At 43.1% G+C, this 288,358-nt stretch overlaps 3 protein-coding genes across 5 annotated transcripts; 1 reads left to right on the plus strand and 2 right to left on the minus strand.

The window, feature by feature from the left end:
* The first annotated feature begins 22,363 nt into the window (after positions 1–22,363).
* Positions 22,364–128,394, plus strand: CFAP36 (cilia and flagella associated protein 36). Its single transcript, XM_077812019.1, has 10 exons — positions 22,364–22,648; positions 43,234–43,298; positions 47,373–47,474; positions 51,271–51,385; positions 54,805–54,892; positions 84,050–84,101; positions 97,581–97,713; positions 122,381–122,553; positions 123,033–123,185; positions 128,283–128,394. The coding sequence occupies exons 1-10, from the start codon at positions 22,534–22,536 to the stop codon at positions 128,370–128,372; spliced, it is 1,086 nt and encodes a 361-aa protein (XP_077668145.1). The 5' UTR covers positions 22,364–22,533; the 3' UTR covers positions 128,373–128,394.
* A 2,106-nt stretch (positions 128,395–130,500) lies between these two features.
* Positions 130,501–198,877, minus strand: PPP4R3B (protein phosphatase 4 regulatory subunit 3B). Of its 2 annotated transcripts, none has more exons than XM_077813955.1 (16): positions 198,509–198,877; positions 197,143–197,198; positions 188,439–188,537; positions 181,035–181,658; positions 171,134–171,211; positions 170,095–170,211; positions 168,747–168,863; positions 167,856–167,987; positions 166,563–166,665; positions 160,876–160,917; positions 158,315–158,473; positions 157,120–157,289; positions 153,755–153,894; positions 152,620–152,804; positions 134,035–134,237; positions 130,501–132,228 (listed from the first exon to the last, which is right to left on the minus strand). In XM_077813955.1, exons 1-16 carry the CDS (start codon positions 198,648–198,650, stop codon positions 132,133–132,135), a joined length of 2,463 nt encoding a protein of 820 aa, XP_077670081.1. In that variant the 5' UTR covers positions 198,651–198,877; the 3' UTR covers positions 130,501–132,132. The 2 variants fall into 2 exon arrangements, with proteins under 2 accessions (XP_077670081.1, XP_077670080.1); XM_077813954.1 differs by having other exon boundaries at positions 130,501–132,231; positions 198,509–198,876.
* A 23,262-nt stretch (positions 198,878–222,139) lies between these two features.
* On the minus strand, positions 222,140–265,390 carry PNPT1 (polyribonucleotide nucleotidyltransferase 1). 2 transcript variants are annotated; one of them, XM_077813957.1, is made up of 29 exons: positions 265,179–265,315; positions 262,890–262,950; positions 262,535–262,605; positions 262,180–262,285; positions 259,423–259,472; positions 256,591–256,654; positions 256,456–256,503; positions 253,956–254,069; positions 252,433–252,619; positions 249,759–249,810; positions 249,150–249,207; positions 247,312–247,408; positions 247,113–247,215; positions 244,620–244,690; positions 242,287–242,323; positions 239,787–239,853; positions 239,603–239,692; positions 239,076–239,129; positions 238,860–238,969; positions 237,850–237,921; positions 237,682–237,745; positions 229,757–229,840; positions 229,128–229,211; positions 228,883–228,927; positions 226,067–226,173; positions 225,931–225,986; positions 224,775–224,853; positions 223,455–223,502; positions 222,140–223,025 (listed from the first exon to the last, which is right to left on the minus strand). In XM_077813957.1, the coding sequence occupies exons 2-29, from the start codon at positions 262,903–262,905 to the stop codon at positions 222,870–222,872; spliced, it is 2,190 nt and encodes a 729-aa protein (XP_077670083.1). In that variant the 5' UTR covers positions 262,906–262,950; positions 265,179–265,315; the 3' UTR covers positions 222,140–222,869. The 2 variants fall into 2 exon arrangements, with proteins under 2 accessions (XP_077670083.1, XP_077670082.1); XM_077813956.1 differs by lacking the exon at positions 228,883–228,927 and having other exon boundaries at positions 262,535–262,609; positions 265,179–265,390.
* Positions 265,391–288,358: the final 22,968 nt, after the last annotated feature.

Genomic DNA, 288,358 nt, shown 5'->3' on the forward strand with positions numbered 1-288,358 from the left:
TCCCAGTCTCTCAAATGAATTGCAATATAGGAGATGTTGTGGTTCTTTAAAGACATTTCTGTGCATTCTGCTTGTGACTAACTGAGTCATGATTTTTTATTTTTATTCTCATTTTCAGTGCATCAGACTCTAATTTTTGGTCCTATGTTTCATTTTGTCCTCATGTTATAAAAAATAAGACAGTTACCTTTGCCATAACTGGTGTTCTTTGAGATGTGTTGCTCGTATCCATTCCATATTCGGTGTGTGTGCTCGCCAGGTGCTGGAAGTTTTTCCCTCAGTAGTATCTGTAGGGGACCGGCTCTGGTGTCCTCTGGAGTGGTGCCTACATGGCGTGGTATAAGGGCACCGCCACCTCCCCCCACCTTCAGTTCCTTCTTCCCGGAAAACTCCGACAGTGGGGAAAGAGGGCGGGTCATGGAATGGACATGAACAACACATCTTGAAGAATACCAGTTACTGAAAAGGTAACTGTCTTTTCTTCTTCGAGTGCTTGCTCATGTCCATTCCATATTAGGTGACTCTCTGGAGGTGGGTAGGATTTCACGGATGCATAGATTGCAGCACAGCTCTGCCAAACCCAGCATTGTCCCTGGCCTGCTGAGTGATGGCATAATGAGCAGTAAACATGTGAACAGAGGACCACGTTGCGGCTCTACAGATGTCCTGGATAGGAATGTGCACCAGGAAGGCTGCCAAAGATGCCTGCGCTCCCATCGAGTGGGTTCTGACAATTGGTGGCAGTGGAACCCCCGCTAGGTCGTAACAGGTCCTTATGCACGAGGTAATCCAATTGGAAATTCTCTGCCAGGACAGTGGGTGACCCTTCATCCAATCTGCTGTAGCGGTGAAGAGTTGAGTCTATTTACGGAAAGACTTGGTACACTCTAAGTAGAAAGCCAAGGCCCTCCGGACATCCAGGGCATGAACATGCCTCTCTTCACTGGTCTTGTGTAGTTTGGGACAGAACACCGTGAGGAAGATGTCCTGGTTCATATGGAAGATGGAGACCACCTTTGGCAGGAAGGCCAGGTGGGACTGCAACTGAATCTTATCTTTGTAGAAGACGGTGTACAGAGGTTCTGAGGTCAAGGCTTTAATTTCAGAAACCCATCTCGCCGACGTCACCACCACCAGGAACACGACCTTCCATGACAGGTGGGGAAAGGAGCAGGAACCCAGTGGCTCAAAGGGCAGGCTGGTGAGCCTAGAAAGGACCAAGTTAAGATCCCACTACAGGACAGGAGCCCGTACCCACGCGAAGAGTCTCTCGAGCACCCTCAGAAATCTGACCTTCATGTCATGGGAAAACACTGTCTGTCCTTGGATCAGTTGGTGAAAAGCAGAGATGGCCACGAGATGCACTCTAATGGAAGAGCGTGCCAGACCCTGGTTCCTCAAATGGAGCAGGCAGCCCAGGACAGCCTGTATGGAGGAATGCGAGGGAGAGATGCCCTGTTCGGACACCCAGCAAGAAAACCTCATCCACTTGAACAGGTAACTCAGTCTAGTTGAGGGCTTGCTTCTTTACAGGAGGACCTGTTGGACTCCTTCCGAACAGGTCCACTCCTCCAGTTTCAGCCACGTGGCATCCTTACTGAGAGGTGGAGGGACCTGAGGTTGGGGTGTAGGAGTTGACTGTGGTTCTGTGACAGCAGGTCCAGTCAGTTGGACATGGCCAGGGTGGCCGCTGACAGGCTTATGAGAGTGCTGAACCAGTGCTGGCAAGGCCACGTCAGGGTGATCATGATGGCCTGCTCCTTGTCTCTCTTGATCTTTGCCAGGGCCCTGCTGATGAGCGGAATCAGAGGGAACGTGTACATCAGGCTCCCTGACCATGACAGGAGGAAGGCATTGAAGAGGGAGCTCTTGCTCACACCTCACTGAGAACAAAATTGGTGGCACTTCCTGTTCTGTCCGGAAGTGAACAGGTCCACTTGGGGAGTTCTCCACCTTTGGAAAATCATGCAGGCTACCTCTGGATGGAGCAACCACTCGTGGTGAGAGGAGAAGTCCCTGCTGAGCTCGTCCGCCAGTATATTCCTGATGCCGGGAAGGTGACAAGCTTCCAGGTGGATCTCGTGGCTGATGCAGAAGTCGCATAGCCGACAAGCGTGCTCCCCCTTGCCTGTTGATGTAGAACATCGAGGCTGTATTGCCGGTCAGGACTCATACCACCTTGCCTGACAGGTGGGGCACGAAGACTCCACACACCAGCCAGACTGCTCAGGGCTCTTTGACGTTTATGTGCAATCGCACTGAACCGCACTTAGTTCGGGGACCACATCCCCTGAGTCTGGAGGATGCCAATATGCACCCCCCAGCCGAAGTCCGAGGCGTCTGACACCAAGTTGATGGAATGGGGAGGGCTGTTGAACAGAACCCCTTCCAGGACTGTTCTGCAGTCGGTACACCACCGCAGCAAGGTAAGTATCACCTGGGGAATGGTAATGATCTTTTCCAGGGGGTCTCGGGACTGGGAATAGACAGTCGCCAGCCATTGTTGCAGGAGCCGCATCCAAAGCCGAGCATGGCGGACCACGTAAGTGCATGCTGCCATGTGGCTCACCAGGTGTTGACAGACCCTGGCTGTAGTCATAGAATCATAGAATATCAGGGTTGGAAGGGACCTCAGGAGGTCATCTAGTCCAACCCCCTGCTCAAAGCAGGACCAATCCCCAACTAAATCATCCCAGACAGGGCTTTGTCAAGCCTGACCTTAAAAACTTCTAAGGAAGGCGATTCCACCACCTCCCTAGATAACACATTCCAATGTTTCACCACCCTCCTAGTGAAAAAGTTTTTTCTAATATCCACCCTAAACCTCCCCCACTGCAACTTGAGACCATTACTCCTTGTTCTGTCATCTGCTACCACTGAGAACAGTCTAGATCCATCCTCTTTGGAACCCCTTTCAGGTAGTTGAAAGCAGCTATCAAATCCCCCCTCATTCTTCTCTTCTCAGACTAAACAATCCCAGTTCCCTCAACCTCACCTCATAAGTCATGTGTTCCAGACCCCTAATCATTTTTGTTGCCCTTCGCTGGACTCTCTCCAATTTCTCCACATCCTTCTTGTAGTGTGGGGCCCAAAACTGGACACAGTACTCCAGATGAGGCCTCACCAGTGTCGAATAGAGGGGAACGATCACGTCCCTCGATCTGCTGGCAATGCCCCTACTTATACATCCCAAAATGCCATTGGCCTTCTTGGCAACAACGGCACACTGTTGACTCATACCCAGCTTCTCGTCCACTGTAACCCCTAGGTCCTTTTCTGCAGAACTGCTGCCTAGCTATTCGGTCCCTAGTCTGTAGCGGTGCATGGGATTCTTCCATCCTAAGTGCAGGACTCTGCACTTGTCCTTGTTGAACCTCATCAGATTTCTTTTGGCCCAATACTTCTAATTTGTCTAGGTCCCTCTGTATCCTATCCCTAACCTCCAGCGTATCTACCTCTCCTCCCAGTTTAGTGTCATCTGCAAACTTGCTGAGGATGCAATCCACACCATCCTCCAGATCATTTATGAAGATATTGAACAAAACCGGCCCGAGGACCAACCCTTGGGGCACTCCACTTGATACCAGCTGCCAACTAGACATGGAGACATTGATCACTACCCGTTGAGCCCAACAATCTAGCCAACTTTCTATCCACCTTATATTCCATTCATCCAGCCCATACTTCTTTAACTTGCTGGCAAGAATACTGTGGGAGACCGTGTCAAAAGCTTTGCTAAAGTCAAGGAACAACACGTCCACTGCTTTCCCCTCATCCACAGAGCCAGTTATCTCGTCATAGAAGGCAATTAGATTAGTCAGGCATGACTTGCCCTTGGTGAATCCATGCTGACTGTTCCTGATCACTTTCCTCTCCTCTAAGTGCTTCAGAATTGATTCCTTGAGGACCTGCTCCATGACTTTTCCAGGGACTGATGTGAGTCTGACTGACCTGTAGTTCCCAGGATCTTTCTTCTTCCATTTTTTAAAGATGGGCACTACATTAGCCTTTTTCCAGTCGTCCAGGACTTCCCCCGATCGCCAGGAGTTTTCAAAGATAATGGCCAATGGCTCTGCAATCACATCCGCCAACTCCTTTAGCAATCTCGGATGCAACGCATCCGGCCCCATGGGCGTCCAGCTTTTCTAAATAGTCCCGAACCACTTCTTTCTCCACAGAGGGCTGGTCACCTCCTCCCCATGCTGTGCTGCCCAGTGCAGTAGTCTGGGAGCTGACCTTGTTCGTGAAGACAGAGGCAAAAAAAGCATTGAGTACATTAGCTTTTTCCACATCCTCTGTCACTAGGTTGTCTCCCTCATTCAGTAAGGGGCCCACACTTTCCTTTACTTTCTTCTTGTTGCTAAAATACCTGAAGAAACCGTTCTTGTTACTCTTAACATCTCTTGCTAGCTGCAACTCCAAGTGTGATTTGGCCTTCCTGATTTTACTCCTGCATACCCGAGCAATATTTTTATACTCTTCCCTGGTCATTTGTCCAATCTTCCACTTCTTGTGAGCTTCTTTTTTGTGTTTAAGATCAGCAAGGATTTCACTGTTAAGCCAAGCTGGTCGCCTGCCATATTTACTATTCTTTCTGCACATCGGGATGGTTTGTCCCTGTAACCTCAATAAGGATTCTTTAAAATACAGCCAGCTCTCCTGGACTCCTTTCCCCTTCATGTTATTCTCCCAGGGGATCCTGCCCATCAGTTCCCTGAGGGAGTCAAAGTCTGCTTTTCTGAAGCCCAGGGTCCGCATTCTGCTCTCTCCTTTCTTCCCTGTGTCAGGATCCTGAACTCGACCATCTCATGGTCACTGCCTCGCAGGTTCCCATCCACTTTTGCTTCCCCTACTAATTCTTCTCTGTTTGTGAGCAGCAGGTCAGGAAGAGCTCTGCCCCTAGCTGGTTCCTCCAGCACTTGCACCAGAAAATTGTCCCCTACACTTTCCAAAAACTTCCTGGATTTTCTGTGCACCACTGTATTGCTCTCCCAACAGACATCAGGGTGATTGAAGTCTACCATGAGAACCAGGGCCTGCGATCTAGTAACTTCCGTGAGTTGCCAGAAGAAAGCCTCGTCCAGCTCATCCCCATGGTCCGGTGGTCTACAGCAGACTCCCACCACGACATCACCCTTGTTGCTCTCACTTCTAAACTTAATCCAGAGACTCTCAGGTTTTTCTGCAGTTTCATACCGGAGCTCTGAGCAGTCATACTGCTCCCTTACATACAATGCAACTCCCACACCTTTTCTGCCCTGCCTGTCCTTCCTGAACAGTTTATATCCATCCATGACAGTACTCCAGTCATGTGAGTTATCCCACCAAATCTCTGTTATTCCAATAACATCATAATTCCTTGACTGTGCCAGGACTTCCAGTTCTCCCTGCTTGTTTCCCAGGCTTCTTGCATTTGTGTATAGGCACTTGAGATAACTCGCTGATCATCCCTCTTTCTCAGTATTAGGCAGGAGCCCTGCCCTCTTGCACACTCCTGCTCATGCTTCCTCCCGGTATCCCACTTCCTCACTTACCTCAGGGCTTTGGTCTTCTTCCCCCGGTGAACCTAGTTTAAAGCCCTCCTCACTAGGTTAGCCAGCCTGCTTTCGAAGATGCTCTTCCCTCTTCGTTAGGTGGAGCCCGTCTCTGCCTAGCACTCCTCCTCCTTGGAACACCATCCCATGGTCAAAGAATCCAAAGCCTTCTCTCCGACACCACCTGCGTAGCCATTCGTTGACTTCCACGATTCGACAGTCTCTACCCAGGCCTTTTCCTTCCATGGGGAGGATGGACGAGAAGACCACTAATAAGAAAGAAAGACATCAAAGAAGAACTACTTACCTCCAAGACACAGGTTAAGATCAGAGCTGCTAAGAATCCTCTGCACAACTGTGACGTGCAGCAAGCAGAATCCAGACAACACTGACCTTGCCTGGCCAACAGGGAAAGTTCGCCTGCCTGATCAGGATTGGTGAGCATAGCATTGTATGCTTAGCATGTGTATTCTGCTTGGTAATTGTCAATAAACAGAGGATAAGGATATTGCTGTGTAAGGCTCTTTCACTGGTAAAATGTCCTGCAAACCCACTGAAAATTACACCCTGAGCCCTCGGAATTGGGTAAGGGTACTTAAATTGACAGGGTTATGCCTGAGTCCTAGGAACAGAGTAAGGGTGGGTGCCCTAGAGTGTAAGGTTGCGCCTGAGCCCACAGAAGGGTAAAAGTGGGTGTGTAAATTAAGAGGGTTACACCTTGAGCCCTAGGAACTGGGTAAGGGTGGGGGCTCCTAGAGTGTGTGATTACAGATAATTTTGTGCAGGTAACACTGATTTTAACCTGGTCATCAATATCATTGTGAAACGAATATACAGATGTTGTGTAAGGACCTGTGTATATACACGATATGTTAGTAAGGTCTGTGTCTAGGTCTAGGGACTGATCACCAGCAAAGGTGAAAAACAGGTTTTCTGTCACACAAGAAATATTTATCTAGCTGACTGTTTACATGTAAATTAAATATTGTATAGTTCACAGTGGGCATCCTCTCCAGTCTGAACTGAATGCTAATAAAGGATTGTGAAAACTTTTAAGAGAGAAAAGTAACAGGAAAAGTAAGCAGTGGGGTGGGAGACCCTGTCTTTAGGTACACATCAAAGGCTTGCACAAGTATCTTTGGGGGCAAAGAAGACGCCCTGTCATCCTTCACTTACGATGTAAATGGACTGCGGGTTTTACTTCATGAAAGAGGGGTTTCAACCAGGCTTGGTTGAAAATGGTGGAAAGAACTTAGTGTGAGATAAGCTTCTTTAGACAAGAGGAAAATTTGTTAGTTAAGTTTTTTGTCTCTAGAAAGCATGTTATGATTTTGTTTTGTATGTAATCATTTGTTTCTGATATTCTTACTGTCACTTAAATCTCTGTTCTTTGATAATAAATGTATTTTTGTTTTCACTATAAATGTCTAAGTGCTGAGGTGTTAAGCAAAGTGATGGTCCTGAGTTGAATCTTACAAGTTGGTGTGCACTGTTCCTTTGGGAACAGCAGGCCAGGCAATTCTGTGAGTGTTCAGTGGATAGGAGGCTGGACACTGCAGGGAATGCTCTGAGGACTCGGGGGTTATCATGAGCCTGTTGCTACCTGTATGGAGAGACTGAGGCCTGGAAAACAGTGCTTGAGTTGCCAGAGGCTGATGGATTCAGGGAGCTGTTCCACAGCAGGGACAGATAAGACTTCCTCATGCTAAGCACAGGTGATGGTGAAGTGCCTCACAACCCTGGGTACCCAGGGGAAGCGTCACAACCTCTCTAGCACATCTTTGTCTGTTACCCGCTCACATAAATGGGACCATGCAACCCATCTTCCCTATGTCCCCAGGACCAGTGCTAACCACTCAGACTTTTCAGTAGCTTAAGCACACCTTCTAAATAAGGCAACGTTTTTGTCACGGATATTTTTAGTAAAAGTCATAGACAAAAATTCACGTAAGCCTGTGACCTGTCCCTGACTTTTACTAAAAGTATCTGTGATAAAAATGTATCCTTATTTAGAAGGTGTGCTTAAGCTACAGAAAAGTCCAAAAATATCCATGACAAAATGGGGAGGCAGTTTCAGCACCCACGGCTGCTGGGGGACCCAGGTCCCCCCACTGCTGCAAGGAGTGGGAACTCCGGGGTCCCCCTGTCCCTGGGGACTTGGCTGCTGTGGGGTCCCCTCACCCCCCGCAAGGCAGCTGGATACTCAGGGGGGTCCACTCCCACCCACTGCGCCTGGGCAGCTGCAGGGTCCTCCCACCAGGGCGGGGGCTGGGAACTGCAGGGAGGCGGGCTGGGAGCTCCAGCCCAGTGGCAGAAAATGTCACGGAGGTCAATGGATGTCATGGATTCCGTGACTTCTGTGACATAATCATAGCTTTATTTCTAAAACAACTCCAACCATATGGGAACTCTGGGTTTACAGTTTAGCTATTCAGAGACACGTGATAGTGGAAAGCGAGCAGTCATATAGGCTTTTTAATAAATAATTTTTCTTAAATATTTCTTCTTTTCTTAAATAGTTTCTTAAATAATTACTCTTAAATAGCATGAGAGCTAGACAAAATGACACCTGCACATATTTCTCTGCTTCAGTTTCTCACCACTCTGGAGGTAGTTTGGGTTTATGGCAGAGTCCTCTGAGGAGTCCAGGAGTCTCCTCTACTGCACATGGCTTCTGTTCCTAATCATGAAGTCTCTTTCCTTCCTCTAGGTCAGCTAGCTTTTGCCTTCCTTGGCTGGTCCCTCAGTTAACAGCCCCCGCTCCCCGCTGAACTCCACCCACAGCTAACTCTCTTCCTCTCTCCTGCCCCAAGCTTCTTTTGTACTCTGTGAATTAATCAAGTTTATGTGTCCCACAACCAACAACAGATTCCTTTGTTCTGCATTCCCCAAAGCTCAACTCTTGCAGAGAAGTTGGAACAAACTGGCTTCTTCCAGCCTTCTGCCATCCTATTATTCTGTCTGGAACAGATTTCTTAATAGCTTAATAGCCCCCAATGACAGTCTCATTCAAAGATAGACTTGTAGGCTCCATTTCCTCCTTTTCTCCATCCCTTGGAGAAAGCTACATTATATTTTGTGAACATTATGTGTAAGAATCAGGATGTGAAAAATCTTGTTGCCTAGAAGCCCAGGACAAGTTGGAGTACAATCTGGACAAGTAAAAGTATCATGATTTCTGTCTGCCAGACAAAAACAAGAGAGACTTGCAGTGGGTTGCATGAGATCAGATACAGCTATACTGAGTTGCCAGTCATGGGGAAGGATGTCTGGAGGGGATGAATGTAATGAAGTGGGAATTTTTCATAAAGTTTTTATGAATCCTGTGTGTGCTTCATTTTTCCCCTATATGTTGCTTTGCTGCCATGTGGGGGAAAGAGGATTAAGTCTGCTTTCAGGGCAGACCAAAAAAACATAGGTATGTGAGTGCTGCCTACCTGTCTGAGTGGACTGAATGGGGCATTAAAAGGACTAGCCAACGCAGCTAGCAATCAACATCCCAGAGAAAGGAGCTTTTTCCCACCTCTCAGAAGGGGTTTGTGAATTCAGCATGGCCCTGCCTGGAGAACAAAGGACTAGGAAGTGACCAACAGGGAGAAAATAACTGGTTTTGGAGGGCTTGTCTACACTGGCAAGTTTTGTCGATGAAACTAATGTCGACACGAAAAAATAGACAAAATCAAAGTCACCGAGTCTACATTTTCTCCCTCTGTCGACAGATCATGTCTACATTCGGGGCACCATTGTCCACATTGTGAGCAATGCACTGTGGGTATATTTGGGCATAAGCTTTCGTGGGTAAAAAACCCCACTTCTTCAGATGCATGGAGTGAAAATTACAGATGTAGGCATTATATACTGACACATGAAGAGAAGGGAGTTACCTTACAAGTGGAGAACCAGTGTTGACAGGGCCAATTCAATTAGGGTGGATGTAGTCCACTCCCAATAATTGATGAGGAGGTGTCAATATCAGGAGAGGGAAAGTTGCTTTTGTAGTGAGCCAGCCACTCCCAGTCCCTATTCAAGCCCAAATTAATGGTGTTAAATTTGCAAATAAATTTTAGTTCTGCAGTTTCTCTTTGAAGTCTGTTTTTGAAGTTTTTTTGTGGAAGGATAGCTACTTTTAAATCTGTTATTGAATGTCCAGGGAGATTGAAGTGTTCTCTTACAGGCTTTTGTATGTTACCATTCCTGATGTCTGATTTGTGTCCATTTATTCTGTTACATAGAGACTGTCTGGTTTGGCCAATGTACATGGCAGAGGGGCACTGCTGGCACATGATGGCATATTTCACATTAGTATATGTGCAGGTGAATGAGTCCCTGATGGTGTGGCTGATGTGTTTGGGTCCTCTGATGGTGTCGCTAGAGTAGATATGGGGACAGAGTAGGCAACGAGGTTGGTTACAGGGATTGGTTCCTGGGATAGTGTTTCTGTGGTGTGGTGTGTAGTTGCTGGTGAGTATTTGATTCAGGTTGGGGGGCTGTCTGTAAGCAAGGACTGGCCTGCCTTCCAAGGTCTGTGAGAGTGAGGGATCGTTTTCTAGGATAGGTTGTAGATCGTTTATGATTGCTGGAGAGGTTTTAGCTGGGGGCTGTATGTGATGGCCAGCGGTGTTCTTTTATTTTCCTTGTTGGACCTGTCCTGTAGTAGGTGACTTCTGGGTACCTGTCTCACTCTGTCAATCTGTTTCCTCACTTTCCCAGGTGGGTATTGTAGTTTTAAGAATGCTTGAGAAAGATCTGGTAGGTGTTTGTCTCTGTCTGAGGGATTGGAGCAAATTTGGTTGTATCTTAGGGCCTGGCTGTAGACAATGGATCGTGTGATGTGTCCTGGATGGAAGCTGGAGGCATGTAAGTAAGTATAGCGGTCAGTAGGTTTCCAGTATAGGGTGGTGGTTATGTGACCATCACTTATTTGCATTGCAGTGTCCAAGAAGTGGATCTCTTGTGTGGACTGATCCAGGCTGAGGTTGATGGTGGGGTGGAAATTGTTGAAATCCAGGTGGAATTCTTCAAGGGCCTCCTTCCCATGGGTCCATATGATGAAGATGTCATCAGTGTAACACAACTAGAGGAGGGGTACTAGGGGACAAGAGCTGAGGAAGCATTGTTCTAAGTCAGCCATAAAAATGTTGGCATACTGTGCGGCCATGCGGGTACCCATAGCAGTGCCGCTGACTTGAAGGTATAAGTTGTCCCCAAATCTAAAATGATTGTGGGTGAGGACAAAGTCACAAAGCTCAGCCACCAGGTGTGCCGTGGCCTCATCAGGGATACTGTTCTTGACAGCTTGTAGTGAGGATGGACTCCAACTTCCACCCAGCCATTGCAACATGCTTCTCTACTAAAAGGGCAGCTCTCATTCTGCTGTCCTTGTGCCGCAGGTCTGGGTACCAGTTCAGCAGATAGCTCCAGGAAGGTTGCTTTACGCATCCTAAAGTTCTGTATCCCACACCTGCATGACAATGCAATGCCACCAATCAGTGCTTGTTTCCCTGGCCCAAAAGCGACGATCTGCTGTATGCAGCTGCTCTGTGAATGCCAAAAGCACTGATAAGTTGCTGCTGTCCATATCACACTCAGTTGTGTGTGATTCATTCTCTGTCAGTAACTTTGCGAGTAACTCTGCTGCCATGCACGATGTCCTCGCGGCAGTTAACAGCGCATAGGAGAGAAGTGCGGGATCCATCCTCTCTCACTTGGCTTTACAGTTTGAATAGCTAGATGCTAGGGTTGTCCAAGGAGCCCAGAGGGCTGCTATTAACATCAGAGAGGCTTTGAGGAACCACTTTGACAATGAGGGGAACTAACACATGTCTGCTTTGGAGTTGCTTCCCTGGTGCATCCATGAACAATTTCGGGGCCTGAGATCCATGCAACAAAATGCTTTAGAAGCCTTTTCCCGAGAGTGAATTGATTGCTATATGCTTTTGTAGAACACAGAATAAAAACGCTGTACCATTAAATACCTTAGCCTTTATTTATTGTTAAAAAGGGTAAAACCGCACAATGGTGTGTAGCTCCAGCTATCATTGTCCAAGCTGTGAGAGGGGGTGGAGCGATGGGGAAACTCAGGAGTGCTGTGAAGTGAAAAGGAAAGTCTGGGCATAGAGGGGGTGGGGTTGGCAAAGAATTGTGCATGTGCTGCAGTGGAGGTTGATCACGGATCTGCTCAGTCTGCAGCTGTATCAAAGACTTGAGCAGCTCTGTCTGATCCTCCCTCACTTCTATCAGCCGCTCTGTCGCTTGCCTAGCAAATGCTGCATTCTCCTTTCTGTCCTGACATTCAGCTTCCCAGCACTCTTTCCGTTCCCTGGTCTGTCTCTCATCACTCTGCAGCACCTCCCTGAACATGTCTTCTTTACTGCAGCTTGGCTTCTTCCTTGTCTGCCGAAGCCGCGCGGCAGGGGTGCGTGGTGTGTTCCTCAAGGTCTTCACTGCTGTGGACAATGCACGGAAGAGGGATTGTTATATTCCAGCAAATGGTTGAAACATTTCCATAACAAGGGCCTTTTGCAACTAGTAGCAATCACTTTCTCGGTGACTTTAGGCAGGCACACAGCTCCGCGAGAACCCCAATCATGGTGAGTGACGGAAGTGGGGGGAAGGTGGTTGTGCTTTCGGACAAAACGGTCACGGCTTGCAGGGCAGATTTGCAGGGAACTCATTCTAAAATTATCACACACTTTTTCACAGGCTGCCAACCTGCTGGCTGACATCTCGCTGCTGCGGGTAAGCAGGGAAACAAGGGCACAACTACTGCATGCTTGCAGCTTTCACCCCAGTCTATATGCAGCTCAGCTATGTGCCACTTTGGTCCCAGCTTCAGTGGTTGCTAAATGGCATGGTACAGTTTTCTACAATGGGGGAAATAAGGCTGCAGTCCCTTGGAATCTGCGGCAGAGAATTAATCTTGGAAACCTTGGAAACTTTTCCAGAGCCTCTCTCAGGAGGATTCCCTGCAGGTCTTGATGTCCATCAACACCCTGGTTGGCCATGCAGATTAGCTACGCAGGGCAATGTCCAGCTCACATAAAACACTACCTGCCTCCCACTTTTTGATTCCCTACACAAGCCACAGCAACTTATCTGGCATCTCATCTGCTTTCTGCTCCCTGTAGAGCACTTCTGGAGTGGAGAAACGTTCCTGGCTGCATGCCACACCAGGCGACCCTGCTGGGAGCTCCACATCCTCTTCTAGCTCCACTTCTTCATCCAGAATTTTAGCCTTTGGGTTACCCCCTTTTTCTGCTGCCTCCAAAGTATCCACGGTGCTAACGGCGATGGAGGTGGGGTCACCACCGAGGATAGCATTCAGCTTCTTATAGAAGCGCCAGGTCTTAAGTGTACCATCAGAGCGATGGTTTGCCTCCCACACTTTATGGTACACCTGCTTCAGCTCCTTTGTCTTCACTCTGCACTGCTGTGTGTCCCGATCATAGCGCTTTTCACACAAGCCTCGAGAAATTTGCCCATATTTGTCCCGATTCCTACGGGTCAGTCGCAGCTGTGACTGAACAGACTCCTCTCCCCATAAACTAATCAGATCCAACAGCTCAGCAGTGATCCAAGTGGGAGCACGTTTGGTGCAATAGCCAGTCATGCTCACCTGGGAAGCCAGCAAGCAGGAAACGAGATTTAAAATTCCTGGGGCTTGCAAGGGAGAGGTGCGGGTTCAAAACGCTGACCAGAGAGGCAGCATGGGAATTGTGGGACACTTTCTGGAGGCGAATAAAACTGGGGGGACAAAAGGTGTGGTGTCTACACTGGCTGTTTGTTGACAATAAAGGGAGGGGAAAAGACAAAAGTCTCTCGCAGGGGTGGAAGTTTTTTGTCACCAAAACTGGGCGTTTTTTTCGACAAAAGTCCCATTGCCAGTGTAGACAAGCCCTGAAAGAGGTTGGCTGCTCTCTATTGGCACTGACTGAGGAGTCAGAGAGAGACAGAACCTGAAATGTAATGCACTACAGCTTCACCAGTGAATTGTTCTGGCTTGACCAGAATTGACTGTGCTTTAACATTTATGTCTTTATGCTAACCTAAGGACTTCCTGTGATTTGTTCCAGTTGACTAATAAATCCTACTGTTTTGAAAACTGCTTGGGTGACCCTGCAAATACTTGCTGAGGTGCGATAGACCCTGAAGAGTGTACAAGATTCTACCAGGAGTCTATTTCAATTGAACTCACTGGACAGAACTCATAGTGTGAAACAGGAGTGCTGGAGTCCAGAGGTTTGAGCTAAGGGTATGTCTACACTACAGAATTAGGTGGATTTTATACAAGTCAATCTTTAGTAAGCGATTTTATACAGTCGATCGCACACGTCCCATTAGGTCGGCGGAGTGCGTCCTCAATACCGTGGCGAGCATCAACTCACAGAGTGGTGCATTGTGGGTAGCTATCCCACAGTCCCCGCTGCCCATTGGAATTCTGGGTTAAGCTCCCAATGCCTGATGGGGCAAAAACATTGTCACGGGTGATTTTGGGTATAGAATCATAGAATCATAGAATATCAGGGTTGGAAGGGACCCCTGAAGGTCATCTAGTCCAACCCCCTGCTCGAAGCAGGACCAATTCCCAGTTAAATCATCCCAGCCAGGGCTTTGTCAAGCCTGACCTTAAATACATGTTGTCAGTCTCCCCTCCCTCCCTCCTTGAAAGCAATGGCAATCATTTTGTGCCTTTTTTCCTGGGTTATCCATACAGATGTCATAGCACGGCAAGCATGGAGCCTGCTCAGCTGCACACTGCTTTTGTGAGCATTGTAAACACCTCGCGCATTATCCTGCAGTATGTTAAGAGTCTAGCTAGGAGCCACCAGCACGAGGAAGATTGTGAGGAGGACATGGACACAGATGTTCCTGAAAGCACGGGATGTGGTAGTTGGGATATCATGGCAGCATTGGGGCATGTTGATACAGTGGCACACTGATTCTGAGCCTGGCAAACAAGCACAGACTGGTGGGAATGCATAGTGTTGCAGGTATGGGATGATTCCCAGTGGCTGCAAAACTTTCGCATGCATAAGGCCACTTTCATGAAACTGTGTGAGTTGCTTTCCCCCGCCCTGAAGTGCAGGAATACCAAGATGAAACCTGCCCTGACAGTTGAGTAGCGAGTGGCGATAGCCCTGTGGAAGCTTGCAACGCTTGACTGCTACCTGTCAGCTGGGAATCAATTTGGAGTGGGCAAATCTACCATGGAGGCTGCTGTGATCCAAATAGCCAGGGCAATCAATACCCTTCTGCTAAGACGAGTAGTGCCTCTGGGAAATGTGCAGGTCATAGTGGATGGCTTTACTGCAATGGGGTTCCCTAACTGTGGTGGGGCAATAGACGGAACGCATATCCCTATCTTGGCACCTGACCACCTTGCCAAAGAGGACATAAACTGCAAGGGGTACTTCTCAATGGTGCTGCTGCTCAATGGTAGATCACAAGGGCCGTTTCACTGACATCAATGTGGGATGTCCAGGAAAGGTGCATGACACTCGCATCTTTCGGAACTCCAGGCTGTTCGGAAAGCTGCAAGAAGGGACTTTCTTCCTAGACCAGAAAATTACCATTGAGGATGTTGAAATGCCCGTAGTTATCCTTGGGGACCCAGCCTACTCCTTGCTTCCATGGTTCATGAAGCCGTACACAGGCAGCCTGGACAGCAGTAAGGAGCAGTTCAACTATAGGCTGAGCAAGTGCAGAATGGTGGTAGAATGTGCCTTTGGACATTTAAAAGGGCGCTGGCACTGTTTGCTGAGTAGGTTAGACCTCAGCAAAAGCAATATTCCCATTCTTGTTGCTGCTTGCTGTGTGCTCCGTAATATCTATGAGAGTAAGGGGGAGATGTTTATGGCAGAGTGGGAGGTTGAGGCAAATCACCTGGTGGCCAATTTTGAACAGCCAGACACCAGGGCAATTAGAAGTGCACACTGAGGCGTGCTGCACATTAGAGAATCTTTGAAAAACAGTTTCATGACTGACCAGGCTACGGTGTGACAGTTGTGTGTGTTTTCTCCGCAAATAGGGGCCGGCCATCAAAGGGCAGGTCCTGCATAGACTGCTGGGCCTCAGTGGACAACCCAGAGACAAGCAGCCAAGAGGCTTGCCACATGAAGAAAGAATCATCAAATCATAGAATATTAGGGTTGAAGAGATAGCGGAAGCCATTGTGCGGGCAGCAGCAGCAGTGTCTGATGCCACCTGGAGGGCTGCCCTGGCCACCGTTATGTCCTCATCGAGGATCGCTCAGAACTCCTTCTTGGAATCCTTGGGGAGCGACCCTTTGAACTTGGCCATGGCTTGCCACATATTGAAGTCTCAGAGGGTAGAAAGGAGTCGGACCGCTGCTCCGGTGCCAGAGTGAGTGCCAACTCCATTAGGAGCACTCTTAGATGGATATTGTGCTCCTTTTTCATCCTAGGTTTGAAGGACTTGCAGATATGGTACTCATCATTTATGTGCCCTTCGCCTAAGCACCTTAGGCAGCTGGTATGTGGATTGCTGATGGGCATAGGCCGTTTGCAGCGATCACAAGGCTTAAAGCCTTGAGACCAGGGCATGCCCCAACCCCCTGCTGGGTCCCGTCCCAGACTAACGAAGAGTTCGAGAACAACTACTAAGGGTAACTAAGAAACTACTTTCAGAGTAACAGCCATGTTAGTCTATATTCGCAAAAAGAAAAGGAGTACTTGTGGCACCTTAGAGACTAACCAATTTATTTGAGCATAAGCTTTCATGAGCTACAGCTCACTATCCAATGAAGTGAGCTGTAGCTCACGAAAGCTTATGCTCAAATAAATTGGTTAGTCTCTAAGGTGCCACAAGTACTCCTTTTCTTTTTAAGAAACTACTAACTATATATAACAATTTTACAGGATTTCAAAGTTTGCAAGAACAGGGAACAAAACAATGCTAGTCGAAGAAGCAGACATTCCAGCACCGTCACTGGCGGCAAGAAGGAACTGAGGGTGGGGGGAGCTGAGAGTGCCCCTTATACCGCGCCATGCGGGCACCACTCCAGAGAGTGCCAGAGCCGGTCCCCTATGGATACTGCTGAGGGAAAAACTTCTGGCACCGGTGCATGTGGCAAACACACACACCTAATATGGAATGGACATGAGCAAGCACTTGAAGAAGAATCTATTGCTTCCCAACTGAGACTTTGAGCTAAATTACTATATATTGTCAGTGCTATTTTAAAGTAAAACTTCTAATGTCTAAATAATATTGTGGACGACTTGCATCTTTCTTGAAACCTAGATGCGATCATACAGAATACAACTAATCTGGCAGCTGTTGAATATTCATTGTCAGTGTGTTTGACAATATGTTTTGTTCCTGATTTCCCCTTCAAGCTGGTAGAGAATATTGCAATTGCTATACTGGATCAGACCAGTGGTCCATCTAGTACAATATCCTGTCTGACAGTGGCTAGAATCAAATGCTTCAGAGATTGGCAGAGACAACTATTCTGTGCTGATGTGGGGGGGAGACACAATTTAAAGATTCACCTCCCCGAACAACTTGAGTCATGCCTCCCTAGGTACACCCCCCCCTTACCCTCAGCAGCTCCTCCCTGAAGCTCCCAACTGTTTGCTGCACCTCTCCCTGCAGCCACAGCTTGCCAGCTCCAGGAGCTGCCACACAGGGAGTGATGCATGGGGGGGGCATATGGAGTTAAATGCCCCCCCCACCAGATTCCTGCTTGCCTTGCTGGGGAAGGGGGAGAGATGGGCTCTGTCCCGTTCCTGCTGCACCTCTTCCCAGCATGTTCAGCCCCATCCCTGGCAGCTGGGCCTGGGCAGGGAGTGGAGGGGACGGGCTGCTGCTGCCTCCCCAGCTGGGCTTTCTCTCAGGCCCGCGGCTGTGCTGCACAGAGGCAGTGACCTGGAGTGGCCATTTTCAGCCGGCGTGAGAAGTGACTTCATCTTGCCCCCTCCACTCCATTTCCTTCCCAGGTCCGGCTGCCGGGGAGAGCGGCTGAGCGAGCTGGAAATGTGCCAGAGAGGGAGGCACAGCGGGAGAAAGAGAGATACCACCCCTCTGCACGTAACTCTAGTGGGGCAAGGAGAGCGCAGTGGCCCTAGGTTGGGCACATAGCAGGGGGTTCCTGGAAAAAGAGCTGGGAGCAGGTTCCCTAGCCTCTGCTCAGCCAGAGGTAGGGGTATTGCCCGCGTCTCCTCTGCTGAGGTGTCCACGAGGGTGTGGAGCCACTGTGGTGCTGGGAGTGTTCCCCACTCCTGTGGTCCCAGCCCCCCTGGAGCCAGCAGGATTGGCTGCCCCGCCCCGCCCCATGGAGATTGGGCTGGAAGTTCCTCCCAGAGGCAACATGTGGGGTGGTTACATGTCCCCCCTTTACCTTGTGCCCACCCAGTATTAGCAGGCATGACTCACCTCTTGGGGCATATGACATCCCCCTCCACCCCCCAATGTCTACCATTGGCCATTATCTTTGAAAACTCCTGGCGATCGGGGAAGGTCCCGGTTGACTGGAAAAAGGCTAATGTAGTGCCCATCTTTAAAAAAGAGAAGAAGGAGGATCAGGGGAACTATAGGCCAGTCAGCCTCACCTCGGTCCCTGGAAAAATCATGGAGCAGGTCCTCAAGGAATCCATTTTGAAGCACTTAGAGGAGAGGAAAGTGATCAGGAACAGTCAGCATGGATTCACCAAGGGCAAGTCATGCCTGACTAACCTAATTGCCTTCTATGATAAGATAACTGGCTCTGTGGATGAGGGGAAAGCAGTGGACATTTTATTCCTTGACTTTAGCAAAGCTTTTGATATGATCCCCCACAGTATTCTTGCCAACAAGTTAAAGAAGTATGAGCTGGATGAATGGACTATAAGGTGGATAGAAAGTTGGCTAGATTGTTGGGCTCAACGGGTAGTGATCAATGTCTCCATGTCTAGTTGGCAGCTGGCATCAAGTGGAGTGCCCCAAGGGTTGGTCCTCGGGCCGGTTTTGTTCAATATCTTCATAAATGATCTGGAGGATGGTGTGGATTGCATCCTCAGCAAGTTTGCAGATGACACTAAACTGGGAGGAGAGGTAGATACGCTGGAGGTTAGGGATAGGATACAGAGGGACCTAGACAAATTAGAAGTATTGGGCCAAAAGAAATCTGATGAGGTTCAACAAGGACAAGTGCAGAGTCCTGCACTTAGGATGGAAGAATCCCATGCACCGCTACAGACTAGGGACCGAATAGCTAGGCAGCAGTTCTGCAGAAAAGGACCTAGGGGTTACAGTGGACGAGAAGCTGGGTATGAGTCAACAGTGTGCCGTTGTTGCCAAGAAGGCCAATGGCATTTTGGGATGTATAAGTAGGGGCATTGCCAGCAGATCGAGGGACGTGATCGTTCCCCTCTATTCGACACTGGTGAGGCCTCATCTGGAGTACTGTGTCCAGTTTTGGGCCCCACACTACAAGAAGGATGTGGAGAAATTGGAGAGAGTCCAGCGAAGGGCAACAAAAATGATTAGGGGTCTGGAACACATGACTTATGAGGTGAGGTTGAGGGAACTGGGATTGTTTAGTCTGAGAAGAGAAGAATGAGGGGGGATTTGATAGCTGCTTTCAACTACCTGAAAGGGGTTCCAAAGAGGATGGATCTAGACTGTTCTCAGTGGTAGCAGATGACAGAACAAGGAGTAATGGTCTCAAGTTGCAGTGGGGGAGGTTTAGGGTGGATATTAGAAAAAACTTTTTCACTAGGAGGGTGGTGAAACACTGGAATGTGTTATCTAGGGAGGTGGTGGAATCGCCTTCCTTAGAAGTTTTTAAGGTCAGGCTTGACAAAGCTCTGTCTGGGATGATTTAGTTGGGGATTGGTCCTGCTTTGAGCAGGGGGTTGGACTAGATGACCTCCTGAGGTCCCTTCCAACCCTGATATTCTATGATTCTATGAATATGGCTACAGACAAAGGCCCTATCCTTACACAGGCTTTGATAAGAGACCTCACATGGCATTCTTTGGGGAGCTCAAATGTACATATCAGACTCCGGAGATCCCTGCCCCTATGCACCCACTCTTTGCCTCTTGCCAGTTGGCACTAAGAGGTTTCTGGGTCACAAAGGCTAAATGAAAAAACAGTGCTGCAGCGTACTCAGACCTAGAGTGGGACACAAACAACAGACTGGTGAGAGTCCAACAATAGAAGATTTACCAAGAACTGTGTGTAAACACATAGTAAAGTTAAAATAATAAAGAAAAAGGTTGATGCAAGAGTGAAGGAGAAGAAAAGATACAAAAAGATGGCAGAAACAAAAGGTATCACACAGTAAGGAGAATTTCTTACCTGGATGCGGGTTCCCTCTCATGCACAGTCCTCTGCCCATCTCATCAGAAGGCCTTTGTGAAATCCAGGATCATTTCTATTGTGATGCTGCAAATGGACAACCAGAGTGCAATACCTAACCCTGAGGCCGACTGCAAAGGATCTGCAGGACATTCAAGGCTTGTTGATGTTGTATGGGTTCTAAGGGGTTTGCCTATCTACAGACATGGAATGACTGCTTCTATTGAGAGGACAGTAGATCACAGTGACAAATATATCTGAAGTGGGGCATTAGTTGGGTTGCAGGTGGATGTGGTTCGAGAGAGGCTGGTGGGACTAGACTGAAACAAAATGTCTTTCAATGGGTGTTGCTGACTGTTGCCAGCTCTAAGTACTACTATGTGTTAGTCCTCTGGCTGCATTAAGAGTTTTGATTTGTAGATAGTGTGGGTTTGGCTCACTCTTTTGGATACCCCTGATGTTACAATAGAATACCCATAATATTATACCTTTATCCAGTGTTGGCCACTGTCTGCCATATTGATGTAGAAAATGTGAAAAGGATATATATAATATATATAAAGTAAAGATGACTACAAACTGTAACAAAAATATCTTATTCAGTAGGGCCTAACTCTTGCTTTCATTTAAGACAATAAGACTCCCACTAACTAATGTGAGCAATATTTAACCCATAAGCATGTACAGACTCCACTGTGCAAATTTAAATAATATAAACATATTTAGTATACTTCAGCCAGGACACAAAAAGCACACAATGTGAGTGCTCCTCCTTTGATCATTTGGCTGGATAGTTTAGCTAGATGTTAAACTAAGGGCAGGTGTACGCTTAAAATGCTCCATTGGCACAACTACACTGATAAAGTACTTAAGTGAAGACAATCCTATGTCGATGGGAAAGCTTTCCTGTCTGTGTAGTTAATTTACCTTCCCAAGAGATGGTGGCTTTGTCGGCGGGAGAAGCTCTCCCGTTGACATAGCACTGTTTACACAGGGGTTAAGTTCAGTATAACTATATCGCTCAGAGGTATGGACTTTTCACACCCCATAGCAACATAGCTATACTGCTATATGTCTGTAGCATAGACCTGGCCTAATTTAGTTTTCTCAGCAGAGTCTTCCATTCCTGAAATGGTCTCTTCTGGGACCAGTTATTTAGCATGCAACATCTGACAGCATAACAGTTACGAGCCTTACAAAATTCTACTTTTTCTCACTTGCCTATTAGTTTTTTCATCATTTGAAATGTGGGCAGATAGATTTGTCTCTGATTATTTTGCCAGGTTTAGTTATGTTAATCTCTGTGTAATATCAACATAATAGGGTTGGATGGAACTTTGTTTCCAGTTTTAAAGGAATTCAGCTTTTCAATCTGTTACTTATTTGAGGGTTTTGATTAATGTCCCCTACATAATGGCTACTTATCAACACTGTAGTCATTGTTGGGTAGCTTGCATCAAGGTTGTCAATTCTGACCTTTCACAATGTGCTGTGGTAAAAAAAGCCATTTATAATTAAAATTCATTAGACGGATTTTAGGCAACACGGTAGAGACAGAACATATCTCCCTATAGTTACTTGATGTCCTCCTGTGTATGCCTACTTGCACACAGCCATTCTCATGAAAATTCTGGAACAGCATGGGAAAGTAGCACAGTGCTGGGGTCAGAGGTCAATTCATTTATATGAACCAGATTTTCCAGATGATCTCCATCTCCGCTTTTGTAATTTCTCCCAAAAGCATAAAAATGGGTATTCTAAAGTCCAAGAAGTTATATTGGTTAAACTAATATGCAATATAAGAAAACTCTCTTTAAAAAAATCATCTCATGGGTAACCTGGGGACAGCTGATTGCTGCTACTCTGCCACAGCATTTGTGAAATCAGGATGCAAACAGGTCTCAGAGCTCTGGGAAGAGGTAAACAGGACATCAGAGTATTTGGGGCCCAGGCCTGTCTCTATAATTCTGGGAATGTTTGCACTAGCCTCTAGCTACCACACAGAGACACCTCTCCCCACAGTAATGACCTGCTGCGGCTCACCTCTTCACTGGGTACAGTGCACTGGTCCATTGCATGCCGTACTATACCAACATGCTGGGGGTTGCCTGGTGTAATTACCCTGCTGCAGCTCCCTCCGCCAGGTGCTCAGGGATTGTCCAAGCCAGCCGCAGAAGAGCCTGTGAGGACAGGGGGAAACCCCTGGCCCGGGAAGCGAGGGCCGCTGCGGAGCTCCAGGGGCAGAACTTTAGGAGAAAGCAGGGCGGCCCACCCTCGCATGGCTGTTCTTACAGTCCAGGAGCAGGACCAGAACGGCCCACAGGGTCAACTCTCCTCCGCTCCCGCGCGCCCCCAGCGCCAGCGCGTGGCCTCGCAGCCAGAGACCGCCCTGGCTGCTTCCAGTGCGCTCCCGGTCCTGAGGCGCGGCCCCGCCCAACGTTCTGTCCGCCGGCGCCTGTGTCTCACCTGGACCGTGCCACAGTGACGCTGCTGTCGCGCGCTTTACACCTGCTTAACACTAGGAAGAAAGCGCGCCACGGGATGGAACGCTCAGCGGAGCGCGCGCTCCCTGTGTGACGACCGCTGCGACAGTGACCTAACGAAGCCCCAACCGCCGCCGTAACTCTACCCGGGCCTTCCTGTGTTCCCCCGGAGCTTGTGCGAGGGCAGTCGGCGGCGGCCCAGACTCGCCCCGATGGCGGCGGAGGGCGAGGCGGACGTGGAGTGGGTGGTTGACAGCATCGCCGGCTTCCTGCGCGGGCCTGCCTGGTCCATCCCCATCCTGGAGTTCATGGAGCAGAAGTGCGCGGGTGAGAGGCAGGGGGCGGGGACCCTCCCGGGGCTGGAGCGGCGGAGCCTCCCTCCTTCCCCTCAAAAAGCGCTGTGGCAGGGGCTCACTGGGGAGAAGGGCGTTGCTAGGCCCGTTGAGAGACATTCGGGCCCCGGCTCATCGTGCGCGCCCCTTTCTGTTTATTGAGAAGCTAAAGCGGTCTCGGGGACCCTGAGCTGAGGGTACCGTTGTGCCCCTCCCCTAGCTCCTTCTCGTCGGCGCCGGCTTGCACCCTAGAAAGCGAGGGCAGGTGCATCTACCGCCCCCTGTTCCAGGCCTAGATTCCCTTTCTGGATTTAGCATGGAGAAGCTGGACTTTACAACCCATTACCTCTGCTGGAGCAGGGCTGGGGATGCTGCTTCCAAGCCTCTGTGAAGACATTGCCCTGTAAATAAAGCTTTTATAACTTCTCTGGAGCGCGGGACCTCTCGGCCCGCAGTAGCAGCGCCAGCTCCCCCAAGCGCAGTCACCACGGCTACTCGGGGCGTGGCCTCTCTGCAGAGGCTGGTTACAAGGCCGCCGGTTAGTGCCCTGGGATCTGGCCTGCAAATGTGCCGGACTCGTTCCGTGGGCGCGAGACCTGCCTGCGTGTCAGCACCATCCTTCTCCCAAGGGCTTCTCAGAAAGCATTAAGCTGGTCCTTAGATCTGTGCTCTGCTAGTCTTACTTTCTAAAAAGAAAAGGAGTACTTGTGGCACCTTAGAGACTAACCAATTTATTTGAGCATGAGCTTTCGTGAGCTACAGCTCACTTCATCAGATGCATACCGTGGAAACTGCAGCAGACTTTATATATACACAGAGAATATGAAACAATACCTCCTCCCACCCCACTGTCCTGCTGGTAATAGCTTATCTAAAGTAATCATCAGGTTAGGCCAGTTCCAGCACAAATCCAGGTTTTCTCACCCTCCACCCCCCCCCACAAATTCACTCTCCTGCTGGTGATAGCCCATCCAAAGTGACAACTCTTTACACAATGTGCATGATAATCAAGTTAGGCCATTTCCTGCACAAATCCAGGTTCTCTCACTCCCTCACCCCCCTCCAAAAACCCACCCCCATACACACACAAACTCACTCTCCTGCTGGTAATAGCTCATCCAAACTGACCACTCTCCAAGTTTAAATCCAAGTTAAACCAGAACATCTGGGGGGGGGGGGTAGGAAAAAACAAGAGGAAATAGGCTACCTTGCATAATGACTTAGCCACTCCCAGTCTCTATTTAAGCCTAAATTAATAGTATCCAATTTGCAAATGAATTCCAATTCAGCAGTTTTTCGCTGGAGTCTGGATTTGAAGTTTTTTTGTTTTAAGATAGCGACCTTCATGTCTGTGATTGCGTGACCAGAGAGATTGAAGTGTTCTCCGACTGGTTTATGAATGTTATAATTCTTGACATCTGATTTGTGTCCATTTATTCTTTTACGTAGAGACTGTCCAGTTTGACCAATGTACATGGCAGAGGGGCATTGCTGGCACATGATGGCATAAATCACATTGGTGGATGTGCAGGTGAACGAGCCTCTGATAGTGTGGCTGATGTTATTAGGCCCTGTGATGGTGTCCCCTGAATAGATATGTGGGCACAGTTGGCAACGGGCTTTGTTGCAAGGATAAGTTCCTGGGTTAGTGGTTCTGTTGTGTGGTATGTGGTTGTTGGTGAGTATTTGCTTCAGGTTGTGGGGCTGTCTGTAGGCAAGGACTGGCCTGTCTCCCAAGATTTGTGAGAGTGTTGGGTCATCCTTTAGGATAGGTTGTAGATCCTTAATAATGCGTTGGAGGGGTTTTAGTTGGGGGCTGAAGGTGACGGCTAGTGGCGTTCTGTTATTTTCTTTGTTAGGCCTGTCCTGTAGTAGGTAACTTCTGGGAACTCTTCTGGCTCTATCAATCTGTTTCTTTACTTCCGCAGGTGGGTATTGTAGTTGTAAGAAAGCTTGACAGAGATCTTGTAGGTGTTTGTCTCTGTCTGAGGGGTTGGAGCAAATGCGGTTGTATCGCAGAGCTTGGCTGTAGACGATGGATCGTGTGGTGTGGTCAGGGTGAAAGCTGGAGGCATGCAGGTAGGAATAGCGGTCAGTAGGTTTCCGGTATAGGGTGGTGTTTATGTGACCATTGTTTATTAGCACTGTAGTGTCCAGGAAGTGGATCTCTTGTGTGGACTGGACGAGGCTGAGATTGGTGGTGGGATGGAAATTGTTGAAATCATGGTGGAATTCCTCAAGGGCTTCTTTTCCATGGGTCCAGATGATGAAGATGTCATCAATATAGCGCAAGTAGAGTAGGGGCTTTAGGGGACGAGAGCTGAGGAAGCGTTGTTCTAAATCAGCCATAAAAATGTTGGCATACTGTGGGGCCATGCGGGTACCCATAGCAGTGCCGCTGATCTGAAGGTATACATTGTCCCCAAATGTGAAATAGTTATGGGTAAGGACAAAGTCACAAAGTTCAGCCACCAGGTTAGCCGTGACATTATCGGGGATAGTGTTCCTGACGGCTTGTAGTCCATCTTTGTATGGAATGTTGGTGTAGAGGGCTTCTACATCCATAGTGGCCAGGATGGTGTTATCAGGAAGATCACCGATGGACTGAAGTTTCCTCAGGAAGTCAGTGGTGTCTCGAAGGTAGCTGGGAGTGCTGGTAGCGTAGGGCCTGAGGAGGGAGTCTACATAGCCAGACAATCCTGCTGTCAGGGTGCCAATGCCTGAAATGATGGGGCGCCCAGGATTTCCAGGTTTATGGATCTTGGGTAGTAGATAGAATATCCCAGGTCGCGGTTCCAGGGGTGTGTCTGTGCGGATTTGATCTTGTGCTTTTTCAGGAAGTTTCTTGAGCAAATGCTGTAGTTGCTTTTGGTAACTCTCAGTGGGATCATAGGGTAATGGCTTGTAGAAACTCGTGTTGGAGAGCTGCCGAGCAGCCTCTTGTTCATATTCCAACCTATTCATGATGACAACAGCACCTCCTTTGTCAGCTTTTTTGATTATGATGTCAGAGTTGTTTCTGAGGCTGTGGATGGCATTGCGTTTCGCATGGCTGAGGTTATGGGGCAAGTGATGCTGCTTTTCCACAATTTCAGCCCGTGCACGTCGGCGGAAGCACTCTATGTAGAAGTCCAGTCTGCTGTTTAGACCTTCAGGAGGAGTCCACCTAGAATCCTTCTTTCTGTAGTGTTGGTAGGGAGACCTCTGTGGATTAGTATGTTGTTCAGAGGTAAGTTGGAAATATTCCTTGAGTCGGAGACGTCGAAAATAGGATTCTAGGTCACCACAGAACTGTATCATGTTCGTGGGGGTGGAGGGGCAGAAGGAGAGGCCCCGAGATAGAACAGCTGCTTCTGCTGGGCTGAGAGTATAGTTGGATAGGTTAACAATATTGCTAGGTGTGTTGAGGGAACCATTGCTGTGGCCCCTTGTAGCATGTAGTAGTTTAGAAAGTTTAGTGTCCTTTTTCTTTTGTAGAGAAGCAAAGTGTGTGTTGTAAATGGCTTGTCTAGTTTTAGTAAAATCCAGCCACGAGGAAGTTTGTGTGGAAGGTTGGTTTTTTATGAGAGTATCCATTTTTGAGAGCTCATTCTTAATCTTTCCCTGTTTGCTGTAGAGGATGTTGATCAGGTGATTCCGCAGTTTCTTTGAGAGCGTGTGGCACAAGCTGTCAGCATAGTCTGTGTGGTATGTAGATTGTAATGGATTTTTTACCTTCAGTCCTTTTGGTACGATGTCCATCTGTTTGCATTTGGAAAGGAAGATGATGTCTGTCTGTATCTGTGCAAGTTTTTTCATGCAGTTGATAGATTTCCACTCCATACGGCTAAATGCAGTGCCTTGCATAATGACAGGTTTCAGAGTAACAGCTGTGTTAGTCTGTATTCGCAAAAAGAAAAGGAGTACTTGTGGCACCTTAAAGACTAACCAATTTATTTGAGCATGAGCTTTCGTGAGCTACAGCTCACTTCATCAGATGCATACCGTGGAAACTGCAGCAGACTTTATATATACACAGAGAATATGAAACAATACCTCCTCCCACCCCACTGTCCTGCTGGTAATAGCTTATCTAAAGTAATCATCAGGTTAGGCCAGTTCCAGCACAAATCCAGGTTTTCTCACCCTCCACCCCCCCCCACAAATTCACTCTCCTGCTGGTGATAGCCCATCCAAAGTGACAACTCTTTACACAATGTGCATGATAATCAAGTTAGGCCATTTCCTGCACAAATCCAGGTTCTCTCACTCCCTCACCCCCCTCCAAAAATGGCCTAACTTGATTATCATGCACATTGTGTAAAGAGTTGTCACTTTGGATGGGCTATCACCAGCAGGAGAGTGAATTTGTGGGGGGGGGTGGAGGGTGAGAAAACCTGGATTTGTGCTGGAAATGGCCTAACCTGATGATTACTTTAGATAAGCTATTACCAGCAGGACAGTGGGGTGGGAGGAGGTATTGTTTCATATTCTCTGTGTATATATAAAGTCTGCTGCAGTTTCCACGGTATGCATCTGATGAAGTGAGCTGTAGCTCACGAAAGCTCATGCTCAAATAAATTGGTTAGTCTCTAAGGTGCCACAAGTACTCCTTTTCTTTTTGCGAATACAGACTAACACGGCTGTTACTCTGAAATCTTACTTTCTAGTGACTCAGTGCTGTGCCTCCAACAGGGGATAGATTTCAGAGTAGCAGCTGTGTTAGTCTGTATTCACAAAAAGAAAAGGAGTACTTGTTGCACCCTAGAGACTAACAAATTTATTTGAGGATCCGATGAAGTGAGCTGTAGCTCATGAAAGCTTATGCTCAACACGGGATAGTATCAAATAAAGATGGAAATTTTAAGTGTCCCATGGAGACATACTTAGCGAAGTTCTTCATTGTAAAGCTTAGAACGGCCTTGACATTTATGAAAGGTCAATGGAGTTGCTTTAATAATTGATAATTAGCAGGACTTTTAATTGTGCATGTTAGAGTCAGGAGTTCATGAAAGTAGTTTGGCAGGAGTTAAGATTTTTGGGACTGTTACAGACACTAAAGAAAGGTTTTATTACTCTTTGCAGGTTTTACATTATTAACAAATGCATTAAAGCATTTTATATCTATTGTTTTGCTCTTGGAAAATGTAATTTCCAGTAATTGACAGATAATTTACTGATTCAGTACAAGGAATGAACAGGTCATTTACTGTCTAGTAAATGACTTCTAGAAATGCTAATTATTATTATTCAAAATTTTCTTTAATCTAAAGTTTATATAAATAAGTGATTGTGTGGTATAAAGATTTTAGTGGTATGGTATTGCTTTGAGGGTGAACACTTCTCACAAAGCAATCACTTTTCTGACCTGTCAGTCCTCATCCTTAAAGAAAATCTGCATAACAGTTTCAGAAGGTGAGCCTGGAAGCTTAAATTCATTCCTCTGCTAGACACTAAGGCTATGTCTACACTAGAGACCTTACAGCGGCACAGATGTACCGATGCAGCTGCACCGATATAAGATCTCTCTTGCAGCCGCTCTGTGCCAATGGGAGAGAGCTGTCCCATCAACATAATTAAACCACCCCCAATGAGAGGCAGTAGCTATGCATACTACTACTTATGCCAGCAAAACTTACATTGCTTGTGGTGTGTTTTTTTTTCACACCACCTAGCGATATAAGTTTTGCCGACATAAGTGGTAGTGTAGACATGGCTTAAAAATCAAGGACTTTGAACAGAGATACTGGATTTGTGGTTTATTACAACAGTCTGTAACCTGCTAACCCCCTCTTTTTGTCCTATGACTTCAGAGGTGTTAATGGGCCACTCTGCCTTGAATGTATGTGCTAACTACATATGCTGAACAATCTGTTCCACCTTGCATGTTGCTGTGACAGAGGGAGTACCTTTCCCATACCTGAAGAAGAGCTCTGTGTGGTTTGAAAGCTTGTACCTCCGCCCTGAATTTCTCCATCAGTCCCCCAGTGGTCAACTAGTTACATGAAGTGTTGCCAATTTAGTATTTGGTTGGAAATTTGAATTGAAATTGAAACATTAATACACACTTTAAAAGCACATACAGTATATGATAAAATACTTGTACCTGAAAAAGCATAATAGGTTTGAAAATATGAACAAAGATTAGCTTCCTCACACAGCTGTTGTTTTTTATGACAATGGCAGTGTATTCTTTTTGGCAATGTTGGCTAACCTAATAATTTCAAATTTGTGATTTGTAAGCAAATTGTGAGCTCTCCCCTGATAGCTAGTGATGAGCCAAGGGGTGGAGAGGGAAGGCTTCAGGACCAGACTGAACATAAGAACGGCCATACTGGTATGACAGGTTCGGTAACAGAGACCTCCTTGGGATGGTCACCTGACGTGCTGAGATTACCCCTGAGCCCATTTTCCCTGCCAGTTTGGGACTCCAGAACCCTGCTTTGTTGAGTCAGACATGCTAGCCTGCTGCAACACAGATCCAGTTCTGGTCCATGCCCCCAAAGCTGCAGACTTTGACTAAAGACTGTTCAGCAGGTCACCTATCTCCAGCACCCAGACACCCAGTTTCCAATGGGATCTAAACCCCAAATAAATCCGTTTTACTCTGTCTAAAGCTTATACAGGGTGAACTCATAAATTGTCCACCCTGTATAACACTGATAGAGAGAGATGCACAGGTGTTTGCTCCCCCAGGTATTAATCACTTACTCAGGGTTTACTAATAAACAAAAGTGATTTTATTAAATATAAAAAGTAGGATTTAAGTGGTTTCAAGTAATAACAGACAGAACAAAGTCAGTTACCAAGCAAAATAAAGCAAAAACATGCAAGTCTAAGCCTAATGCATTAAGAAACTGATTACAGGTAAAATCTTACCGTCAGAGATGTTCCAATAAGTTTCTTTCACAGACTAGACGCCTTCCTGGTCAGGGCCCAATCTTTTCCCCAGTACAGTCCTTGTTAGTTCCAGCAGACATCTTATGTGGAAAACAGGTGTGTTCTCATGACTGGCAGCCTCTTTGTTCTGTTCCACCCCCTTTTATAGCTTTGGCACAAGGCGGGAATCTTTTGTCTCTCTGGGTCCTCCTTCTAAATGGAAAAGTACCAGATTTAAGATGGATTCCAGTATCAGGTGACATGGTCCCATGTCACTGTAACACCTCATTTTTCATTTCCCACGGGCTGGCCTGCCCGCACCCAGGAAGGTTTGCAGTAAATAGACCATTTACAACCAATTGTCCTAGTCAATGGGAGCCATCAAGCTTCTAAACCACACTTTGGCCCACACTTTGCATAATTACAATAGGACCTCAGAGTTATACTTCATATTTCCGCTTTCAGATACAAGAATGATACATGCATACAAATAGGAGGAATATATTCAGTAGATTATAAGCTTTGTAATGATACCTTACAAGAGACCTTTTGCATAAGCATATTCCAGTTACATTATATTCACACTCATAAGCATATTTCCGTAAAACATTATGGAGTGCAGCGTCACAACTGGGTCAGACCAAAGGTCCATCTAGCCCAGTATCCTGTCTTCCGACAGTGGCCAATGCCAGGTGCCCCAGAGGGAATGAACAGAACAGGCAGTCATCAAGTGATCCATCCCCTGTCTCCCATTCCCAGCTTTTGGTAAACAGAGGCTAGGGACACCATCCCTGCCCATCCTGGCTAATAGCCATGGATGGACCTAACCTCCATGAATTTATCTAGGTCGTTTTTGAACCCTGTTATAATCTTGGCCTTCACAATATCCTCTTTAAGGAGTTCCACAGGTTGACTGTGCACTGTGTGAAGTAATATTTCCTTTTGTTTGTTTTAAACCTGCTGCCTATTCATTTCATTTGGTGACCCCTAGTTCTTATGTTATGAGAAGGGGTAAATACCACTTCCTTGTTTACTTTGTCCACACCACTCATGATGCTATAGACCTCTATCATATCCTCCCTTAGTTGTCTCTTGTCCAAGCTAAAAAGTCCCAGTCTTATTAATCTCTCCTCATACAGAAGACATTCCATACCCCTAGTCATTTTTGTTGCCCTTTTCTGTACCATTTCCAGTTCCAATATATCATTTTTGAGATGGGGTGACCAAATCTGCATGCAGTATTCAAGATGTGGGCATACCATGGATTGATATAGAGGTGGTATGATATTTTCTGTCTTATTATCTATCCCTTTGTTAATGATTCCCAACATTCTGTTTGCTTTTTTGACTGCCGCTGCACATTGAGTGCATGTTTTCAGAGAACTATCCTCAATGATGCCAAGGTTTCTTTGTAGAGTGGTAACAGCTAATTTAGACCACATCATTTTATACATATAGTTGGGATTATGTTTTCCAGTGTGCATTTGTGTATTTACATACAAACACCTACTGTGCCTAGATATCTATCAGACAGAGCTGTGTTGCTCAAGTGATCAATTTTGGCTGATGTTGAGTTACAAATCACTTTAGTATTGATTGCAGTAGTAATGAAATGTTGTTATCCTTATTGTATGAGTAAAGGGCAGCAGAACTGTCCTGAGCCTATCTTGATTGAGGGGGTCACCCTCAGTGCTTAATTTGTGCCAGGTCTTGCCAGGGCTGAGCCCTGACACATCTAGGCTTGGCACTTGATAGCCCTGGGACCTCTGGACTTGCCCCATCAGTTATGAAAGTAAAAAAATTGCTTGAACCCCGGTAACTAATTGCTTGAGCCCCGGCATCTCTTTCATTACAAATTAAGCATGGGGTCAACCTCAACTGAACTGCAGTTGCTATGGAGTGGGTTTGGATGTTAGATCCCAGTAGAGAGAAAGATGGAGCATGGGGGATGTGCTTTGCTTGGTGGTGTGGGCTCTGCCTAAGAGTCACAGGCATTATTTCTTTTGCCCCCTCCCCAATTGAAAGATAGAGCTGATTAGGCTCCATAGTCTTTTGTTTTTTTAAGTGTTCAGTAGAGCTGAAATCACTGATGATCAGGTCTAAGTGCTTAGACCTGCTGCAGGACAGTGTTTCTGTGGAAGAGGCTGCCCAGCCTGCACTAGCAGTGAGGTTCTCTCACTGAGAGCTGAAATCACTGAGAGCTGGGTTCAACCTCAAGAGACCAACTCACAAAAGTCACAGTGGCAGGTGGCAGCAGAAGATGATGGCTCAGAGCCATCAATGATGGAGTGGTGGCACGACAAACAGTGGTGGCCAGAGCAAGTGGCTGGTGTGAGTGGCGAGCAGCTGGAGGAATTGGCAAGGTGCCTCTCCCTCGTATCCCCCAGCGTGGGAGATGAATTCATATGAAAGCACCTCTGAACTTAGGGTCTCCACTGAGCAAGGACAAGAGCTATGAGTGGCGTGTGTTGGAGGGAAAAGGGAGGGGCACGTGAAAGGGATATTTGTTTGTTGGACTATGTGTTAGTGACTTTGCTCCAGAGTGCTAGATTTGTGACTGGGAAAGGTATATAAATATACATTTCCTAGTAGGCCAAGATTTTTAAAATGCATTATTTTCCGAGGTCATTATCTCACATCATCGCTATCTTAAGAAGTTGTTATCTTGGAGAGTTTCTGTACTAAACATTTTTATTATTATATTCTAATACATTTTTTCATAAGAACTGCCATATTGGGTCAGACCAATGGTCCACCTAGCCCGGTATCCTGTCTTCCGACAGTTGCCAATGCCAGGTGCTTCAAAGGGAATGAACTGAACTGGCAATCATTGAGTGATCCATCCCCTATTGTCCACTCCTACCTCCTGGTGAACAGAGGCTAGGACTCTCAGAGCATGATGTTGCATCCCTGCCCATCCTGGCTAATAGCCATTGATGGACTTATCCTCCATGAACTTATCTAGTTCTTTTTTGAACCCTGCTATAGTTCTGGCCTTCACAACATCCCCTAGCAAAAAGTTCCATAGGTTGACTGTGCGTTGTGTGAAGAATTACTTCCTTTTGTTTGTTTTAAAGTTGCTGCCTATTAATTTTATTGGGTGACTCCTAGTTCTTGTGTTAAGTGAAGGGGTAAGTGACATTTCCTTATACACTTTCTCCATATCAGTCGAGACTTTATAGTCTGCTGTTGTATCCCCTCTTAGTCGTTTCTTTTCCAAGCTGAAAATCCCAGTCTTTTTAATCTCTCCTCATATGGAATCTGTTCCATACCCCTAATCATTTTAGTTGCCCTTCTTTGTATCTTTTTGAATTCCAATATATCTTTTTTGTGATGGGGTGGCCAGAACTGCATACAGTATTCAAGATGTGGGAGTATGATGGATTTATGTAGTAAAAGTGGAGGAGTTTGGTTTGCCAAACCAATCAGCAAAGCCAATACTGACAACCTACATGGAAAGGGTGCAAAACATCACGCCTCTGGATTGAATGGCCAGGCAGAAAACCTTATGAACCAGTCAATTTAAGCAAGAGATACCACACTGTACAAACTGGAGGCCAATGTTAAGTGCATTGTCACTTGTTAATCCTTAAATTGAACACTGATTCTGAATAAGACTAGCAAATGGTCACTATCTTTCTGCAAGAAACTTAACTGATTGGTTAGAAGCATGTGGTGCAACAGTGAAAGACTCAGCAGTTGAAAAATTGAAGAACTCTTTCACCACATCCAAAATATGTGAGTACATGGCTGATGAATGCACCAGTGCAAATGGGCATCAAGTATTATAACACACACAGTGATTTCTTGATGTCAGTGCTAGGCCAATAGATGCACTTCTAGATGTTCAGGTTCCAGGAGACACACTGGCTGCATCTGGGACAACCCACCTCTTAGAAGAGTTAAATGCTTGTAAATTGAACCCCAAACAGATGGCTGCTTTTGTATTTGATGGAGCTGCAAACTTCTCTGGAGGACACAGTGGAGTGCAAATTTGCTTATAGAAAAGCGTAACCTTAATCTCTCCTATACACATTGCAGAGGCCATCTACTCCAACTAGCAGTGGTCCGAGTTGCAGAATCTTCAAAAGACATTAAAAAGGCCATATATTTACTTTGTTATACTCTTTTTTTCAGCAAGAGTCCAAAAGGAGTAACATCTTGGAAAAAATAGCAGATATACTGGGACTGAAGTTGAAATTAGTTCCAACCTGGAAAAATCCACTGGCTTTCTCTTGAACGACCCTTGGCTGTTGTCTTAAAATTACTGCAACTGTTATTATTGGCTTTGGAAAGTATCTACTGAGATGGGACCGATCTAAGTAGTGAGACTGGTGGACTATTTTGCTACTAAGTTCAGAGAAAACTATAGCCATTCTCTCTCTTGTAAGTCTACTTGGGTCATTAAACAATGTCATCTGCTACAATACTAGAAGATCTTTGTCCAGTAATAGATGCTACACTTGGGTCAATCAGAGAGCTATCCATTGAAAACGTACTAGAAGAAGCAAAGACTTCAGTCCTGAAGTTGACTAATGAAGACACTTATATTGAATCCTTAACTGAAGAGGACAAGAAGTGTTTGTTAAGCCAGCTGAAAAAGTAAACAGACTAGATTCTTAAAAATCTACAACAGCGACTTCTGGATTCTACTCAACCTCTACATAGTTTTACAGATGCCTGTCTTATAAAATATCGACAGTTGAGTGGAGTGAGGCACTACAGCAGTGGGGCTGCTATGTGATCAGGACAGAATAGAGAATTTGAACACAGAGTGAAATATCATACGATGAATGTTTGAAGATTTAACATCAACCTTTTATCAACACTAGCGGTTTGACTCAATATTTATGCTATGTTTCCCTCCTGGAATGAAAGAATTAGGAATTAATCTCTTGCTACTCCCAGTCACAATAGCTGAAGCTGAGCGTTCTTTTTCCTCATTGAATGTAATTTTGAGTTCTGAAAGAAGTTGCCTTCTGCCTGATCATGAGTATATCATGAAGGACTGGAAGTACCGGACGCACAAGAAGCCACCAAAGATTAATGCACTGCATTTGAGAAGTTCATTAACAGCATTGTGCGAAATTACAAGAAACCAACAAGAATGTAGATGATGTGCTTCATAGTAGGCTTGAGTAGCCAGCTTTAATTTCTGTGATGATTTTAAAACATGAGTTAAATTTAATAAAATGGTTGTGAAACATTTTTCAGTTTTTACTATGGTGCCGTACAGCCCACATTCACCCTCATGGTCTCACCCCTCATTGGCCCTCATCCTCCTGTATATTCGAAAAAAACCCCACAACCTCCCAGCCCCCATTTCAGTTCCTAGGGAAACCACTGCTTGTCTCTCTCACGAACAGAAGTTCCAATAAAAGATCTTTTCTCACCCACCTTGCATTTCAACTTAGTGCCCAGCATTGGATACCTAAATCCATGTTTAGGCACATATATAAAAGTCATTAGATTTTTCAGATGTGCTCAAACCCCTGGGGGAAAAAGAGCACTTTTATTTGTGAGGAAATATAGATTTGGTGCCTAATTTAAGATACCTAAATTTGAAAATTTTAGTCAATGTCCAACTATACAAGGGTTCAAGGGAGGGAAATTTATCATTGCTAACAAACTGACTTGAGATAACACTTCTATATTTAAGCATCATGGATGAGGTCTGATGATCTGGTTCTGTCAATAAGGCACAGAAATCCATGAAACTTTTCAGTAACAGACCTTCATGTCATATGTCTGAGACATTACAAACAGGGCTGAAGCACTGACTGCTTCTGTATCTTTTGTCACTGTGACCTGCACTCTGACCTAGTGCTGACTATTCTACATCTTGTTATACAAGATGTTGCACAGCTCCGGTCCTTGGAGGTTCTAGCTGCAGCTCCCTCTTGTCTCTCATAACGTCTGATATATTAGCATCTGACAGCGATGTGCACTCATTTTTAATTCTGTGTGGTAGACAAAGACTTTAAGCCATTCACTTGTCCAAAGAGGCTATGGTTTGCCTTGGGACACAGGCCAGTATAAATTGGGAAGAGAGGGTGGGAGGAGATAACATTTTTCTAGCTGTTTGGAAAGTTGATTGTAATTACAGCAGAGGTTAATTAGTGGACAGAGTGATGGTGGGGTAGTCACAGAACCATTAGAAGTATAATTTGTCACTTATGTATAGCTCTGTGTTGTGTGCATCGATATGTATTACAGGCTTGTCTGAGATTTCTAAAGCTTTCAGAAGTACTTCTAGGCAACTCTCCTTTATTTATAGCTGTACAATACTAATGAAATGTCAGGTTCATCTGACTTTTTAATTCTGTAATTTAGTGAAGCAACCATAGTCTTGATGAAATCTGCCTTTTAACTCCAGGATTTTTCTGAACAGATCTTAGCTTGTCAGAAGTATGATAGACTCCAGAGGGGTGGAGGGGGGAGTATTGTAAGAAGTCTTAGTATTAGTTTAATTATTAACAGCTCTTAGTAGTTTCTATAACTTCACAATTCAGTATTTAAATCTTACATTGTTGTTTAGCAGCCTTTCTTCCCTTCTAAGAACAGGAGCAGGGAGCAACTCTTTCATTAACTCTTGAGGGATTTACTGGCTTCAAGTACAAGCAAGGAATGTCCCAAGGCTATATCCCTAAGCCCCATTACCCAGTGTTGCTGAATAATATAGATCCTGTTTTATTTCAGAAAGTCTGTGTGAACTATTGTAAACCTGCAACTATTATAAATAAGTGTAAGACTCATTATGGTAGTCCCTCTGTTGCTGGGCATATATTTCCATCTTATTGTCCAGGGTGCAACAGAGTAATGTCACCTTGACTGAGGTTGTAGTTCCCAAGAGGTACTTTCTTCTGGGGTTCTGTTCAGTTTTCTTGAAATGCTTGCTTACTTCTATGATTTTATTCTGAATTATCAAAATAAAAGGAAAATAATCCATCTGATCTGAGAGTCCCTAGTGAAGAGTTCCATCTTCTAGCAGGGATAAAGCAATTTGTCTCCCAGGTTCTCCAGGTCCTCAAGCTCATCTTTGTCTGGGAAGTCTCCTGGCTCTGTTTCTTCCTGGTATTGGGAGGAGCACAAACAGCTATCTGCACCAGAAAATATGGCAAGACACCATCTCTGGCATGAATAAAGTAGTCCTCATTTCAGGATCTTCAGGCCATCTATTCAGAGAAAAGCCTGAGAGCTGCCTGGCTCTGGTAAGTTTCCCCAGAAACAGAATACTTCCCTCTGAGAAGCTAAGACCCTGCCCACCCCACACAGTTATTCCCTTTCCTGGTTAAATACCTGCCCTCATGAGCCAAGATGGGAACCTTCTTTCTGCAATTGGTAGGCTACATAAGTTCTCTAGGGTGGGACAAGCCCTCTTCCTGGCTCCCTTTGCAGGTAGTTATCACCTTCCCAACTTGGTCTAGTGTGGAATATGTACATCCCATCACAGGGTTGTTGACCTTATTTCCGTTGAGTGTTGATATTCCTTCACTGTTCAGTGCATCGATAGCCTTTAAGGGACATTTGACGATATTGATTTCTAGCTTCAGCTCCTTCTCTTGGCTCCTGGAGACAGTTCATATTTATTTTTGTCTCTTGCTTTCTCTTTTAGATTAAATTTGAAATGATATTTGAAGGTGAAGAGTGCTTTAGAGTTGCATTGGGGCATCTCTTGTCCTGAAGGCATTTCCCCAAGCTGGAGTCTGGAGAGAGTGGAGTGCTTCACATCTTCTGAGGCCTCAAAATGAGACTCTTTTAAGTACAAACTGTTTTTAGCCTTGATTGCTTGAAAGGCAACTTCCCTGAAGTGGAATGCCTGATCCAACATCTGAAGTGCAGTCTTGTATCTCTAACTGGTAGGGAGACTTTGATGCAGGGAAGCACTGAGGTTCAACTTTTCTGTGTAGAACAGTCCTCTAAATCTGAAGTATTCTTGTGAACATAGAGTAGCCTTTTCACACAGGACACGTTGAAACCATGGAAGTTAAGGTGAGTGGTGTCTCCTGAAAACTCCAAATGAGACTGTTGTAAATCCAAACTGTATGTCAGCCTGGATTGCTTCAGAGACCTTGAAGTGGATTTCTGATCTAACATGTAAAGCATGCTTTTACATCTTTGCCTGTTAAATGAGGATTTTACTCAGGAAGTCATTGAAATTTAAGGAGTACTTGTGGCACCTTAGAGACTAACCAATTTATTTGAGCATAAGCTTTCGTGAGCCATAGCTCACTTCATCGGATGCATACTCTGGAAAGTGTAGAAGATATTTTATACACACAAAGCATGAAAAAATACTTCCCCCTCCCCACTCACCTGCCGGGACACCATCACAGGGCCTAATAACATCAGCCACGCTATCAGAGGTTCATTCACCTGCACATCCACCAATGTGATATATGCCATCATGTGCCAGCAATGCCCCTCTGCCATGTACATTGGTCAAACTGGACAGTCGCTACGTAAAAGAATAAATGGACACAAATCAGATGTCAAGAATTATTCATAAACCAGTCAGAGAACACTTCAATCTCTCTGGTCACGCGATTACAGACATGGAAGTTGCAATTCTTCAACAAAAAAACTTCAAATCCAGACTCCAGCGAGAAACTGTTGAATTGGAATTCATTTGCAAATTGGATACAATTAACTTAGGCTTGAATGGAGACTGGGAGTGGCTAAGTCATTATGCAAGGTAACCTATTTCCCCTTGTTTTTTCCTAACTCCCCCCTCCTCCCCCCAGACGTTCTTGTTAAACCCTGGATTTGTGCTGGAAATGGCCCACCTTGATTATCATACACATTGTAAGGAGAGTGATCACTTTAGATAAGCTATTGCCAGCAGGAGAATGGGGTGGCGGGAGGTATTTTTTCATTCTTTGTGTGTATAAACGATCTTCTACACTTTCCTCAGTATGCATCCGATGAAGTGAGCTGTGGCTCACAAAAGCTTATGCTCAAATAAATTGGTTAGTCTCTAAGGTGCCACAAGTACTCCTTTTCTTTTTGCGAATACAGACTAACATGGCTGTTACTCTGAAAATTGAAATTTAAGACATTGGCACAATACTGTCTTCAAATCTGAAATCTACATGTTGACATAGAACCATCTTTGAAGTGTAGGAAACATTGTGATCATAGAGTTTAAGGTAAGAGGTACTGATACAAAACTGCATCATCAGTCTGAAGCACCAATGAGCTCCAGTCTCCTTGTTAAAGCATCAATACACTTCATCACCTTGGCGCAAGTAGCTTTAATTCTTCGGGGCTTGAGACTGGTGAACTGCACCCCAAAATGGAAGCTCTGTGTTTGGGACACTGTTCAACCAGGCCTCTGCTCAGTCAAAGCTGATATTGTTGAGTATACTAGAATCATAGAAGATTAGGGTTGGCAGAGACCTCAGGAGGCCATCTAGTCCAACCCCCTGCTCAAAGCAGGACCAACCTCAACTTAATCATCCCAGCCAGGGCTTTGTCAACCCAGGCCTTAAAAACCTCTAAGGATGGAGATTCCACCACCTCCTTAGGTAACCCATTGCAGTGCTTCACCATCCTCCTGGTGAAATAGTGTTTCCTAATATCCAATCTAGACCTCCCACACTGAAACTTGAGACCATTGCTCCTTGTTCTGTCATCTGCCACCACTGAGAACAGTCGAGCTCCATCCTCTTTGGAACCCCACTTCAGGTAGTTGAAGTCTGTTATCAAATGCCCCCTTACTCTTCTCTTCTGCAGACTAAACAATCCCAGTTCCCTCAGCCTCTCTTCATAAGTCATGTGCCCCAGCTCCCTGAACGTTTTTGTTGCCTTCCACTGGACTCTCTCCAGTTTGTCCACATCCTTTCTGTAGTGGGGGGCCCAAAACTGGATGCAGTACTCCAGATGTGGCCTCACTAGTGCCGAATAGAGAGGAATAATTACTTCCCTCGATTTGATGCCAATGCTCCTACTAATACAGCCCAATATGCCGTTAGCCTTCTTGGTAACAAGGACACACTGCTGACTCATATCCAGCTTCTCACCCACTGTCCTTTTCTGCAGAACTGCCGCTTAGCCAGTCGGTCCCCAGCCTGTAGTGGTGCATGGGCTTCTTCCGTCCTAAGTGCAGGACTTTGCACTTGTCCTTGTTGAACCTCATCAGGTTTCTTTTGGCCCAATCCTCCAATGTACTGACCCATTATCTTTGATACCTAATCACTGATGATATTAACACTGGCTGCTTGAAGTTTGATGGTTAGGCATTGAATTGTTACTCTGTTTCTTCAGTGCGGAGCAAATTTGCAGAGCAGCCCCCTTGGTGCATAGAATCTTTGAAGTAAGGTAGTGACTCGTGTCATGTTTTTTCCAGTGTAGATACAGAGTTATCTCATGGAGCTAAGCCATAAACACTTTACAGCTCAAAGTAAGTCACTTTGATGCATGGCTGCTTCAAGTAGCAAGTAGTAGTTGAGGCAGTGTATTATTCACATGTGGGTTGATAAGTTGTACTGTGCAAACGAGGACTATTTCTGTATCGAAGAATTTGAACCTAATAGTTTCACCCTTCTGTTATCTTTCACATTCCTCAAGGTACAATCTGGATTTTTGAACAACTGTGTCCCTTTACTACTCTAGCCTGGGATGCCTTTTACGCTGCTTTGCTGTTAGAACATCCACTCATGGCCTGTTCACACAGCCTTCAACATTTAAAATCACTCCCAGCTATGTTATGTGAATGCTTTGGCCAGCCACTCATGAATTACATACAGGGTGACGCCTGCAAATTCCTAATCCCAGCCTTGTCCCTTAGAAATGTATGTCTTGTATTGCTCAGTATCAGTGTTCCCTCTATTTTTTTTCATCCGTGTGTGGAATGAATTTTGTTATGTGCACCATCAGTAGAAACCGAAAACCTAGATGCAATATACCTAGATGCAATATGCAGTTAGGACAGGTTAGACATTTTAGAACTCACTTCTCAAAGAATTAAATTTAAGCGTAAGAGAGAAATAAAAATTATGAAATGCATAGACCAGGCAAAAGCTAAAATAACACTCTTTCAGAGAAGTATCAAGAAGTAACAACAACAACAATAATACAACAAAAATAATACAAGTATGTGTTGGGAGGTGAGTGTGAAAGACGAGTGTGTGTGTGTGTGTGTGAGACAGAGACGCGCGTTGCCCCTTTAAGTATGCTGACCTCACTTTAAATATGCTGCCCTTTTAAGTAGATCAGCGCATTCAGACACAGCAGCAGCTGCCAGCAAGCTCCCTCCATCCTAGGCCCTGTCGTGTCCCCTCCCCCTGCTCTGTATAGGGGCAGGGGGAGGAGGATACCCTGACATCAGTGCCCCCTCGCTCCCTGCTCTGTGCTGCAAGCAGGAGGCTTCCGGGAGCAGCTCCAAGGCAGAGGGCAGGAGCAGCATGGCAGTGTGGGGGGGACACCTGAACTGCTGTGCCTGAAGTGTGCGGCATTTGATAGCATGCTGGGCAGCCACCCAGGTGCGCAGCTTAGGGGGAACTTAGCTCAGTACCCTTTTGAACAGAACAGGTTCATAGAAAGTGCATCATTTCATCAAAGGAAAATGATAATGCACCAGCCTTGTTATCCCAAGTGGAGTTTCACACACACTTTACTCCAAACACAAGGGTTAAGATAAAACAATAAAATAAGTTTATTAACTACATAAGATAATTTTTAAGTGATTACAAGATGATGCATAAATCAGGATTGGGTACAAAAGATTAAAACGCAATCTAGTGGCTAACTTAACAAACTGACAGAATTCAAAGCGAAGGTTTTCCTCATCATATGCTGCAGTAAATTTTACAGGCTGGGTCTCCTTTCAGCCTAGGACCCACCCCCTTAGTTCACTGTCCTTCAGGTATTCATTGATGTCATGAGCAGACGGATGGGAGGAGGAATGAAGTCCCCTCTTTATAATTCAATTTATTGTGCTAGAAACATCCTTGCTGAGTCATGGACACACAGTCTGTTGTGGACATGAGATTTGAACTGCCCTGTGATGAAATGTAAATTTCTTGTTTACACTGTCTTGTTGCTGGAGAATGGCTGCTTAAGCAGGTGATAGCCCTTTAACACCTAGCTGAGGTTTCTGCCTGTCTTTGTCTCTGAAAAACTGGTTTGGGCCTACTTTTCTCTACTTTGGGCATGTTATAACAATGTTATACAGTAGAATCTTGTAACTTTACATACAGTATTGCCACACATATTTTACCTGGACATTATTTAACAGATTGACTTTTCTAATGAAATCTCGTACAGTATACTTTGTACAAAATTTGTCAGAGTCTTGGAAAAGTGGTGAACATAATAGTATAGACCGTCACATTGTTCCGTAGTGTTTCATATTCAGGTTAATGCTCCATTAGGTAGGGGATGTCATTTTGTCAGATAAGATCCAGAGCCCTTCAGACAAGGTTCAAAAGCATTGGTGCGAATGTGTGATGACAACACAGATATATAGCTTCATGGTGCAAGAGCAGTGAATCATTGTTAAGTTTGATAAAAAGGATACCTCATTCAGTGTTATCAATGCAGAGTCTTCAAAATAAATTTTCATCTTAGATTTGGAGGTATTGATGGATGAAATTTCAAAACATGCATTATGTGAGAAGGGTTTTTCTACAACGCAACTTGTTAAATTCAAGACTGGCTCAAACTGGGCTTCATCAAAACACATCTACACCTATTCTCAAACATGACATTCATGTAAAGCCTCTCCTGGTTACCACAAATCCAAGGCACTAGGTTTCTATCAGTCCCTGGAAAAATCATGGAGCAGGTCCAGAATGGGTCCACACTACAAGATGGATTTGGAAAAATTGGAAAGCATCCAGCAGAGGGCAACAAAAATGATTAGGGGGCTGGAGCACATGACTTCTGAGGAGAGGCTGAGGGAACTGGGATTATTTAGTCTGCAGAAGAGAAGAATGAGGGGGGATTTGATAGCTGCTTTCAACTACCTGAAAGGGGGTTCCAAAGAGGATGGATCTAGACTGTTCTCAGTGGTAGCAGATGATAGAATAAGGAGTAATGGTCTCAAGTTGCAGTGGGGGAGGTTTAGGTTGGCTATTAGGAAAAACTTTTTCACTAGGAGGGTGGTGAAGCACTGGAATGGGTTACCTAGGGAGGCGGTGGAATCTCCTTCCATAGAGGTTTTTAAGGTTAGACTTGACAAAGCCCTGTCTGGGATGATTTAGATGGTGATTGGTCCTGCTTTGAGCAGGGGCTTGGACTAGATGGCCTCCAGAGGTCCCTTTCAACCCTGATATTCTATCATTCTATGATTGTATAAAGTCTTAGAGCAAACCGTATGTGAGTTGTATTGCAAATCATGCCATATGTTTTCTTGAAAATTGGAAATTGGGCATATTGAACTCACTCTTCCCAACTGTTATGTATCTGAATACAATAAATATTTATAATTTGTCGGTTTTTCTGCAGTTTACCACTGTCATAACATATTTTTCTAGCAATTGGAAAACTATGATATTCCTGTATATCATTCTATCCCTGGATGGCTTGGGGCCATGGCTGCGTATGTGACTTGAGGTTAAATATATATTACCTTTTGTAATAGGTAGATCTTACTTTTAAATTAGGGCTTCATTTAATTGAAAGTCACTAACTTTAATATTTCAATATTTGAAATACTCTTTGTACTATTGACATATACATTTTTAAGAAAAGTCAAGTTTGTTTGTTTTTTAATTTCAGTTTTTGATGATGAAGAAGAAAGCAAGTTGTCCTATACAGAGATTCATCAGGAGTACAAAGCTCTGGTGAGTATTATTCACCAATTGCACTTAATCTTATAAGAAATTTGTACTGTAATTTAAAAATAAATATTTTAGGTGAAGTATTCCAAATCCAACCGAATATTCCGCACCATGCTGCCAAAACTTCCAAGCCCCAGGGAGGAGTCTGTTCCCCTTCTAGCAACCAACCATACACTTGTAATTTTTACAAAAACTGGAAGTAACCATTTACAAAATCTAATGATTGCACATTCAAAAAACCACAGTGGCAGATTAAAGGGGAGAGAGGGCTGGCTAGGGTGTAGGAATCTGGAGCATAGGTATGGGCATATTGGATCAGCAGCAGTTCATTTAGTCCAGTCTCTTGTCTCTGACAGCGGCCAGTACCAGATGTGTCAGGGGAATATGTGAGAACCTCATGGTTATTCCATTTTTGTCCACTAACTCATAGGTGAAATTTCTTCCTAAACCTAAGCCTTAGTAGTTGACTTATACCCTGAAGTGTGAAGGTTCATATACTGTCTAAAAACAGTTTTATTCTACTTAATGTAATTGTGTATGTCTTCACTATTTCTGTAAATAAAGAATTCTTTTCTGAATCCTACCAAATTTTTGGCCTTAGTGATATCTTGTGACAGTGAGTTCTACAAGTTAATTATGCATTATGAAGTATGTATTTTCTTTATCAATTTTAAATTTGTTGCCTTTCAACTTAATTGAATATTTCCTTGTTCTTGTATTATGAGAGGAGAAGTAGGAAGAGCTGATTTACCCTTTTAAAACTTTATTATTTTGTTTACCTCTCATGAATCATCTTATTTGTGTAAACTAAAAAATACCAGACTTTTCAATCTTTTTGGTTTTGGAAGTTTTTGCATAACTCATTATTTTCAGAGCCTGTCTCTGACTTCCTTATTTTTTGAGCTAGGGTGACTAGAACTGAACACAGCATTTCAGGTGAGGGTGAGTTATATAATTTCCAACCATCTTGTTTCACTTTGGTTATGGTAGAGTCCATCTCATCCATATAGGCTCTCTCCAGAAAAGTTTCTCAGTGCCTAATAGATGTAATACTCTACTCTGTACACCATGCATTGGGATTCTGAAATTCCTCCTGTTTAGCTGGACATAAGCCATTTTCGTAATAATCTAAATTGACTTTGCAGGATCTATTTGTGACATCTACTTTTATCAATGGCATAAAAGGTAACATAACCAGAGGTTCCTTCCCCGCATGCTCTAGAAATGTATCTAGATATTTAAAGAGATCTAGCACTTTCAGTCATAGTAAGAAAGACACACAATGCCTCTCCCAAACATCACATATAGCTATTGAGGTTGTGATTGCATGTAAGGAATTGGACATTTAAATAATTAAGAAAACAGTGTTTTCCTTACTCAGTTGTGCACTTGCAAGACTGTTACTCCTGGCAGTTACAGTGGTGCAGAAGTCTATTCATTAGACAAAGGAAATTTACATCAGAATGTGTGCAAGTTTCAGTTGTTTGTAGTTTTGTTTTACTGGCTCTCTTTTCTCCAATCTTAGTAAAGTGATGATTCTTCCCTGATAACTAACCACATGCAAAATTTGAATTTTAAAATTTATTTTTATTTTTGAATATTTGAAAAATATTCAAACAATTTCTTAAAGCAGAGAACAAGTATCTCTCCAAAATACTCATCTCTGCATATTCCCATATTGCCCATACCCTGGCACACAGGCACGGCATAAACTTGTCATACTTTATGGCCTGGGAGTGTATTCCATTCTTCCCACCTCAGCAGAAATTCCATGCTCAAAGCCCATTCTTTCAGTCTTGAAATAGGGACCAGGATTTGGCAGTGTATTAGAAGTTGGCCTATATTTTACTGCCTTCTTGAACCCTGTTCAGGTTATTCTTCTTCAACTACACAGTGTGGTAGTGTCATGTTGATGTCCATTTTTAAGGTCCATTTAATTTTATCCAAGATCTTTTTCTTGAATTTAGCCATTGTGGGGCATGCCCCAAACACACATACATAGAAATCATGATGTAACTGTGTATTCAAATGGTATCAATTCAGATTGTATTCCTTAAGTCCCAGACTTTGAAGTTTCTCCAGAATCCAAACAAAGCATAATGAATAAACATAAAATATATTAGTTTTAGGCATACATTTAAATTATTGTCTTGTAATTTGTTTGGACATTTATATATTTATTTTTTCTTCCAATTTAGAATAAATAAAAATTGTCCATACACAGACCCTGAATGTCCTGTCAGTTGTTTAAAATTAGAAAACCCTAATGCAATACAGTCAGTCCTCCCCTTTTACCAATCAACAACACAATCAAATACTAACATGCCCATGCACTGGTCTGTACCTTAATCCCTCTATGTCTCTTCAGAGGTGAGCTAAAACAAATGGGCCCTACAACATGCCTTGAAAGTTCTTTAGCCTGTACTATTTTGGACAAGGGGTAGGGGGCTTTCTCGAGTCATGAGCCCTTATGCAGAACACTAAGCTAAATCCTCGTCTTATTATATGCGGGTGAAAGGCTAGCATCAGTGCTTCCACTAATTGCAAATGAGGCAGTGTCAAAAGTAAGTTGATCCCAGGCCACTTAGGTCTTTATATGTAAGTACAAACCTTAAAAACTAATCTATTTATGAGCAGGGGGTTGGACTAGATGACCTCCTGAGGTCCCTTCCAACCCTGATATTCTATGATTCTGTGATTCTATTTCATTTATACTTCTCCATATCCTTGTTCTGTATCACATTTTAGATTCAAATATTGTTCTTATCAAGAAACTTTGATACAAAACTGTATCTTTTTTAATGTGTTACCACATTTTCTTCAATTACACTGACTTAGTCTCCAGCTAAAATACTCCTTGCATTCATCGACTTGAGAGTTTGGTATCCACTATTTAGTCAAGATAACAATCAGAATCATGGCTGGAATCTGTGATGTATGCCTTCTATTTTGTTCAACAGCTCTGGTAAAGTCTTCTAATTAACTCACTAATATGAGCATTGAAAACTACTGTGGATTTCTGGAGGGTACTACATACCAGCACGTTTCTGAGATTTTCACTATAACTAATTTTCTTAATAATATTGCAATGACTTTCAAATGAATCAAGATACTGTAAAAAAATAAAAATCACAACAGTAAAATAACGTAATGACAATTAGAATCATAGAATCTCAGGGTTGGAAGAGACCTCAGGAGGTCATCTAGTCCAACCCCCTGCTCAAAGCAGGACGAATCCCCAACTAAATCATCCCAGCCAGGGCTTTGTCAAGCCTGACCTTAAAAACTTCTAAGGAAGGAGATTCCACCACCTCCCTAGGTAACCCATTCCAGTGTTTCACCACCCTCCCAGTGAAAAAGTTTTTTCTAATATCCAACCTAAACCTCCCCCACTGCAACTTGAGACCATTACTCCTTGTTCTGTCATCTGCTACCACTGAGAACGGGCTAGATCCATCCTCTTTGGAACCCCCTTTCAGGTAGTTGAAAGCAGCTATCAAATCCCCCCTCATTCTTCTCTTCCGCAGACTAAACAATCCCAGTTCCTTCAGCCTCTCCTCATAAGTCATGTGCTCCAGCCCCCTAATAATTTTTGTTGCCCTCTGCTGGACGTTTTTCAGTTTTTCCACATCCTTCTTGTAGTGTGGGGCCCAAAACTGGACACAGTACTCCAGATGAGGCCTCACCAATGTCCAATAGAGGGGAACGATCACGTCCCTCCATCTGCTGGCAACGCCCCTACTTACACATCCCAAAATGCCATTGGCCTTCTTGGGAACAAGGGCACACTGTTGACTCATATCCAGCTTCTCGTCCACTGTAACCCCTAGGTCTTTTCTGCAGAACTGCTGCCTAGCCATTCGGTCCCTAGTCTGTAGCAGTGCATGGGATTCTTCCGTCCTAAGTGCAGGACTCTGCACTTGTCCTTCTTGAACCTCATTAGATTTCTTTTGGCCCAGTTCTCTAGTTTGTCTAGTATTAGTATGGTTTGACAGGTGAGTTTAAAAGTTTGGTGACTTATATATCTGTGTGTTGGTGTAAAAATTAGTAGAAGGTAAGACTCATAATTTTTTGTAGGTTGAAAAACTGCTAGAAGGTTATCTTAAGGAAGTTGGAATTAATGAAGAGAACTTTAAAGAAGCGTGTTCATCTCCTCTTGCAAAGTCACATACGTCACAGGTATATTTTCCTTTGTTATGCTGTTATAGTCCACAGTAATGGCTGTATTTTAATAGATAATCTGTAAATTTTCTATTTCTAGTAATATAGCATTACAGGTATGAAATTTTGAAGTCCTTTTTTGCACAAAATTTTTTAATTTTCTAAAATTGGATAATAAATTTACCTATCTGCATTTCAGGTATGAATTGTGGCTAGCAAACTACTTCTACAGTTTTTATTTAGATCAGTGGTGTCACTTGAAGGTCATATATTTGTATGTGGCATGAAAAACTTTTTATCAAAATTTGTTTCCTGTGTTTTTGTATTTTTTTTAATTAAATTTTAAGTTGTATTAACTACACAATACAAGTGAATTAAAGTTAACTATGAAAGGAGTCCAGGAAAGCTGGCTGTATTTTAAAGAAGCCTTATTGAAGGTGCAGGAACAAACCATCCCAATGTGCAGAAAGAATAGCAAATATGGCAGGTGACCAGCTTGGCTTAACAGAGAAATCTTCGTTGAGTTTAAACACAAAAAGGAAGCTTACAAGAAGTGGAAACTTGGACAGATGACCAAGGAGGAGTATAAAGATATTGCTCAAGCATGCAGGGGTGTAATCAGGAAGACCAAAACACAACTGGAGTTGCAGCTACAAAGAGATGTGAAGGGTAACAAGAAGGGTTTCTACAGGTATGTTAGCAACAAGAAAAAGGTCAGGGAAAGTGTGGGACCCTTTCTGAATGGGGGAGGCCACCTAGTGACAGATGATGTGGAAAAAGCTGAAGTACTTTTCAGTACTTCGGATTGGTCCTGCTTTGAGCAGGGGTTTGGACTAGGTGACCTCTTGAGGTCTCTTCCAACCCTAATATTCTATGATTCTATGAAAGGGAAACGAACAAGGACAGTGTGATCCTAATCAATCAGTTTTCTTAAATTTGTTTACAAAATAAGCTACAAAGGAAGATTGACGTGAGCCACAATTCTTGTAATCACTGAAGCTTCAATATAAATATAAAAACATCCAGGTTTTAGAAAAGTTTTGGAATGGATAGCTGGCCAGTTTCTGCCCACAGGATTTTTCATTTGGAGAAAGATTAGCAATCACTCTTGTTGGTTGCTAATTATCTTGGACACAGCGTAGTCCTTCAGGGTTATTTTACGGAGCTGCAAAATCAGATTCTGTGAAAGCTCACCAAATTGTAGCACTTAAGTTAAACTGTAGTGTGGAGGAGCAAATGTTAGACATCTTATTCCTTTTAGCAATCATACCATGATGTGTTGGCTGTCGTTAGAAAGAGGGGGCAGGGGATATATTCCAGGTATTTTCCTTTTTTATAAAAAAAAAAAAGAAAAAAAGGAAGAAGAAGAAAGCTAGTGATTATTTATGGCCTTTCCAGAATCTAGAGTCTAGTCTACATTAGAGAAATTTAAGTGTTAGTTCTTTTGCAAGCACCTTCAGTGCTTGCAATATACCTTTTAACCACACACAAAAGTTGCTACAGAGTAAGTCACACCGCCACTGCATCATGCATCACGTGCTTCTCCACCATTACAGTCATGGCATGGCACTCAGCCAAGTGTAATCTGTGTTTCCGATGTAATTCATAGAATCATAGAATATCAGGGTTGGAAGGGACCTCAGGAGGTCATCTAGTCCAACCCCCAGCTCAAAGCAGGACCAATCCCCAATTAAATCATCCCAGCCAGGGCTTTGTCAAGCCTGACCTTAAAAACTTCTAAGGAAGGAGATTCTACAATCCTCCTACCTACCTTTCAGTAGCAGCGCTAATGACTCAAAGCTCTGTCACCAGCCAAGAAGGAATGGGCATATGGGCTCCGTGTGTTGCCTTCATACCACTCTCCTGTGAGCTTGGGGGAAAAAAAATACTGAAGATAAAATCTTGGTCCCACTAAAGTCACAGGGAGTTTTGTAGTTGACTTCAGTGTGGCCAGGATTTCACCATGAGAATGGAATCCAATTCCCATAAAATGCAGAGCACTATCATAGGCCACTAGACCAACCAGCTTTTAATTTTTATTATTCCTTTTGTCATCCTTAAATATTTTTGTCATGTCTAGAAGAGTTGGATATAACTATTTAAAATATTGATACGTTTGACAGAATTACAGTCTCATTAGGTTCACAATACATATAATAATGTTCAATTAAAAATAATTAAATATATTAGGCTCTGATATTGCAATGAACTATAGATGGGTTACCTTGACATTCATACAGAGTCCCATTGTCTACACTGGGATTCTGTGCTGGTGTAGAGGTCCACCTGCAATGGAATTCATTGAAGTACTGGGGCCTCAATGTTGAATTAAGTCATTTAATATATATTTTATACTTCTGGGGGAATTCTGCACTTCTGCACATGCACATAATTAATGAGCGCCACAGATTTCTAATTTTCTGCACAAAAAAAGTTTCTGCCAAAATGTTGCTGCAGTTCTGCCTTTTGCCCACCAGAGGGCATTGTGGCAAGAGAACAAAGCTGTCAGCTCACAGCCAACTGAGGAAGAGAAAGCCTGCCGCCTTCACAGCGTCTGTCGGGCCAGGTCAGGAGACAGGGGTCATGGGGAGACAGACAGCGTGGGGTGCTGGGTGGGGGGTCAGACAGGGGCTCGTAAGGGCTAGTGGGGGAGGACAGACCGGGGCAGGGGCTGAATGGAAGTGGAGGCATAGGGCCACCGGGGGAGAGAGGTGCGGAGACACATGGCGGGAGTGGTTGCAGAGCTACACAGGGACAGGGGTTGGCTGGTTGAGGGCATAGAGACACATGGGGATGGGGGAAAGGAGACAGGGAGACATAGGGACAGGGATCGGCTGGGTGAGGGCACAGAGACATATGGTGATGGGGGAGAGGGTGCAGAGCTACATAGGGACAGGGGAGTGGCTGGGTGAGGGCACAGACACACATGGGGACGGGGCAGATGTGCCTGATTGAATTGGAGAGGCTAGGAGTCAGCCAGGGTCTGCATGGGGGAAGCTCCCTAACAATCCCTCCCCGCTCCCCAAAAAAACCTGTTTCATACTTTTCCCACCCATGCCTAACAACCCTCCAAGTTCACACCCAGGCTCCTTCCCAGCAATTTACTTCCCTCTCCCTCAGCTCCTCTGTTACCCCTGACTCTCCCAAGCCTTTGCACTACTTCTGAGGGGTGCGGGAAATACGGTTCTGTATTGTAGTTTAAATGAATTATTACTCAGAGTTCTGTATTAATAAGCCTAATAAGAAATCTATTTGTCAAAAAACATTTCCTGAATCTTTTTTTTTGTTGTCTGTATTGTTACAAACATTCTTGCTGACAGGTGTTTTGGAATAAATGACCAAAAATAATTGAAACTGGTGTGATTATATTATGTTATTCTAAAAAATAAAATATGCAGAATTTTGCAAAATTTTAAAATATTGTGCATAGAATTTTTAATTTTTTGCTGCAGAATTTTTAATTTTTTGCTGCAGAATTCCACCAACAGTAATTTTACTATATCGTAGTTTATAAACTGCATTTAAAAAACAGAAAATCAGATATGGCAGTGATGGATTTTAAAAAGAATAAGCTCTTTGTTTTCCATGCTTATGAATCCTTGGATAGTTGCCTGTTGTTTCCAGCGTTCTTGGCATTGTGTCAGCAATAGCTGTTTATTTCAGGGCATAAAAAAAAATTCTAAGTAGACACAACATATAAATGTTGTCTTGCTGTGATAATACAGAGCTTTTCATGTTTGAGCTATTCTGAAATTATCAGTTTTTGATTTCTATAAGATTTTTAATTAATTTACAGATTTTTCCCCCCCCAAAGGCCATTTTGCAACCAGTGTTGGCAGCAGAAGATTTTAGATTATTTAAAGAAATGATGGTACAGAAAAACATTGAAATGCAGTTGCAAGCCATTAGAATCATTCAAGAAAGAAATGGTAAGAAATAATAAATGAGAAATTTCAGTTTTCAGTGCATCTTTTCAGCTGTTTTGTGGATAACTCTATGGTCTACCCATCCATAAACACTTAAGGTCACATCCTGGCCCAAGTGAATTCAATGGCAAAACTTCCATTGATTTCAGCGGGGCCAGGATTTCACCCTGAGTCTACAACTGGTTCTGTCAGCCACAACTAATTGTATTCCTTTTAAAATGTATCTAAAACTTTATCTGAAAGCCTATTAGATTATTTCCATGAAACTTGGATTCAAATTTCAGTTTAAGGATTGTATGATTTAAATGGTGGTATTACAAAAATAACTATAGTTCGGCACTATGTAGTTGTGATCCAAAGTGCAGCAGCTCTCAAGTTGCTGGCTTCTCAGCTCAGTGGAGGACAAGGACTGATGGATGTTCATAGCAACTGATCCGTTTGACACCTAACCTTACCATTGCCCCAAACCTCTACGTATAGCTAGACAAGGAGCTGTATTCTACACTGCGTAGGGTGTGCACACTCAAATCTTCTCACCAGCCCCACTCTCTACCCAGAGGAACCATACCAATTTATTGGTGTCCTAGGCCCTCAGTATGGGGGAATATTTACCTCATTCTGTATAGCAGTTTTGAATATAATGGCTGTACAGTAAGTTTGATGTGTACTTCCATTACTACTCTCTCATTTTCAGGTGCTGCATCTCAAACTGTAGGAGTTAAATATGAGAGTTATTACTTAGTCACTCTATTCATATCTATGACTTGTAATGACTGCATACATATATATGTGCAGTAATTTCAGCATGCTATTGTCTGGAGATTTCGACTCTTGTATTTCATACAGTAAGCTTGAAACTTGCTAAATCTAGAGGTTTTGCAATTTTCCTCTTCCTTTTTGGTCTGTACAACAAAAGTGTGTGTGTGTGTAAATAAAATATATAGTTGTTACAAGTAATAATCTAATGGACATGACTGGGATGTGGGCTCCGACCATTAGACCCAATTGCCAAGGGGGTAGCCAAGCCTGGAGGTTAGAGTGGAGTCAAGGATGAGGACCACGGGACACCCAGGGGTGTAGTCAAGAGCAGAGCTAAGGGTCAGAGCCAGGGACTAGAAGCTGAGTGCCCAAGCCAATGGGTAGGCTGGACACATGCTCAGTTTGGACACATTGTTTCTGTAAGCTGTTTCCTTTTAAAAACCAGCATAAAGGGGCCATGGTGAAACCCAGAATTGGGGCCACAAAGAAGGAAAAAAACCTACAATTTTCTTTTTGAATAATAACAGACTCAAACACATATATAATATACAAGAACATGCACATATATAAAATATACAAGAAATTCCATTAAAACAACATTAAGGTTGCAAAGTCAAGCGCTTAAAAGCTAGGAAATGCCAGAATTAAGGTCTGCGCAACCTTAATTTGGCCCCCTTCTGGGTATGCATTATGATAGTCTTTATATGATCACAAACTGTTTTTTCCACTGGACCCTTTCCTCACTCAGTGCACAGGGTGGAAGGAGCTCACTGAATAGGTAGCTATTAAATATTTATTTTTATCATTATTCATTGTGTGGCCCCATGCCATATTTACTGCACATCATTCAAACTATGTACTGAATACAGAGTTACTAATTTCCTCATGGGCTGTTTTATTCCCCTCATCAACATAATATCTGAGTACCTTTTAGATGAGGGAAAATTACTTACAGTAACTCCTCACTTAATGTCGTCCCGGTTAACGTTGTTTTGTTGTTATGTTGCTGATCAATTAGAGAACATGATCGTTTAATGCTCCCTGATAATGTTGTTTGGCAGCCACCTACTTTGTCCACTGCTTGCAGAAAGAGCCATCATCTCCCCTAAGTTCCCTGTGCGGCAGCCACCCAGCAGGCTATCAATTGCTGGGCAGTTCAGCTGTCCCTCCCCCAACTGCCATGTGCTGCTTCTGCCCTCTGCCTGGGAGCTGCTCCTGGGAGCCTCCTGCTTGCTGTGCGGGGAGGTGGAGGGAAAGATGGGTGCTAATGTCAGGTTATCCCCCTCCCCCCCCCGCCCTCCGCTCCTGTACCTCATCTCCACAGAGCAGGGGGGGACACAACAGGGCTCAGGAAGGAGGGAGCTTGCTGGCAGCAGCTGCTGTCTCAACTTGCTGATCTACTTAAAAAGTCAATGTACTTAAAGGGGCAATGCGTGTCTGTCTCTCTCACTCACACACAAGTCTGGTCTACACTGTGGGGGAGATCTATCTAAATTATGCAACTTCAGCTACGTGAATAACTTAGATCTATTCCCCCCCCAGTGAATAATGTAGCTGAAGTCGACATACTTAGATCTACTTGCCACAGTGTCTTCACTGTGGTAAGTCGACTGCTGACGTTCCCCTGTCAACTCCGCGTGTGCCTCGCGCTCTGGTGGAGTACTGGAGTTGATGGGAGAGGGCTTGGCAACTGATTTATCTCGTCTTCACTTCTCTGTCTCTCTCTCACACACACACCATGTGTGTCTGTCTCTCTCTGCCATGCTGTGTCTCCTCCCTCCATTCATGCTGCCTTGTAGAGTGTGAGGCTACATTAACAACAATATGTTAACCCATGAGGGCTCAGCCGTGTGCTAGTTCATCATTTAGCAGCAAGGTATTCCCTGGGAAATATCCCACCCTCTTTCACCCTGACTCCACCACCTCAACCAAGCTTCACAATCATCATTGCTGTGTACAGTATTAAATTGTTTGTTTAAAACTTATACTGTGTGTGTGTGTAGTCTTTTGTGTGGTGAAAAAAAATTCCCTGGAACCTACCCTCCTCCCCCTATTTACATTAATTCTTATGGGGAAATTGGATTCGCTTAACATTGTTTCGCTTAAAGTAGCATTTTTCAGGAACATAACTACAACGTTAAGCAAGGAGTTACTGTACCTGTAATTGTGCTTCTCTCAAGATCTTTCTGATATGATTCCCATTCATCCACCAATCTTCTTCCTTCAGAGTTTGGGGTTTGGTCTTTTTGTGCTGGTTTTTTTTTCTACTGTAATAGTTCTTAGTCTATGAGAAAATTTTTCACTTGGATAGGCTTGTCACTTGGGAGCTTCGGAACTGGTTGGAATGGTTGTTGAGGCAGCAGTATTTATAGCCTGTGGGAAATGGCACAGAATAATGGAGAGCCTGGCTCATCCTCTACCAGCTACATCTGTCCTTGGGGACCAGTCCTTTAGAGCTTTGAGAGTTCTGCCAATCTCATACTGGGAAGTTAATACCCAAAAGTTTAGAATCTTTTTGGAAACATATCTTCTGAGATGCAGAATTACAGTTAAGTGATATCCCCCTACTGTTCTCTCTCTGGTTGAAGAATGCATGCAAAGTGGAGTAAGAATCCATTTTATTTAGAGCAATACATGCATTTTTGCTGTGTTTTTTTTTATAGGTGTGCTACCTGACTGTTTGACAGATGGTTCTGATGTGTTCACTGAAATTGAACAACAAGAAATGAAAATACTCAGAGAGGTTCTTAGGTAACAAGAAGTGGTCTCCTACTTAATATTGATGGAAGTAGATATACATGGATATTCTGCTGCATTTTACTTGGGTGTTTCCTTCATTTTCTAGGTGGCATAAATATTCTTCTTCAACATGTGTCAGTGTGGATCCTACTATAAGTGTACATGTGTGCAAGCTTGGAATCTTTTGTACAACCATGTCCAGCATGCCTCCTTGTGCTCCCATAAATAGGCATACAGGGTAAAGTGTCCCCAATCCTCCCTTATTTCCTGTTTACCACCTCTGGCAGTGAGAGACAACCTGGACTGTATCTGACCTGCTTCTGAATTTCAGAACTCTTCTCCAGTGAAGAAACTCTTCTTCCCTTTGTTTTATTAATTTCTTCATTTGATTTTTTGTTGTGTGTTTCCATTCCAAAAAAGAAAGAAGAAAGCAGTTAGGCAAGACAGAAGAGAGATTTCCCCCTCCATACAGCTGGGTGAGATGCTTCGCGCCCGCCACTGGCTAAGGTGGAATCAAAGTCCACTGAATTTAAGCCTTGTTCTTCCTGCTATTAGGTTATACCCATCATCAACGAACACAGCAGATGTCTGTTCTGTCTTGGGGAAGCACACATCCCCAACAAGTGTGACTGCTGCTCCTTTTCATCCTATACCCTGAAATCTTGAGATGTGAATTTCAAACTGTACCTCTTGGAGCAATTCATGAAGGTAGCTTTAGATCCAGGAGTGGAGACATCCTTCATACAGGAACTGAGGAGATTGTCTTTGGTGAGTACCCTGGCTACTGGGCACCTGTCATAAGTATAAAGGGAAGGGTAAACACCTTTAAATCCCTCCTGGCCAGAGGAAAACCTCTTTCACCTGTAAAGGGTTAAGAAACTAAGACAATCTCGCTGGCACCTGACCGAAATGACCAATGAGGAGACAAGATATTTTCAAAGCTCGGGGGGGTGGGGGGGGGAACACTGTCTGTGTTGCTTTTGCCGGGACCAGAGCAGGAATGCAGGTCAGAACTCCTGTAAAAAGTCAGTAAGCAATCTAGTTAGATATACATTAGATTCTGTTTAGTTTAAATGGCTGATAAAATAAGTTATGCTGAATGGAATGTATATTCCTGTTTTTGTGTCTTTTTGTAACTTAAGGTTTTGCCTAGAGGGATTCTCTATGTTTTGAATCTGATTACCCTGTAAGGTATTTACCATCCTGATTTTACAGAGGTGATGCTTTTACTTTTTCTTTAATTAAAATTCTTCTTTTAAGAACCTGATTGTTTTTTTTCATTGTTCTTAAGATCCAAGGGTTTGGGTCTGTGTTCACCTATGCAAATTATTGACGATTTTTATCAAGCCTTCCCAAGGAAAGGGGATGTAGGGCTTGGGGGGATTTTAGGGGGAAAGAAGTTTTCAGGTGGGCTCTTTCCCTGTTATATTTGTTAGACGCTTGGTGGTGGCAGCAATAAAGTCCAGGGACAAAAGGTAAAATAGTTTGTACGTTGGGGAAGTTTTAACCTAAGCTGGTAAAAATAAGCTTAGGGGGTCTTTCATGCAGATCCCCACATCTGTACCCTAGAGTTCAGAGTGGGGAAGGAACCTTGACAGCACCACATCCATGGTTCTAGCAAGGAAGGGAAAATAAAAAGGTGCCCAAACCATCAGCATTGGCACTCCCCAAACTGACCACATCTAGCTTGGCACCAAAGGCCTTGGTGTGGACTGTGTCAGCTTGGACTGTTTCAGCACCAACTCCAAGATAAAGAAACCCAGCTTCACCCTCTGCAGTGAAAAGGTTCCCCCCTGTCAAATTCAAATGCAGCTCTGAGCAGATAACATATCTGTCCCTCAGAGAGGACTCTAGACCAGGAAAGAAGCCCTCAAAATAATAAGCATCAATGAAATACAGTGCCAGGAGATTGGCAGTGACTAAGCACATGGGTGGTAGGCCCACTGGTATCGACTTCCACATTGAGCCCCAGAGCCAGAACCATTCCTGGTCCCAAGATATGTCTTTGACCAGCCCCCCTTGCAGCTCCTCTCACTAGTGAACACAACACACACATCAGCCCTGGAACCGCTACCATCAGAGCTGGAACCACATGCATTGGCAGTACCATCCCTAGATAGTTACCTCTCCTCCCCATGAAGGGGCCATTCCTTCTTCCCTTACTTGAGTAGGGTACCAGTGCCTGAAAGACAAGATTGAAAATACCAGCAAAGGTACCCTGAAGGTATGTAGTACCGAGTTTCAGTACAGAACCGGCAACCAATGGGCCCTCCTTGGTCAGGCCAGTACCAATATAACCCACCACCAAAGTTGTGCTGGCTGTACTGGGGTCTGTCCTCTCAGATTTTGGAATGGGATCTCTTCTAATGTCTTGGCAAAGAGGAGATTTTCGCCACCATTGGCATCTCTGGCAAGAGTACCCTCACTAGAACTGGAGGGATATCCAAGGGTGGAAGAACTAGCAAGAGACACACTCCAACTGTCCTCCCCACTGAAGAGATCTGATCTGATGAAGCAGTCACTGTGGCCCCAACACCGACCATCAGTGACTTCAGGGCATTTCAGAAGGTATCATCGAGGATAGTGGATACAAGGGACTTTGAAACAAAGGTGATTCAAGTTGTTTGACATCCTTAGTGCCTTCAAGAATTGCTCTCCTGATCAATGAGAGAACCCAAAATACAGCAAAGTGTGGGTGGCACACCCTGGCCTTGCTTCCCTTGACTTCAGAGCAGGTGAAAAAACAGTAACAGGGTCCACCCAAAGGCTTTGAGTGATTCTACACACATTCAACACCAGGTTTGCTCATTGTCTCCATCATTCAGGAGAAAAGCAGATCAAACAAAGAAACTCCCAAAGACAAGGACCCCAAGAAGCTGGACATTTTCAGCCTAAAGGCCTACTGCTCAGCACATCCCACCAGTTTCACATCATGATCTATCATGTACTGTTCACGAAATACAGCTTCCTGATGTGGGAGAGGGTGATCCCCTTCCTGTCTTGACTCCCACAAGATGGCAGGGAGAACCTGAACAACATAATCAAAGAGAACCAAATGGTAGCTAGAACTGCGCTACCAGGGGCAGTACTTGAATCTGATACAGTCATTCACTTGATGGCCACGGCACTCACCATGCGCTGTGTCTTCTGGCTTTAGGTGTCCGGGATACCAAGAGAAGTCCAAGCCATAACTGGGGACTTACCCATTGAAGGTATGGATCTATTTAGTACAAGAACAGATGAAGTGTGGCATTCCCTCAGAGATTCCAAGGCAGCTCTCAGACCCCTGGGCATTTACACTCTGGGACCGTATCATGAACCTTTCTACCCCCGAGGCAGAGAATGCTATTGTTCTGTCACAGTCGCCAGCCCAAGTATTCACCTAGAAAGCAACACTGATACTTGTGGAATTGCCTGTTGTTTTCCTCCTCCATCTTGCACCAGCCTCCCTTCCAGGGACAGCAGGTTTGATTAAATGGTCAAGAGCCATACCAAGACCACTCCACAGCTTATACTTGAAAATTACTCACCGCTGCACCATTCAGTTGACTTCCTCACTCCCTACTTGCCTCTCTTCCCTATCCCTTTTCAGGAGCCCTTCTCATGAAAGCCTTTTACAAACAGAAGGGGCTTTGTTGCTAGAGCTGGTTGAAATTCAGAATTTCTGCTTTACAGGAAATTTTGACATTTTGAAATTTGATTTCAGTCTAAATAGGACTAAAACCAAATTTTGTAAAAATTTCTCATGAACCAGGGGTTTTGACATTTTTCATTTTGGAAACACAGCAAGATAGTGTTTGCAACAGGAAATTTGCTCTCTGATCCACAGCAGCTACTCAGTGAAATTGACACTCATGCTGAATTGTCATTCATTCATGACCCTGTCACCATTGAGAACATTTGTCACAGATGCATCTGATACAGGGTAGCCCACTTGAACCACCTGCAAATTCAAGGGACCTTCACTTGAAAGATAGGAAACTATATATAAACATCTTAGAGTTCATCAAACTGGCATGCATGGTATTAATCCTGGTCCTGCAAACCTTTGTGCAGATACTGACAGACAATATGTCCACTATCCACCAAATAAACAAGCAAAGAGGAGCATGCTCTTCTGCCCTGTGCAAAGAAGCGATCATTTTAGGGGGCAGCGTAACTCCAGTGGCCCTGCACATTCCAGGAAACAGCAATGGCCTGGCTGGCTTCCTAAACAGACAGTCCATCACCAGTCACAGGTGGTCACTACTGAAATCCATCGTTGACTTAGTATTTTGCTAATGGGGCAATCTGCTGATTGTCCTGTTCACTACCTAGTACAATTCCAAGTGACTGAACTTCTGTTCCAGAGGAAGCATGACCCTTGGATCTTCACCAGACCTCTGACTTCTACAGTGGAACCAAATTCTCCTTCACGCTTTCCCACTGTTCCCTAGGATGATTGCCAAAGCAAGATGAGACGAGGTGAAACTCATTTTCATAGCCCCCTACTGGTTAAGGCAATTCTGACTGACCACCTATGGATGTCTGTATGACCAGAACACCTGATCTACTGTCTCAGGATTAGGGCCAACTATTTCTCCCAGCCTCTAAAATGTTGCAACTGACATCCTGAATGTTGGCTGACTGAGTGCCATGGAAAAGGACTGCTCTTCACTTGTTTGGGAGATCCTGGCTCAGGAGCAGGAAATTGTCTACAAGGAACATCCTCTTCTAAGTGGACTAGATTCTTTATGTGGGTGGCCCAATTTGGCCTGGAGTCTGGACCACTTGCTTCAGTTAAAGCATTCTGGATTTTCTTTCAGTTTGATCAGGTCCATCTGGTGGCAGTATTAGCATATCCACTAATACAGTTGCTGTCAATCTCATCTGATGGTATCCAAGGTCTTTTAAGGACTTCATGCATATTTACTAACGGATCAAGGACCCTGCTCCAGCATGGGATCTCAGTGCTATTCTTCTTTGGTTTATGGAGCCTGCCTTTGAGCCCATCTCAGAGTGCTTCATCCACCATCTTATCTTCAGAATGGTATTCCTGGTCACCATCAGTGCAACAAGAAGGGTCAGCAACCTCCAAGTGCTCATGGTAGAACCCCCATGTACTTTGTTTCACAGAGAGAAAGTGGTTTTGAGATTTCATACAAAACTCCTCCACAAGATGGTTTTGGAATTCCATTTGTATCAACTTGTGTGTACTTTTTTTTCCCCAAAAGCACATTCTGTGTAATGGGAGAAGAAGCTCCGCACCTTGGACAATTCCAGGGCTCTTTGATACTATACTGATAGGACGAAATCTTCAGAATGCCACCATGTCTATTTGTGGTTATAACTGGCCAGTCCAGAAGTCAAGACATTTCTTCTCAAGTACTTTCAAAGTGGATAATGCATTATATCTCAGTGTGCTACCAGCTGACTGATAGAACCATAGAACCACAAAGGTAGAAGGGACCGCAAGGGTCATCTGATTTAACCCCCTGCAAAGATGTAGGATTTGTTGTGTCTAAACCATCTGAGACAGATGGCTATCCAGCCTCCTTTTGAAAACCTCCAGTGAAGAAGCTTCCACAACCTCCCGAGGCAGTTTGTTCCATTGCCCAGTTAAGAAGTTTTACCTGAGATTTAATTTAAATCTGCTATATTTTCTCTGTCTTTTTATGGCAGTGTTTCAAGTATTTGAAGACTGCTATCATGTCGTCCCTTAATTTCCTCTTACCCAAACTAAACATACCCAGTTCCTTCAGCCTTTGCTCACAAGACTTGCATTCTATTCTTCTGATCAGCTTTGTCGCTTGCCTTTGGATCCTTTCCAGTTTCTCTACATCCTTTCTATACAGCGGTGACCAAAATTGGACACAATACTCCAGCTGAGACCTAACGAGTGCTGAGTAGAGCGGTACTGTCACCTACAGAATCATAGAACCCGACGATTAGAAGATGCATCTTTCCTACTGTCAGGGTTCCTTCCCCACTCTGAACTTTAGAGTACAGATGTGGGGACCTGCATGAAAGACCCCCTAAGCTTATTCTTACCAGCTTAGGTTAAAAACTTCCCCAAGGTACAAACTTTGCCTTGTCCTTGAACCGTATGCTGCCACCACCAAGCGTTTCAAACAAAGAACAGGGAAAGAGACCACTTGGAGACGTCTTCCCCCAAAATATCCCCCCAAGCCCTACACCCCCTTTCCTGGGGAAGGCTTGATAAGAATCCTCACCAATTGGTACAGGTGAACAGAGACCCAAACCCTTGAATCTTAAGAACAATGAAAAGTCAATCAGGTTCTTAAAAGAAGAATTTTAATTAAAGAAAAGGTAAAAGAATCACCTCTGTAAAATCAGGATGGTAAATACCTTACAGGGTAATCAGATTCAAAACATAGAGAATCCCTCTAGGCAAAACCTTAAGTTACAAAAAGACACAAAAACAGGAATATACATTCCATCCAGCACAGCTTATTTTACCAGCCATTAAACAAAAGGAAATCTAACACATGTTCTAGCTACATTACTTACTAACTTAACAGGAGTTGTAAGGCCGCATTCCTGATCTGTTCCTGGCAAAAGCATCACACAGACAGATCCTTTGTTCCTCCCCCTCCAGCTTTGAAAGTATCTTGTCCCCTCATTGGTCATTTTGGGTCAGTTGCCAGCGAGGGTACCTTAGCTTCTTAACCCTTTACAGGTGAAAGGGTTTTGCCTCTGGCCAGGAGGGATTTTATAGCACTGTATACAGAAAGGTGGTTACCCTTCCCTTTATATTTGACACCTGCCAACTATTAAAGCTCTTTCCACCAGAGATCAAGTGGCATCCACAGGCTTCCATAACATAAGAATATCCAAAATCTTTATAGCTGCTTGTGACAGGGTATACAGGCCCTACCCTGGAGATGAAGGGGTTAAGGCAGCACTCTTGGCAGTGGAAGCCACACCCCCTCACCCCTGCTGGGCATGCTCCAACTGCTGCTGCAGTATAAAAGGGAGCAACCCAGCTCAGTCAGGGCTGACAGCTGAGGAGGAAGGATGCATCTCATCAGCTCCAGCTAAGGAGCAGCAGGAATCCTGGACCACAGGAGCCAGAGGTGCCGAGCCTCAGACTGACACCCAAGCATTGGTGGATGCCCCAGGGAAGTTGCTGTTGCTGGGAGCAGTGCACCCTGTGGAGACCAGAGACACTGACACTCAGACCATGGATGAGAGGAATCATGATAGCAAGTAGCCGGGGGTGGGGAGACTAGCCATTGTCTCCACAGGAGTCAGTGTGTTTCGGTCACACCCTGCCACTGACTCAGTGGTGAACCCACTCACCACGATCAGGGCCGTGGGCTTGGATGTGGTGAAGTCAGATGGGCCCGCATCCCCCTGCCTTGGGTGGCAGTTCCCCCATCTGAGGCCAAGATGCCTGCATTTGTCGGCTGTCCACTAGAGCTGGGACAATAGACAGTTTGCCATCTACCCTGCCAGAGAGCTGATCTTCCTAGACTGATTATTGCTCTGTCCAGACTGCAGGCCAGGGCCCCCTCCCCATCCAAGCCATATTGACTGGGCACTAGGTTACACAGCCCTGTGGCAAAGGGCAGCCACGTTGACTCCGGTCTTTGGGCCGCGCAGCTCTGAGGTTAAGGGCAGCCATATTAACTCTGGCCTCTAGGCCACGCAGCTGAGAGGCTAAAGGCAGTCATAGTGAAATGATGGGGCATGAGTGCCCATTTCCCTACCCCAAAACATGACGCACTGGGCTTGGCTGCTAGATCAGATGCAAAGTTCAGGAGAGCTGAACTTCCATCTCTATTCGACTGATGTTGCTGACACTTCTGCCCACCTCCTGAGGAGGATACTGCTTGTTGGTCGCCTACAGTGGAATCCACACTGACACGTACTCAATGAAAGAACAGTTATTTACGTACAATAATTATGGTTCTTCAAAATGTTTTACTCAGTATGGATCCGACTACCTGCCCTCCTTTCTCCTGTTTTTGAAGTCCTCCCCTATGATGGGCTTTGAGTTGCAAGGGAACTGAGGCGAGGCTGGGACCATGCTGCCCTTTATGCATTCATCTATGAGCATGAGGAGGCACAGGACACACGAGCGGCCCCACTAGACACTACTGTGCAAAAGATTTCAAGTTCAGGTGCATGTGCACCTACAGCAGGATCCACACTCACTGCATCTCGAAAAATCACAGTTATTGCAGAATAAGTAACTGTTCTTCCTTGTTAAAGGCCTAATCATGAGAGGATGTAAATACTAGTTGCTAGTGGGGAAAAAAACCCATAGATGTGTCTAGAGGCTAAGGGTTGAATCCTTAGCTCTGGCTAATCTACTTTAACGGTACCAAATGGTATGCCACTTGAATATTCCTCCCTGTTCCCATCCCATCCCAGCCTCCTGAGCCAGGTGTCAGGGATGTTTTAACTTGCACTACCTAGTAATGGCATCTTCCAACGTCAAGGGATTGCCAGAATATAGGAGCACTCTTGTTATGCCCTCTTCTTCTGGGCACTCCCTTAACAGTAGCCCAATGATTAGGACAATTCTCAGCTGCCTTGTTAGAGCGGGGTTATGGCTCCTTTGCATCGACAGAATATTGTGCTCCTCTGTGTCCATGTTTGGATGGGCTACTGCTCCCTTAGATGGGGTGGGTTCTGTTTTTGCACCATGCTTTCCTCTTTCCCACAACTTCTTATTGTAGCTCCTGTGCAGGGGCTCTTGCAGAGCTCCAGCTCAGTTGAGTTGGTATGGGAGAGCAGGTATGGCTCCTCTAGATCACACCCTGTCAAGGTTCCTCCCCCACTCTGAACTCTAGGGTACAGATGTGGGGACCTGCATGAAAAACCTCCTAAGCTTATCTTTACCAGCTTAGGTCAAAAACTTCCCCAAGGTACAAAATATTCCCCCCCGTTGTCCTTGGACTGGCCGCTACCACCACCAAACTAATACTGGTTACTGGGGAAGAGCTGTTTGGACGCGTCCTTCCCCCCAAAATACTTCCCAAAACCTTGCACCCCACTTCCTGGACAAGGTTTGGTAAAAAGCCTCACCAATTTGCCTAGGTGACTACAGACCCAGACCCTTGGATCTTAAGAACAATGAACAATCCTCCCAACACTTGCACCCCCCCTTTCCTGGGAAATGTTGGATAAAAAGCCTCACCAATTTGCATAGGTGACCACAGACCCAAACCCTTGGATCTGAGAACAATGAAAAAGCATTCAGTTTTCTTACAAGAAGACTTTTAATAAAAATAGAAGTAAATAGAAATAAAGAAATCCCCCCTGTAAAATCAGGATGGTAGATATCTTACAGGGTAATTAGATTCAAAAACATAGAGAACCCCTCTAGGCAAAACCTTAAGTTACAAAAAAGATACACAGACAGAAATAGTTATTCTATTCAGCACAATTCTTTTCTCAGCCATTTAAAGAAATCATAATCTAACACATACCTAGCTAGATTACTTACTAAAAGTTCTAAGACTCCATTCCTGGTCTATCCCTGGCAAAGACCAGCATACAGACAGACACAGACCCTTTGTTTCTCTCCCTCCTCCCAGCTTTTGAAAGTATCTTGTCTCCTCATTGGTCATTTTGGTCAGGTGCCAGCGAGGTTACCTTTAGCTTCTTAACCCTTTACAGGTGAGAGGAGCTTTCCCCTGGCCAGGAGGGATTTCAAAGGGGTTTACCCTTCCCTTTATATTTATGACACACCCCCTCAAAAAAAAAAAAAGTGGCAAGCAACTGGATCAAAAAAACCCAGCACAACTAGTCTGAGGCAGTATTAGTATAGGATGTTTCCCCTCTGTGCTGTGGAAACTCCCTACCTTCTGCCCTTCAGAGAGTGGTAAAGGGCATCCATGATCATAAAAGAGAGCAGATAGTGCCCGAAAGCAGATGGAGGCAAAAGGCAATGTATATTTTTTGAGAGGCCCCTTGTCTTTTGTGTGGATCTCTGGTTATCTGTGACTAAAAGGAGTGGAACCCCCATCTTCTTGTATGGGTAATATGTTGGGGGAATCTACCACCCAAAGGAGGAATTCCCAGGAAACTCTCTTATGCATATTAGTCCTGCACAGAGGATAATGGGGCCTATACTTTCTCAGGATGTCTGTCTGTCTGTCATAGTTCTATATTTCTATTGAGAGTACCCTTTTAATCAGTGGTTGGCAACCTTCGGCACGTGGCTCATCAGGGTAATCTGCTGGCGGGCCACGAGACTTTTTGTTTACATTGACCGTCCGCAGGCACGGCCCCCCGCAACTCCCAATGGCCGCGGTTTGCCGTTCCCAGGCAGTGGGAGCTGTGGGGGGGCCGCGCCTGCGGACGGTCAACGTAAACAAAATATCTCACGGCCTGCCAACAGATTACCCTGATGGGCTGCATGCTGAAGGTTGCCGACCCCTGCTTTTAATTGAAGTCATCAAAGATTTTGGAGGCTTTGGAGGCTTATCACTGTTATCCGGAGATTGTCCCTTGTGTGTTTAAGCAGTGCTAAATCAATATGAACCACTTTAATATGCAGGACAGCTGCACCGTCAATCAAACCCTAGCCCTGCCCTTGACCCCTTAAACCCTGCCCACCTGTCACCGGAAGTCCCGCCCCATGGGGGTATTACTTCCGGGGTCAAGGCGGGCACATGACCGGAAGCAAGGTGTGTCGTGTGACCCCTTTGACAACTTCTCCCTCTACCAATCAGGAGGGGTTTTGTCCCGACAGGACTGCCCCGAGTGGAGATTTGACCAATTGGGGGAGTTCTGGGGCAGGGTGACCTGTCCCGAAATGATTCATGTGACCCCTCTAAGAACTCCTCCCACATCCCTCTACCAATCAAGAGGCGTTTCGGCCGCATAGGACTGCCCCGAGAGCAGATTTGACGAAAATAGGGCAGGTTCTGGGATGGGGTGAACCACCCAGAAGAGGGTCGTGTGACCCCTCTGCCATTCAGAGCGCAGTACCATCACCCCATAAGTCCCAGTGCCGGGCATAAGAGGCTATCTTTTACCAAGAACGCATGTTTTAGAAATCATGGAAACATGGACTCCTTCACCGCCCCCGTGAGAACTTCGGACTTTGTTTTAGCCCCGAGCACCTTTGGACTTCTGTGGAGAAAGTGCTACATCAGCGAGAGTTCTGAGGAGGACCTTTGACTCAAACGTTGATGGATACGGCAGGAACCGACCACGAAACCCAAACCCTCGTGAGGCACCCTGATGAGCGTAATGGCCTCTTGTTGTCCACCCCCCTAGAGGTGGAAGGTGATCATGGCTTGGGGGAGTTACCAGTGGACAAGGTGAACAGAAAAGATGTGGCTCAGGTAAATAAATGTTTAAGAAGTGATGGTCCGGTATGGGGGGCGTGTAATGGGGTGAGGAACTGACCCGGGATTGTGTAAATCAAAAAACAAGCAGTGGGGTGCTTACACTGTTTCTTTTCTAAAAATCTCTCAACAGCTCGACGATGCCGTTCCAGAGGCCTTTGAGAACTTACACATCGGTAGCCCTGTGGGAGTAAATGTATAGTGCATCAGCTGTTTTTCATCATGTCTGAGACACAGCTCTCAAGAGGAAAAGGACAAAATGGAAGAATGAACCAGCAGACTCCTTCATGTTAGGAGTCATGGGGTCCATTTTTACAGGCGGCTGTAAAAGGTTGTGTTAAACCAGGAGATTAATAAAACTTATTTAATGTGTTAATATGAATGTGTCCCTCTCCATACTTGTGTTAGTAAAGGACAGTACCAATAACAGTCATGTCTCCACAGACGGCTCTGTTAAAGAAAATATATTACACCCCCGGGGAAGTGGGGAGCTTCGGTGGGGTGAACCCTCTTTTTCAAGTGGCCAAAAAGCATAGTAAAACTTTAAATAGAAGACAGGTAACAGCTTGGCTTTCAGAACAGGATGCTTACACTTTACACAAACTGGCTCGAATATGTTTTAAAAGAAACAAGACCATTGTTTCTGATGTGGATGTACAATGGCAGGCAGATTTGGTGGATATGCACCAGTTCTCCAAACACAACAGCTGTTTTAAGTACATGTTAACCGTGATAGACATTCTATCCAAATATGCCTGGGCCTTAGGCCTAAGAGACAAGACGAGTGGTGAGGTATCCAAGGCCTTTAAAGCTATTTTTAGCAAAGGGCGCGTGCCCCAAAAATTACAAACCGATTCGGGGAAAAGAATTTTTAAACAAACCTTTAAGCAGATAGTTAAAGCGGCTTGGCGTTCACCATTTTGTTACTAATAATGAAGTCAAAGCAGGAGTTGTGGAGAGATTTAACAGAACTTTAAAAACTATGATGTGGAGATATTTTACAGCCCATAACACCTATCGCTACATTGATGTGTTACCTGACTATAAAGAGTTACAACCAGAGCTTTCACAGAACTATGCATACCAGACTCGCTGATGTTAACCTTTCAGAGTCTCTGAAGGTATGGAAAATGATTTATGGAGATGGTTTTAAAATAAAACCGGTTGTTGCCCCTTTTAGAAAAGGCGACCACATGAGACTATCTAAAACCAAAGGACTTTTGAAAAAGGTTATGAACAGATGTTTACGATGAGGTATTCATAGTGGATGAAGCCTTAACCAGGGCCAGAGACCTGTATACCGATTAAAAGATTATGAGGGTGAGACAGTTACTGGATCTTTTTACTCTAAAGAATTACAAAAAGTAAACTCCAAACGAGACAGGATTGAAAAAGTTCTAGCGGAGAAAGGAAAAGGGAGAAAAAAAAAAACCTACTGGTGAAATGTTTGGGGTGGCCTGATAAGTTTAACAGCTGGGTGGAAGCTTCTCAACTCTGTGATATTTAGACACGAACAACAACAAAAAAAAAACAACTAAAAAAACCCCAAAACAAACAAAAAAAAGTTATTCCTCCTGCAAAGTCAGAGTGAGCGAGAGAGAGAAAAAATGAGCGATGACGGGTTTTACATTACTTTGCCCAGCAACGCCAGCTCTGCCATTTTTTCCCAAAACACCAGTTCGAACTTTCCAATACGGCTAATTAAGCCCTTGGATCTCCCGGGTGCCTGGGAGGTGGGGTTAGTGGAAATACAATACCCGCACAGCTGGAACACTATCAACGAAGACACCCCTTTTGAAATCACCTTTGGAGATATGGCGTGGAGTTTCATTCTACGACAAGGTTATTACTCATCCATACCCAAACTACTGGATCATCCCGGACTGCCTGAGATGGTCATGAACTATGACCCTGTGGGTAGAAAAATTAGATTTAAATCCACCGATTTTACTTATATGTTTTCTACCAGCAGGGAGCTAGCTAACATTCTGGGCTTGGGTCCCAAACGCAGCATCCAAAAATTCCCCTTCTTGGCAGACATTACAGGGGCTTTTAATTCATTGTATCCGTACACGGATATCGTAGAACATCAGTTTGTGGGGGACTTCTCTGTTCCCCCGTTACTCTGTCCCTGTCTGAGGAAGAAACAATGAGTTTGTCACCATTACCTACGATAAACCTCATTACGTCCCTATTAGTAAACACCACATCGACACCGTTACCATTGAAATAAAGACAGATCAGAACAGAAGCGTCTCATTTCGCTTTGGCAAGGTGATCATCAAGCTACACCTGCGTCCTCGGAGACAGTGAGGTTTCTAAAAAGCAAAACATTATTATGGCGATCCTAAAAAATTATGGCGACCCCACCATCTACAGGAACTATTACAAAGCCCAGGGAGATATGCCCTTCTTTGATATCATGGGGCCCCCATGATGGACGGGGTGGGCGTGGGTGGAATATTCCATAGCTTCTTTTGAAAAGCCATACCACTTTTGAGGAGGGGGATAGAGATTATTAAACCCCATGTAAAAACTGCCACTCAAAACATAGCTAAAGACATGGTAGGCCATGTCTCCTGCGCTGTTCTGGAGAAGGTGGGGAATACAGCTTCACAGGAAGGATCGGGGCTGATGTACGTTAAAAGGAGGAAGAGAAAGAGAAATGTGTCATACCCGCAATGCACTGGTCCCCCGAAGCCCTTTAAAAGAAGGGCTTTGACGCGCAGGGCCGGCCATAAGCGAAAGTCCAAGAGGAAGCCTGGACGAAAGAGGAGACGCTCTCCACCTGGTAAAAGAGATATATTTTAATCAACGTGGCTTTCGTTCACTGCAGGCCTGAAGAGTGCATCAAATCCGAACTAGACTTGTTCCAAATAGCCCCTGTGCAGACCAGCATTGAGAAAAGCATCTACATCGAGGTGCCACCTCTATCGGCCGTTACGGAGTCTGCCCCCATTGACTTTTTTATTGCAGGGAACGGCATAGATTATATGGATTTAAACAACACGCTGTTGTACCTGTGTTGCAAGATTGTAAAAGGAGACGGAACTGAACTCGCCGCGGATGCCGAGGTGGGCCTGGTGAATTACCCCGTGGCCTCTATTTTTAGTCAGCTGGATGTCACGCTGGGAGACCGCCTTGTAAGCCAAAGCAACAACTGTTACTTTTACAGGGCCTTTATAGAATCGGTGCTCAATTACAGCGACGACACCCTCGCCACACAATTTTCTGCCGGCCTCTTTTACAAAGACACTGCTGGAAAACAGGAAGAAATGGAGTTGGATGGCGGGAATCTAGGGTTTGTGAGGTGTGCAAGGCTGACGAGTCATCTACACAGCGACCTGTTTTTTCAAGAAAAACTATTGTTGAACGGAGTGGATGTGAAAATTAAACTGATGCGCAGTAAAGATGTTTTCTGTTTAATGTGCAGTGCAGCTGAAGGCTTTAAACTGCGCATTCTATCAGCATCCCTTTTTGTGAAGAAAGTACGGGTGGCCCCGAGCGTTCATCTGGGGCACGCTGAGGCCCTGCTTACCACTAATGCTAAATACCCCGTGGACTGTGTGGGAATGAAAGTGTTTAGCATCCCTGCGGGCAGCGGGGTCAGTAACCAGGAGAACCTGTTTTTGGGACAGTTACCCAAAATGCTTGTCCTAGGGTTTGTGGATAATGATGCCTTTAGCAGAAGTTACACTAAAAATCCCGTTCATTTTAAGCATTACGATATTAATTTTGTGGCCTTGTATGTGGATGGTTACCAGATACCAACCAAGCCTCTGCAACCAGACTTCGAGGCAGGACGCTGTGTGAGAGAATACATGAATCTGGTACAGACAGCTGGTAAACACATGAAAGATTGTTCTCTGTTAATCGACGGTGAGGAGTTTGCACAGGGTTACGCCTTGTTTGCTTTGACCTGTCTCCCCACCAGGAATGTGCCGATCACTATTCCCTGATTAAAACTGGGAACCTAAGAGCAGAAATACGTTTTGGGAAGGCTTTAACCGTTACCATCAATATGATCGTGTATGGGGTTTTTGACAACATCATAGAGATAAATCAGAGGAGAAACGTTCTGTTTGACTACATGTGAACATGGACACCATGCAGCTCTCACGTGTCTTATCAATAGACCCTTACATGAAAAAGAATTTTTTAGATGTGTTTCCTTGCGATTGGCTTCCTGGTGGCAAGCTGTCTCAGAGACCCCTAGGTTTGGTGGTCAACACGCATCCACACAAGGTGAACACTGGCTCACCTTGTATCTGGTGGAGCGTAACCATGGAGAGTTTTTTGACTCATATGGGCACCCCCCCAAACAGTGTGTTGTTTCCTAAAAGCATTATGAAATTTTAAAACAAAAATGCCACAGACATTGTGTTTCACAACAGACAATTACAAGACCCCTGCTCTGTCACCTGCGGCTATCACTGCTTGTTTTTCTTACATAGAATCATAGAATATCAGAGTTGGAAGGGACATCTAGTCCAACCCCCTGCCCAGAGCAGGACCAATCCCCAACTAAATCATCCCAGACAGGGCTTTGTCAAGCCTGACCTTAAAAATTTCTAAGGAAGGGGATTCCACCACCTCCCTAGGTAACGCATTCCAGTGTTTCACCACCCTCCTAGTGAAAAAGTTTTTCCTAATAGCCAACCTAAATCTCCCCCACTGCAACTTGAGACCATTACTCCTTGTCCTGTCATCTGCTATCACTGAGAATAGTCTAGATCCATCCTCTTTGGATCCACCTTTCAGGTAGTTGAAAGCAGCTATCAAATCCCCCCTCATTCTTCCCTTCCGCAGACTAAACAATCCCAGTTCCCTCAGCCTCTCCTCGTAAGTCATGTGTTCCAGACCTAATCATTTTTGTTGCCCTTTGCTGGACTCTCTCCAATTTTTCCACATCCTTCTTGAAGTGTGGGGCCCCAAACTTGACACAGTACTCCAGATGAGGCCTCACCAATGTTGAATAGAGGGAAACAGTCACGTCCCTCGATCTGCTGGCAATGGCCCTACGTATACATCCCAAAATGCCATTGGTCTTCTTGGCAACAAGGGCACACTGTTGACTCATATCCAGCTTCTAATCCACTGTAACCCCTAGGTCCTTCTCTGCAGAACTGCTGCCTAGCCATTCGGTCCCTAGTCTGTAGCTGTGCATTGGATTCTTCTGTCCTAAATGCAGGACTCTGCTCTTCTCCTCATCAGATTTCTTTTCGCCCAATCCTCCAATTTGTCTAGGTCCCTCTGTATCCTATCCCTACCCTCCAGCGTATCTACCACTCCTCCCAGTTTAGTGTCATCCGCAAACTTGCTGAGGGTGCAATCCACACCATCCTCCAGATCATTTATGAAGATATTGAACAAAACCGGCCCCAGGACCGACCCTTGGTGCACTCCGCTAGATATCGGCTGCCAACTAGACATGGAGCCATTGATCACTACCCGTTGAGCCCGATAATCTAGCCAACTTTCTACCCACCTTGTAGTGCATCCATCCAGCCCATACTTCTTTAACTTGCTGACAAGAATACTGTGGGAGACTGTGTCAAAGCTTTGCTGAAGTCAAGGAATAACATGTCCACTGCTTTCCCTTCATCCATAGAACCAGTTATCTCATCACAGAAGGCAATTAGATTAGTCAGGCATGACTTGCCCTTGGTGAATCCATGCTGACTGTTCCTGATCACTTTCCTCTTGTCTAAGTGCTTCAGAATTGATTCATTGAGGACCTGCTCCATGATTTTTCCAGGGACTGAGGTGAGGCTGACTGGCCTGTAGTTCCCAGGATCCTCCTTCTTCCCTTTTTTAAAGATTAGCACTACATTAGCCTTTTTCCAGTCTTCTGGGACTTTCCCTGATCACCGTGAGTTTTCAAAGATAATGGCCAATGGCTCCGCAATCACATCCGCCAACTCCTTTAGCACTCTCAGATGCAACGCATCCGGCCCCATGGACTTGTGCATGGCCAGCTTTTCTAAATAGTCCCGAACTACTACTTTCTTCACAGAGGGCTGGTCACCTCCTTCCCATGCTGTGCTGCCCAGTGCAGTAGTCTGGGAGCTGACCTTGTTCGTGAGGAGCTGACCTTGTTCATCATCGTAGCAAGGGTTTATCTTTTGACTGGATTTTAAAAGTGTATTCTAATGACTTAGTGCAAAACGACCGGATGGTGATGAATTTTGTAAAAAATAAATTTAAATTCTTGGGCATGCCTAGCCTTGCTCAAAACATGTTTCAACAAGCCCAGACATGTGTATCTTGCAACGATTTTCATAGTCATGTTACCCAATAAAGCACCCCAGGTGAGGGGTTTAAAGACAATTGATGTTTGGCGGGTTTTGAAAAACAAACAAAACACAATGACCAATTCAGAAAAAAATATAGAAATGTTTTATTTAAAGCAAAACATTACTAGTTTAAAAAAAAATTTAGAACGTGAAAAGGATCACACACTGAGCCATTCAGCTCTTTTAGCCAATTTTCTTTTTTTAGATGGCAAAAAAGGGGTCACGGTTTCTTGAGCCACCCCGGGTCGGCAGTTGAGGCCTTGAGGCATTCCAAAAAATCTCTGTTGGCCATGTTGCCCATGACGGAAGATGGTATGTTCAGTTTCGCCATGGCATTCATAAACACATCCCATCCTTTAGGCACACGTCTGCTAAGAACAGAGCGTGTCTGGGTGATGGCCCTGACTAAGTCGAGTATGTTAGAACCATTAACCAAAGAGCCTTTGTACACAAAAGACCCTTTATCGTTCCATGAAGAGAGATTTTTATCCTGGCCCAGCTTATTTAGCAATACTAATGCATTTTTCTTAAAATGCTTATTCACGTTATCCAACACCTCCTGAGCAACAGAGTCTGAGGTCTTTGGTGTTTCTGAGGGTTTGGCAGTCTCTCTCTCTTCCTGTTCCGGTAGAAACAGACCTATTTTTTCCTTTATCCACATCGCTGTGCTTCACGTACGTTAGCTACCTTTGAGGCACGGTGCTGTAAAGTTTTGCCTTTTCGTATTCGGCTAAGTCAGTTCTTTGAAGAACAGACTTCATTTCAGCATCCAGTAAGTGAGTTGTGGTCATTCTGATATTTTCCTCTGCCGGAGGGGGAGCCCTTAATTGCTCCTACTGGCGGCTGGGCACCAGGTACATTTTTTCTGCATACTCCATTATCGATTAGTTAAAAGCTCCGTTATCAGAGGAATAGCAAAACTTAACAGAGGTCCGATAAACCCCCCAAACTGTTTCACCAGATGCTTCTTTCTTTTAAGTGAAACCCTTTTATTACACAAAGTTTTTATAAGCGTGCGTTTCTTTTTCAGCAGACGCACTTGATTCTGTGTTAAAGGTACATTTCCTTTTAAGGTATTGAGTGCTATTTCTGAGGTGGCCGCGACTAGATCGTCAGAGGCCGAGCACAGTATAGCCCTCCTTTGTTGCGGGGACGATTTGCTAAGTAATTTTAAAAGGACCAGGTTTCTCTTCACGCAGCTATACATGTTTTCAGTCAGCAGCCCCGGCTGTTAAAAAGGGGCCTGCCAATAATTCATCTCTTTTTATACCTGGCTGTTGTTCTTTTTAAAGTATAAACCGCCGGCCAGTCTGGAGGGAAAAGACCAGTTCTTAGTCTATAAGCTTCTGGTGTGGAAGCATTTAAATCCACCACCAGGTAGCCATAAGGCCTTTTGGTAGCATCCTCAAAAGCTTCTAGAAAGAACTGAGCTTTCCTGGGGTACATTTGCTGAGTGAGTGTAGCAATTTGTAATTTATCCCTGGGGTTTTTGAACAGAACCATGTACTTTGTGTTTAGGTAAATCGTGCGACTCTTTTTACCCCTGACAAAATATGTTCTGAACTATATACATAATGCTCAGGTTCCTGTGATGCACATACTTGGTAAAGGCTTTCTCAATTTCATCGCTTTCACAAGCAGAGTTCATCAGATCATCTATGATAATCATTTATTTTATTGGTAGGAAACAAACTGTCATCATCCAAAGCATCAAGCAGCCCCTCCACAAAATTGATAAAGGGATATTTACAGAGCAGTTCTTTATTCAGAAGTTGCCAACAACTGTAACACCACACAATATTCTCAGGCATAACAGACAATGTTTGTTTGGCATTATCCAATACATTTTTTATAAAGTAACTTTTCCCGCAGTTGCTAGGCCCCGCGAGAATTTCAGAAAAGGGATGTTTCCACTTCGTATCCATTTTTCAAAAGCCGTAGGGCAGGGTTTTAAACCCTTCTCCTAGGACCCTCTTGTTGTAAACAACTTTCTGTGTTTTTTTAAGGGGATTTGTCTCTATTTGCCACTGATTTTTGTTTCTTACGATAGAGGGCTGCTGCACCTCTATCTTTTTTGAGGGGTTTTCTCGCAGGCCCGTGCAATAGTCCAGGACTAGATCTTTCAAACTGTCAAAGTTGATCTTTTCACAGTTTGCTACGTTCAGGGTAATACCTTTGACTTTCATACAGGCCTTTCCTCCCGACAGCTTATACCCGTATGTTTTTGGGCCTGCCGACACAAACTCGGTGATGTGTTGATCTGGCGGGATCTTGCTCATGCAGTCCCCTAAATAATCCCCCAGAGGGGGATTCCAGTCACCCTCCCTTTTCACAATTATCACAGAGTCAGTGTCGTGGTACAGGCACCACTCTTACAACCTGTATAGGAGGCTGTATAGTTCTAAGCGGTGTGATGGGGCAAGGCCAGATGACTATAGAAAAGTAGTGGGAGATAAATATATTAGCTCCAGGCTAAACAAATCCCTGGTACCAGGTTAAGTGAAATGGAAGCTGCTCCAGGTCAATTAAGACACCTGGGGCCAATTAAGAACTTTCCAGAAGGCAGAGAGAATGCTAGGTTGATTGGGACCCCTGAAGTCAATCAGGGGCTGGCTGAAACTAGTTAAAAGCCTCCCAGTCAGTCAGGTGGGTGGGCAGGTCAGGAGCTGTGGAAGGAAGTTGCACTATTGGAGAGGCTGAGTAGTACACACTATATCAGGCACAAGGAAGGAGGCCCTGAGGTAAGGGTGAAGTGGAGCTTGAGGAAGTGAGGGCTGCTGTGGGGGAAGTAGCCCAGGGAATTGTACATGTCATGTTTCTAAAAGGTCAGCTACCATAGCTGATACTATTAGGGTCCCTGGGCTGTTGAGCCTGGAGTAGAGGGTGGGCCTGGGCTCCCCCCGCACCTTTGCCCCCTGATTAATCACTGAGATGGGGAGACAATAGAGACTGTTCAAGGAAGGATAACTTCTCCTCACCTCCCTTGCTGGCTTATGATGAAAATGGCTCAGTAGACAGTGACCCTTGTCTCTAGAGAAAGAAGGGTTACATGGAGGGTCACAGTGAGCCTCTGAGGCTAGCGAAATCTGCCAGGAAATGCGGGACCCATGGAGGCAAGGACAGAGCTTTGTCACAACTGGTGTCAGGAATGGGACTTCGTTCACAGCATGGCGGAAGAAAGAGGTTTAAAAAAAAAAGTGCACTGGGGTTTTGGATTTTTTTTTTTTTGGTTTTTGTTTGTTTGCTTTGTACCACAGTGGAGGAGGTGGTAAGAGCTCTGGTACAAGCCATGGCAGCCCAGCAGGAGGCCACCTGGGTTCAGGCAATGGCACAACAGGAGTCTATGCGGCTACAGCAGGAAACCAATCAATTATTGATGAGCCAGGCGACCCAAGATCGTGCCCTCTTGAGAGAGGTGGTGGACCAGCTGAAGATCCTCACCACCCAGGTCTGGGGGTCCGACAGGACGCGAACCCTGAGGGCCACTGGTTGTCTGCCAAAGATGACGTCAGGAGATGATGTAGAGGCATATCTCCTCTCATTCAAAAGGACTGCTCAGCGTGAGGCGTGGCCCCAGGAGCAGTGGGCCAGCATTCTCGCCCCTTTTTTATGTGGAGAGGCCCAGGTGGCCTACTTTGACTTGCCTGCCACGGATGCCACTGACTATACTCATCTGAAGGCAGAGATCCTAGCACGATCAGGGGTAACGGCAGCGGAAAGGGCCCAGAGGTTCCATGAGTGGAAATACCAGGAGGACAAACCCCCGAGGTCCCAGCTATTTGACCTCATACACCTCGCACGGAAGTGGTTACAGCCTGAGGTGTGCAGGCCAGAGGAGATTTTGGAGACCCTGGTCATCAATCATTACATGTGGGGACTGCCGCCGGATCTCCACAAATGGGTAGGCCAGAACAATCTGTCCACGTACGACGAGATGATCACACTGGTAGAAAGATGGATGACAGCCAGGGAACTGACCCGACTACCCAAGGAAGGCCCCTTTCGAAGCAAGCACCCGACCCCGACCCTGGAAGGTTGGGCAGCCAAACCCCTGGGGAGTCCTAGATGGAAGAAGGGGGGGCCGAAAACCAGCGGGAACCCCAGAAGGAAGGGATTGGCCTGATGGCGGGGTGGGGGGGGAACCCTGAGACTAAACCCCCTAACCCCCCGGGTTAGGGGAGTGATTAAAAGGAGTTATAGATGTTATGCATGTGGGGAGTGGGGACACATAGCAGCACAGTGTCCCAGCACCAAGGAGCCTATCCAGTATAACTTGGGGGATTGGGAGGACCCATGCTCCCTTATCCACCTCGTGGGGGTCGCATTAGCCCCACATAATTACACCAGGCCAATGAGGATAAATGGAGCAGAGACTACAGCGCTTGTGGACTCTGGGAGTGCTATCACCCTCATATCGGGTAAGCTGGTAAAAAGTAGTCAGCTGCTACAAGCCAAACGCGTAGCAGTGACGTGTGTGCATGGGGCTGCGAGCCATTACCCCACTATCCCAGTGGAGATAGAGGTTCAGGGAAACCCCATTGAGGTGACCGTGGGCGTAGTTCCTAAACTTCCATATCCTGTAGTCATTGGGAGGAACTATCCAGGGTTTGATAATTTACTGCCCCTGGAGAGGCTGGAGGGAGGTGGGGACCTTGAGGACAGCGACTCGTCACCGGGGGAATGTCAACCCCCGATGTTCGCTGAGATTTCTCAGGATCTGTTCTCAGCCCCCCGAAAGACCCAGAAGACAAATAAAGAGAGGAAGGCCGTGAAGGCCTTGGGAACCCGGGTCCTGACCCAGGGCCAGAAGACCTCCCTAGTAGGCAGATGGACGCGAGCAGCCAACAGAGAAACTTCCACCACAGAAGGTGAGCCAGAAGCTGCCCCCAGCCCTGATGGCAGCGAGCCGCTGGAAGAAGCAGAAGCTGGCCCCTGGGAGCTTGGGCAGGTTAGTCCTGGGAGAGAGACTTTTGGACGGGACCAGGTGGAGGACCCCAGATATGATAATGCCAAGAAAGAGGTGGCCGAGATCGATGGGATACCATGGATGGGAAGGTCCAGGGTCCCGGACCTTACTTTATAGCGAAGAAAGATCTCCTGTACCGCGTGGTGCAAATGCAGGAGCAAGAGATACAACAACTTCTGGTGCCATGAAAACATCAAAAAGCCATATTGAGTCTCACCCACAGTCACCTGTTTGGAGGACACCTAGGGGTAGAGAAAACCCAGGCACAGATCCTGCGGAGGTTCTTCTGGCCAGGAGTACATGAAGATGTCCGGCGATACTGCACCTCTTGTCCGGAGTGTCAGTTACATAGCCCTCCCCCGCACTTGTGGGCTCCTTTGATAGCTCTTCCAATAATAGAGGTTCCTTTCGAACGGATAGCCGTGGATCTGGTAGGGCCCCTAGAGAAGACAGCTCGGGGCCACCAACATGTGCTTGTTGTACTGGACTATGCAACCCGGTACCCGGAAGCTGTTCCCCTACGCAACACAGCTTCCAAGACAATAGCTAAGGAGCTAGTACAGATCTTTGCCCAGGTTGGGCTACCCAAGGAGATATTGACTGATCAAGGGACACCTTTCATGTCCAAGTTGATGAAAGATCTCTGTTCATTGCTCCATGTACAAGCCCTACGGACCTCTGTATACCACACGCAAACAGATGACCTTGTGGAAAGGTTCAATAGGACCCTCAAGGCCATGATCAGGAAAGTGGCAAGCCGGGATGGGAAAGATTGGGATACCCTATTGCCTTACCTCATGTTCGCCATCTGGGAGGTTCCACAAGCTTCCATGGGTTTCTCTGCATTCGAACTACTATATGGGTGCCACCCTCAGGGCATATTGGATATAGCCAGAGAAGCCTGGGAAGAGGAGCCAAATCCCGGAAGGAACATAGTTGAACATGTACTGCAGATGAGAAATCGGATAGCCCGAGTTACGCCCATTGTACGGGAGCACTTGGAGAGAGCACAGGAGACCCAACAAACCCATTATAACCACCAAGCGAAGCTTTGACGGTTCCAACCAGGGGATCGGGTGATGGTACTGGTGCCCACAGCAGAAAGTAAACTGTTGGCCCAGTGGCAGGGACCCTATGAAATAATCAAAGCTGTGGGAGAGGTGAACTATAAGGTGCGGCAGCCAGGCCGCCTGAAATCGGAGCAAATTTACCACATCAATCTTCTAAAACCTTGGCACGATCGAGAGGCATGCTTAGTTATGCAGGGGGCCCTTCCCCAGGAGAATAACTTACATGAGCAAGTGAGGATATCGTCCGACTTGACATCGATCCAAAAGATCGAGGCAGCCGACATGATTAATCGCAACAGAGATGTGTTCTCTACAAAACCAGGGCGGACGACTGAGACCTATCACCATATCCGCACGATCCCTGGAGCCAAGGTAACATTGAGACCCTACCGAATCCCAGCAGCCAAAAGAGAAGAAATAAAGGCCGAAGCAAAGAAAATGTTAGAATTAGGGGTTATTGAAGAATCTTACAGTCAGTGGTCCAGTGCAATTGTTCTAGTGCCTAAACCTGACGGTACCATGAGATTCTGTAATGACTTTCACCGACTGCATGAAATATCCCAGTTTGATGCATACCCCATACCACGCATCGACGAACTGGTTGACCGACTGGGTAGTACCCGATTCTTGACTACACTGGATCTGACAAAAGGGTACTGGCAGATTCCTCTGACCAAAGAAGCTAAAGAAAAGACAGCATTCTCCACCCCGGATGGGCTATTCCAGTTCTGCATATGGCACAGGGCTGGATGCCACCATGGCAATGCTGATGGTCTGTCACGAGCATACTGCCTGGCGTCCCAAGTTGCCCAACTCTATGGTGTTGAGCGGGAGGGTGGGGGATATGTAATGGGGCAAGGCCAGATGGCTATAGAAAAGTAGTGGGAGATAGATATATTAGCTCTAGGCTAAACAAATCCCTGGTACCAGGTTAAGTGAAATGGAAGCTGCTCCAGGTCAATTAAGACACCTGGGGCCAATTAAGAACTTTCCAGAAGGCAGAGAGAATGCTAGGTTGATTGGGACACCTGGGGCTGGCTGAAACTAGTTAAAAGCCTCCTAGTCAGTCAGGTGGGTGGGCAGGTCAGGAACTGTGGAAGGAAGTTGCGCTATTGGAGAGGCTGAGTAGTACACACCATATCAGGCACAAGGAAGGAGGCCCTGAGGTAAGGGTGAAGTGGAGCTTGAGGAAGTGAGGGCTGCTGTGGGGGAAGTAGCCCAGGGAATTGTACATGTCATGTTTCTAAAAGGTCAGCTACCATAGCTGATACTATTAGGGTCCCTGGGCTGGAGCCTGGAGTAGAGGGTGGGCCTGGGCTCCTCCCCCTATCTTTGCCCCCTGATTAATCACTGAGACGGGGAGACAACAGAGACTGTTCAAGGAAGGATAACTTCTTCTCACCTCCCTTGCTGGCTTATGATGAAAATGGCTCAGTAGACAGTGACCCTTGTCTCTAGAGAAAGAAGGGTTACATGGAGGGTCACAGTGAGCCTCTGAGGCTAGCGAAATCTGCCAGGAAACGCGGGACCCACGGAGGCAAGGACAGAGCTTTGTCACAGCGGGCGTAAGCGGTGGTAAAACAGGCTATGAAATCATTGGTGTTGCCAGAGACAGAGTACTGGTCTTCTGTGTGCTTCCAAGACACGCACACTGTTTCATCGTCGATAAACTCGCAGGATGAAACCTCATAGTTGGGGGAAAACAGGTACTGAAAGAGTTCGTCAGGGTCTCTCATGATTCTGGTATTGGGTAGGTGGTTCTTTGGCCGAATTTACCCCACAGAGAATTTAAAAACAGTTTAGCAATTTGGCGTTTAGCGGGGTTTAACCTGATCTTGTGTTGGCATAAACGCACGCCTTCTTTCTGGTAGAAATCGTTAACATACTTATTTTGTTTTTCTTCATCTGTGCACCAGCTGGGATACCCTGAAGCCTCTTGTTTCTGGCGGAGGTGTAATTTTATGTACTCTGAAAAGAGTTCATCAGATTTTTCATTAAAATGACAGATTTTATAGATTTTAGCCACTGCGTACCCCTTCGCTATGGCCGCGTTCAATTCCACCATGCACCAAGTCCCCAGGATAGCCCTCTTCTCATCAGTCGAATATCTCTTTTTCTGCCTGTGATGGTTGTCTGGAGGGAGAAGAGCTACTGTGTTAGGCTCCAAAAACATAAATGTGTGCAGTCGTGCATGTCTCCCAGTGCGCACAGGTTCGGCATAGCGGGAACATAAGCTTGTCACCCACTTGACAGGTAACAATGGGAAAAAGAGGCCTAGCGGGGGGTACACTTTAACTTTTGCAATTCCAAAATAATTTGCAAGGGGTCCAAATTTGTCTCAGACTACATCGGGGTGTCCGATAGGGTATTCTTTGGTTTTGTTTACGAAAGGGTACAGGCTGGTAAAATCATAATAGTGGATTTCTTCTCCAGGGTTAGGTTTGTAATACAGGCAGATAGCATTTGTCCTTCCCCACAAAAAGAGCATCCCTAGGCATGAGAGGCTGGGGCAACTGGGCTCAGTTTAAAAAATCTGCAATCTCCCTGTCTGTTTCTTTTATCACCTCCCACTTGTGCTCCCAGAGAGTCCTCACTACGAAACCAAGTCTTTTCAGATAGTTGGTCTTGCGCTGCGTCTTGTAATAAAGAAACCCAAGAGTTGTCCCAGTCATAGGATTTTGTGCTTTTTCACAATAGCAGGTGACACAGCCCCAGAAAAAACACCCGCTAAACTCAAAGGCCGTGCGTACCCCGTCAACATTGGCATAGCCATCTAAAAAGTAGGGGCCTACCTGTAGTTCCCCACCCTGTAAAGCATGCTGTATTTGTATATTTTCTTTGTGAGAGGTATACAAGAGCCACTGAATAGATGGGGTTGAATATCTCTTTTTCTGCCTGTGATGGTTGTCTGGAGGGAGAAGAGCTACCGTGTTAGGCTCCAAAAACATAAACCTGTACATAGCCATGCAGACAGATGCCAGCATAATGTACCGGAATGGATCTATACACAGTTTTATCTTGGTGAATTTACCAGGTTGTCTCTCTACTATATCTCCCTTCTCCATCAGTTTCATAATCTCTTTTCTGTATAGGATACAAGCCTGTCTCAAAATTTTGACAGCCTGCTGATAGTAATACGCAAGATCTTTCTGCAAGTCAAATGTCTCAGGGCTGTGGTCTTGATACCAATCAAGAAACTCTGCGTTTTCCCTGGGCATCATGCTTTCTACACCATAGTGCTCCACACCGGGCATAGGCCCCACATAATTTTGATTTTCTAAAGTGTTAAAAAAATGTGGAAAATACCCTTTGCACCCTTCAAACTCCATCGCCTGCGGGAGCTTGCTAAGCTTCATGGGCAAGAAGTTTAAAGAGTCTATAAAACGAATGCCCAGGGCCTTAACTTCCACACACATTAGTTTACTACCCTGAGTGATCAGTTCTATGCACATCTTTTCCTTCAGTAACTGTCTAACGATGAAGTACGTATCATAACCTTTGGAATTGTGTACTATGAATGTGTAGTCCCTGAAGTCTTTGCCAATAAAGGTCTTAACAAACATAGAAATACACTCATCGCCCTTAAATTCCCAGGATTTTTCTGGCTTTAGGGACAAAGCAAAAATGTAATTGGGAGTGTGCAACCCAATCTCCTGCATGCATTTGAAATCATAAAAAATATACTTTTCTGAGGATTTGGGCTTTCTAAGGCTGTCCATACAACAGAAGTGATTGTCTACATCTCCAAAGATCAAACCCTGACACTGCTTACACCGCCTCTCTTTATCCTTGTGCCGCTTGTCCACGTAAGACTGACACTTATCAGGCAAAGTTTTAGACAGGCATTCAAATTGGTTTTTTGATGCACAGTCGATATGTCTGTCTAAACACTCTTTGGACCGACAATACAGTCTACAGCTAGGACACCTCAGCTGTCCACGCTGTCTGAGCATGTTACGCTCAAGCAGAGGCAGCAACAATACCTGCAAGAGTGGTTGTGACTGTACACCGTGTGGCAAAACTCACAATAATTTTTTGCTCCGAACAACTTTTTCACACCCAGAATCCCATAATAATGCTCATCATGCAACAGGATAAAATAAGTCTTAGGGTACACTGGGCCCCCCATTTTAAAAAAGCCCCAGCTGCCTTTCACCGCATACAGCACCACCTGTATGTTGACTCCTAAATGCTGTTCAAACCTTGCTATGTCACTGAGCATAACCTTTTTTTGATCTGACCACTGCAGTTTCTCATGCAACTTTCTCACCTCCACTAACAATACCACGTCCGTAGGTTTACGGTCGGACATGATGACCAAGAGCACACCCGCTAAACACAGATTGGTACTGGTGTAAGTCAGGTCTACTAAACATTGTCTCTTTTTATGAATAATTTGACTACTAAGGATAGAATTTAAAACTCTACGAGTGCCCCCACCCCTGTTTTTTACAACTGTCACAACGAGGTGCAATGTCCCATCGACATGCAACTCTCTGTTGCTCTGTAGCAGCTTTGAGGTCTGGTTTAAGAAATCCTCAGCAGACAGCTCATCTCTAGTTCTGACCGAAAACAAAGGGTTAGTTAAATTACAGCTCTCTAAATGTAACTGAACATAATCATCAGGGCCTACCCTACCATTAATGTCATCAAGAACTAACTATAGCCCTCTGTGTATGGCTTCAACAACCTGTTGAACTGGATTTATTTGCTCAAAATTGACAAAACGAAATTCCTCACAATAAACCGACCTCCCAAATCTAGGTAATTCACATTGCCAACTTCTCACTCTCTCTGCATTTTCAGGGTTACTTGTGATTTCCATCAGTGGCATCTCCTCACGTGTTCTTGGTGAAAGATGGCCTCTTATGCCCGGCGCTGGGATTTATGGGGTGATAGTGCTGTTCTCTGATTGGCAGAAGGGTCATGCGACCCTCTTCTGGGCAGTTCACCCCGTTGGAGAACCTGCCCTATTTTGGTCAAATCTGCTCTCGGGGCAGTCCTATGCGGCCGAAACCCCTTCTGATTGGTAGAGGGATGTGGGAGGAGTTCTTAGAGGGTTCACATGAATCACTTCGGGACACCCTGCCCCGGAACTCCCTCCAATTGGTCAAATCTCCTCTCGGGGCGGTCCTACAGGGGTGAAACTCCTCCTGATTGGTAGAGGGCAGTGGGAGGAGTTGTTAGAGGGGTCACATGACCCACCTTGATTCCGGTCATGTGGCCGCCTTGCCCCCGGAAGTAATACCCCCATGGGGCGGGACTTCCGGTGACAGGTGGGCAGGGTTTAAGGGGTCAAGAGGTGGAGTTTAAGGTGTCAAGGGGCAGGGTGAGGGTGGTCATGTGGCCGCCTTGACCCCGGAAGTAATACCCCCATGGAGCGGGACTTCCGGTGACAAGTGGGCAGGGTGTATGGGGTCAAGGAGCTTGGTTTAACGGGTCAAGGGGTGGGGTTAGGGTTTGATTGATGGTAGGGCCCTTAAACTGCTCAGGACTTTTGCATATTTACTCAATTTTTTGTTTTATAGGAAGTCTAAGGAAGAGTATGAAATGGAGCAAGAAAGGAAAGGGTCTAAAGAGGTGAGTGCATTTTTATATATATAATCAGTTGTGGTGATGATGAAGTAATAAAGTCCTCAATATTTTCTTTGATATTTTTGTCCTTGATAACAACTTTCAGTCCATGGCAAAGTCTCCTTGTTGCCATTATAAATTAAACTGTCTTTCCTTTTGAAGTTTCTATTTCTCTCACTTTTATTTGAGTGCATTCTCATGACATTATTAACATCAGTGATGTGCATGATGGTCTTAACGTCATGGGGGAAGCAGACCATTGACATCTCCCTTCAGTGTTAAAGAGGAAGTGCAAATGAAGCATGCGTTTCTATCAAATAGCCAACTGAGAGATGTGGTGTTTGGAGAAAGCGAACAAATAGCTCCATCCTGTTTGCTCACCACAGGAAGAGAAGAGGGGGACAGATGATGCCATTTTTTGTTCTCAGTTGCAGTTATCCAGTTTGAAAAATGGTTTTGATGTCTGTTATGTAATATTTATGTTGTAATAGTGCCCAGAGATTCTAATCAGAATCAAGGCTCCATTGCGCAAGATGCTGTACAAACACAGACAAAAACATGGTCACTGTTCTGAAGTGTTTACAATCTAACTGTGTGGCAAAATGTTTATATCTATGGTTCTTTGACACTTTATTTCAGTACAGGTAAGCATTAGCAGTTGTATTGTACTCATCTTACTATGTAGTAGGTGTGTGCATGACAGAGTTGCTGTACCTTGTTTGGCAGAAAAAACAGTTACCTACCTTTCGTGACTGTTGTTCTTCAAGGTATGTTACTCATGTCCATTCCTTTCTAGGTGTGTGTGCGCCCATGTGCACAATTGTCGGAATTTTTTTTCCTTAGCGGTATCCATAGAACCGGCTGTGGGGTCCTCTGGAGTGCCACACTCATGCACTGGTATATGAGGTGCCTCTGGCCCTATGCCCTCTCAGTTCCTACTTGCTGGCAACTCCGACAGAGGGGTAGGAGGGTTGGTAATGGAATGGACATGAGCAACACATTTCAAAGAACAACAGTTACGAAAGGTAGCTTTGAGTCTTCTTTGAGTGCTTGCTCATGTTGATTCCATTCTGGGTGACTCACAAGCAGTATCCCTGAAGGTGGGCTCGGAGTTTATGATCATGCGGTTTGCAACACTGCTCTATTGAAGTTAGCATCATCCCAGACTTGCTGCGTGATCGCATAATGGGACATGTATGTATGGATAGATGACCAGGTAGTGGCCCCGCAAGTGTCCAGAATCAGGACCTGGGCCAGGAAGGCTGCCGACGAGCTTGTGCGCTGGTTAAATGGGCTGCTGCAGTTGTCGGCAGTGGCACTTTCGCCTGTTCATAGCAAAAATGGTTGCAGGCGGTGATCCATGATGAAATTCTCTGGACAATTCTATTGTCTGCCGCCATGACGGACAGCTGTGTCGACTTACGGAATGGCTTAGTCCCTTTGAGGTAAAAGGCTAGCGCTCTTCTGATGCCCAGAGAGTGTACTCCCCACTCCTCATGTGACTTATGAGGTTTTGGAAAGAAAACCAGTAAGTATATATCCTGGTTGTTATGAAACTGTGAAACTACATTGGGCAGGAAAGCTGGGTGTGGACGCAGCTGAACGTTGTCCTTGTAGAACACCATGTAGGGCAGCTCTGAGGTAAGTGCTCTAGTCTCAGAGACTCTATGGGCTGATGTTATTGCCACCAGGAATGAGATCTTCCAAGAGAGCAGAAGAAGGGACCAAGCAGCTCAAAGTGGGGCTCTGTGAGCCTTGACAGCATGAGGTTCAGGTCCCAACGAGGGATGGAGTCATGGACCTGCTGGAAAAGCGGCTTCAGACCTTCTAGAAACCAGACTGTCATGTCGTGAGCAAAGACTGCCCTGTCATGAAATGGAGGGTGGAAGGCTGAAATGGCTGCCAACTGGACCTTGATCGACGAAAGAGACAGGTCCTGGAGCTTGAGATGCAGAAGGTAATCTAGGATCAACTGCAGCGAAGACCGTGGTTCAAAGCCCAACACGTAAACTGTTTCCATTTGGCCAGGTAGGTTGCCCTGGTGGAGGGCTTCCTGCTGCCCAACAGGACCAGTTGGACATGGCCTGAGCACTTCTGTTCCTCTGCATTCAGCCATGCAGCAACCAAGCCATCAGGTGCAGCACGGCTAGATTCAGGTGCAGAAGCCTGCTGTGGTTCTGGGATAGCAGGTCCAGTCATAGTGGCAGGTGCCAAAAAGGTCTAGTCTCTTGGCATCCTTATTCTTAGGCGTGGCGCTTGCCTGACTCAGCCTGTCCCTTTCATTGGCTGCAGATACAACGAGCGACCCAGGGGGCGGGTGGGCATACAGGTACTGAAACCCCGTCGCAGGGACATAATACTTCTTTTCCACCAGTTTGGAAGGGGGTGGAATGGATGAGGGGGTTTGTCGTAGTGCTTTAGCAATCTTGAGAACCCCTTGATGGATCCACTCGGGGGGAGCAGCCAATAGCATATCAAAGAGAGCGTCCAACTGTTCTGCCAGCTCCTCAGCTTCCAGGTTTAGGATGGAAGCCACCTTTTTGAGGAGAGCCTGGTGCTCCTTGAAGTCATTGGGAGGGCTGGCATGGGAAGGGCTCACCACCACCTCGTCCGGTGATGAAGACAATGAAGGCATTGCGGGGGGGAGGAGCGATCTAGGCATTCACACTTAGGTATTCACACTTGCTCTCTTAACCCTGTGTTGGAGTCTGCACTGTGCTCCGAGCCTGGCGCTGGCATGAGGTGGCTTATCCGCAGCAGCCAGGGAGGAGTGGTGAGAGTATGGCACTGGTATCATTGGTATGCCCCAAGTGTTCCATTGGGCTGACACTGTCTTGTTGAATCCACGGTGAAGGGCTGAACTCTGGTTTCTGACTCAGATCAGTCATTTTCCTGGGACCAGGGTGGGGCCATGGAAGCTTACTTTTCGGTGTGGGAGACCGGTGCCTGGTAGGCGGGGGCCAACGCCTTTTCAAGGAGCAGTACCAGGATGACAGAGACTGGTGCCATGGTGGTGAGCGGTCCTGCACCGGTGGAGACTGACATGTTGAGGATCGTCTGGGTGATAGGGACCTGCACCGGGGCATTTGCTGGCGAGAGGCTGGCCAGTACCGGGAATACAGAGATCGGTGCCTTGACTCGGGCAATCCATGCCTCATTGAAGGATATCACAAACGTGGTGCTGGAGACCTGGGCCGTCTGGCCGGTCACCGGGGTTGTGGAGCTGGGGTCCTAGGTTGCGGAGACAGGGAACTATGCCTCTGCTCTGGGGACTGGTGGCGCTCCACCACTCTTTGGGGTGGCCCCATGGCTGGTTTGCCCTTGGGTTGCAGGACCTTAGCCACATCTAAGGCCGAGCGTGGTGTTGGCGGCACCAGCAAGCCCATCAGGTCTCTAGCTGCCTGTAAGACCCTGGGTGTCGAAGGTGCTAGTAGGTGCTGGGGTCTGCTACCGCTCCCAGGAGTCGGAGGCAGATCTCTGGGCTAACTTGTAGCTCTGGGGCGGGTGCATGGCCTGAACTGGGTCCTTTGCCCAGAGCTTCTTTCCCCTCTGTGGTCCATGCCGGGGAGCCGCATTGTTTCTTTTGCCGCTTCTTGGGCACTGGCGAGAGGGAAGGGTGCTGGGAGAAACCCACTGGTGGGGCGCTCCGCACCAACGCCAAAGTGCTGGGCGCAGAGTCAGATTGTAGGGCTCCAATGCTGGGCGAAGTGCAACCTCCATGAGGAGGGCCTTTAGGCGGATATCCCATTCTTTCTGAGTCCTGGGATTAAAGTTTTTACAAATTCTGCACTTCTCGTTTATGTGTGACTCTCCCAAACACTTCAAGCGGCTGCTGTGGAGGTCACTAACAGGCAATAGGCCTGTTGCATGATGAACACAGTTTGAAGTCTGGGGAACGGGGTATGCCCTGCCCCAGGGCAAAGTCCCTGCCAGGACTCTAACTAAACAAACACGTAACACTTAATGACTAACTATCTGACAACTATATGTAACAAAGAAGACTGTCAACAGTCTGTAAGAAGTGGTATCGCACTTGCAAAGCAAGATGAAGGCGGTAAGAAAGAACTGAGAGGGCGTGGGACCAGTGGTACCTCATATACCAGCACATGAGTGCAGCACTCCAGAGGGCGCCACAGATACCGCTAAAGGCAAAAAATTCCAACAACTCTGCCCATGGGCACGCACACACCCAGAATGGAATCGACATGAACAAGCACTTGAACTAGCAGTTTGTGCGCAGGAGGGTCCCCAGAATAACATTGATCTGATTAGGGAGAGTGCATACATCTTTGCAGGACAGAAACTTTGTCCCCATGACCTGAAAATTTGGTAAAGTTTCCCTGCGTTTGCAAGCACAGTGTTTGTGTTGACATCGTTAATCTTTTAATAGCTTTTATGAAAACTTATTTTAAACCTGGCTTGTACAGGAAAACACCAGCTTTGGGTAGGAGAATTTCAGATATCATAGTACTCCAAGCAAGATTCATGTAGTTGTGCTTCATTTTATGCTAGTTAAATGCTCTTACTCTAGCTATGAGAAGATGAAATATCAGATGACTTTTTTAGTTTTTGCTAAATTACATCTCAGTGGTTTACCACTTTAATCTAATCATTCCCATAGCAAACATTGTTGAATTCAACAATGGCCTGACCACTGAGGGAAGCTATCTAAAGAAAAAAACTAGGAGAGGTACCACTAGAAAAATAAAACTAAAAATAGTATATATAATATTTCAGGAATATTTAATCACAGAACACCAATTGAAACTCAAAATGAATGTTGGAAAGCTGGTACTAACTGGTAACTGCTGGAAGGTTTTTATAAGATTAAATAGAATGGCGGCAACAATTCTATAGAAGGACACAGGAGAGTGGATAAATAACACAAAGTGTTTTGATCTTATTCCTTTTTTGGGGGGGTGAGGGAGAGGAATCTTTCCTACCCAGAGAATGGTTTAGTTACCTCTGATGAAGTGAGTTAAATGATTTGATAATACTCCTAAATATTATGTATTTGTCCTTTTAATTAAAATCAATTACAGTAGAACCTCAGAGTTATGAACACCTGAGTTACGAACTGACTGGTCAATCACACACGTCATTTGGAACAGGATGTACACAATCAGGCAGCAGCAGAGACCCAATAAATAAATAAATAAATAAAAAAGCAAATACAGTACAGTATTGTGTTAACTGTAAACTACTAAAAAAATAAAGGGAAAGTTTAAAAAAGAGATTTGACAAGGTAAGGAAACTATTTCTGTGCTTGTTTCTTTTAAATTAAGATGGTTAAAAGCAGTATTTTTCTTCTGCATATTAAAGTTCAAAGCTATATTAAGTCAATGTTCAGTTGTAAGCTTGTGAAAGAACAACCACAACATTTTGTTCAGAGTTACAAAATTTTTAAAAATATAATTAGGAAGGCCAAAAAAGAATTTGAAGAACAGTTATCCAAAGACTCAAAAAGTAATAGCAAAAAAATGTTCAAGTACATCAGAAGCAGGAAGCCTGCTAAACGACCAGTGGGGCCACTGGATGATTGAGATGCTAAAGGAGCACTCAAGGACGATAAGGCCATTGCGGAGAAGCTAAATGACTTCTTTGCTTTGGTTTTCACGGCTGAGGATGTGAGGGAGATTCCCAAACCTGAACCATTCTTTTTAGATGACAAATCTGAGGAACTGTCCCAGATTAAGGTGTCAATAGAGTAGGTTTTGGAATAAATTGATAAACTAAACAGTAATATGTCAGCCGGAGCAGATGGTATTCACTCAAGAGTTCTAAAGGAACTCAAACGTGAAATTGCAGAACCACTGACTCTAGTCTGTAAACTATCATTTAAATCAGCTTTTGTACCAGATGACTGGAGGATAGCTAATGTGATGCCAATTTTTAAAAAGGGTTCCAGAGGTGATCCTGGCAATTACAGGACAGTAAGCCTGACTTCAGTACCAGGCAAACTGGTTGAAACTATAGTAAAGAACAAAATTGTCAGACACATAGATGACCATAATTTGTTGGGGAAGAGTCAACATGGTTTTAGTAAAGGGAAATCATGCCTCACCAATCTACTAAAATTCTTTGAGGGAGTCAACAAGCATGTGGACAAGGGAGATCCACTGGATATACTGTACAGAGATTTTCAGAAAGGGGTCCCTCACCAAAGGCTCTTAAGCAAAGTAAGCTGTCATGAGATAAGAGGGAAGGTCCTGTCATGGATCAGTAGCTGGTTAAAAGATAGGAAACTAAGGTTAGGAATAAATTATCAGTTTTCAGAATGGAGAGAGGTAAATAGTGGTGTCACCCAGGGTTTGTACTGTGCCCAGTCCAATAACATATTCCTAAATGATCTGGAAAAAGGGGTAAACAGTGAGGTGGCAAAATTTGTGGATGATACAAAACTACTTAAGATAGTTAAATCCCAGACAGATTGCGAAGAGCTACAAAAGAATCTCTCAAAACTGGGTGACTGGGCAAGAAAATGGCAGATGAAATTCAGTGTTGATAAATGCATTGGAAAACATAATACCAACTATACATATTAAATTATGTGGTCTAAATTTACTCAAGAAAGACATCTTGGAGTCATTGTGGATAGTTCTCTGTAAACATCCATTCAATGTGCAGCTGCAGTCAAAAAAGCGAACAGAATGTTGGCAATCGTTAAGAAAGGGATAGCTAATAAGACAGAAAATATCATATTGCTTCCATATAAATCCATGGTACGCCCAAATCTTGAATACTGCGTGCAGATGTTGTTGCCCCATCTCAAAAAAGATATATTGGAATTGGAAAAGGTTCAGAAAAGGGCAACAAAAATGATTAGGGATATGGAACGGCTGCTATATGAGGAGAGATTAATAAGACGGAGATTTTTCATCTTGGAAAAGAGATGACTAAGGGGGGATATGATAGAGATCTATAAAATCATGACTGGTGTGGAGAAAGTAAACAAGGAAGTGGTATTTACTCCTCATAACACAAGAACTAGGGGTCACAAAATGAAATTAATAGGCAGCAGTTTTAAAACAAACAAAAGGAAATATTTCTTCACACAATGCACAGTCAACCTGTGGAACTCCCTGCCAGAGAATGTGAAGGCCAAGACTATAACAGGGTTCAAAAAATAACTAGATAAGTTCATGGAGGATAGGTCCATCCATGGCTATTAGCCAGGATGGATAGGGATGGTGTCCCTACCCTCTGTTTACCAGATGCTGAGAATGGGCGACAGGGGATGGATCACTTGATGATTACCTGTTCTGTTCCTTCCCTCTGGGGCACCTGGCATTGGCCACTGTCAGAAGACAGGATACTGGGCTAGATGGACCTTTGGTGTGACCCAGTATGGACTTTCTTATGTTATGTTCTTACAAACATTGCAGAGATACGAAGAACCTACATTCCCACCATGTTTGTAACTGAGGTTCTACTGTAAAATAAAGTTGTAAAGTAGAATTTAAATTGTATAAATTCATTCTGAAAGTGTTTCATGTCCGTTAAAGATCTTATTTTTTAATATTTAAATTTTCAATGTCAAAAGTGCAATAAGTACACTTCAGGCTGGATGCCTCTTGTTACATATTAGCACACTTTTGGTGCTGGAGGCACTGAAATTTTATCCTCATTACTCATTTTACACCAAAGTTTTTCCTACCTCCATAAATAGTGTCGTTGAAATCAATGGGACTATTATATTAGGAGTAAGATACTACTCAGTGTGAGCAAAGGTGGCAGATTTTGGTCTATCTATCGTGCGTGTTGCTATCTCACAACAAGTAGAAGGACTTAATCTGAAACCCTTACTCTCAGACAAAGTGCCACTGACATCATGGACAATATTGGGTTTTTATTCATTACTGTATTCTTCATTCTTAACAGGTTATCCCCTGTTGCACAAAGTCTTTTTTATGGAAGTCTTAAAAATCTGGTGCTCTGACTTGATTCTTCACTGTGTGGAATTTTTTCTGGATACTGCCTCATAAATTGGAGGAAGTTAACAATTAATTTTTAAGCAGATAGTCATATGTGGTGGGATTTTCAAAAGGTACTTGGTGACTTAGGAGGACATGTCCTATTGCTTTCAATTGGGCATGTGCTTCTAAATCCCTGTGGTGCTTTTGAAAATCTTAACCCTTGTGTCTTATTACTGTGTGTTTTTTGATTTCCCTTGTTTTTATACTTTTAACTTTTTGAGGGTGCCGGTCTTTTTAATTCTAAGGCTGAGTAACTCCTGAATCAGCTCATGAATACTGTGACTACACAAATAAGTTTCCCACCTGTCAAACTTTTCACATATTTTCAAATATTACAAAAGACACACTCTCCTTCAAATGAGAACTTTCCTTGGAAACATAAGGCTATCTTTTATCCTGAAGGAACTGTCTGGCTTTTCCTAAGCTTTCAGACACTTTGCTGACTTTTATATTTACTTTCCTAGGTCAGTGGGTCCTTGTTTTTCAAAGTTACATGCCTTTGAAATTAGAGCGGAGGGGTGAGATTCTGTGCTGCCCCTTTAAGCTGCTAAACTCTAAATTGCCTAATGGCTGCAGTGCTACTCAGCTTCACCACTGTACTGTGCTCCAACCACATTCTGACATGCATTTCCGGCCTCCAGTCTTGTCTCCAGCATGTCCCCTATGACTTAGTTTGTAGGGGTCCTTGGAAAGCTGTCTTACAGCTGTCTTCTGCTATACTTGTGCCAGGGAATTTTTTCCTGGATAGATCCCCAGGGTATTTATAGCCCCTTTATAGTGCTTTACCCCTTTTCCCAGTGTAAAGGGACCAGAGTGAGACTCTCACCCCATATGTCTGACTCTTTTCAGAATGGTATATGTTGTACATAATGAACATCATAGGCATTGTAGCCTATAGGTCATTCTGGGAGGCTACAAAACAGCCAACTCAGTAGCAGTGATTTATGTTGATTAAATGAAAGAGAGGCTTTCCATTGCAGAGATTTTATAGGCTAACATTTTTCTGGGGAAAGGACTCTCAAGCTCAGTTTTCTCTGCATGTGGTAGAGGCAGTGAGGAGACGGTGTCAAATTTAGAAAAGCACATAAGTCCCATTTTCAAATGTAACTTAGTGGTTTAAGTTTCATTAAAAGTCAATGACACTTAGGTCACTTTTGAAAATGGGACTTTGGCTCCTAAGTCACATAGGTGCTTTTGAAAATGTTACCCAAAATATTTATTGGGTCATAGAATAGAGTGATTCAGTCTGTCACTTGGTGGAAATTGAAAGCCCATATGGTGGCTGAATCCTCTCTTTGCTCTCTGGGCTGCAAAATCTTGGCAAAGGATGCCAGCCTCTCATTATGGGGAGCACATCTAAGGCAAAACAATACCTAAGTATTTGGTCATACTCAAACAGGCTTCAGAGCACAAGCTTCCTAGAAATTAGAGCAGTCACATCCGGCCCCATGGACTTGTGCTCATCCAGCATTTCTAAATAGTCCTGAACCACTTCTTTCTCCACAGAGGGCTGGTCACCTCCTCCCCATGCTGTGCTGCCCAGTGCAGTAGTCTGGGAGCTGACCTTGTTCGTGAAGACAGAGGCAAAAAAAGCATTGAGTACATTAGCTTTTTCCACATCCTCTGTCACTAGGTTGCCTCCCTCATTCAGTAAGGGGCTCACACTTTCCTTGACTTTCTTCTTGTTGCTAACATACCTGAAGAAACCCTTCTTGTTACTCTTAACATCTCTTGCTAGCTGCAACTCCAGGTGTGATTTGGCCTTCCTGATTTCAGTCCTGTATGCCCGAGCAATATTTTTATACTCTTCCCTGGTCATTTGTCCAATCTTCCACTTCTTGTGAGCTTCTTTTTTGTGTTTAAGATCAGCAAGGATTTCACTGTTAAGCCAAGCTGGTCGCCTGCCATATTTACTATTCTTTCTACACATCGGGATGGTTTGTCCCTGTAACCTCAATAAGGATTCTTTAAAATACATACCAAGTGGAAGTGTCATAGAAGTCCCCAATCTATCTGTTCAGCAGAGAGGATCTTCTATTCCAGGGCTTGCTCCTGCATTCCAACCCAGAGTAACTGAATGTGACAGTTGGATGTTGAATGGCAAGTCCTGAACAAGATCCCTCCAAAGTATGAGACTTTCCCAGTCTCCTGCAAGCCTTTTACTGTTTTGGCTTCCACAAAAGGGGGACAAAATTCTGTTCCTATTGTCAGTATTAGTAAGATCAACCCTCGGAAACCAGTCTTCCAGATTCTGCTGGATTTCTTACAAGGCGGCCTTGACTTTGACATAAGACCTCACACACTATTGCAATTCACATCTCAGTTCTAAGAACAATCTCAAATGCAGGCTCATTCAAGTCTCTGGTAGATCATTCAATGATGTCAGGGTTCCAGTACATCTGTCTAAACCAAGTCATCATCATCATTTGTATAACAATAGTTCCTAGAGGCCCTGCAGAGATCGAGGATCCATTGTGCTAGGTACTGTACAAACAGTTGAGCCTCCAAATGACTTAAAATCTAACTATACAAGACAGACAACATACAAACAAATCTTGGAAAGTATACAACTTGTTTGTTTTGTTTACTATTTTCCCCAAACTATTTCCCAACTCCTGCCCCATACAGGTGCCCCAACCATTCTGTTTCCCATTGGTGACCCACAGTGCTCTACTCTCCAGCTGCACACCCCACAAAAAGTCCCTTTCCCTAGTTAAAATGAGCAAGAACATGCTGCCATCACAATGTATTTTCCACCTCCTCAACCTGGAACCTGCTCGCTGTGCTTGGACATTCCATCCATTCAGACTTATGGCATCTAATTTCCTTTATTGCCTCTTCATAAAGATGTGCTTTCTGTTCACAGTCACATTGGTGACTAAAGTTACAAATCCTCTGTTGTTAGAAGACACATACCATACTGCGTGTTTCATAAAGGTGTATTCTTTGTACTCCAGAGTAATTTGTTACAAAATAATCTCTCTCTTTCCTATATCACAGGAGAGCATTTTCCTAGAGTCCAAAAGAAAAAGCGTGACACATGCTAGATGTGAAAAGAGCAGTTTAGATTTACTTCAGTGCAACTGATCATTTCAAGAAATCATCCATATTTGTTTTTGAAACCTAAATGTGTGGTCTAAAAGCATCTAAATCCTTCATATTTTGGTGGATTAAGTGCTACATCATAAACCAATATGCAGCTGCAGATAAACTGGACCCAGGAGGAATATGAATCCACTCAATACATTCCTTTGCTGCTGCCTGGACAGAAAGGACAACAGCTATGTCTGAGTAAATCTGAAATTGGACACCTGGTTGTCCATCAATATCTTTATAAAACATTACAGGATTGGCCTTCCATTCCTAGTAGCAGTAGCATTTGTCAGGAAAGTGTTCCACCCAGTGGTCCCAAAAGATTGAAACTGGTAATTTTAGGAAAGGAAGAACCTTCTTTCTTATCTCTTCATTCCAACTCTCTTTCCTTATAGCTAGCTACATACCAGATATCTGAGACTGGGGTTGAGGTCAGGATCCAGAATAGAAAATTTGTTACCTGAAGATTTTTCTTTTTGAGCTCCATTTCTACCATCCGATGAAGTGAGCTGTAGCTCACGAAAGCTTATGCTCAAATAAATTTATTAGTCTCTAAGGTGCCACAAGTACTCCTTTTCTTTTTGCAAATACAGACTAACACGGCTGCTACTCTGAAACATTTCTACCTCAGTCTGCCCCACTTGAGATATGTTCTTCAGGTATCTGTACAGCAGTCTCTTTCCAGCTCCATATATATACAGTATGATTTCAGTTATTTGAACCTACCTTTTTTCAAAAATCTAGTTACAGAAGCCCATGTAGCTTTATGTTTATCACCTGCCAGTCACTTCTCAATTAGCTAATCAACAACTTCGTATTTTTATTGTGGTTCTGAATGATTACTTGCAGTTACTGTGACCTAATCCTATTTCAGCAGCAGCAGCTTGGCAGGACAATTTTGAAAAGAAAAAGTGCTCAAAATAGCTTTTCTATTTAACTGAACACTGGTTACCCGAAAGTTTCGGATACCCACTAGGCCATTGGGATAAATGGGATAGTACTGTATATAGTTTCATAGTTGAAGAAAGCATTTCTGTTTAGAGTTATCTACTAAAAAAAATGTAGTGTTTGTGTACAGCTTTTCTGGCATGACGGTGGTACAGATGGGGTAAGTCTTGCCATTCTGTGGACAAATCTGAACTGTCTCTAGCAGATATGATGTGTAGGGGGGACATGTGAGGTGAAATGTGTCCCAAGATTGGCCTGCCGGGGGAGGGGTGGAGGGAGAGGGGCCCTGTCCTTCTCCTTCTGTGCCTGCCTCGTCTGTGTACCTGGCACCTGGACTCGGGCAGGGAGCAGAGGGGGTCGGACCAGCTGCTTCTCATGTCAGCCACTGTGGGTCGCTGCTCTGTGCAGCGCAGCTGCTGCCTGAGAAAGAGTCTGGCAGTGGTAGGCCATGTGCCCCGCCTTCCGCCCACACCCCCAGGCCCGGCTGCTGGGGACAGGGGCTGAGCGAGCCGGAGTCCCCTCTTCTCCCCAGCGTGTTTCCAGTTCACTTGGCCCATCTCCAGCATCTGGCCCAGGTTGTAGAGTGGCCTGCTGCCACCGCCAGGCTCTTTTTCAGGCAGCTGCTGTGCTGCACAGATCAGTGACATGGAGCAGTTACCTTAAGCCATGTGAGAAGCTTACTCAGCTTCCAGGGACAGCAGTTGAATGAGCTGGGGAGGGGGGTGGTGCAGCAGGAGCAGGACAGAACTTCCCTCCCCACGCAGATAACTGGTGGGGAAGAGAGTGAGCGGTGGCCCTAGCCTGGGTGCAGGGCAGGGGAGGGGTCGCTGGGCACAGGAGACATCGGTTGGTCACATGCCCCTTTAGATTGTGCCCTCCAGGATGGAGAATTTGCAACGAGGGAGAGCTGAGAGGCAAGCCCAAATGTCTCAGAATGGAGGAGACATTATTCCCAAAAAGGAGATCATTGGGTAACAGATTTTCCATTCCATTAACTAAAATTCTGCTATTGTGGTATCTTTTCTACAGATTCACACACATGCCCCTATCTCCTGATTCAGGTTCATATTTCTCTGATATACTGATGGTAGAACAGCAGAAATCTGCCCACATAGTCACACATGAAGTATGGCATCAAATCTCTTTTTTATGGCGTGGAGGCAAACACCAACCTACCTGAAATTCTAAATTTCAGTGGTTCTGGATTAGGAGGCACGTCTTGAACTAAATTCAAGTCTTAATTTATGGCGGTGAGTCAGTAGGAGACTTCCTGTTAGTAGTGAGTAAAGCGTTTTCTCTTTTTTACCTCCATAGTACAGCAGATGGGCGTGGCAGCATTAATAACTCATCAAAAAGTTAATAACCATCTCTGACAATCCAACAGTTCATATTTTATTCTGGTTTGATATTTGTAATTCCTAAGGTACATTATTAGAAAATGTAACAAACTCTTTTTTTTAATTCTAAGACACATGATAAATTGAAGTCATCAGATGTTACATACAGCTGTCCCGGATATTCAAGAGAAGCAAAAGTTAAGGAATCCACTGAAGATATTGAGAGAGTTGATGATTTTGAAGAAATTGCAAAATTATCATTAGGTAATGTTACTTGAAAGTATTGTATGTATTGCATTATAATTGGCCTGCTCATCTCTACTCATTATAGAGAAATAGGAGTCTTAATTTTTCTGCAAATAAGTTTGCCTTTCACATACCTGGAAAAAAAAGAAATAAAATGAAAAAGAGAGGTTATAAAACATATTTATAATTTTTTATAATTAATATAATAATTTAATTAACCAGTTACCTCTGTTAGGTTTCTTACTGTTCTTTGGATCTGTACTCCTTGGCTAATGAACAGACTAAAGAATTATTATAATTTTATGAGTTGTCTTAGCCAAAATAGCTTTTAAAGTAAATAAGAAATTGCAGAAAGCAAAAGATGATTAGATGTTCACAATGTCAAAAATTGACCGCAACACGGAATGTTACAATTTTGAAGAAATAATAAATCAGTTGAGTTAATTCAAAGTCATATCACAATCTTGTTACAAAGGGAAACTTTTAACCTAGTTCTGTGCTAGTCTTGGTGGGTGACTTTGCTATCAACATGGGACTATGGATCCTTAAACATAGATTCTTATTTTCAGTCAAGTTTATGTGCCAATGGAATTATGGAACTGCTCATGTCTGTTCATCCAAACAATTGTGCAGTAGAATTTAGAAATTTAGATAAGTTACATAATTGTCAAAGAATGTTAATTCAGTTCAAAATTACCTTCCCCAGGTAATATTCATACCCAAGCTTTGCCACTTACACCGCACAAAACTATCACATTAAATCCAAAACATAATATGCAGATTCTAATTTCACTGGAATTTTACCAGTGATGGTGGGCTCTTATACCACTTTAACCAAAGGTTCAAATAGTGGTAAAATCTCTAGTTTACAAGCCAATTCAAAGCTGCTGCTGCTTTTTGTCTAAGAAGTTGTCAGTTGTCTTGACCACAAATGTGTGACTTCTAGGCTGAACACTAGGGGTTTCTCACAGTAACTTTTGCTATAGGGAAGCAAAGTTACCTATTACAAAGAGCAGTATGCTTAGTTGGGCAAGAACCCCTACAACATGTTGAGTTACCATCCAATAACCTTGCTGTCAGTGTGTTTCAAGGGGTTTGAGCATTTGATCCTCCAACGAATCACTCCAGATTTGGACGATGTCTTGCAAATTGTGCAAGCAGGGGTTAGAAAAGGTCGCAACACCCGTGATCAAATCCACCACCACCTTTATTGAAAATGGTTGTCAACAAAATCTAAAGACGGAAGCAATCTTCTTGGATTTGACTGCCGCCTATGATACAATTTGGTACAGAGGCCGTTTGTTTAAACTCTCTCAAGTTGCCCCACATTGGGTGGTTGAAGTAGTAGAGCTCTTTCTCCAAACAGGCAGTTTAGAGTACACATGGGCAACTGCTGTAGCTTCTGGAAGTGTCAGATCAGCAGCCTTCCTCCAGGCTTAGTTCTTTCACTCATACTGTTCAATGTGTACTTCAACAACCTGCCAGCTACAGTCTCACACAAGTTTATCCAAATCCATTTCACCTCGGTGTGACATTGGATAGGTCATTAACACACTGCAACCACTTGAGGAAGACAGCAGCAAAAGTCAGCAGTCGGAACAACCTGCTCAGAAAATTGGCCAGTTCAACCTAGAGTGCGAGTGCCCAGATGCTTAGATCATCAGCCCTTGCCCTGTGCTATTCGACAGCAGAGTATTGAACTCCTGTCTGGTGTTGCTCTTCTCACATGAGGCTGGTTGATGTAGAGCTTAACAAAGCTATTCATATTGTTACTGGGACTTTATGGGGAACTTCCTTGCCATGGCTACTGATACTTAGCAAAATAGCACTGCCCCATATTCACCATGAAAATGCCTCTGTCATGTTGCTGGCTAAGATCTGTGAGAATAGCAACATGCCATTGTACATAGACCTCTTCGATCACCCACCAGCTCACCTGTCTTCTAGATGTCCTTTATGGTCATTTATGCCACCAAAGGACATGATGGTGGAATCTGTTTGTCACAACGAGTGGTCAACGATGACAGTCATTAATCACTCTCTCATCACTGACCCAACCAGCTGTCCACCAGGTTTTGATCTGCCAAGGCACCTGTGGTCATCTCTGAACTGGTTTCGAACAGGACAGGGCAACTGTGTGGTCAGTCTCTTTAAATGGGGTTTTTCTAATGCCCTGCAATGCAGCTGTGGTCAACTTCAGACTGTCACATATCATTGTTGAGTGCCCGGTATTTATTTCAGTGGTGGGCTGCTGGCTCTTCACTTGTGTGATGATGACACCATTAAATGGCTAGGCACATTGCACATACATCAATGATGAGTAGGCTTAGTTAGTGTAATTAGTTTCTCCCACCTCAGTGTTCTTAATTACTTATTGATTTAACATCCCTTCTAGATAACTAAGACTAAACTTGTTAGTGAAACACAAATATGCATCATACATTTTAGTCATTCAGAGGATTTTAACTTAGGTTTGTTCTTTCTGAGAAGCATTTAGCTAAACATAACCAAGTCACCACTTGGGAAAACAATACATGTATAAAAGTTATTTTTCTACTTATCAGTTGGTCTGGCATGAAGGTGGGTTCTCCAGCTCAGCATCACAGTTGCAGTGACTGGTTTCTCAAGATAGATGGAGTGCATTCAGGTGATTCACTCAAGTTATGTCAACAGTATTCTTATTCTCTTTCCAGACTTCTCAGCCGTCTTCTTAGACAGGACTCTCAAAGACAGAATTAATAAGGTGCTTGTTAGCGAAAGACTTTAGTTGTTACCATGGTGGGGGTGCTTTTGCTCATCAGTCCAGCTCCGTGTCTTTCATCCAAGTGTTTCTGCTTCCTGAAGCAATGTGTTGAACAACTCAGGACATTTTATACATTTTTCTGCTGGATGGCATGACCTTGTTCCTCTTCTTGAAGTAGCTGATGTGAGCCAACGAGAAAGTGATCTTCATAAATGATCTGGAGGATGGTGTGGATTGCACTCTCAGCAAATTTGCGGACGATACTAAACTGGGAGGAGTGGTAGATACGCTGGAGGGGAGGGATAGGATACAGAAGGACCTAGACAAATTGGAGGATTGGGCCAAAAGAAATCTGATGAGGTTCAATAAGGATAAGTGCAGGGTCCTGCACTTAGGACGGAAGAATCCAATGCACCGCTACAGACTAGGGACCGAATGGCTAGGCAGCAGTTCTGCAGAAAAGGACCTAGGGGTGACAGTGGACGAGAAGCTGGATATGAGTCAGCAGTGTGCCCTTGTTGCCAAGAAGGCCAATGGCATTTTGGGCTGTATAAGTAGGGGCATAGCGAGCAGATCGAGGGACGTGATCGTCCCCCTCTATTCGACATTGGTGAGGCCTCATCTGGAGTACTGTGTCCAGTTTTGGGCCCCACGCTACAAGAAGGATGTGGATAAATTGGAGAGAGTCCAGCGAAGGGCAACAAAAATGATTAGGGGTCTGGAACACATGACTTATGAGGAGAGGCTGAGGGAGCTGGGATTGTTTAGCCTGCAGAAGAGAAGAATGAGGGGGGATTTGATAGCTGCTTTCAACTACCTGAAAGGGGGTTCCAAAGAGGATGGCTCTAGACTGTTCTCAATGGTAGCAGATGACAGAACGAGGAGTAATGGTCTCAAGTTGCAGTGGGGGAGGTTTAGATTGGATATTAGGAAAAACTTTTTCACTAAGAGGGTGGTGAAACACTGGAATGCGTTGCCTAGGGAGGTGGTGGAATCTCCTTCCTTGGAAGTTTTTAAGGTCAGGCTTGACAAAGCCCTGGCTGGGATGATTTAACTGGGAATTGGTCCTGCTTCGAGCAGGGGGTTGGACTAGATGACCTTCAGGGGTCCCTTCCAACCCTGATATTCTATGATTCTATGATTCTATGATCCAAGCTTCTGGTGAAGATTTGAAATGTCCAACCAGGATACAAGTTCTGTCTCTAACCATCATCCATTGTGAAAACAAGGCATCTCCTTTATGACTACTTGCAATTTTATCTGGGAAATTCCAGTATCTTTATACAAAACATCTTCGGCTCTACCAGTTTGTGAGATACACATCGGACCATATGTTGAACATCTGCTCTCTTAGCATCAGTCATCGATCTACTTCCACAGGTTACTTTTCTTGGCCCTTTGTGGTGGTGTCCTTTGGCCAACTTTGCACAACTCCATGCTCTTTCATCAGCATTTTTAGCTGTCTGCAGAAATGTCCATTTTGACCTGAGAACAGAGGCTTTATGTAAAGTCTCTTCACACTGTTCGATGTTTCTGTCTTGTTTAGTAGTTAATCATGCAGCAGTGTAAAGTTATTTGACTCAGTCAGTCACCAATTAGAGACAACATTTAATGAAATAGTACAAACCAACTGTACACACCTCTGTTCCAGTACTTGATTATCCCCTACACTTCAGTTATGAGGTTAATATGATTGCTTCATGTACAAAACTCTCTTCATGAAACTGCCAAACATACATTTGACCATACCTCATAATCGTATGCACTTCAGTTGATTCACGCTAAAGATTTATACTTCATATTGGCTTTTCAAGATGTCATTTAAATGTATCAGCTTTTTAAATTCAAAACAAACACCTGGCAATTATACCTTGTTAAAGATTAGTTATATTATTGCTCACATATCTATTTAAAATAGGCAGCATGGTCTGAACTATTTTTCAGTATTTTCTGGTCAAGTTTCCTAGGCATTGAAAATTCCTTCAAATGAAAGGTTCTGTTATAGAATGCCTTTAGAGCTCTTAAATTATCAGTGTAGTTTCTTAAATCTTAATTAACACCTTTTCAGATTTATTTTATCTAATAATAAAATTTTACCTTGTGATACAATATCAGATAGTATAGCTTGATCTACTAGATTTCTATAATGTATAGGGATAAAGCATGTAAAATGGAAGAAAAAATTACTTTATAATTGAACAAAAGTTTTTAGTTACTTAACCTACAGCTCCTATAAGTGAAACACAAACAGCAGCTTCTATTTAACATGTTTTAAAGGCTTAAGCCTAAATTATGCCAAGATTCTGGCCTCTGTGTGTGTATTTATATAACATGATTGTTATTAATAAGCTCCATATTTTCTGTATTGTCACTACAGAATCAGTTTTTATAAAACTGCATTGATTCTGTCTCCCTGGTGTGTGTCTGCATTGCACCTTTCATTGCTAATTATACAGCATTTCTATATAGTAGGAAAATATCCCTTTTAAAGAACCAGGCATAAATGTTGATGACTTGTTCAGAGTACACTTAGGCATAGCTGTGTTTTCTCCAAAGAGAATCATTCTGCATTTGGTTCAAGATCAGTTGGTTTGCTATCTCTTTCTTTATCTCTTAATTTCACTTTTTGAGCAGAATTATGATTTTTGGCAGCATAATATATTTACTTCCTTGAGTGCGCCTCTAGGTAGACTTGCAGTGTGCACAAGTTACACAGTGAAAAATGGCTGGATCATTTGAAAAAAAGGACTGTGTTTATTAAAGGTCATGATGTATGGGTTGTCTGATCAAGCCAGTGCTATTTGCTATTGCATGTTAACAATTGTGATGTGAATCTTTGATGGGGTGTTTGTATCGCAGCCGCAGCAAGAGGATGAAGAAACTGGTGACCTTTCACATAGGGGAAGAAAATTACCTGCCATACCCTAAAAAGAGTTTCAGCTGTCAATATTGGAGGAAGGATCTGAGATCTGGGTCTCAGGAAGCTGGTATTTGGGTTTTGGAACGGGCTTTTGGTTCTAGTGTGGAACATATTCTGTCTACACCCTGGGCTGAGAAGGTGTAGAGCTGAACAGCAGGGATATGATTGAGAAACACATTTGTATACTTTGAACTCTGGGATTGTTGTAGCATTCCCTAGAGAACAAGCACATTTGTTGTGAATTAACCCCTCAAGGAGTCTGAGATATACTTGCTTAGTCCCTGCAATTCTGCTGTCTTGTAGTATTGATCCTGAAATTGGATGAACATTGGTGACCCTGCTAGGGCTGCTGCAGGCTCTTTGCTAATAGTGATTGGGGTGGACCAAAATACTAATTTCTTTTAACCAGTACTGTTTTGATAGCTGGAGGTGTATACATAATATGTATTTTGTAAAGAGAGATTTTGTAAGAAATCCTTACTGTTGGGATCCATACTCTTGTATAAGATCTGGTAGGAAATTCTACTAGCTTAAAGTTTCAAGGCCATTTACTCCAAAGACAGTTCCAACAGGGAACAACCTCACTGCCTTCAACTATCTGTTTCTTTTTCTTAATCATAATGTTGCCTGCAGAGGAATTCCTTGGCTTTTATTGTGCGTCTCTCATCTGTTGCTAGGATACCTTTATCTATTCAGCAATTTTTCCTTGAGCTAATAATCCTGTCCTAACACAATGCCTATTTAGTACGTCTCTACTCCACTTAAAAAAATCTACTTATGTGATTATATGTACATTGAGGCTTGATTCTTACAGAGCTTTAGTTCAGTGAAGTGAACTGTTCTTGAAATCAGGGTGGATAAAAATCTATTATAAAATAAAAAATTGGATTTTTTTTACTTCAATTGGACTTTTAAAATACATGTTTATTTTTTAAAAAAAACATATTTAAAATTAAATTTGAAATTGACAATCTATGTTAAGGCCAAAAATTATTATAATCTATTAAAAATCATTTAAATACAAAAAATAACATTAAACAGTACATGTTTGTTGCCAACTTTTAAAGAAAGTCAGACTACTGAAGTGGTGGAAATCTCTGGGTAAGCATCTGGAACCAGAGTTTGGGGAAGTGCTGACCTAGCTTTGAACACCAGTAGCCTCTTCTGTAGGTGCATAAAAAATGTCTTTTTCATTTCAGTTTATTCAACTAGATCAGTTCAATTACTGTTTCATTAAAAGTTAAGAAACTAGCTGAAAAAGCAGGAAATCTTGTTTTCCTTTTCCAAACTATGAATAAAAAGTAGGTGGGAAAGGGATGAGATCTGCTGGAGCTAAAGTCTTGAAGGACATGGTGCCAGAAACAAATGAGTTCAGTTCACTAACCACAGATAATACTGCCTTTGTATGAAAAATAATCATTAAAAATGCAAAACATGTTTTGATAAACTTTCTGATTAATTTTTTTCCTTAGGTATCCAGCACTTTTAAGGTAGCTTAATCTCATTAAAAAATTAAAATGCTATATTTCTATCCAAGTACAGCTTGACACAAATAGCAAATAAAATTGCTTATCTAATAAATAAGAAATGCATCATTCTTCTTCGAGTGATTGCTCATATCGATTCCAATTAGGTGTGTGTGTGCAGTCGTTGGAAAGTTTTTCTCCTAGCAGCATCTGTTGGGTTGGCTGTGGAGCCCCCTGGAGTGGTGCCTTCATAGCGCTCAATATATGACCCTGCCGACCTGGCGCCTCCTCAGTTTCTTCTTACCGCCAGTGACGGTCGTTGGAACTTGCGTCTTGCTTCACAAGCTCTCCACGTTTCCTGAGCATTGATTGTTTGTTTGTTTTTGTACTTCTTAGTTAGTTCTTAGTTGTTATAGTTAGTAGTTAGTTAGTTAGCTGTTGGGCTGGGGGGTTTACCCAGCACCCCGACTGCGTTTCCTTGTGGGGGCTTACATGCCCAAGTCCTAGGGGTTCAAGCCCTGCAAATCCTGCAACAAAGCCATGCCAAAGGGCGACCTCCACAATGCTTGTTTCAAGTGTCTGGGGGAGGCTCCCCAAGCAGACAAGTGCAGGATTTGTAAAGGGTTTCACCCCAGAACAAAAAAGGAGCGAGACTTCTGCCTCAAGCAGCTTCTTGTGGAAGCGGCACTCAGATCACAACCTCCAGCAGCACTGCAAGACCCGGTACCGAGTTCATTGGTGCGCAGCGCCCCGGTGACAGTGGTGGAAGGGGCACCGTGGAAGGACTCTGGCAGAGACCGCGGCACCCCTGCTCCCTGGTGCCGAAACCAGCAAGATTGACCTAGCACCGCTCCACTCCCTGGCACAGAAGCAGCACTGGAAGCAAAGGAGGAGCGGATCTCCGTCCCAGAGACCCACCCCTCTGGAGCTGGCCAATGGGGCGCATCCCAGAGAGGAGCGTCCAGTGCCAAAGTCTGTGGAGATGGCACCCTCGACTTTGGCCCCACAAGTTGGACTCCCCAGCCCAGGTCATTGAGGAGGTGGAATTGCCATGCACCCTGGATGCCTTTAAGGCCGCGAGAGACCTCATTGCTATGACAGTGCCGAGGATGCCCATCGTTCCACCAAGCCTCTGGTACCGCATCGTGTGGCACCGTCTCGAGGCAAACCGGTGATGCTCCGTCCCTTGGCACTGCTGATGGAATCACGGCGCCACTCACAGACCCGGCGCCAGTCGTACTCGTGGTGCCAGTCAGATTCACAGCATCTCTCCAGGTCACAGTGGTACTCTCGCTTGCGACACTGATCCTTGCGTCGATCCTGGTTGCGTAGCAGGTCCCGCTCCCGACACCAGTCCAGGCACCGATCAACTACTGCCCGCAGCTCCAGATGCGGCACCACTCTCCAGTCTTGCAGCATTGCGACTCCGTTCTCCAGTGCAGTGCAGTTCACTGGACCAGCTCCATCATGGTCCCAGTCCCCGTCTTCGAGATGGGGTCTAGATACTTGGAGTGGGGCCAGCACCGGTCGGGTCGTGGAAGACCTGAGGTGCGGGCAGGGCCATGGCCTGTGCAGTGACAGGGACTAGCGCAGTGGCCATTTGGGACTCCATGGGTGTACCACCAGGCACAGGGTACCCAATCTGAAGGATCCTGGTCTGCCACCTTTGAACCATGGGTGCCGGAGACTTCCACCAGTTGCCCCACCCCCTCGGGGTGCTGAGGAGGTACCGTTTCCTTGCCCCCCTGGAACCAACCCCAGTTCAGCAAGACAGGACAGGAGGTTCCCGGAGAGCAAGAGGGAGGAGGACCCCGTTCCTCCATTAGCCTTCTCGTCCTGGTCTGTGGACCACCCCCCCATAGACAGCCATGCCCACCAGGACCTCCTTTTCAGGGTGGCCCAAAACATGGGTTTGCAGGCCAAGGAGGTGGTGGAATCAGAGGACCTGATGGTCAACATCCTGGCCCCGTAAAGTCCATCTAGGATGGCTTTGCCCCTCATCAAGACCATACAGGCCAATGCTAAGACCATTTGACAGACCCTGGCCTCCATCCCTCCCACCGCGAAGGGCATGGAGAGGAAGTACTTTGTCCCATCTAAGGGGTACGAATACCTCTTTACACACCTGCAGCCTTGCTCGTTGGTGATGGCTGCGGTGAACGAGCAGGAAAGGCAGGGGTAACAAGCCCCAGTGCCTAAGTCCAAGGACGCCAAGCACCTGGACTTATTTGGGTGCAAAGTGTACTCTACGGGGCGGGGGAGGGGGGGTTGCAACTCAGGATTGCCAATCAGCAGGCAATTCTGAGTAGGTACAGCTTCAACTCTTGGAACTCGATGCTCAGGTTTAAGGAGCTGGTGCCAGCTGAGTCCAAGGAGGAGTTTGGAGCTATAGTGGAGGAGGGCAAGGCAGTGGCACGGACCTCTTTACAGGCCTCACTGGATGCTGCGGACTCGGTGACGCACACCTTGTCCTCCGGTATTGCCATGGGGCATAGCTAATGCCTGCAGGCCTCAGAACTTCCACCCAAGGTTCAGCAGACCATGCAGGACCTGCCTGTGACGTTATTGACATGAACTGTGACCGTAGAGATCATTGTTGCAACCAGGGTCCTATGGTTGCACAAGTTCTTGTACAGAGGAAGTCAAGTGGGGTGTCTATGGAAAGGTTGTAGTTTGTTGGTTATGATTATGCTGTCTGTAAATGTGTATCATTTTTGTATTTGAAATTATGAATATTAGCTATGTACTTGTATCGCAATGTGTTTGATTCTAAGTAGTGAAGCATTTGATCAGCTTCCTGAGAAAGGGCTATTCTCAGTAAGTGCCCAATCAAAAAACATTTAGCTGACAATGGACTTTGGGAGACGCCAATCCACATCTGAGCTTTCCTGGGAACTTTCAAACTTACATGTAAACAATGGCCTTGGCCTCCAAAAGCTAAATCATTCATGGACATGTGACTTGCCCAGGTGGCTACAAACTCCATCTTGTTGCTATGACTTTGCACAGAAGAACAAAGGGGTTTCCACCCACAAGAGAGAGAATATAAAAGGCCCTGCAACCTCTCCATTTTGTCTTCAGCTGGCTCAAGAGATGGCCTCTCCACCCCAAAGAGATGCCTGAAAGAAACTGGAACAAAGGACAGTAACTACAGGGGTGTGGGTGATTTCTGGACCCAGACTAGAAAGGAGTCCAGTCTGTGAAAGAAGCTAATTGGAACATCTCTGGGGGTGAGATTTCATCTGTAATCAGTTTCTTAATGTATTAGGCTTAGACTTACGTGTTTTATTTTGCTTGGTAACTTACTTTGTTCTGTCTGTTATTAGTTGGAACCACTTAAATCCTACTTTTTGTACTTAATAAAATCACTTTTTGCTTATTAATTAACCCAGAGTAAGTAATTGATACATGGGGGAGCAAACAGCTCTGCATCTCTCTCTATCAGTGTTATAGAGGGTGAACAATTTATGAGTTTACCCTGTATAAGCCTTATACAGAGTAAAAAGGATTTATTTGGGGTTTGGATCCCATTGGGAGCTGGGTGTCTGGGTGCTAGAGACAGGAACACTTGCTAAGCCATTTTCAGTTAAGTCTGCAGCTTTGGGGTGGTTCAGACCCTGGGTCTGTGTTGCAGCAGATTAGTGTATCTGGCTCAACAAGACAGGATTCTGAAGTCCCAAGCTGGCAGGGAAAACAGGCTCAGAGGTAGTCTCAGCACATCAGGTGACAGTCCCAAGGCGGTCTCTGTGACCGAATCCATCACACTGCCTTTTGATGGGGCGGGTCTGTTCGTGGAGCAGACTGACTCTAGGCTGTATCGCCTAAAAGACTCAAGGGCTACTATGAAATCTTTGGGTATGCACACTCTGGCAATCCAACGGAAACATTTCAAGCCTCAGCAGCAGCAGCAGCTCCTATCCAGGAGGTGGAGGCGCTCCTTGCCATGGAAGCGGTGGAGGAGGTTCCTCAGGACTTAAGGGGCAAGGGATTCTACTCCCGATACTTTCTAGTCCCCAAGGCAAACGGGGTCCTCAGACCCATTCTAGATCTGTGCAGACTCAACAATTCATAGTAAAGTTGAAGTTCCGCATGGTCTCCGTGGGCACCATTATTCCCTCCCTGGATCCGGGAGACTGGTACGCTGCCCTCGACATGAAAGACGCATACTTCCATATAGTGATTCGACCCACATACCGGCACTTCCTATGCTTCATGGTCAACCACAAGCATTATCAATTCACGTTCCTACCGTTTGGCCTCTCAACAGCCCCCCCGAGTGTTCACCAAGTGCATGTCGGTCATGGCTGCTTTCTTCCATCGGCGGCAGGTGCAAGTCTACTCCTACCTCAACGACTGGCTGTGCAGGAGCTGCACCACGGGGCAGGTGGGGTCTGAAATCTGATTAGTCAGATCTACATTTGAGTGACGGGGTCTCCTCCTCAACTTGGGGAAGTCCACCGTGGAACTGACCCAAAGATTAGAATTAATTAGGGTGGTGGTAGACTCGGTTCAGGCATGAGCACTTCTGCCAGAGGCCTGATTCTAAGCCATCACAGACATCATTCAAGGCTTCCGGCAATTCCCAACCACTACAGAAAGGGGGTGCCTGATTCTCCTTGGCCACATGGCTGCCTGCACTTATGTGACCCGGCACACCAGACTGAGGCTCAGGCCTCTACAGACATGGCTCGCTTTGGCCTACTGCCTGGGACGCAATAGCTTGAATTCAGTGGTCACGGTGCCAAGGCAGGTCCTGGAGTCCCTTCAGTGGTGGCTCAACTCTCAAACAGTATGTGAAGGAGTCCCCTTCAACAGCTCTCAGCCTTCCTTGTCCCTGGTAACGGACGCGTTGGCTTTGGGATGGGATATGCATTTGGGAGACCTCCAAACACAGGGCCTTTGGTCGCAGGACGAGCTCTCCATCCATATCAACATCAAGAAGCTGAGGGCAGTGCGACTAGCATGTGAGGCCTGTTCTAACAGACAACACTACTGCCATGTTTTACATCAACAAGCAGAGTGTACCCCATTCCTCTCCCCTACGTCAGTAAGTCCTCCGGCTGTGGGAGTTCTGCATAGCCTGCTCCATTCATCTGGAAGCATCCTTTCTACCAGGCATTCAGAACACACTGGCGGATCACCTCAGCAGGGCCTTCCACATGCACGAGTGGTCCATCCGGGTGTCATACACCTCATTTTCCGAAAGTGGAGATTTCTCCAGGTCAACCTGTTTGCCACCCACTGCAACAGGAAGTGCCCAGTGTTCTGCTCCTACCAGGGACACAGCCCAGGCTCATTCACGAACGCATTCCTGCTACCCTGGGGAGCTCGCTTGCTCTGCGCTTTTCCCCCATTCCTTCTTGTGCACAGGGTTGTTCTCAAGGTCCACAGGGATAGGGCAGTGATAATTCTGGTGGCTCCAGCAGACAACATTGGTACACCACTCTCTTGGAACTGTTGGTGATGCCCCGGTCACGTTGCCTCTCCTCCCCAACTTAATCACTCAGGACCACAGTCACTTTCATCACCCCAACCTGCGGTCCCTCCACCTCATGGCTTGGAAGCTTCATGGCTGAACCCCATGGAACTTCTGTGCTCAGAACAAGTAAGGAGGCAGGAAGCCCTCCACTAGAGCCACATATCTGGAGAAGTGGAAGAGATTTTCTTGTTGGTTTGAATGTCGTACCCCCCCTCTCGAAGTACCTATACCTCTGATATTGAAGTACCTCCTGCACCTGAAACAGGAAGGCCTGGCAGCGTCTTCCATAAGGGTACACCTCGCTGCTATCTCGGCCTTCTACCTGGGAGCATCTGGTCAATCTGTCTTCGCCAACCCTATGTTTGGTCTTTTCCTCAATGGTCTGGACTGCCTACATCCCCAGATCAGGCAGCCTGTCCCCATGTGGGATTTTACACTGGAGAGGACCAGGTTAATTGGGCCCCCATTCGAACTGCTGGCGACTTGTTCCCTTCTATATCTGTCAAGTAAGGTAGCCTTTCTGGTCGCCATTACATCTGCAAGGAGGGTGTCCGAGCTAAAGGCCCTTACCTCAGACCCGCCTTACATGATTTTCCACAGGGATAAGGTGCAACTCAGGCCTCATCCAGCCTTTCTTCCCAAGGTGGTTTCAAACTTCCACACCAGTCAGGACATTTTCCTGCCAGTCTTTTACCCTAAGCCTCATGACAGTAGCCCGGAGCAGAGGCTGCACTCCCTCGATGTTTGGCGAGCACGAGCTTTCCACATCGAGCGCACTAAGCCATTCTAGAAGTAGAACCAGCTGTTCATCTCGGTGGCAGACTGGATAAAAGGACTCCCGGTCTCATCTCGAAGAATATCCTCCTGGATCACGTCATGCATCCGCACATGCTATGAGCTGGCCAAAATATCAGCACCAGCTCTTACAGCGCACTCCATGAGGGTCCAGGCCTCATCAGCAGCGTTCCTGGCCCGGGTCCCGATACAAGAAATCTGCAGGCAGCAACTCAGTCCTCGGTACATACGTTCACCTCTCACTATGCCATCATAGAATCATAGAATATCAGGGTTGGAAGGGACCTCAGGAGGTCATCTAGTCCAACCCCCTGCTCAAAGCAGGACCACCATGCCAGAGATAATGCAGCTTTCAGCAGAGTGGTGCTCCAATCAGCGTTTCCATAACTCCGACCCCGCCGCCTAGGTAAGGCTTGGAAGTCACCTAATTGGAATTGATATGAGCAATCACTCGAAGAAGAAAAAACAGTTACTCACCTTCTCGTAACTGTTGTTCTTTGAGATGTGTTGCTCATATCCATTCCAAACCCTCCCGCCTTCCACTCTTTCAGAGTAACGGCAAGAAGGAACTGAGGAGGTGCAGGGTCATATATTGAGTGCCATGAATGCACCACTCCAGGGGGCTCCACAGCCAACCCGACATGTGCTGCTAGGAGAAAAACTTTCTGACAACTGTGCATGCGGCGCGTGCACACCTAATTGGAATGGATATGAGCAACACATCTTGAAGAACAACAGTTACGAGAAGGTGAGTAAACGTTTTTTCACCATTTTATTACATTTATTCAGATTCTTAGTTATTATAATTAAGATCTAAAAGTGCTTAAATAAATGTGTTTACATATAGTTTAAGAACATAAGAACTGCCATACTGGGTCAGACAAAATGTCCATCTAGCCTAGTATCCTATCTTCTGACAGTAGCCATTGCTAGGTGCTTCAGAGGAACAGAACAGGTAATCATCAAGTGTCGCCCATTCCCAGATTCTGACAGAGGCTAGGGACACCGACCCTGCCCATCCTGGCTAATAGCCATTGATGGACCTATCCTCCATTAATTTATCTAGGTCTTTTTTGAACCCTGTTATAGTCTTGGCCTTCACAACATCCTCTGGCAAAGAGTTTCACAGGTTGACTGTACACTGTATAAAGAAATAATTCCTTTTATTTGTTTTAAACCTGCTGACCGTTAATTTCATTTGGTGATCCCTAGTTCTTGTGTTATCAGAAGGAGTAAATACCACTTACTTGTTTACTTTCTCCACACCAGTCATGATGTTATAAAGCTCTATCATATTCCCCATTAGTTGTCTCTCTTTTCCAAGCTGAAAAGTCCCAGTCTTATTAATCTCTCCTTATATGGAAGCTGTTCCATACCCCTGATCCTTTTTGTTAGCCTTTTCTGTACCTTTTCAAATTCCAATATATATTTTTTTGAGATCGGGTGACCATATCTGCATGCATTATTCAAGGTGTGGGCGTACCATGGATTTATATAGAGGCAATATGATATTTTCTCTTTCCTAATGATTCCCAACATTCTGTTAGCTTTTTTAACTGCTGCTGCACATCGAGTGGATGTTTTCGGAGAACTATCCACAATGACTCAAAGATCTCTTTCTTGAGTGGTAACAGCTAATTTAGACCTCATCATTTTATATGTATAGTTGGGATTATGCTTTCCAATGTGCATTACTTTGCATTTATCAACATTAAATTTCATCTGCCATTTTGTTGCCCAGTCACGCAGTTTTGAGAGATTCTTTTGTAGCTCGTCACAATCTGTCTGGGATTTAACTATTTTAAGTAGTTTTGTATCATCCACAGATTTTGCCACCTCACTGTTTACCCCCTTTTCCAGATCATTTAGGAATATGTTGAATAGGACCGGTCCCAGAACAGGCCCATGGGTGATACCACTATTTACCTCTCTCCATTCTGAAAACTGTTCATTTATTCCTAACCTTAGTTTCCTATCTTTTAACCAGTTACCGATCCATAAGTGGACCTTCCCTTTTATCCCATGACAGATTGCTTTGCTTCAGAGCCTTCGGTGAGGGACCGTGTCAAAGGCTTTCTGAAAATCTCTGTACAATAGATCCACTGGATCCCCCTTGTCCACATGCTTGTTGACCCCCCTCAAAGAATTCTAGTAGATTGATGAGGCATGATTTCCCTTTACAAAAACCATGTTGACTCTTCCCCAACAAATCATGTTCATCTATGAGTTTGAAAATTCTGTTCTTTACTACAGTTGCAACCCGTTTGCCTGGTACTGAAGTTACTTGCCTGTAATTGCTGGGATCGCCTCTGGGGCCTTTTTAAAAAATTGGCATCACATTAGCCATCCTCCAGTCATCTGGTACAGAAACTGATTTAAATGATAGATTACATACCACAGTTAGTAGTTATGCAATTTCACATTTGAGTTCCTTCAGAACTATTGGGTGAATACCATGTGGTCCTGGTGATTTATTACTGGTTTATCAGTTTGTTCCAAAAACCTCCTCTAATGACACCTCAATCTGGGACAAGTTCCTCAGATTTGTCATCTAAAAAGAATGGCTCAGGTTTGGGAATCTCCGTCACATCCTCAGCCATGAAGACAGATGCAAAGAATTCATGTAGTTTCTCTGAAGTGGCCTTGTCTTCCTTGAGTGTTCCTTTAGCATCTCAATTGTCCAGTGATCCCACTGGTTGTATAGCAGGCTTCCTGCTTCGGATGTACTTAAACATTTTTTTGCTATTACTTTTTTAGTCTTTGGCTAGCTGTTCTTCAAATTCTTTTTTGGCCTCCTAATTGTATTTTTACACTTCACTTGCCAGAGTTTATGCTCCTTTCTATTTTCCTCACTAGGATTTAACTTCCACTTTTTAAAGGATGCCTTTTTGCTTGTCACTGCTTCTTTTACTTTGTAGGTTAGTCATGGTGGCACTTTTTTGGTCTTCTTACTATGTTTTTTAGTTTAGGGTATAAATTTAAGCTGAGCCTCAATTATGGTTGACTGCTACGCTGGGCATCACAAAATGGGGAAGAGATGGCCAGCCCTCTGTGGAGATAGAGGTGGTTAGGGACTATTTAGAAAAGCTGGACGTGCACAAGTCCATGGGGCCGGACGAGTTGCATCCGAGAGTGCTGAAGGAATTGGCGGCTGTGATTGCAGAGCCATTGGCCATTATCTTTGAAAACTCGTGGCGAACCGGGGAAGTCCCGGATGACTGGAAAAAGGCTAATGTAGTGCCAATCTTTAAAAAAGGGAAGAAGGAGGATCCTGGGAACTACAGGCCAGTCAGCCTCACCTCAGTCCCTGGAAAAATCATGGAGCAGGTCCTCAAAGAATCAATCTTGAAGTACTTGCATGAAAGGAAAGTGATCAGGAACAGCCAGCATGGATTCACCAAGGGAAGGTCATGCCTGACTAATCTAATCGCCTTTTATCATGAGATTACTGGTTCTGTGGATGAAGGGAAAGCAGTGGATGTATTGTTTCTTGACTTTAGCAAAGCTTTTGACACGGTCTCCCACAGTATTCTTGTCAGCAAGTTAAGGAAGTATGGGCTGGATGAATGCACTATAGGGTGGGTAGAAAGCTGGCTAGATTGTCGGGCTCAACGGGTAGTGATCAATGGCTCCATGTCTAGTTGGCAGCCGGTGTCAAGTGGAGTGCCCCAGGGGTCGGTCCTGGGGCCGGTTTTGTTCAATATCTTCATAAATGATCTGGAGGATGGTGTGGATTGCACTCTCAGCAAATTTGCGGACGATACTAAACTGGGAGGAGTGGTAGATACGCTGGAGGGGAGGGATAGGATACAGAAGGACCTAGACAAATTGGAGGATTGGGCCAAAAGAAATCTGATGAGGTTCAATAAGGATAAGTGCAGGGTCCTGCACTTAGGACGGAAGAATCCAATGCACCGCTACAGACTAGGGACCGAATGGCTAGGCAGCAGTTCTGCGGAAAAGGACCTAGGGGTGACAGTGGACGAGAAGCTGGATATGAGTCAGCAGTGTGCCCTTGTTGCCAAGAAGGCCAATGGCATTTTGGGATGTATACGTAGGGGCATAGCGAGCAGATCGAGGGACGTGATCGTCCCCCTCTATTCGACATTGGTGAGGCCTCATCTGGAGTACTGTGTCCAGTTTTGGGCCCCACACTACAAGAAGGATGTGGATAAATTGGAGAGAGTCCAGCGAAGGGCAACAAAAATGATTAGGGGTCTAGAACACATGACTTATGAGGAGAGGCTGAGGGAGCTGGGATTGTTTAGCCTGCAGAAGAGAAGAATGAGGGGGGATTTGATAGCTGCTTTCAACTACCTGAAAGGGGGTTCCAAAGAGGATGGCTCTAGACTGTTCTCAATGGTAGCAGATGACAGAACGAGGAGTAATGGCTTCAAGTTGCAGTGGGGGAGGTTTAGATTGGATATTAGGAAAAACTTTTTCACTAAGAGGGTGGTGAAACACTGGAATGCGTTGCCTAGGGAGGTGGTGGAATCTCCTTCCTTGGAAGTTTTTAAGGTCAGGCTTGACAAAGCCCTGGCTGGGATGATTTAACTGGGAATTGGTCCTGCTTCGAGCAGGGGGTTGGACTAGATGACCTTCAGGGGTCCCTTCCAACCCTGATATTCTATGATTCTATGATTCTATGGTGTCTTTAAAGTTTTCATACAGCTTGCAGGGATTTCACTTTTGGCACTGTACCTTTTAATTTCTGTTTAACTAACTTCCTCATTTTTGTATAGTTCCCCTTTCAGAAATTAAATGCTACTGTAGTAGTGTTCCCCCACCCCACCCCACCCCAGGGATATTAAATTTAATTTTATTATGATCACTATTACCAAGCGGTTCAGCTATATTCACCTCTTGGACCAGATCTTGTGCTCCACTTAGGACTAAATCAGGAATTGCCTTCTCCTCTTGTGGGTTCCAGGACTAGCTGCTGCAAAAAGCAGTCATTTAAGGTTAAAAAACTTTATCTCTGTATCCCGTCTTGAATAGAGAATCTTGATTAATAAATTTTCCCCTAGGGGATGTCTCTGTCCAAACCACATGCTCTTCCGCACTTATCAGCTTTCCCCCAACCCTTAGTTTAAAAACTACTCTACAACCTTCTTAATTTTAAGTGCCAGCAATCTGATTCCATTTTGGTTTAGGTGGAGCCCATCCTTCCTGTATAGGCTCCCCCCTTTCCCAAAGGTTCCACCTCTACCACCTCAAGACGGGATACAGAGATAAAGTTTTTTAACCTTAAATGACTGCTTTTTGCAGCAGCTAGTCCTGGAACCCACAAGAGGAGAGGCAATTCCTGATTTAGTCCTAAGTGGAGCACAAGATCTGGTCCAAGAGGTGAATATAGCTGAACCGCTTGGTAATAGTGATCATAATAAAATTAAATTTAATATCCCTGGGGTGGGGTGGGGGAACACTACTACAGTAGCATTTAATTTCTGAAAGGGGAACTATACAAAAATTATTGATTTTTTTTATCTTTATAGCCTAGCATTTCACAGTCACTTTTACCATCTTGGTCAGCAGTATATTCCTACTGCTATATTGTTATTATTCAAGCATGGAATTACTATCCATACAAATTGTATGGCACAGTTTGGTTCATTTAGGATTTTTACTTCATTTGACTCTACACTTTCTTTCACAGATGGTGCCATCTCCCCCACCCCCCCACATGACCTGTTCTGTCCTTCCGATACGTTTTGTACTCTTGTATTATTGTGTCCCATTCATTATCCTCATTCCACCAAGTTTCTGTGACGCCTATTATATGAATATCCTCATTTAATATGAGGCACTCAAGTTCACCCATCTTATTATTTAGATTTCTAGCATTTGTATATAAGCACTTAAAAAAATTGTCACTTTTTAGCTGTCTGCCATTATGTGATATAAATGAATGGGAATCTTTTTCATTTGACTGTTTCAAATCAGATCCTACTCGTATTTTATCATCTTCCATCCTCTCCTCCTTACTAGGACATAGAGAATCTTGATTAATAAATTTTCCCCTAGGGGATGTCTCTGTCCAAACCACATGCTCTTCCGCACTTATCAGCTTTCCCCCAACCCTTAGTTTAAAAACTACTCTACAACCTTCTTAATTTTAAGTGCCAGCAATCTGATTCCATTTTGGTTTAGGTGGAGCCCATCCTTCCTGTATAGGCTCCCCCTTTCCCAAAGGTTTCCCCAGTTCCTAATAAATCTAAACCGCTCCTTCCTACACCATCGTCTCATCCGCACACTGAGGCCCTGCAGTTCTGCCTGTCTAATTGGTCCTGGGCGTGGAACTGGAAGCATTTCAAATAATGCTACTATGGAGGTCCTGGACTTCTACCTCTTACCTAGCAGCCTAAATATGGCCTCCAGGAAATCTTTCCTATACTTCCCTATGTCATTGGTACCTACATGTGCCACGACCACCAGCTCTTCCCCAGCACTACATAAGTCTGTCTAGATGTCTTGAGAGATCTGCAATCTTAGCACCTGCCAGGCAAGTCACCATGCGGTTCTCCCAGTCATCACAAACCCAGCTGTTTCTAATGATCTAATCGCCCATTACTATTACCTGTCTCTTCCTAATAATGGGAGTTCCCTTCCGTGGAGAGGTATCCTCAGTGCGAGAGGATATCATAGCATCATCTGAAAGGAGGGTCCCAACTATGGGATTGTTTCCCTCTGCTCCAGTTTGATGTTCTCCTTCCCTGAGACTTTCATCTGCCTCAACAGCACAGAAGCTGTTGTATCCTCCAAGTTAGCAAAAAGAACCACCAAATTTAGCATAAAGGCTATATTTAGTTGCAAATCACCAAGTTTCAATGGGCATCAGCTAAAGGGAATCAACCTTTCCTTAGAAAAATAATAAAAAGTACAACTGGAAAACATTTTAAAATTAATTGTTTAAATCAAGGTTTCCAGGTAATTTAAATCATAATTAAGATCAGTTATTTAAGTTGCTTTGATTTAAATCAGTCCACCAAGCTCGAAATTGACATACATTACATATTTCTTGTGCATTTTCTTTACTTTTCAGGCTGCTCCCCCTTTACTTTTTTAGATATCTATACTATAGAAGCAGCAAAGCAACTTCAAAAAGTGTTCTAAATGATTTAACTGTTGATACAACTGATTGGTGTCTGGTCTGAATTAGATTGGTGCCACATATTACTGTGGACCAATGGGTTCCAGGATGAGCACCTGAAGGCACTCCTGCCATAATCCTTGTAAATCTATCCTGAAATCAACATAGCATAAAGGCTACAAAAGGCAAAAGCCTTAAACAAGCAAGAGGCTGGCATTACAGCTGAGGGTTTTGATTATGTTGGCACTACTTGTCTCAACATAGATCTTATGTGGTTAGTGTAGAAACTGTGACTGAACACCTTGAAACTTCAGTTACATTTGATGCTCTCATGTTGACAGACTGCTTCAAAACATCAGTTTCTTTGTGGCCTCAGTACACCACCCTATTCATGTTTGACACCAGCTCAGGAGACAGGGACTCATCTCTCCCTAAACACAGGTTTACCTCATGAGGAGCGTATTTAACTCTGAAGACATTCCACTCTGTTCTCAGAAGCTGGAAAACCTATGGAGACTCCAGTCACAGTAGCATTCATACTGCCTCAGTCACCTTGAGTCCTCTAGAAGATAGAGTATACTCTATAGATTCTTATTTTCTTTCCACCACGTTATGTTGGCTTATCAGATACATGCACCTAGTATCAAACTAGCTGAAGTTCAGTTGATGCCAGACTTTGTAGGAGCTCTTGGCATTATGAGTGTACAAAGTGTATTGGAATTGAGAGTTGTGACTTGATCAATCCATGACACACTTGGCTCTGGTGCCTACACAGACATATGCCACCAGTGCAACTGGAATCAATTCCTGCTCCAGTGGCACTATTCTCTTTTCAGCATGGGCAGCTGTACAACATTCTGCATCTCCTGTCCAAGAAGAAAGAAACAGGTGAACATGCAAGACTGTTATCTTGACACAGATACCAAATATCTATCAGTTGGCCAAAGGAGGAAAAAAAACAAATTTTCAGCTTTTTCAGCATATGAAGAATTTTTTTGCCAAACTTTTCATTGCCTTTCCTAAAAAACCCAGAGTCTCAAAATTAGTGCACAAGTGTAATGTAGTAGAAGAAATATTTGGACTTAGTAAAGCATTTGACACTGTTTTACATATGTCACTTGAAAATTACACAGGCTTTGTGTGGAACACTGTCTTGTGTAATGAAAACAAGCTGAAGGCCCATAAACAAAGGCTAATGATAACAATGTATCAAGTAGCAAAAAGTGAGGTAAGATGGTACACTACTAGGATGAATGAGATGAAATTGAAAAGGAGAAGAATGAGGCTGAATATCAGAAAAATCTAAATGACAACAAAATAGCCCTGAAATGGTAGAAACTCTCTCACTTGGAATATTTAGAACTATAGAAAATACTAGAAAATATTCTGTAAAAGAGCATCCTGCATTTGTGAAGAGATGGACTGTATGATCTAGTAAGTCTTTAATCAGTTCCTACTACGATTGTATGAAAATGGCTAGGATTATTCCACTTTCTTTGGAAACTGTCCATGACGCTGGCATATCTAAAGTAAGTGGACACTGTTCTTCCTCTAGAAAGGTTAACAGTGCCTGTTTTGATGGATCCTTATCAAGTAGGTGAGAGGGACATCTGGCAATATGAAAATACCATCCAAGCAATCTGCAAAAAGGCAGAAGTAATTGGAGCACAGGGACACTGATGACCTTCTGCCACACTCACCATGAAAACCTGGTAGCAGCTACAATGGCCAGAGAAGAGTGATAGGACACGTGTTTTGGCACCCCTTCTCTTTGATTGTAACATTAAAATGACTGTTTACCAGTCTTCAAAGCTTACACTGTGCATTGGGGACTACTAATCATTATTACCAAGTATTAGTTGATACACAAAACGATTTGTGAGGTGGAAGAAGGCTCCCTTCCAAAAAAAATATATATATATTTTTTAAATCAGTCCATCAGTGAGCTAGTTAGTATGGTCTTTAATGTCCATGTTGCAACAATCAGAGCAACAGTCACTGGGATAGAAGTCTGCTGCCAATATAGTTCAATGGGAACTATAACAGAAACACAAGGGCCTGCTGCATGATGGCAAAGTTAAGAAAACTAAAGCCACTCTTTTTCCCTAGCATGTGTCATGGGAGGAGGTCCAGTGAGGAAAAATAGCGGTCTAGATTAAGATTGGGTGAGCAACCTTAATTCTGGCATTTCCAAACATTTGAGTGCTTGACTTTGCACTTTTACCATGTAACTATTGTAATTTGTGTGTGTAATGTTTTACTTAGGTGGTGATAAAGGAAACGGAGAAACAAATACCGGAAGAAAATTATGCTCTTACATGGGAAATACCACTATTAATTCAAAATGCTTCCTTTTTGGGCCAGTGTAGGCTTAGTGTGTATCTACAAAATTCTTGATGGTTGTAGTAGCTGTTTATATATGATGGGATTGCATGTTTTCCCTCCGATGGAGGATTAGCTGATCATGGACATAATTTTAGAAGGGATTCAGTGGAGACACAAGTGGAACCTTGAGGTTCTGAAGTCAACAGAATTCATGAGAAAAACTACCTGGAGTCCCATGTTGTTCCTTATTACAATTGGAGTATGTAATAGTCTCTTCTAGACACAGCTCATTTTAAAGTCTTCGTGTCCCAGACCAAGGTCCGGAACACTGGATGTATCAGAGAGAATTTGTCAGGTGGCTACTGTCAACAAGCTGAGAACACTGAGCCTGATGTCTTTAGCTTTGTTCATTATTCATGGCACACCTTTTTATGATGCAGCCTCAATGGATGCCCAAAAATCTCAACTGATATGATTTAAAGACAATGGTGATGCTATGGCTTTAGTAGCTGTGTATTCCAAAATGGACTAAACAAGTAATTATGGAAATCACTGCAAATGCCCCTGCTGACTTATCCAGAGTTCTGGAGCATTCCTTCCTGCTATGTAGGAGGATCTATGGGGTTTAACAGGGGAGACTTTGTGAGGAGGATTGTAAATGTGACTCAGTTCACAATTTAGAATATTTTGGCTCTCTCCGTAGGTTCTACTGTGGAAGGTTGGCTGTTTAGAAAAAACAAAACAAAACAGACAGGTCTGGTCAGGACCATAAGACCTTTTGGCTGCAGTATACCTATCTGCCTCCATCTGTCCAATACTGAAGTAATTATTGGGACTTAGGGGTGGACAAGTCCTGTGAGGCAGGCTGGGTCTCCAATGGTTTTCTTCTGGTCTGAAGCTTCCTCTGAATCCTCCTTGAAAGCCCACCTCTATAAAATAAATAAAAAAAGGAGGCAAAAGACAGTGAAGACTGCAGCCATATCATTTCTATGTGTTTTGTTCAGTATGGCCACTAATTGAGGATTGAAGGAGCTGATCAGTAGACTGGGGGGAATCAGAAAGCTGACAATCTTATCTTGTTTGAAATATGCTACCCACACTTCCCATATCACTCATCAAGCCCACTCTGTGACTGGGAGGTTTGGGTGCTACCTAAGTCAGAAGTCTGGCAGACCTGCTTTCTGTTCTAATGCATGGGCAAGATTAGACCTGAAGAGCCCTCTTTGGTCAGATTTTTCACAATGAGTGATCAAACTCCACACTGAACAAGTTGATCTCCCAGTGTTTAGGGTCAGCCTGTGCATATGAAACATTTTTTCTCCTTTCAAGAACCTTTTTCTCTCCTATCAAAACACTGATTTAAAAAGAGCATACTGTTGTTGCCAGGCTCTTTGAAGCAGGGAGAAACTGAACAGTACAAGTGCTGGCCAGAAAGTGCCCTATCTCTTAGCAGTGATTGGATCTACTGACTGTAATGCTAATAACTGAAAGGAGAGCCCAGATGTCATGAACTGGTCTTTTGGAAGTGAAGAATTTGAAATTGTATTCCTTATACAGTAATCGTTAGTCATTTATAGAATAGCATACAAGCCAATGATGTTGCTCCCCATCCTTGTTTCCTGTTCTTGTGTGTAACAGAAATATAGTGTTTAGCTGATGTTAGTGTGAAAAGAATGTTTCATCAAAATACATTTTTGAAGGAAGCTGTTTCTTAATTAAGCCGTAAAGAGGAAATCTAATTTCAAAAAAGTTGTTTTAACTTACAATGTTTTTATGCATTGGTGCAGTATGGTTTTTTTATCTTACATTTCTGTTAGTTTGTATATATAATGTTTCTAATTTGTTTCTGTGCAAAATTGTTGTCTAGAAGAAACAAACAAATCTACTAAGGAAGATTTAAGGCCCGTGCATCCTATACTAAGAGTGATAGAATCTCCTCTACAGCCTTCTGAACCTACCAAGGTGAAAGAAAAAATTAAGAAAAAGGCAACTGGAAATTGTTCAGAGAATGCAACAAGAGAAGCTGGGCTTGAGGGATTTGTAAGTAACAGGTTTATTCCACTTTATTTGAATAAGATATCATACAGCTAAGATATTTGAATATTATGCAACCAATACATATTTTCATGTTGTTACAACATTTTACTGGTTAGAATTCTCTTATGTTAAGTATTAGCATGCAAGTAATTTTTCAGTGTATCCAATGATCTAATTTGCAGAAAGCTACAATTCAGTATAAACTGGACCTTGAGATCCCAACCTTGGAACAGAATTCATTTTCCAGGAGTTTATTGCCATTCTTCTGACAATTTCTTAGTAGCATCTGTGTGTATGATGTAATATGGACAACTGAGTTAGGCACCTTAACTCAAATTCATTAGTTTTGTTAGATCAGTAATTCTAGAGCCAAATATCTAGGTATGTATTAGGTGAACTCCATGTCCCTTCATTTATAAATACATAACTGGTACACTCTGAAATGAGTTTTTCTAGTAAATTTGCCTTTTAAATAATTCCAGAATTTATCAGAGCTTGAACCGCACTGCCTCAGACAACGAGAAGACTATTTAAAACAGAAGCGAGATACGCTGATGGCTATAAAGAAGGAGTCAAGAAATAATCTACCAACACCAAATATAGATCAGAAAGAAGAGGAATTATCTTCTAAAGAGGTGAAGGATGACCACTTTAATCAGCATGACTAATCTTGTTTAGAAAAATCGCAGACCACTTCAATGAAGATATGGATATAGCAGCTGAATATTGAAACAGAACAAAAGAACAAGGAAAAAGTGGTAGAATTCAATGGCAGAACACACACAGTTGCAAGTTATTCATTGTGCAGAAATTAGTTCTCCAATCTAAAACCATTATAGATAAGAAGCAGAAAGCTTAGTGATCTAGTGAGCATTAAATGCTTTTTCTACAATGGTAAATCTTCATAATAAACCCATGCTCTATGCTCTTGCGCATATTGTTAAACTGATTCATTGCATGACAGTTTGCTCCTACCTGCTAGTGAGATGTGATTTTGCATACTGGTTCCCTGAAACGTTAGTTCCTTTTTTGCTAACACACGCAAAAAAACAACGTTCATGGTCAACACCACTAGCTTGAATTTTCTGAGAAGTGTTATTTTACAGAAGGCTTAAGTGTGATTACTTCCTTTCTTTTGAGACTTTGTAAAGGGTTTTAATTGTATTTCAAGTGAGTCCTATAGCTTCAGCTACTGGTGGAGGAGGCAGCAGTATTAAGGCAAGGAGGCCTGAAGTTTGGGTGCTAGTACCATCTTTTTACCTTGCACAAAAATCTAGGCTTTTGTGCTGAAAGCAATCTTCCTGTGATAGAGTTAGGACCATGGAAAAGCAAAATGATTTCTTCATAACTGGCATATTCTTGATGGCTCTAATCTCTCCTGTCATTAGACAGTTGTAGTGGTGACTTGGAACATTCAGTACTGTAGCCTATCATTCTCTTGAAGAGGCAGGAATAGGTGTGCATTGCCCATTTGGCACAATACAAAGAAGATCAAACTGCCTATGAATAGCAACATCACCATTCAAGAGAATGAACATTTCCTTTGTGAATTTTTTAAAATTTAAAATACAGACAAGACCAGTTGGTCCCTTATGAAGGGGGAATGAGTACTGTGAGTTTGTAGGGGAACTGAAGAGATGAAGATGCCAGAACACTTGTATTTGCTGTTTGCTGCTGTGTCCAAGCAGAGAAGGATTGAAACCTTCATTTCTGGATTAGGGATTTTAAATTTACATAAATTAAACCTCAGGCTTTCTTCCTAGGGCATCTTCTCCTTAAGAATTAAGCAATGAGTTCCATGAGATTTTTAAAAATTACTTAGTTCTTAAGTAAGAACAGCATCAGATGTACACTACCTCTGATAAAATAAATTATCAGTTATTGTTAGCTGGGGTCAGTCCCTGCTGTGTGGTAAAAGCAGCACGTTTAACGTATGTCTACACTGCAGTTAGACACCCATGGCTGACCAGTGCCAGCTGACTCTTGCTCAAGAGGTTTGGGTTAAGGGGTTGTTTAACTGGCATGTAGATATTTGGGCTCAGATTGCAGCCCAAGTTCTGGGACCCTCCCACCTCACAGGGGCCTAGAGCCCCAGCTCCAGGCTGAACCTGAACATCTACACCAGGGATTGGCAACCTGTGGCACGTGTGCCAAAGGCAGCAGGTGAGTGGATTTTTAGTGGCACTCTGCTGTCAGCCGGGGTCCTGGCCCCGCTCAGCCCGCTGCCGGCCTAGATGGACAGAACCCTGAGCGGGGCTGGTTGCCGCGACTCCAGCTGGCAGGGGCCAGCGGCCGGGACCCCAGACTGGCAGAGCGGGCAGCAGATGAAACCCCAGACTGGCAGTGAGCTGAGCGGCTCAGCCCGTTGCCTGTCTGGGGTTCCATCTGCCGCCCACACTGCCAGTCTGGGGTTCTGTCCGCCAGTCCCTGCCAGCTGGGATCCCGGCCACCGGCCCTGCTCAGCCTGCTGCTGGCCCGGGGTTCCATACATCCAAGCTGGCAGCGGGATGAACGGGTTTCCGGCCCCCAGCACCACTCAGCCCGCTGCCAGTCTTGGGTTCCGTCATGGGGCCCCTGTAAATGTAAAATTTATTACTGGCACGCCACCTCTCAAAGGTTGCTGACCCCTGATCTACACAGCAGTTGGCTCGCAGGGCTTGGGCTAAGGGGCTGTTTGAGTCAGGTGGCATGGGCCATCCACAGCTTTTTAATTGCAGTGTGGACATATCCCTAGGTGCTGATATATTTCATTAGCTTTTGTCTTCTGTAGCAACTGTTAATGACCATTTTCAGACAGGAAGCTGGCCTAAAAGGACCACGTCTGTTCTGGTACAGCAATTCCTGTATTTCTAATTCATTTACTTCATCCTGTCATAATCAGACACTAGATGTTGCCTTGCAAAAAGAGATGTGTCCTGCTTGAATGCACACAACCTGAGTTATTTAGTGGTGCAAGGATGGTTGAAAGAAGGAAATCACTGCAGTGTGATCAGCAGACTGAAGGATAAAGTTTAGAAAACTCCTAAAAGTAGGACAGAAAAGTTAATCTGATGAGACCAATTATGCCTGACATCAAAACAGCATGCCTCCCTTACATGTAAGCATTGATGCTGGCCCTGATATATAAGGGAACGCTCACAGTTCAATAAACAAGATGGAATTCAGTACTCTGTACAGCTGCTTGATTGGTGGGAGTTAAAGAATTCATAACCATGTTTGTTCCTAAGCTAGGACCATGGTATTGGTCAGTGTGCACTGTATTTCTAAGTCTGTTGATAGAAGATCATTTGAAAGCAATCTGCCCCATTTGTTTCCCTAACTTTCTGGAAATACTTCCATGTTAAACTCGATAGGAAATTTTTCTAAAAAAGGCAAGTACTATAAACACCACCTCTAATTGTAAACTCAGGACATGTTTTGCTGATAGTCTCTTGTATCACACCAGTAATATAGACTCTGCAATGAGAATTTTGATGACAATTGCACTGATTTCTGATAGTACAATTCACCTAACACTTCTGTAGCAGTATTGGCTCTGTGGTGCTAAGCACAGAGATAACTTGTGTTATAAAGTAAGCAGACATGGTAAGATACCCTTACTACACAATGACTTGTCAGGATTAAAAGCTGATTTAACTGATAGTAAAGAAAGTTATAATAAACAACTTGCTGCAGATCAAAGTAAATAGGGGGAAATAAGTCAACTTTCTTATAAAGACCTTTCTAAATTTTTAATTTTAAAAAAATTGAGTTTTATTATACTTAGAACATTGGATTGCCTTGTCTCTCAGATCTGCCCCTCTAAACAGTTAAGGAGCAGCACTGACTGACTTCAAAGGAAATCTAGGCCTCCTCCAGGAGGATTATTATTTTACAGTAGGGGGAGGGCAGAGGCAGACTTGCTCAGGGAAACAGAATGCTTCTCCCCAAACAGTTGAAAGACCTTTATATTTCTGATAGAGAATAATGGGTTTGAGAGATCAGGTACTGTAGCATGGCAAGGTCAGAATCACTGATATTCAGGGTCTAGCTAGTCTGATGCTAAGCCTCCAACAGTGATCAACACCAAATACTTACTTCAACTCGACACCAAAGGAAAATAGTACTCTGAATGTTCACACTATTAATGATTATTGTGCTTTATGGAGAAGGGGGAGTTACTTTCTTCAGCGCTTAAGATGAATTGTTATCAATATCACTGTCTTAAAAGAGGAAATATTGAGTTAAGCACACAGCTGTGTGTCCAGGAAGCCCCACTAACTAACTGCTTGAGCTACTACAAATCTTTGTTAGCCTTCAATCCCCACCCCCAACCCCCAAGGTCCTCCTGTTTGAAGATATCACACAATGCATAATGTTGACATCACCACTGGTTACAGTGAGTTAGCATTTAATGCTGTACAATGGGATATCTCCAGCAAAGCTGGATTTACCAAGTTGACTTGAGGGTGGTGCAAAATAGCTTATAAATTATTTCAGTACCATAAGATCCCATATTCTGGTACTGTAAGAAGATATCTGCAGATGTGTACTAAAGACAATTTTTATTATTGCTTTGTAATTCACCTTTACATACCACTCTGCTACACAAATTATGTTGATCACAAAACTAACGTGTTAGGGTTTGGCTGAGGAACATGGGGTGCATCATGCTCTCCTTTCTGCTCAGAGAGTGTGTTGTCCCCAGGTGTAAATTACAGCAAGTATCATAGAAGATTAGAGTTGGAAAAGACCTCAGGAGCTCATCTAGTCTAACCCCCTGCTCAAAGCAGGGCCAACACCAACTAAATCGTCCCAGCCAGGGCTTTGTCAACCCAGGCCTTAAAAACCTCTAAGGATGGAGATTCCACCACCTCCCTAGGTAACCCATTGCAGTGCTTCACCATCCTTCTAGTGAAATAGTGTTTCCTAATATCCAACCTAGACCTCCCCCACTGCAACTTGAGACCATTGCTCCTTGTTCTGTCATCTGCCACCACTGAGAACAGCCTAGCTCCATCCTCTTTAATATCCCTCTTCAGGTAGTTGAAGGCTGCTATCAAATCCCCCCTCTCCTCTGTTCTGCAGACTAAATAAGCCCAGTTCCCTCAACCTCTCCGCATAAGTCATGTGCCTCAGCCCCCTAATCATTTTCATTGCCTTCTGCTAGACTCTATCCAATTTGTCCACATCCTTTCTGTAGCAGGTGCCCCAAAACTAGACACAATACTCGAGATGTGGCCTCATCAGTGCCGAATAGAGGGGAATAATCACTTCCACTGATCTGCTGGCAATGCTCCTACTAATACAGCCCAATATGTCGTTGGCCTTCTTGGCAACAAGGGCACACTGTTGCCTCATATCCAGCTTCTCATCCACTATAATCCCCATGTCCTTTCTGCAGAACTGCTGCTTAGCCAGTCAGTCCCCAGCCTGTAGCAGTGCAGGACTCTGCACTTGTCCTTGCTGAACCTCATCAGATTTCTTTTGGCCCAATCCTTCAGTTTGTCTAGGTCTACAGAACCTGTGCCGTTATCAGCCATCCTGAGCTTTGGGAAGCTGCCAAGATTGCAATTTTTGCAAGTAATTTCCATTTCAGTATTTAATTCTGAGCTCTTGAGAAAAATCTCCATTCATTGTTTATGGTCTGAATTGACTTATAAAGTTCCAGTAGACTTTTATTATTGGAAGTCAATTTTCCATGCAGCCAGAGAGGTTATATTGTAATGTAATAGTTTTAATTTTGTTTTTAGGAAATGTCAGAAGAGGAGAAGCAAAGACTACTACTGAAGAGGAGAATGCTTGCAGCAAAACTTAAAGAAGAAGTTATTAACAAGCACTAAGTTTTAAGAATCTCATTGTAAGAATACTTGTGGACAAGAATTGAATTTCTTTTAGAATAAATTATTTAACCATAAACTGCTTGCTTTTAAACACAATATACTGTTGATTTTCTACAAAACATGAGCAACTCATTTATTCATATACATATTTAAAATTAAATTGCATCCATAGTAGTAAAAACTCTATTTCACACACTAACCCAGTGGGCCAAGATTTTTTAAAGTGCTGACTTCTCTGGGGTCTGCTAGGTGCTTAGCACTTTAGAAAATCAGGCTACCTATTTAGGCAGCACCTCAATAATTATGAGGTATTTTATTACCATAACACCTAGAAACCCTACGCATGGACCACATTGCCCTTGTGCAGTAAGGACTCAGGATCCTACCTTTAGACACCCATCTTTGAAAAGCTTTGCCATAGCCACTTATTTAAATTTACACCTTTGTTCTATTTAATATATAAAAAATTCAAACACCTCTACATGGTTTTTTCCCCTTTTTTCAAAACACATACTAGAAATGTTCATAACATGGAAAACATCATCTAAAGAATTCTTACATCGGTTCTCTAACAGAGAGGTAAAAATACAAAACTTGCTTCTTTTCCTTTTATTAGTCTGTCAGTGAAATATTACCCTTTTCAAGTGTCAAATATGATAAAGTCTAATTAAACAGGGAAGCACTCAAGTTTTGTTTGAGAGAGAGGAAATGCAGATGAAGCTTGTGAAGTCATGAGACAAATTTCATAGTAACTGTAGATTCCATTGTTTTTATAAACTTTTTGGGCCAATTTAACAGTAACTAAGAAACAGTAACTGTGTTTTGTGGCAAAGTACAACTTTTAAAACTAAACATTTGTTGTCTCAGTTAAGTAAAATGTGAAAGCACTTATAATGAGCTAGTCCCATAATTCAAAATTTTGAAAACAATTTTTGCCATTTGGTTCACTACAATTCACTGCTGTCTGGTCATAAATCCTGCTTAGAACATTTCTCAGCAAAGAGGCTGTAATCTGCAAGGTTTCATCACTAACAATGCTTGATTGGCGCAGTAACTGAGTAAAAAAACACCCAACCAATTAAAATTTCATGTAACTTTTTATTAAAATAGTATTTATAACTGATACATGTTGGCAGATGTAATATTTTTTCTAAAAAAAAAAAAAAAAAAAAAAATCTGTAGTGGAGGGGCCCCAGGCATTAGAATGTGTCTGTCCCTAGCAGAATGCAGACAGCATATAATAAATCATAGATAAAAGAATCTTTGCCTGAGGCAGGTGACCCTGGATGTTAGCCAGTTTGAGTGGGAGCTCCATATGTCACCCTCCCAAAGGGGTTTAAAAAGTTTAATAAAAATGTTCAAACCTTAAGATGACATCAAATGTCTCTTCATATAGTTTTATTCTTCTAGAGTAACTATAAAAATTCACAACATTCACATATTTGCTATAGAATAAAGGCTCATGAGCTGGTCTGAATGAATTCTTAAAGCTCTTGGCAGTTCTTCGGAAGGGAAAGGTTACAGGGGAAAAAATGAGAAACCAACACTTTTGAATCAAAGAACTTTGTTTAAGGTAATTTTTATTAGAAAAAAAAATTGGGTTGAGGTCAGGTGATGGTTCCAGCCTCTGAAGGGGAAAGGCAGACACTGCATCACTTTGGAGCCTTCTTAGTGGTAACTATAACTTTGTAGGAAATTGTCATCTTTAAGCATGGAGAGACACGACTTGTCAAGAAAATATAAAACGGAGATCTGGTGAGCAAGCATATGGTGACGATATTCCAATCACATTTGAACGAGCTTCCCTAGTCACTGCCTTTGAGTTGGAGGCTAGCTTACCAAATGGGTAAGAGGAGAGGCCACATTCTTGATTGCCTGGAGCCTACAAGGGGCAACAATAAGTCCCCCAGATCCACCCGCATTAACTGTCATCAATCAGAATGCTTTGTGTCTAGCTTACTGGTTGGTAAGAACTCCTGCATTCTGGTTGGTATTTGATCTAGTGGTATATAATAATTGTTTAAAAACTGCATGAATAGTTTGTCTTATTAAAGAATACTTTAAAATGGCCACATTCCAAAATTATGAGTTAACTTACCATGTACAACAAACCAAACAAAAGCAATAATTATGGAATTACAGGGTCACATTTTAATTCCTGAATGTTACAGTTCAGCATTAATATCACCACATGTATACAAATGGTGTAAAACAAGTACAGTGGTATTTTAATACAAAATAAACTTCTGTTTTATGGAAAAAAACTATACTTCATATCTACACAGACAGTCCATATTTTCCAAACAATAGCTAAAATTAAAATTAACTACAAAATCTCCAAAACAGGTAAACCTGTTTCAGTTTAAACTATTCCAGGAGAAATGGACCCATAACACATATTACAAGAGTGATCTATGTGGTGGTTTGCAGCTGGTTTCATAGTTTAACATCTCTGACACATTAATTGTAGTTTGGTGGGGGGGAGGGGGGGTTTCCTCACTTCAGCATGATCTCAGATCATATAGGGGCAACTAACATTAAAATATTTACAGTTCACTTGCTGCTCTTTGAAAATAAAACCTCTTAAATTGTTTACCTCCATCAATTTACCTGTTGGGGTTTTTTTTTTGTTGCAATTAGTTTACGTACATGGAATGTGCTTTTACTCTTTAAAAAGCAGCTTTCATATTACACCCAGGTTCAGATGCTGCATGTTGATCCTGCCTCAAACACAGACTGGTATATTGTTAGCAATAATTCCTTCTTGGTCCAAAATGGCTTCTGGGTGTTAAATGCCACTTTTCAAAACCTTTATTAGTGTTTCTTATAACCACCTCAAATTACACAATTTAAACCTATAAATGCAAAAATGCACCTGCTGCTCAAAGAAGAGAGCTTTGCCAATAAAACAGAAAGTGACTCAATTCACTATCTTCTATCACCTGAAAAACTGCTAGCTGTACTTAGTGTGTAGTTTAAAGTACTAGTTTATTGATCCTAGCAGTTTCTGGAGATCTTTTTGGAAGCTACCGATCCTTGCCATAGATATTGCTGGATATCCAGTTTAAAAAACAATCAAATTAACTGAACTGTCCATTATCCAGCTTGCTTTTTCTCTCCTCTTCAAAATGTGAGTTGAAAGTTCACATTTTTTACAACTCAACATGCACTGTTATTCCGGATGCTCCCCACTCCATCTGTCAGACATTTTATTAAATTTGCAACTAATGGTCCCAAAATCTGAATTTATTTATTTTTTTATGGAAATAGAATTATTTTCCCTTCATTTTCTTTAAAAAAAGAGGCAATTGCTAAAAGAACAAAATGGACAGCACCATTACAAAATTAAGATTACTGGGTTTGCAACTGAAGCTTTACATTTTTTTCTAGGTCTGTTACACACTGGAGAAACCCTGCAATATTAAAAATTGTTAACCACACCTTTCTCCCTCCCCCTACCCTCCCAAAACCTGAGACTTTCCTTGCTGAGAAGCTGTCATCCAGGTTCTGATTACTAACCCTCCCTCCTCCCCTCCCGACTGAATGGCAGACTCCTTATTTTACTAGAAAGAGATTAAGTTCCTTGGAAGCCTGATGTTTGCAGAACTAAACCTTTCTCACTGATATACTGAGTTTCTTTTGCTACTCCTTGTATTATCTTATATATTCAAGGGAGAAAGCTTTCTGATTCAGACTCTTTTTAGCTCTTTGAACAGTTGCAGCATTTAAGACCTCACAATATAAATTTATTTCAATGTTCTTATGAACCAAGACGAGGTCTTTTCCTTGGGGATGTCTCCTCTTCTTCCTCTTCCTCTTCATCATCTGGATAATCCACTAGGCCAACTAGACTTCCCTGCTGATTTTAAAGAAAGAAAACCTCACATTTGAAAAAATTCATCTCCCAGAAATGCACAGTTGTAATGAAAATACCAGATCCCCCTTGATCAGCTGTCTAGGACATAGCTTCAGAAGATTAGTGTATTAGGATGGCATGCAGTAGGTTTATAGATTTCCAACTACAATAAAAAAAAAGCATACAGAGTGTTTGGGCCTATGAAACAGAAAATGGTAAGAGGAAAGTTGTCACCAATGAAGTACTTGGACCCAGGCTGACCTATAATGTAAATCTTCCAACACATCAAGGTAAGATGTTTTCTGTATAAAATCAAGGAAAATACCAGTATTGAAAACTGGCTTTCCACTGTGAATTTGACCCAAAGACACTTTAAATGGTCTCACACTATTTTAAAGGCTTTAATCCTATTATCTTTTATGAGTGTCCATTATTTCCTTCTTAGAGTCCTGAGGATCCCCACCTTACTCCTCAATTCAATTTATACTTTTCCCTTTTTAAAAGCCATATAAGCACAGTGATCTATCCTCTAGGCCAGGGGTGGGCAAACTTTTTGGCTCAAGGGCCACATCTGGGTGGGGAAACTGCACGCAGGGCCGGGGCAGAGGGTTGGGGTGCAGAAGGGAGTGCAGTGTGCAGGAAGGGACTCAGGGCAAGGGGTTGGGGCAGAGGAGGGGTGCAGGGTGTATGAGGGGGCTCAGGGCAGGGGGTTGGGGTGCAGGAGGGGGCTCAGGGCAGGGGGTTGGGGTGCAGGAGGAGTTTGGGCTCCGGCCCAGCGCTGCTTACCTGGAGCGGCTGGCACCACTTCCCTGTGGCCCCTGGGAGAGCGGGGGGCAGAAAGCTCCATATGCTGCCCTTGCCGCGCCTCCAGGTACCTCCCCCGAACCTCTCATTGTCCGTGGTTCCCTGTCCCTGGCCAATGGGAGCTGCGGGGGGCAGTGTCTCTGCCCCACCCCAGGGGCCGCAAGAACATGGTGCCAGCTGCTTTCTGGAGCAGTGCAGGACCCGCAGCGCCACAGGGGTGGCAATCCTGTGGGTCGGATCCAAAGCCCCGAGGGGCTGGATCCGGCCCATAGTTTGCCCACCCCTGCTCTAGACTGAGGGTCTGAGGAGTTTCCATTTTAAAAACACTCCTCTTCCTCCTAAGGTGAATAAGTGGAACTGGTGAAAATGACGCTACTATTTGCAGCAAGAGCTTGGGGATAAGGGAGTGACTTGACTAGAAATTAACCACTGGTCTCTCACTGTAATAGGAGTCTTCAACTAAGTACCAACCAAGTCCTGTGTGTGTCTGCTTAAAGGCATTAGCATGAATTCCATAACTCTGGTTCCACTGATATAGACAGTTCAGAGGAAACAATCAGAGTGAGTGTCTTGTTAATGCCACATCACAGAAAACAGTAAGAAAAACGTTTCCGTTGAAACAGAGGAAATCTGGTTATCTCAATAACTTAAGACTCGTGCCATGACTAACAGCTTGTTTAATACTTGGGAATTTGAGTCCCTCATGTCAGCTGGAAATGCAAGATTGGTGACTCTAGTTGGTAAAATCTACAAGAGCTTGGAAGTGCTAAAATAAAGTGTTTTTACGCTCCCCCAAAATTAGTAAAATGTGACTGGACTTGAAATATTTTATTCTTAACGACAGACTGCCCTCAGCCTTCTTTCTAGTGTCACACAATATAGGACTTAACACAGTACAAATCAATATGGTTTCATTCAACATATGTTCGAAAGATGAAAACTCATACTCTTATTCTTTCTGGAGTAGGGAATGCCTGCTTTTACACATGCAAGTTCTCTCACCTTAGCGGCTGTTACCGCTGTAGTCAAGTTTGTATTCTTTGAAGAGGAACCATTAGAACTTGCTGGTGATGTCTGAGCTGCTACAGATTTATTGTTTGTACTGTTTGCTCCATTAGCTGCACTGGCAGAGTGGGAAAAAGTGAATTTGAATCCACCAGCTGAAGTCCTTTTTGGAAGATTCTCTTTGTCTTCACTCTCTTTAGCTGAAGGACAAACATTTTAATATACATCAATTGTACAGGTTTTTCACAAATCTACACCCGCTTTGAGCAAAAGTCACCTTACAATATGTTGCACACCCACACTGCAACCCAGAGAATAGAGGAATTTAAACTGAACAGCTGCTGAAAGGCATCTTCCAAAGAAGGGGGAATGGAATCAATCAGTGTCCTAAATATAGGACCAGACTAAGTAGGTCAAGCAAAGGTAAATCTGGCCAATCAGGAGTGTTTGGTAAGAATACAGAAATGAGTCTAATTCACCCTGCAAACATGAAACTTCAAATCAACATTAGCTTTTGGAGAAAATTAACCAAACTGGCAATTGAAGTTTCTAGTTCTAATCTTGTTCTCAAAAGCATATTCACATTTTATTTAAATTCTAGCAAAAATATTTTTTTATTCTAAGTCAGTAGAGTGCAAAATGGTTGTCATAAGTATTAACACGAAAACACTCCACATAGGAGAGGTTACTTACTTGTACAGTAACCAGAGTTCTTAAAGGTATTTTGTCCCTAGGAGTGCTCCACTTTAGGTACATACACACCTGTGCACTTTCAATTGGAGATTTTTGGTTCATGGGTTCTGCACCAGTGCCCTATATAGCCTTGTGCTCTGATCTGAGGGCATATAGGGGAGGGTGGACCTTCTCTTCCTTCTCCATCATGAAATCTGGCCAGAGGCAAGCACTCCAAAGTAGAGGGAATGGAAGACAGGTAGTGGAACACCCACAGGAACAAAACATCTTGAAGAACTCCAGTTACTGTACAAGTAAGAAACCACTCCTCCTTCAAGTTGCTGTCCCTATCAGTGCTCCACTTTAAGGGACTTCTGAAGAATGCCCAAACTAGATCTAGTACTGATTCAAGAACAGATCCATCAAAGGCTGCATCTGCCCTGGAAGCATACCCAATAGCATAGTGCTGAGAAAAAGTATGCAAGCACAACCAGGTGGCAGCTTTACAAATGTCTGCAGCAATGGGTATGTTTTTAGGCAGAGTGACAGAAGTTTCCTGGGCAGTCAATCTAATTGGGTGTGTGTGTGTGCACTCAAAATGCTTCATGAACATGCCAAAATTCACCCTGAGACCCATTTTGATCGTCTTTGGGTAGAAACGGGGGCTCCCATCGTCCTATACGTGAAAAGACAAAAAGACTAGGAGAGGCTCTGAAGGGCCTAGATCTTTTGAGGTAGAATGTGAGGGTTCTTCTTAAGCCTATAGTGTGAAGACTAGGTCTTCCTTTGAAACGTGAGGTCTGGAGTGGAAGATTTGCAACTGAACATCCTGGTTGATGTGGAAGTCCGACGACACCTTGGACAGGAAGCAGGAATGGGCATGTAGAGTCACCATGTCCCAGTAAAAATACTGGGCAGGCTGGATCTTGCACAGGGCTCACAACTCCCCTTACCTTTCTGATCAAAATGATGACTGACAAAGGAGGTTTTGAAGGACAAATGGAGGAGAGATCAGTTCGGTATGGGCTGGAAAGGTATTTTCTCCAGTTGAGAACTAAGCTTAAGGTCCCAATACGGAGCAGGATCTCTGGTATGGAGAAAAAGTTTGGTTAAACCCTTAATAGACCTTGAAGCAGCAGGGCGTGAGAATACTGAAAACCCCTCAACCAGTAAGTGAAAAGATAAAATACCAGCCAGGTGGACTTTGATGGAGCTCAGTGACAAACCCAAGGTTTTTAAACTCAGCAGGTACTCTAATATAAGAGTGAAATGTGATTCAGAGGGAGATAATGCTTGCTGCAGGACTAAAATTGTGTCCACTTTTGCAGGTAAGCCTTTCTTGCAGAGGGTTTCCTACTATTCAACAGCACATTCTGTATTTAAAAAGAACAATCCATTTCTACACCTGAGAACCATCGAGGACCCAGGGCTTGAGATGTAGCATGGAGAGATTGGGATGAGTTATTGTCCCTGATTCTTTGGACAGTAGGTCTGCTGTCAGAGGCAAGTGAAGAGAGGGACTCAGGAAAGTTCAGGAGCCCTATTCCTAGAGAAATTCTCCAGCCTTCATTTTGTCTGCTTGATCTATATTCCGAGCTACTCCACTCTAAAATGAAAACTGCAGATTTTGAGCAGGCGCAGTGCTAACACAGGATGAAAAGTTCAGTTAATTGGCAAAATGTTCAGGAGAGCGAGGATGGCATTCCAGCTAAAGGCCCACGAAGTGAGTGAGTCGGCAGAATCATAACTGTGAAGTAAACAGCTACAGTGAGCATGTGCAGAACAAAAGGGTGACAGAAAGGTCAAGCTGCCTCAGCCTGAACTGACTTTGGTCAGTTTGGGGCTGCCTCTTCTGATAGAGGAAGATGAGGTAATGCGTATTAGAACAGTATAAAAAGACTGTGCTGGCAATCAGTCAATCAGAAGTCGGCAAGGAAAGCAGTCAGGGGAAGACGTATGAAGAAATTGGAAGCCAGCAACGAGAGCTGCTAAAGGAGGATAAGAAACCATGGGTTTGTCTACCCTTACTGGGGGATCAACATGCGGCAATTGATGCATCAACGGTTGATTTAGTCGCTCCAGTGAACACCCGCTAAATCGACCGCAGATCACTCTCCCGTCGACTCCTATACTCCACCGGATTGATTTGAATGCTCTAATTTGCAATTAGGGATTTGTATCTGATTTCTATTTTTAGATTATATTGCAGTAGGATTAGTTACTTTAATAAAAACACTTTGTTTTGGAAAAAATACTTCCTATGTTAATCACCTTATTCGGAAGGTTATATCTGTGTCCTTGGTGTTTTCTTAACAACCCCAGGAACTCATACTTTGAGAAGAACAGACTAACAGGGTATTAAGGGAGGTTAGGTATAAGGGAGGTATTACAGGGGTGTCCCAAAATCCATTTTTGGGGTAACAGCCCCAAAGAATGGAAGAGGACTAGGTTCTTGTTGGTTGCTGATTGTACCTCAAGGAATGACCCTTAAGAAGCCATTCATCCAGACGAGAAGATGACTATTCCCTTTTTCTTCAGATGGGTTGAAATGACCGAGAGGACCTTTCTAAAAAGATTCCTGGCACAGCTGAAAGGCCAAAAGTAAGCACTCAATACTGATAGTGGTCGCTGCCAATGACAAACTGAAGTACACATCTATGAGCTGGATGCATTGCTATACGAAAATACACATCCTGAATGTCAAGGGCCACAAACCAGTCCCCTGATATAACATAGTATTATTGTTGCTAGGGTTACCATTCTGAACCTCTGTGATAGAATGAATGCGTTCAGAGTCCTGAGGTCCAGGATTGGTCTCCATCCTCCTTTCCTCTTGGGTACCAAGAAGTACCTGGAGTAGAACCCTTTCCTGATGAAAGATGGGAAATGGATCTGAAGAGAATGGTGTAGCCTGATGTAATGTAATGTAATGACTTCCAGCATCTGTCTAATGTGATGTGCTCCCAGGAAAGTCTTTCCCTTTTCAAGCTATCGCTGGGGGATGTGCAGGGAAGAGTGGAGCAGGAAGGTGGTGCAACATATGACCCAGATGAAGGGAGAACTCATGACATTAAAATGAACAGTCAAAACAGGCAGTCAGAAGTTGCCGATTGAAAGATGACAGTAGATGATGGGCCCTTCTTGTGGAATTCAGGCCTCCTCTTGGACGGTTGTATGATTCTTTGGAAGGTTTCCTTTTCGACCGGGTGAGACGGTTCGGCTGTGACCTGATTAATTTTCTCTTAGTTGCACGGGCACAGATGTCCAGGGTTCAGACTGTTACTCTAGAGTCCTTCGATTAGTGAAGGGAATCATCAATGGCATTGCTGAAGAGCTTGGGGCCTTCAAATGGAAGATCCCAGGAAAGTCCAGAATACAATGGAGTGAATCCAGAGAACCACAGCTATGAAGAGTGGCACATAACTATGGGAGTTGCCACAGAATGAGAGCCTACGTCGGCTGCAACCAGCGAGGCTTGCAAAGAGGCTTTGGCAATTCTCTAACCTTCAGCAATTAGTGCCTGGAACTATCTTTCTGGTCTTCTGGAAAATGAATAAAATGACATAACTTGTACTTTGTCTGATCATACTTGCCATGAGGACATGGTAGTTAGCTACTGTGAACTGTAAATCAGCTAAAGAATAGCTTGTACAACTGAGAAGGTCCAGGTGCTTGAGCTCCTTGTTGTGAGTAGTTGATCTGGAGCAATGTCGTCTGCCTCCTTCATTTATAGCGCTGACCACCATGAAATGTGGGGTGGCATGGGAGAAGAGGTATTCCGAGCTGTTGGAGGGTACACAGTATTTAATCATAAAATTGTAGGACTGGAAAGACCTTGAGAAGTCTTCTAAGTCCAGTCTACTGCACTCCTGGCAAGACTAAGTATTATCTAGACCATCCCTGACACGTGTTTATCTAACCTGCGCTTAAAAACCACCAAGGACAGAATCCACAACCGCCCTAAGCAATTTATTCCAGTGCTTAACTACCCTGACAGGAATTTTCTCCTAACATCCAATTTAAACCCTACTTGCTGCAATTTAATCCCCTTACTTCTTGTCCTATCCTCAGAGGTTAATGCGAACAATTTTTCACTGTCCTTCTTGTAACAACCTTTTACATATTTGAAAATTGTTATGTCCCCCCCTCAGTCTTCTCATCTCCAGACTAAAACATTTTTTTCAACCTTTCCTCATAGGTCATGTTTCCTAGACCTTTAAGCTGGACCTTCTCCAATCTGTTCACATCCTTCCTGAAATGTGGGGCCCAGAACTGGACACAATACTCCAGTTGAGGCCTTCTCAGCGCAGAGTAGAACCAAAAGAATTACTTCTTGTGTCTTGCTTACAATACTCCTGCTAATACATCCCTGAATGTTTCCTTTTTTTGCAACAGTGCTACACTGTTGACTCATTTAGTTTGTGATCCATTATAACCCCTAGATCCCTTTCTGGAGTATTCCTTCCTAGGCAGTCATTTTCCATTTTGTATGCGTGCAACTAATTGTTCCTTCCTAAGTGGAGTATCATAGAAGATTAAGGTTGGAAGAGACCTCAGGAGGTCACCCAGTCCAACCCTCTGCTCAAAGCAAGACCAACACCAACTAAATCATCCCAGCCAGGGCTTTGTCAACCCAGGCCTTAAAAACCTCTAAGGATGGAGATTCCAACACCTCCCTAGGTAACCCATTCCAGTGCTTCACCACCCTCCTAGTGAAATAGTGTTTCCTAATATCCAACCTAGACCTCCCGCACTGCAACTTGAGACCATTGCTTCTTGTTCTGCCATCTGCCACCACTGAGAATAGCCTAGCTCCATCCTCTTTAGAATCCCCCTTCAGGTAGTTGAAGGCTGCTATCAAATCCCCCCTCACTCTTCTCTTCTGCAGATTAAACAAGCCCAGTTCTCTCAGCCTCTCCTCATAAGTCGTCATGTGCCCCAGCCCCCTGTCATTTTCGTTGCCCTCCACTGGACTCTCTCCAATTTGTCCACATCCTTTCTGTAGTGGGGGCACAAAACTGGACGCAATACTCCAGCAGTGCCGAACAGATGGGAATCACTTCCCCCAACCTGCTGGCAATGCTCCTATTAATGCAGCGCAAAATGCCGTTAGCCTTCTTGGCAACAAGGGCACACTGCTGACTCATATCCAGTGAAATCCTTGCTGATCTTAAACACAAAAAAAAAAGCTCACAAGAAGTGGAAGATTGGACAAATGACCAGGGAAGAGTATAAAAATATTGCTCGGGCATGCAGGAGTGAAATCAGGAAGGCCAAATCACACCTGGAGTTGCAGCTAGCAAGAGATGTTAAGAGTAACAAAAAGGGTTTCTTCAGATATGTTAGCAACAAGAAGAAAGTCAAGGAAAGTGTAGGCCCCTTACTGAATGAGGGAGGCAACCTAGTGACAGAGGATGTGGAAAAAGCTAATGTACTCAATCCTTTTTTTTGCCTCTGTCTTCAGGAACAAGGTCAGCTCCCAGACTACTGCACTGGGCAGCACAGCATGAGGAGGAGGTGACCAGCCCTCTGTGGAGAAAGAAGTGGTTCAGGACTATTTAGAAAAGCTGGACGAGCACAAGTCCACGGGGCCGGATGCGCTGCATCCGAGAGTGCTAAAGGAGTTGACGGATGTGATTGCAGAGCCACTGGCCATTATCTTTGAAAACTCCTGGCGATGGGGGAAGTCCCGGATGATTGGAAAAAGGCTGATGTAGTGCCCATCTTTAAAAAAGGGAAGGAGGAGGATCCGGGGAACTACAGGCCAATCAGCCTCACCTCAGTCCCTGGAAAAAATTATGGAGCAGGTCCTCAAGGAATCAATTCTGAAGCACTTAGAAGAGAGGAAAGTGATCAGGAACAGTCAGCATGGATTTATCAAGGGCAAGTCATGCCTGACTAATCTAATTGCCTTCTATGACGAGATAACTGGCTCTGTGGATGAGGAAAAAGCAGTGGGCGTGTTATTCCTTGACTTTAGCAAAGCTTTTGATATAGTCTCCCACAGTATTCTTGCCAGCAAGTTAAAGAAGTATGGGGTGGATGAATGGACTATAAGGTGGATGGAAAGCTGGCTAGATCGTCGGGCTCAACGGGTAGTGATCAATGGCTCCATGTCTAGTTGGCAGCCGGTGTCAAGTGGAGTGCCCCGGGGTCGGTCCTGGGGCCGGTTTTGTTCAATATCTTCATAAATGATCTGGAGGATGGTGTGGATTGCACTCTCAGCAAATTTGCGGATGATACTAAACTGGGAGGAGTGGTAGATACGCTGGAGGGCAGGGATAGGATACAGAGGGACCTAGACAAATTGGAGGATTGGGCCAAAAGAAATCTGATGAGGTTCAATAAGGATAAGTGCAGGGTCCTGCACTTATAACGGAAGAACCCAATGCACAGCTACAGACTAGGGACCGAATGGCTAGGCAGCAGTTCTACGGAAAAAGACCTAAGGGTGACAGTGGACGAGAAGCTGGATATGAGTCAGCAGTGTGCCCTTGTTGCCAACAAGGCCAATGGCATTTTGGGATGTATAAGTAGGGGCATAGCGAGCAGATCGAGGGACGTGATCGTCCCCCTCTATTCGACATTGGTGAGGCCTCATCTGGAGTACTGTGTCCAGTTTTGGGTCCCACACTACAAGAAGGATGTGGATAAATTGGAGAGAATCCAGCGAAGGGCAACAAAAATGATTACGGGTCTGGAACACATGACTTATGAGGAGAGGCTGAGGGAACTGGGATTGTTTAGTCTGCAGAAGACAAGAATGAGGGGGGATTTGATAGCTGCTTTCAACTACCTGAGAGGTGGTTCCAGAGAGGATGGTTCTAGACTATTCTCAGGGGTAGAAGAGGACAGGATAAGGAGTAATGGTCTCAAGTTGCAGTGGGGGATTTTCAGGATGGATATTAGGAAAAACTTTTTCACTAGGAGGGTGGTGAAGCACTGGAACACATTACCTAGGGAGGTGGTGGAATCTCCTTCCTTTGAGGTTTTTAAGGTCAGGTTTGACAAAGCCCTGGCTGGGATGATTTAGTTGGGGATTAGTCCTGCTTTGAGCCGGGGGTTGGTCTAGATTATCTCCTGAGGTCCCTTCCAACCCTGATATTCTACGATTCCTGTAAGCTTCCTTTTTGTGTTTAAGCTCAGCGAAGATTTCACTGTTAAGCCAAACTGGTCACCTGCCATATTTGCTACTTTACATTTGTTCTTACTGAATTTCATCCTATTTATTTCAGACCAGTTCTCCAATCTGTCCAGATCATTTTGAATTTTAATCCTATCCTCCAAAGCACTTGCAACCCTTCCAGGTATTGTCCACAAACTTTATAAGTGTACTTTCGATGCCATTATCAAAGTCACTGATGAAGAAGATATTGAATAGAATCGGAACCAATACAGCTTGAATGTAAACCACTCTTTGGGAACTGTTTTCCAACCAGTTATGCCCCTAACCTCCTAGTAGTTCCATCGGGGTTGCATTTCCCTAGTTTGTTTATGAGAAGGTCATGCGAGACAGAATCAAAAGCCTTACTAAAGTCAAAATATACAACATCTACTGCTTCACCCTATGTACAAGGATTTTTGCCCTGTCAAAGAAAACTATTAGGTTGGTTTAACATAATTTGATCTTGACAAATCGATGCTGTTACTTATCACCTTATCTTCTGGGTGTTTGCAAATTGATTGATCAATTATCTTTTCTGGCACTGAAGTTAAGATGACTGGTTTGTAATTTCCCAGACTGTCCTTATTCCTCTTTTTATAGATTGGCACTATATTTGCCCTCTTCAGTGCTCTGGAATATCTCCCATCTTCCACAGCATTTCAAAAATAATCACCAATGGCTCAGATATCTCCTCAATCAGCTCCTTGTGTATTCTAGGATGTATTTCATCAAGCCCTGGTGACTTGATGGAATCTAAGTTACTTTTAAATTGTTCTTTCCATATTTTCGCCTCAGATCCTAACTAAGCTGGTGACAGCAGGGCATCATTTATAGGTAAGGCTATCCTGCTTTGAGGAGAGCTGTGTAGGGGATCTACCAGGCCATGCTTGGTTCCTGCACCAAGCATGTAAAATTGTAAAATTGGCTCTATTAAAGCATCAAGTATGTATATTACTGGTCAGGACTTTATTCTGCTTGCACTTTATAAACGTGATCAAGTCATGATAAGAAGTTATTCACATTGTGCAGTAATGATGGTTCTTCGAGATGTGTGCCCCTGTGGGTGTTCCACTGTAGGTGTGTCTGAATCTCTGCACTGCTGATTGGAGAACTTCGGTAGCAGTGTTCATTGGGCCCATGCCTGGGCTGTCTCTCCTCATGCTGCACCATGAGGCTAGCCAGCGCTAGCAAGCTAACTGTCCTCAGTTCCTTCTCTATTGCAGTCATAAAAGGAGAACTCCAAAGTACAGGGGAGGAGGGTGGATTGTGGAACATTCATAGGGACACATCTCAAAGAACGCAAAAAGAAAAGGAGTACTTGTGGCACCTTAGAGACTAACCAATTTATTTGAGCATGAGCTTTCGTGAGCTACAGCTCACTTCATCGGATGCATACCGTGGAAACTGCAGCAGACTTTATATACACACAGAGATCATGAAACAATACCTCCTCCCACCCCACTGTCCTGCTGGTAATAGCTTATCTAAAGTGATCATCAAGTTGGGCCATTTACAGCACAAATCCAGGTTTTCTCACCCTCCACCCCCCCACACACAAACTCACTCTCCTGCTGGTAATAGCCCATCCAAAGTGACAACTCTCTACACAATGTGTATGATAATCAAGGTGGGCCATTTCCTGCACAAATCCAGGTTCTCTCACCCCCTCACCCCCCTCCAAAAAACACACACACAAACTCACTATCCTGCTGGTAATAGCTCATCCAAAGTGACCACTCTCCCTACAATGTGCATGATAATCAAGGTGGGCCATTTCCAGCACAAATCCAGGTTTTCTCTGCAGTCTGCTGCAGTTTCCACGGTATGCATCCGATGAAGTGAGCTGTAGCTCACGAAAGCTCATGCTCAAATAAATTGGTTAGTCTCGAAGGTGCCACAAGTACTCCTTTTCTTTTTGCGAATACAGACTAACACGGCTGTTACTCTGAAACATCTCAAAGAACCATTGTTACTGCACAAGGTAACTTCGAGTAGTGTCCCTACAGGTGCTCCACTGTAGGGGACTCCTGAGCAGTACTCCTTTTGAAGAAACTTTGGAGTTGGGTCAGGTACTGTAGAGCCAAAGATGGCATCGGACGCAGAGAGCCCAGCAATCACATAACATTCTGCAAAAGTATGGACTGACGCCCTGTCACCGCTCTGCAGATCTCTGAGATAGGAACATCCTTAAAAAAAAGCGATGGCTGAGGAGACTGAGCTTGTGGAATGTGTACAGATTGAGTATGGGGTGGGGTGGGAGGTGTCACATTATGAATTATATAGTTGATATTGCTGAGCCCTTGGATCGTTCCACCACAGAAAGGAAAAGTCTCAGAAACGTCCTGAAGACTTCTATCTATCCAGGTAGAAGGCCAAGGCTCTCCTAATATCTAGGATATGTAGTATAGCCTCCTTGATGTCTTGGTGAGGCTTGGGAGTAGAAGATTGGAAGGGGAGTCGACTGATTCATGTGAAACAGGGAGGTTACCTTAGGGATGAATTTTGGATGCAGTCTGAACGTAACCTTGTCTACAAAGAATACCCAGGGGAGGCGGCGGCGGGTGGGCAGTGCCATCAGAGCTGCTCTCTCTCTCTCCTATCTTCTGGCTAACGTAATAGTTATCAAGAATGCCATTTTCATTTAGAAGTACGTTAGTGAACAGGTGGCCATCGGTTCAAAGAGGGGTCTGGTCAGTCCTTTCAGTATCAGGTTTAAGTCCCACATGGGGTACAGTGTCAAGGTTGAGGGAAGAGGTTTATTATACCCTTAAGGAACCTTTTAGTGGTTGGGTGCGACAGCATCGAATATCCCAGCTGTAATAGCTACTAGACAGACCCTAAGAGATTTTAGGGATAATCCTGATTTTAAGGGTCAGAGCATATTCTAGATTATGTGAAAGAGTTGCTGATATTGGAGAGATTTGTTGGGACGTGCATCAAATCTGAGACCTGGACCATTTCTGCAGGTAAGTATGTAGTGTGGAGGACTTTCTACTGTGTAATATAACCTCTTGTATTTCCCTTTGAGCGTGAACTTTCTAGATGCTGGAACTAAGCAGGAGCCATGCTGTTAGGTGGAGAATCCCCAAGTTGGGATGTAGGGTACACCCTCAGGCCTGTGAGAGGAAGTGCAGAAAGTTGGGGAGAGAGATTGTTGGCACATTGCGAACTGTGTCAGGTAAGGATACCAGGTCTGTCTCAGCCAAGTAGGAGCAATCAGGATGACAGGAGCTCTGTCCCTTTCTATTTTTAACAGAACCCTCAGCAGAAGAGGAAAACAGAAAAAAAGGCATAAAGGTCCCTGCCCCAAGCAAGAAGAGGAGCATTGTCCAGAGAGTGCTGTCCCATCCCCACCCTGGAGCAGTAGCGTGAACACTTCTTGTTCTGGTAAGTGGACTAGGTTCCCCATCGTGTGAACAAGTTGTGGAATACTGGTGGGTGCATCTCCCACTCATGATTGTGCAGGAATCTGTGACTGAGATTGTCTGCTATAAAGTTTTGCATATCCGAAAGGTTAGTTGCAGACAAAGCGACCTGAGAAATGCATCTGTTCCATAGTCTCATTGCCTCCGCATATACAGAGGGTGACATGCTTCCCCTTGCTGATGGCTGATGTAGTACATGCAGGATATGTTTCTGTTAGGATCTTTGTATTTGATCCTGAAATTAGCAGGAGGAAATGGGCACAGGCATTTGTGACCAATCTCAGTTAGAGATTGATGTGTAGAGACATCTCCATAGGTGACCATTTGCCTTGAGTCGTGAAGCAATTTAAATAACCCTATGAGTTATGTGTTGGTGGTAAGGAGCAACAATAGTGACGTGTGAAAAGGAGAATCCCTTTGCACACATTGATCAGGTCCTTCCAACAGTTTAAGGAGTTTTTAATTCTGGTGGGTAGTGACAGAGGTTTGTCCAGCCTGTCCCTGTTTGGTCTGTAAACTGAACTAAACCATAGTTGGAGGCATCACATATGTAGTCTGGCATGTGGTAACTCTCCCATGCCTGCTGCTGTATGTCTTAGGAGTTAGAGGCAGAGTCTGGCTGGTATCCATGGACTGTACTAAATGGTGCCTATGAGTGAAACCACGGATAGGAACTTGAGGTAGGAGGGCTTTGGCCTGTAGGGTGTCTAAGTTAGCCCCTATGGATTCTAGGCATTGCGCTGGAGTGAGGGATGGCTTCTGGATGTTGATCTGTAAACTCAGTTCTGTGAACAAGCGTATCATAGTGTCGATGGCTTTGCGGGCCTCCTGAAAATACCAGGCTCCGAGGACACAGTCGTCCAGGTATGGGCAAATCATTATCACTTGCAAGTGGTAATTTGAGTGGCTACCACTGAGAGAACTTTGGAAAAAGTTCTCAGGGCTGATGACAGACTGAAGAGGAAGACTCTGTACTGATAATGGCCATGTTCAAGAGTGAACCTGAGAAATCGTCTGTGAACCAGTAGGATGAAGATGTGAAAATAGGCATCCTGGAGGATAAGGGCCAAAAACCAGTCTCCCTGTTCCAATGTTGGAATGATCGTTGATAAGGTGACCCTCTTGAACTTCTGAGCCTTAACCAACTTGTTGACAGCTCTGAGGTCCAGTAAGGGTCTCCAACCTCCCTTTCTTTTGGATATTATGAAGTAACAAGAGTAGAATCCCTTGCCTCGCAGATACTGAGGTACTGATTCTATGGCTCCTAACTGGAGGAGGCGATCCCCCTGTTGTAGTAAATTCTCGTGAACAGCATTCCTGAAGAGGGATGGGGAAGGAAGATGAAATGGATGGAGTAACCGGACTGGACGATCTGTAAAAGCCATTGATCTGATGTTATGTGTTTCCAGGAACTGTGGAACACTGTCAATCGGTGGCCAAATAGGTATACAACCAGGGTCGGTTGCATCAGTTGTGGTGTGGTTTCACGGTGCCGCAACCTCCCCGTCAAAAGTGATGTTTAGATGCAGGGGGTTGGGACAAGTTTTGTGGACCAGACTGTTTGCGCTTTGTGAATTTCCCTTTTTGTCTCTGTGGTTCGTAATGGTGCTGAGGTTGATATTGAGCCACATATGCTCTGGGTTGAGACTGTGAACTAAAACACCTCTTTTGCCCCGGAGTATAGATTCCCAGTGACCTTAGGGTAGTCCTGGAATCCTTCAGGGTATGAAGGGAAGCGTTCATCTTTTCACCTATGATTTTTGTGCCCTAAGGAAGAACTTCCACTGTGGACTGTACCTCTTTCATGAATCCAGACAAACAGAGCCATGATGTCAGTCGCATCACCACCGCTGTGGAGGTGCTGCTGTATTAGCGGTGTTGAGGGACAAGTGTAACAAAGTTTTTGATACTAACTGTCCCTCTTTAAAGAGCTCCCAATGCAGCTGTGGCAGTTTTTCAATAAACAGTCATTAAGTTTGTTGTAATTTGTATTGTGATATTTGGCTGTGAGCACCTGGCAGTTGACAATACAGAACTACAAGGGGGCCGGGGAATATGTCCTCCTGCCAAAGAGATCCAGCTATTTCCAGTCTCTGTCATATGATGTAGCCCTACACTAGTGTTGCCAGCCACAGAAACTGACAGCGTCCACCATGATGGAATCCGGTGGTGAGTCAGACAAAAGGAACTTATTATGTTCCTTTGCTGGGACATAATATTTGTTATCTGCACGCTGGAAAGCTGGAGCCACCGAAGCCAGGGTTTGCCGAACTGTTTTGGCCAGGTCTAAAATGGCCTCATGAATTGGAAGGGCAACCTTTGATAAAGAGGAAGAGTGGAAGATATTGAGGAGTTGACGCTGGGTGTCTCTAACGTCTTCCAACTGTTTCTGAAGGGTGTCCACCACCCTCCTTGCCAGCTCCTGGAAAAGACGGAAGTCATCTGCCAGAAATGGTGGAGGCGGCACAACAACTTGGTGGAGGAGACACAAAGCCCTGGCTGGGATGATTTAGTTGGGGATTGGTCCTGCTTTGAGCAGGGAGTTGGACTAGAGGATCTCCTGAGGTCCATTCCAACCCTGAGATTCTATGATTCTATGACTTTGGGGAGGAGGAGGATTTGGCCTTAGGTCCTCCTCCACTCTGGCTTCCTCCATCTCCTGAGGTGGTTCAGAGGTCTGGATGCTGTAACTGACTGTTACCGTACTCAGTTCCCAACAGTCCGATGTTACATATGATCATGTTGGGCTGAAGGGCGACAGACATTCCAAAAACAAAAAGGGGAGATAGATCCGGAGTTGAGACTGATATATCACCTTGGGCATATCTTCAAAAGGCCTGCCTAGCTCCACTGCAATATCTAAGAGTCTGACTGGGAGGCTGAGGTGGGCAGGAGGGGTTGGAATCACTTATAGCCCTTCCCTTTTCTTTCGTAGGGCTCTTGCCTGGGAGGCACCGCAAACTTGGGAGGCTGCTGGGGCCCAAACTGCTTCCTGGAAGCTGGAGGCCTGTAAAAGGCTTAAGGAGCAAAGGGTGGCCAACAAGTCCTTGAAGCTTCGAGTCTGTCTGTTTTGAGAACAGGGAGGTGGCCTGAAAGAGGAGGTCCTGGATGGACTGCTGCACTTCGTAAGGGAGGCCAGATGACTGGAGCCATGAACAGCGCCTCATGGTAACTGCTGACACCACAGTCTTGGTTGCTGAGTCGGCTGCATCCAGAGCCGCCTGGAGGGAGGTCCTGGCCACAGTCTTGCCCTCCTCTAGGATGGCCATGGACTCCTGCACTGACTCCTGTGGCAGGCAGTCCTTAAATTTGGACAATGATTCCCACAGATTAAAATCTTACATCCTGAGCAGGGCCTGCTAGTTGGAGATACATAACTGGAGACTGTTCGTATAATAAAGCTTACATCCAAACAGGTCCAGTCTCTTGGGCTCCTTATTTATGAGGGTAGCAACTTCCCAGTCTGTCCCGCTCATTCGCCGCCAACACCACCAGGGACCCCAGTGGGGTGGGGGCTGCAAGTAAAGGTATTCAAAACCACCGGCTAGGACACAATATTTCTTTTCTGCCCTTTTTGAGGTAGGGGACAGAGAGGAAGCAGTCTGCCACAGTGATGTGAAGGGGCCCATCAACGCTTTGTTAACAGACAAGACCACTCTGGAAGGAGTAGCTGCAGCCAGGATGTCTATTAGGCTGTGTGCTGACTCCTTAAGCTACTCAACTTCCGGGCCCAAGTTAACAGCTACCCTTTTCAGGAGCTCCTGGTGGGCCCTGAAGTCATCCTCTGGGAGAGGGTTACTAGGGCCTGTGACAGCCCTCCCCTCCACCATATCCACTGGGGCCATTTCTTGGATATGGGCACCAGGGTCAGTACTGGAGTCTTGGTCCAGAGCCGGGCGGGAAGAGAGAGTAGTTTGCCTTTCTGACACCACAAAGTATGAGAGTACCGGGAGAAACTGCTAAGGATTTCAGTACTGGCCAGGCACTGGCAGAAGGGCTAGTACCAAAGTCTGGTTTTTAGACTCAGTAACCGCTTGCTCCTCCAGGCAGCACTGGGAAACTGGGGACCGGCAGCGGGCTGGTGATCACTGCATTGGGACCAGGAGGGCTTGTCCCAGGATGGTGCTGTGGTGGAGCTTCCTGCATCCTGCCCCTTCCTGTCCCCAGTCATCTTGGCTTACAAGAGGCCTTGAGGGGTTGGTGGTATTGGGAGGTACAGCAGGTCCTTTGCCACCTGGAAAACCTCTGGATGGAAAGGGGCCAGCAGATGCCTGACCCCATGGTTGCTCCTAGGAGTCGGTGGTGGATCCCATACTGAACTCAGCTCCCTATGCAGAGTTATTGGCACATCAGAAGCTCTGGGGAGGGCAAGTGGCCCGACATGGGTCTCACTATACCAATCATACCCTGCTTGTCTCTTCTCTGCATTGGAGAATGCCATCTCTCAGTGCATTGTTTCTTCTGCCTCTTCCTCTGCACCAGGGATGGAGAGTGGTGCTGGGAAGAGCCCCATGCTAGGGAGCACTCCGCATGGATGTCAGGGTACTTGGCGCTGATTCAGAACGGCTTGGCTCTGAGGCCGGTCCGAGGGTCACCTCCACAAGAATGGCCTTCAGTCAAATGTATCTATCCTGTCTCGTGCACGGTTTGAAGTCTCTGCAGAGCTGGCATTTTAACATGAGACTCCACTAGGCATTTTAGACAGCTAGTGTGAGTCACTAACTTGCATCGGTTTGCTGCACAAGGCACACAGCTTGAAGCCTGGGGACTGGGGCATGCCCAGCCCCTGGGACGAAAAGTCCCTTGAGAAGAGGGACAGCTATATATATACTAACACTACTATATATACTAATTATAACTAAGAACTATATACATGGACTACAATAACTATACAAATATGAACAGAGCAAGTCCAAACCACTGGGAAAGGAGCCTTGTTTAGTAAGATGGGTCATTCCAGCAACAATCATGAGCAGTAAGAAGAAACACAGGATGTGGGGCCTGCAGCACCATTTATACCAGTGCAGACGTGCACAACTCCAGAAGGCAATAGAACCAGCCCAACGGATACCACAGAGGGAAAAATCTCCGGCAACTGCACGTGGTGCGTGCACACATCCACCCAGCATGGAATGGACAAGAGCAAGCACTGGAAGAATAACTTCAAATTGCAAACAGAAAAACAACAGCCTTAACTGACTGCTAATGGCTTCATCTCTAGCCAGGGGCAGTTGAGAAGGAACTGAGGACAGTTAGCTCATGCATGCGGGCTAGCCTCGTGGCGCAGCACGAAGAGACACAGCCCAGGCACGCGCCCAACGGACACTGCTACTAAAGTTCTCCCATCAGCAGCACAGTGGAGCACCCATTGCAACATCACTCGAAGAAGAACTTCTACCTAAGCTCTCATTAATTTTTAGTTCTGTGACCAGTATTTATCTATCTGGTAGGACAAGACCTAGAAGAATTCCTCCGTGTTGGCTGCAAAAACTTTTGAGTTAGGAATTTTTCATGCATTTTAGAAATTCCAAGAATGTTTTAGTACTGACAGCATGAGACTCCCAGCTTGTGTCACTAAAACTGAAGTTTCACATGATCATGCAGCTTCTCTCCCTCCGCAAGACATAATAGATAGATGTGTAATGAGGTGGTCATTCTGTTCCCTAGTGTGATTTGGAGGTCTATAGCAGTCTCCAACTAATCTTGTGCTTTAAAGACATTGATCTGTAAGCATTCAAGATCATTTTCTTCCAAGTTATTAGTGACTCAAACAGGTAATGCCATTTTTGACTTAAAAGTACCACTCCCCTTCCCTTTTATGCACTTAAGCCTTCCAAATTAGCATCTAACCATTGATTCTAACATTCCAATAGTGCAAATCATCACACCAGGTTTCAGTAATACCAACTAGATTGAATTTATGCTCATAACTTAGCAATTCCCATTACTCTTGTTTGTTAAAGAGGCTCATAGCACTAGCCTATAGGCAATTCAATAATTTCTTCTCTTCATGTTTTTGGTTCCTTGATTAATTTTGTTCCAAACAGCTCTACTGTGTACTAAGTACTCACATCTTCCCCCTTTTTACCATCCCCCTTTTAGTGTTAGTTTAACCCCTCCTGACTACTCTAGTTAGTCTATTCCCTGGGGAAATAGTTTACTGAGGTGGAGACCATCCAAACTATATAGCCCCCTCCTCCCACAGAAAGTGGACTTATTTTCCACAAAATCAACAACTTGCACCTTACACCACTCACCTAGCCAGCAGTTCACTTTGAGCACCCTGAAGTCATCTACCATCCGCAAGACATCAAATGACACAGGATGGGGGAGGAGGCATAATTGCTCATCTGATGAGGATGACAACTTGTTCAATGGCACTGCCTCTTCTTCAGCTCTCCCTCTAGAAGGTCCTGGGGTACTAGTGGTTGCCCTTCTTGGAAGGTGCTCTTGAGTAAGGGTAACCTCTACAGAACTGGTCTCCCTATGGGACCCCAGGATTCTAGAAAGTCCATTCTTATGGGACATAAGGGAAGGGGGAGGGACCCCAAGAGTGTTCCTGCCAGAGAAGGTGTCGGATCAGTCATTGGTTCCTGGAGTCTCTTCCTAGGAATACATCTCAGAGGAGGGATGTTCAAATGGAAAGGTAGTGGAATCTTGGGCAGTGATCTCAAGCGTCTGAGGAGGTGGTATCCCCAGTTTTAAGTAGGGGTGGGGGGTTAATGGCGTCTGTACTGGTGTTTCATTGGGACTAGCAGTCATGCCTGCACGTGTGGGTTTGGCAGCAGAAGGGTGCATGTCAGTACTGGCAGGAGATCCCCCTTGGTACCTCTCAGTAGAGGGGATTCAGGTTCTTCAAACATTTGGAAGTCCTCTTGCAACAAAAACCTAGTTAGTACTGGGGAAGCAGGGCACTCAGTGGCTGGTTGCAAAACACAAAAACAGGGCGAGCCGCGCAAAAGCATATGTGGAAAATTAATAAAACAAGATCAAAGAGGTAAGAATAAAACAAGTAAACTGGCTAAAACTTTGAGGCTAATGTACACAGAAATGCTCAGTCTCTAACCACAGGTGGTTGAGAAGGAACTGGAGTTGCGTATGCCAACCCCCATATGCCCTTGGATTGGACCATGAAGACATAAACAGGGTGCAGGCCCGGTTACCAAAAATCTCTGAACAAAATTGCACTGGAGCGTGCACACCTAAAGTGGAGCACCCATAGGGACACCTACTCGAAGAATCAAGATGTTTATCTCAAGTCACACAATGTAGGATATAAAATAGTTTTGTACTGCAGAAGAGAAATGATAAATAAATTACCTTTTTTAGTTTCCATAAACTTTTCATAACTATCTGGAAAGTCATCCTCTTGTTTTGATTTCTCTATGGGAGGTACAACAGCTTCACCTTCTTCCTCTTCATCTTCATTGAACCACATTTCTTCATCCTCCTCTAAGGCTCTTGCATCTCGGCGAAATCTGTTGCTACGCAATATGGATGGGACGCTGTAAAGAACGACCACAAATGATTCAAGCCTTGTCGCTGGTTTACAAACAATCAAACAAGGAACCATGAATGGTTGATACAGTGTGGCGAAATATCAGCACAGAAGCAACCTGAAAAAGTATAACCCACTATGAAGTACAATAATCAAAGACTGTACAAGCTCATCCTGGAAATAATTTCTTGATGCCTTGAAATGAATTTAGTGGGTTGATGAAGGGAGTCTAGATCAGGCTAGTTATTTAGATTGTACATTCTATCTGGACACTTATAAAGAATCAAAGTGCCTAAAAAGCAAACTGCATGACCATGTCAGTAGTAAAGATTTCATAGAGGATTCTGCTCTTGACTCTACCCAAGTTCTAGTAACCCCCTCCCCAAATTAGAGTTTACGTTTAACGTCAAATAGGTCAGGAGGGTTTTAGAGCACACAGCAAGATGCATCTGTGTCTTATGAACTATTCAACAGAGGCTTAGGCTGTACCGATTCAGCTGCACCACTGTAAGACCTCTCATGTAGCTGCTCTACGCTATCAGGAGAGAGCTCTGTCATCAACATGGCGCTGTGCACACTACCACTTATGCCGGCGAAATTTATGTCACTCAGGGGTGTTTTCTCCACACCCCCAAGTGACGCAAGTTTTGCAAACATAAGTGGTAGTGTAGACATGGCCTTAATCGAATTTCTCTGATAGAAAATTTATTAAAATGAGCTAACAGAAAACATTCCTTCCACCCTCAGCCACCAATTTACTATTCAAGTTGGTCAGATCCACAAGTCAGATTACTATGTAAATTTAACGTGGAAACAAGAGAACATGAAAAATAAAGTAACTGCACACACAACTAACTACTCTGGGGAATCCTCTAGAAAGACTATCCAGAGATGCTATTAGAATATTTTGTTTTATTACAAAAGTTTGAGTTTCAAGATGTGCGAATAATACAGTACCTGTTCAATTTCTGATTTTGTCTGTCTTTTTCTTGTTCGTATTTAGTCTTCAGCCCCTTGAATGTCTGAACATATTCAATAGATTCAAGTGCCTTATAAAAGTTTTCAACTATATGTGCAGTAAGTGACTTGATATCTTCCTGCATAAGCACAAAACAATATTTAAATCTCAAATATAATAGTAAGATACAGAAGATCAGAGGTTTTCAGTAAAGGCTATTAGCTTTAAAAGTTACTCGACTCGTTTTTCCTAAATTAAAAAAAATATTGCAAATGACAGATGAGACAGTTACTTCGTTTTTCTTCCTGGAAAAGTTTAAATAAATAAATCTGAGATCAGCAGAATTGCTTCTAATGTAAATGGATGCTTGAATTTATCTGCTCCTTTTTCTCACTTGCTGTCCCTTTTATCTGTGATATCAACATGAGTTGCTGTGGAGATGAATATAGTGTTTTATACACAGGATTACGCCTTCATGTGAAAAAATATGAGGCAAGAGCAAACAAACATAGAACATTCATATAAGGATCAGAGTTTTACCATCCACTTTATATGTTATGTAGTTAATGTGGAACAGCTACCTCTCAGTCAGTCTCTAATGAATCGCCCTTTATGGGCCTGATCATTTCTTTCTGTACTAAAATGGGCTAAGGGGGAAGAGTCAAAAAATGCCCACGCTTGAATGAACTGAAAACCCAATGCATTTTTTCTTCTTGTGGTAAAGGTAACAGCTACAGGTAGAAGACACTTTTCTCCTCACGCAGAACCCAAAGATTCACCTGACCTCAATGCTATAGATCTCAGGGCACCCACACCAAACAAATGTCATCCCAGGTATTCCTGCCAGTCCCCTTCTTCCGCCCCAAGCTACCCAAATGGCTTGGTGGTCATGATGCCATTGGTGCCATTTTCCCATACCTTTCCCTACAAGGGCAGTGAGTAGTATCAGGCCTAAAATTAACATTGCTCAAAGCAACACACATACCTGTACGTTTTTACAGCTATTACATCAGGGGTGGGCAAACTTTTTGGCCTGAGGGCCACATCTGAGTGGAGAAATTGCATGCAGGGCCATAAATGTAGGGCTGGGGCACAGGGCTGGGGTGCAGGAGGGAGTGCAGGGTGTGGGAGGGGGTGCAGTGTGCTGGATGGGCCTCAGGGCAATGGGTTGGGGTGCAGGAGGGGTCTCAGGACAGGGGGTTGAAGTGCAGGAGGGGTTTGGGGTGGGGGCTCCAGGCCGGTGCCGCTTACCTGGAGCGGCTCGGGGCAGGGGGAGGGGCGCGCAGAGGCACGCAGAAGGGCTAAGGCAGGCTCCCTGCCTGCCCTGGCTCCACACCGCTCCTGGAAGTGGTTGGCACCACGTCCCTGCAGCCCCGGGGGAGGGGGACACAGAAGGCTCCGCATGCTGCCCTCGCCTGCGGGTACCTCCCCCGAAGCTCCCATTGGCTGCGGTTCCCTCTTCCAAAACAATGGGAGCAAGGGGGGTGGGGCGGGGAGGTGCCTGCAGGCGAGGGCAGCGCGCGGAGCCCTCTACCACCCCCATCCTCCCCGCAGGAGCTGCGGTGCCGGCTGCTTCCGGGAGTGGTGCAGGGCTGGCAATCCTGTGGCCTGGATCCAAAGCCCTATCGGGCTGGATCTGGCCTGCGGGCCATAGTTTGCCCACCCCTGTATTACATGCTGATTTCAAGAGGAGAATGTTAACCAATTCCTACCCCCCAACTTCTTGGCCAGACATGCTCCCTAAAGTCCTGCAGAACCCTAAACATGCCCATTTTCTGGATAGGGACTGCCAGCAACTCAAGGTGTTAAAGCATGCTATATTTACTGTCCTCTTTCTCTCTGCAAACATGAAAGTGGGTCTCTGTGAACACCCTCTTGGTCTGAAATAACTTGACTTAGTTGAGCTTTGGGGCACACTGCAAGGACCTTCTCTTTACCCAGGCTTTGGGAGCAAGCTGAAGTAGGCTGTGTCTACTTTGTTTTTCAGCATGCAATTTATGCTCATTTAGACTCCTTTAGACTTATATTCACACCCACTTGCTGACACGCAATTTATGCTACATAACTCCTCTGAATTTCACCCATTAACTATGCAGTCGATTAGTCAGAAGGATGTCTTTCTAAAAGACACAGGTTTACATCCTTTGCAACTGGTCTATTTTGGCCTCAGTCAGGAAGTACAATTTACATGTAGGTAAGGAATAGGGATTAGAGGGGAGTAAAATGGTAGTCAGAATAAAGAAGTGGTTTCCTCTTTCCCTGTTACACAACAGGTAACAAGTAACTAACTGCCCATGGGTAAGTGGAAGGCCTTTCATTTATGACTTCTCTGGTCAGAGAGCTCCCATATTAGATATCTAAAATGTCCATTTAATGAAAAAAAAGGAAGTTAAACTCAAAAAGTCCCCATGCATGCTGGTAACAGCTGACGTTTACTCAACAAAAGCTGTTGTGATAGCAACTCTTACACCAGACAGCTGACTGATGAAAGCACTGCTACTTGTGCTATTTTTATTTCATGACAATAGCAGGATCACCATCACTACATGTATTCAAAGTTGTTCAACCACATGGTTGGTTTAGGAAAAATAAAACCAAACCTCCTGAGTTGCAAAGACACTAGAACTCCCTTTTCATTACAACACTGATTTAGAACAAAAGCACTTTTTCCAGTTTAGATGAAGAAGAAATTATAGTTTTAGCCTTATAAGACATTATTTTACTGATTTAGATACCATCTTAAATCCAAAGTAATATGCAAAACCTACAAATATAGGATAGTCTTGTGGGAAAGATTAACAGCTACAGGTAGAAGACAGTCGTCTTCTCCTCATGCAGAACCCAAAGATTCACTTGACCCCAACCCTATGGATCTCAAGGCACCCTCACCAAACAAATGTCATCCCAGGTATTCCTGCCAGTCCCCTCTTTCCGCCCGAAGCAGCTCAAATGGCTTGGTGGTCCTGATGCCATTGGTGCCGTTTTCCCATACCTTTCCCCTATAAAGGCAGTGAGTAGAAGTAGCAGGCCTAAAATTAACACTGCTCTAAGCAACACACACCCCTGTACGTTTTTACAGCTATTACATGCTGGTTTCAAGAGGAGAGTGTTAACCAGTTCCCACCCCACAACTTCTTGGCCAGACATGCTCCCTAAAGTTATAGGAAAAGGACAGTCAAGCAAGATACAAACACAAGACTAAACAAAGGACTTTTATACTTTAGTATTATAATAGCTAAACTTTTGTTATTGGTACTATCCTATTTAGTGTGAAATTTTCTAGACTCTGCATTTTGTGTTCAATGCATAAGATGTTACATGCCTAAAACTTAGTGTTTTAAACAAAACTGGCTTAAAAACTTACCACTCTGATGAATTCAAACAGTTCAATTACAGCTGAGTTCAGCAGATTGTACCTAGTTCCATTATCCAAAAGAGCATTTATAACTGGCTCAAACAGGTTCCCTTTGGTGATATAACGGTTATAAAATTCATCCTTCAGGCCAATTATCCTCCTCATAAAGCGAAGAGCACCTGCAGTTTAAAGAAAATTTAGAAATCTTTGATAATCATTGTACAATCCCCATTCTGCTGTGATTGAAGTCAACAGAAAACCTAAGATTGACTTCAGTGGGAGTGAGATCTGCAACATCTGTTAAAAGGGCTGCAAAAGTTCTTTTCAATACTTTTTTGCTTGCTTTTTAAAAACACTTAACTAAAGGTTCAAAATAAGTATCTATTGGTTTTGTCTTTTTCCTATCAGGCAAACTTTTCTTTCTTTCACATTTCTTGTTGCGCACAAACCAACACAACTTTGGTTCCATTATTTTCTTGTTTATATGAAGCAGCAGTAAGTGTTAGCCCATCAGATATATAGATTTTATTGGTTCATTTGTGTGCTCTTTCTGCTGTCTAGCTCTGAGAGGCGAGCACAAAACATGTTAGGTCATTCCTTATGTACCATGGTGCACAAAATAGTGATTTCATTAATTTCCTACCAAAAATAGTGGATTTTATAGTTTTATAATGATCTCAGTTTAGGTGAGACTAGACACCTAATCATATTTTATGCTTACTACCCAATTCCAAAATGATCCATTCCACAGGGTGGAGGGGGAAGAGAATTACCAACCTCTCCTTCCACAGCACAGTACTTGGGAATATTGGCAGGGAATATCGGCAGGGAATATCAGGTGTTTTCACCTTCCTTTGGAGCACTAAGCAGTATCAGGTGGGCTTATACTATACAACTGATTTTCTGCTTTTGCTAGTGGACTAGAAGACAATGGTCCTTTAAGCCTTCTACCTATGTGTTTCTCTTAATTTGAAAGTTGTGTCACATTTTGGACCTAAATTACATGAAAAGGTAACTTCAATAAAGAATAGCAGCTTTGGTGGCTCACTGGATTAAAAAAAAATTAGGATATTACACATTTACAAATTAAGCCAAGGCACTGCATGTAAATTCAACAGATTCTGAACATGAAGAAGTATTTCAGTGCTAAATGTATACCACAATATTTAAAACAAAGTAAATTACAATTCAATTTACTACTTACACAAGGCCAAAAATGTGTGTTTTGAATTCATCAAGACCAATACTCTCCTTAGCAAATCTTTGTTCATAATATAATTCTTGATGTGATATGTGTGGTGTTCCACACAAAAGGTGAGCAGCTCCAAAATTAAGGCAAGCAGCTGTGCCGTTTGATAATTATCTACAAGAAAAATAAAACTAACTAAAATCAGGCATATAAAAAACAAACCAAACTTTTCTACGCATCCACAGCTTATGACAAAGTAGTTTTAGCCTATTAACAGTTAAAAGTGAATAGAGATTTATCAGCTTGTTAATTTGACTTCTTAAGAGCTTCCTATACCAGCCTACACACCTAGGTTATGCTTCTTCTCTGTCAATAGGTGAAGACTGAAAACCTACTTAATATCTTTGGCTAAGGAGAACAGACACCATGAATAGATATTGGAGGTCTATGTCAATAGGAAATATAAAAACAAAATTATAAACAGCCTAAACCCAAAATGGAGCCTTTATTGGAGGGGGTGGGGAGGGGGTGTGTGTGTGGGGCGGGGGTGGAGGGGACACAGGATACTAGGCTAGATGGACCACTGGCCTGACTCAGTATGACCATTCTTATGTTCTAGATGCACTTCTTGTAGCAGTAATGTTTTCCTAAAGGTCAATCCAATTAAAAAAATCCAACTCAAGAAAGAATCCAATTAATAAATCTCAGACAAGTGTCTTCCTTGATACAAATTTCACCCATCAATCATCTGAGCTTCAGCAGCACTTTTTCCTTGATAGAAAAGAATTCTCTATTCAATACAGTAACTCCTCAATTAACCTCGTCCTGGTTAACATTGTTTTGTTGCTGATCTATTAGAGAACATGCTCATTTAAAGTTGTGGAATGCTCCCTTATAACGTCGTTTGGCAACCGCCTGCTTTGTCCACTGCTTGCAAGAAGAGCAGCCCCTTGGAGCTAGCAGGTGGGGGGTTTGAACCAGGATGGGCCTTAGCCCCGCTAAGTTCCCTGTGCAACAGCCACCCAGCAGGCTATCAATTGCCGGGCAGTTTAGGTGTCCCTCCCCTCCCACTGCCATGTGCTGCTCCTGCCCTCTGCCTTAGAGCTGCTCCAGGGAGCCTCCTGCTTGCTGTGCTGAGGGGGGGTGGGGAGAGAAGAGGGGTGCTGAGATCATGGTGTCCCCCTCCCCTCGCTCCTGTACCCCATCTCCACAGAGCGGGGGAGGGACACGACAGGGCTCAGGATGGAGGGAGCCTGCTGGCAGCAGCTGCTGTCTCAACTTGCTGATCAACTTAAAAAGGCAGTGTACTTAGAGGGGGGTCAGTGTACTGAAAGGGGCAATGTGTGTTTGTGTCTCTGTCTCTCTCAGACAAACACACATGCACAGTGTGCGTCTCTGTCACACACATACATGCACCCCACAGCACTTTGGAAAGTGGAGGAATGGTGTGCTCCAGTGGGATAGCATGGGTTCATCATCACGTTCCATTTCCGCAGGGAATGTTTGCAGCCGCTGCCATGTGTCTATTTCTGTCTCCTCCCTCCATTCGTGCTGCCTTGTAGAGCGTGAGGCCACATTAACAACGTGTTAACCCTTGAGGGCTCAGCCAAGTGCTAGTTCATCATTTAGCACCAAGGCATTCCCTGGGAAATATCCCACCCTCTTACCCCACTACCTCAACAAAGCTTCTCAATCATCATTGCTGTGTACAGTATTAAATTGTTTGTTTAAAACTGAGAGAGAGAGTGTGAGTATGTATATATAATTTTCATTCCCCCTCCCCTTACCCCCCCCCCAGAACCGAACCGAACCTAACACTATATCTATCTATCTCACAGTTGCCAACCTTCACATGGTAATTAAGCACCCCGACTTTCACAATAAGCCCAAAATCAAGCTAATCTCATTTCAAAACAAGGCCAAAACAAGCTAATCCCTAGAGAACCCCAACACTCTATGTGACTAGATACCCCGGTGTGCAGTCTGGGACTGTGGTGGGCCTGCTGTGCACCCTGACTCTCTCCCCCGCTTGCTCCTGCTTGCCTCCATTTGCTCATTTGCCGAGAGCCGATCCAAAAACAACAAAAAGTAGTAACAAGCTACAAGCCAAAAACTAGCCAACAAGCAACTCATAAGCCAAAAAAACCAAAACCAAGCCCAATTTCTGTGTTTTTTCCACGGGTTTGGCATGTCTGATGTATATATTTATTTAATTTCCCTGGAACCTAACCCCCCCCCCCCCACCCCACATTTACATTAAATTTTGTGGGGAAATTGGATTCGCTTAACATTGTTTTGTGTAAAGTAGCATTTTTCAGGAACACAATGACAACGTTAAGCAAAGAGTTACTGTACAATTCTGTAAGACAGCCTGAAGCAAAGTCAAATGAAAACGAAGGTTTTATGTGTCTGTTGGCTGGGAGAAAGTAGAACCTGTAATCTAAACTAATAAAGGAGATTTAAAAAAAACAGATTTAAGTTAGGAAAAGGCTGTAAAATAAAATATTTCCAAATATATACTGAACAAATCCATGCTGACAAAATAAATTTCAAAATATAAAAAGACTACCACTTACCAGGACAAATAGTGTTACTCTTGTTGGACCCAACTACTGCATCTGATATACAAATAAGTGTCAATACAGATTTTCAAAACACTGTAAAGTGCCTATTTAATAACAGATAAATAATCAATTCCATTACTAGCTTCAATCAGCTGATGGCACAATTTCATGTGTTAATAAGTTATACAAAAGTACTATAACAATAAGCTTATATGCCAGGAAAGATTTCTATGTTATGTTTTCTAGTTACAAAACCTTAAAAAGACCCAAAAAACCCACACTTCACTAAGTGCTTGTTATACTTAATTGAACATTTAAGAGTAGTGTTAATCTTTAGTCAAAACACTTACCTAAATTAATATTTCTACAATAAAAAAACCTTATAATTTAGATATTTCATACACGAATATTTATAAAATACACAGAAATAGATAAAGAATTCCCTTTTTAATATTTGCCAACTATCCAGCTAACACATTCCTCATTAGATAGACCATAGTCATTTTAAGTGAGATAATGGACAGTCTCAAAACATATTTGAAAAGTAACTCTTATTCAGTTTCACCATCTTTTAAAATGGGGATCGTAAGAATTACGTACCTCACAGAGGTATTATGAGGATACATTTCTCTTTGTGAAGTACTTCAGAGACAAAAAGTGCTGAGTATTATTATTTCAGCAACATTTTATGTGGCCTGGAGAATTCAAATACTTTTTTTCTTTAAACCAGGGGTCTCAAACTCAAATAACCACGAGGGCCAGATGAGGACTAGTACACTGGCCTGAGGGCCACATCACTGACACCCCCACCACCGCTACCCCTGGCCCCACTCCACCCCTTCCATAAGGCCCCACCCCTGCCCCATCTCTTCCCTGCCCCCACTCTAACCCCTTCCCCGAAATCCCCACCTGAACTCTGCCCCCTCCCTGCCCCAGGGGGTGCAGGAAGGGTGTAGGGTTGTGGCAGGGGTTCAGGGCAGGGAGTTGAGGTGCAGGAGGTGTGCAGGGTGCAGCAAGGGACTCAGGGCAGGGAGTTGGGGTGTGGGGTGCAGGAGGGGTGAGGGGTGCAGCGGGGGGCTCAGGGCAGGGGGTTGGGGTGCAGGAGGGGCGCAGGGTGCAGCAGGGGGCGCAGGGCAGGGGGTTCAGGGCAGGGGGTTCAGAACATGAAAAAATGGGGGTTGCCGTACTAACTCTAACAAGACTAATCAATTAAGCTGGGCTATTATTAGCAGGAGAAAAAAAACCTTTTGTAGTGATAATCAGGATGGCTCATTTCAAAACAGTTGACAAGAACGTGTAACAGTAGGGGAAAAATTAGCATGGGGGAGGTGGGACAGAGGGCTCTGTGTGATACCCTGGCCGCTCCTCCAGGTACCTCCCCTGAAGCTCCCATTGGCCACGGTTCCCCATTCCTGGCCAATGGGAGCTGCGGGGGATGGTGGCTGGAACCAAGGGCAACACACAGACCCCTGTACTTCCTGTCCCCCAAGTTCCCGCCGCTTCCCAGAGTGGCGTGGGGGCAAGGCAGGCAGGGAGCCAGCCCTGCCCCCGGTGCACGCCAGGCCAGAGCTGCTCTAGGTAAGCACTGGGGGTGGGGGCATGCGCACAGGGAGCTGACGGGCAGCAGAAAATGCACGTGGGCTGCATGTTTGAGACCCCTGCGTTAAACCAACAGAAAAAGGAGAAAAAAAGGTGTGAGTAACAGTAGGGGAAAAATTAGCATGTGGAAATAGTTTTTAATTTGTGTAATGACCCATCCACTCCCAGTCTTTATTCAGGCCTAATCTGATGGTGTCCAGTTTGCAAATTAATTCCAGTTCTGCAGTTTCTCGTTGGAGTCTGTTTTTGAAGTTTTTTTGTTGAAGAATTGCAGCTTTTAGGTCTGTAATTGAGTGTCCAGGGAAGTTAAAGTGTTCTCTGACTGGTTTGGAATGTTATAATTCTTGATGTCTGATTTGTGCCCATTTATTCTTTTGCGTAAAAACTGTCCAGGTTGGCCAATGTACATGGCAGAGGGCCATTGCTAGCACACGATGGCATATATCACATTGGTAGATGTGCAGATGAACGAGCCCCTGATGGTGTGGCTGATGTGATTAGGTCCTATGATGGTGTCCACTGAACAGATACGTGGACAGAGTTGGCAATGGTCTTTGTTGCAAGGATAGGTTCCTGGGTTAGTGTTTTTGTTGTGTGGTTGCTGCTGAGTATTTGCTTCAGGTTGGGGGGCTGTCTGTAAGTGAGGACTGGCCTGTCTCCCAAGATCTGTGAGAGTGAGGGATCGTCCTTCAGGATAAGTTGTAGATCCTTGATGATGTGCTGGAGAGGTTTTTGATTGATTAGTCTCGTTAAGAGTTGGTACAGCAACCCACATTGTTTTGTGTTCTCTGTGTGTATCTCTCTCTCTTCCTACTGTATTTTCCACTGCATGCATCTGATGAAGTGGTGTTTAGCCCACGAAAGTTTATGCCCAAATAAATTTGTTAGTCTCTAAGGTGCCACAAGTATTCCTTGTTCTTTTTGCTGATACAGACTAACACAACTACCACTCTGAAACCGGTCACCTTGTGCAGTAACTGAGGTTCTTCAAGATGGTTGTCCCTGTGGGTGCTCCACTTTAGGTGTCTTGGCTCCTCGTGCTTCTAGTCGGAAACTTGTGGTAGCAGTGCCCCAGTTGGCTGCTCTGAGTAGCTACCCCCGAGCGCAGCCAACCGTTACCCAGTTCCTTCTCTATCTGAGCTGAAACTCTGAAGCGGAGGGGGGCGGGCGTTGTGGAGCACCCACAGGGACAACCATCTTGAAGAAACTCAGTTACTGCACAAGGTGAATAACCTTCTCTTCTTCTTCAAGGAGTGTCCCTGTGGGTGTTCCACTTTAGATGACTGAAGAGCAGTGCCCCTCGGTGGAGAGGAGTGGCTTCGGAATTGATGTATGTATGATGGAAAGCACCGATAAGACTGAAGTGAGCGTCTGCAGTTGCCTGCTGTTCCAGAGCATAATGTTTGGTGAAAGTATGGGGCGATGCCCAGGTAGCTGCTTTAGAAATATCTGTGATGGGTACATGTTTGAGAAAGGCTATGGATGTGGACGCAGCTTTAGTGGAATGTGTGCAAAGTCCAGAAGGAGCTTGCAAATTGTAATTTTGGTAACATAGTTTGATACAATTAGAGATCAGTTTAGAAAGTCTCTGTTTGGAAATGGTTAGGCCTTTTGATCGTTCTGTTGTGGATACAAATAGCACTGACGATTTTCTGAATGTTTTTGTTCTCTCTCTATAGAGCGCCAGCACGCTGCGGACATCTAGTGTATGAAAGGACGCCTCCCCGTTGTTGGCATGTGGCTTGGGAAAGAATACAGGTAAGTGAATGGGTTCATTGAGATGAAAGAGGGAGGCAACTTTGGGTATGGGTGTAGGATTACTTTGTCCTTGAGGAATGTGGTATAAGGTACAACTCTCCCATCCTTCCTACTGATGTGGGGGGAGGTGGCATTATTGATTCATCTGGAGATGAAGTCGGAATGTGGGTAGGTGGGAGGGTGTCACCCTCTGGCCTGTCTGCAGATTCTTCAGCTTCCTCCTCCAGTTCTGGGGAAGCTGGCTCAGATGTTGGAGGCGACAGCTGTGTCCTGGACCTAGATGGATTGGATGGCTGGATGTTTTAGGCTCTGTATAATGCCCAGGGGTCCCACTATGCTCACTGAGGTAAGAAGGCCATTGGGGGTGGGGGGGAGACAAGTGAGTCCAGGTTTAGGAGAGGGGTGCCCACTCCTGTCTCCACTTCATCCTCTTCATCACTGGAGAGAGAAGGGGTCGAGCCAGCGGGTGTAGTGATAAAGCTTGGCCATGACCTGGCTCGGGTGCCAATGGTGCCAAAGAGCGATGTTCCCAGGGTGGAAGCAATGAGTAGGTTCGCATGGCTGACAAACTGATGCGGTACCAGGAGACTCAGTGCAGGCAAGCTCAGGCTGGGAACCAGAGGGAGCGCTGTCAGTGCCACAGACTTGTCATATTGTATTGGTGCAGCAGGTGGTGCCATAATGCTGCTCTGTGCCTGAGGTTTCTGTTCCCTAGGTTCTAAGCTATGAGGCTTAGTTTTGCTGCTACGAGAGTGAGACCACATAGGGTCTTTTGCTCCTTGGGGCGTCTCGGTACTGGACAGTCCCAGTGCCTCGTGGTTCGGCGCTCTGGGTGCCATTGGTACCGGGGCAGTTTTTGCAGTCAGGGATTGCTTTTTTGGAGGCGAATACCGATGTGGTGAGGAATGAGACCACTTTTTTGTGACTTTGGTAGGACCAGGGTCCTTAACAGCCATTTTTGAGGAGGCAGCTGTAGGTTAGGACTGGAGAGGTGATGTCCTGCACTCAGGGTTGGAGGCAGGTCAGAGGGATCTCTCCATCATTAAAAGTTTTAATTGGAGGTCCCTGGCCTTTCTTGTCCACGCTGTGAGTTTCTTGCGGTGGGGACACTTCTGCCTGGGGAAAACACAAATTACCCAACGGGTTCATTGCGAGTGACTGTCTGTCACCGGTATTGAGAGTCCGCAGGTCAGACAGCGCTTGAAACCTGGAAAGCCAGGCATGTCTGAGAGGAGCTGAATGAAGAATGGAAATAGTCCTGGTCTAATGCCTCTTCAGCGGCTGCCCGCCTGAGGCAGGGAGAAAAAACGTGAAAGTGTGGTTTTTTTTAAATGTGAAAATGAAAGAAAAATGAACAGAGATAAACAATGAGGAAAACTAACTGAAAAAAGGGCAGAGATTAAAGGAATATGAGAGTAGATAAGGGCACCGCTGTCATTCTGACTGAAACCAAGGGCAGTAGAGAAGGAACTAGGTGGCGGTTGGCTGCACTCGTGGGGGAGCGGCACAAGACAGCTGCCACGCGTGCGTGGCCAACCGGGGCACTGCTATCACAAGTCTCCGACTAGAAGCACAGGGCGCCAAGACACCTAAAGTGGAGCACCCACAGGGACACTCCTTGAAGAAGGACTATGACTTTCAGCATTTCTGTGTCACTGGAAATTTCAAAGTAACACTAATCTCTGGAGTTAATACCCTGCAGATAGCCAAATCCTGGGATCGTGTTTTCTTTGGTAAGTTACAAAGCAATTTGTAAAGGCTCTGAAACACTTGTGAAGTTGAACACATTTCCTGCTGCACATCAACAATTCTAAAAGTTACCAAGAAAAACTGTCTGCTGCTACCAACAGAAGTTATGATTGCAGTTTTGCATCAGTAGCCAACAAATGTACCAAATACTGAAAGTTTTAGAAGTGTGTGTATTGGGAGTTACCATGGACATGCAGTTTGAGCAGGAATTATATAGCAATACTTTAGCTTTTATTAAAGGTTGACAAGAATAAAGTTAATAAATTATTAATATTTCAGACTTGGCATGTACTACATTTCCATGGTTCTGCTTATTTTTCTATGACCTAGTAAGCACAGTCCAGGTTCCCAAGGCTGCAGAGCACAAAAGGCATATTACTACAATTCACATCAGTAACTCAAACACTTTCTGAGGAATCCATGGACTAGTAATATTTTTGTATATCAAGTTATGCTTATTCTTATCTGAGAGGCAACAATAGCCTCCAACAAGCACATTCTGCTCTCACACTACAAATCAGTGACATCATTTGTCTAGATGATCAGTTGGTAAGCATGGCAAGATAAAAAGTCAATCCAACATTTAATCCTACCTTTTCCACATTTGTCTTCTGAAGTATTAGCCAAGAGTGGTGCGGTGAGAACATGCATACAATGGTTGTAGAAGAAATTGAGAAATTCACTTTTCTCTGTTTTCTGAAACAAACATTTATTTATTGAACATTGGTGTGAATTTAGTGCCCTTGCTAGTGAGGACTAATAGCACTTAAGTAAAATACAGCACAGGCAAGACATAAGCTACCTCACATAGCCCTGATAGTATCTTTTGATACAGGTTTGCAACACACCAGGTGTTCTCTAGAGTAGAATGAACCCATCACACCCAACGGTGTAGAGCAGAGTGGGAGGGACTAGGATGAGATCAACCTTACATAACTTGTGATTAAAGCAAAAGCATGAACTCAAATCAAAAAGGAAAAGAAGCGACCAGTAATTTTGCATATATTGCCTGAAGCTTCCGTATATTGGGAAGAAAACAAACGAAAAGAAACGAAACGAAACAAAACGGAGGGACCACTATCCTCATCTGTTCTCTACAATGCATAAAACATTTAAGGATTGTTGTATGTACATAAGGTTACTAGATTTTACTTTAAATACTTCTTTTGGTGACTATAATTCCAAACCAACACAGGCACATTGTACTTTATATACACTTAGAGAAAAAGAATTTAAACTAACAGCTACTCACCATAACAAAGCAAACCCTGGAGACCTAAACTTTATAGAACATTTTAATCCAAAGGTAATGTTTAGATTCGATGTAATGCTGGTTAAATGGAATTATCAGAACTCTGGGCAAAGTTTTAAACAAATTTCAAGGAGTCCTGGATTTTTGTTCATTTCTGACAATATAAACAGAATCATACTTATGAACAAGTATTCTATCAGGATAAAGTACATTCTGTAGTACGGGAATGGCTCTATCAAGGTGGATTTGCATTATGCTGTAGGAATTAAACATTGTCTTAGCTTCATGCAGACACATTGGACTCTTTTTTCCATATTTTGACGTGGCCCACACAGCCAATAGGAATCTAATACCCATGCGTCTGGGGAGAAGATTGCCAATTTTAAGAACTTCTTAGACAATGCCATGTTTCTTAGCATTAATTAGATACAGTAATTACAAATCAGTGCCTTTCACTATCAATAATTTTATGGAAATTTTCCAGTTGACAAAAATCATCAGGCAAAACAGGACAATGCCAAAATGCTTTTCGTTCCTACTATCCTCCAACCAAAGAAGACAGTTAGAAAGAGTAAGACGACTTTTTAAATGTGCATAGACAGTAAAGTTTCATTACCCCTTTGCATTTTCTTACATTAGCTGTGGCCAACATATTCTCTGGATCAATCAGAGTACGTAAGAGTCCCATTAATTGAACAGCCCCACCAAGTTCAGGGTCAGTATCGCAGATCATTTGCTCAATAACTACATTGATGAGGAGGATATCCTGCAACAAAGCAAATCAATTACATATAAGTTTTCAGCAATACAAATACTACTAGACTGATTTTTATTCGGTCTCTAGGTGCTGCCATTGAAAGCTCACACGTGAGAAAATAACTGAAAGCGAATGCAAAACCTGAGTTTCAAATATTAAAACAGTACAGTAGAATGGAAAAAATAAAGATAACCTGAAAATGAGCCTAGATGCAAAAAATCAAATGTCTTTAAAAATCAGGTGCACTTTTCTCCCTCAAAGTGTCACTCCAAGGCAGTGCCTTAACCATGCATTTCCATACTTGAACCTGTTTGCACTTCTTTTACATTTAATGTTAAGTCTGAACCCTCCTGAGTTTGTAATGCTTGTTTTTGGGAGAATAACAACAACATCCCTCTAACGTTTCATATTCTATGTAACTATATGTACTCTCAACCTTAACTCCATCTTAATGTTGTTTTTGTCTAGTAATATACCACCTAGTACCCTGGATTTCACCTGGCAATTGATGGGAACCCATTCTATAATGAGCAAAATACAGGTTTTGTGTGCTCATATCTCCCTCCCACCACAATCAGAATGCTGTTCCCTGTCTTCTTCCTACATTTTCTATACTCTTATTAAAAAAAAGGCTGTAACACATTTAAGAAAATTTATATTTAGACTGAAAAGATCTCAATTCTGCAAAAAAGGCAAAGAGTACTGTCTTAACAAGTATAATCAGCATATACACAAATTATTAGACAGTCCTGTAATATTCTTACTTACATCATCACTCTGTTGGGCTTCTTGCATTACAAATTCTCGGACCATGGATGGACTAAATTCTACTAGATAAGAAAATATATCTGTAGCAGCTGATCTAACTTGCAAGTCATCCATACCCTAATAAAAAAGTAAAGTCAGTTTATTACAGATGAACCATTTGAAGTACAGTAGCATAGGACTATGATAAAACTAACATTTGATTGCAAGGTCATACTGTACATTAAGCAAGTCCAATAGTCCCACTATAAATATGAAGAAAACTTTCCACACTACCCAGAAAGAGCGTAAAGATTTGTGTGAATTTGATGGCCACAATTTTGGCAGCTAGCAGTTAAAGTCCACATAGCACTACTTAATATCTAGATGCAAATATTCTCTATTTATTACCACAGCTGAGTTAATTTAGTACAAAAGGGCCAGTATAAAGGTTTACAAACTTATCCCAATCACATACAACTATTTACACTTACTGTTTACTCATCTAGAGCATGAATACGTTTCTTCAGGGAATGTCTTTTTTCCTTCTTGATAACTAACTGGTCCTGGACCAGAGCCAAAAAAATTCAGTGGCTCTAGAAATATTTGTACTGATCTACAAAGGCACATTACAGCCTTGAAAGATCATGAGATTTTAGGACTTCAATATTGTGTTAGTCTGATGTTCTTGTTCCACTTAATTTGTGATGTGTTTAGCAGATCAGTAGACATGAGCTGCTATAAAGTGAGAGACTAAACACTCTAGAGCATTTGAAAGTTGGGATTCAGAATTTTTAGGTGGTACAAAGCATTTTTTTTTAGGTAGAGTGGTAACTGCTAAATCACTTCAGAATTGAAATGAAGGAAAACAAATTGGAAAACAATATTTATGTTCTAACGTCTCAATCTGTCATGATTAAAAATGCTTCATACCAGTAGAAAGACGGAATTCCCAGCTTTCCAAAGGCATATAAATCCTTTGTTTCTAGTCACAAAACTGTCACTGATAGCTTATGTATAGTTGCACTGGTTCAGGACTGTGCATACCAGAGTTGAGTCAAGAGATCAAGAACTAAATGTAATTTTTAATTCTGCACTCATATTATCAAAACCAGAGACATTCACCACATTCACTTACCTCTCCACCACACAAGTTTAAATATATTTTTCTAAATTATAACCAAAATTTTCCAAATTAGTCATTGATTTTGGGTGCTCCACTTGAGACACCTTGATTTTCAGAAGTGCTCCAACTGAAGTCAAAGGGGCTGCAAGCCCTCAATATGTCTGAAAAATTCAGCCCAGAGTGTCAAAGTGACACCAGAATTCAGTATCCTTTTAAAAAGAATTTGTCTGCAAGAGATTCACTTACCATTACAATTTCAAGAGCAGGAAGAATTCCCAACTTTGCCAAAGTTTTGAAAAATGCATCTCTGTTCTGAGGTTGTAATGTCTGAGAAAATGCGCAGAACTCCTTGAAAAAGTTAACCTATAACATTTGAAAGATATATTAACAAATAAAACATTTGTGTAATTAAATTCCTAGTACATCAAAGAAAAATAGTGAACTATATTGGATAAAAACACTTGAGAAACCCGTTATACTTCTTAGGTAATAATGGTAAAAGGCAGCTAAGAAAAAATCTGACTTGTCCAACTTGAATCTCAAATTGTGTTATTCGACAAAGATAGAAGAAAAACCCTCCTGAAAGAATGAAAGTGAGCACCTAGTTATCTTACTGAACTGAGTATATGAAGGATTTAAATTGTTGTCTGGCATATCTGTTGTTTAAATACAACAATAACTATTTCTTTTTCTCCACTATGTTCTTTTCTCCAATACCGCAGTTCATTCTAGTGAGAGGTAAACAGGTTCAGGGAGAAATGCTGGCTATGCAACATGGTGTAGAGAATCAGGGTGGCAGCTATAAATACAAAAATAAGGGACTCCAGAGGTCATCCTTCTTTCAGTTACAAATAAGTCCAAGATTTTTAAGTACAGATCAGCAGGCAGTCCCAGTGGCCTGTAAATCATTAAAGTTAAATTTGTTCACAGTGACTTTTCAACAATCTCAGGACCTCTGACAATAGGCCTTTGGTGAAGGACACATTGATACAGCCAGAATTGTGGAACTCAGCAGTACTGTGTAGGATAAACAATATTACAACTACGTAATGGCGAAGAAAATTTTCAGGTGTCTACATTCTAATGTCCTAGCTGATATTGTCAATAGTAAAATAAAAAAAACCACAATTTACTCTTTACTAGAGTTTGAGAACTCAGTCAAGAATTTGTTACTTCATTTTAGGAATATGGCTTAATGACTGCAAAAAGGTAACTGAAGGGAAGGTTTGCAGTACAAGTTTAATACTTAAGCCTCTGAAGTTTCACATGCAAAGAAAGGACTCACCAGTTCACGTCTTTTGTCATCATCTGTAGCTTCATCTGTTAATTGTGCAAAAACTTCAGACAGAAACTTCTCGTCTTCCTGCATAACACATTATATAACAATTACTATTACATCATAATAGTCAAAACTAAAAAGGCGTTGTACTATACTATACTCAAGCCAATTTTTATATATAGTCATAAAATAAAATTTTCTACTTAGCTATGTGCTTGTGCTTTAGAATCTAGCATATTAGCTTTGGTGGTCTTGCTAGCTAAGTTACAGGTCATGTACTTTGACATTTTCATCATGAATAAGGAAATCCAAGCCTGCAGATCTGAAGTGTGTGTTCTAATGGATTTTACTGTATTAAGCATTATTTGATGTGAAATGCCTTATATTAAACTTATAGTATTTCACAGAAACTAAACTCTATCAGAACTAATGGGTCAAATTTCGCCCTCAGATAAATACACTTGTAAAACTCCTACTGATTTAAGTGAGAACAAAATTTAGATTTAAGGTTTTAGCCTAGTAACAGCATACCTTTATTCATGACAGTAAAAACCTCTCAAGTTCAAATGCTAAGCTTTTTTAATCCTGTTGTTTTACAGAACAAGAGATTGGCATGGAAAATCAATACCATCTCTCAACATGTTACCGCAGAAAACAGAGGTTACCAAGCTTGCTTCCTGAAGTATCAAACTTAACATAAATACCATCTCCCTTACTCCACACTCTATCCCTCACTTCTCTTTCTAATGCTCTTTCCATGGCTCATGACTCCCAACCCATCCCCATATACTCAATTATACTGGTATAACCATGTTCACACAAAGAGTTTTGCCAGTTTAGCTATACCAGCAAAACCTTCCTAGTGTAGACAAGTCCTGGGTCAGAAGTCCTGTGCCTTCTATCGGCTTGCCCACAACTGTTTGACTTCCAGTGAGCTAAACCCATGAAATTGGAAATATAGATTTCCTTCTGGGTTAAGTTCAGTCACCTCAACCCCCATGGAAGCTCTGGATCTAAGTAACCTTCCCTGATTTTCATTTACTTCTCCCATTTGGTCTGCTTTTTCTCCTTTTATATTGAAGAGGGTTTTTTTTAAAAGCATATAACTAACTAGAAAAACACTTTACGATTATGCTAAAGAGTAGACAACAGGAGTGTGAACAGTACCATCCCTCAGCTGTTCGGCCATTCCCCACTCTCCCTCTACACACTGTTCTCTGTATTTTTTGGTATGGGAAACAAGTCCTGAGGAATCATGATACCACTGTGTCACTTTGGTGCCTTTGGTTTAAAAGTACTAACCAAGTTTTTAAAAATACAGGGACAACATTAGAGCATTTACAAAAGTTGTAAACCAGTACACCGATTTAAATATGCAAAAGCACTTTACTATGTACCAACCTGTAAAAAGCAGCATCATACCAAGAAACATCTACCCAATATAAAATAATCACTTGTACATAACTGTGCTATTAATTTTATAACTTGCCTTATGTACTGATCTGAAAGTTAACCTACTGGTGGTAATTACCCACTTAAGATAGAGATTATTAAAAAAGAACAACATTTTCTAATGATAATAATTAAATATTCTAACCATAGTCTTAAGAAATTTAATTTAAAAATTATTACATTATAAAAACATTACAAAAAGTCTTTGAAATTCCATACAGCACAAGGGCACTCTGCCTAAGGTCATCTCTACACTACAGATGATATAGCAGCATAGCTACAATGCCACAGCTATGCTATCATAACCCCATTGAGTGAATACAGACTACAGCGATGATACGGGTTTTTCCATTATTGTAGGAATGCTAGGTTGTCAGAGGCACTATACTCTTAATAATGGCACTTAACATTAAAAAGGTTAAAGAACAGTTTTTAAACTAAGAGATGGGGGAAAGCAGAGGAGCACGTGGATCAGACAGACTTCTCTTAGAGGAGAGTCTATTGAGAGAGAGTCTCTAAGTTTTAGTCAGGAGGAGAGGATGGAAGAGGATAAAGTGTCGGCCAGATCAGATGAGAAACTTTCACATAAAAAAGAATCTGACACATCAGAAAAGGGCAGACAAATAAACAGTGACAAGTTTTTAAAGTGCTTGTACACAAATGCTAGAAGTCTAAATGATAAGATGGGTGAACTAGAGTGCCTCGTGTTAAAGGAGAATATTGATATCATAGGCATCACAGAAACCTGGTGGAGTGAGGACAATCAATGGGCACAATCATTCCGGGGTACAAACTATATCGGAAGGACAGAAAAGGCCGTGCCGGGGGGTGGAACTATATGAGAAAGAAAATGTAGAATCAAATGTAGGAAAAATCTTAAATGAATCCACATGTTCCACAGAATCTCTATGGATAGTAATTCAATGCTCTAATAAGAATATAAACAGTAGGGATCTATTATCGACCACAGTGATAGTGACGATGAAATGCTAAGGAAGATTAGAGAGGTTATCAAAATAAAAAACTCAATAATAATAATAATGGGGGATTATCCCCATATTGACTGGGTAGATATCACCTCAGGACGAAATGCAGACAAAATTTTTCAATACTTAAAATGACTGCTTCTTGGAGCACTGGTACAGGAACCCACAAAGGGAGAGGCAATTCTTGATTTAGTCCTGAGTGGAGCACAGGATCTGGTTCAAGAGGTAACTATAACAGGACTGCTTGGAAATAGTGACCATAATATAATAACATTTAACATTCCTGTAGTGAGAAGAACACCTCAGCAGCCCAACGCTGTGGCATTTAATTTCAGAAAGGGGAACTATGCAAAAATGAGGAGGTTAGTTAAACAGAAATTAAAAGGTACAGTGACTAGAGTGAAATCCCTGCAAGCTGCATGGACACTTTTCAAAGACACCATAATAGAGGCCCAACTTAAATGTATACCCCAAATTAAAAAACACAGTAAAAGAACTAGAGAAGAGACAATGTGGCTTAACAACCATGTAAAAGAAGCAGGGAGAGATAAAAAGGCATCTTTTGAAAAGTGGAAGTCAAATACTAGTGAGGCAAATAGAAAGGAGCATAAACATTGCCAAATAAAACGTAAAAATGTAATACGAAAAGCCAAAAAGGAGTTTGAAGAACAGCTAGCCAAAAACTCAAAAAGTAACAACAAAATGTTTAAGTACATCAGAAGCAGGAAGCCTGCTAAACAACCAGTGGGGTCCCTGGACGATCAAGATAAAAAAGGAGCACTTAAAGACGATAAAGTCATCACGGAGAAACTAAATGAATTCTTTGCTTCAGTCTTCACGGCTGAGGATGTTAGGGAGATTCCCAAAACTAAGCCATCCTTTGTAGGTGACAAATCTGAGGAATTGTCACAGATTGAAGTGTCATAAGAGGTGGTTTTGGAATTAATTGAGAAACTTAACAGTAACAAGTCACCGGGACCAGATGGCATTCACCCAAGAGTTCTGAAATAACTCAAATGTGAAATTGCGGAACTATTAACTATGGTTTGTAACCTGTCCTTTAAATCAGCTTCTGTATCCAATGACTGGAAGACAGCTAACATAATGCCAATATTTAAAAAGGGCTCTAGAGGTGATCCTGGCAATTACAGACAGGTAAGTCCAACGTCAGTACTGGGCAAATTAGTTGAAACAATAGCAAAGAATAAAATTGTCAGACACATAAAAGAACAAATTGTTGGGCAAAAGTCAACATGGTTTCTGTAAAGGGAAACCATGTCTTACTAATCTATCAGAGTTCTTTGAAGGGGTCAACAAACACGTGGACAAGGGGGAATCCAGTGGACATAGTGTATTTAGATTTCCAAAAAGCCTTTGACAAGATCCCTCACCAAAGGCTCTTATGTAAATTAAGTTGTCATGGGATAAGAGAGAAGATCCTTTCATGGATTTTACTGGTTAAAAGACAGGGAACAAATGGTAGGAATCAATGGTAAATGTTCAGAATGGAGAGGGGTAACTAGTGGTGTTCCCCAAGGATCAGTCCTAGGACCAATCCTATTGAACTTATTCATAAATGATCTGGAGAAAGGGGTAAACAGTGAGGTGGCAAAGTTTGCAGACGATACTAAACTGCTCAAGATAGTTAAGACCAAAGCAGACTCTGAAGAACTTCAAAAAGATCTCACAAAACTAAGTGATTGGGCAACAAAATGGCAAATGAAGTGAGCTGTAGCTCACGAAAGCTCATGCTCAAATAAACTGGTTAGTCTCTAAGGTGCCACAAGTACTCCTTTTCTTTTTGCGAATACAGACTAACACGGCTGTTACTCTGAAAAATGGCAAATGAAATTTAATGTGGATAAATGAAAAGTAATGCACATTGGAAAAAATAACCACAACTATACATAATATATGATGGGGGCTCATTTAACTACAACTAATCAGGAAAGAGATCTTGGAGTCATCATGTCTAGTTCTCTGAAGATGTCCACGCAGTGTGCAGCGGCAGTCAAAAAAGCAAACAGGATGTTAGGAATCATTAAAAAAAGAGATAGAGAATAAAACAGAGAATATCATATTGCCCTTATATAAATCCATGGTACGCCCACATCTTGAATACTGCGTAAAGATGAGGTCTCCTCATCTCAAAAAAGATATGCTGGTATTAGAAAAGGTTCAGAGAAGGGCAACTAAAATGATTAGGGGTTTGGAACGGGTCCCATACGAAGACAGATTAAAGAGGCTACGCCTGTTCAGCTTGGAAAAGAGGAGACTAAAGGGGGATATGACAGAGGTATATAAAATCATGAGTGGTGTGGAGAAAGTGAATAAGGAAAAGTTATGTACTTGTTCCCATAATATAAGAACTAGGGGCCATCAAATGAAATTAATGGGCAGCAGGTTTAAAACAAATAAAAGGAAGTTCTTCTTCACACAGCGTGCAGTGAACGTGTGGAACTCCTTGCCTGAGGAGGTTGTGAAGGCTAGGACTATAACAGGGTTTAAAAGAGAACTAGATAAATTCATGGAGGTTAAGTCCATTAATGGCTATTAGCCAGGATGGGTAAGGAATGGTGTACCTAGCCTCTGTTTGTCAGAGGGTGGAGATGGATGGCAGGAGAGAGATTACTTATGTTCGTATGTACTCCAGGGGTTAGGCTGGCATCGCTACAGTGCTATTTTTTCACATCTCTGAAAGCCATAGCTATGTCATCCTAAATTTTAAGTGTAGACTGGCCTCATGTCAGTCTGCTTTTTGGAAACCTATAAAGGCACCTGAAAAAAAGTTTAAGTGTCTTCCAAATGTAACAGGCACTAAGGGTGAAATACAGAGGCGAAGCGTACCTTAGGCCTTTTCAAAATTAGAAAGGGTTTGCTAGTATAGCTTTTCTGGCAAACCTCCTCCTACTGGAGACACAGCTTATAGCCACAGGCAGAAGAGATTTTTATTGGCATAGCTTATATCAGTTCCCCAAATGAAATAAGTTATACCAGCAAAAGGACTTTTTTGATGGTCTGACAGCCTCTACAGTAGGGCACAGTACAGCTATATCAGTTAGGGGTGTAATTTTTTTCTTCATACTTCTAACCAAGGCTTTGCCGGCATAGCTGTTTAAGTATAAACCAGGCCTTAGAGCCCCTTAAAGTTATGCAACATTAGAGTGGTTGTGTAAGTCATCATCTCTGATGTAACTCATTAAGGAGTCACTTACACTTTCTAACACCTTTCTCCAGCTCCTCTGCATGCAAGTTGTATAACTCTTCCGAGTCTGACCCAGTGAGCCTAAGGGAGACTTACAGTCTGAACAGGTGAACATTGAGAAAACTAATAATGTAAGTTTAAACAAAACAAACCTGTACTGTTACACTTGACTGACTCACTTCTGAATTTGGCCTGCTATATTATGACCCCTTTTACTAAGGAGTATATTAGATCCAAATCATGCTGCAAGATCACTGACTTACACAGTACTAATTACCCACCAAGGTTTACAAAATCATTTGATAACCTTCCTGAATTAATTCTGAAGACCCACCACAAAAATGAATACATGTAACTAGTGCATGTTATTTGCACTATAACTGAGCAATACCTAGTATCTACATTTAGCAAAGTTCTGTCCAAAGTGAATAAATAATTCAAAGGCAACTTCAATGAACACCCTTTGCAATTGTTAATATAAATTTACTAGGTTAACTAGAAGTTTCAGGAAGGCAGTTGGTGCCACTTCTATGATTAGCTTTAGAAATTAACTCCTGAATTTGAAATCTTATTCACTTTAATGAAATTCACACTTCAATCAAGTGAATGAGGCTGTCAGAAACTCACAACTTACAAAGAAAAAAGTGTTCTCCAGAGCAGTCACAGTAAAAGAAGAAATCATTTATTAGTCTTCCCCACTCTTGGGAAAGACCACTCTGGTCTCTTAAAAAGAAAGGAGTCCAACCCCCTGCTCAAAGCAGGAACAACCCCAACTAAACCATCCCACACAGGGCTTTGTCAACCCAGGCCTTAAAAACCTCTAAGGATGGAGGTTCCAACACCTCCCTAGGTAACCCATTGCAGTGCTTCACCATCCTTCTAGTGAAATAGTGTTTCCTAATATCCAACCTAGACCTCCCCCACTGCAACTTGAGACCATTGCTCCTTGTTCTGTCATCTGCCACCACTGAGAACAGCCTAGCTCCATCCTCTTTAATATCCCTCTTCAGGTAGTTGAAGGCTGCTATCAAATCCCCCCTCTCCTCTGTTCTGCAGACTAAATAAGCCCAGTTCCCTCAACCTCTCCGCATAAGTCATGTGCCTCAGCCCCCTAATCATTTTCATTGCCTTCTGCTAGACTCTCTCCAATTTGTCCACATCCTTTCTGTAGTGGGGGGCCCAAAACTGGACACAATACTCCAGATGTGGCCTCACCAGTGCCGAATAGAGGGAAGTAATCACGCAATGCTCCTACTAATGGAGCCCAATATGCTGTTAGCCTTCTTGGCAACAAGGGCACACTGTTGACTCATATCCAGCTTCGTGTCCACTGTAATCCCCAGGTCCTTTTCTGCAGAATTGCCGCTTAGCCAGTCAGTCCCCAGCCTGTAGCAGTGCATGGGATTCTTCTGTCCTAAGTGCAGGGCTCTGCACTTGTCCTTGTTGAACCTCATCAGATTTCTTTTTGGTGTAATACTCCAATTTGTCTAGGACACCCTGGACCCTATCCCTACCCTCCAGCATATCTACCCTCCAGCATATCTACGCCGAAGCTTAGTGTCATCCGCAAACTTGCTGAGGGTGCAATCCATCCCATCATCCAGATCATTAATAAAGATAATGAACAAAACCAGCCCCAGGACCGACCCCTGGGGCACTCCGCTGCCAACTAGAAATTGAGCTGTTGATCACTACCCATTGAGCCTGACAATCTAGCGAGCTTTCTATCCACCTTATAGTCCATTCATCCAACCCATACTTCAACTTGCTTGCAAGAATTCTGTGCGAGACTGTATCAAAAGCTTTGCTAAAATCAAGGAATATCATGTCCACCGCTTTCCCCAGATCCGCAGAGCCAGTTATCTCTCACAGAAGGCTTGGTCAAGGATAACTTGCCCTTGGTGAATCCAGGTTGACTGTTCCTGATCACCTTCTTCTCCTCCAAGTGCTTCAAAATGGATTCCTTGAGGACCTGCTCCATGATTTTTCCAGGGACTGAGACAAGCATGTCTTTACTACTGGGGGTAATACAACAATTTAGATTTTCCCTCCCATGTGAAGGGACTGTTTTCATTCACATACACCTTTAGCAGCAGCAGCTCCCACTGCTGCCATCCTGATGTGGAATAGGTGGCCTACGGAAAGTAGTTTTTAAAAGATGAACATGTCAGTATGCCCCACTCGCACAAGTAGCCAGGTTTTGAAATGTGTGCAACTACAGCTACCATCTAATTTTACTTAAAGAAAAAAAAATCAAGTAAACTCAAGACTGCAAAATTTTCATTACTATAGCTGAGAGTAATGGAGAAGTGACAGAACACATCAAGGCCTCAAGCACTCCTCAGGGGCCAGTAAAGAAAGGAGTTAATCAGCACAGGGATCAGAGTTTTCTGTTAAGACACAATCAGACTTTCACAAATAAGTTGATGAAACCTAAATTGGAAAAACAGCACCCTGAAACAGAGTTTGGAGGTGGGAAGAAGAGAAATAAAACAAAACCAAAAAACAAACCAAAAACCCAATGACCACAACGTCCTGAGATGGTGTCTCAGAAAATCAAGAGCTTTCATTTTTATCTGTAGCAAGATCCCATATACACAAAAATAAATGAGGGAGAAACCTGTATCTTTAAGAGAAACCTGTATCAAACCCAAGTTCTTCTATTAATGTTGTTAGTCGACGGTTTTATTTTTGAGTTTCTTTAGGCTACCAAATCAGTTAACTAAATGTCAAACTTAACTAAGTATGAGAAATTCATACAATCCACAACCTAAAAGCAAGCAATTCACTTTATATATATTCTTGTGTCTCAGTGTTCTGGTGCACCTTCTGGGAATTTCACTCCTCACCCCATCCCTTATGCTTTCCTCTTCTCTGCTCTCTTTCTGGGATTTTTATTGATCCCTCACTTTCATTAGTATATCTTCTGATTCCCTTCACCTTTCCTGGAGGCTAACCATGCCCATAGATTAACCAGTTTCACCCTTTGAGAAAACCCTCTCTGCACAACGGCCTAGAGCAGGAGCAGAATAAAACCAATTAGGTATCTGTCAGTTTTACTCTGGTGCTAGCATAATACAGCAACAGAACTTGGGTTGGAAAATAGAGACTACCCACAATTTTATGTGAAGCATAAATGGCCTTTCACCAAAGCACTGCCTCTGGTACCTCCTGGTGATGCTCCAAGCTATTCTTCTAGTACTTCTGGCTAGTGTCTGATAAATGTTTTTAAGCCCTTTACCCAACGACAGTTTTGCTTTTATTATTAAATACCACCATGGGGCATTGATGTCAAGAAGCACTAATCAAATTAAGTTGGTTGTTGTAAAACAGTGGTTCTCAACCAAGGTATGCACAGGTCTTCCACGGGGTACATCAACGCAACTAGATATTTGCCTAGTTTTACAAAAAAGCATAAAAAGCACTAAAGTCAGTGCAAACTAAAATTTCATACAGACAATGACTTGTTTATACTTTCTACATACTATACACTGAAATGTAAGTACAATATTTATATTTCAGTCAATTTCTTTTATAATTATATGGTAAAAATGAGAATGCAAGCAATTTTTCAGAATAGTATGCTGTGACATTTTTGTATTTTCATGTCTGATTTTGTAAGCAAGTAGTTTTTAAATGAGGTGTAACTTAGGGGTATGCAAGACAGATCAGACTCCTGAAAAAGGTACAGTAGTTTGGAAAAATTGAGAGCAACTATTTTAGAGCACTTACTTGGTGCCACAAATGAATAGCACTAATGTAGATAACATGCTCAGAAACATTCCTGCTATACTTATTACAAATGGGGGATTAATGATCTGCTGTGAAAATACTTTGTCACACTGAAGTGTTGCTATCCATTAATATAAGAGAAATAAAACTGCATGCTGTCTGATGAAAACAGTTTAAAATGCGTTGTAATTCACTCACAGATTGAGGATCACACTATAGATGTGTGAAAGTTATTATGGTACTTCTAGTCTATTCACCATTTTCCACTGCATCATTTTGCTATTTATAATCAGTTTTTGAAGTATATGATACATTTCAGATGGTTGTAATGTACTTTAAACTCAATTTATATTACAAAAAACATAAAATTAACATCTGTTTGAAGTGTGGGGAAGCACCAAGGATACTGTGCAAACAGAATGAAAGATATACATGATTACACAACACTGAATTAAAGATGTACAATTAACCTCAAAATCATAATTGGAAGTCTCAATTTACAATCCCGCCCCACCTCCTTCGATTCACTTACCTGCAACATACTGACAATCTCAACTTTGTTGAAGAAAATAAAGGAAGTGAGGGTAGAAAGAAAATTCTCTTCAAAAACTGACGGTGTTGGCAAGATGATGTCCTGAATGTATTGTACCCTGTAAGTCTGATGAATCTTTTGCCTAAGTTCAGAGTCTGTTATAGGTATAACCTCTTTAAATTTTGCTGTTTTGGTCAAGAACTCCCTGTGCCTTTTCGGCTGAGCCAAAGCAGGGTCATACTCGAGGCATCCCACAACATCCATAATACACTCATCAGAAAACATTACCTCAAACAGAGTTGCTTTATTGAGGAACAAAATTCCTCTAATAATTTCATACAAATGATGTAAACCTTCAGTGTTCTCTAGATTTTCGCAAACCTGGAAAAGCTGCAATAGTTTCTTAATGTAGCCTTCATTTTCCAAGGCAAGCGCTAACTTTTCTCTACGGATGGGTGAGGAGAGAACAGAAGTAACTAGGTCAGCAATCTCTTCAAGTTTGTTGAGTTCACAGGTAGGAAGATCAATCAAATGACTAGTTTCAGGCATTTCTTCAAAGCGTTCTTCTTCTGATTCATCAATAAGGTCCTGTGTGACTTCCACTGATGGATCTTTACCTTGAACCTAAAAATGGAGTGTAAACAATTACTGTCTTATCCCAAAATATTCACAGATTTACAGAAAACATTCAAGTTGGTAATTTAAATAACTCATGTATAATTATATACAGTAGAACCTCAGGAGTGACAACTTGGGAATGGATGTAACTCCAAAAAAAATGCTATGGCTGTTTTTTCAAAAGTTTATAACTGAACATTGACTTAACACAGCTTTGAAACTTCACTGTGCAGAAGAAAAATGCTGCTGCCCCACCCTCCCTTTTTTTTAGGTAGTTTAACAAAGTATGGGCTACATTTGCTTTTTAAAAATTAAAAATATATATATATATATATGTATTTATTGGTATGTCTGCTGCTCCCTGATTGCCTACTTCTGGTTCCAAATGAGGTGTGTCATTGACTGGTCAGTTCGTAACTTTGCAGTTTCTACTGTAATGCCAACAGCTTGCTAGGCACTTCACAACCATGTATGAAAATAAAGTCACTAGCCTTAAATAATGATCATTTAAAAATTCTACACTTATTTCAAAACAAAGTAACTTTTTAAATCTTAAAGCTCTTTGCTTCTTCGTAATTCCACTGAAGTCATATTATAGAAGTAATTAAAATGTCCAAGTACATAGAGATAGTGAAGTTTATACAGTAGGCATATAATGAATACCATAAAAAGAACAATCCTTTTTGTAAGCTGGGCTAGCAGAAGCACTAGGGAAACCCAATTATTAAAAAACAACTGTTTCCTTTCCTATTTTGGACATTGGTCTGAAAGTGACTTGCAAAATAAACACAAATAAAGTCTTAAAAATACAAGTGCAAGCTCAGACAGCATTTGGATTACATAACTAGGAATACACTTGGCGCAGAAATTCCGGGGGGTGGCAGGGGGGGAGGGGAGGGGAGGAGGAGGAAGAAGAGAAGGGAGCTGCAGGATTCCCAGCAGCTGCAGTACTAACCATGCCCTGAAGGAAGGAGGTGGAGTGCAGGAAACTGCATTTTAGCCCAGGACCCAGAATCAGGCTGTTTCTCCTTCTGGATCCTGGGCTCTGGTGGGCAGGGGGTGAGAGTGTCTGGGCTGCGGAGGGGCCTGCGGCTCGGCTCCGGGGAGGGGTTGTGTGTCGGGGGTGTGGGAATCTGGGCTGAGGGGCAGGCTGCAGCTGGGTCTGGGGGAGGTCTGCAAGTGTCTGGGCTGGGGAGGGAGGGAGCAGGGCTCACGGGGATAGGGGATGTGTGCAAGTGTCTGGGCGGGGGGGGGGGGGGTCCCTGCAGCTGGGCTTTGGGGGATAGAGGTGTGGGTGTCTGCCCCTCCTGCTGGGCTCTGTAGCGGAGGAAGCAAAGAAGCAGGAACTAGGTTGTCATAGGGGTTTCCTTAACTCTCTACTTCTTGAGGGAAATTGTGTGTCGATTGTTAGAGACATAGCTGCTGATAGGTGTTTTGAAATAAATTACAAAGTAATTGAAATTGGCATGATTATAGAGTGTTATTTTGACAAAATATGAAGAATATGCAAAGTCTTACATGTTCTCCTACATTTCCTGTTCTCCCCATACACAAAGAGTCTGTTCTGCAGTAGGCCTTCCCCTGCCTAGTAGAGTTCTAGGGGTAGAGAGGCAGCTACAGAGACTAGACCCACCCAGCTACTTATCCCATTAGTTTAAATAACTAACTAAATAAATAATTAAAAAGAGCCTCAGCAGGGGCTGAGCTGAAAAATACTTAGCTAAACAAACTCAGGGTATCCAAGATATACAAATTAAAGTTTTATGGAAGAGCTGTATATCCTAAAAACTCAGTGTTTAAAATGGAAATATGGAAGGTCAACCACAGCAGCACTATGAGATGCTGTGAAGGAAAACTTAATTTGTTCATTCTCCACATAAAAACTTCCATGGGACTGTTTTATACAAAACCTAAATATAATACACCTAAATAACATAGCACAATTCTTCCTGCATTGTTTTACAAACTGTTTTGAAACATGTGTAAAGCAACTAGTAAAGAGACCAACACATTCAGTTGTTGAGAGGAAGTCTTCTAATAAAGGTGGAGCAGAACTGCTCTCAACAAATGTGTCTAAGGATTCTCTGAGGTGGTCTTTGGTAAGGGGCAATCTAAAAGCAATCATTGTACTGGTTTTACTTGATATCAGCATGACAGCCATCCCTATTTCTAGGCAGGCTACACAATATGAGGGGAAAGGAAGGAAGGAAGACCAGGGAAAGCTACTTTTTAAAAAGTGCCACAGAATGCTTAATATTGAGAACGGATAGGAGTTCTGTTTTCAATGGTCTCATTCAAAAGGTCAAAGACTGATATTAAATCAGTGGGTCCAGATTTATTTCCAGTGGAAGGTCACAGTGATTCCAACTTGACTTTTTCTGCCTACGATCCTGGAAACCCAGATGAGCGAATGTTGACCATTCCTCAACTTTTGACAAATCATCCAGTAAGGTATTAGTCAAAAGTCTGACCCTACTTGCCACCAGGGGTCACGCTGCATAGAATGTTTGGGATGGGCAGGAATAGTCACACAGCAATTTTATTTGACTGGTATTTTGAAATAAATTACTAAAGTAATTGAAACTGGAGTGATTATATTGTGTAATTTTGACAATATGCAGAATTTTGTAGAATTTTAAAATATGCACAGAATTTTTAGGTGCAGGATTCTCATTTCATACCACTAAACATTTATGAGAGTACTTTGTAGTCACTACTAATCTGATCCCACTCATGTAACTAATTTCCTTTGCAACAAAAGCCAAGAATGGTACTCTACTATTTTTGACAGTGCGAAGTCAGTAGTGCACTAACCCTTGTCCTTTCCATGAACAAAGAAAAACCCAAAGCACTACCTAGTCAATGAATTGCGATATTAATTTCTGCCCATGTACTTATAGTAATATTTGAGAACCATAATTATACTGAGGATAAGTCTTAAAACACCAAAGAAAATGAGCTCAGAAAACTAAACCCAACCCCATTAAACACAATTTTGCCCAAGCAATGCATCACTGTGGTCAGATTGCAGGGGGAGGAAGAGTTCCCTTTCACTCCATATATGTAGTCAATAGCAGGCACAGAGTAAGCCTTAAGCCTACACAAGCAAAAAACCTTGATGAGCATTATTCTAAATGAGTGTATTAACTTTACATCATTTTATTTCACTTCTACATTGTAATAGGATTTCTATAGATTTTCACTGTAATCTGACTTTGTAGCAAAACACAAGTTACAAAGCCAGAAAGGGCTATTGTGATCATCTCCGGTATGACTTCTCGGGTAACACAGACCATAAGCCCTCCCTAAATTAGTTAACATTTGAACTAGAGCATATTTTGTGGAAAAATATCCCATCTTGATTTAAAACATGCATCTAGGAAGTTGCACATTTTATTGTTTCTGTAGGCTGAGCTAACTGCATAACCTGGCACTCCTAGTTTCCTTCCATTCTCCCTGACAAGATCCAATCACGGATCATAACATGGTCTCTTATTAACTTTATCAAATTAATGCAATTGAAAAGGCCAATGTAAATGTCAATCTCAAAACAGGTTTCTGATCTAAAGTTTGCTTCTCTTCTTGTATTAGTTTTACAGTGGTGCAATTCTGTTATCTTGTTATTACAGTTATAAGCCAGGAAGTGACCAGAATAAGTCCTACAAAATCTAAATGATCTATGTATGCTAAAAACCCACTATCAAGGATGATGAGTAAAATACCAAGAAGTGTTTAAATCAAATTTTCAAAAGTAACTTCTGCAATTAGGAGTCTAAGTCTCATTGAAAAAAAATGAGTCTTAGGCTAAGTGTCAATGTCATTTTTGAAAATGCAACTTAGGCCCCTTAGAAGTTTTACTCTATATTTACATTTGAATAACGCTGTAATAGGGTCAGCCACCTTCCCTATGCCCCCTCATGGCCAGAGGTGGCTCTGCACTGCCCAGACTCAAGTTTCCCCCTTGCTTCCTTGATAACTCAAAAAGAGGCTTCCACAAGCCCAACAACAGCCCTTACTGGGGTCTGGTTTTATTAACAAAGTTCCAAAATGAACACAAACAGGCCTTAGCCTGGACACAGCCCTTTCTCCATGATATACTATCTCTTCCTCTCTTTTCTAAACCTCTGGAGAAGACAGGTCCTGGCCTGTCTTCTCCAGCTTTCTCCCCAGAAGAAAGAACCAGCTGGAACTTCTATTTCTCTCCCAAGCCCCTTCAGGGGGACGCTTTCTCTCTCTGCAGCTTCACTCACTCTATAGTTCCCCCTTGGTTGTCCGAAAGGATGTTATGCTACCACCTCAGAGGCCTGGTTTAGTGACATGACTTGATCCACCTGGAGAGGCAAATCAGCTGTGTCACGGGTAGACAGAGACCCATCTCCCTTTAGCAACATTCACCATTACATTTAGTTTACAAAACTATGGACTTCCATCATGAAAAATAGACACTTTGCTCAAAATAGTAACAAAGACCTAATAAATTTAGTTTGTTACACACTTTTGAGTTAAGTTACAATGGCATAAATAACTTCTGTTAGTATAGCATTTAAAAATCTGAAAGCTTAGCTGTCTTTTTATATCTAAAGAGCACATACAGAAATGTTTTTAAAAAATAAATTTCATAATTAAGGATTATTATAATATGAGGCTATCCCCCTATAAGCCTGATCCTGAGACAGAAGTTAGACACATGGAATGTAAGTTAATGGGGTAATACACAGAACACACCTCTGGATGAAGATCAGTGGCTAGGTCCTCTGATCTTTGTTATAGAGAACAGTTAAACAAAAGCCAATGAGTATACTGAACTGATCAAAAAATTAACACGGTTGGCTCATTATTTGTTATTGTTTCACTTACTCCAAGAAGAGAACTGAAAAGCAATCTGAAAGTGGACTGAAAGGTTGCTAATTCTTGAAAAGATTACATTACCAAAATATTCTCTTCTTCAGTAATATTTAGGGCCTAATGCAGCAATGTGTTGGACTCCCTCAACCCACAGTCAACAGTCACTACAAGAATTATTTTCTCTTCTTTTTCCAGAAGTGGTAAACAGCATTGTCAAAATGCTGCATTTCCTACATTGATATTAATGTATTCCTGGGGGAATTCTGGACCACTGTGTAAGTGCAGATTTCATGTCCCCCACAGAATAATAGATTCTGCTGGGAAGGTGCTGCAATTACACCTTTCACCCACCAGGGGCTGCTGTGGTGCCAGAAGAGAAGGAGCCGGAGCAGCCAGCTGCGGAGAAGGAAGGGACAGAGGCTGCCTCCCTCATAGCACCCTGCCTGTGGGCCCAGATGAGGCAGCAAGGGACATAGGTGTGCGGGGGGAGGAGGAGAAAGCAGGAGGAAGAGGACAGAGGAGGCTGCTGGGGGGGGGCAACAAAGACTGGGATTCAGAAGGGTTAGTGGGGGGACAGACTGGGGTGGGGCCACAGGAGCTAGTGGGGTGACAGCATTGAGCCAGAGGCTGAGTGGGGTGCAGGGTTACATGGGGGAGGAAGAAGGGGGTGCAGGGACACAGGGGGATGGGAGAAGACATGCCTGACTGAATGGGAGAGGCTAGGGGTCAGGCAGGGTCTGCACTGGGGAGGCACTACAACAATCCCTCCATTCTTCCCCCCGCCTCCCAAAAAATCACCCGTTCCATTCTTCTCCCATCCATACCCAATAATAACCCTCCAGGTTCACTCCCAGGCTCTTTTCCAGCAATTATTTCCCTCTCATTTAACTCCTCCATTACGCCTGACTCCCCCAAGCCTTTGCACTGCTTCTGAGGGGTGCGAGATACACATTTCTGTATTTTAGTTTGAATTATTATTCAGAGTTCTGTATTAATATGCCTACTAAGTAATCTACTTCTCAAAAAACATTCCCTGAATCATTTTTGTTGTCTGTATTGTTACAGACATATTTGCTGACACACATTTTGAAATAAATTACCAAAATAACTGAAACTGGTGTGATTATAGGGTGTTTTGACAAAAAATATGCAGAATTTTAAAATATTGTGCACAGACTTTTTGGATGCAGAATTCCCCCAGGAGTAATTAATGGTTACTAAATTTAAGGAAAACTCCAGGTTAAACAAACAACAATTTGGTATATAAAAGATATTTTAAACCATACATAATCACAAGGAGAGTAAACCACTGAAGACCAGAGTTAAATGCCAAATATAATAATGGATAATTAAACAAAGATTCAGGCTTGACAATCTGATATGCAAACTAGGACTGTAAGAGTTAGCTTTCCACATTAGAAAGTACCGGAAATCAGAGTTTCAATGCTAGAAGGTAAGTTCTATAGTTTTTGCCCATTTATTTTGTTGAACTTTGAAACAGATTTAAAATGTTTCTTATGGGAAAGTTGATTATTTCAGTCTTAATCTCAAACTTCACCTCTTCTAGGAAGTATAATTAAAATGGCAGCTGAAAAGAGACAACAGCCCCAATCGCTGAAGAGACATACTGAAAAATACAGAATTTATATTTTATTTAATATGTGCTGTCTTTAGAAAAAAAAAAAAATCTATACTTTCTGTCAAACTGAAGCTGCCTTCTGGGAATTAGTAGGAATTGACAATATGGCTCTAATGGGCCTCTAAGCAACTACAGGCATCAGTGTGAACAGCAAAGAATCAGAATTACTGTAACAGGCAGCTGAATCCTAAAAATATAAACATGATTTTACTTTATACTTTGTTTTAAAAATTATGGCACACAAAACAAGCAGACAGGACACATCAAAATTTGAAAATTAGAATTTTAAAAATTAACTGTACCTGGCAGATTTTTTCCCAAATTTCATCACAGCCAGCTTTTTCTTGAAAACTCAGCGCTAAATCATAATTCTCTGCTTCTGACCAAACAATCAAGGTGTCCTATTTAAAAATAAATATTTGTGATTTTCAAAAAAAAAATTCAGGTGCAATACAAAATAGACTGAATGCCATACAATAAGTAATATATCCAAGGACGCAATTACTACTTGAACTGGTGTTAAAATTGTCAAGACAGAATGACATATCACATCAAGGAGGATGAAATGACCAGTTCTGCTATGAGTATAAGACTCTTTACAGTATCTCTGATAAATGAAAGGGGTGGTGGGGGAGGGAGGGCAGGGGCACCCAGCCAGCCAGTTAGCTACAAAATCCCTGTTAGTAGCTATTCTTTACTTGCTTTACCTGTAAAGGGTTAAAAAAGCCCATAAGTAAAAGGAGGGGAGGGGCACCTGACCAAAAGAGCCAATGTGAGGGCTAGAATTATTTAAAATTGGGAAAAAACTTTCCCTTTGTCTGTCTGTGGTTGTTCTCTGGAGAGAGGAGAGACAGAGCAGCAATGCTGTAAGAAGCTTTAAACCAGGTATGAAAAATCATACCTAGAACCTACTTACCTGAAACCCCAGATATGTAAGTAGATCAGGGAATGTCTAGGTAGACACGATTGGATTTCTCTCTTTTATTTCTTTATGGCTTGTGGACTCCTCTGTGCTAACCCCCAAATGCTTTTGTTTTGCTTGTAACCATTAAGCTGGACCTCAAGAAAACCATTCTTGATGCTTAATTATATTTGCTCTTTTAAATCCAGCAATACCCTAAGTTCCAGATGTATTTTCTTTCCTTTTGTTTTTAATAAAATTTACCTTTTTTAAGAACAGGATTGGGTTTTTTTGTGTCCTAAGAGGTTTGTGCATATGTTGTTTAATTAGCTGGTGGCAACAACTGACTTCCTTTGTGTTCTTTCTCAGCTCTTCTCCAGGGGTAGTGGGGGGGAGGCGGGGGGCGTGAAAGGGCTTGAGGGTACCCCACAGGGAGGAATTCCCAAGTGTGCCTTCCTGGGTCAAAAGGGGAGAGGTTTTTTTTGCACTTGGGTGGTGGCGGCAGCATCTACCCATCCAAGATCAGAGAAAAGCTGTAACTTTGGGAGTTTAATATCAAACTGGAGTGGGCAGTATTAATTTTTAGAATCCTTGCAGGCCCCCACCTTCTGCACTCAACATGCTAGAGTGGGGAATCAGCCTTGACAGTCTCTTTCATGTCCTACCACCCAAAACATAATTTGATCAAATCTTATTAAACATTCAGAATAAATTTACATGAAAAAAGACTTAACATTCTTCCTCTCAACAGAAATACCCTGGAATTTAAGGTAGTCGTAAAGATGAATGCACACATTAGAGTAAACAACTTATTTACAATATGGAAATGAAAAAAAACTTTTCCATATTTATAAAAATACACAAATATGAGATTAAATGTTCTCTGAAATGAAAATATGAATGTAACACAATTTGGGAAATAATTCCACACATGTTCCAAATGTATAACTTTAAACACAGATCAACTTTAACTCAAAGAAACAAGGTGGATAAAAATGATTTTTTTTAAAAAGAGGATTTTAATGTTATTAAAATTTTTAAAAATAAACCTATTTAAAATTAAAATTGCAATTATAGCAACCTTTGTTATGGTTTAAACTCACTCTTTAATTTTAATTAATTTAATTTTAATTAAAAATAAAAGCAGTATATATTTACTACTAAAGTTTTAAAGACAATTAAATCACTGAACTAGCAGAAGCCCTCTCTAAGCTCCTGTAACCAGAGTCTACCAAAGTGCTAAACCAGCTTTCGACAACAACAGCCCTTCTTCTGCAGGTTCAAAGAGAATATTTTCTTCATTTCAGTTTATTTAATTAGTTCAGTTCAATTAGTTCATTCAAAAGTTGAAGACTAATAAGTTGAGAAACCTGGAAAGCTGGTTTTCCTTTCTGAATAAAAAACTAGGTGAGAGAATGAGACCTACTAGTTCTAAAATCTCAAAGCACATGGTGGCAAGAAACAATCAGTTCAATTCATTAACTGCATATAAGACGTATCGTGCTAAAACATGTTTTTCATTTAAAAATTAATAATCATCTTTTTTTAAACGTATCCAGCACATTTAAGGTATTTTCATTTAGCTAATTTTAAATAACTTTAACATCCCCCTTTTTTGCATTTTAATTTCATTAAAATTCCCATTCAAATGGTGCTTGACACAAAGCACAAGTAAAAAAATTAATCTAGTAAATTAGAAATGCATTATTCACCGTTTTCTAACAAATGTATTAAGAATCTGAATCCATGACATGAATGGTGTAACGACTTAAATAAATGTGTACAAATATAGTGTTTCTTCCTGGTTTGCAGAAAACCAACCTTTCTTTAGGAAAATAACTACAAAGTACAAATGCAAAATACAATTAAAATAAATTATTTAAATGATTAAAATTGCTTTGATTTAAATCATTCCACCTGTGAAGAGGCAAATCTTTTAGAACTACAAGTTTATATACTGTACAATATATTTTTTAACAAGTTATTCATTAAGTTACTCTACGATGATACTGGAGTTATGTATTTTTAGTCAGGACTTGTCTATACAAACACAAGTTCATGGCAGTCTGCGGTGTAAATCTACCTCACACTACCCAGCTGTGCCACGCCCTAAGTGCCCATGTGGACGCTGCTACTGTACTCTACAAGTTCCCTAGTTGATTTTTTTCCTCTGTAATAACTCATCCTGCCCACTCGTGTTAGCAAACAGTGAACCCAAAGGAGTAGAGGGATCCTTTTAATTTACTGGACAGATTCAAGGAAAAATAATCCTTGCAAAAGTTTCTTGTTACGATGAAGACAAACCTTTGCAGAGGGCTAAGTCCAGCCATAGCTAGGATCAAGCTCAGCTCCACTGACATCCATTTACAAAAATGCTAGCTACTTTATAAGGAGGCGATACCTAGTTTTTCTTGGTTTTGGGGGGATGCTGTGGTGATAATATATATTTAATGATGTGGAGATATATATTAAGAAATTGCAACTTTGAAGACCGTGAAAAAGAAACAGGCCTTCTAACGGTAGACAAACAGAGAAACTTATGCAAAGAAGTTAAGTAGTTTTGCAGTAGAACTACATACTAAAATTTAGGGAACTGAATAGATCAGGAGTTGGTAATACCACCTAAAGTCTCATCTCTGAATTAATAGTGACCAAAACTCAACATGGGGAAAATCCATACCAGGAACAGGAAACTGAGGCATCTTATAGCATTTCTCCCTAATAATTACTTGGGCCAAACCAACATAATGTCTCTTGCAGTAAAACAGGTTGATTGTTTGGCCCACAAATAGATGTCCCAGCAGAGGCGGAGTACCAGCCACAGGTCATAGACCAAACCAGCCCAGCCCTGGCCTCCATCAGAGGGCAGCACGGAACCCTGTGAAGCCATGGCAGCTCCCCCTCCTCTGGCCATCAAGCACTTTCCGAAACCCTATTTGTGAGGTGTTCCAGTATAAAGTGGAGCCATCACAAGACACTGCTGAGTGGGTCAACATTATCTTTGGTACACCACTCTCACTGGGCTGAAGCAGATGTCTGCCTACAGTGTGTTTGACTTCACTAGACTTTATTGCCTTGAATTAGGGCTTCTCTTTTTGGGAAAGTTTACCAGTTAATTCAGACCAATACAGTTAAACCAATATAGTTATAGTGGTATAACTCACTGTATGGACACTCTTATTCTGAAAGCTTTTTCCTGTTTGGTTTAAACCACTTCCAAAGTAACGTTAGCTAAACCCAAAAAGCCACTATTGCTCCAGAAAATCCACACACGGAATCATACTAGTATAACTATGTAAGGGCTTGTCTACATTGGCAAGTCTCTGCACGTAAAGCAGCTTTTTGTGCTCAAACTAAAGACGTGTACACGCTGCCAAGCCACTTTGCGTGCAGAAACTCCTCAGTTGCAGTGCTGAGGAAAAAAACCAAACCAAAACATAAAAACCACCTCAACGAGAGTTGTAAGGCTATTAGCGCAGAGGCTCCAGCGCTCTATTGCCAGTGTAGACACTTGATTGCTTTCTGTGCTGTAATTGGCCTCCTGAGCTGTCCCACAATGCCTCAAGTAACCGCTCTGCTCATTGTTATGAACTTGGCTGCCCTGGAGACATGCTCCCCTCCCCTTTCAAAGCACTGTTTCTGACAGCCCTTGTCTGCTGATCTGCTCTGGGACACAAAGCACACCATTACTGTGGAATGCTCGTGCTGTTGAACACAGAGGAGCATCGTGCGTGTACGTACGCCTGCCCCGTCCCAGAACCGGTTGCTTCCTTCTGCTGTCTGAACTTACAAGACAGCATACTGACAAACACTCTGTCCCTCTCCCTGTTCATTCATTCATAGACACACACACTCTTCCCCCTCCCACACTTCAGTTGAAAAGCAGCTGGCAATGTAGTAGGATGCCCATGGAACAATAGGATTGGGAAACCTGCATCATGTGACACTGTGCCCGCCCCATGAGGTATTGCAAACCCTTCCCAAAGCACCCTGCGGCCAGTTGCACAGTGGAATAGCTACCACAATGCACTGTTTTCTTTGCCGTTTCAAGAGCTGCTAATGTGGATGCGCTCCAGCGTCACAAGGAGCGCAGTGTGGACACACAACAGCAGTTTAGTTCCAGCATTTTAATAAAAGTGTATAACTTGTGGTGCAGAAACTTGCCAGTGCAGACATACCCTAAGTTTAAATTTATACCTTTCCTTAGCTTATACCAGTATAATTTTACTGTGTAGACAAGACAGACATTGCCAGTTAACTTGAGGTACTTCAAACATTTGTAAAGGCTAGGCTGGACACCCCAAACACATTTGAGTGAGGCGCTAAGTGTTTTTTCTTCTTCCTATGGATCACTGAATTGTCCGGGGAGTTTACAAAAATAACTTAGCAATTAACCCATGGTTTAAAAAAACAGGTGGGGGGCTACCTAGTTTTGACATTCTCCAGAGATGCACTGGGTGTCTTCCATGGGAATGAAAAAGGAGAAAAGGAAAGAATGCCATAGAGCTGTCACTGCTCCTCCCTGCCTTCTTATCTCAGAAGCACCTGATCTAGCTCTCTTCTGTGCATAGAATAGAAAAATGATCAAGCCCATCACCATTTAACAGGTGTTCATTATGTTGAAGGCCACCTATTTAGTCCCTGACAGACAGATTCCTCATAACATAAAGAGAGCACACAACTACCATACTTAGGCCATGTTTACACAGTGACTGCTACAGTGGCATAGCTGTGGTGCTGGTCCTATGTAGAATGTTTTTTTCTGTTGCTGTACATAATCCACCTCCCTGAGAGGAAGTCACTAGGTTCACAGAAGAATTCTTCCTATCTGTGTCTATACCAGAGGTTAGGTCAGCATGGCTATGGTTTTCAAGGGTATGAATTTTTCTCACCCCTGAGAGCCAGCTATGTCAACCTAACTTTTAATTAAGGCCTTAGCATCATTGCCAAAGACTGAAGAGGCACAGAAACTTAATTACTTTCTCATTTTAAGATAGGGCTTCTCTTCAATGCAAAGTTAATTCCTGCTGAAGCTTGAATGTTGCCCCTAATTTGACGCTGATCCACACACAAAAAATCCTTCACTCAAGTACAGTGCTGCTTGAGTTGGCGGGCACAACAGGGAGTGTAGGCTAAAACCCAAATGAACACAAATCGTCAGTTGCTAACATGACCACTTCGAAGTGTGGATACAGGCTAGCGCGACTCAAACGCAGCTAGTCTTCCAATACTTTCCACAATCCCCCAGCTATCTCCCCTCCACCTCTGTGCACTCCTCTTAGGGGGAAAAAAAACAAACAAAAAAAAACCACACTGCTGCTTTCTCATGGGAACAAGTCAGTACAAAAATGTCCACCACTGCATCTCATACCCTACATCAGCCTCCTTCTTCCAAAAGGAGAGTCCCATGCCCAATCTCTGGCATAAACTAATTTTAATGTAGTGTTGCCAGACTAACACCACTTCTGCGCACATGCCCAGAAAGAACAGACAAGTTCTTCTACAATACACTGAAAAAGAATTTATAGAGTGACTCAGCATACTGAAGCACTAAGAACCATAGGATGTGCCCCCAGAAGCCTAAGTGCCATACACGAATACTGTGCCACTACAAACACGACAACTCAAGTGTTATTTCACAATGTGGTCGCTCTCACTAGAGCTAACTTGAGAGGAGTAACTTGAGTGAAGATTAATCAACTTAACTCTATATGGAAGACATACCCCAAATCATGGTTAAACACACTCCTGCAGCAGTGTGGAGTACTCTACATTGCTGATGCCTATGCTGTTTCAGATTCTGTAGTCAATCTGCACTTTTCACATGACAAATTTTTTTTCATAAAGAGAAAATATCCCTAAATATATTAAATGCAATAGTTCCTCTAAAAATTAACCTGGAAGCATTTTTTAAATTTTATTTTAAAAATCAAGTTTACATGTGTTTTTTCAGCAAAATGAGCATTGGGCCTTTTCAACTCAAGTCTACAATTTGTTTTTGCCTACTGTAATTTGAAGATAATTTTTTCTGCAGCATGTGTCAATACAAACTTAGGTACATCCACACCACAAATGCAGGTGTAACTACAGTGTGGGTAGAGATATCACTGCTAAGTTGAATCTAGCTAGTTCAGGTAATAATTACAATGAAGACATGGACCCTGGCATGGGGTTGCAACTTGAGTACTTACTCAGGGTCCATGTCAGGCTTGTGCTAGAGTGGCTAGCTGCACTGAAGCTCATGCTGCCACACATTCGCTACTATTGTTACCCAAGCTAGCATAGATATGCCTACCCGTGCTACAGTTATACCTTAATCTGCAGTACATACATACATACCCTTAGAAGAAGAGACAGAAGGTTAAATATTTTATTTGTGTATTTAACAGATTAAGAGTTTGCAAATATTTTCACTGTACAAGAAGTAAACAATTGCGCATCAGCATATGCCAGCAGTTCTCAAACTGTGGGTTGGGACCCCAAAGCGGGCTGGTGTGTAGACTTGCCCAAGCCCTGCCGCCTGAAGTCCCCAGGGCTGAAGTCCTATTGATTTTATATGGAAGGTTCTCAGACGCCAGAATCATAGGTGACAATATGAAATCTTAAAGAGAGAATTCAGAACAAACCAACACACCTGTTCAGCAATACAATCTGCATTCGGTATTGCATTCAGTATTAATTCTCTGTGCACTATCTCTACTGAACACAGAGTCCACTCCAAGGCTATCTTGATTTTCAAAACGCAGCATAAAAATGGACTCAACTATCATAGAATCATAGAATATCAGGATTTGAAGGGACCTCAGGAGGTCATCTAGTCCAACCCCCTGCTCAAAGCAGGACCAATCCCCAATTTTTGCCCCAAATCCCTAAATGGCCCCCTCAAGGATTTGGTTTAGCAGGCCAATGCTCAAACCACTGAGCTATCCCTCCCCCCATCTTAGAAACCATCCCTCTTCTCTGCAATCATGACCTCCCCACAACAGCTATACTCCACTGAAGCAATTAAACCACCATTCAGTAAGTAGAAACTTGTGACCATGGGAGATGAAGAACCTTCATGGGAACTTGAGCCAAGACTATGGAGCTCACTGCCAGATCAAATAATGTTGATCAATAATCTTGCTACATTCAGAACTAATGCAAACCTGTTTATTCAAGTTCTCTTGCAACAGTACCCGACAGTCTGATATTTTGGATTAATTAGAAAACCTCAGCTTGCCTCTTTGTGGCAAGGGTCAAAAAGTATTACTGTTTTTTACTGGTGGGAAGTGCTCAGAAACTATGGTAATGGATACTAATATGAGAACCTGGATAAAAGAGGTAGAGAATCTACTGTGGAGAAAAAGGGGGCGGATGGAAAAAGAAAAGCAGCAAAAAACCAATGAGGACAACATTTTCTATAACAGATAGGAAAAGACAAACGAAAAAAGGGAAGTAATAGAAGGGGAAAGAACAGGTAATAAAGGCAAGAGAAACATAGTACATGACTTTTTTAATGGATCACTAGAAGGTTGACAATATGTTAAATTCAGCGCCAAACTGTTTTATTCTTTTGATTTACAGAAGGCATGCCTTCAAAAGATGGTGGTGTGCAAGTGTATTTAACCCTGGCTAGTCAGCTTAGTTTGGTCAGGCTAGCAGGTGGGCCTGAACAATAATAAAAAAAGCCACATTGTAGAGGCAGATTCCTTGATGTCATTTTCAGAAAAAGAACTAAAGAAATAACCCGTATGTTGAAATGCTGCTGGTGGCGGCTTTATTTTCCTGTTTGAAATAATCACTTAATTCAATATTGGGTTAATAGCAAAAATAAAAAAGGAATCAATTATATGTATACTCCATATTTAAGTATCCTTCCTTTCATGAGTTCAAGATATTCCCCAAAATGCCTATCAACCAACAGCCCCTTTCACCAAACACCTTGAATTATAGCATTAATAGAAGTACAATTTTTCAAAGTTTGCAAACAATTTTTCAACCTACACAGAAAACAAACATCAGCAAATCTATACAGTGAACCTTTTGCCCTTTTCTGTAAATCAGCATTCATTTTTGTGCCAAATTCAGTGCAAAATGATAGGACAAAGGAAGCTGGTACTTGCCTGCTGTTTTTGATATGCAGTGTTTGGATTTATCTTTGATTCCAACAATAGAGAACCTGAAAAGGTAATAAGGAATTATATTTAGGAAGTTTAATAAAACAAACATCTCCATGGCCCTCACAACTGGCCATGTGCCAATAAATATATTATTTTCTAATTAATCCAAATCTTCTAGCCAGTCCAAGAGAATATTTTGCATTTTAATGGAAATCTCTACACCTTCTGAATAAGCCAGGTAACAGGCAAAGCCAAAATAAAATATTTGGATTTAAATTTAAAACACAATTTCATTTACTTTAGACTCCATGTTCTGTGTATTGCTATTTTTCTGCTATCCTGTATAGTAATCTGACAATTGTGAAGAACGTTTTATAAATCAATGCTAACTACTACTAAACAACAAGCAATTTATAATAAAAATTTACTTGCCCACACACGAATGTGCATTTTTTTGCTCATATCTCCTTGAGGTGCCCTTCAGAAATGAAAAATCTAGACTCTATAAACCCAAAGACTTTATTTTGTGTAAGTAACATATGTATCCTGGCAACAAGTCCAGAGTAATCTATACCAGACCTCAGAAGGTTTATTTAGCACATTAGCACCTGTCAGCTGACAAAGCTGACACTATGATTTTTTTCTTCTTAAAAGATATTTTTCTAGGTGAACTGAAATACACAAGTGAAAAAAACAAAAAGCAAGTAAACAAAAAAAACCCACACCAGCAGGAGTTTCACCTTTCCAAAACAGAGAATTTATTTACAAAAAGATATTCCCTGCATGGACCAGAAAAAAGGAAAACCACTGGGGAGATGGGGAACCCCCCACAGAATATTGATTAATCTGGGAATGTTAAAAAAAAAAAAAAAGAAAATTGAACAAGGGGTGTCACTTAAATAGACTTCTTCGTCACTCACTGCTAGGTTAGGGCTGGCAGACTCAGTCACTGGTGGTAACGTTAAGGAAGCGTTTGGAGTCACTTCAGTGTAGACCACTCTCGGCCTCACTGGAGAAGGAAAGTTTGGAGGCAGGAGGAAGAAGCCATAGAGACGCTGCCTCTCAGGGAACGGGGGAGACTCCCTCTCATAAGCCCGACCCATGGAGGAATGGAGTGTCAATCCCTGGGGCTTTGTCAGACTAGGAGGCTGTGGCGGGGTCAGTGTTTGCGGGTCGCTGGACGGGGGAGTTGTCACATTTTCTCCCCTTCCCCAGACCCGTTGTCCCAGCAGCCAGGCCCAACCCTGTGAATGTGTAAGCCGGGTAACGACCGGACAGGGTGGGAAGGGCACCACGGGGGCCAAGCCGCAGGCCCCCTTCCCGGCAGGCAGGGCCTAGGCCTCCCCGCAGCTCCTGGCTCCGCTCTCACCGTCCGACTCGGCCCGCACCAGCAGCGACATCCCCTTGAGCCGCTCCACGTAGGTGGAGGAGACGTGCCCGGTACCCCTGTCGTCCCATTGCCGGTCCTCATTGAGGGTATAGACCTTCACCCGCCGCCGGGTGTCCGACATGGTGGAGCCCGACCAGGGTCTCCACGCCGGCTCGCCGCCTCCGCGGGGTCGGGGAGTCGCTCACGGGCAGAGCGGGGTCTTTAACACTCCACTTTTCATGGCTCCCTGAAGAGGGGAAAGTTGAGCCCCCAGCCCGGCCCCCTCACTCCTCGCCGCAGCCTCAGCAGCTACCACAGCGCGGCCGCCATCTTGTAACCCGACTCTCCTGTCTTTCTCTTCCTTTCAGTAGCGCGTGCCACGGGCTCCACTCGCAGGGGCTACGGTGGCCGAGAGCTCACGCGCTGCTTCTGAGAGGACGGAGGGGGCGGGCTATAATAGCCGCCCTTGAGTCCGCCTTCCCCTCTCCAACACACTATAGCAACCTCCCACCACTGACCTCAGCCCCTTCCCCCCTTTCTGAGTCCAGGGACAGAATCGACCCCTGTCCCCCATTCAGAGGTGCTGGAACTAAGCATGCAGTAGCACCCCTGTCTTGAAGTAGGTTTCAAAGTAGCAGCTGTGTTAGTCTGTATTCGCAAAAAGAAAAGGAGGACTTATGGCACTTTAGAGACTAACAAATTTATTTGAGCATAAGCTTTCGTGAGCTACAGCTCACTTCATCGGATGCATGTAGTAGAAAATACAGTGGGGAGATTTGTATACACAGAGAACATGAAACAATAGGTGTTACCATACACACTGCAATGAGAGTGATCAGTAAAGTGAGCTATTACCAGCAGGAGAGGAAAAAAAAAAAACCTTTTGTAGTGATAATCAAGGTGGGCCATTTCCAGCAGTTGTTTCCATCACATAGGGTTCACAATTTGGTTCAATGGCTCCTAGGGCCCTGAGCACACTGTCATAGAATCATAGAATATCAGGGTTGGAAAGGACCTCAGGAGGTCATCTAGTCCAACAACTTGCTCAATGCAGGACCAAGCCCCAATTTTTGCCCCAGATCCCTAAATGGCCCCCTCAAGGATTGAACTCACAACCCTGGATTTAGCAGGGCAATGCTCAAACCACTGAGCTATCCCTCCCCCATAAGCTATCCCTGTTCCCATGAACTAAGTCCCCCAATGACACCCCCCCCCCTCAGCTTGGACCCTAATGGAATCTAACACCAGCCCCCGAGACACTTGCTGACCCACCTCTCTCCACTTCATGGGGGGTGGGGGGAGCGGGAGAGCAGAGCTCTGATGGACCGTAACCTTGTCATGGTGGAGAGGGTTATATGGGCTAAAGACCCTCAGGGCTATCATACTCCTGGTAGAGTCCCGCTTGGTGAGCAAGTCTGAGGCGAAGCTCCTGCCTAACACCTGTCCAAACTTAACAAGATCCCAAGGGTGGATCAGGTGCATATAGAGAACCTTTTAGTACTCTGCAGCTGTGAAGGTGAGTGAGGGCTGCAGCAGGAGGGAGGCCCCTGGTTGTCTTGGATCTCCTTGTCCCTGGGTCAGGGTTTTCCTCCTGCCAAGTCTCATGTGGTCACCACCTGCACACCGGTTTCCCCACATTAAAAGATTTCACACGCAGGCCTCTGCCAAAGGGCTCATACCCACACAATCTCTGTGGCGACGGACAAGTGTCGGTGAAGACAAGAGCAGTAATCTCTGGGAGTCTTTAGTCATAAATCTGCACATAGGTGACAGCCATGTGACAATAGTCTTGCGCTTGGATGAGACAGAAGTGCATTTCGGCAGCAGAGGCTGTGACTGAACAGGCCTTTTTCGGATCCCCTCTGCACACCCAAACATAGGCTGTCTCATACTCTTCTGACTGGATCAACGCATCCCGTGGGATCACTCAACTCTGCAGCCGAAACAAAGATATAAGACAATGAATTTCGCCACCTGGAATGTCCACACTCTTATGGACTCTCACCACAGTGAATACCCAGAAAGAAGAACTGCCATAATTGCCAGAGAACTGGCAAGACTCAACATTGACATTGCAGCTCTTAGTGAGACCCACCGGGCTGATAAGCACCAATTAAAAGAGGACAGAGGTGGCTACACCTTCTTTTGGAAAGGAAAGCCACCTGAAGAGAGACGCATTCACAGGATTGGCTTTGCCACCAAAAATAACATAGCCAGTCTGCTTTTGGAGCTTCCCGGGCGGGGATCAGCGAGCGTCTCATGACTGTTCAGCTCAAGCTCAGCAACAGCCAATATGCTAGTCATCAGTGCATACGCCCCAACACCTGATGATGAGGAAGACAACAAGGAACAGTTTTATAGTGCTCTTGATGCAGTCCTCACAGCCACACCTAAGGCAGACAAACTCAATCTCGGGAGATTTCAATGCCAGAGTCAGATGGGACTCCCAACTCTGGAACAGCACAATAGGCAAAGAAGGGGTGAGAAATGTAAACCCCAATAGTATTCTCCTCCTCAGAAAATGTGTGACGCGTGACCTGCTCATCACAAATTCCGTCTTTAGGCAGAGTAACAAATTTAAGACCACCTGGAAACATCCTCAGTCCAAACACTGGCACCTCCTTGACTATGTTATAGTCAGAGCTTGAGATTACGCCGTCTGTATAACACGAGCCATGAGAGGTAGAGATCACTGTTGGACAGACCATTGATTAGTAAGATCAATAATGTACCTGCAGCTTGCTCGACCACACCGCAAACACCCAAAGACTAAGCGAAAGCGGTGCAATGTCAAAGCACTTCAGGACCAAGCCACCTGTGAGATGCAACGGCTCAGAGACCAAACCATTCATCATTCACACTGGTGTCAAGCAGGGCTGTGTCATTGCTCCAACACTCTTCTCCATTTACCTTGCTATGGTCCTGATTCTCATCCATGATCTCCTTCCCAATGGAATATGGATGGCAAACTCCTCAATCTCTGACATCTCTAAACAAAATCTAAGATCACAAGTATTGGCATCATTGACCATCAATATGCAGATGACTACGTCATTCTCAGAAACACAGAGGCTGACCTGCAAAGTACCCTAAATCTTTTTGCAGATGCCTATCACAGCCTGGGTGTCTGTCTCAACATCGGGAAAACCAAGGTACTCTACTAGTCCTCGCCTGCACAAACTATTCTTCGTACTCCACAAATCACCATCAGTGGAGAACCCTGGAAAACATGGACCATTTTCCATACCTTGGCAGCCACCTCTCCCAAACAGCCAGCATTGACACAGAAATTGAATACAGGATCTGTGGTGCCAGCACATCCTTTGGAAGACTACTCAAATGAGTCTTCAGTGATAGGGATCTGCAAACAGGCACCAAGATCTTGGTTTAGAAGCCAGTTGTCATCTCCACCCTTCTCTATGGGTGAGAGAGACTTGGGTAACCTACAGACAACATGTTAAGCAGCTGGAGTGGTTCCAACAGCGCTGCCTCAGGTGGATTCTCAGGATCAGCTGGGAAGACTGATGCACTAACATCAGTGTTCTCTCTGCAGCCAACATCAGCAGTATAGAAGTCCAGGTCATGCAGCTCTGCTGCGTTGGCCACTGTGTATGTATGCCTGACACTCGCCTCTCGAAACAAGTACTCTTCTTTCAGTTAAGTCAGGGAAGAAGGGCTCGTGGAGGGCAGCGGAAGCACTTCAAAAACATATTGAAAGTACACCTTAAAAAGGAAGGCATCAACCCAACAAACTGGGAGGACTCGGTGCGGAACAGAACACAGTGGTGCCACACCATACATCAAAAAGCCACAGCTCACTTTGAGAACAGATATGCTCATAAGACAGAGAAGCGACAGAGGAGGAAAGAAAGGGCACACAGTCCAGCCAACAACTATGTCTCCTCCAAGATTACACCCGTCAAAGCTGGGGGAAAATTTGTAGGGCACAAATTGGGCTCTTCGGCCACTTAAAAACCCACCAATGAACCCCCTTGGTAGGCAGACATCCTTGCATCGAGGGATAGCTGAAGAAGCGTAAGACCCAAACTCTAGTGCTTTTGCTCACTATTTAAAAGGTCACCCACAACAAGGAACCATTTTAAGATTGTAAAGAACCTCAGTAGATACCCAGACTTTGGTACTGCTACTAATTAACATAAATATTCCTTGTAATACAATAAAAGGACTGTTCATTCCACCTTGAAACATATATAAGATGCCTACCAGCAAATCAAATAGAAATAAACCCCAAATCCCATCAATCCTCAGCCCACCTCTTCTGTAACAGCCTAAGCCAGTCTATACACAAACTTCAACAAAAATGACTAAATTGGTTTAAATTAATACTTTTTGTTATTTCAGGGTGTCTGTTTGTGGACAGTAGGCCATGTCTAATCTACGGCTACAGCACTGCTGCTGTATAGCCACAGTGTAGACATTTCCTGCATTAATGGATGGGGTTTTTCCATTGATGTAGTTAATCCACCACTCCAAGAGGAGGCAGCTTAGCCATGTGTAGATAAAGGGTTAGATCTACCTAACTACTGAGCTCAGGGTGCAAATTTTTTCAGAACCCTGAGTGACATAGCTAGGTCAATCTAATTATTAAGTGTAAACCAGGCCTTACTCTGAAATAAACACACAAACAAAATCAAAATAGGATATTATTCCAAAATAGAAATCTGCACCTTTTGTTATTTTGGGGCAAGTGTGTGCACAAATCAAAACCAGTTACAAATTTGTCCCAAAATAATGTATGCAGATCAGCCCACAGCTTGACCAGGAAGTAAACAAATCCAGATTCTTGCTGACCCAAGGGAGGAATGGATTGCAAAGTCACGACCTCCATGGAGAACATGCTGCTGGCAGCTCCCTCGAAAAGGCTCTAGCTTGAGCCTCTCCACTGATCTCATCTACAGTAGCATGCTTCTGTCTGCATGCCAATCTGTTCGTTAACTAAGACCTGGTCTATACTACAAAGTTAGGTTGACATAAGTCACCCTGCATCAACCTATTTGTGCATGTCCAGACTCAAATTTGTCTCTAACCAATGCCCTGCTAGTGACTTAGTAAAACCACCTCCTCAAATGGTAGAGCCACAGTCAACATACTGAGGTTGATGCAGTGCAAATGTAGAGACACTGCAATCCTTTGTCAACCCTAGCAATCCTCCAGCAGTTGTCCCACAATGCCCCATTCCCTGCCACAGTGACCAATCTGGTCATAATTTTAAACTCCACTGCTCAAGGGTCACAGAGACAAGAAGCCACTCTTTCAATCCCCTAGAATGTTTTTGAAATACTTTTTCCTGATTGGCAATTTGGTAAGTACACCTAGCAGCTCACCTTTGTTGTGTGCAAATACCCAACCGACCACGCTGGCTCCATGCAAACAGAATAGTGATATTACATGGACTCCTGCCTGGAGTAGACAGGAAGTATTGGATCTTCTGGGCCTACGGGGAGAAGAGACTGTGCAAGCACAGCTATGGGCCAGCCATAGAACTGTGGACATCTACAAGAAGAGTGCATGAAGAATGCAGGCAAAAGGGCATGAAAGGGATCAGCAGCAGTGCTGCGTTAAAGCAAAAGAACTTGACCATGGATACCATAAGGAAAGGGAGCACAACAGACTTGGTGCTGTACCACAGACCTGCCACTTATACGACGAACTACATGCCATAGTTGGTGGAGACTCCACCAGCACCCAGCAGACCACTGTGGATACCTCAGAAGACCCTGAGATAAAGATCCCTGCCATGAACAGTGAGAAGAAAGGTGGAGGGGAGACACGGTGGGGGACTCCAGCCATGCTGTGAGTGGAGACTTGTTTGAGACTCCGCCACAATCTAACCAGTCCCACCCAGGTAAGACAGGATGAGCCTGATGAAGGCAAAAGGAATGCATGACAGTGCTTTCATGCACTTTCCTTACAATGTTTACATTTAAAGATGGCGCCTGGCCGATTGCCAAGGTAACAAGAGAAAAGGTATCAACTTTTCATTGCTTTACTTATACGAGGAGGAGAAGGTAGAGAAACAAGAAACAGAGGTAGAGTTGGCATCTGCTTTTCATTCCCCCATTATGTTAGGCGGGGTGGCCATACAGAGCACTTTGTTTATGTGCATAGGGATGTCCCTTTTATCCACCTGAGAGATCTTGATAATCCTCTCCTGAAGCTTTCTAGGGATGGCTGCTTTTCTTTCTCTGTGGTAGGACACTTTGCTATGCCACTTTGACGAGTTTGGCTAGCACCATTGCAGTAAACAGGCTAGTAGCATACAGGCCTGGGCGGCTTTGGAATGCCAGTAGCAGCTAGGTTTTCTGTGACTTTGGGTACCTCAGGAGTAAGATATCAGCTAAAACCACCACCACCTGTGGAAAATAGTGCCAATATTCAGTGCTCTATACTTCTATCTATGGAATAGATATCTGAATTTTATTAGCGTCACACAACAAAATCCTCCCCTACCCCTCATCCCTGCCAGGCTGTACTCACCATGGCTGGGGCTTGACAGCAATGTTCTGCTGAGGCGCTCCAAAGCTGAAGAGTCAATAAGCATTTCTTATTAAAAGCATTTATGGGAATAAGGGAAGGGAATTTTAAAACTTATCTTTCCCTTATGATGTAAATCCAGTGGCACACCTGTTTTTAATCAACACCTTCTGGCACAGTGGCCTTGAGGGGGATGCCCTTCGTGGCTGCAGGATGCCTGACCATGATGAGGAAGAGAAAGGAGAGGACTAGGGAGGACATATTCTGTGAGATTCTGCAAGGCAGTGCTACATCATACTGTGAACAAAAGGCTTGGAGGGCCAATATTACCAACAGTATTGAGAAAAAGAGGACAGGAAAAAAGACAGAAGTCCCAGGAGGACAAGGAGCAGGAAATTTGGGGTATTCTCAGGCCTCAAACCAAAATGCTGCAGACCGTCGTTGGCCTACAGGTCCAAAAATCCCAGACTCCCCAATCATTTGCACTCCTTGGATAACTCCATGGTTGCTGCTCTCTATACCCCACAAAATACCACATGGCATCATGGGGCGCATCATTACCTCTACAACTCCACACCTGGGGACAGCAAGGAAAACCACAGCTTCACACACACACACTGACCTGCAAGAGCCATGACTGGTGTATGTGAAGCCACACGGGACTACGTTTGTTTGCTGAGGGACAAATGTTGACTTCCTTTATAATTTTAAATGTTCATGCCATTAAGCTATGTTAGAAGTTTGTATAACATTGCCTATGGGGGTTTTTCCATGTTAATTTTCTGCACTCTCTTCTTCCACCAAAACTTCTATTTTTGGAGAATCAAATAATCTTTATTAGTTCATAACAAATATTACAGAATGCATAGCAGTAGTCAAAGCAAACAATACTTGTCAATGCACACCAAGCACCACAGAATTCATAGCTTCAGGGAAACACTCAGTCATTTATAAAGGTACAGCAAGCACTACACAGTTCTTAGCAGCACCCAAAACTCCAGGCCCAGAAAATACTCCAGGAAAGAACACTACTGTGGCTGACTGTGAAAGTGCTCTTTTCAAAGCCTCCTTCAACTGCATAATCTATGTTGGGCTCTTGTAATAACCCTGGTGTCTGGCTATTCAAACTCAGACCTCCACTCCATCGCCAACCTCAACCCTGATGGCAGCTTTCCTCCCCTTGCCTCACAGATATTATGCAGGACAATAGGCAGCCTGGGATATTTTCTCACTGAGTTCAAACTAATGAGCATGCGCGGCAAGTGACTCCTGCATTTGGGGAAGCTAGGCATGAGCGCTGGAAGCTCCCGAAAAGGGGGTGGGCACCAGGACCTGAATCGTGGCCCCGCCACTCTGCTCCATCCTGAGGCCCACCCCTGCTTGGCCTCCTCCCCCTAAGACCCCGCCTACAATCCACCCCTGCTCCACCCCAGGCCCCGCTTGTGTTTGTCCCCCCGGCCTGTTCCTCCCCACACCCTCCACCCAAGGGGAGATGGGAAGAGGCGGAGCAGGGGTGGGAAAAGGAGTAGTGTAGGTGGGGCCACAGGGGAAGAGGACGAGAGGAAGTAGGGCCTCGGGATGGCAGCGCTCCAAAGACAGTGGGCCAGTGCACCTCCAAAGAGAGGTGCACCACATCCTGTTTGGGGAGGCTTAGCCTCCCCTGGCCTTTTATACCCACCGCCCATGCTAATGTCCCTTCAATCTACGACAAGCACATGCAACAGTCATTCTGCACCTGCTGAGCCAGTAGCTGAATCTTTCTTTGGTGCTGTTGAGGTGGCCAGAGTACAGCTTCAAAAGCCAGGGGAGCAAGGGGTAAACTCGGTCCACCAGAATCACTATTAGCATTTCCACATCACCAATGGTAATCCACCGGTTGGGAAAGAATGCTCCTCCTTGTATGTTTCTGAACAATCTAGTGTTCTTAAAGATGAGCGCATCATACACATTCTCTGACCAGCCACACTGATATCAATGAAGTGTCTTGAGTGATCTACCAGTGCTTGCATAACCATAGAAAACTAGACTTTTCCTGTTGATGTATTCTATACCATAGGGGGCAGGTGCCAAATAGAGTTAAGTAGGGGCATCTATTTCCCCATCACACTTCAGGAGCCCCATTATGGTAAACACATCCACTATTTCTTGTACACTGCAGAGAGTCACAGTTCTGCATAGCAGGAGACAATTAATGGCCCTACACACTTGCATGACAATGGCCCTCCTCTGTGGATTTTTCAACTCCAAAATGATCTCTCACTGACTGGTAGCAATCTGGTGTTGCAAACTTCCAGAACATAATTGCAACTTGCTTCTCTTCTGTCAGTGCAGCTCACATTCTGCTGTCTGTGCATTAGAGGGTTGGGGCGAGCTTACCACACAGATTTCGGAGCGTGGCCTTTTGCATCCAGAAGTTCCGCAGCCTAGCGCTCATCATCCCAAACCTGCGCTACCATGCAATCCCACCAGTCAGTGCTTGTTTATCAAGCTCAGAAGTGGTTCTCCACTTTCTGCAGTTACTCCGTGAATGCCAAAAACCTTGAATTGTTTTTTGCTATGTCCCTCAGCAAACTGTCCTTGAATAAATCCTTATGTCCTCCATTGTTGAGGTACTTCCTGAGGGTCTGCAAATACAAGAAAATGTCTTTTTTTTCTGTTTGTACAACACCTAGCACAATGGGGGTCTGGTCCACAACTGGGGCTCCTAGGTGCTACTATAGGATAAATAAATAATACATAATGATAAAACACCTTTATACTGATATAACTGCATTCGCACTAGGTGAACTATACCACTAACTTTACTGGTATAGTTAAAGTTGTACAACTTTCTAGTATAGACAAGTTCTAAAGTAACAAAAATAATTGTTTTGAAATGAATGTTCAGACCTTCTTTATATATCATATAGCAGCAAAACAGGGCACTACTTTTTCTTATGCATGTCATTCCTCTAACATCTCCTTTTGCTCATTTAGTGTTATTGTACATGACAGCACAATTAAATTGTACAACAGCTTCCTTTATTAAAACAAGTTTAAAATACAACTTTTTAGTTACATTTTCCTTACTGTGAGAATAGCCTCTGGATTTTTTTTAAATAGATATATTACTTAAATACAATGTTGTTCTCTTAAGTAGTGACAGGTCTATTCAGTCTATATAAAAATTGTTTTCATCATTGAAAAGTTTCAAATTGCCTGAAACATTCTGAAGTTACCAGAAATTAGAGTTAATTTTAAAAACGGTTCTATTTCACAATGTTTCCTCCCTGTAATACCTTCCCAAAAAAACTGACCAACATAGCTATGGCTATATAAGTTTTAAATGTAGACCAAACCTAAAAAAAAGCCACTCTATAAAGTGTCTACGTGGCATAAGTATATTGGCTTTAATTCACACCTTAGTTTATAAAAAAAATCCATGTAGACAACACCTTAGTAGCAGCTCTGTAGTAAATATCTACACATCTTAACTAGATGTTCAGGTAATATTATCCTTTCTGCTCTGACATACCTTCTTTATGTGTAGAGCAACTATATTTTAGCTTCCCATATTTTAACCCCCATGCTCTAAATACTCTCAGGCTATGTCTACACTATGGACCTTACAGCGGCACAGCTGTACCGCTGCAGCTGTGCCACTGTAAGGTCTCCTGTATAGCTGCTGCATGCCAGCGGGAGAGAGCTCTCCCACTGGCATAATTAAACCACTCCCAACGAGCGGCGGTAGCCATGTCAGCAGGAAACGCTCTCCCACCAACATATTGCTGTCAACACCCACACATTTGTTGGTGAAACTTTTGTCAGTCAGGGGTGTGTTTTTCTCACCCCCCTGACAGACAAAATTTTTACCAACAAAAGTGCCAGTGTAGACATAGCCTAAAATGCTGTAACTAATCGTTGAGATGGTGGTTTCTGTCTAGCCCCTGGCAATTTCTTGATGGGCAAAAAATGTGTGGTTTTCAATCATGTTAACTCAATGAAGTTAGTTTAAACACAATTTAAATGCCATTTTTGTGCCCGTTAAGATGAAGGCAAACACGTGTGAAGACACAAGATGGCCAGTTACCACTTCTTCCAATGTGTTTGCCTTCATCTTAACAGGCACAAAAAGAGCATTTAAATTGTGTTTAAACTAACTTCATTGAGTTAACATGAATCAAAACCACACTTTTGCCTTTCAAAACAGGACGTCTGCAAAGCCTTATTGTATTTTCAAAGGAAGGGCCATGATGCAGCAGTCATTAAGTTTTTTAATTTATTCTGTCTTTTCCTGCAAAAGAGTACAAATGTAATGCTCAATTTTGAAGAATATGTTTGATGATGAAGAATTCAGCATGTGTACCAAAACATATAGGGGCATAAAAGTGGCAGCCTGAATAGCTGAGGTGGGCAATGGCGAGATTCTCAGGGACAAAGAAGGTGGAAATGGAAAGAGGAATTATGCCCCCTCACCTTAGATTGTGGAGAGAATCTAGGGCTGACACAGCAAACCTGAGGCTGTGCTAGGCCCTATGGCCCCAAAACAACCCCCTCCAAGGGGAAATTCCACACTAGTGGCTGGTGTAGGTGTTCTCACTATATGCTCCCTAAAATTTTACTCCTCTTTGCACAGCAGAACTGCACTAGTTCCAAATAGTTCTTCAAAGGAGGGGCCAGAATTTGTCCCCAATTTATTAAAACAGTGAGGCCTTTTCCTGAAGTCCTTATTCTGGCAAAACTCTTATTGTATGGAATAAAAATTTAGCCACAGTAAGTCTGCAAGATTTGCCCCAAAGATTTATAAAAATCTATCATTGTAATAGGAATGGGTTGCAGAGGATGGAGAAGGTGCCTAACTGTAAAATGCTGCACACAAAGTGAGGTTCACTGAAGCAAGAGAACATGGTTTAAAAACAAATCTATTTCCCTTGATGTAACTAACCCACTTCTCTGGCTGCCACTGTGCTGTAGCTATCACATGGAGTACTTACTGCCAATCACCAAGAGGAAGAACTCTGGTTTTGTGAACTCAAAAGCAGCAGGACAGGGTGTCAACTGTCAAGCAATTAAGCAGTAGGGGGCTCTAACTTCTAAAATATTTCTAAAAAATAGCAATTAACTCTTATTGCTGAACGCAGCTGAAATTTCTTGGGGTGAAGTAATTTTGGTCCATATCAATCCCCGGCATGTATATAAATCCACAAGAGCACTATTGCCAGCTCTCACAAATTAATCAAGAGCCTCATGATATTTGGTATCTTTTTTTAAAGCCCCAATTCATGGAGTACTATGTCTACATAAGAATCTTTGATTACATGGTGGAGAAATGTTTGAAAGTGTTAACCCTGGAGTCTCAAAAGCCATAAGGCTTTATAAAATAAGCATTAACATTTTGAAATCTACACTGAAATTTCTTAACATTTGAAGGAATAAAATTGCTTACTCCAATATAACCCTGTGAAATGTGTGAATTTCTATGTTACCGGTGCTGAAATAAAGATTTCACAAAAATTACAAGTTATAGTACTCATTTTAATGTTAATGAAACAGTAAGAAACTAATTCTCATTTTATGCAAACAAAGACTACCCTGGGTAGATGGCCAGGAGGGATTTCTGATATTTATCTTATTTGTCCTATGTAAGACATGTTATTGCTGTTATCCATGTTAATCCTCCTCTGTTCCTTTTTATTGTTAGTTACACCCATATGGTGCACCTTGTATTAGGTTGCAAGCTCTTCAGGGCAAGGGACATCTTAGATACTGTAGAAACACAGAATAAAAGAACAGCTATACTGGGTCACATCTAGCCCAGTATCCTGTCTTCCAACAGTGGCCAATGCCAGGTGCCCCAGAGGCAATGAATAGAACAGGTAATCATCAAGTGATCCATGCCCTGTCACCCATTCCCAGTTTCTGGCAAACAGAGGCTAGGGACACTATTCCTGCCCATCCTGGCTAATAGCCATTGATGGACTTATTGTCCATGAATTTATCTAGTTCTTTTTTGAACCCTGTTATAGTCTTGGCCTTCACAACATCCTCTGGCAAAGAGTTCCACAGGTTGACTATGCATTGTGTGAAGAAATATTTCCTTTTGCTTGCTTTAAACCTGCTGCCTATTAATTTCATTGTGTGGCCCCTAGTTCTTGTGTTATGAGAAGGAGTAAACAACACTTCATTATTTACTTTCTCCACGCCAGTCATGATGTGATAGACCTCTATCATATCCCCCCTTAGTCGTCTCTTTTCCAAGCTGAAAAGTCCCAGTCTTATTCATCTCTCCTCATACGGAAGACATTCCATTGTTGTTGCCCTCTTCTGTAGTTTCCAATGCCAATATATCATTTTTGAGATGGGACAACCAAATCTGCATGCAGTATGCAAGATGTGGGCATACCATGGATTTATTGGAGCACCTAGCACAATGGTGCTCCAATAAGGAGGTACCATAACATGAATACTAAACACAAAATACTAAGATACCATGGTGACTGCATACATTTTCTGAACAGAATTAAGGTTAAATTATTTCATTAGATCCACGGTGTAGATCTCACATAAGCAGCTTACCTTAATTATCTTGACTGCAAAATGTAAAAAGTAATTGTCAGACTCCTATCGACTGGAATATTTTTCAATGGCTCTATCTGTACTAAAGCAGACCAAACGAATTTCTAAAAGGCAGCAGGGTTTGATCAAAAAAGCAAAAATTTTATATCAGTACACCTATACCACTAATTTGGATTCAAATAGCCAAAGACTAGTTTATAAAATAAGCTAGATAAGGTGAAATTATCCCTACCTTCAGATGGAATAATAGATGTGCAACCACCTTTTCAAAAAGGGTGCCACTAGGGAGCTGGACAGATCCTGTACATGTATCCAAAATCATCTGCTAAATGTCAAGATTCTACTGCAAATATTAATTTTCAAGAATAAGATATAAATCTGGGATACTGAAGAATTTAAGTTACATATAAATACTGGCAGCTTCAAACAGATATACAACTTCTCTCTTATTATACATGTTTCATGGACTTTTAAAGTCACCATTTTCCTCAAACCAGCCTGTTGAAATGAATTAACACAGAAATTTCACATTATATATCTGAAAATTTAATCTAGGCTCATGTTTGGAAATTTGAGGATTCTGAAATGAGCAAAATGGACCTTTTTTCTTCAAACTATTTTTGAATCTAATTATGTACAGAGAAGTTATGTATTTACCATAACTATGGTTGAAGGTCAATTTCTATTATAATTCTTTTTTACAGTTGTTCATAACTTTGGTCAACAAATGCTTTGGGGGCTAAAATTTTTCAAGATTGGTTTTAATTCAGAGGTAATTTTCCATGTGTGTGTAAAATGTGAACAAAATTTGTGTAGCAATTTAAGATGTGTAAATTCTGCTCCCTGACCCACACTTTCCCTATATATTTCAGCCAGAAATTTTGCATACACAACCCTTTTCAGTGATGCCCTTTCCTAGTCGCCCACCTTGGGAAGCACACCTAGCAGCTTACCTTTGTTTGTGTCCAACCGACCAGGGCCGTCCTTAGGCATATGCAGCATGTGCGGCTGCATACGGCACCTGAAAATTTGGGGGCACCCCTGGGTCTCAGTGTCCACCCTCCCACCTCTTCCTATCCCTGTTCTGACCCATCCTGCAGGCTCCCACAGCTAACTGCTGCAGCCTGGTGAGTCTTCCTTCAGAGGGTATCTAGTAACTTAAAAGTGAAAAAGCTTTCCAGGTTGCCAGACCTATTAGCACATTGAAAATATTAAAGAGCCATTCAAATGGTAATGAAGCCATTTAACAGGCATTTGCCAACCCCCCGGGTATATACTGTCAGTTTCTGAATTTACTGACAAAAACAGTTGTGCATTACTGTAATATTTACTCAAAACATGTTAGTCTACAGGACCTTAGTTTAAAATTTGCTTCAAAAATATTTCATTAGTATGTTGGTGAAGATGATAAAATCACACCTCTAAAAAAATCCTTGCATAGATTTTTAGATGCACAATCTGAGTATTCATCTTTAGCCTTAAATGCTTGGATCTTCAGACATATAATTTTTTAAATAAATCCTTCAAAGGATCACCATTATCTAAAATACACATTTTAATTTTAATTACTATAGTACAAAAAACTTGCTTCCAAAGTCTTCCTGTCCATCCCCTTCTACCTTCATCCGGCTGTTGAAGAGAACCCTTAAAGGGGCAACACCCCTTCCCTGCCAGACAGCTGGACAAACAAGTTCCCCTTTCTTTACTTCTGATAAACTAGTTCTAAGAGAAGCCTCTAGCAAAATCAGTACCTTAGTAAGATATAAAATCCTTTGTTATGCCTAAAATCTTTGGAAACATATTTTTTAAAGTTGGTGAAATTTCATAAACATGTCTGTTGTTATGGAGATCACGCAAAGTAAATTAGTGTTCCCTTTTTCTAAAAGCAATGAATGTTGTTACGAACACACTAAACCTCTGTGACTGATTGATTTAAAATAATGTATTTGTTTCAGTGAATTAAATATGTAGTAATCTGGAATGATTACTTTCTGAAGGTTTCAGAGTACATTTAAAATATAAAATCAGCTTAGAAATACAGATTAAGAAAATGTGAAACAGAGAAGAGCTGCCTCATGTATTCCATAATGTTTAATGTTGTATTCAGCAAGACAGCTGATTTGCCCATACTACAAAGTTTCTGCAAATAAATCTCTGACAAACTTCAGGGTATATCAAAAAACCTGTGACTGACATTTTTTATTCCCAAGTTTAGTGCTTTTAATTAGGTACCTTCTGCATGTCCAGTTTTCACCATCTGGCATGCAGTGGAAAACATGTTCCATTTGCAGAAATTACAGAAGAGTGTTTTTTTCAAATGTCATTTGCTTCATTTGGGTTCAGGGATTTGGCTGGAAGGAGGTGAGCACAGAGGGGGAGGGAACAGAGGAGGGAGACAGTGGGGAGAGGGCAGGGCCTAGGTGGAGTATGGGCAGGGCCACAGGCAGAAGAGGTGGGCTAGGGAGCTAGCCTCCTGAAGCAGCAGCTTCACCCACTGCCCATGACAGCAGGTAAAAGCGGGTTGCTCCCGCACACCCAGATTGCGCTGCAGTCTCCTTAGGCAGGGGCCGTATTCACAGAGCCAAATGCACCAGCACCTCACATTCTGCATGAGGGAGAGAGTACGGGGGTCTCTACAAGGAATTGTGATTCTCCGACACGGTGAGGTGGGCCGGGCAACTTGGTATCCTTTGCTGCCTCATCCCTCCTCCCCACCCCGGGGCTGCCATCAGGCATAGGGGCACCAGTTTAATAATACTGCGTAGGGTCCCATAAATCCTAAGGACAGCCTGCAACCAACCATGGCTTTATGCACACAGAGGTACTAGACACCTGCCTGGAGCAGGCAAGACTTATTAGCTCTCTTGGGTCTGTGGGGACAAGAGGCTGTGCAAGAAAGAACAGCTATGGAACTACCGTAGAAAGATGGATATCTATAAGCAAATTGCACATGGATGCAGGATATATGACAGGGAACAGCAACAGCGAAAACAAAGGATTTTCACCAGGGATACCAAAAGGCGAGGGAAAGCAACAAGAAATCTGGTGTGCCCTCAGACCTGCCGCTTTTACAATGAACTGCATGACATCCTTGGCATTGACCTCACCAGCACCCCACTGACTACTGTGGACACCTTAGAGGAGCCTGAGAAGGAGAACCCTGCTGTGAACAACACGGAACAAGAGGGAGAGGTGGCAGGGGACTCCAACCATGACACAAGCTAGGGCCTGTTTGAAACTCTGCAGGAGTGTAGCCAGTCTCCCCAGGCAAGCACAGATTAGATTGCTGATGAAAGGGAAGAAGCTTAGATGAGTGTATACGAATTTGTGCTTACAATATTTTATTTGCTTTTCTCTCCTGCCCTGGCCATTTAAAAACAGTACCCGGACCATCCTCAAAGAGTTCCAGACAGAGTATTGACTTTTCATTGTTTTACTGGTACATTGAGAGAATATAAAAAGTTAGGAAATATATTAAAAACAATTCCTGTACTTAGGCAGAAGTAGAACAAACAAAAGTAGAGTTGCTATCTGCTTTCAATTCCCTTGTTGGGCCAGACAGAGGGAGAACTGTGGAGCACCTTATTTGGGTGAGTAGGGATTTCCCTTTCATCCTCCTGAAAAATCTCAAACTTCTCTGGAAATACTCTGCAATCCTCTTCTGAAGATTTCTAGGGATGGCGACCTTATTTCTTCCTCCACATTACAATACTTTCCCAAACTCTGCAAACAGCTTGGCTGGCACCATCATAGCAAACAAGCCAGCAGCACATGAGCACGGGTGGCTTTGGGATGCTACTGGGAGCTGGGTTTTGTGCCCCTCAGAAGTGAAAAATCAGCCAAAATCACCACTGTCTATGAAAAATAATACCAATATATATTGCCTTGTGATGGGGGTGTCCCCACAGGACTGAAAGGGGTTAAGGCGGCCAGGTAGACCTATTAACTCCATAAGCTGCATCTTGAGGAAGAGCCGGGGAGCAGGAATTTGATGGCAAGCACATTCTGATGGGCAGGAAGACGTGTGGCCTATAATGCTAGGAAGCTGGCAACAGACAGGGGCAGCAGTCACTTCCTAGGAAGAGGGTTTGGACCTAGTACATCAAGACAAAGGAGGGAACCAGAAGAATAGGAAGCAGTCCAGGGGAGGAGCAGTGAGTAAAGCCCAGAACTGCTAGGTTGAAGATCCCTGGACTAGAATCCGGGGTAGAGGGCAGGCCCGGGTTCCTTTATCTGCCACTGGGGAAGTGGCACTGGTGGGGCAATAAACTGGAAGACTACCTGGGTTACTGTGGGAGTGTCAGAGAATGTGAAGGACTGTATCCCTGAAGGGGGGCACACAGAGTGATCTGGTCAGAGGGCCAAGTCACGAAGAGGACACTGCAGTTCTTAGAGTGAGAATGGGGCTGAAGACCAGAGAGAGAGATGGAGTGATGGCATAAAACAGCAGGAAGGGGTGTTGACCTTGCAGATCTAATCCCCATAATGCCCAGGAGGCGGCATCATACATGCAGTGATTGGAGCACCCTGTCACATGCCACTGCCCCATATCATGGAACCAGGGCTGGAATTCTATAGCTTCATGCAACAGAAACCCTCACTCCCATCTTCCAGACCATGCTGCAATCACCATGGTTGGAGCTGTAGAGTGGTGCTATACCCCAGTGCTACAAAGCTGAAATGTCAATAAGCATTTCTTATTAAAAAGTATTTTTGGGAATAAGGGAAGGATGTTTTGAAACTTACCTCTCCATGTCTGTTGTGACTATAAATCTAATGGCTTATCTGTCTGTTTTTATCAACAGCTTCTGGACTGGTGGGGCCTTAGGTGCCCCCTCCGGGTCACAGAACACCTAATCATGAGGAAAAGGAAGACATGGTTGGTGAGATCTTACAAGCGAGTGCTGCACTGGACCAGGAACAGACTGTTTGGAAGGCCAATATAACCAAGAGCATGGAGAATAATAGAGGGACCAGCAAAAGGCCCAGGGGTTCCAGCAGGACAAGGAGTGTGAAATGCACCAGAACCTAACTGGTCTTCTCAGGCAGCAAACCTAAATGATGCAGATCCTGGTTAACCTACAGGTCAAAAAAATCCTGGAATCAGCCTTTGCAGTCCGTGGAGAATTCCACAGTTGCAGCTCCCTACACTGTTCCATCCAGCATACTATGTAGCATCACAGACCACATCCTTACCCCTACCACCACTCTACTTCTCATCAAACAAAGCCACACCTGCATATACACTGACCTGGGAAAAAAAATCACAGATTGGCATCTGTAGCCACAATGGAGTACACTGAACTACCTTTTTGTTTACACAAATAGACATTAATGTTTACTTCCTTTTCAATAGGAATTTTAAAAGTTTCATCCTATTATGTTAAGTTGGTATAATATTGTATGTATGTGTTTATTTGCATTTTGATTTTGTGTACTAATTTTTGGATAATCAAAGTACCTTTATTAGTTCACAACAAATATTACAGAACACAATGTGGCAGCAAAGAAATCAAACAGAATTTATAAATGCAGGTGAAGCACCACAGAATTCAGATCATGAAAAACCCAGCCATATTTATAAATGTGCAGCAAGAACCATAGAATTCATAAGAACATAAGACTGGCCATACTGGCTCAGACCAAAGGTCGATCAAGCACAGTATCCAGTCCTCTGACAGTGGCCAATGGCAGGTGCCCCAAAGGGAATGAACAGACAGGTTATCATCAAGTGATCCACACCCTGCCTCCCAATCCCAGCTTCTGGCAAACAGAGGCTAGGGACACCATTCCTACCCATCCTGGCTAATAGCCATTGATGGACCTATCTTCCATGAATCTATCTAGCTCCCTTTTGAACCCCGTTATAGTATTGGCCTTCACAACACCCTCTGGCAAGGAATTCCAGAGGTTGACAGTGCATTGTGTGAAAAAATACTACTTTCTTGTGTTTTATACCTGCTACCTACTAATTTCATTTGGTGGCCCCTTTTTCTTGTATTATGAGAAGGAGTAAATAACACTTCCTTATTTACTTTCTCTATACCACTCATGATTTTATAGACCTCTATTATATCCCCCCTTATTCGCCTCTTTTCCAAGCTGAAAAGTCCCAGTCTTATTAATCTCTTCTCATACAGAGCCGTTCTATACCCCTAACAATTTTTGTTGCCTTTTCTGAACCTTTTCCAATTCCAATATATCTTTTTTGAGATGGGGTGACCACATCCGCACGCAGTATTCAAGGTACTATGGATTTATATAGAGGCAATATGATATTTTCTGTCTTATTATCTATCCCTTTCTTGATGATTCCCAACAGTCTGTTCGCTTTTTTGACTGCTGCTGCACACTGAGTGCACATAGTGGCAGGCAAAGCTACAGGCCCAGCAGTATTTATAATTTGCAGATGGCACAAAAGGATAGCAGAAGGCAAAAACCAAAATATACATGACTTAAGTTACACAAGACATATACTATCTCAAGCCTTTAAGAGAGAACACTACTGTGGATGACTTTGAAAAACAACACTTGAACACATAGCCCGTATTGGGCTCTTTTAAATCAGGCTATTCAAACTCAGACAGCCGGCTCCACCTCCACCCTGATGGCAGCTTTCCCCCCCTTTTCCTCACAGAAATTATGCAGGACACAAAAGACAGCTATAATCACTGGGATATTTTTCTCACGGAGATTCAATCTAGTGAGTAAACCCTGACAGCGTCCCTTCAACCTACCAAAAGCACATTCAGCTGTCATTCTGCATTCAGGATCAGAACAGGCACTTCCAAATTGCCAATGATAAGCTGCTGGTCAGGAAATAATGTCTCTGCTTGCAGCTTCTTGAACAGTCCTGCGTTCTTAAAGAAGAGAGCATCACACACCTTCTCTGACCAGTCACACTGATATCAGTGAAGTATCCACCGGGATCCACCACTGGTTGCAGAACCATAGAAAAGTAGCCCTTTCTGTTGATGTACTCTGTGGCAAGGTGGGCTGGTGCCATCTATTGCTTACAGCACTTTGGGAACTACACTGCTATAAATCTATCCACTATTTCCTGCACCTTGCTCAAAGTCTCAGTTCTGAGTAGCAGGAGACAATTAATGGCCCTACACAATTGCATGACAAGGTCCCCCACTGTAGATTGTCCAACTGCAAAATAATTTCCCATTGACCGGTAGCAATCTTGCATTACAAGCTTCCAGAGTGCAATTAACATTCGCTTCTCCACTGTCAATGTAGCTCTCATTCTGGTGCTCATGTGCTGGAGGGCTGGGGTGAGCCTGACACACAGATTCAGGAAAGTGGCCTTTTAACATCCAAAAGTTCTAAAGCCACTGCTCATTGTCCCAACCCCACACTGTAAGGCGAGCCAACAAGTCAGTGCTTGTTTCTCAGCCCCAGAAACATTCCACCTGCAACTGCTCCGTGAACACTACAAGCAATCTGGAATTTTTTTCCCGTTATGTACCCAAGCAAACTGTCCTCAAAGATATCACAATGAGATGTCTTTCTCATTGTGATCCTGCATATTGCAGTACTTCTTGAAAGTCTGCATATTCAGGAGAATCATGTGTCTTGTATTTGAAATGTTAATGAGAACAGTACTGAGCTCTATGGGCTCCATGCTTCTGTCAGATGGCAAAGAACAAAAAGTGTCAGAAGGGACTGTGTGATTTTTAAATAGCAATGCAAAAGTTACGAGATGTGGACGGTATCATGAGTTGGAGAAAACTGCATGCTGGTAACTTGGCCGCCAGCTCCCAGCAATCCCTGGGCAAATCGTTACTATCTCATAAAACATGTCCCAAAATGGATTGCAGCGGATGGTCCACCCATGGGCCACCACACTTTATATTGACACAAGCACTCCTGATGAGCAGACGCATTTTCTAGTGCAAGCAGAAGTATTCACCTGTCCCAGCAATATATAACCTTCAGTGGCTGAACACCAATGTAACTTGAGTTAACTAAAGTTTATAGTGTAGACATGGCTGCAGACTCTATCGACCAGGTTTTGTTTGTCAAAAAGTAGTTTATTTTTCCCCTAGAGTTAAAGTAGCCTTGTCATCTGTGCTGCACGTAGCACAATGGGTTTATTGTGTATGACTATTAGTAGGGTTCTAAGTGCTACAATAATACAAATAAATAATAAAAAGTTAGAGTTTTCAGACATACAGGATCAGATGCCTAAAATGTTAGGCACTTTTTGTATCTATATTCTTTATTTGAAGTAGAGTTATGGTCATAAAAGAGACTACGTAAAAAAAAAAAAACCTCACCAGATCCATACTCAAAAGATCTGGTCCATGTTGATATTTAGTTTTATACCTGCTTACGTTAACATAAATATGTTTTTTCTCTTATTAACCCAGAAAAGCCAATCCAGCTATAGAAGGAGTTGGGTTCTTTTTGGCTCATGGATCATCAATTGTTAACTGTGCTCCAAATGAAAATTCTTTATTGGTGGTTGTGTTCAAGCCAGAAAGAACTTAAAATTGACCCCACACATTGAGTTTGCAGGGCTAGCAATTACAAAAATAAGAAGTGAGCAAATTTGGAATGCTACAATGCCATTTTTGCAGTGTCATTTTTCAGAATATAACCACACTTTGAGGAGTTAAATGATCTACAATAGACTAACATTTCATATTAAATAAAAGCACATCAGTCCTAGCCATTCAAATGATCTAATTATTAACCTTCACAGCTGGGTGAAAAATTGGATTCAGGTCAGATTGCAAACCATCAGCTTCACTGGACACCTAGTGGAGTGCTGATTAAACCTCTGATGTTGAGACACAATTCAGTGCCTCAAACAAAATCAATATATTCACATTAGTAATCAGACTACTTCCTTGGCCAACTGTTAAAAGAAAAATGTAAAACGGAACTTCAGTGTCCATCAAACATAGACTGTACTAGAAACTGTGGGCACATTTAGACTGAGGTTATATTTCCTAAAGGAAGTAAATGAAAAGCTAAAACATTTCTCTGCTCAGATTCTGTTTAGGGTTGATGTGAGATCATTAGCATATGTTACTCCAATAATATTACCCATTGAGTGTGAGCTCACTGGTTACCTGTGCTGGTAATTCGTAGTGACAAAACCAGTGACGTGAAAGGGTATCTCACTGGAAATACTAGAATAGTGAGACAAGTGGACAAACAAAAGATTGGTAGGGAAAAAACTATATTTCAAGCTTATACTGTGAGGAACAAAAAACTACAAATATAACTGGATCAACGTTCTTTTAATATTTACTAAGAATAAAAAATAGCAAAATAATTGTGGCTGTACATTCACACTCAGATGTTCACATTTCTCCTCCCCAAATACAAGTGTTTATTTTGTACTAAGAGAAATATTTCCCTGTATGTTACGCCACACTTTTTTTTTTTTTAAATTCCGGGAGCTTCCGAGCCTACTTGCCACTAACGGAAGGCTTGGTTTTCTACTGTTAGACAAAGTTTCAGACCAGCATGGGAATGGGTGTCTTCTTAACTGATTTTGGAAGCCTCCACACATGGTGTTGGTTAATTCTTATAACCTTTTAAAAATGTCCCTTTGAGTTTAAGAGAATCTGATGAAATCATCTTGATTGAACATTAAGAATATTAAAATTCCTCCACCGAATTAATACAAGATTTTTGAAAAGTGTACCAGACACAATGGTTTAACTCAGAGCTGGAAAACAAATGTATTACAATCTCAATACTCCTATTCTTATATTTGTTTATTTTGGGAGGGTTCATCAGCATTTAATTCTAAATTATCAGGTCTTAGATTCTCTTTGTGTTTTCCCACTCCTTTCCACTATCCATTTTAGTATTATAAAATTTCTAGTGTTCTATACAAATGTGGTGCTCTCACTTCAAATTATTGTGAATTACAATACTTGTAACTGAAATGATGAACCATGAAACTGAGGTTAAATGTTACCCATGCTAACGTAGTGAATTCTACATATCTTGCAGATTGCTGAAATTTTTTTCCTTATATCCTTCATTATAGGTTGTGTCCTGCAGTTGGGCTTTGACTAACAGAGGTACATTGTGCTAATTTAAGTGCTAAACTAAAAGTGGAACATCCCAAAAATCAGAAGTTGTGGAATTAGTTTTGCCTTATGTAAAGGACTATCAGTGAAAGAGAGCTTCTCACCTTTTACCATTTACGTTGGAATGCTATCAGATATTCCTGAAACATTAACTCTGAAAATGTCTGTTTTAAGGAGCTACAGAGGTCTGCTCTCCAACCTATGCAACTGGAGGGTTTTAGATTCTCTCTATGCTTACTCTGAATAGTAGCATAAGATACTGATGGAATTTTAGCCAAATTTTCTAACAGCATCTTAAAATTATGAGACTTTACATCACCTCTTAGCTTTGATAGTTTGTTTCTCTACATATTTATTTGATTCACTGTCAGTCTATAGGTTCTAGCACAGTATGCTTTTATTAAAGTTGGATTATTTGGTTACCATGTTATCTTCCAAAGAAAATGCAAGATACCATTCTTTTCCAGGGACCAACTGACAAAATAGGAGTTAAATCAAAAAGGTTGCACATTCACAAATGTTTGTTAAAAATGCACTAAATTAAGTTTATTTTTGCATTCCTCTAAATCAGCACATAGCTCCACCAATCTAGAGAATAAGATTGTTCTAAACCAGTGACAATATCTTAAGTGATTACTACTAAAACAATTGATTTGCCAATGACATGGCATGCTTTTGCCTCCATTTTATAAACAGTCAGGTTTGTCTACTGTCCCATTGGCTTCTGTAGAAAAAACGCACATAATATTCTTTGAAAAATCTTAAATTAAGACTACAGTCAAATGCACGTTAGGGAGACACTATGAAAACATTTTTGTGTAAGGGTGACAACTTCAGGCATTCCACTGTGTGGGTCAGAACTTCCAAGAGAGCAGCAAACTTTACATTTCTTTGAACAGGGTTTGTATCTGCTCTTTGGCATTATGAGTAAGACTTCTCAAAAATAAACATAGTTCTTTTCTGATAGCTTATATACGGTAGCCAACCCGAAATCCAGAATTGTCAGTTTTTCCTTGGCAATTTTATATAATTTGTAACAATACTACAATGAAACTAAGCTTTTTGTGACACAGAATGAAATAGCCAAGGAGATAGGGATGAAAATTTCAATAGTAACCAGCATCAAACAGTATTTATACACAATTAAAATGTTATCTGTACAATATACAAACTTGTCATTCACAATATGTTTTCAATCGTTAAAAAGTTCAGAACTAATATGTCCATAACAGTTCTTATGATCTTACTAGTCAACAGGATGAGCTAGATGACTCCGGAATTGCAGCTCCCATTACAATACTGTTTTTATCACTTAGAGTTTTAACCACAGTTGTGGCTGGTGACTGAAGTACTTTACGTGAAAGCCTCATTCGGCCATCAGTTGGATCACGACCGAAGTATTTCACCTAAGAAGAAATGAGATTGCTTTCAGACTGTGACAAGGTTACATTAAGTTTCAGTGTAAGAATTAACCATATCAAACTGAAGAAACAAAATTTAAGGTGAATGCTAGAACATAAGTCTTCATAGTTTAATAAAGTTGGGCATCACTAAATCTATTTTGCACAATCAATTCCTTCTCCTACTGAAGTCAATAGCTAAAACCCCATTTACTCCAAGGGAGCAGGATCAGGCTTTTAACCAGGGCACAAAGTTATCAAGTATAATGGACTGAAGTTTTTTTTTTTTTTTTTTTTTTTTTTTTTTAGCAGATGTAGCCGTATTCCTCCTATGCAAACACAAAACAAGGACGATATGCAAACTATTATACCTTCAGATAATGAACCAAAATCTACAACGATTTTTTTCAACACTTTCAAGGTTTAAATAAATACCTGAATTTCTTGGCCAACATCTAATCCCAGGGCACTAGGATGTTTAATCTAGAACACAATATTTACATAATTAAACAAAATGTTCTTAAATTCAGAAAGTTATAGAAAGAGTTAGTTAGCTTTACTAAGAGTAATGGGTACATAAAAGCTTTTTGTAAAGGCTTCTATTTTACTTAGAATATAGCATTGCGACTTAACAGGAATTAAATGGGGTCAAGTTTTCCAACTACAATGGAGAATTTAAAAGGTTCAGGATACCCTGGCAGAATCACGTTTGTTTTACACTATGCTATGGTGAAAAGCAAAAGTTAAATGCCAAACATTCAGGATCTCCAAGGGCAATACACTTCTCTCAGTAACAGCTGATCTCAACAGAGCTGTACTTCAGTATACAGGGTAAAAACTTGGTCCTAAATACTGAACTACCCAGTCTAAGAGAGGTATTCAGCACATACATAAAACTGGACACCATTAAATTAGGCTTGAATAAAGACTGGGAGTGGATGTGTCATTACACAAAGTAAAACTACTTCCATGCAGTCAGTTCATAGAAGGTTCAGAAAATAAGGAAACAGTTTTTCATGGTAGCCAATGCAAGAGACAAGATTTTCAGCAGTATATCACGCATAGGACCTGGGACTGATCGTTATCTGCCAGCTTCTAAACTGAGGTACCCAAGATTTATTAGTTAGGAAGAGAATAACTTTGCTGCTATGCCCCAATGTAAACCACATGCAATTAAATGAAATAAAATCAGAATGTACAGTTTATCAAACTATACTGATTTTTAATATTGTTAATTTTATATTATATAATCCTTTAAAATTTTACTTACTACGTCTGTTTTTGTTAAACCCGCTTTTCCCTCATACACAAAACCTACAGGTCGAGACCAGCATGAAGGACAAGGAAGGAGATTTACTATCCAGGGGCAATGCCAGCCTCCCCCACCCACACATACCCATTCATAGGTAAAAGTCAGATTGCTGGGATTCTTACTCAGGTGATGTCCCTGGACCTTGGCTGTGCCTCTGTCTTTCTGATGAGCTTCCAGCTAGTAAAAGTCTGAAATTTGAAGCCCTTACCCTCTTCCTCTCCACATACATTTCCTTACATCTGATTGCTGTTAGGAAAGGCAATATAATCTCCCTTTAACCCTACAGACCGGCGCTGCAACGAGGATAGATTGCTACACTACCCCCTCTCCCAGCTTATTTGAACAACGTAATTAAAAAAAAAAAAAAAATAGGAGGAAATCTTGATTGGAAACCCAGAACTTTGCCTCACTGTTTTCCTATTAACTTGAACAACTTTTATTACCTTTCTTTGATCAAGTTGTGAATTATGAAGTAGCACTGGAGACATATTCGGATACAGTTTTACCATCACTCCAATATCTCTGCATCATAAAAGATTTTGGTTATTTCAAAATAATTTGTCTAGACAGCTGTACATTTATTCTGGCTCATGGTTCCAATGGAAACATAAATTGAATTTCCTGAGTAAGATTTTATTGGTCCTTTTATTTTGTTGTTTACCTACCAGAACAGAGGAGGTGCACACATTTATTTGAACTGTCTGTCCTGAAATGCAAGCTTCATTTTCAATAACAAATGACTAGTACATATTTTTCTAGGTTTATCAATATATACCATTGTAGTAAAGGAAAGGCAAACTACCACTCCATCTGAGTGCCAAGTGTTAGAGGCCTTAAAAATACGTAAGACAGATACAGCAAAGTGTACAGAAAAGCTCTGATGAGAAAAGGAGAAGAGGATAATTTTTTCAATAGAAAAATTCTAGGAGAGGAGCTGACAGCAATGTCACCAGCAGCACAATGATTTTCTACGTAAGTCTTGGAGGGTAATACATCTGTCCTGCAGTGCTTTTACAACTTACTTAAAAAAAAAAAAAATAAATAAAAAACTTTGTCAGAAAAGAAATATATATTATCAAACAGTATCTAGTTTTATAAGGGTTCCCACTTATAAAAGGGTCTGCTCCTCTGCATTCTTAATACTGCCTAACAATCTTCTGCAATGGGTCTACATAGATGAACCGGCACTAAGTTACTCTACATTCAGGTCTGCCCGGCTTGCCTGCTCCTTGGGAAGAGAATCCCCTTCTGGTGGTATCACAAGATGATGTATGCAAGGTAGGACTTCAAATTTCCTTCCCTAAAGAATTAGTAGACAGCTCAAACTCTTCCCAAACAATAATCCTTCCATGACCCCTGAGTTCTCAAGGCCAATGCCTCACTGAACCTTCCAGTTTCATATAGCTGTAAGACAACCCCAGAATCTGGATTTCTGGGGTCTAAAGGGATAGAAATATGTAATGAGTTAAATTAAGTCTCTCTAATTATATTGTAAGTGACCACTTAAAAAAAAATCCTTGGTATTAATTAGACTTCCTGAAATAGTGAAATGTATATACATATGTATGAGTTCATCTCAACTTTAGAAGTATATCTTACCTAATTTCAGTTATTGTGGCTGTATAAACAGCTCCAAATTCCAAATGATGCTCCTGCTGCAGGAAAAAAAAAAGGTGTAAGACAAAGGTTCATAAAATAAAGAAATAAAAAGCAAATAATGAAAGTCTGTCCTTACATCATCTTTGCAGATTTCGTTAATAAACTCTCGTGCTTCATGCATAGCATTAGGCGTTGGGGCAAACACAGAAAACATCTCTTCATCCAACTGACTCACTGTTACCCCTTAAAAATAAAAATGCACATGGAATTAAACACTGATGACAAACATGAAATTAGAATTTCCGCTACAGCTAACCCAATAAGGAGCAAATTCATATCACTGCAGACCCATATTAAGACTTATGTGGAGCATGTGATCTTGTGTGGGCCTGGTGTTTTATAGTGAATTTTACCTAAAAGCTTCATTTACACCAAAACTGTAAATCATGTCAATGTACCGTCAACAGAATATTAACACCCTAATAATAGAATCATAGAATATCAGGGTTGGAAGGGACCTCAGGAGGTCATCTAGTCCAACCCCCTGCTCAAAGCAGGGCCAATCCCCAATTAAATCGTCCCAGCCAGGGCTTTGTCAAGCCTGACCTTAAAAACTTCTAAGGAAGGAGATTCCACCACCTCCCTAGGTAACGCATTCCAGTGTTTCACCACCCTCCTAGTGAAAAAGTTTTTCCTAATATCCAACCTAAACCTTCCCCACTGCAACTTGAGACCATTACTCCTTGTCCTGTCCTCTTCTACCACTGAGAATAGTCTAGAACCTTCCTCTCTGGAACCACCTCTCAGGTAGTTGAAAGCAGCTACCAAATCCCCTCTCATTCTTCTCTTCTGCAGACTAAACAATCCCAGTTCCCTCAGCCTCTCCTCATAAGTCATGTGTTCCAGACCCGTAATCATTTTTGTTGCCCTTCGCTGGACTCTCTCCAATTTATCCACATCCTTCTTGTAGTGTGGGGCCCAAAACTGGACACAGTACTCCAGATGAGGCCTCACCAATGTCAAATAGAGGGGGACGATCACGTCCCTCGATCTGCTCGCTATGCCCCTACTTATACATCCCAAAATGCCATTGGCCTTCTTGGCAACAAGGACACACTGCTGACTCATATCCAGCTTCTCGTCCACTGTCACCCCTAGGTCCTTTTCCGCAGAACTGCTGCCTAGCCATTCGGTCCCTAGTCTGTAGCTGTGCATTGGGTTCTTCCGTCCTAAGTGCAGGACCCTGCACTTATCCTTATTGAACCTCATCAGATTTCTTTTGGCCCAATCCTCCAATTTGTCTAGGTCCCTCTGTATCCTATCCCTGCCCTCCAGTGTATCAACCACTCCTCCCAGTTTAGTATCATCCGCAGATTTGCTGAGAGTGCAATCCACACCATCCTCCAGATCATTTATGAAGATATTGAACAAAACCGGCCCCAGGACCGACCCCAGGGGCATTCCACTTGACACCGGCTGCCAACTAGACATGGAGCCATTGATCACTACCCGCTGAGCCCGACAATCTAGCCAACTTTCTACCCACCTTACAGTGCATTCATCCAGCCCGTACTTCTTTAACTTGCTGACAAGAAAACTGTGGGAGACCGTGTCAAAAGCTTACAAAAGCTGAGTGTAATCAGGGCTTACATTCATTTGTTTATATTTTGGATTAGACAACATTGTGTAGAACTGCTCTGTTGAAGCAACAGATTTCCAGGAAGGCTGTAGTCACAGTAACTGGATGGCTCAAAGTGTTATGCTGTGGTCATAGAATCCAAGCTGTATCCAGGCACTGTGAGTCTGAGCCCAAGATACATGCTATCCTGCAACACAATCTAAATTCTGTCCTGTTTCAGCAACACCCAGTATGCCAACACCATACATAGTACCACTGCCCTTACAGATGTTACAGAACATTTTAGGAACAGAGCATGTGACCACTGAAGGACATAGTAACAAATTCTCTTTGCTACAGCAAAATTTGGGCTTAGGTCAGGTGTAGCAAACAGGAGCTGCTTACACATAAAACACTGAGGCCTGGTCTACACTAGAGTTAGGTAGATATAAGGAAGCTTATGTTGACCTAACTGTGCCAGTGTCTACCTGACAGCCTTGCTCCAGGTGATGTTAGAGCCCTACTACACTGACATAAGTCCACCTCCACAAGAAGCGTAGAGCTTATGTCAGTGTAGGAAGTGGAGCTGAGAGCCCAGGCAGCAACCAGTCTCCCTGCACTTAGCTCTGCGCAGAGTTGGGAGCCTGGACTCTCAGCCCCCCACACTGCCTCCATTTAAGTTGGTGAAAACACTCCTGGCAAGCACACCACTGATATAAGGAGGGTAGTGTGGACATGAAAAACCGCAATTACTGCAGCGGCTGTAAAGTTGAACTGAATACAGGTTGACTTAATTTTGTAGTCAACACATGCCCTGAGCCTACTAAACACACCCCAACCTGCTAAATTTTATCTTCCCTTCAACTTTGCCCCAAAGATTTCTTCTGTGACACTACCTTCAATTATCCCCCAGTGAGCCCGGGAGTCCATTGGCATGAATGCTGCTGGACTGCTGACAATCGCCATAGCAAAATGACACCCTCCTGCACCTCTGTAGCACAACATACAAATCTCAGAACTGAAATAAGGCACACTTCATCCTTCAAAGTACACATGCACCTCTCTTCTCACAGTCAGAGTTCTGCCACGTTGCTCCAACTCATCCCTCCACCATTCAATTCAGTTATACAACAGTGAAGGCAGTTGGAATGTGCACAAATGCTGAAATTCAAATCTTGGAAGCATAACACTATAGAACATTCTCTTAGAACTTCATCATGTGTACTTATTATGACAAAACAATCCACATCCCACTCCACTTACTGAACCATTCTCAGAGACTATTGCCAACTCCAGGGGCACAGTTAAGGTTGCCTTGTGGGGGAGAAGCGTACCTTCATTAAATTTCCTGGTTTTCTGAGGTCTACCTTTAGCCACTCCTAGATATCACAAGGGCACAAGACATCACTGGGCAATATTAACTTTGCATTAACAAAGTCTTTAGGCATTTAATAATCTAGTGTACTACTACTGTCAATAAAATGAAATCCCATGGAGTAAGGGTTTCCCATAAACTGAAGACAGCCAATATCACATCTATATAATTTCAATTAAAAAAAAAAAAATCACATTCTCTTACCAGTTTCAGCTTGAAGTTTTTTTAAGTTATAGCCACCTGGGCCAACAAACCTCACTCTTTTTGATAGGGGTACCTGAACAGTTTCTGAAAGATAGCATGTAATTCACAGTCTGAAATGCAGAGTTTATAAATTCTTGTGGTATTTCTAAAATCAAGTGATATTTTAATTTTAGTCGCCTGCTTTGTAAATATTTGCTAAATATGCTAATGAAATATGTTTCTCTCTCAATGACTGAATGAAGTTTAATTACAAAGAATATCAGAACCTGTATCAGTATAAGTTTTTGATCAGGAATTCTAGCAGATATAAAAACACACAAAAGGTTAAAGCCAGCACTCAAACATGTGCATAACTTACAGATTTAATGAGAGTGGAACAAACAGATAGAACTGGAAGTTTAAAGTTAGAATGATGTAATATTTTCCCACCCTTAAAACATTTGAAATCCTTAAATTTAACCAAGTTTCACAAATCTTGGTGGGAGAGAGGGAAACATTGAGCCAACAAAAACAGAACCACCTACACTCATAACTGAAGACCATTATAACAAAATATTTTAAACAGAAGCTTATTTCAAATATCTCATCTTACAAGTTAGCAATACATAATTATGTACATGAAATATTACCTACAACTGGTCCATTTTCTTTTCTGTTTGGTCTGGGTTTCGCAATTGTTTTGTTCATAATTTGCAAGATTTCTCTCTTTGCAACTGTGGAATAAAAAGACAGTACTATGTTTAAAGTGAAAATAAACTTACATTATGTTTGCTTTTAAATTTGAGAGGTAGATACAAGAAGGCTGTCTAACCTAACGTGAGCATCTAGTATGACAAATATAGTATTTGCCACTGATGTGACATAAATTATAGAGATAGTATAGGCTCCATAATGACCTCTTATTCTAGACAGATTTTTCTGTAGTCTCTCTTCTTTATAAGAGCCCTGCACCTTCAGCACAATTTATTGGTACACTCAGCCTCAAATCTGAAGTGTCCAAAATAGCACAGTGTGCTAAAAATTATATAAAGATCCTCAGGTCAAAGGAACTAGAGACCTTCAAAAGATTATAGAAGCTCTAGTGTACCCCAAAAATAATGTTCTTGTTTGATTCTCTTCATGTTGTTTGTGTAACACTTCCCCCGCCATTTTTTCTTTGTATTATCTGTTAATAAAATGTTTCGATGACATTTTTAAAATGTACTTTTTTGTTTAATTCAAGCTACTAGTCAGGAAGGATAAGATACTCTATTTGGGAGAGGCAGTACCATGCTTTTAACCTTTCATGAGCTACATAAAGATGCTCTAAAAAATTCTTTTCACAGAAAGCAATTGAGTTTAATAAAGATGTTCTCTCAGCATTTGTCACACCTTTAGGCCAAAGCAAACATTTCTGTTTTGACAATATACTTTCCAAAAAACTATTCATCCAAAGTGGAGTAGTGAAGGTTTCCACAAGGAGGTTGGGAGAGTCCTGGCTACATGCTTTAGGAAGAAGGAAGGCTGGGTGGCACAGTTCATAGGCCATGTGTAACAGTTAACATGATTTAGTCACTTCCCGCAAAGTGTTTGGTTAAGCTTTAAAAGCAGATTCTCAAAACCTTGAGTTAGCAGTTTCAGTTAGTATCCTTGTAAAGGGGCATGTCTTCTGATGCCCAGAAGCCTCTCAGGCTCTCCACTGAATGGATCTCTGTGTTATTTATATTTCCAGTGCCAACAGTCTTGTGCAGCCGAGTATTTAGAGTGATTCTTTGCCCTCTCTCATACGACCAGAGAAGTCCAAACACACGTGATGGCCCCTAGGATCAGGGCAGTGTGGCCTAACCCTGTCTGGGCTAGTGCGGGGTTCCCAGGTCTCTGCTCCCCGTGGGTTTCCCTTACCTGGCCTGTCCCTTCTGCTCAGGTTTCCAGACCCCCAGGGTGGTGCCTTGGTCCCCTCGGCTGCCAGACAGTCCTCCATCAGGCTCACAGCCGAGGACAAGGTTGACGGTCGGTGATGTTGCACCCATTCTCTCCCTCCTGCCGGGAGGATCTGGGTGAACTGCTCCAGCGCCACCATCTCCGCCACCTGGGGCCTGGTCAAGCCTTCTGGGTCCAACCACCTACAACAGTGGTCCCGTACCCATTGGGCCAAGGCCCATGGTCGAGCCCCGGGGGCGTACTGTCCTTTGCGGAGGCGCTGGTGGTAAGTCTCTGGGCTAATGCCGGTATGGTCTAATATAGCCGCTTTCACTCGGGGATACTCCAGGGCCTCCCGGGAGTTGAAGTTACGTCTGTGCCTGTCCAGCCAAATACGGAGCTAGCAAGGTGGCCCAGTGATCCGGGGGCCACTGGGCGGCAGTAGTGACCCGCTCAAAAGTGACCAGGAACTACTTGGGGTTGTCCCCTGGCCCCATCTTAGTGAGGCATATCGGCAGTTCCACCAGCCTCTCCGGATCCTGCCCCTGTGGGTGCAGAGCCTAGGGCTCCCGGCGGGCGTTATAGAGTTGCCACCTGCTGGACCAGGAGTTCTTGTTGTACTTGTTGTTGGGCAGCCAACTCACGAAGGAGTTGCTACTATTGTTCCTGATGCTGGGTCATCTGCAGCTGCTGCTGGCTGGGCATCTGCTGCATCTGAGCCTGTTGCTGCCGCTGTTGGGCCGCCTGCTCTTGCTGACTCTCCGGCATCCACTTTAGAAGCTTCTTGGTATCCATTTTGGGCGGCGGTGGGCCACTCGTCGCCTAAATTCCTTCCCCTGGACCTTTCAGCAGATCCTGGTCGCTACCCACATTCTCCACCACGTGTGGTGGTCTATGCCCCACCCTCGTCACACAAACAGGGGGTAGGCAGTGGAAGCGCACTGCCTACGAGTCCTCTCCGAGGCTTTCTAGATGACAGGGTCAGGATCTAAAGTCCGAACCACAGGTGACGGCCCCTAGGATTGGGGCAGTGCGGCCTTGCGGCCGGAGTCCAATAAAGCCAGCTGTGGGATGCAGGACAGCATGGTCTAGAGGCCGGAGTCCAATAGAGCCACCCTTGGGATGCAGGGTAGCGTGGCATAGTGCCGTAGTTCAATGGGGGTGGGGGGCACCCACCAAGGGGTGTGGCGGCCCCGGTAGGCCCACCCATCTCCACCCGGCCTCGACCCAGGGCTCTAACAGTGGCAGAGCAATTTGCCACTGACTCAGCAAGGGGGTCCTACCAAAACATGCTGTGGTTTCCTGGGAGGGATGTACCACTGTGTCACCGTCCCTGAGTCACTTCCTACCAGTATCTGCGTTGAGGTCTCCCATGAGGCTTCGGCTTCTCCGTGGTCTGTTGTGCCGGTCACCTCCTGCGGCTCCTCCAGTTGCAGGGGTTCAAGCGGGCCCGGGGAAGCTCTGGTTCCCTGTGCAGACAGGGGCTGTGGCTGTTCCTCCATAGGAGCTTCCCAAACAGGTCCTTCCCCTGCAGCCTCCAGCCCAGAATGAGCTGGGTTTCCCCCTTTTATACTGCTACAGCATTTGGAGCATGCCCAGTCCTTCCTGGGAGGCGGGACTTCCTCTGTCAATAATATGGGCTTAACCCTGTCCGGGCTAATGCGGGGTAAGCAGACCCCGTCACACTGTACATAAGTGATGTGTCCCACCGGATTATAGAAAGGCAACCCCTAGGGATCGGAACCTGGTATGTTTGCAGTTCTGGGACGTGACAAATAAGTTGATGGAAGGGAACCTCCTATGTCTGAATATTCTGTGGAGGGCTGTGAGGTTCATTTCCCATTCGTGTTCCCATGAGAAGTTTCTACTAAGGGTGTCTGCGGTGGTATTTTGGCATCCAGGAAGGTAAGAGGCTAAGATGTCTATATTGTAACAGATGCACCAGTTCCACTGCATCATGGCTTCAGTGCAGAGAGAGTGGGATCGCGCCCCCACAGTCTGTTGATGTAGAACATGCATGCTACGTTGTCTGTCATGACTCAGATGGATTTGGTCCTTATTGGAGGGAGGAAGTGATAGCAGGCATTTCTCACTGCTCTGAGTTCCAGGAGATTTATATGGAGGTGTGTTTCGGCTGGTAACCACTTGCCTTGTGCTGCGTGGTGTCTAAGTGTGCTCCCCAGCCCAATAGATCAGTACTGAGGTTGTGGGTTGTCGGAAGGGAATACCTGTCATTAGATTTGCCGATGCCGTCCACCATCTGAGAGAATCCAGGATCTTGTGGGGTGGTTTGACTAGTCTGTGTATGTTGTGTTTAGTGGGTCTGTACACTGAGTTCAGCCAGCTTTGAAGGCACCACATGTAGCCTGGTGTGCTTTACAATGTATGTGGTAGCGGCCATGTGTCCTAATAGTTGTAGACAAGTTCTTTTTTCGATTTGTGAACAGAAGGAGATTGTGTCTACCAGATTTTTTTTATGGTTAGAACTCTGGCGTTCAGAAGAAACGCTCTGCCTTGTACTGAGTCGAGGTGTCCCCCGACGAATTCCCGGTGTTCAGTCAGTATTAGTGTGGACTTTATGTTTATTTGGAGTCCCAGGTTCTAGAAAAAGTTCAAAGGCGAGTCGGGTGAATGTTTCTGTCTCTGCATAGGTGCATCCTTTGAAAAGGCAGGTGTTGAGGCAGGGGAAGATTATGATCCCACATCTGTGTAAGTGTGCTGTGACAACTGCTAGGGTCTTGGAGAACACCCTCAGTGCCGTGGAAAGGCCAAATGGGAGTACACAGTACTGGAAATGTTCGTGTCCGACTGTAAATCAGAGGAATCGTCTGTGGGCTGGATGAATCGTGATGAGGAAATATGCGTCTTGCAGGTTGAGGGATGAAAACCAGTTCCCCTGTTCCAGTGTAGGCATTATTGTGCCTAGAGTGACCATCTTGAACTTTTTGGAGGGAACAAATTTGTGGAGTTTTTGGAGATCTAGAACTGGGAGCCATCTCCTGCTTTTCTTCTGTGTCAAAAAATAATGGAAGTAAAATTCCTTCCCCCTGTATTTTGTTGGTACAGGTTCCACGGCTCCTAACTGTAGTAGGCGTTCTACTTCCAGTCTGAGAAGATGCTCATGAGAGAGGTCCCTGAAGAGGCTTGTTGCCTGAAGGTTGGGACACTGCATGTTGTGGCTGCGTCTGTCTCCAGTTTGGCGGTCTGTTTTTCTGTCTGGTCGCCTTGGAAGGTCTGGATTGCGGGCGATTAAACTGAGTGTCTTGTGAGCACTGGTATGGCTGGTAACGCCTCTTTTTGTGGGGGAGGAGTATAAATGCCTAATGTGCATAGTCTGGCACAAGCGTCCTTCATTGTGTGAGGGACTTAATCAGTTTTCGCCAAGAGAAGTTTGTCTTTATCAAATGGTAAGTCCTCCACTTCTAATTGCATCTCTTTAGGTATGCCAGATGCTTGGAGTCACGATGTTCTCCACATTGCGATGGTCCTCGCAGTCGAACATGCAGCAATATTGGCTATGTCCAGGGCAGCTTGTAATGCCATCCTGGAGACTAACCAACCCTCTACAAATACTGTCTTTAGTTCTGCTCTCTTGTCCTCACGAGAGGCAAATTCAAAGAGCAAATTCTGAGGCAAATTCAAAGAGCTTATTATAATTATCATGATCATATTTAGCAAGAAGGGCACTATAGTTCGCAATGTGAAACTGTAGCGTGGATGAGCTGTATACCTTCCTGCCCAGTAAGTTCCATCCCTTGTGTTCCTTGTCCTGTGGCACTGCTCATTGTTGGGTTTGTTTCACCCTGTGGGTTGCGGCATCCACTACCAATGAGTTAGGTTGTAGGTGAGTGTATAGGAAGTCCATGGCCTTGGCTGGTACATAGTACTTCCTGTCTGCACGTTTGCATGTTGGAGGGGTAGATGCCGGTGTTTGCCATACTGTGTCGGCAGGTTTGAGAATCGCATCATTTATAAGAAGAGCTATCTTAGAGGTGGCTGATAGCTATAGGATTTGCAGTAGTTTGTGCTGGTTTTCCTGGACTTCCTCCAGGGGGATGTCCTGACTGGTTACTACCCTTTTAAACAATTCCTGGAATTGTTTGACATAATCCACCATTGTTGGTGGAGGTGGCATGATGGCTTCGTCCGGAGAGGAAGATGAGTTATATGCGGGCCAGGTATCTTCATTGCCCATGTCCCCCTCGGGTTCTTATGTTGTGTTGTCTGGTCCCAGTGATGTAGCGGGAACTGGTGATCCTGGTGGGGACTGTAATTCTCCCCTTTGTGGTGAGGAGGGTGCGGTGTATTGGGCCTTATATACTGCCCATGAGTTCCACATAGGTCACTGAAAGGGGAAAGGCATGGGGGGGGCGCATCCATGGTTGTCCCAACCATGGAAAGTGTGGTTTCACTTGTTTTCTTTTGGTCTTCAGTGAGCCCTGCGCCTCTTTCCTTTGGGATATGGGTGAGAGGTGTGGAGAGAAGACTCCTTCCTTTTGCTCATCTGACACTATCCATAAGGGCCATTGGAGAGGTTGGCTGCATTAAAACTGGCGATCCCTCAGTGCTGAGGGTTGACTGTGGTAGCGATGGTATGGTTATGTCAGTGTGTGCAAGGAAGTGTTGCGGTACTGATGGTGTCGGCACAGTCGTATTGTTTTGTTGACTAGGAGGCTTGTGGTTCGATTTGGGCAGTGCCGGCCATGAATGTCGGTGCCAAGATAGATGTTGATAGTAACGACGTGGACAGTACTGGGGGCGGGAGCCTGGTCGGTGCCGGTTCAATTGTCGGTGCGTATGTGTCAGTGCCGTGAAGAAGACATTTGGTGGTTTAGGTCTCAATTACTTCTTTTTGTCTTTTGGCTCTGCAGCAGGGAGAGTCATATGTACCCACTCTCTTAGCTGTCAGCACCGGGGGTAGAGACCATGCAGGGGACCGTTTCTTTTTCTGTGGTTCCCACTGCAGAGAGATCGAGGCTTTCTCCCTCTTTTCTGAGGAGGACGGAGCTGTGCTCACTGACGATTCAGACCGCTCTGGTGAGCACTTTCCTGAGGACCTGTGGTCGTCCTTGTCTGATCCTGGGAGAAGTGATTTCTCCATTAGGTTCATCTTCAGGCGGAGGTCCCGGTCTCAGCGGGCTCGTGCCTTCAAGTTGCTGCAATGAATGCACATCTCTCCAAGGCACCTCACACATTTAGAGTGACCACTGGATCTAGGCACTGCCTCGCGGCAGGAGCCACATCTTTTAAAGCCAATTTGGAGTGGGGATCTGTCTTTTTCCAAAAAAATAAGCCATCACACACCTGGCTGTTCATAGTAACTGTGTTATCAATAGGTCCTCCCCAAAAATCAATAATCTCCTTCAGATCGTAAACTAACAATCACTATGGGTTCTACATGTAGCCTAATTTTAGTTACTTTGAAAATTCTATATATTATTTTCCTCCAAATTATCATCTTAGGGCATTCCCATTATAAAGATCCCTATTCATCCACATTCTCTTCAGCGTTTATTAGTCCAATTTTTTTTTTTTTTTTAGCTTAAATGGAGTACAGTATTTTGTAACAAATTTCCTTAACATTTACACAAATAGATGAAGTTTTGTCCTTTCTTCAGATATCTTCCTCTGCTCCAAAGTGGTATCTGTTTTCAGAGCCTTTTCCCATTTACCCCTAATGGTAGCCTTCTAGGTCAATCAGGAAGAATTTGTTGCATCATGTAGTGATCAGGCCCTCTGAGGCAGCCTTTCCCGTAATTAGCATTTCTATCCTTCTTAATTGTCTCCTGAAACTTGGGTTTATTACATATGATTTGATATAATGCTCTGGGAGTTGATATAATGATTTAGTTGCAAATAAGCTAAAACTAGAATATCAATATTCCGCCTTTCAGAGTGGGTCCACAGAGAGTTTTCTTATTTACTCTTGGGAACTTATTTTTCCACACAATTTTTATTTGAAATTCCTTTAGAGTTCCTTTTGGTACCTGGGTGGTAGGGTCTGAAATAGAATTGGTTACCAAAACTTTCATTTTTCCCCTTGATATATGGCCAACTCAAGACAAATTTAGTATTTTTCTGATCCAGCAAGTCATTTTGAAATAAAGGGAAGAAAGTTAATTTCGTATAGCCAATTGAGAGTAGGAGAAATATTGATTCCTAAATCCTTTGTTTAGACCAACCAAACTCAAACGTAGGCTGCAACTGTTTAATCATAGATCTTCCAGGAAAAAAATTAATATTTCAAATTCAGTATTAGTTTAATAGTCTGATATAATCATTGAATTTCTGCCACAATATATGATTTATATTGTGATGGATTGGTAACCATTAGTATCCCATTGTCTGCATGCAGTGCACTTTTACATTCTCTTTTATTAATTGCAGCCTATGTGAACAAGTAACAAATATTTTACCTAGCTCTTGACAGGATTTGGAATTTATAAGAGAGCTGGGAACTGCCAGACTTTCTGGAGACAGTATGTGAGTTCAAGTATTTAACTCTTTTTATACAGGAGCATGTACAGAAGTTCAATCTTAGCAATCCACAGCACACTGATCGTTCAGATAGGATGAGAGTTTCGTAGGTATGAAAATATTAAAAAGTTAGGAATTAGTCTGTTAAAATTTGTACAACATATAAATATGGACTTACCTGTGGCTTGTTGGATGGCTTCCATTACAATTTTTAGTGGTATCCCTGGTAGTTTTATATCAGCCTAATGTGGAAAAAGAGTTAAGTGACATCAATATGTAAGGAAGGGCTGTTGTCCAGTGATATTTTCTATATTTCATTTTAAGGAGATGTAATAAATTAAGATACCTGCAAAGCAGTTATTCCTTTATTCGTACCAGCCATTTTGAAGTCCATATCACCATTGTAATCTTCAATTCCCTATAGGGGTACATGAAAACAAGTACTTTAAACAAGCCAAATTAAATCTACATTTGATACTGCAGTAAAGGGCCATGCTTAACATTTCCTAGGTCACACCCTCATACCTATAAGCCACAGTTTTTTGTTTGCTAGATTGAAAGTTGCTTCTTTTAAGACTTCAATGCCTTTCTTTAGTACTATTTCACTATTCTTTATTAACACTGAACATTTCCCCCGAGCATTCTATGAGTTATTCCAGACTCACTGAAGAACCAGCTATCTGGGGAGAAGAAAAGGTAGAAGCCTTACTCAAAACACACGGCTTGTCAATCAATAAACAGAGTGGCACTGAAGGTAGGTATCTAAGGCCATGTCTACACTTACAAGCTTACAATGGCACAGCTGCACCAATACAGCTGTGCCGCTGCAAGATTGCTCATATAGCTGCGTTATGCCAACAGGAGAGAGCTCTCTTGTCGACATAATACAACCAGCTCAACAAACGGCAGTAGCTATGTCATGGGAGAGCATCTCCTGCCGACATAGCACTGTGCACATGAGCGCTTATGGCAGCAAAATGTATGTCACTCAGGGATGTGTTTTTTTACACCCCCGAGTGACAAAAGTTTTGTTGACGTAAGTGCTAGTGTAGGCATGACCTAAGCTGTGCCGCCTCTTCCCCCAAATGGAAGAGGCAGAACTCACTAGAAGTGGAGAAGTTAACTGAGCTTAAAGGAAATGCATACAATTAAGATATGGTTAATAGATACGCTTAAGGAGATCTTCCCGCAAAAAGGGGGAAAACCCCCAAAACAGAAAATACATCCACAACTTTTCAGTAATTTGGTATTACATGTTCCCAAAGTATTCTGGAGAAATATTGCAAGAGAGATTTTGGAAGCTTTATCTGACAGGAGGAAACAAAGGCGGGCGGAGAACCTACTAAAAACACTCACTAGGATGTCTGTCAACAAACGATAATCCTCAATTTCTCCATTTTTCTCAGGATCACATCTGGTAACCAATCCTACTGCTACACCTGCCACAGCAGCTGATATTGGGACTCCTAATAGCAATAAATTAAATTATTTGTATTATCTTGTCATGCTCAAATTTATAGCCATTTAACAAATTAATGAATTTATCCTCTGTATGCATTTTACATATTGTACCTGCATCCATTAATGCCAAACTTCCACCACATACTGAAGCCATTGAAGAAGATCCTACAGAGAGTCAGAGAATGGAGATGTATTGATCAAAAGTAACAAGCAAAATTAGCAAGAGAAGTTCTTCAGTAATTCTAAAATTAAACCCCTTACTGGCCAGGTGACAGGGTTCCCCAGAAATTCAATGGAATACACTTCCTATCACAAAGGGTTTAGAAGAGTGAACTTCATCAGAAAAATTTGTGGGCAATATGCAATGTATTAATCTTCAGTTTATGTCTTCCTCTTTTATTTGAGGTCTACCGCTTTGCAAGTTAAAGCAATTCTTTAACAACCATAACTGAGGATCAGAAACATGCGAATCCATGTCATTTTCAGAATTTCAACTAAGAATCCATCTAGCATCATTAAATAGAAAACCAAATTAATTAGCTAGAACTGTTAGCATAGTTCATCTAATACAAGGAATTTAAAAAAAGCATATTTGGTCTTTGCCATTAGGTAAAAAAATGAAAATGAAATTTTAATACCATTTGACTCCAAGACTTCTGAAGTAACCCTTATTGTGAAAGGGAAATCTTGAGGAATAACTGGCTTCAAAGCTTTCTCTGCAAGTGCACCTGTATTTAAAGGTACAAAATACTCTATCAATACAAAAAGTGATTAAACGGAGTACTACAATAATAAAGTTTAACTTCTCTAGATATCACTCACCATGTCCAAGTTCTCTTCTGTTCACACCAGTAACTTTGCCAATCTCATTAGTTGCATAAGGAGGAAACTAGAAAAATGTAATTTTCATATAGCAAGTAAAGTAGCATGTGGTACCCTTTCCTTCTTTGATTGCTTGTTTGCCTCAAAACAAGCATTAATACCCTCCCAAAAACACGAGTATCAAGAAAATAAAATACATTAGTCACTTGTATAAACCGCATGTACACTTGTACAACCACATTTGCTCCAATCCCTCAGACAAAGACGAACACCTACAAGAGCTTTATCAAGCATTCTTAAAACTACAATATCCACTTGGGGAAGTGAGGAAACAGATTGACAGAGTCAGATGGGTAACCAGAAGTCACCTACTACAGGACGGGCCCAACAAGGAAAACAGAACACCACTGGCCATCATGCACAGCCCCCAGCTAAAACCTCTCCAGCACATCATCAGTGATTTACAACCTATCCTGGAAAATGACCCCTCACTCTCACACACTTTGGGAGGCAGGCCAGTCCTTGCTTACAGATAGCCCCACAACCTGAAGCAAATACTCACCACGTCACAGAAACACTAACCCAGGAACCAATCCCTGTAACAAACCCCGTTACTGACTCTGTCCCCATATCTACTCTAGAGACACAATCAGAGGACCCAACCACATCAGCCACACAATCAGGGGCTCATTCACCTGCACATCTACTAATGTGATATATGCCATCATGTGCCAGCAATGCCCCTCTGCCATGTACATTGGCCAAACCGGACAGTCTCTACACAAAAGAATACATGGACACAAATGGACATCAGGAACGGTAACATACAAAAGCCAGTAGGAGAACACTTCAGTCTCCCTGGAACAATTTAAAAGTAGCCATCCTTCAACAACAAAAAAAAAAACTTCAAAAACAGACTTCAACGAGAAACTGCAGAGCTACAATTCATTTGCAAACTTAACACCATTAATTTGGGCTTGAATAGAGACTATGAGTGGCTGGCTCACTACAAAAGCAATTTTCCCTCGCTTGGTATTAACACCTCCTCATCAATTATTGGGAGTGGACCACATCCACCCTGACTGAATTGGCCTAGTCAACACTGGTTCTCCACTTGTAAGGTAACTCCCTCCCCTTCATGTGTCAGTATAATGATGTCTACATCTGTAATTTTCATTCCATGCATCTGAAGTGGGGTTTTTTACCCACAAAATCTTATGCCCGAATAAATCTGCTAGTCTTTAAGGTGCCACCGGACTCCACATTTTTGTATAAACTTTTGAAGTCATCAACTGTAAAATTCTTTATCAACTAAAGAAATTTCATTTTATACATTTTCTATTTGGGGGATTTTTGCACTTTCCTCTGAAGTGTCTGATACTAGACATTGTTAGAGACACAATAATGAACTAGATAGATCGTTAGTCCAATTTATGTTCCATGGCTTTAGTTAGCAGGGGTAATCTGATTTACTTCATAATGTTCTAGTTTGCTGTCAATTTCACTCCACCAAGCAAATGATACTAATTTTCTGAAATACACAAACTCAAATTTATTATGTATGATCACCAGTGTTTAATGCCTTAACTGTTATCTCCCCCATTCCTGTGTTTGCCTTTACCCGTCATCCCTACACTAGTCTTGTTTCTTCCCATCTCTCGACCTTTCTTTTTTTTTTTTTTAAAACTTCCTCCACCTTCTTTCTTTCTTCCTTTTCTGCATTCTCTCTACTTTTAATAGTAGGTGCTAGGAGGCAGTGAAAATTCAGCGAAAGCATTTCCTCTCCGGCACCATTACTCCCTGATAGTTGACCACCCCAGATATATCCTGGATTTGCATTTAATTAATGCAAAACAACATTTGTGGTCAAAGAATACAGCAGAACCTCAGAGTTACGAACTGACAAGTCAACCATACACCTCATTTGGAATTGGAAGTATACAATCAAGCACCAGCACAGAGAAAGAAAAAAAAAAGGCAAACAGTACAGCACTGTGTTAACCATAAACTACTAAAAATTAAGAAAAGCAGCATTTTTCTTCTGCATAGTAAAGTTTCAAAGCTGTATTAAGTCAGTGTTCATTCAGTTGTAAACTTTTGAAAGAACAACCACCACCACATTTTATTCAGAGTTAGGAACATTTTGGAGTTACAAACAACCTGAATTTCCAAGGTATTCGTAACTCTGAATTTCTACTGTAACGCAGTTGCAAGATAACAGAGGATCAAGGGAGGCAAGCTAACCACAAGTAAACTATATCTTCATTTTTCTATCATACAATCACAAACTTATTCATAAAGCAAAAATCACCAAAAGCACTTGTAATGTAACAGATTTGGAAATTATATCTGCTTTGTGAAATATTTTGAGCAAATCCCAAAGAATGAGAATTGCTTATGGTATAAGAGAGCTTGCTTAAAATTTTATTAATAAACTTATGCATATTAATGTTTGTGAAATATGCAACAGAACATGTGAAACACAGCAAAGCTATCTTACCTCATAATGCAGCATAAAGTTTTTATCTTTTATTCCACTAGAAATTAAAAATAAGACAGCATCATACAGGAGCAACTGACATCAGCTTCCATTTAGAGTAGGATTAAAAGGTTACATAGCTCCATTATCACTAAATACAGATGTCTATAAACATGGAAGTGAAGCAGGGGAAGTGTTTCAATGAACCAGCTGAACAGCAAGACCGTTTTCTATTGCTTTTTCCCAGTAGTACATGAATTGAAGACCTTGTCTACACACAAAAATTGTACCATTTTAACTACACTGCTATAGATAAAACAGTAAAAGCCCCCCTCCCAGTTTGGACACAGTTAAATTGGTATAAGAGATGCTTTTCTTGTGTAGCTCCTTACTCCTGGGAAAATTCTGCAGCAAATATTTACAAATTCTTCACACAATATTAAAATTCTGCATATTTCACTTGTCAAAATGACAGTATAATCATGACAGTTTCAATTATTTTGGTAATTTATTTCAAAATACCTGTCAGCAAGTATGTTTGAAACAAAAAAGATTCAGGAAATGTTTTTTGACAAATAGATTCCTTACTAGGCATGTTAATACAGAACTTGTAGTTTAAATGAATTATTACTCAATTACAGAACTGTATTTCCCACACCCCTCAGAAGCAGTGCAAAGGCTTTGGGGAGTTAGGGATAACGCAGGAGTTGAGGGAGAGGGAAGTAATTGCTGGGAAGGAGCCTGGCAGTGAACTTGGAGGGTTGTTGGTGTGGTTGGGAGAAGTATGGAACTGCCTCACACCTCCCAAAAAACCAGAAACATTGTTAGGGAGTTGTGGAGCCTCTCCTATGCAGACCCTGGCTGATCCCGTGCCTGACAGGCACATCTGCCACTGTCCCCATGTGTCCCTGAACACACACACACACCCCACCATCCCTCCTCCCCCCATCCCCAAGTGCCCCTGCACCCCCACTCAGACAACCCACTTCCTCTGTCCCCATATGTCCCTGCTCCCAACCCCCTCCCCCCACTCCATTCAGCCCCTGGCTCAGTGTTGTCACCCTACCAGCTCCTGTGTCACCATCCCAGTCTGCTCCCACACTAGGCCTTCTGAACCTTAGTCTGTGTGACCCCTCCCCCCAGTCCCGTGTGCCCTGCTCTGTTTCCCTCCCATATCCCATGCCTCCTCACCTGGCCCCGTGGGAAAAGTGCTGAGAGGAAGACAGCCTCTACCCCTCCCTCTTCACAGCTAACTGCCCTTTCTTCTGGTGCTTTTCCCGCAGAATGTACTATCGGGGGGAGGGGGGGGCGCTGTGTGAATCTGCGAGGGTTGTGAATTCTGTTTGTGTGCAGTGGTGCAGAATTCCCCAAGGAGTAAGATCTACCATGGGGAAGGGGAATAAACTATATCAGTATAAGGCACCACTATGGACCAATTAATACACAGCATGTTAGTGCATTTTAGAAATCACACCCATGTAGTACACATTACCCCACAATGCAGACTAACTCTCAGTTCATTTCAGTGAGTGGGGTTTCCAACCCTCCAGGATTGTCCTGGAATCTCTAGTAATTAAAGATTAATCTTTAATTAAAGATGTCATGTAATGAAACCTCCAACCAAAACTGGCAACCCTATCAGTGAGGTAATTAAAACTGAAGTATGACCAACTTCTTAACCAGCTAAGAAGATTTTTCTTCTGACAAATTAGGGTCTTTGGAATAGATTACTTGAAGTAATCTACTTGTCACTCATCTGACAATTTTATTTATTCTGGGTGAGTCAAAACTACATTATGCTTGGCTAGCGCCACCTAAAGTCACTGGAAAGGTAGTTGCTAACATGTACAAATATGTTGCTCCACGTGTTGCATGTACTGAATCTACACAACAGCACATTACTGAACATTATCTGTAGAGAACATACATTGAAAGCGTAAAAGGTGTACACTGTTTTCATTATTACATTAATACTTGGAAAAAATTATAAATCTGTTTTTAAAAATGCTATAATTTGGCACATTTATGTAGAGTTTTTACACATTTAGTAATCTTTTTACTTGGTCTCATTATTTAAAAGAGAATATTTTCTTGCAATATATTCTGATTTATTGTTTGTAACTACTGAGCCACTATAATCATAACCAATGACTAAAGGCAATTCCAAAGAGCTGCTGGGCATTTGGCACTTTTGAAAATCAGGCCACTTATTTAGAAACCTAATTTTAGACATCCATTTTTGAAAATCTTGATGAATACATATTCAGTTCAAGTACCATTTATCAACTGTTTAAATTACCCATGCTCATTTATTATAAAAGCAACAAAGCGATAGAAGATAAGAAGGCACATACCTCACAGCTGTTGTGATAAGATCAGATTTTACACTTGATTCCAGTGAATCAAATGTAACTGTACAGAGAACCTAGAACAAAAAAAGGGACAATGAAAACTCACACAGTTTATGATCATTTAAAGCTATTTATATTGGGCACAAAGATTTAAGGAGAGTTGATTCGGAAAGTTTCTGTTGTGATTTTTGTCAAACATCAATTCTCAATAGGTTTCTTTACAATAAAGACGTTGATAGAATCAGAACTTGGTCTTGTAAATGTCCACCAGTCTGTAAGGAAACGGATTGATTCCTGGCTCTCTCTGCCTGGCCTAGCAAAAGTATGGAGTACTACAGAGGTAGCATTTTCACCTTAAGAGACAGGAATTATCTCAGTTAATGACTCCCCTATTAACCAGTTAAAGAGCTAGACCAGGGGTCGGCAACCTATGGCACGCGTGCCAAAGACTGCACGTGAGCCAATTTTTAATGTCACGCTGCTGTCTGCCGGACCCGGGCAGACAGCAGCATGCCACTAAAAATCCTGCCCGGCCCGCTCTTTTCTGCCCCCTGCCCACTGTTCTCTCCTTGTGGGGCAGGCAAGCTTCCCCCTCCCCCCGCCTCTTCCCCCCAGCATGCTGCGTTCCTGCCCCTCCTCCGCTCCCTCCCTGTGGCCCGCCGATCAGCTGACAGCCCTTGCTTTGGAGCGAGCGGGAAAGGTAAAAGTGGAGCTGAAGCGCGCTCCGCTCCGGGGACCTTGGGGAAGGGGATGGAATCAGGACATATCCCCTCCAGCCCCCTGCCGTCAGCCACTCAGGGCAGGGGGCTGGGAGCACCCTCACAACCCCAGACCACACCCCCAGCCCTCTGCCCTCACCCCTGAACCCTCCTCACACACACCCAGGCCTCTGCCCTGACCCCTGCACCCCCCCCCACAACCCCAGCCCTGACTCCGGCACCCCCACACGTACCCAGCCCCTCCACACCCCATGCCCCACATCCCCACTCCCACCCTGAGCACCAAATGGGAGCTGCCCAGGTAAGCGCTCCACACCCAAACCTCCTGCCCCAACCCTGAGGCCCCTTCCTCATTCTAGCTCCTGGCCAGGCCCTGCACCCCAACCTGCTCCTTCACCCCCAGCCCTGTTCTCAGCACACTCCCACCCTCATCTCAGTGCAGAGAGAGGAAGAGAATGGCTAGAACCAGGGAGAAGGTAGGTACCTACTCTATGTGGAGAGGGCCGGGACTCCAGACCCGCAGCAGGCTGAGCGTGGCCAGCAGCTGCGACCCTGGCTGACAGGAGACGGCGGACAGAACCCCAGACCAGCAGTGGGCTGAGCCACTCAGCCCGCTGCAGGTCTGGGGTTCTGGCTGCCTGCCCCTTGCCAGTCGGAGTCCTGGCCACAGGCCCCACTCAGCCCGCTGCCAGCCTAGGTGAATGGAACCCCAGGCCGGAAACACACTGAGCGGGCCAGCGGCATAAGATCAGCATTTTAATTAAATTTTAAATGAAGCTTCTTAAATATTTTGAAAACCTTGTTTACATACAACAATAGTTTAGTTATATAATATATAGACTTATAGAGAGAGACCTAAAAAATGTTAAAATGTATTATTGGCACGCAAAACCTTAAATTAAAGTGAATAAATGAAGACTCGGCACACCACTTCTAAAAGGTTGCCCCTGAGCTAGACAGATGAGAATCAATCCATCCCCAGAAGAAAGATGGCGGTGAAACAGAGGTCTAGTAAGAGGTCTCAGATCAGAAACTCAACATGCAGATCCTCTAGCCTGTTTTAGAAAGGACTCCCTCTCCCCTCCACACCACTCTGAACTTTGATATAAAATGTATCTGAATACATAACTTTTAAAAAGATTTGCAGAAAAACTGCTTGGCAGTCTCCTATACAGTAGTAGTTCAGATAAACTAGACAATTCTATTTTAAGTGAACCTGATCATTGAACTAAACAATGCACACACACTGCTGTTTTTCGGCAAAGAATAGTTTTAATGTAAAACTCACATACTTTCTTTTTATAAGTAATGCATAGAGAGGGTTAAAAATAAGTATTTTATGTATTAATGAAAGTAATAAGCAGTATTACTGTGAACCACTCTGAAAGGAAATTACAACTTATTAAATGGAATTACAGAAAAGCATGTTTGCAGGCCCAAGTTTCAGTTGCTGGGCCTTCTTCAGGAACTTTAAAAAGGCTGAAAGTGGACATGTGATTCTGCTTAACGGAATACTTCTAGGTAACTATGTTTTGCAATGTTATTTTGAAGTTTCCACTGGAACAGCAAACAGTTTAGTTCTATACATTGTTTCTTCTAATGGGAGCCAGGCAATATTAAACTGAACGTGAATAGCACACAATGCATTTATACTTTCTTACACTGGAAGGTATGCAAGGTGTTTTCAATAATTACTTGATTGAGAAATAACAAATGTCATGGTTAATGGAAACTTTCAGGTTATGAAAACTACAACTCTGATGTTTGAAAGTATTACCTGTGTTTGACCTCTCTGAAATAATGCTGATCCATGAAGTGTTTTAAACATATCTACTTCACAACTGATATTTCTGAGAGAAGTCAAGTCTCTACCATCACACCTATAGAAATAAAATATGAACTATAAAGTCAAGAAAACCTTAATTATGGGGAAATATTTGCAAAGAGTTTATTCAAAAAGGATTCTGTGCATTTACCTTCTGTATTCATTCAGAATAAAGCTTCTAAAAATATCCTTTGAAATAACATTAAAGGATTCCATAATTTCATAAGACTCAGCCTCTGGAAATTTCTCTAGAGATACCAAACACAAATTAGAACTCCAAGCTTCTAAAGTTGGAAAAGAAGCTCTGTAATAAGCACTGTGGCCAGCATTAGGGTACAACAGAAGCCCGTTGTGTTGCTATACATGTTATTCACAATTGGGAGCACTCTCCAAACGGTTAGAAATTGGGTAAATCACATAGGTGGTTCCAGATCTATTACCAGGTCTACTGCTCAAAGAGTATCCTTCTAATTAACACAAAGTTTTAATACTGGCAGCTACAGAAGTCGGTGCTCCACTACTCTCAGACTGGTAGGACCAAGAGGAATAAGAAGACTTGCTTTCTATTGCTGCTGAAACACAAACATTTCAAAAGAGTAAAAACAAATGGACTGCAACAGTGCCAATCCTGAGCGGTACAGGGTCTAAGTCAGTAAGACGTGCACAATACCACCTCAGACTTCCATACCCTGAGGTTTGAGGATTTCACAGTTGGCTGGTCCGCTTACAGAGACACATAGCTTTATTTTTTTTTTCCAGGGGCAAGTAGGGATGGGGAGGTGAGAACCTGAGGTGCATCCTCAACTCCTTTCACATACATTAGTTTTTTCTTGTGCTCCTTTACAATGTGAAGGTAGGGAAGGAGGAGAAGTAAGCCTTTTTTCTATTATGTCCCCCCCGCCCCAGCATGTGTAAAAGGGGTGTTCAGTGGCAATATCTTTCCTCCTCACCATTAGGAGTTTGAGGAGGCAGACACAGGCTGATTACTGCAGTGATATAGCTTCTAACTACCTCAGTAATAACTGCTATCTGTTCAGTACTCTGCTCCCAAGCAAAGGGAGCAGACTTGATAAGAGTCTTTTCTTTCTCAACTATTTATGCAAAAGTGAGCAGAACTCAGGAGTTTGCCAGCTCCAAGAACAAAGAGCATTTATTGTACTTCCCTTGGGAGTATACACTCTAATAAACTCAAATGGGACTATGCATTCATGTGGGAGACTGGAAGTATAAAGACACTATAATAGACCTGTTGAACAGGGGAATGGCAATCCCCTTCTTTCCCCTACATGCCGAGAACACATATCTTCAGGTAAACTGGCCAGAGCTAAGCCGAAGCATACACACAAAGTACTGGGCCTCATCCTGTGTTATATACTACACATGACCATTTCATGCAATGCAGTATTATTTCAGTGTTAGTTCTTATAATTCAGTATTTTGTATCAAGTTTTAAATTGGAATTTCAGTAACAAAATACTATGCTCATCTTTGTGCTATACCACTGGTTTTTAACCTGGGGTCCAAAGACAATTTAAAACAGGTTTTCTTAAAACTTATTTAACTTATGACTAATTAACATTTTGGATAAAGGAAGCCTTTGTTCAAGATTCAGCACGCTTATGTCCCTTCAATGAAGATGTAAGGGCTTATAATAAACATCTGAGATCTCAAACAGGAATTCCAGCAAAACCAAGGAACACCAAAGCAAAAATTTCTGGTGTTTCTAAGCTACAAACAGAAAAAAAAATTATATATTTTATATATGTAAATAAAAGCAAAAAAAGTGTTCAGGCCCACTTTATACATCAAGAAAAGGGCACAAGACCAATCTAAAAAAATGTTACATCCTTTGCAGGTCTCCATAAACAGTAATCTTTCTTTTCAAAATAATGTTACAGGACTGTATTTATATTATGGTAGTGAATACTGGCCTCAAGTTCAGTGCCCAATTTTATTAAAATTGTACAAATATTACACAGAGTACAATACCTTTCAACTGTTCTTCTGTTTCAAGTCTTATCTTGTTAACTGCTTCATCTCTAGAAATCTAGATAAGATTTACATTACCACTGATATTGCAGACTAACAATAAAGCAACAATCTTGAAGTTCTGCACAGCTGTCTAGCAATGAGATAATCATAGCAATGAATCTAAGCACAAGGAATCATTACATACTGAAACAACAATCTCCAAGAGAAGAACCTGTGATAACTTATTTATAGTACTGCACTGTAACTGTAGCCAAGTTGGTCCCAGGATATTACAGAGACAAGGTGGGCAATGTAATATCTTTTATTGGACCAACTTCTGTTGGTGAGACAGACAAACTTTCAAGCCTGAAGAGCTCTGTGTGGCTCAAAAGCCCATCTCTCTCACCAATAACAGATATTGCCTCACCCACCTTGTCTCTCTTACACTACATCTTGCAGAACAGGAGGAAATACAGTCAAGTGTTAGTGGCTCTTTAAAGAAATGTCATGGGGATAGCAGTACAACTAAATCTAAACATGGATTAATTTAGAGAATTAACAAATTCAGAGAACTGACTGAAATACGACATTAAAAAAAACCCACAAGATTTTGATGGCAACACTTACTTTGTCATGGCTAAAATCTGCAAATACAGCACAGACCTTGTCAGAGGCAAGCCTTTTTGAAGAGAAAAAAGTAATTAACCTGATTAGTATTTGTTTACCTGTACAAAGTTTGAACAAGTCACCATCATAAATGCATTTAGTGTTCTAAAGAAAATGGTGACTTTAAAAAGGTTGCTAGACTATCTAAGATTTATATTAGTATTATAGCAATACTCATAAGCGGCATTATATAGAATAATAAGTTTAACTTGTTCTGATACAAAACCCTATATTCAAGAGTTTAATATGGCCAGAAAAATATTGTTCTATGTTGAAACTTGGTACATAAAGTCTATTCTTTAGCAAATGGTTTGATATTTTGTTGAAATAAAATTTAAAAGCAATTATGTTCATATCCACCTTGTATTTCATTAAATGGCTTTTAATGACAGTTTCAAGGGGATTCATCTATAAAGGCTGGAGCAAACACAAAACTGGTGGAGTTCTTATTTAACCAGGTACTGCACACTTTAAGTTTCCCTGTTAGTCAAAAAATATCTAAGATTTATTTTAAGTGACAGTTTATCTGAACTGACAGTTATAACATATTATCAATCCACAAAACCCACATAGACTGCCTGATGCATTAAGAAATTAAGGAACTTTCACACAGTACTACTGTAAAGGAACTTTTATGGTGCAGTGTATATTGAGCCAGACACTGCAAGCATAAAATGAGGGAGAGCATGTGTTATTGACATTTTTTAAAGATATTTAGAATTTTCTGCTATAAAGGAAATGTACAAAAAATTAATAAGCACCTGACTGAAAGCTAACAGGACCCAAGACATTTAGATTTAAGCAGGCGCAGTCTTCAACTCATGCCAGAGAAAGAATTATACACCCTGATACACTAAAAAGCATTATTAAATTATCTTTCATCCTTGATTGCCCAATTTACTGCTTTTATTTCCTATACTTGTGCTAGCACTGTCAATGTAGTTTTCTGAATTCTGCTTTCTCGTGTGTACAATCATTTTCTGATTTTTCTCTCTCTTTTAATTGTTGAAACACCCAGAGTTTGTTGGCTGCATTCCATTAGTTCTCAGTAATAATGCTTACGAGAGATCTCTTCAAAGCATGTATCGAGGATGGATGGGAAGGAAAGCGGGAGGTTTCAGTTAATTAGTCTTACATTAAGAACACCATTGTTAATACTTAGGTTGTTTGCAGCAATAGATTGTCTAAATATGAAATTAGTGCCCAAGAAATTCTCCTCTCCCCAGCAATCACACACACATAGACCCCATTTATATTATTGGAAGTTGGGCCTCACCGACAGATCCATAAGCCTGTCTTCTTACAACTTACAATGCAATTCTACACAGAGATGTCACCTTTATAAAAAAAAAGGTGAGGGGATGCCAGCATGTGGTCAATTTGGAACTTTGTAAAGATATATATTTCTATAGTTTTGGATGTTTAGGGGCCCCAGACTGATGCTTTCCTCATTTTTCTTTTACAGACAGAAGTCCTGTCCCCCGGCCTGTAACTTGGGGAAAAGTTTGCACATCAACATGGGGTAGAACAGTAGAGACTACATGGAGAGAAGAAGTTACAGCTGCTTCTTCAAAACAGTAGCAATCCCAAAGTCCTCAGAGATGGGGCTAGAGAAAAGAACCCGTGTGCCCTCCTCCCTGAATACATAGTAGTTAGGGGGTAAGAGGACTCCTTTTCCTTCCCACCAAAGATATGTGAGAGTGCTGACAGGATAGGGAAACTTATGTGTCCTACTAGATATGTGTGGGTCAATCTTTGGGGAACCCCACCCAGATGGCAGAGAGAACTGAGAGACAACAACATTCTAAACTGGGGAGAGGAAGAGGAGAATGCATGCTGGGAGAGCACTACAAGGAAGCTCAGTGCGTCAATTACATTTAAGCTAGTCTTGAGCACCAAGTTCCCAGTTCCCTGACAAAGCAGGGAGTGGGCAAACTGATATTCTCCTCCTCAGCAGTTCTGACGTGCTGCTGTTAGGCAGAAGAGAGACATGGTCTTGTGCATTTCCCCCCCCAGCCCTCTTTCATGGGGAGGTATTTGCCCCCACTTGCTGGCTTTCCCTCCCAGCAGGGACAGATGAAAGAATTGCTAGGAGGGTTGTACAAATGCATAGGGTAACAGGTCTCTAAACAGAGGGAGAGTGGGAAGCCATGCAGCATTTCCCCAGTACTGATCCGTCTCATCCTCACCTTGAATTCTCTCTGCTACCTCCAGTTAGAGTTTCCCGCACTCAAGATTGCTCCATTTTTTCCCCAATTTTCTTTCTAAAAAGGGGGGACCACAGGTGCTTCAGCCTGAAGATGTCTCCTCTATTTGGGGGAAAATGAGAACCTCTCTTGCTTATTTTTTGTGGGAGGAGGGCCTGGGATGGGTTCTCTGACTCCTCCTTTCCCACCCTCATGTCTTCAGGCTGCCACAGTAGCGTTGCCCTTGTGACTAAGCAAAGAACGGGTATAGAGGCCCAGGGCTTGTGACTGACTATCAAAAGGAAGAAAAAGCTGAGGATAAGTCAGGGACTCAAACGTTCAAAACAAGTAATATTTTGTATGAAAAAAGCCCAGAAATGAGGGTCAGTTAGTGACAGAAGTTGGTCACACTAATGCTCTTCATTAGAACCATTTGTTTTTGTACTTACTGCTTTGCACATTCAACAATCTCTGCTGGAGCACTAAATAACTTCTGAACAGTTCTCTTGGCAGCACCTTGTTCTTTTACCAGTTGCTGTATACACTGAATTATTTGTTGAGTATGCTTCACCCCCACTTTGATGGCATGGCAGAAGTCTTGCTGCAACATATTCTCGGCTGCTGCTTCCAACATGACTATTAATTCAGAGTCAAATAGTAAGTCAGTTACCATCATGTTTTTCAACTGATATAGAACAAGTTGTTAAAATATATCTATCACAAAGGAAACCTAATTTTACCAAAACTACGTGGGCCTTTAAGACAATAGCTCAGTTAATCTGTTTGATCTCTGCCAGGTTGATTTTATTATTTCAAAGGTCACAGAATCATAGAAACAGTTTCAAAATGCAAACTGAAGAGCTGGACTTATGGAAGAAAAATTAATTGGGAGGATTTCAGAATAATTTTGCAAATATAAGTTAGTAAGGAGAAATTTCACAAGATACAACTGAAAGGAAGTCAAACTAATGCCTTCAAAATAGGTTAATGGTTAGAATGTGCATTTAAATATAGACGTGCCACAGACTGAATACAATACATTATACACTTCCTCAACCAGTAAGATTACATTAATATGGAATAGGAAATTCAATTTATAAACAAGTATATGATGAATTTTGTGGCCACTCATGAATTGAATCCCTATCAATTCCAAGGCCATGAAAAATATGTCCTGGACCGTGAAATAAGCCCTTCCCTATGAAATCTGATCTCCCCAAAATCTGCTAGTTCAGCCAGGTTGGGGAGGGATAGATTGTCCTTCCCCTGCATGGCTGTTATGTGGGGAGATCAGACCTGACCTCCACAGGCAATGCAGAAGTGTCCCGGAGCTCCCCTCTCCTCCCCCCAGGTCCTGCCTGGGCTCAAGGCTTACACACACACACGCACGCAGCTCTTGCCCGGGCTTCGGGTGCCTGGGCTCGGGGCTTCTGCCCCTGCAGCTCCTGCTGGAGTTCAGGGCTTCTATCCTGTGGCTCCTGCCAGGGCTTGGGCAATTAATTTAACCAGTTTAAGAAAAATTCTCTCTCTTTTTAAGCAGCTTTACAACTTAAGGTTTCCATTGCTTTTAAATGAGAGCTAAATTCTCTCAGAACAACTCTGCATCACAAAGTTAGATCCTGTGGGGACGAAAATTGTACTGGCTGTTAGGACACAAGTTTCACTGTATTACAATAAAACATTTAGACTTTATTTATTGATACTGTATTCCAAAGTTTCAGTTCAATTGAATAAGCAGGGAGCATAACATAAGTTTTATCTAAATGATATTAAATCTCATTAATACAGTAAAGAAATTCCAATATATATTAATGACCTCTAAAGAAATCAAACTAGAAAAAATACTTCCTCACTATTTGTTTCTATCTAGTCTTGATTACAAAGGTAGTATTTCAAGAGAATTATGATTTTCATATGAGAAAGTGCTCTATTTTTAACTAAACATCAAAGTTGAATAATTTTAACCACTTACCAATTTGACTATGAGGAGCTCCAGTGACCAATAAGTTCAAGGTACTAGAAGACATTTCTTTTCGAGTTGGGTTAATAACAACTTCTCCATCAACCATTCCTACCCTTACTGCACCTAAGAAGAAACTCCAGAAGTTAATTTTTGCATCTAAGTAGGATTTCGTTCAAAGGATCATTTTTACTTGGTTTGCTTTCAGAGGTAATTATTAAAATTACTAATTCTATTTAAATAGTGGGATTTGTGTGTGTTTGTGCCAGATAACCTTTTGACACAGTTATAAAATTAAAATAAACTTGTTTATTCAAATAATGCAGACAATCTGCAAGTCAAGTTAATTACACTTGAAAAATTCTGGCTTATTGGGGTAGTGCTGTTATTGCAGTGTCACTGATAGTAACGTTATCAGTGACACAGCAATAGTTGTAAGCTTATTTTTGTTTGTAGTTTGGACGTAGGTTTCCTGAAACATGAATCAGCTGAAGAAAAATAAATTACAAAGTGAAATCCCTTTTTGAGAAATTTAAGTTACTTCCCCGTGAGACATACAGGATGGCAAAAGAGCCCCCTTTAGTATTGTTGGGGTAAAGGTTGGGAGGGAAAGCGTTGTCTAGAAAGCAAAAAGCCCCTATCCTGCTCTCCTCTACCTGGGGCCCTTCAAGGATAAGCATTTCCAAAATCTGAAAAACTAAAGAAGTTCCCCAGGCAAAAACTTTCATTAATCTAGAGTTAAACTCAGAAATACAGATCAACAGTTTAAGGATTAAAAACACACTTACAAGTGTTAAGAACACAACAGAAACCCAGGAAGTGCAATCACGTCAATGCAGAATTTCGTAAGTTTCTAATTTTTTTTAAGCTTTTTAAAATCCTTAAATCCCTGATATGTTCTATCATATATCCAGTTTAATAAAATTTTATTGTTGGAAATTTTACAAGCATATATTGTTGAAGGAAAAAGGCTACCAATTGGTTTGAAGACAGTAAGACTTGCCTGTTAATGGAACATTTCCTGCAACTTATAGGAGATGCTTCAAGACTGCTGCTATGCTTGAGACTATTCCTTAGAACAGGAGTCAGCAACCTTCTGCACGTGGCCCATCAGGGTAATCCACCGGCGGGCCAAGAGACATTTTGTTTATGTTGACCGTCCACAGGCACGGCACCCAGCAGCTCCCAACGGCTGCGGTTTGTTATTCCCAGCCAATGGCAGCTGCAGGAAGTCGTGGGCCACAGGGATGTGCTGAAGGTTGCCGACCCCTGCCTTAGAATAAGAAAATAAATGGTTGTAGAATGTCTGCCCTCCCCACCAAAACCTTGAAGAGAATTGCTTTAATGTCTCCAATAAACTAAAGAAACACTTTAGAGATAATCTGAAGTAGTGTTACAGGAGAAGAAGCTTTCATAGAAGTGTATTAACTTGATAAATAGAATTAAATAGACACTTTTAAAAAGTATTTTTTTCCATATACTTTATAGTCATGGGGATATTTCCTCAGAATATGAAAATTAGAAGGTATATTCCTGATCACTTTGTCTGCAGATAAAGTCTATTTAAAAAAAAGTATGACCTGAGAAATATGCCTTGTTTTTAGACAGTTGTTGCAATGCTATTATGTATCTTACTATTTTGTTTAAACTATTGTAACAATTACTGAATGTTAAGGAAAAAGAAAAGGAGTACTTGTGGCACCTTAGAGACTAACCAATTTATTTGAGCATAAGCTTTCGTGAGCTACAGCTCACTTCATCGGATGCATAAAAGTGGAAAATGCAGTGAGGATGTTTTCATACACACAGATCATGAAAAAATGGGTGTTTATCACTTCAAAAGGTTTTCTCTCCCCCCACCCCACTCTCCTGCTGGTAATAGCTTATCTAAAGTGATCACTCTCCTTACAATGTGTATGATAATCAAGGTGGGCCATTTCCAGCACAAATCCAGGGTTTACCAAGAACGTCGTGGGGGGGGGGGCGGGCGAACAAGGGGAAATAGGTTACCTTGCATAATGACTTAGCCACTCCCAGTCTCTATTCAAGCCTAAGTTAATTGTATCCAATTTGCAAACGAATGTTAAGGGAAGCCATTTTACTGATCACACATCTGTCTGTAGTTCTGTAGCTACTATTGTTAAAAGTACTCAGATCAGAAAAAAAAAATCTATTCTATTTTTCAGTTTTACTTTGTACATTTGCAACTTTTTATGTAGTTTCACTATTTGCTCTATATAATCAGTTTTCCTTGTTTGTGGAGCTTAACAGTATGAGAGAAGAGAAAAACAAAACATGACTGTAAAACCATAGAAACTGGCAGTGGAATTTGGGACAGATGTAGTGCCTGAAACTGCCTTTAATTTGAAAATGGCTAGATTTCAAGTTATATGGATTGTTGCTGTATTGTGTTTGTCCCATGATATTAGAGTTTTACAAGGTGAGTAATGGCTTTTATTGGACCAACTTCTGTTGGTAAGAGACAAGCTTTCAAGCAAAAATATTTACTTACCAATGGGACCATTCCATGGGATATCTGATAACGCAAGTGCTGCAGATGCTAAAATTGTAAGAGTTACATTTTTAAAATGATTACATAAATACAAACATTAAATAAAGTTTACAAAATATTTAAAATTACTTTTACCTCCATTAATTGCCGGGACATCAGGATCATTAACTCCATCTACTGCTAAAAGATTACAAAGGATCTGGTATAATATGAAAGACAATGGAAGAATTTTGAGCTATATGTTTGTTTGTTTTTTTTATCAAAACACCTGCAAGGAACAACAAATACAATGACCTAAAAATTATATGAATTCATATGAAGAGGAAAAAAAAAGTTCAAGTACCTAAATCAATAAACTGACGGAGAAAAATGATATTTAACACCAAGAACCACCAAATTAGGGGCAAACACAGGCCCTTAAAATGTGACAAAGTTACCTTTATCTACACTTTGTATACTTCAGAAATATTAATAATATTTCCTGTGAATATATTAAGATTGTTTTCGCTCTGGAATTTTCTCTCACACATTTGTTAGATTAATAATGAGATAAATCTAAGAGGTAACAAATGTGAGAGAGAAACTTCCAGAGTGAAAACAACCTTAATATATTCACAGGAAGTAGACTGAGAGGTTCTTGGGTTTTAAGGACTACTTTTATTTTGTTGCACAAATATGAACAGGTTGAGCTTTTAATCCCCACCTTCTACAAGAGAAAATGGAACATGGACTTACAATGAAGATCATTTGGGACACTGACTTAAGGTTTCAGAGTAGCAGCTGTGTTAGTCTGTATTCACAAAAAGAAAAAGGAGTACTTGTGGCACCTTAGAGACTAACCAATTTATTTGAGCATAAGCTTTCGTGAGCTACAGCTCACTTCATCGGATGCATTCAGTGGAAAATACAGTGGGGAGATTTATATACATAGAGAACATGAAACAATGGGTGTTACCATACACACTGTAACCAGAGTGATCACTTAAGGAGAGCTATTACCAGCAGGAGAGCAGGGGGTGGGACCTTTTGTAGTGATCATCAAGGTGGTCCATTTCCAGCAGTTGACAAGAACATCTGAGGAACAGTGGGGGGTGAGGATAAACATGGGGAAATAGCTTTACTTTGTGTAATGACCCATCCACTCCCAGTCTCTATTCAAGCCTAAGTTAATTGTATTCAGTTTGCAAATTAATTCCAATTCATCAGTTTCTCGTTGGAGTCTGTTTCTGAAGTTTTTTTGTTGAAGTATTGCCACTTTTAGGTCTGTAATCGAGTGACCAGAGAGACTGAAGTGTTCTCCAACAGGGGACACCATCATAGGGCCTAATCACATCAGCGACACCATCAGAGGCTCGTTCATCCGCACATCTACCAATGTGATATATGCCATCATGTGCCAGCAATGCCCCTCTGCCATGTACATTGGTCAAACTGGACAGTCTCCATGTAAAAGAATAAATGGACACAAATCAGACGTCAAGAATTATAACATTCAAAAACCAGTTGGAGAACACTTCAATCTCTCTGGTCACTCGATTACAGACCTAAAAGTGGCAATACTTCAACAAAAAAACTTCAGAAACAGACTCCAACGAGAAACTGATGAATTGGAATTAATTTGCAAACTGAATACAATTAACTTAGGCTTGAATAGAGACTGGGAGTGGATGGGTTATTACACAAAGTAAAGCTATTTCCCCATGTTTATCCTCACCCCCCACTGTTCCTCAGATGTTCTTGTCAACTGCTGGAAATGGCCCACCTTGATTATCACTACAAAAGGTCCCCCCCCCCCCCCCCACTCTCCTGCTGGTAATAGCTCACCTTAAGTGATCACTCTGGTTACAGGTTTCAGAGTAACAGCCGTGTTAGTCTGTATTCGCAAAAAGAAAAGGAGTACTTGTGGCACCTTAGAGACTAACCAATTTATTTGAGCATGAGCTTTCGTGAGCTACAGCTCACTTCATCAGATGCATACCGTGGAAACTGCAGCAGACTTTATATATACACAGAGAATATGAAACAATACCTCCTCCCACCCCACTGTCCTGCTGGTAATAGCTTATCTAAAGTGAGCAACAGGTTAGGCCATTTCCAGCACAAATCCAGGTTTTCTCACCCTCCACCCCCCACACAAATTCACTCTCCTGCTGGTGATAGCCCATCCAAAGTGACAACTCTTTACACAATGTGCATGATAATGAAGTTAGGCCATTTCCTGCACAAATCCAGGTTCTCTCACTCCCTCACCCCCCTCCAAAAACCCACCCCCATACACACACAAACTCACTCTCCTGCTGGTAATAGCTCATCCAAACTGACCACTCTCCAAGTTTAAATCCAAGTTAAACCAGAACATCTGGGGGGGGGGGAGGGTAGGAAAAAACAAGAGGAAATAGGCTACCTTGTAACTCTGGTTACAGTGTGTATGGTAACACCCATTGTTTCATGTTCTCTGTGTATATAAGTCTCCCCACTGTATTTTCCACTGAATGCATCCGATGAAGTGAGCTGTAGCTCACAAAAGCTTATGCTCAAATAAATTGCTTAGTCTCTAAGGTGCCACAAGTACTCCTTTTCTTTTTGACTTAAGGTTGTTGAATAGCCTATTCTACTTGACATGCAACATAAATATAGTTTCATCTAAAATATTACCAAGCAGGAATTACAGCTCCTAGCTAGTTAAATTACTTTCTCCCAGAGAATAAATCCCACTCATTTCTTTGTGATAGTGAGTCTGAATTCAGATCAGCTTCAAAGAAAAGCTTTGCTTGAAGCAATGAATAGTTGGTCTGTGTTAAGCAGTATTATTTACTGACCGATTAAAGAAGGCTGCTGTTAATCCTTCAACGGCACCAACAGTTAACACTATTTTGCAAAACATTAACCCAATTTGGAAGCTTGCCCAAAACAGTTTTCTTTTGGCTCCCACAGAACTGTGACTATCACTAAAAATAATGAACCCACCTGTGTATCATAATAGTAGCCTGCTGGGAAGAGTGGCCTAATTGATCGATCTGTAAAAAACATTTAAAAACTTTCATACATGCAGAGATTAAGATTATGACTGTTTATAGGAGAAAGTGGATGAAGGAAGTAAATGATAGACATATATTCAGTAATAAATGACAAAGATAAAATTCGGGAAACCTTTATTTTCCCCTCATATTAAAAAAACAAGAGAGTTATCCAAAGAAACTGACAACCAACACATTTAAAATTTTTAGAAACACAAAGCCTAATTAACTTGTGGAACTCTTTGCCAAAAGATATTGAGTCTAAAACCTGAGCAGCATTCAAAAAAGGATTAGACATGTACATGGATAGCGAGAATATTCACTGTCACATTAGATACGATAAAATATAAGGGAAATAATCCTTCATGATTCAAGATACACGCCAGCCACTAAGCAATGGGAATTAGAAAGAAGCTTCCTCTATGACAGGGATGGAAAACTTTTTGGCCTGAGGGCCACATCAGGGTTGCGAAACGGTATGGAGTGCTGGATAGGGAAGGCTGTGCCTCTGCAAACTGCCTGGCCTTTTTCCACTTCCCGCCCCCGGACTACCCCCCTCAGAACACCCAACCCATCCAACCCCCCCTTCTCCTTGTCCCCGACCGCCTCCTCCCGGGACCCCCCGTCCCTAACCACCTCCCCGGGACCCCACCGCCTATCCAACCCCCTCTGCTCCCAGTCCCACCCCCCGGGACCCTCCAACCCCAAGGCCTATCCAATCCCCCTTGCTCCCTGTCTCCTGACCGCCCCCTGTCCCCTGACTGTCCCCCAGGACCTCCTGCCCCGTTACCATGCCGCTCAGAGCAGCGGGACAGGCTTATTGGAAAGCCTGGGAGGTGGGCAGGTGCAAGCCACACTGCCTGCGCAGCGACACACCCACAAGAGAGCAGGGACAGCAGGGGAGGGGCTGGGGGCTAGCCTCCCCAGCCGGGAGCTATGCGGCTGGGCAGGACGGTCCCGTGGGCCATAGTTTGCCCACCTCTGCTCTATGAGCAGGTTATTTCACAGTTTTCCGACGAATTCTAGTGTTTTCCTCCAAAGCACATAACAACTGCTACTAACAAGGACAGGATACCTGACAATGTACCAGTGGTCTAATCTACTATGCTATTCCTGCGCTCCAAGTCACAGTTAGTAATAAACTTTGTACATAGCTAAGCTTCCCCTTATATAAAATAATAAATACATTTCAATGGTTTAAATTATAACACTTCAGATTAAAATGAAATTGACCTGCCTAAAAATTGTTATACTTGGAAGTCTCACCTAGATTACCTTTTTTAAAAACTAACCAAGAAAAATAAACTGTTTATACAGAAATAACCCTACAAAATCCTTGCTCTGCTGCTTTAGGGTCAGCATAAAGTAAATCTTATTGCAGAAACTGCATCAAGGATCCAGGCAACAATAATGAAGCTTTTTAAAAAGTCACTAAAACATCGTCAATATGAAAAAATTTTTTTTTCCATTTTTATCCAGTTAGAATTGCCTCTGCGGATTCCTATTTAAGAGCATGAACCTCAGTGCCAGGAGCCTTGAAAACACTAAAAATCAGTAACCATGCACATGTCCAAACTGACTTTTGAAGGATGGAAGTATAAGGAGCTCAATAATGCTCTCATGGTTCTTTCCCTGCTGCTGAAAAGAAAACGTTTTGAAAATATGAGTATTTATTAGTAGCAGTATGAATGTGTAGATACTTTACAGACATAAAGAGAAAGTGCTAGTTCCAGAGAGCTTGTAATAAGATGACATGTAATGAAAAGCAACGCAACTGAATGGTGAAGTTAAGCACGTTGCTTTTTTTTTTTTTAATTTTGATTTTCAACCTGATTTATTAATACACCTCTGCACACTGACTGGGGCTTAGTCTGTTCAGAACCCTATCCCATCTTCAGATTGTCTATTAAGTCCTGCTAGTTTTAGAAAACATTGAGCCTCATGGTTCCATTATCTCATTCAAAAGACAAGTTTTAGGCATCTTGGATACTATTTTTCAGACAATGAGGAAGGTGCGAGGAGGATACATTTGGGCCAAACAGTCTGTCTCCTTTTTTTTCCTACCTTTCCAGAAAACAATTTGGTTGCCTCTTCTTTCATCTCTCCTGACAAATGATTAGCTCCAGGAGATGATGTCCCTCTAGACTGAGGCATGAGAAATCCCAATCTTAGTAGCAAAGAAGAAATCTCACAAGCTATCAGATACAGTAAAAGCTGTGTTATCATGCCCTGTACCAACCGGAAAGCTCTATAAACCGGCATTTCTAATCTTCATAGAAAGTCCGGTTCATAGTCAGGTTGGCGCGGGACCAGCAGGCTCCCTACTTGGCTCTCTGGAAGTGGCGACATGTCCCTGCTGCTCCCTAGGCGGAGGAATGGCCATCCCTCTTAGATAACCGGCATTTTTCACTTACAACCCCCCCACCCCCCATTTCCCCAACATGCCGGATAAAACAGTTTTTACTGTATTTTGGGCTTTCATATAGGGAATGTACATGCAGCCCCAACGGACATTGTTTTTAAATGGTTCTGAAATTTGCAGCCCTTTAAGGTATGAGCTTCTCCCAAAACTTCTGAAGAGGCAATATTCGCTGAAAACAGTGGTTACAGGTAGCCCTCTCTTTTCAAACTTTCAATGAGGATATTACAAACAACAAAAAAAGTACTGGACACTGTCTTCTCAGTCTTTTGTCAGTCTCAGTCTTACCTATTACTCTGCTTGTAAGAATTTCTTTATCAGTGGAACCAAGTTCTCTTCTAAGATAGTTTGTGGGAATCCTTCCTGCTGCAGCAGCTTTCTGGCGATAGTCAACCTTATACAACAAAACAGGGATTCATAAACAAAACTGTAATTACTGCTCTCTCTTAAATATACCTATAAAAAAGGTAAGACGACACTACATCTGAATTTAATAGCTGAATATTCTATTTGGTGTAACCACAGAGACAAAACAATTTACATTAAAATCCAACTGAAATATCTGAGGACTCAAGCTCTACTTCTCTACTATTATTTATAGTTATCAATTTGGGCAGTTTGTGTAATTACAATTAGTACTCACCACCAATGGCATGAACTGGGATGGAGAAGGCTTTGTTTTACTGACTGCTGTGACCATCACTGATGTATCACCTAACTTGATTAAAAACAGTGAAATTACTTTTAGAAAAGACATTTTCATAAATGTATCATTTAGTTTCATTTCTCAGTAGAGCACTTTCCAAGTGAAGAGAAAACATGAATCTACAGTGCACTGGTGAGGCTTCTGGAAACCTAATAAAGTTTTTTTCTATGCAGTAGCTAGCTGTGGATCCAGTAGGGAGTCCAATTACCATATATGGCTGAGACATCTCAACAAAAAACAGTACATTTATCCAAGTTGACTTACACATTTTGAGTTTGCATAGATTTTTTACCTGCACTACAGCACATCCATCAGCAAATCTGGCCAGTTTTCCAGAGGAAATTTCCAACTTTCTGTTAAAAAGAAGATAACTGCCATTAGTGACAAATGAGGATCAGTTTATCAACACCTCTCTATTCAACTACTATACATTCATATTTTATGTTTCATAGTTTTAGAAAATATTGATTATATTTACTATTCATGATAGAAACTGGCTTTGACAAGTCAGGACGCTGAAGCCCTCTATCTATCCACAGAATAGGAAATAAGAGTACAAGCTTCCCTACTGTTCAGCAATTTTGCCTCAATTCCCAAAGTGACCGCCTTCTATGATGAAAGGAAAATTGAAGCTACATCTACACTGCCCAGTAGTTTGGACAATGGAGTGGGGTGTGAATAGCAGTGTGCACCGAAGTGCTGTGCTGTAACTGTTCTGTGTGGATGCTGTGGGCATGAACTAAGAGGTTCCTAGCTTGCATTAATGTAATTCTGTTTGAAGTAGGCTACATGGGGGAGTTACAGCACACCATTTTGGGGTGCACTGCTATTCTCCCCACCCTCCTCCAAACTGCAGGGGAGTGCAGACAAACCCTTAATCTCCAAACTAATTCCATCCCATACTTCTCTGCTATGACTGCCATCTGCAACAGCTAGCAAGTCATGTGGAACAAGAGAGATAAGCACCCACTTCTCATATCTGCAAAATAAGAGCCAGAAAGTAACATCTTCCGCCGTATTGAATTTGGCTAGATTTGAACCACTTATTTAGAGATGAAAGGCTCTATATTCTATTGGAAACCAGCCAGTCTCCCCTATGCTTCAGAGTTTTAAGAGTTCTATTAAGGGCTATTATTCTCAATGGTGTATGTATTAAATGTTCAAAAAAAAACACACAAAATGAGAGGGTGTATATATGCAAGGCAAAAAGTACCACATTTACACCCCACACAAACACTTTTTCTCAGTGACAGCAGACAGTACTTTAATGGAAAAAGTGCAGGGGAAGATCTGATACACACACTTTTACATTTAGAGGTAAGACTATGCCCATTATTTGGCAGTTATGTATGAGAGAGTGTAGTGGAAAAAAAGTTCAAATGACATTCAATTTTCTTATTTACTTCCATTGATTTAGGGCCTGATCTAACACCCACTGAAGTCAACTAGAGCTTTTCCACTGACTTCCATGGACTTTGGATCAGGCCCCTAGTTATTTCTAAAACTTTCAAACAGCTCCTCTGATGAAATTTATCAATCAAATGTGGGGAAAGGGAGTCAGCCACTAAATCTTAAATTGCAGGAAAAGTCCACATCTGGATGGTTATTTCTGAGATACTTTAACCTTAAATGGCTTGTGTTTTAATACTTTTCTAGTTTATAAAGGTACCAGCATAACTCAGCACCAATACCACCATGACATAAACCACCTTAGTCATTGTGATGGGAGGATTTTAATTGCAAATCACTTTACCACCATGACAAGGTATTGCAAGGGCTACTGAAGAGCAGTGCATCAACTGTATGCAGTAAGACCAGGCATAAAAAGAAAAGGAGACCAGTGGATTTTAAACAATGTGTTTAGCAATTATTGTTCACCTCTGGCTCCACTAGCTGCATATTGGAGATTGTGGGTTGGAAAAGGGATGGTTGAAGCAAAGCTACACAAACCTGCCTCTCCCCACCAACACACACTTCTCAGCAGACACTGGACATGAATGGGCAGTGGGGAGCAGAGATCAAGGGGGCATACCCAGATGGGAAGCGACCCTGGGGTCAGAGGAAGAAGAAAGTGACAAACTATGGTGGGGGATGGGAGGGGAGAACACCTACAGGAGGGATTGTTCTGGGAGGGAGCAGGGCAGTGAAGGGGAGATGTTCTGGAAGGGGCAGGGGAGCAGGCCACAGAGCAGTGAGGGGGGCTGTTCTGGGTGGGAGTGGGGCAGACCCCGCAGGGCAGAGAGGGAAGTTGTTCTAGAAGAGGGTAGGGGGCTCGGGGAAGGGGGTCGGGGCACAGGGCAGCGAGGGGGAATTTTCTGAGGGAGGGCGGAAGACACAGGGCAGCGAGGAGGGCTGTTCTGAGATGGGGCAAGGGGCTCGGGATGAGAGGCTGCAAGACAGAGAAATGAGGTGCTCTAGGAGGGAGCAGAGGGCTCTGGGGCAGCTAGAAGACGTGGCAGGCGCGGGGGCCAGGCCCAAGCCCCAGGATACAGGGAGAAAGGAGACGGTCCCCGGTCCGGTGGAGAGGGGGGACTGAGTCCCCCGGGCGGACGCTGCTTTCTCCCGGCGGCCCCCTCGTTACCTGCTCCCCACGTCCACCGACGCCACCTTGTAGGGTCCGGCGCCGCCCTGCAAGCCTCGGGCCTGGGCCAGCTGTACCAGCCGAGCGCCCGGTCCCAGCCAACGCCTCATGGTGCCGAGCAGCGGGCGGAAACTGCTGGCCGCGGCCAGCTTCCTGAGCCCAGCGCGGCAGCAGACCTGGCACCCCGTGCAGGCGGCCATGACACCAGGGTCACGGCCGGGCAGCTGCGCTACAAGGCCCCAGCCGATTGGCTCAGAGGCTGAGCTGTAGCGGAACAAAGCCGAGCTCCATTGGCTCCCATGAGCGCGGAGCTGCCAGCCGCGGTCGGCCGAGCTTCGATTCCGCTCTCTGAACTAATCCCGGGGGCCACGGCCCCCTGCTGGCAGCGTCTTGCTATGGCGGACGGCGAGGGACACGCCCCCGAGGGCGGGCTCAGCAACCACAGTCTGCTTTGGGCCTGCGGCCTGGGCTGTTGCTGTCGGGTAGTGTGTCACTGATACCCGGTACTAAGCGCAGACCCGCTGCCAAACACTGACCTCACACCACAGACCCCCCCCTGACTCCCCCCGGAGACAGGGTTGCCAACTCTCTAATGGCAAAAAACTGAACATCCTTGTCTGGGCCTCACCCCTTCTCCAAGGCCCCGCCCTCTGCTCACTCCATCGTCCTCCTTCCATCTTGAATCTTCCCTCACTTGCTCATTTTCACTGGCCTGGGGCAGGGGGTTGGGGAGGGGCTGAGGATAAGGGGTTTGCAGTACAGGAGAGTGCTCCACCTGCGAGCTGGAGCTGAGGCATTTGGAGTATGGGAGGGGGCTCCGAGCTGGGGCAGTGAGTCAGGGTGTAGGAGGGGGTAAAGACTGTGGGCTGGGAGTGTGGACTCTGGGGTGGGACCAGGGATGTGGGGTTTCGGGTGTGGGAAGTGGCTCAAGGCTTGGGCAGAGGATTAGGTGTGTGACGGGTTGCAGGGTGCAGGGTCTGGGAGGGAGCTGACCCCCTGCAAAATTGCCCATATGCCCCCAAACACAGATACCCCCCACCAGAAAAATCAGCCATATATCTCCATTCAGTATAGAGACTACTGTTAATTTTCACTGTTCTTTTAAAGGGATTCTAGAGTGAGATGAATTATATGTACATGGGGCTTATTACTAATGAGGTTATTTCCCTGATTTAGCATTTGTGGTGAAAGGCTTTTTCGTTTCAGAGTCTGTCAGTACCCTAATCATTCCCGGAGTGTCACAGGATTTTTAAGTGTCAAGGCTGATTCCCCACTCTGGCACTTGGAGTGCAGAAGGTGAGGGCCCGCAAGGATTCTAAAAATTAATACTGGTCACTTCAGACTGGTATTAAACTCCCAAGGTTACAGCTTCTCTCTACCCTTGGATGGGTAGATGCTGCCACCGCCCTAGTGCAAAAAAAACCTTTTGACCCAGGAAGGCGCACTTGGGAATTCCTCCTGTGGGGTACCCTCAAGCTCTTTTACCCATCCATCCCCTCCGGAGAAGAGCTGAGAAAGAAAACAAAGGAAATCAGTTGTTGCCACCAGCTAATTAAACAACATATGCACAAACCTTTTAGGACACAAAACCCCACAATCCTGTTCTTAAAAAAGGTAAATTTTATTAAAAACAAAAAGGAAAAAATTACATCTTGAACTTAGGCTTTTTGCTAGATTTAAAGAGAGCAAATATAATAATTAAGCATCAATAATGGTTTTCCTGAGGTCCAGCTTAATGGTTACACGCAAAACAAAAGCATTTGGGGCTTAGCACAGAGGAGTCCACAAGCCATAAAGGAATAAAAGAGATAAACCTAATGGCATCTTTCTAGACATTTCCTGATCTACTTACATATCTGGGGTTTCAAACTGAGTAGTTTCTAGGTATGATCTGGTGATTTTTATACCTGGTTTACAGCTTTTTATAGCATAGCTCCAGCCCTGTCTGGAGAACAACTACAGACAGATAAAGATTTTTCCTTCCCACTGGCTATTTTGGTCAGGTGCCCACCCCCTTCCTTTTACCTGTGGGCTTTTTTTTAACCCTTTACAGGTAAAGCAAGTAGTGAACAGCTACTAAAAGGGATTTTATAGCTAACCCTCCCTCGCCTTTATTTATCACATTAAGTTTAAACCACTCCATGTAGCGCATTTTAAAGTTACATTTTATTAAATAATTTTTGCCCAAATTACTAGGTAAATAATAAGAGCTTTTGCCCATTACCAAGAGGTACAACAAGTGTCACCACCACCATTAAATTGTATCTCAGCCAGGATAGAAGCATTCCTCTATGCATAGGGCAGCTCTCCCCATGACACCTTAAGTAACCTTAATTTCTAAAGAAATTATTACTGTATTTTCACAAAGGAAAATGACTTCTGAGTGGACAGAATCTTCTTGGTCTTTGTCACTTAGGGCTCATACACTCAGAGTTTTTGTATAGCTGTAACTTGTCTGATTCAGAAACCAGTAGAACCTCAAAGTTACGAACACTTTGGGAATGGAGGTTGTTCGTAACTCTGAAATGTTCATAACTCTGAACAAAACATTCTTTCAAAAGTTCTTTCAAAAGTTTACAACTGATCATTGATTTAATACAGCTTTGAAACTTTACTATGCAGAAGAAAAATGCTGCTTTCCCTTTATTTTTTTAGTAGTTTACATTTAACACAATACTGTACTTGTCTCTGCTGCTGCCTGATTGCATACTTCCAGTTCCAAATGAGGTGTGTGCTTGACTGGTCAGTTCGTAACTCTGGTGTTCATAACTCTGAGGTTCTAGTGCAGGGGTTCTCAAACTGGAGGTCGGGACCATTCAGCGGTCAGAAGGTTCTTACATGGGTGGTCGCGAGCTGTCAGCCTCCACCCCAAGCCCCGCTTTGCCTCCAGCATTTATAATGGTGTTAAATATATAAAAAGTGTTTTTAATTTATAAGAACGGGTCGCACTCAGAGGCTTTCTGTGTGAAAGGGGTCACCAGTACAAAAGTTTGAGAACCACTGTTCTAGTGTAGTTCAAGCAGTACAACCTCCTAGCATGAATGCAATTGTACCAATCTAGAAGTGTGTATAATGCTATAGCTTATTCCCTTTGGGCTGAAGATCATAAAAGATACCAGATAGTGAGGAAAGAGAATTCACATCTGTTTAATAAACTAATCTTGACCTGAGCTTGAGAACTTCTAAACATCACAATGATGCTGATAAGAACAGCAGAACCTCAGCATCTCTCAGGAATAGGTCTCTGTGGGTAAAAATAAATAAATATGAGATTCAGTTTGGACAAATGCAAATTGATTGTAAAGAAAAACACAAATATTTAATATAAAGAGGACACCATACCATGAGACTTTTTGTACCATTGCTATTGCTGATTCAGCTCCACTGGTGGCAACAACAGTTGGAGCCCTAGTGTAAATAAAGTGCTGGTAGTTGACGTTTTAATCCCCAGGTCATCTAGACTGCTCTAAACATGGTTAGAAGACATTATGGTTAATATACCAGTGGCTTCCTTAGACCCTGTCTATACTAGTGCTGCCGCTGACCAGTAGAAGCAATGGTGGGATATTTTTGGCAGAGCCTAATGTAGATACAACCTAGGACTAAAATAATATACCTATTTTATCGTCAGTCAGAAGAGTTCATATCTTCTGCTTTTTTGAGCAAGCTAAGTGTCTGCAGATTAAACTCAAGCTTGAAAGGAAAAAACTATGCATCTTTTGAGTTATTTTTTCCTGATGTGAACCTGAAGAAGACATTATATATTTATAAAAATTAGAATACCAAGCTCCTAACGATTTTCATTAATCATTCATTTCTTAAAATTGTCATTGGCAAAAGGTGGAGTAGTATCATCTAGCAATCATGGCACTGCATTTTGTATCAAGAGACCTGGGTGTTATTCCAGTTGTCACTGAGCTGCTGTGTGACTTGGGCATGTCACTTCATCTCTCTGTTCCTCATTTTTTCCATCTGTAAAACAGAGATAATGATACTTAGGCCATGTCTACACTACTGATTTCTGCCAGCATAACTATGTTGGTCAGGGGTGTGAAGAGGTGTGATAAATAAAGTGTGTGGGGGGGAGAGCTCCCTTTTATGGCCACCCAGCCAGCCAGTTAGCTATAAAGTTCCTCTTGGTGGCTGCTGGCTTACCTGTAAAAGGTCCCTAGGTAAAGAAAAGGTAGAGGGCACCTGATCAAAAGAGCCAATGGGAAGGCTAGAACTTTTTAAAATGGGGAAAAAATCTTTCCCTTTGTCTCTCCTTTGTTCTCTGGGCTGCAGGGACACGGAACAGCAATGCTATAAGCAGAAATGCTGTGTAAGGTTTGAACCAGGTATGAAAAAGTATCTTCCATACCTAGAAGAAATAATTTGGACAGGGAATGTTTAGTTAGACTCTATTAGGTTTATTTCTTATTTTGGTTTGTGGATCTCCTCTGTGCTAACCCCTTATTTTGGTTTGTGGATCTCCTCTGTCCTAACCCCTGATGCTTTTGTTTGCTTTAAGCTGAACCCCCAAGAAAGCTATTTTGGATGCTTAATTTTTGTAATTGTTTCTTTTAAGATATAGCAAAATGCCTAAGTTCCAGATGTAATTTTTTCCTTTTTGTTTTTAATAAAATTCACCTTTTTTAAGAACAGGATTGGATTTCTGGTGTCCAAAGAGGTTTGTGCATGTTGTTTGATTAGCTGTTAGCACAGCTAATTTCATTTGTTTTCTTTCTCAGCTCTTTCCCGGGAGTGGGGTGGGGTGAAAGGGTTTAAGGGTACCCCACAGGGAGGAATTCCCAAGTGCTCCTTCCTAGGTTCAAAGGCGTTTTTTTGCATTTGGGTGGTGGCAGCATTTACCAAGCCAAGGTCAGAGAAAAGCTTTAACCTTGAGAGTTTAATACAAGCCTGGAGTGGCAAGTATTAATTTTTAAAATCCTTGCGGGCTCCTACTTCCTGCACTCACTACAGAGTGGGGATTTAGCCTTGACAAGAGATGTGATACTTGACCAAAACTGCACTTTTGCCAGAATAGTTGATTTCACTCAGGAGGGCGGGAATAATCGATACCAGCAAGAGCTCAGTTTTGCTGATATAAGCTGCATTCATGCTTGCAGCATTTTGCAAGTATAGTATATTGGTATTCCTGGTGCTTCTGGTATAGACATGGCTTTAGCCTCATGTGAAAAGCAGTGAGATCCCTGCATAAAAAATGCTATATAAAACCTATGATACATATTATTGCATAAGACAGACATTTACTGTATGTTTGTGTGTGTTCAGAATACAACAAAATGATATACCCATGTGAATGGATATTTAGTTTTACATCTGTTAATTGCTCTTTGGACAGTAAAATTATTGCTCACTTGTACAAAATAGATTATTATTTAATGTGAGCACGAATGAACAGTAGTGTGAGCACAAAGGCCTGATCATGCCACCATTGAAATTCATGCATGACTAAATTAATACAAACTATTGTGCATTATCCTAACTTCATTTGTCATCTGGCGTTAACATGAATTAAAATCTGGAGGAGATTTTATAAGAAATATAATGCAGATTATTCCAAGATTTGTCATGATACTATTTTTTATTTTACTTGTTTACAAATGTTTTTCTGCATTGTCTCAACAGGATGTTTCTCTCTTAGGGCTGCATTTCCAAAAATCAGAATTACTGTCTGGGAAAACTGTCCCAACTGTTAATTTTTTTTCAGTGCCAGCATGCTTCTTATCCTTTGACAAGTCATGCAGAAGACATATCAGAAGATAAACAATCCATAAACTTGTGACTTGGCCTGAGCAAGGGATTGTTATCTTCTTCCAAATTCAGGATTCACTGGTATAATTATGGTTTGGTACAAAAATGCATTTAGGTGGCAAAGCAAGAAACTTCACCATGTTTTCCTGAGTCATCTTAGCTCTATTGCAGATGAATGACCCATTATCTGAAAGGTGATTTTTCAGTCTTCATCATTATCTCTCATTAAAATCACCAGCCTTTAGTCCACTGCAGGTGATTCTATAATAAACAAATTGTCTAAAGCTGAACACTGTTAAAACAATATTTTACAGTGATTACATTTAGAAGAAGCCAAGTCATGTGGTTGTTTCTCCCTGCCCACAGTTTGTAGGTGCTATGGGTGGGTTTATGAAACCCTTAAGAGGGGCTAAATTGTGTCTTCAAAGTCTACATTTCTGAAAACATTTGCGCACATGAATAGTCTCATTGAGTTCAGTGGGACTACTCACATACATAAAAATAGGCACCTGCCTCAGGTTTTGTAGGTTTGGAACCCAAATTTCTAATACTAGGCTCCTGTGAATTCTCTTCTAGATATTGCACCATTAAAAAACTGGAAACAACAGCAACTTAACTTTTCATTTTTAGGAAATAAGATTAAAAGATCATAGTCACTTTGTGTATATAGAATGCTTAAAACATACACAATATAGTATTAACACAAACAACAACTTTGTTTAGAGACAGTTGGAAAGAATGAAAATACGTTTAAAAAGTTTCAAGTATTCTTTGATTCCTTCGCATCCCCTACAAAGCTATTGGTAACACATTCCAGCACTCCATTAGGTATTCACTTCCATTTCCAACTGTGATGGGTTCGGTCACAGAGATCCCCTTGGGACTGTCACCTGATGTGTTGAAATTACCTCTGAGCCTGTTTTCCCTGCCAGCTTGTGACTCCAGAACCCTGCCTTGTTGAACCAGACACACAAGCCTGCTGCAACACAGACCCAGGGTCTGGGCCATGCCCCCAAAGCTGCAGACTTTAACTAAAAACAGCTCAGCAGTCACCTATCTCCAGCACCCAGACACCCAGTTCCCAATAGTATCCAAACCCCACATAAATCCGTTTTACTCTGTATAAAGCTTATACAGGGTAAATTCGTAAATTGTTCGTCCTCTGTATCACTGATGGAGAGATGTGCACAGCTGTTTGCTCTCCCAGGTGTTCATCACTTACTGTGGTTTTGTTAATAAACAAAAGTTATTTTATTAAGTATAAAAAGTAGGATTTAAGTGGTTTCAATGAATAACAGCCAGAACAAAGTAAGTCACAAAGCAAAATAAAGCAAAACACGCAAGTCTAAACCTAATACATTAAGAAACTGATTACAGGTAATATCTCACCCTCAAAGATGTTCCAATAAGCTTCTTTCGCAGACTAGACTCTTTCCTAGTCTGGGCCCAATCATTTCCCCGGTACAATCCTTGTTAGTTCCAGGAGACATCTCAGGTGATAAGCAGTTTTTCTCATGACTGGCAGCCCTTTTGTCCTGCTCCACCCCCTTCTATAGCTTTGGCATAATGTGGGAATCTTTTACCTGTGCTTGTCCCCACCCCCACCTCATCAGTGGAAAAGTACAAGGATTAAGATGGATTCCAGTATCATGTGACATGATCACATGTCACTGTAAGACCCCTAGTTTCCATTCTTCCTGGGCTGGCCCGCACGTACACCGGAAGGTTTGCAGGTAAATAAACCATTTACAATCAATTGTCCTAGTTAATGGTAGCCATCAAGATTCTAAACCACCATTAATGGCCCACACTTTGCATAATTACAGTAGGACCTCAGAGTTATACTTCATATTTCTAGCTTCAGATACAAGAATGATACATGCATACAAATAGGAGAAATATATTCAGTAGGTTATAACCTTTGTTATGATACTTTACAAGAGACCTTTTGCATAAAGCATATTCCAGTTGCATCATATTCACACTCATAAGCATATTTCCATAAAACATATGGAGTGCAATGTCACACCAACAGCCATTGAAAAGCAGTACATACCCCAACTTCATCCAACTCACACTCACGCAACACTTTCATGAGAAACTCTGCTGTAATAACAGATCAGCATATGACGTTGTATGGAATACGGGTGATTATTTATAACATTATTGATACCAATATTGCAAAACTGCAATGATATGCCATCTTAGGTATCAGTACAAAAGTTATGATTGGCTAAATATGAACATAAGAACATAAGAATGGCCCTACTGGGTCAGACCAAAGGTCCATCTAGCCCAGTATCCTGTCTTCTGACAGTGGCCAGTGCCAGGTGCACCAGAGAGAATGAACAGAACAGGTAATCATCAAGCGATCCATCCCCTGTTGCTCATTCCCATCTTCTGGCAAACAGAGGCTAGGGACACCATTCCTGCCCATCCTGGCTAATAGTCATTGATGGACCTATCGTCCATGAATTTGTCTAGTTCTTTTTTGAACCCTGTTATGGTCTTGGCCTTCACAACATCCTCTGGCAAGGAGTTCCACAGATTGACTGTGTGAAGAAATACTTTCTTTTATTTGTTTTAAACCTGCTGCCTATTAATTTCATTTGGTGACCCCTAGTTCTTGTGTTATGAGAAGTAGTAAACAACACTTCCTTATCTACTTTCTCTACACCAGTCATGATTTTATAGACCTCAATCATATCTCCACTTAGCTGTCTCTTTTCCAAGCTGAAAAGTCCCAGTCTTATTAATCTCTCCTCATACAGAAGCCTTTCCATACCCCTAATAATTTTTGTTGCCCTTTTCTGAACCTTTTCCAATTCCAATATATCTTTTTTTAGATGGGGCAACCACATCTGCACACAGTATTCAAGATGTGGGTGTACCATGGATTTATATAGAGGCAACATGATATTTTCTGTTCTGTTATCTATCCCTTTCTTAATTATTCCTAGCATTCTGTTTGCTTTTTTGACTGCCGCTGCACATTGAGTGGATTTTGTCAGAGAATTATCCACAATGACTCCAAGGTCTCTTTCTTGAGTGGTAACAGCTAATTTAGACCTCCATCATTTTATATGTATAGTTGGGATTATGCTTTCCAGTGTGCATTACTTTGTATTTATCAACATTAAATTTCATCTACCATTTTGTTGCCCAGTCACCCAGTTTTGAGAGATCCTTTTGTAGCTCTTTGCAGTCTGCCTGGGTTTTAACTATCTTTAGTAATTTTGTATCATCTGCAAATTTTGCCACCTCACTGTTTACCCCCTTTTCCAGATCATTTAGGAATATGTTGAATAGGACCGGTCCCAGAACAGGCCCATGGGTGACACCACTATTTACCTCTCTCCATTCTGAAAACTGACCATTTATATCTACCCTTTGTTTCCTATCTTTTAACCAGTTACCAATCTATGAGAGCATCTTCCCTCTTATCCCATGGCAGATTGCTTTGCTTAAGAGCCTTTGGTGAGGGACCATGTCAAAGGCTTTCTGAAAATCTCTGCACAGTATATCCACTGGATCCCCCTTGTCCACATGCTTGTTGACCCCCCTCAAAGAATTCTAGTTGATTGGTGAGGCATGATTTCCCTTTACAAAAACCATGTTGACTCTTCCTCAACAAATTATATTCATCTATGTGTCTGACAATATTGTTCTTTATTGTAGTTTCAACCAGATTGCTTGGTACTGAAGTCAGGCTTACAGGCCTGTAATTGCCGGGATCACCTCTGGAGTCCTTTTTAAAAATTGGTATCACATTAGCTATCCTCCAGTCATCTGGTATAGAAGCTGATTTAAGTGATAGGTTACAGACTACAGTTAGTAGTTCTGCAATTTCACTTTTGAGTTCCTTCAGAACTCTTGGGTGAATACCATCTGGTCCTGGTGACTTACTGCTGTTTAATTTATCAATTTGTTCCAAAACCTCCTCTAATGACACCTCAATCTGGGACAGTTCCTCAGATCTGTCACCTAAGAAGAATGGCTCAGGTTTGGGAATCACCCTCACATCCTGAGCCATAAACACCAATGCAAAGAATTCATTTAGTTTCTCCGCAATGGCCTTATCATCCCTTAGTGCTCCTTCAGCACTAGAATCGTCCAGCCCCCCTGCTTCTGGACCTCCACCCTTGCACCCAGACCACCTCCCAATGAGCTTCCTTCACTCAAACCCCCACCCTGATATCCCACCCCTTGCACCACCCTGAGCCCCCACATCCAGACCCCCACGCCACTGACCCCCCAACTAGCTTGACCCATCCAAACTTTGGATGTGTTCCAGAGGGACTCTACAAGCCAGCAAACTCACTAAAACTACTAAGAAACTGATATATGGATTTTGAAATCTTATGTATGTATCTGATTGTTTTGACGATTTAACAACTTTCTTCTTCTTCTTTTCTTTCATAATAAAATATTTCCTTTTAGATACTAAAGGATTGGCAGGCAGTGTGGTTTTTTGGGTAAGATCCAAACTAATATTGACCTGGTAATGTGGTTGACCCTTTGTGGATCTGAAGAATATTTTGTATAGTCAGCCACTTTACTCAACCTATGTGCTGATTGGGAGCCAGAGAACTAGAATGCAATAAAGGGGGCTGTGTGACTTCTTTTTTCAGTTTCTTGATAACGAGTGTGGGCGATCAGCAGCACAGTTTGTGACTGGTTGGTGAGTCTAACTTCAGTGTTAACCACCAGTGTTGGAGGAATCTGCTCTCCTTTTTGCGAGCCTACCCGAACCTTGACATTTTTAGTGAGGGTTACCCTAGACACCCTTGGGTCACGCAGCACTTGTGATGGTCACAGTCTGTTCATTTGGAACGTTATTCTGTGTTAATATTGCTAAGGTCACAAGTAGTAGAGGCTCATGCTTTCAGCATGGGTAACACACACTCTCTCACTGGGTAAGTTCAGCCTGAGCTTTAGAGGCCCACAGCAGTTCAATTCTCCATATGTATCTGTGGGGACTGAACCTGGGACCTTTGGGTCTAATAGCATGAACATTTACTGGTTGTTGTTGTTGGTTATTATTTTAAAATTATTTTTAAATAATTATTCATTTGTGGTAGCACCTATAACATGTTATCAACTTTCCAAAAACTCAAGGATGATGCTGGTTCCAAGGTGCACACATTCTAAAAATAATATCAACAAATAACTTAATTAAACTCTCACCTCAGGATACAGCTCTTTACAGACTATATCCCACTAATATTCTCCTCTGGTAAAAGCCCCAAGTATGGCAAATATATGGGCCATACACCAGGCCCTGAATGTATTTTCACTCTATTTTTATCAACAGAAACAGTATGTTCCAGAGCCAAGGACCCTATACTGTGAATGCCTTATGCACAGATGTTCACATACAGTAACCATAAATAAGAACTACTCACAGCTATGGTGACAAGCACATAGGGAGACAGATTTCTCTTGATTTTTTTATTTAAAATATGTCCACCTTAAATTCTGGAGACATATGCTATCTTCTGTGAGGGGCATAGGTTCAAGTAATAAGTTGCAGGCCATGGCTTACCCAGCACATACAGAAATGTATATTAATGGCATATAACTGATAAGCTTCTGTTGCACTGTGGGGAAAGGAGACAAGATTTGCATCTAACTACAATGCACTTCCTAAAATTCAGTCTGGCAGAAGGCATATTTTATGAAGGCCAAACTGGACAGTCGCTACGTAAAAGAATAAATGGACACAAATCAGATATCAGGAATGGTAACATACAAAAGCCAGTAGGAGAACACTTCAATCTCCCTGGACATTCAATAACAGATTTACAAGTAGCCATCCTTCAACAGAAAAATTTCAAAAATAGACTTCAAAGAGAAACTGCAGAGCTACAATCCATTTGCAAATTTAACACTATTAATTTGGGGTTGAATAATTTGGGGTTGAATAATTTGGGGACTGGGAGTGGCTGGCTCACTACAAAAGCAATTTTCCCTCTCTTGGTATTGACACCACCTCATCAGTTATTGGGAGTGGACAACATTCACCCTGACTGAATTGGCCTTTTTAACACTGGCTCTCCATTTGTAAGGTATCCCTTCTCTTCATGCATCAGTATATTTATGCCTGCATCTGTAATTTTCACTCCATGCATCTGAAGAAGTGGGGTTTTTTACCCACGAAAGCTTATGCCCAAATACATTGGTTAGTCTTTAAGGTGCCACCGAACTCCTCATTGTTTTCGTAAAACTTTAGAATCTTTCAATACAGTCATAAAAAGTATGTAGTTTCCATAATAATCTTGCACTAATATGAATATGACACACTTGATAGCAATAGTAATTTGTAGCATTCATGCAAGGTTCATGCACTTGGCAACATTCAGGGCACACCTGGAGTGTTGTGTAGGAGCAGTGCACACACGGCTCCTCTCAAGGGCATGAACCTTGGAATCTCGCCCAGATGACATGAACCGTGGGAAGCCTCCCAGGACTGGGCTCAAGGCCCGAGAGCAAGGAATGCGGTAGATAGAAATTGGTAAATAAGAAAGTTAAACAAAGCCAGTGTATTCCTTTTATCTGTTGGAGAATGTATTGCGCTGGGGGGAGAGAAAGAATAAAGGAAAGGGTGGAAAGCTGACAGGGCCAGCCCGTTGGCAGACCAACCTGCTTGCTTGCTTAAAGCTTTGGGCTGTTTTGTATTTGGACCGCAACAGTAATTTGAATTATTTTCCACACAGTAATGTGATGTACTTAGACATTCTGATTCACATTCACATTTTAATTAATTTGTTAAAAATCCAACCAAACAAACACTTTGTTTCATATTCAAAGTGAAAAAGATGATTAAACCGCAGGGGTCAGAAGAAGAAAAAGAAGAATCAAGAGAGGATCACCTACTTAATACTTAGAAAATATGGAATCAGCCATTCTATTCAGATAATTCCACCTTGAAGTTCTGGAGCCATGAAAACATAGGGTTCATGATTTATATTGACCCAGGACCTATCAGTGGAATTATATTTGTATTCCATGGGTGTCACGGAGTCCCCGGATGATGCTCTGGAACTGCTCCCTATGAAGCCAGTCAGGACTCTGGGGAAGTCTCCTTTCTGTGAGCAGACTGTCTTCAGGACACACAATTCACACAACTTCCGCCTTCCTGGGTCTGACCTCGGAGCATTCAGCATCCTCTGCCCCTCCGTGCGCTTCCCACAGCGAGGGAAGTGGGCTCCTGGGGAAGCCAGAGGGTCCTGCACCCCAACTTCACAGTCAGATGTGACTTTCAGCCAGCCAGTAAAACAGAAGGTTTATTAGACGACAGGAACATGGTGTAAAACAGAGCTTGTAGGTACAGAGAACAGGACCCTTCAGCCGGGTCCATTTTGGGGGGCAGTGAGCCAGACAACCACGTCTGCACTTCACTCCATGTCCCCAGACAGCCCCAAACTGAAACTCTCTCCAGCCTCTACTCCTCTGGGCTTTTTCCCTTTCTCAGGCCAGGAGGCCACCTGATCTCTTTGTCTTCAACCCTTTAGCTCTCACCTTGCAGGGGGGGAAGGGCCAGGCAATCAGTTGCCAGGAACCGTGGTGTTGGCCATTCCCTGTGTCCAGGCCCCTGGACACACCTGCCCTCTAGGGCTCTGCAATGATCATACACCCTTATCCCACCACCTAGATACTTAAGAACTGAATAGGGGAAACTGTGGCACCCCCACAATATTCAGAGAAAACATTAAGAACAAGGTATAAGTCCCACTTCATCACAATGGGTTGCCTGTCAAATATTCCATCTATCTATAATTATATATGATAAATCAAATACTGTAGTATCTTCAGCATACATGTGAAATCTTGTTCTCCCTTTCAGACTAAGTCAGTCTACAGCAGTTTTTGAAGAAATTGCTGGTGCCACCAGAGGGAGTGTAGCTGTTAGGTTATCAGACGTCTTCTGTTGTCATTTCTGAAAAGAATGCGGGTATTACCTAAAATCGAGAGCATGCCTGTATATTTTCTAATTGTGGTAAAAATAACCCTTTGTGTGCTTCTATTCCATATATTTTATCTGTTAACCTGATGACCATGTGGACCTTTTGAATAATTTGCTTATTTATTAATCCATTTTTCTATGTGTCTTTTTAGGGTAGAGAGGAAAAATATAAATCCAGCATCACAAGCTGCTGCCTTCCAGAATCTTCGGTCGTCACTGCTGTTGTTGTCATAGATACGGAGGCCTGCTTGATCTTGTCCTTTCCCTTCTTCTCAGCTCATACTCACAAAAACTCCACAAATAAGCCTGCTGGCTGTCACCTCATTTAATGGTTGCTTGCTCAAGGTTTGCTCATTAACATAATTTATTACCCTGGCTCAGCCAATCAGCTTCCAGATATTAGCATAACTCCTCTTCCTATTTAGATCCTCCCCTTTTTATTAGCATATTTGTACTTCCTATCTAGCTTCTCCCCTCTTACGTCATCCTATTTTTAGATAGCTAAGCTCCTCCCTATGAGTTGCTGGGACTTTCCATACCCTAATCCTGTGTCGTTCATAGGGGATTATTGCATCTGCCATTTTGGATTTCTAACTTTAAACTATCACCAATTACTATTTATTTAAAGCCTTAGTCTTAGAACTAATTACTGTTTTATGCAAATCAAAGTGTCCTGATATTGTCACCACCTTAATTATATCAATGGGGAGAGGTGACATTTTTAAGATATTTAAACCCCTTTTTTCAGGTTTTCTCTTCAAGATATTGCAAGATTTTTCAAAACAGCTAAAAGCAAAATCTCTCATTACACTATTCATTTTATTCCATAATCATTTGGAAATCAAATATCTAAAAGAATCCACTACTGATTAATTTCTTTCCAAGCTAAGATATTATAATATTTGAACTGCAGTAGATAATAATGATATACTGATGTTATACAAAACTTGGATTTGGTGCTTTTTCAAATCCTGACTGACATACAGCCAAGAAACTGATGGTGTCTTTGTCAGTAAATGCAGCAATTAACTAGATTCTTTTTCAGTTTTTACAGAGATTCAAAGCGTTATAAAACAATTGCAAACCATGACAGACCTGGAGTTCAGAAAGGAATGTGATACTATCCATGTTCAGAAATAAAAAGCAAAACAGAAAGAAGAACTCTTCCCACAATTGTTTCAGCAGAGGGACTTTGAATCAGCTCTGTCCATAGCTTGCTTATATTGGCACACACTCTGGTACTTTTCCTTTCTCCTCCTGTTACATTGAAGTTTACAGTATGTAAAAGTGGCAGAATTGTAGATTCTGGGCAGGTGATGGGCTCTGCTTACTAGCAACAAGAGCCAGCAGAGGGTAGCCAACAGCTACATTCAAGATGTCAGGGTGATTAGTCTTTTACACTCTATGGGGGAAAAATGCTGAGAGAGAGACCTGTTGTTATACCAATAAATTAAAAACCAGCAGGATCTTATTAAAGGGAAAAAGGCAAAATACCACATTTATTGTGAATACAGAAAGAATCATAGTAAGCAGTTAGTTATAGTTATAACATTCCATTCAATCTCATATTCACACACACACACACACACACACACACACACAGGTTCTGCAAGGTTGTTATCATAGTTCCAGCCTTAGAGTTGCTCATGCCAAGCCACTGGCCATGTGGCCTGGACATGAGGAGGGAGCAGGGCCTTGTCAGATGCTCATCTGATGCTTCTGGAAGTTGGTTTGCAGAATCAGATCTCCAAAATTCTCACTTTCTAGAGTCCATTTTTATAGGAATTTCTTCCTATGCCAGTCTATGGGAATTGCTTCATCATGCGTTTGCTGAATCAATCAGCAGATGGCACATTCTTGACGGCTCCGTGCTGCTAGATGTTATCTTGTTCTTTGGTTCTCCCATTCTTGAGGCTGTTGGGTGGATTCCAGTCTGCCCTCCGGGGTTCCTCTGGTTATTTCCACTTGACGCCTTCTTCAGCCGATGGACACTGGATTCTTAGGCTGGCACCTCCCTGATCATTCAGTTATTATTCACACCAAGCATCCATCCACATACGTCCTCTATCTCTATTTTAATCACAATTGTTAATACAACAAAAGGGCGGGGAGTCTCTGGGTGCTGTTTCTGTTGTCACAGAGTATTGCTTTGAGTCTCTCTCTGTGTGAATTGCTTTGAGAACAGACTCTGTCTTTGAATGTACTAACGCAATTAGCAGCTTGCAGATTTCACACATAGAGGGAGAGAAACTACCAAAAACCAAGAGACCTCTTAATTAGTAATACCCTGGAATTTAAACTATGGGGAATCAAACTCATTTGTGATTTTAATACAGAACTTCTTTAATATGATCCAACACTGTGAGCTTTCAGGTCTGAGATATGAAAGTTGGAGGGCAATCATACTTCACATTTATACAGTGCTTTATATGTTCAAAACACTATATAGACACTAATCAATTTATTCTCACAACACCCTACAGTAAATATTATTCTCATATTACAGATGGAAAACTAAGGAAGAAAAGTGGCCACATAGTGAGTCAACAACAGAGCCAGGATTAGAATCCACAATCTCCTGATTTCCAAACCTGTATTTTTTCATCCAGATCACAGTGGCAAGCAGCCCATGTTAAAAAGATATTGCCAGAAAGTTCCAAAAAGAGAATGACAGTGTTTTTAAAAGTTTCAGAGTAGCAGCCGTGTTAGTCTGTATTCACAAAAGGAAAAGGAGTACTTGTGGCACTTTAGAGACTAACAAATGTATTTGAGCATAAGCTTTCATGAGCTACAGCTCACTTCATCGGATCCGATGAAGTGAGCTGTAGCTCATGAAAGCTTATGCTCAAATACATTTGTTAGTCTCTAAATTGTTTTTAAAGTTTTCCAGTAGGATCTTAGTATTTCAGATTTTGTTGAGCCTCCTAAAACAAGTAATAAGCTATTAAAATCAGACTCGCTGCTTATGTTTTGTATAAAGAGTATCTAACCCTTAATCAGTTATGGCCTGATCCAAAGCTCTTCAAAGTCAAAGGGAGTCTTTTCACTGAGTTCAATAGGTCTTGGATCAGACCCTTATTGTGCCTCCAGCTATACACAGGATTTCAGTGGGAGCAGAAACAGGTCAATACTTGCATTTTTCAATGTAATATTTTTAGTACATATAACTATACCTTAAAGTCTAGTTGAAAATATTTCTCAAACTGTCCTTATGCAAAAACGATGAAGTGGGTTCTAGCCCATGAAAGCTTATGCTCAAATAAATTTGTTAGTTTTTAAGGTGCCACAAGTACTCCTCATTCTTTTTGCTGATACAGACTATGTCTACACTACGAAATTAGGTCGAATTTATAGAAGTCATTTTTTTAGAAATCGTTTTTATATGGTCGATTGTGTGTGTCCCCACACAAAATGCTCTAAGTGCATAAACTCGGCGGAGTGCTTCCACAGTACTGAGGCTAGCGTCGACTTCCGGACTACCGCACTGTGGGTAGCTATCCCACAGTTTCCGCAATCTCCGCTGGCCATTGGAATTCTGGGTTGAGATCCTGATGGGACAAAAAACATTGTCGCAGGTGGTTCTGGGTACATGTCATCAGGCCCTCCCTCCCTCCATCTGTGAAAGCAACAGCAGACAATCGTTTCACGCCTTTTTTCCTGAGTTACCTGTGCAGACGCCATACCATGGCAAGCATGGAGCCTGCTCAGCTCACCGTCACTGAATGTCTCCTGGGTGCTGGCAGACACGGTACTGCATTGCTACACAGCAGCAGCAACCCATTGCCTTGTGGCAGCAGATGGTGCAACAGGCCTGAAAACCATCCTCATCGTGTCCGAGGTGCTCCTGACCGCCTCGGTAAGGTCGGTCAGGAGCGCCTGGGCAGGTATGGGTGCAGGGACTAAATTAGGAGTGACTCGACCAGGTCATTCTCTTTAGTCCTGAAGGCAGTCCTGTTGTACCATCTTCTGCCAAGCAGCCAGGAGATGTGGATGGCTGGTAGTCCTACTGCACCGTCTGCTGCCAGCCAAAGATGTAAAAGATAGGTAGAGTGGATCAAAATAAGAAATAGACCAGATTTGTTTTATATTCATTTGCTCCCTCCCTCTGTGAAATCAACGGCCGACAATCATTTTGGTGAGGTCTGTCAGGGGCACCTTGAAAACATTAATGGAGATTCAGTCCTACCTGAAATACCAGAGGGAGGGATAGCTTAGTGGGTTGAGCATTGGCCTGCTAAACCCAGGGTTTTGAGTTCAATCCTTGAGGGGGCCAATCTGTGTGACAGTTGTTTTGGTTTCTCCCTGATGTAAAGCCACCTCCTTTGTTGATTTTAATTCCCTGTAAGCCAACCCTGTAAGCCATGTCGTCAGTCGCCCCTCCCTCCGTCAGAGCAATGGCAGACAATTGTTCCGTGCCTTTTTTCTGTGCAGACGCCATACCACAGCAAGCATGGAGCCTGCTCAGATCACTTTGGCAATTAGGAGCACATTAAACACCATGCACATTATCCAGCAGTATATGCAGCACCAGAACCTGGCAAAGCGAAACCGAGCAAGTAGGCGACATCAACGTGGTGACGAGAGTGATGAGGACATGGACACATTTCAGAGTAACAGCCATGTTAATCTGTATTTGCAAAAAGAAAAGGAGTACTTGTGGCACCTTAGAGACTAACCAATTTATTTGAGCATAAGCTTTCATGAGCTACAGCTCACTTCATCGGATGCATACTGTGGAAAGTGTAGAAGATCTTTTTATACACACAAAGCATGAAAAAATACCTCCCCCCACCCCACTCTCCTGCTGGTAATAGCTTATCTAAAGTGATCACTCTCCTTACAATGTGTATGATAATCAAGTTGGACCATTTCCAGCACAAATCCAGGTTTTCTCCCCCCCCCGCACAAACCCACTCTCCTGCTGGTAATAGCTTATCTAAAGTGACCGCTCTCCTTACAATGTGTATGATAATCAAGGTGGGCCATTTCCAGCACAAATCCAGGGTTTAACAAGAACGTCTGAGGAGGGGCGGGGGTAGGAAAAAACACGGGGAAATAGGTTACCTTGCATAATGACTTAGCCACTCCCAGTCTCTATTCAAGCCTAAGTTAATTGTATCCAATTTGCAAATGAATTCCAATTCAACAGTCTCTCTCTGGAGTCTGGATTTAAAGTTTTTTTGTTGTAATATCGCAACTTTCATGTCTGTAATTGTGTGACCAGAGAGACTGAAGTGTTCTCCGACTGGTTTATGAATGTTATAGTTCTTGACATCTGATTTGTGTCCATTTATCCTTTTACGTAGAGACTGTCCAGTTTGACCAATGTACATGGCAGAGGGGCATTGCTGGCACATGACGGCATATATCACATTGGTGGATGTGCAGGTGAACGAGCCTCTGATAGTGTGGCTGATGTTATTAGGCCCTTTGATGGTGTCCCCTGAATAGATATGTGGGCACAGTTGGCAACGGGCTTTGTTGCAAGGATAGGTTCCTGGGTTAGTGGTTCTGTTGTGTGGTATGTGGTTGCTGGTGAGTATTTGCTTCAGGTTGGGGGGCTGTCTGCAGGCAAGGACTGGCCTGTCTGAGAAGCCTTTGAGGAATTCACCCATGATTTCAACAATTTCCATCCCACCATCAACCTCAGCCTGGTCCAGTCCACACAAGAGATCCACTTCCTGGACACTACAGTGCTAATAAACGATGGTCACATAAACACCACCCAATACCAGAAACCTACTGACCGCCATTCCTACTTACATGCCTCCAGCTTTCACCCTGACCACACCACACGATCCATTGTCTACAACCAAGCTCTGCGATACAACCGCATTTGCTCCAACCTCTCAGACAGAGACAAACACCTATAAGGTCTCTATCAAGCATTCTTACAACTACAATACCCACCTTGTGAAGTGAAGAAACAGATTGATAGAGCCAGAAGAGTTCCCAGAAGTCACCTACTACAGGACAGGCCTAACAAAAAAAATAATAGAACACCACTAGCCGTCACCTTCAGCCCCCAACTAAAACCCCTCCAACGCATTATTAAGGATCTACAACCTATCCAGAAGGATGACCCAACACTCTCACAAATCTTGGGAGACAGGCCAGTCCTTGCCTACAGACAGCCCCCCAACCTGAAGCAAATACTCACCAGCAACCACATACCACACAACAGAACCACTAACCATGAACCTATCCTTGCAACAAAGCCTGTTGCCAACTGTGCCCACATATCTATTCAGGGGACACCATCACAGGGCCTAATAACATCAGCCACACTATCAGAGGCTTGTTCACCTGCACGTCCACCAATGTGATATATGCCATCATGTGCCAGCAATGCCCCTCTGCCATGTACATTGGTCAAACTGGACAGTCGCCACATAAAAGAATAAATGGACACAAATCAGATGTCAAGAATTATAACATTCATAAACCAGTCGGAGAACACTTCAATCTCTCTGGTCACGTGATTACAGACATGAAAGTTGCAATATTACAACAAAAAAACTTCAAATCCAGACTCCAGCAAGAGGTTGTTGAATTGGAATTCATTTGCAAATTGGATACAATTAACTTAGGCTTGAATAGAGACTGGGAGTGGCTAAGTCATTATGCAAGGTAACCTATTTCCCCGTGTTTTTTCCTACCCCCGCCCCTCCTCAGACGTTCTTGTTAAACCCTGGATTTGTGCTGGAAATGGCCCACCTTGATTATCATACACATTGTAAGGAGAGTGGTCACTTTAGACAAGCTATTACCAGCAGGAGAGTGGGTTTGTGTGTGTGTGTGTGGGGGGGAGAAAACCTGGATTTGTGCTGGAAATGGTCCAACTTGATTATCATACACATTGTAAGGAGAGTGATCACTTTAGATAAGCTATTACCAGCAGGAGAGTGGGATGGGAGGAGGTATTTTTCATGCTTTGTGTGTATATAAAAAGATCTTCTACACTTTCCACAGTATGCATCCGATGAAGTGAGCTGTAGCTCACGAAAGCTTATGCTCAAATAAATTGGTTAGTCTCTAAGGTGCCACAAGTACTCCTTTTCTTTTGACATGGACACAGACTTCTCTCAAAGCACGGGCCCTGGCAATGCAGGCATCATGGTACTAATGGGGCAGGTTCATGCGGTGGAATGCCGATTCTGGGCCCGGGAAACAAGCACAGACTGGTGGGACTGCATAGTGTTGCAGGTCTGGGATGATTCCCAGTGGCTGCGAAACTTTCGCATGCATAAAGGCACTTTTGTGGAACTTTGTGACTTGCTTTCCCCTGCCCTGAAATGCATGAATACCAAGATGAGAGCAGCCCTCACAGTTGAGAAGCGAGTGGCAATAGCCCTGTGGAAGCTTGCAACGCCAGACAGCTACCGGTCAGTCGGGAATCAATTTGGAGTGGGCAGCCTCACCGCATTCTTGGGCGTCTGGGTGAGAAGGCTATGGAACTTGGGGAGGAGGGCAGTTGGTTACACAGGGGCTGTAGCGGTGGTCTATGCTCCAGCTGCCTTTTCTGCAGCTCAGCTATATGCTGGAGCATATTAGTTTGATCCTCCAGCAGCCTCAGCATTGAATCCTGCCTCCTCTCATCATGCTGCCGCCACCTTTCAGCTTCAGCCCTCTCTTCAGCCCGCCACTTATTCTCCTCAGCCCGCCACCTCTCCTCCCGGTCATTTTGTGCTTTCCTACACTCTGACATTGTCTGCCTCCACACATTCATCTGTGCTCTGTCAGTGTGGGAGGACAGCATGAGCTCAGAGAACATTTAATCGCGAGTGCATTTTTTTTGCCTTCTAATCTTCGCTAGCCTCTGGGAAGGAAAAGATCCTGTGATCCTTGAAACACATGCAGCTGGTGGAGAAAAAAAAGGGACAGTGGTATTTAAAAAGACACATTTTATAGAACAATGGGTACACTCTTTCATGGTAAATCTTGCTGTTAACGTTACATACATAGCACATGTGCTTTCGTTCCAAGGTCACATTTTGCCTCCCCCACCACGTGGCTAACAGCGGGGAACATTTCTGTTCAGCCACAGGCAAACAGCCCAGCAGGAATGGGCACCTCTGAATGTCCCCTTAAGAAAAGCACCCTATTTCAACCAGGTGACCATGAATGATATCACTCTCCTGAGGATAACACAGAGAGATAAAGAACGGATGTTGTTTGAATGCCAGCAAACATACACTGTAATGCTTTGTTCTACAATGATTCCTGAGTACGTGCTATTGGCCTGGAGTGGTAAAGTGTCCTACCATGGTGGACGGAGTAAGGCTGCCCTCCCCAGAAACCTTTTGCAAAGGCTTTGGGAGTACATCCAGGAGAGCCGCAAATGCCAAGGCAAATTAATCATTAAACATGCTTGCTTTTAAACCATGTATACTATTTTAAAAGGTACACTCACCTGAGGTCCCTTCTCCGCCTAGCAGGTCTGGGAGGCAGCCTTGGGTGGGTTCAGGGGGTACTGGCTTCAGGTCCAGGGTGAGAAACAGTTCCTGGCTGTTGGGAAAACCGGTTTCTCCGCTTGCTTGCTGTGAGCTATCTACAACTTCATCATTATCATCATCATCTTCCTCGTCCCCAAAACCTGCTTCTGTGTTGCTTCCATCTCCATTGAAGGAGTCAAACAACACGGCTGAGGTAGTGGCGGCTGAACCCCCTGAAATGGCATTCAGCTCATCATAGAAGCGACATGTTTGGGGCTCTGACCTGGAGCGGCCGTTTGCCTCTCTGGTTTTCCGGTATGCTTGCCTCAGCTACTTAAGTTTCACGTGGCACTGCTTCGGGTCCCTGTTATAGCCTCTGTCCTTCATGCCCTGGGAGATTTTGACAAATGTTTTGGCATTTTGAAAACTGGAACGGAGTTCTGATAGCACTGATTCCTCTCCCCATACAGTGATCAGATCCTGTACCTCCCATTTGGTCCATGCTAGAGCTCTTTTGCGATTCTGGGACTCCATCATGATCACCTCTGCTGATGAGGTCTGCACTCACCTGCAGCTTGCCTTGCTGGCCAAACAGGAAATTGAAATTCAAAAGTTCGCGGGCCTTTTCCTGTCTACCTGGCCAGTGCATCTGAGTTGAGAGTGCTATCCAGAGTGGTCACAATGGAGCACTCTGGGATAGCTCAAGGAGGCCAATACCATCTAATTGTGTCCACAGTACCACAAATTTGACCCGGCAAGGCCGATTTCAGCACTAATCCCCTTGTTGGGGGTGGAATAAGGAAATCGATTTTAAGAGCCCTTTAAATCGAAAAAAAGGGCTTTGTCGTGTGGACGGGTGCAGGGTTAAATTGATTTAATGCTGCTAAATTCGACATCAACTCCTAGTGTAGACCAGGGCTACCACGGCTACCACTCTGAAACCTGTCGTTATGCAAACACATTAATAATAGGACAAAACCCTATTTTGGCTGATAAATATTTCTCTGTCTGTTCATAGAATC

Source organism: Eretmochelys imbricata, chromosome 3, assembly GCF_965152235.1.
Source record: "Eretmochelys imbricata isolate rEreImb1 chromosome 3, rEreImb1.hap1, whole genome shotgun sequence".
Taxonomy (NCBI): Eukaryota; Metazoa; Chordata; order Testudines; family Cheloniidae; genus Eretmochelys; species Eretmochelys imbricata.

What these genes read in the sequence shown, in the direction of transcription:
- PPP4R3B (XM_077813954.1), bottom strand. Translation starts at nt 198,650, where the DNA reads ATGTCGGACACCCGGCGGCGGGTGAAGGTCTATACCCTCAATGAGGAC. An exon ending in CTGCATATCAAAAACAGCAG is followed by an intron (nt 188,538 to 197,142) that starts GCAAGTACCAGC and finishes ATTTTTAAATAG; the next exon opens with GACACCTTGATTGTTTGGTC. An exon ending in CAGCGGTAACAGCCGCTAAG is followed by an intron (nt 132,232 to 134,034) that starts GTGAGAGAACTT and finishes CTTTAAAATCAG; the next exon opens with CAGGGAAGTCTAGTTGGCCT.
- PNPT1 (XM_077813956.1), bottom strand. Translation starts at nt 265,378, where the DNA reads ATGGCCGCCTGCACGGGGTGCCAGGTCTGCTGCCGCGCTGGGCTCAGG. An exon ending in TCGGTGGACGTGGGGAGCAG is followed by an intron (nt 262,951 to 265,178) that starts GTAACGAGGGGG and finishes TCTTTTTAACAG; the next exon opens with AAAGTTGGAAATTTCCTCTG. An exon ending in CACAACTTGATCAAAGAAAG is followed by an intron (nt 223,503 to 224,774) that starts GTAATAAAAGTT and finishes ATTGTGTTCTAG; the next exon opens with ATTAAACATCCTAGTGCCCT.
- CFAP36 (XM_077812019.1), top strand. Translation starts at nt 22,534, where the DNA reads ATGGCGGCGGAGGGCGAGGCGGACGTGGAGTGGGTGGTTGACAGCATC. An exon ending in CAAAGTCACATACGTCACAG is followed by an intron (nt 47,475 to 51,270) that starts GTATATTTTCCT and finishes CCCCCCCCAAAG; the next exon opens with GCCATTTTGCAACCAGTGTT. An exon ending in ATACTCAGAGAGGTTCTTAG is followed by an intron (nt 54,893 to 84,049) that starts GTAACAAGAAGT and finishes TTTGTTTTATAG; the next exon opens with GAAGTCTAAGGAAGAGTATG.